Here is a 221,050-nt window from a genome sequence, read left to right on the forward strand (position 1 = left end):
TAATTTAAAATAAGAGTATAGTAGAAGTTTATGGGTAAATTTTGGAATATTCATTTTCAATAACAAAATTTAACAATTGATTACAATTTACTTTTAATAATTTTAAAAAAAACATTTTCGAAATCAATTCATTTTCGATTCCGAAATTTTTTAGGTTTCATAAAATGAAATTTATTGTGTTGTACAACCACTCCTATGGTTGACAAGGGAAAAATATTTCTATTTTTAACTTAAACGTTAAATTTATTTTCAACTTACATATTATACACATATATGTATGAAATTCACCACAAAATTCACCTCATAAAATATTTTATAATTTTATAAATAATGTGTACAATTTATGATGCCAATAATTGAATGTTCATTTTTAAAAAATACACAAAAATATTATTTATTAATTATTTTTTATTTATAATTAATAAAAGTATTCGTATTGTTTAAAATAAAACTGATTACCAAAATGGAATAATGACTTTAAAGCTATTTTCTTCTATTTTTTTTTTTTCATTCTGCTTTTATTGAATTTGCCACGGGTATGTTAATTATACGCACTCGTGTTATAAACTGCTAACTACACAAATTTTATTTAGGAAGCGAGTATTTGCCTTATTATTCTGATTACTTATTTCAATTAGCGCGTGTACTCTCAGAATAACGCGTGTATATAAAATATTAAGCAACTACATTATGGAATTATGAGGAAAGTAATTTTGTTGAATAAGAATATTTTTGCAATAATGTGCATTTCTTGATACGCGCATACAAAATTAAAATGGATTTTGCAAATATTATGAAAATTTTATACGTAACTGTGAGAAATTCTACTATTAAATTCAATTTTGATTTAACGTGAAAACTATGTGTCAAACTTAAGATTTGTATTATGTAGGGTCATAATATCACCACACCAAGTCCGATTTCATTTTATGTTCAATTTTATCAAATAAGAAAACAAAACATAATATTTTTTTCTGAATTCTGGTCTGAAATTTCAGAATTTTTTGTTTTTGGTATTTAACATTAATGTTGTATACATTATGTATATAAAAATTTTGTATTAAATTTGTGAATTATTTCATTTCACATATTTATTACATTTAAATATTTACATATTATATAAAATCAATAAATCTGATTTGCAATATTTGTGATTATGTAAAGAATATACGATTCTTATATGAATGCAAAAATTTACATCGAAAATTTATTGCCAAAAAAAAAAATACGAAAAAAAATCTCTGATTTAAATTTTGTATTCGCACGGAAACCAAATTTTTTTTTTTCACATATTTTATTAAAATTCATGAATGCATCAATAATTCAGAATATACATATATTTTTTTTATTAAATAAATAATATTTGTAAATTTGCAAAAAAAAAAAAGGAGAACAGAAATTATTTAAAAAATATCGAATTATCAAGAATTTTTGCATCTTTATATTTGTAAATTGTATAAAAAAAATCTTAAAAATCGAAAATGTAAAATTGAATTGTATGAAAAGTCCAATTTATTTTTCAGTTCTTTCTGCTTTTTTATTTCAATTATATTAAGTTTTAAACAGAAAAAATATAACATGAATTAAATTTGAAATCAACAAATTTTTGTACAAAAAATTTAAAATTTTCATATTTCTTCAAATCTGATTTTTAAATTGAACTTATTGTGAAATTACAGAGAATAGGGTGCTAACATCTGTGAAACTATTATACCTCACAATTGCGAATTCATGTGCTGTGTTATAAGTTATAAGAACTATGTGATTTCAAAATTACCGTAATATTGTATTGCTATTGCCAATTTAACACTTAAAAATTCATAATTTGAATTGTGTATTAATGGCTTGAAACTAGAACTACTAACACTAGTAGAATACTTATTAATTGGGAAGTAATAGAGGGAATGTACTAAAATTGATTGTATTAGTTTCTCATCCACAAAATCAGCTATCTAAATTTATGTAAAGCGATTTTATTGTACATATTTCTAAAATAATATTTAGTGTAATATTGAATAAAAATATTTTAAATATAAAAATAATTCTACAATATAGACTTCCTATATCGTTAAAATCTTAATATTTCGACAAGAATGAATGATGCAATTTTTATCTCAAAAATTTATTTTTTTTTCGAATAAAAAAACCAGCTATAATTTATGGCTATTTTTATGATCAGTTCTCTAAATATTTTCTCAATACTTAAATGATTATTTTAAATTTTTACCTATTTTTGGATTTTTAAAAAATAATAGAAGCTATTGAATAAAAAAAACTGAATTCTTTAATTTTGTGAATAAATTAAATTGAACTATTGGGAAAAAAAAAATTCTCCATTTTATTTTGAATGGAACAGGTTTTTCTTTCGTTGTTTTCTATTTTTGTAAATTATGTGTTAATTAATTATTTTGTTGTCTCATTTGAATATTAGCAAAAGAACTAAAATATAGGAAGTTGAATATTTTTTTATGAAATATTTAACAATGAAAATAACGTTCTTTATTTCTTGGGAACGTTAAGACTTTTTTCATGGTTTTTTATTAAAAGTGTTTTGTATTTGTTATGTAATATAATATAATATATCGGTATATTCATAAGCAATAGTTTAAAAATAACTCTAGCATCTAAATTTTACGTTATTGAAGCACTCTGATTTAAAAACTTAATAGTAGCCTATTCAAATTTAGAAGCATTATAGAGAAAGAGCTACAATGCTATATAAATTTCTAATAAACTGCAGAACAATAATGCCTATATAATATTAATTTTACCTCTTACATATTTAAGTATTCTGATTTAATTTACTAATTAGATTCGAAACGCAAACATAAGTATATAATCTTAATTCCCCAATATTTTTTAAGAAATAGAATAAAATTAAATGTGTTATTATTAAATACTATAAATTAAGTACTATTATGTATGTATTATGCAGCATCGGAAGTGCATAAAATTATTTCAATTAAACGAATTACTTTAATATAACAGTATGAATTTAACAGTATATTATAGAAATTTTCTAAGACATAAAAAAAATCTGTACTAGCAAAAAATTTTTCTCTACTGAAATTTAATTATCACACCGCCTCATTTAATTATTTTCATAATTTCATGAATTTTCAACTATTCTACAATTACCTTACACTTATTACTATGTGCTTCTGTTCCAAAGGACCATTTCACTATATTGAACAAAACATTGGAAATGGGAAATAAATTTGAAATAGACGAAATCTTTCCTTAAGATTGATTTTACAAAATAATTTACTTTGTTAAAAATTGTTCAATAACCTATTCTATGTAGCTGCACATAGGTGGCAGGAGAATGAGAAAAAATTTATCTTGTAGCAATGCAGTATCACTGTCGCATTAATGAAATACATATGACATTTTGAATGTTTTCTAATATACTATCTTCACTTAATGATCATGACTCATGAGTCATGATACAAAAATATTAATTTTACAATTTGTAACCAAATTTGTTTTGTTCACTGCATATATTTCTAGAGTATTGCAGGGTTACTTATACGTTATTCAATTCAAGTATATATTAATATTTTTCATATGGAATTCAAATTTCTTCTTGTTTTTTTCTGTAGTAGAGAGAATGTATAATATTGAAAAGATATTTATGAGAATTTCCACATTATGAAAAATATTCTAATAAATCACAAAATTTATAGTTTAAAAATTATTTTATATACGTTTCCGTATGTTGACATAATCTGTCAACATTTTTATTATATTGTACATAATATTTGTAAAATAGAATAGAATTTTGTTATATAAAAGAAAAATATTTTTAAATCGCTTGACTAATTTTATAGTCAAGGTTTCTTAATATTTTACTATAAAAATTTTTATTTTGTTATGATTTTTCATGTTCTTTGAAATTGTTGGGCAAAGTTTTTTTCTTTCCCCGAAATTTTTATTGCGAAAATTTAATTATATTAAAAATGTTCATGCATATAATATTTAACACTTAAATATAATTTTTGTACACACATGTGTACATACATGCTTGCATACATACTCTTCACACATAACGAACCTGTTTTTTTTTGTTTTGCCAATTTATTTTGTATAATTAATATATAAAAAAATATTATGATTGCATAAAATTGTCTGATTTTGTATGTCATTTTGTACGGAAACTAAAAATAAAAGAAAAATATAAATTTCTTAATTGTAATCGGAATTTCAACAATTATTTATTATTATTATAATTTTTTTTTATATTTTTTACGTAATTCTTAAATGTATGCCAGGTGATAAAATTTTGCAAGATTAATTTTTTGCAATATAATTTTAAAATTCTAATTAATTAATTAATTTTAATTTTTCTTGTAATTAAAATTTTGTTGCTGTGGGTAATATTTGAATTTTTTAAATTTTTTTATAGGAATTTTTTTTTGCAATATTTGTGGAATATGATTCTTTAATATATGTACTCATTCCAGAAGTTAATTGGCACCCCGTGCATATCACGCAATTACAAGATAAATTTAAATAGTTTCTATAGAAGAAACTAAGCCTTAATGTCTTAAAAAATTATTTTCAACTGTTAACTTAGATATTGTTTAATTCTTTACATCTCCTAATCACATTTAATAAGGGTCATAAGTTTTGCTATATTATCAATTAATTCTTACATTGCTTAATTTAATTGACACTATTAAATATTTTAACAGAGTTTTGCAAATTTTATAAAAATGTTTAAAATGAATATTTCATAGCATCTTGATAATTAGGTCAAAAATATTTTCCAAATGTTTTCATTTTACACATACATACATACATTTGTATAATGGAATGGGTATACCATATATTATTCTCTTGTATGATTCTAAATGTCACATAATTTTAATGGAAATTGTTAACTTGACATCATATCTAACCTAATTAGTTAGTCATTTCAGTCTATATATTATACAAATGTAGGAAACTTAATTTAAGATGATCAAGTTTAAGAAAAACAAGTGAATATTAATCTAATTGGTGGTAAATTTAACAAGACAATTCATAATTAAATTGTACACTTCATATGAACAAAAATTAAATATTTTAATTTTCTCAAAAAAAATTTTGTTGAATAACAGTGTATACTTGTGTATTTTATGAATGTACATGTAAAACAAACTAAATGTGTATATATAAATTTTTGATTATAAGTACAATTAATTATACAATTTTTATGAATATTTTAAATTTTAATGAGAATTGTAATTAATTAAAGATTTATGAATAAAATAATTAATTTTTTTTTTTAAATTGAAAACAAGTTTTGCTAATTACTTGTTTATATAACCGGGTGTGAATAATATTTTGTGTTCCTTATATTTTTAAAGGTTTTGCATAAAAAGTTTTAGTAAAATTGCAAATATTTATTCAAATTTGGCTTAATAGGACATATGTACTTATAGGACATTGTACATATGTACAAGATTAAATCATAAATAACTTGATTCATAGAATTTTTAAATGATCAAATGGAAGCGTACTAGAAATTCTGGTAACACTTTATTCCCAGTTTCAACTCATTAATTTTTTTTTTTGTTGAAACAGGTGACGCTCTTGATTTTGATTTAAATACAAATTGTATCAAACACAGAATATAATGGTCTTGTAATAATTTAAATTAAAAATTTAAATTAATTCATTATTCAAATTCCTTAAAATACATTTTTCTAAACATACATAATTTATTTCCCCTAAAACTATGCAAATATTTTCGCGTCATAAGAAATTTATGTATGAAATTTATTTTTAATATTTCATTTATTCCTTTAACAGATAAAATGACAAAATTAACATGAATGACATACGAAATTCAAGCAGTTTTATTAATTTTAGTGTTGCTATCTTAAAACAGCAAAAAAAAAAACAGAATGTCATTACAACACTTTGTGTACTAAAATTTTTTAACATAATATTACAATAACATTTTTTATTGTGTTGAAAAATGTTTAAATACAAATTTGAAATTATAGAAACAAAAAAACATTTAAAGCATATATCATTTTTTTGATTCCGATTCAACCGACAGGGGTGTGCTGTAATGTGTCTCCGAATTGTTTGTTATAGCAATAATAAAGTTAAGGTTTTATTTGCTTTTCTAAGTGATTAGAAAACTTCTTAAAATAAATATTCATAAAAAAAATATAACTTCGTTTATTGAACAGTACATAGATATAATGAAATGAGGGGTAGATTCTTGAATTTTTAAGGTAGTAAAAATGATTAAACAAAAGAATTCGTTTAATGGTTAAACTAACAAATTCGTTCCAACTAAGCCATTTGTTCGAAATATATTTCATAATTTCTGAATATTTTGTATATTTTAAAGAAATTTTCGTAATATCTAGTACTATATACATAATTCACAATTGTATTGCATTCAAAATTGTATAGTGAATCTATAATATTAAAAAATTGTTTTGAAAATTCCCATATATTATTTTGCTTCTTGTTTGCTTTAACAATTAAGAAAACATTTGAAATATATCAATTGTATATCAAATAGAAAAATTATTTTAATTTACTTTAATTAATTACGAGCCGGTTGTTAATAATTTATTACCATATCCCTGCATACTTAAATTACATATATAGGAATATGCATACATACATATATAATATTATAATTACAACAATACCTTGTATGACCATACAAAATATTTTCCAGAAAAAAATTTTCATTCAAATTGTGAGATTATAACATCTGTAATTATTTAATAAGGCATAAATACCGAGTATAACAAAAAAAAATAACAACTTTTTTTTTGCAATTAATTATTGTAATCTTATTAACAACAAAAAAAAAACATTATTTCGCAATGGTTGCCATCACTTCTTAATTTTAGTTTCTTTACCATATTGTGTACAAACCATTTGCGCTTAATTTTCTTAATATTTACTGTTGGTAACATGAGAAAAATTAATAATTAGGAAATAAAATAAATTACAATACGTAATATATGATATGTATGTACTGATATATGTATATACGTATATATATTTAGGTATACTATTTTATACAAATTTATTATAATCATTTATATAAAAAAATATCAAAACTTGTTTTCTATTGATCATCATTTGAATTAATTTCACCATCTATCTCTAATTACTTTATTTTTTTTTTCTTATTTTCTAATTTTTTATTGATTTGTGATTTACAACGAAATTGAAACAGCGACGACCACAGATAAACATATTCATTTTCTCGTTTTCATTGTTTTTCTTTGCCTTGTTTTGCTGAAGAAAACGCCATCTAACAATTCTAAGAAGAAAACACTCAAGTATACTAGTATTTCACTGGTGTAAATATAAATTTATTTTTTTTTTATATTTTTCTTATATTTTTTATCTCTTTCTCTTTTTATTTTTACTTTTGCTGTATAAACTCTTTTTGATGTTATATTTCATTTCCAATTCAAAATACTTCTCTGCCTAACTTACTTTGAATCACAATTCACAATAATGGTATTGTAGTGTTATAACTATTATAATATAAAAATGTATAGTGTTATATGCATAGGTAGTTAGTAGTCATGGGTTACCTACTACTAGTTTTCTTGTTAACCTTGACATAGCTGTGCACAAACGCAATACCTACAAAATATACCATATTATAATGTTTAATAACAATAATATAAAAGAAAAAATAAATATATACGAATAATAAAAAAATAAAATAAATAGAGTTGATCTAATCAACTATAGGATGCTTATGATTCAGTGGTTGTTAACACGATATAATAAGATTGACAAGAAAAAATATTATTTACATTGATGTATTTATAACTGTCCTATTATATTGACCTTCAACACAACATAAAAACATTAATTGTAAAAAAAAATATCTGGCGACTTTCATCAGTTCTTATAATTTTGCTCTTCTCTTCTGGTTTTCGAATTTTGTTTATTGTTCTATGATGAATGATGACCAATGCTCTTAACTTTTGTTACATGTGGTACGATTATAATATGTACGTGTGTCTGTTTTAGCTACTATTATTATTATGCATTAAATTTAAGTATGAAAAATTAATTCATATTATGAAGAGGTTAACCATAATTGTTTTAAAATTTCTTTACAAAGAACAAAATTCAAATGTTATTTGAGTAAATTTTAATTAGTCGGGTGAATTTCGGAATCTAACCCCTGATTGTTTTCTTTTATTTATTATCAAATACATAGAGTATACATAAATGAAATGTATATTGATGAACAGATTTCAAAATTTACAATGAAAAATTCCGGAATAGAGACCAAACCCAGAAATCGTGTAAATTCTGAGTATAAGTTAATTGCGAATATTGAATAATCATAAGAAAATAATTTTCTACAAAATCTGTAAAATTCTTGCAGAAGTTCAGATATTTACGTTTAAAATTATGAACGCAAAACGAAATTAATAACAAATTTTCGATTAATTAACTCAGGTAAAAATAAAAGCAAATGTCCAAATTGTATAGATCTTTATATTTTTCTTTTTATTGCTAAGAAAATAAAAACAAAGGCAGCTAACAACAAAATGGGACAACAATTTCAGAGCTCATTCAAAATCAAAACCAAAAAAAAAAACTCGTGAAGATGAATTAATTGGCGAGATGAAAGAGAGAAACAAAAAAAGTTTATAAAAAGTAACAACAGAAACAGAGAGAAAAACACAAAACGAAAACTAGTTTTTTTTTCTTCTTTTTTATTTTTTTGTTTTTATTTTTCATCGTGATAAAGTTCAAATTAAAAACGCAAATAAAATTGGCGTTTTAAATTAAAAGGAACGTGATTTCAAAAGTAATTAAAACAAAAAAAAATTATTCAACTTTTATGCACTGCAATGCAATTAAAATAAAGGAAATTGTCACGTGTACATTTGAAATAAAAAAAAAAGCATTCAAGTTGACAGAACAAATTATCATCTATGCAATTAGACTAAAAGTTGCAATTTCTCTCACTTATGTATACAGAGAGGGGAAATAATTATATTTTTATTTTGATTATTTTAACACTTTTCCAATTCAGTGATAAAGCATAATTATATAGATAATGATAATAAGTTGCTGCAATTTATAAAATTAACATTGAAACAACCGCCCTTCAATTTCAATTTAAGAAATAGGAAAAAATTGAAAAAGCTAGAGGATGTTTTTCAATGCTAGAAATTTTACGAACTCAATAATAACGAAATTTTAAAAATTAATTAAATTTAAAAGTATAAATTTCGATAAAGAACACTTTCATACTGAATTTAACAAAAATGTGGGGAACTTGTATATTTTTTGGAATCTATCAAACATGAATGAGGTTTTTGCATTAAGTAATACATTCATTTACAAGCTCAAAAATAGTCGAAGCTGCAAATTGGGAGATTTTGTGTCCTCGGAAAGCATTCACGAACAATGTTATTAAATCAAGGTGGAAACACGTGCCAAAAAAACAGGAATTTAATGAAAAAATGTGATGGGGGATGAGGGACGTGATGGCTATTCTCGAAGAACTTCAAATTTTTTTTCATTCATAATTTAAGATTTAAAGGGCATTTTATTGAAAATCTTTTGAATTAAGTGTTCTCCTTTCAAATTTTAGAATAACTGTAGAAAATAAATGGAAATATTAATTTTGAGAGAAAAATTCACGATTGAATGAAAATATGGTTGGTCAGCATTATTTTTAATTTTCACTAACAACTTTTGATTTTCGATAATCAAAATCTTGAAAAATAAAAAAAAAAACGAAAATCAAAAAAAATTTTATAATGTTTTTGACAAAAAATTGTGGTATTTTATAATTATACCCATGTATGTATATATTAAATGTATGTATAGGTATGTAGTTATATATTAAATTTTCTACGCACAATTAATTTTAAATTAATATTGTTGGAGAAAAAAACATGAATTTTACTTGCTTTATGCTTCTTTTCATTACTCATATGTATACACGCTTATTCGACACTGTTATACATACATATGTATATAATAAATGAATAGCTTATACTTAACTATGTAAATATATGTATTATGATCATGAGTCATAGATCTGTTGAAAATTTTTTGGGAAAGCAGTTAGTAATGTTAAAGAAAATATGAAAATTATGTTTCAAAACTTTTATATAAATTGCGAAGTAACCCTTTACTTTATTCGCAAAACAAATTCGTGTATATAAACATAAATATACGTTGTTATACGAAATACATATATATGCATGTATTTTTAATTTATTTTTATATATTAATAAAAAGAAAAAATGGTGAATATGAAGTAAAAATAATGCGTCATCGTCAACAAATTTGTTCTTTAAATAATAAGCGTTTTCTTTTCCATAATCATAAATTCATTCTTGTACACAATATTGTTGTGCTGCCTATTATACTGAGATTATTAAATGAAATGACCGAATCAGCATTTTAAATATCAATCGTATACTCAACAATATATACTTATGTATTTGCATTTTTACACAAAATTATTTACCCAATAATTAAGGTGTATACGTCATTCATATGCCTTTTTTTTCAAATTTTGTTTAATTTATTTTTTTTTAAATCTTTTTTTTTTTTAAAAAAAAATCAAGGTTAAATCAGTACAGGTGCAATGCTAATTGAGAAAGACAGAAGAAAAAAAAAAATGGAAATAACAACAAATTCATAAAAATTCAAGTCATTGAATCTTAGAAATAACAACTACATATTTTTTCTGAGTGTTATTAATTTTAGCTGTACATTATCTATTATATAATGTGTTATATTTATATATACTGCAATAACAAGAAACTTCCATATTAGAATAAGATTCAAGTGAATAATTTTTTTGAATAAAATTTTAACACATTATTAATGGTTGGCTGGTTTATGTTACATCTGATGTCAGCTATGTATATTTTATTTATAAAACCAACACTTAAAATTTCATTAAAAAATTTAAGAGCTTCATAATTTTAAATTTAAAGAATTCATTATACGATCATAAGAGATGAAGTCTTAAATTGTGTTAATTTTGCTCAAATTTTTAATTATACAAATTTAATTTGCTAAGGTCAAGCACATTACCGCTTAAATAATTTAGAAATGCAATCATTTAAATAGATTTGGTAAGGAAATGATAATATGAAGTACTAATGTTAATAACGTATTGAACATACATAATATGTGTATAGAATAGTGGAATAAAACAATGCACGGAAACTAAAAAGCTAACATGACTGGCAATGTTCGAAAAGTTTTTTTGAAAATAAATTAAAAAATTTTTAAGTTGATGTTATTTTGCTTTAGTTTTAATCTTGATACTAAAATAATTGAAATTACGAGAAATCCTGGACCTAAGAAAATTTTTCGTGATATTATGATTAAATCTCAACACAACAAACAATAATGTAAGTCATCTGTTCATAATATCGTAATCAGCACCTTTATCATTTAAATATTGCAAAATTCAACCAACCTAGAAGTATTAAAATTTTTTTTTGAAAGTGTGCTACTAGTAAAATCTTTTACATATGTTTTATGTTAGAGTTTTGTTTTGGGGGCTCTTTTGTAAACTAAACGATGATTTTCAAAACTTCGGTTTATTAAAATTTATTAAAATTTAATTTCATTTTATTACACTTAAATATTACAAATTTGTTAAATGCAGCAGAAATTCCAAATTAAAAATTCAAATTACTAGGTGAAATATAAAGTTTCTGAATTGTCCACATTTTTCATTCAGTAGTTTGTTTCTGTACAAAAACATTAACAATAGTACAATCTTCATACATAAATATATCATATCCAGTAAATTGGTAAAGTTTTCCAAATGAATACTGCCAAATATTAAATGAATGGTTTCTATTATAAAACTTTTCCCAAAAAATACTACAGCAATCTATGTATGACCGGGTATATTGGATTGTTTAAGCCGAATAAAATTCACGAAAATCTAATAACAAAAACTTTTGCTAAAAATAAAAATTTTCGTTTTTCATTTTATCCAACCTGAAAAAAAAAATTTTTATAACATTTTTAAACTAAATGCCAAAAAAATCCTAAAATTCCCAATTTAAAAATTTTTTTTCTATACTCGCGGTTTAATTTTAATTTTCTAATATTTTATATAAATTCTCTTCTTTTTTTTTTGAATCCCTTCCATTAAATCGCCACTACAATTTGAAAAATAGAAATTATAATTAAATAAATTACACCATAAATTTCTAGCAGAAAAAGGCGCTTCATCTAATTGAATGTACCGAGCATGTATGACATCTACGTACCCACAACTGTACACATGATTTAAATGTAACCTCCTAAAAAAATAACCAAAAAACCCAAAAAAAAATTGAAACAGGAAATAAATTAAAAATGTCACTTTTAAACATTCGTATTTAATCAACTAGCAAGTAAGCAAAAACGAAACGAACAACAACAGCAAAAAAAAATGATAGAGTAAAAAATGTAAAAATCACCCACAATCTGAACAAATACTATATTATAACAAATTATATAATAAATATACAAATAGTTAACAACTCCATTTTGAGTAAGATAGAGTATGGTATAAAGTTGGAACCAAAAAACTGAAAAATGAAAATTACATTTTTCTACTAAACACTTATTTTTACACAACCATATGTCAAGCATTTAAGCAAATAAAATATGGTTGGTGTCTATGAAAACCAAGGAAAAAAACAGATGAAAAAAAAACGAGTAACCAACTGAAATTGCAAATGAAAAAAAAAAGAATAAAGTTTTCTAAACAACTCTTAATTTTACAATAATATGAACAGAAATTCGGAAAGGAAATATGCTAGTTAATTATATTTTGCCTCAACAATTGTCAATTTTGACAAGCTGTACAGTTTTATTCTTAGACTTGCATCTTAAGTTTATACATATGTATATGCAATTTAATATCGTTTGTCATAGTCTGCGTGTAGTGAGCATTTCAAAAAAAGTAAAGAATCACTGATGTTGTATATATCTATGTAATTTATAATATATATGACCCAAAATATCTATGATATACAACATCACTTGCGCGCAAACTCAAGCAACAAAACTATTTGGAATTACTAAATTGCAATCAGTCTGTAAAAAAGTTTAGTTGCATGTGTGCGCATTTTAATAGAAACTTATAAAATGCAAATAAGAAATCACATATGTAGTTGCAAAATTAAAAGTTGCATGTCTGCCAGAGCTCTTACGTACAGAAATAATTTAATTTTAATATTTCTCTAAAATTTATCTGAATTTAAATTTCTTTAAAGCATAATTTAGTTCGAAAACATATTTTAGAATGTAGGCGATGGACATTTGCATTTTAGCCCTAAAGTTATACAATATACGTCAAATGTGTAGATTGATAATGAATTCATAAAAAGCACGAGTTTACACAAGTGAATAAAATTCAAAAATCATGTCTAACTTTATTGAAAAAACTTTCATTAATTCCCAAATCAAAAATTGACAATTGACAATATTGTATTTTTGACTTTATAAGCGTCTACATATTAAATGATGAGCTTTTTTACAACGTATGCATATTTATACATACAAAAATCGTTCTTTTATTCAAACGCAATAAAATTTTAAAAAGTAAACATAAAAAATTAAATGTACAATTTAATCAAACAGAGTACAAAAAACAAAACAGAGAAAGAAAAAACAGTACTTTTATAAACACAGTGCTTGTCATTTTGTCAATTACATAATTTGTTTACTAAAAATTTTCGCTCAGTTTCACTGTGTTTAGTGTTTTTTTGTTTCAGAAAAAAAGTATGATTATAGGTTTTTTTTTTTAATTATAATTATTATCAGTCATTATCTGTTTGTCAACTACTAAACAAATTAAATATGAAGAAAACAACAAACAAACAACAACAAAGTAATTTAAAAAATAAAAATGGTTTGCGTTTTTGCACTTTTTTTTATGACTTAAAAATAAATTAGAAAAGTTTTTTTTTATTTTTTATTTTCATTTGCAGTTCATAGCACTTTTGAAGTTTATTTTTTATACAAATACTTTTATATTTTATTTTTTTTTTTAAATGTCTTCATATTTTAATGTTTTTCACTTCTAAATTCACTTTTATTCTCTCTGTCGCCTCCGCCCCTCTCCATCACTCTAGTTTTTGATTTTTCTTTATCGCTCTTTCTCCTCTCTCTCTTTCTTTCTTTTTCAAGTTTTTTTTTTCTATATATTTTTTTTTATTTTTCTATTTTCGGCGTAAATTATCAAAATGGCATAAATAATAAAAAAAAAACACTGTGTATAGAATAAAGAAAAACAAAAAACAAAGAGGCAAAAAAAATATAACGCGACTCTATTTTTATGCCCTGATACCCTAGTATTTTATATTTAAGCACAGTAGAACTTGACATTGAAACACTTTTAGCGGTTATAATTTTTTCTCAATTATTATTAATAATAAAAAATACAAAAGTAAAAACAAAAAGCGCAATAAAATAAAAACAAAAACAAGCAAAAACTGAATAAATAAATGAAATTTCAAAACTGATATTAATTAAAAAAAAAATTAAAATAAAAAAAAATAGAAATAATTTTTTATTTTAATTTTTTTTTTGGTTTAAACCTGTTAATTCAATTAGTAATGCCAAAAAAGATAATTTTTTTTTATTTAAATAATAAAGTCGGCTGCGTCTTATACATAAAAAAAAATGTTAAAATAGAAAATTTGTACATCAAAAGAAAAATTTAAGTAAATAAAATAAAAAAATTAAAAAAATGCGGTACCAAAACGCTATTGACAAAGAATTTTTTTAGGCGTTTATCTTTGTTTTTTTATCGTGCCTTTGAAACCAAATGGAATTTTAAATGCGAATTTCAAAAAATTTTAAATACGTTCTCTTTTCTTTTTTGTTTTTGTTTTTTATTTTATTTTAATCGTTATTTGTATATTAATTAATTAAATAATATTATAAATTACAATTTTATATCGTATAAATTTGAATTTGAATTAACAAATTAAAATATTTGAAATTATTGCTGAAATTAAATTAAAAATTAATGGTATAACAGTGACCGATATAAATAATGTTATAATACTTTAATGAGGTTAAATTTATGGTATACAAAATACAATTATAAACAAGAGAAATAATATACTCATGCATGTATAATTATAATCAAATTCATATAACAGTATACAAATATTAGAAGCTTTCATATAAATTATAATGTATAACAGAAAAGAGATTTTTCTGTTCTCGCATTTACAGATTATGTTCTTAAAATTTACTACAATAATTATAATAATTGATGATAAATAATAATAATTGCATTGTAATCAAAAACTGTATTTTTTATTGAATTATATATATATATAAAAGATTTCTAAATCAGGGCATCAGCGTACACATATATGTATGTGCATATATGCCTACAAAATCATTATTTCAAATTGCATTTTTATACAAAATCTAAACCCTAAGTTTTTCCCTTATATAACATAACAGTTCTATATATAACTCTTATGTATGCAAAAACAAAAAAAAATTCATCATAACTCTTAAAAATTAAAATTAAAAACCAGAATTTTTTTTTTATAACCCTGAAAATTGAACTTAACATAAATTTTTACATAAAATATAATATTTTTAATGAGAAATGGAAAAAAGAAAACAAGGGAGGGAAAAAGATCACAAAGAAAATAATTTTTTCAACCCCCCTCACTCCTCATTTTCAAAAAGAAAAATTTACTTCAACCTCTAATTCTACATATACTAGTATTTTCAAATGTACTTCTAGTTAAGCTCAACAACAACAAAAATAAATTAAAACTTTTTTTTTAAAAAAAAAATTCATATAAGTAAACCTATCGTTTTTAATAATTTTACACTAAATAAAAGCTAGGTACTTATACAAGTACTTTATATTTATTATACAATAAAAATGCTCAAACCAGTTCACGATGAAATGAGATTTTATGAAAATTATTATGATTGAAGGTTTCAAATATGATTGAAAGTTTCAAGTTTTTTTTTATGAGTACTCGTAGATGCATTTATTGTGCTCAAAAAAAATATCGCATTGTAAGCTGAACCGTTAAATATAAAAGAATAATAGGTTAAAAAAAAAACATATAAACAATTGTGCTCTTTCGGTTCACTGATTTGTTGAAATAATTAACGAATATAGGAGATTTTTAATTAAAATTGAACATGGTTGGGAAAAATCAGAATGAGCTTCAAAAAATGAGCTTCTTGAATTGTTTTGAAGAATTGATAAAGATGAATTTTTATTCACTTATTTAAGTTCACAACATGGCTACTGTCAAATCACATGATAATCAAAATTCAGTTGTCAAGTTGACAATATTATTGAGGTTGACAATTCGGTACACAGTGTTTTGTAATACAAATATTTACTGAAACTGGTTTGGAAAATATTGGCAATGGTTAGGCTTTGAGAATAAAACAATAAGTGTTTTAATATTCATGAAATATTTTTTTAGAAAAACATTCGAATCTAATTGATTTTGAACATACATAAGACAAGTATTTATTAGATCTGGATTTAAGAGTAATAAAATCACAATATATGAAAAATTGAATCCAGTAACCTATTGTTTGCTAATGAATTGTATAATTTTAATTAAATTAAAATTTTAAATAATGTCAAATCGGAAAACATTGAAATCCATGCAAATCTGATTCGACAGCCATTTTGAACTTGTCGTATGAATTAATAATGTTGTATAATTTCTGTAATTTACAAAAATTTTCTAAAATTTTGCAATTTAATTCTAAATTTTTTTACGTTTTTAATATGATCATTAAAATTACAAAAATCCTACATCTAACTCTAATACTAAGAATAATTTTTTTTTTTTTTTTAATTCATTCTCTTTTCAAGTTATGTGTGTTGGTTTTGATAGTGAATTTTCATGTAAAAATTTAATGACATGGAATTTTTTAAGCTTTTATCATAATTAAAATATGTATATAATGTATATGTATATATATATATATATATACATATATACATACGATGATGTTAAATTATACATACAGTTTTTTTAAAGTATGGTGTAATAATATTCGTACCGAAAGTATGTACAAGTACAACATAATATGTACGTTTGTGCCTATGTAGATCTAAGACTAAATATTTGAAAGTTTCAAGGTAAACTACTTGCATGATCATTAGTAAAACTTTGTTTTTTTTTTTGTTTTCTTCTTCTTCTTCTATTTTGTTTTGTTATTTCTTTATGTATAATTTGTTTCGAAATTTTTTATTACATATACGAGTATAATATATATGAGAAATGTACTTGAATGTATTGTAGGTATAAGCCTATGCGTTGTATTTAATAAGAGATTTTAATGTTATACTGAAAGGTTTGGTATACGTATATAAGTTTGAAAACTATTCTCATGTTAGATATTAATAATTTTTTTTTTATCTTGTAATTATTATTTTTTATATTGCTTTCCTTGTTCTTTATATATTATTGTTATGTTGTTTATTTTTAGAATATTAAAGTGGAAAAAGAAGCGAAAACACTCATTAAATAAAAGTGTTACCTTGTTGTTATTATTTTTATACTTAATTTCACTTTTATTTTTAGAAGGAAAATAAAAGACAAGAAAGTGAAAATGGGAAACTTTTTTTTTTGTGTTCCCATTTTATTTCTGTTTTAAGAAAATTAATAGAAATTATTTACATAAGAAATGAATATATTTTTGTATATTTATGTGTGTTATGTAAAATAAGCAAATAATAGTAACTAAAATACAGTGAAACCTCTAATATTAAATTTTGTCTTTTACATGCATGTAAATTGAATTTTTCACATTCAAATACTGTTAGTTCTACAAATTTTTGACTAAATAATGTTCTGGGTTGGGATTTATTTGTCTTATATGATGATTGCTTTCAAAACATCTTTCCGCATCATTTAAGAATTTATGAATTACTTAAAAAGTTCTGTTGTACATATTTGCAATTCTTTTTGAAATGGTCATATTAATAAGCTCCTACTGTGTTAGAAATTTTCGGTTCAAATGTTGTATAATATTAGAATAATTAGAAAACTTTTGTTAAGAACAACAAAAAGAAAATACCAACGATATTAGAGGATTACAAAGCTGTTTTTAAACAAAACTTTTAAAATAACAAAAATAAATAGTATATATGCATGTTCACATATATATTTAAACAAAAAAGTGTTATAGTTTTAAAAATTTGTTATTTCAGTAAATAAAAAGTCAATGAGACATTAAAAACTTAATAAATTTTAATTCGTAATCATTTAAACTTTAATAATGACACTCTCCCTATAAGTATGCAATAAAATTTTATTCTATTATTTACTAAGCCAGAAAAGCTTTTATATTAAATTTTGATTTTATTATTTAAAATTATTCAGATTTAAAACCGATCTATTGTGTAAGGTTAATATAAATTACGTAATTCCTTAGAAACTCAACCATTATAAGGTTTTTGTGTATAAATAGCTGAAATAGTAGCTAGAGCATTTCATTTATAGACTAAAATATTGTTTAGTAAAATTTGAAACAGCCAGCAAATATTTTTGCAATTATTCAATTATTTTTCCACTTAAAAAAAGAAAATATTGCAAAATTTCTTTACGGTCACAATTTTTTTAGCTCCTAAAGTCTGACTGTTTTTAATATATAAAATTTTACTTAAACTATAAATATAAAACCTACAATTTTAATAAATTTCCTTACATCAACAATATTGGGTAAAAATTTGAAAAACTTGCTTTACTTAAAGTAACATTTTTATTCCTTAAAATAAAATATACCCTTGCACTTACTACAACATTTGGAATTGTATTATATACATATAAATGTATATAAATTGTTCAATATTTAATAATATTTTTACTATGAATATTTCATAGTAAGTGGAAATTAATATGTGATTTTATGAATAAATAACTTCTAATCACGCCATGATTTTAATCAATTTAAAAGGAACTATAACAAGAAAAACCTTTATTGTCGATGTTTATTCAAAAAAATATCAAATATAATAGTGTTCCTTTTACATATATACATATATATATATAATATAATGTGTTTCAAATGGCTTCAATTAAAAAAAAACACAATTTCATGTTATAATATTTTAAAAATTTAGTATATATTTGTTATACATACAAATATAATTATATATACACATACATATAATAAAATCATCCATGTATATAAATGTATTTTTGTTCTAAATATTTTGTTATACAATTTTTAATGCATCAAATATAATAATATGGTGTACGCATTTATATTCATATATTTTGTATCCTTTTTGAAAAAATAACAATCTATTAAAGTATACAAAATATATGCATATTATGTAAAACAAAAAAAAATTATTATATTTTAAAATCAGAATAATATGTGCTTCTAATTCAAATATATGTATAACAATAGAACATAACAAAAAAAAACAGAAGAAAATAACAGAAAACAATAAAAATAAAGAAAGGAAAACCATGTAAAAAGAAAATGTTTACCATCATAATAATTATCCGCTTTACTATCCGCAACAAATCTAAAAGAATTTTCATGCGTGAAATTTTGAATAATAATTAAATTGCGAGATGACGAAATATGAGAGTGAGAATAAAATTTTGGTTTGTTTTTTTTTTCTGTTCTCATTGTTATCAAACTGGATAAGGATATAAAAAAAAAGAAAAAATAAAAAAGGGTTCATTTAAAAAAAAGGATATCCTTTTATTGTTTTATATATTCATTGTGTTATATAAGGGATACAAAACGAAAAAAATTTCCTAAATGTGTGTGTAGGTTTAGAATCGTTATAAAAATGAAATGGGATAATAGAATTTTTTCTTCAACATATTTTTTAATATTTTTTTTTAATATTTCATACCTTTGGGATTACATACTTTATTTAAATAAAAATATTTCAATTTTTATATGTTCTTAATATTTCAAAAATAACTTTTAATTCGACGATAAAATGTGTTTGCCAGTTCTTAAATGAAATTTAATTGGAATTCGTTTTACAATTCAAACAATTTGCAGAGCTAACATTAAAATATTGTGTAGAAGTCATCTTGAAAATCTAAACAGTAATTTTATGTTGCATTAGTTATTACACGGTAATGGTGCGCTATTACTTGCATATGTGTAAGTGCTGCTCTAAGTCTGAAATCATTGTCAAATCTATAATCGTGGCAAGATTACAACACATATTCCAACTTTCAATTTTTACACATTTTAATCAGTTCTATAGTATACAGCAAAATATAATTGTACATTAAAGGATGTTTGTCATTTAATTTATTGAGAATTTTAGTATATTTATTTTAATTAAGTCAACTTTTGTTATAATTTTTAAATAAATTTCCACAACATACTAAAATTAATTAATTATTGACGAAATAGCTATTAGAGTAATTTTTTTGCAATACTCATTGATTAGACGATAGTCTTTGCTAAATAATATTTTTGTTATTTATAGCTTTCTTGCATTTTTATTGCATATACGCCCGGCGTTTTTAAACAATTCACATTCAATTTTGTACAATAAAATTTTTTGCCTTCAAAATTCAATCCAGAAATGAATTAATTCAGAAAATTCTCATCATAAATTAAATTTTAATTTAATAAAAATATTACTGCAATTTTCAATTCATATTGTTATTTGAATTTTAAAAATTCATATTGGAAATATTTCAAAAAACATTAATTCGAATAAAATAACCCTAACTATATTAAAAACATCTAAAATACACAAATATCTGCATATTTATAGGCGTATATCATATGCGTACACAAAAAATTTTATTAATAGTTTTTAATAGTTTCAATATTTTTTGCTTATTAAAAACAACCGCAACATAATATAAAAAACAAAGAAACAAAAACAAAAAAAAGAAGAAACAAAATTAGAATAAAATTAAGAATATTAATCGAAACTTTGGAAAACTTTTATTGATATCCTTTCATATCAACAAAACGAAGGGAAAAAAAAGAGAGAAGGAAAAAACAATTTTCCTTTTGATTAATCATTGTTTCTAACAATCTAATTTTAATAAATAAAAGAAATCCTTATACAATATTAAAAATATAAAATAATTTGAACATATACACACTTATTGTATATGTTGTAGGATTGTATATAATATACATATTAAGTATATAGAAAATATATTTACAATAATATTATTATTATTTTTCAAAAGATGAACAAAAAAAAAGGAAAAACCAATGTAAAATGAAGCAAACCTAAAAAATTTTTGGTTGCCTTTTTTTTTTTTTGCCCCTCATAAAGAATATCTTTGCACATTATCCCCTCTTATATTATATTATATTATGTGTATGGGATGTAAAAGGATGAAAATGAAATGTAAAAAATTTGCATACCAAATACATTCTAAATACAAAACAGAAAAGGATATTTTATTTTTTCTGTTTCTGTTTTTTAAATTCTTAACTGTACGTATAAATACTTATAATATCTTATTTATTTATTTTTTCTACTTGTTTTTTGGTATATGTTCATTGTACGTGTAAAGGATATATATTAGAAAGTTAAAGAAAAAAAAAGGATAAAATAATTTTCAATTTTATCCTTATTAAAACGAACAGTCATACGATTATACTTTAATTCATATATTCTTTATATTATATATGATCCTTAAATTTTCAGTTTTCTTCATATGTATACATATGTGTATATACATAATAATATATAGATAGCTAGTAAATAATAAATATTTTACATATTTTACGATGAAAAACTAAATTAAAAACAACAAAAATGAGAAAAAATAATTTTGGTATACTTGAATAAGTTATACGGGATTCTATTTAACAATCATAAAGAGTGAAGTGGATTGAGTGAGAAGGGGGAAAAGAGGTAAAAAATAACAAGAGAAAGAAAAACAAAAATGAGTACGGAAGAGAAAATCATAAATAAAAATGACCTGACCCAATTTAATGGATTTTTTTTTTTGTAATTTTTTGTTTTTGTTTTGTGTTTTTGACATATTATTCTTATTCCTTTCTTTTTTTTTATATATAAAAGAGTTCTATTTTCGGAAATTTTACTACTGCTACTGCCGTTATACTCTCTTCCAATTCAATTCATGGTGTAATATAATATAAAGTAAAAGTACTTTATTCCATACAATTTTATTCTCTTTGTTTTGCTCCTTGGTTTTGTTATTATTGTTGTAAATGGTTATGTAGTTCAGCAGTGCAATGCAAGTACAAAATGTATGTGTATATACCTGAATATTATTATTACTCTTTAATTTTTATCGCTATATAAAAATATAACAATCGTATATTATAAAGGCCAATCACGTATATATAGAAGAATGTTAAAATTTTTTCCTGTTCAGTATAATAATAACAAGCTATGTTTTGTATAACAATAATAATATTATTTTGTTTGATAATTGGACTGTAATTTTTGGATGCTATTGTGTGCATCTTGTATGGTATACTTATTGAAAGAATAATGTCAAAATTTTTAATTACTGGTTAAGTCTACAAATATTTTTAAATTATGTATATAGCATACGTTTGGAAAATAAATTGTGTGTATATAAAAATTTTTCATTTAATGTTATAATTGCTGCAATTTTTAATTAAAAATTATTCAAAATTTTTAATAATAGTTTAGATTTGTTATTCACCATGCAATTTAGTTTCTGAATGGTTATTTTATTTGTATAAAGGATATATATTAGAAAGTTAAAGAAAAAAAAAGGATAAAATAATTTTCAATTTTATCCTTATTAAAACGAACAGTCATACGATTATACTTTAATTCATATATTCTTTATATTATATATGATCCTTAAATTTTCAGTTTTCTTCATATGTATACATATGTGTATATACATAATAATATATAGATAGCTAGTAAATAATAAATATTTTACATATTTTACGATGAAAAACTAAATTAAAAACAACAAAAATGAGAAAAAATAATTTTGGTATACTTGAATAAGTTATACGGGATTCTATTTAACAATCATAAAGAGTGAAGTGGATTGAGTGAGAAGGGGGAAAAGAGGTAAAAAATAACAAGAGAAAGAAAAACAAAAATGAGTACGGAAGAGAAAATCATAAATAAAAATGACCTGACCCAATTTAATGGATTTTTTTTTTTGTAATTTTTTGTTTTTGTTTTGTGTTTTTGACATATTATTCTTATTCCTTTCTTTTTTTTTATATATAAAAGAGTTCTATTTTCGGAAATTTTACTACTGCTACTGCCGTTATACTCTCTTCCAATTCAATTCATGGTGTAATATAATATAAAGTAAAAGTACTTTATTCCATACAATTTTATTCTCTTTGTTTTGCTCCTTGGTTTTGTTATTATTGTTGTAAATGGTTATGTAGTTCAGCAGTGCAATGCAAGTACAAAATGTATGTGTATATACCTGAATATTATTATTACTCTTTAATTTTTATCGCTATATAAAAATATAACAATCGTATATTATAAAGGCCAATCACGTATATATAGAAGAATGTTAAAATTTTTTCCTGTTCAGTATAATAATAACAAGCTATGTTTTGTATAACAATAATAATATTATTTTGTTTGATAATTGGACTGTAATTTTTGGATGCTATTGTGTGCATCTTGTATGGTATACTTATTGAAAGAATAATGTCAAAATTTTTAATTACTGGTTAAGTCTACAAATATTTTTAAATTATGTATATAGCATACGTTTGGAAAATAAATTGTGTGTATATAAAAATTTTTCATTTAATGTTATAATTGCTGCAATTTTTAATTAAAAATTATTCAAAATTTTTAATAATAGTTTAGATTTGTTATTCACCATGCAATTTAGTTTCTGAATGGTTATTTTATTTGTATAACATTTAATTTTGATTGTTTTAAAGTGGTAAAATAAAGGACATTAAAAGGATATGGTGCCTACGAAGTTATTTTCATTTCTACTTAGTTAATTATGCAAATCAACCACTTATTTTTTTAAATGTTATTAATTTTCAAATGAGTTTTTGGGAATATTTTTAATCAGATGCGCTCTGATTCGCAATAATTGTTATACGATTTTCAAAATTTTCACTTAATTCATAGTATACCGAAATTTTTTTTTAAAAGTACCTAAAATTTAAATATGAACGAAATAAAAACTCAACTCTTCCGCCAAATCAAATAAAGGAAATAAATTTACACATGATTCAAAATGAAAACACGCTCACCATCTGTATTCAAAATGTAAATTTTCATTTTCACCATTATACAATTTCTCTTTAACATTGAATCAAATTAAAGAAAAAAAAAACAAGAAAAAAAATATGTGTAAATTTTTTAAATTCGAGGAAATAAAAAAAAAAAAATCAGAAAGAAAATATGCAAAAGGATAAAGATTTTTTTTCCAATAATTTTTTATTGTATGTCCTTATTTCTGTTCGTTTGTAGTTGACATTAATACATGGTAGCCGATAAATCTTTACCGGTACATTTTATGTTTTTTCTTTTTTTTTGTATCACTGCTTTTATAGTCTTTTTTTTTTTTAATTTTATTGTATTGGTTTTGTTGTTATTTTTGGTCCAGATAAAATGTTGTGCTACTTTTTTTTATTTTTTTTTTTTTTTACATGTCGTTCGAAATTTTTACATCCTTTTTCCTTTATTTTCGACTTGATCTATAATTTTACTCTTTTTATTTATTTTTTCTATATTTTGATTTTCGTGTGCTTTGGGAAAGTAGTTTGCAATTTTGGTTAGTGGTTTCAAGATTCCAAAAAAATAAAAATCAAATGTAGCTTTATACACATTTTTCTCAATCTGTCGCCTCTCTCCTCTTTCTCATATTTTCTTATATAGTACTCATGTTTCTCTTTAATGGCGAATTTGATACTAAACTCAATATCGGATATAATTTATTTTATTCGCATTGTTTTTATTATATTTATATTTATGTTTGTGTGAATTGTGTATGCTTAAGAAGAACATATAAGAAAAATAATATTGTTATTGTTAGTAAGGGAGAGCATCATGTGCTCTCGAAATTAATATTTGTTCTTGTGTTTTCCAATTGAAAATAGTTAAAAAAATTTTTTCGATAATTTTATTTTCAGAGCACATTTTGTTTATTTTTTTGTTTTTATTTCTTAAAAGTTAATTCAATTAAAATTTATAGTTTGGCACATTTTTTTGTTGGTTGGTATTTTTTTGAGAAACAAACATTTTATGGTAAAAGATAAAAGAAAATTCATTTTTATTCCTTTTAAAGATAAAAAAAAATATGTGGCATAAATTTTTGAAAAGAAACAAGTAATCAAAAAAAAATTCGGAACGCGAAATAAATTTCAGAATAGCCCAAATATAAAAAAGAAAATGGCACACAAATTTCTATATTAATTACAATTTAACAATGAAAATATCCTTTAAGATTATTTAATTTAAATATTAAAGCATATTTTTGTATTATAAAAGAAAATTAAATTTTAATGCAAAATATTCTATTGAATGATTTAAAAAATATTTCTTAAAATATTCCGGCTCAATTAATGAGATCGTAATAAAAACAAAGATTAAAATGATATTTTAAAACCAAACACTTAAAAAAACTCACTTACTTAATACTCAGAACTCACGTAACATAACATGATAAACGATCTCCACTCATATATTTGAAGAATGAGAAAAGACAACAACACCCACTATTTAAATTATCAATAATAAAAAAAACTCAAAATTCTAATATGATCTACACTCATAAATATTGAGAAATAAGAGAATAACAACAACTGTATACAAAACTACTAAACCACAAATATTAGTGAATAGATTGATTGTTTCACTTTATATTGGAGAACAACAGCCTGTTTAACAGATTAACACGAAAAAAATTTTTATTTATTCTAGCAGATAAAAGCAAATATTATAAATTGTTCTTCTTTCGAAATCTCATCATATATGTTTACTAAACATAAACAAACACACAAAAGTAATATGTGTATTTTGTTTCGTTTTTTTTTTTATTTTGTGTCCTTAAAAGTTTCATAAAAAAAAATTTTTTTTTTTATATGTTAAAATCAACGCAGCGTACCAATAGCAAAACAATATGAGTTTCTGGTATGAAATATGAATTATGTTGAAAAATTTTTTATAAATTATATTACATTTTCATTTCACTTTATCCTTGTAATAAAAATCTCTACTAAAAATCGTCTTCTTAAATTGTCATATTGTCCTTGAGAAAATTCATTTTTTTTTTTTGAGATGTTGGCAAAAAATACGCATATATATGTATGTATATATTTATGTATTATGTATGTATAAATTATATTTTTTTGTTTTCGAGAGGCATCGACTTAAAAGGATTTATTATTTTTCACTCGCCTCTCTCAAGTACTTATATAAGAAAATTTGTGATAAATAATTTATGTTTTAAATAAAAATTATAAAGAAAAAATGTACGCACATAAGCGTATTTTTATCTATGTATATGTATATATTAACAACAAGGATAATTTTTCTTTATTAATTTAACTCAAATTTTATTATGCAAATTTTATTTTTATTTTTTGGAAATTTTAAGAAATCATATTATAATTTTAAATTTTTATTATTTTTATTTTATTATTTTGAAATTAAATTTTTCTTTAATTTTAATTTTATTTTTATGAAGTGAAATAACTGAAATTCGCAATGAAATGTAGTTTTTTTTTAGTTACTTGTTACTTGAATTTTATTTTTGTTTTCTTTATGTTGTATGAATTTCTTCTTTTATTCTTATTTTAAGTATGAATTTCAAAAATACATAATAAATGTTATATATGTATTTATGTACACTTTATATAAAATCCTTAGAAATATTGATGTAAAATTTAAGTTTAAAAATTAAATTTGTTGTAATAGAGAGTAAAAGAAAAATTGTGTCAGTTTTAATTGTTCTTATGGCTACAATAATTTTGAAATAAATGGACGTAAAATTGTAAAACTTGATAAATTGACTTTTGTATGATGTCAACTTTGTTAACAATAAATCATAATAATATGTGAGATTTTCTAGAGCAACCAAATATTGAGCTCTGAGATACAGAGAGAGAGGGACTTTTTCTGTTGTTCTGTCATTTTTAATAGTATGGCATCGCAAAATATTAAAAATATTTTTTAGAATTCAAAATTTTTACAATAGACCCATTTTGCTGTCTAAACACTCTAAACGCTTAAGTCCTTTAAGTGTACTCAAGTTCTAATAGTTGCGTTAATTAATATTTTTGTTATATAAGAATAATACAAACGATTTATTTCATATATGTAAGTGCATATATGTACTTCATTTTAAAATTCAATTATATAAATGTAAGCTAATGGTATATGCAAAAACATCTCATCTTTCTTATAAAATTGAATGACAATTGGAATTTGCAAATAATTTTGATATATTAAAGTTGATATATTCAAATTTTTTCTCCTATATTATGTACTACATATTATTATTGTTATACAAAAATATAATTCTTTTGTTTTCTAGTCAATTACTATACATTAAGTATATTTTGTATTTAAATACGAGTATAACATATACGTATAACATATACGTATATAACATTATTTTGTTATACATATTAACAAAAGTATAAATGTGCACTAAATTACATGCATTATATTATTCATGGCTTACATTAAGGTCTTTATTTTATATAATATGTTATTTTATTATTTCTGTTATAATTTTTGTGTCATTTGGCTTTCATATGTAAAAGTAAGTTAAAAAATAAGAAAAATAAACTGAAAAGAATTTGCTATGCAAACCAAATAAAAAAATAAAACAAAAATAAAACCTTTACATGGAAAATTTTTTCTTTTTTTGCATTTTTATTATCGTTTTTACTCTTATTCTACAATATACATACTTTTGGATAGTATACGAGTACAAATGAATCTTTTGTTTTAAAATAAGAAAAATAATAAAATAAAATGCAATAATTTCTAGCTTTGTTTTTAAATCTTAATACTAGGTAAAATTTATTAAGGCCTTCTGTACTTATTGAGATGTAAGCCTTTACAACATTATATTGTTATACACGTATATGTAAAATTACAAATATTTTGTAGAAATGTTACGTATTACATACATATTTTGTATTTAGAAAATTGCATATATTTTTAGATCAATAGTTAAAAGGGAAAAACAAAAAACTAAAATGGCATTCTTTGTGAAGCCTTTTTTTGCTAATTTTTCTTTTCATTTTCTTTACATTTTACTTAATTTGAATATATATACATTGTATATGAATTTTCCATCATAACGTATATATATAAATTTTTTTTTTAAAGGCTTCACTTAAAATATATGAAAAATTAAATAACATTTTGTATTTATAGAGAAAAGTGATATTAAAAATTGGGACATTGGTTTGTTTTTTTTTTCTTATTTTAAAATTTTCGTCATTATGCATTCTACGGTAATAAGCAAAAAAATAGTTATACATTATAAAATTTAAATAGTTTTAAAATCCGAATTTTTCTTATATAGTTGATTAGCTTACCTCAATTATTGCTTAAAAATGTTACGCTTAAAGAAATAAAAAGTTAAAAATTTTCTAAAAAATTAAATTTAAATATTAAATTTAATTTGCCCGAAATATGTGTCGTTTTCAATTAAGCACTAGTTTTTAATAAACCTCAAGAATTGTTCACTTACGACTCTTATATTCTGACACTTGTAAAATTAAGCATTGCAGGGACGATAACTAACAACTTAGCTGATACGCTGAACTGAACTATTCTTAAAAATAAAATTTCAATGATATTTTTTCTTTAATGTGGGTCTAGTGTCCAATTGATTGGAAAAAGCCAGCCTTGATTTATGACCTCTTTTTTTTCAATATTAAAAATTAATTACTTAGGAAGAAATTAAAGTAATCATAGTTATTTATTATTAAAAAAAATCTAAAAAATTTATTTTAAAATTTCAAAAAGCAATTATCCTTTATATTATCCTTGATTTTTTTTTTAACTTCATTTTTATAGGTCTAGTGATTTAGTATTGCAATTTAAACAGAATTTATTTCAACATTAATTTTTTTTTTTTAATATGGCCAGATTTCATTATTCAACTCCAAAAGAAAAAAAAAATTATTGAATAATTTAATTTTTAAAAATTGCAATCTTTGTATTTCTTTTTTTCATTTTTTTTTATTTCTTATCATTTAAATTTCAGATTTTAAAAATCTTCCAACTCAATGATTTATAACAATTTTTTTTCTTTTTTTTTCTGAATAAAAAAAAACCCAATTTGCCATTTACTTTTAGGATACTATATATTTTTTCCCTCAACTTTTTTTTTACATAATTTTTCCAGAAATCTTTTCCATATTTTCTCTTTTCACAATTTTAATATTTTTATACTGGTTTTGTAGGATTTATTAATTTTTTCTATTAAATCCTATCCATGTATGTATATGGAAAATATATAGTTGGTATCTAAAAACGATAAAAATCGCAATAAATAAATGTCGTTCCAAAAACCAAAAAAAAAAAAAAATTATAAATAGAAAAGTTTTTAGCTATTTAACTAGTAAGGCAGTCAAAGACAAATTTCAAACTCCAAATCTCTAAAAGGATAAAAAGAGAAGAAGAGAAGAAGATATAGTTGTAGAAGACATTTAAAAAAAATTAAATTTAGAGAAAATATGTTCATTTTCAACTACATAAATAGATCATTACATGTGTATAACAGATAAAGCCAAAAAAGAAACAAGGAAAATGAAAATAAAAGACAAAAAAAAAAAAAAAACAAATTTTCTACTAAATTAAACGATTGATTTCCATTTTTATCTACTCGTGTGAATTATGTTGTTCCAAATTTTGTATCTGTGTAATAAAAAAGAAAATTTGTCGCCCCGTAAATAATTTACGATATTGTATATATAGAATTAAAGAACATGAATATTATGTTATAATTTATGGTTTAAAATATAAGCACTCTTTAAATATCTTCTCCGACCATTTTTTGTAAAACATTTTCTCAAAATTTTAAAAATATTTTTTTGAATTGATCGACAGCTGACAGAGATAATGGTTATAACAATAACGTATGATATACGAAAAATTCAAAATTTTAAAGTTAAATTCATTTTATACTTTAATTTTACTCTCGTTGAGTATTTATACCAATTTTCTGATATCACGCTCAGAGAATAATTTTAAAATAAATTGAATAGGGAATTTTATCTTTACGTACATATTGGATTTATAAAAAATGAGTTTTAAAAGAACAAGCGTTTGTAAAGTATTACGATATTGTTCCGGGAATATCGTAAAAATTTTAAATTATTGAACAAAACTAAATAAAATTTAATTTAAATAAAAAAAATTTAATTATTAAAATTGTCATTTCAAATTTCTCTTCTAATGTGAAATTAACTCATTAGTTTTTATTTCTCTTCTGTTTCTCTTGGGAATTTTTCGAACGTATTTCGGTAACAGTTTAAGGGTTTTGTTTTGGGAAACTGTTCTCATTGTCAATATTAGATCGTTCCTCTGAAGGATCAAAATATTTCAAATTTTAAAGAAAGATCGACTGAAAAAATACAAAAAGAAATTTTTGATTTTATTCTCACATTTTTTCTTTTATTTTTTTTTTTTTTTTTAGAAAATTACCTATAAATACAATACTGTAGAGGACTTTTTTTAAAATAAATGGGAATGAAAATAAAAAAAAAAACTAAAATGAAAAAAAAAATATTAAAATAACAAAACATGAGATAAACAATATAAGGATATCATTTTAATAATCTTTAATGGATTTTTAAATTTCATAGGCGTTTCCGATACTACTATGTATGTATGAATATCGTAGAGTAGAGGAACTATTAAACATATAAGGCAAAGCTAAAACAATAAAAGCAGCAACAACAACAATAATAAAATCAAACATAAATAAAACATTAACACAATTTTCTTGTTTTTTGTTTTCTTAATTCATCCCCTATATAATAAAAGACCTTGAAAAGTCAAACCATTATTGACAAAAGGTCTGTTTTAGTTTATATCCTGATCATGATTTCCGTTCTCTTTATTTTTTTTTCTTGTATCTTTATTTTCTCTATTCTTGTATAAGGCTAATATTTAATCCACTTAAACAAGGACAATTTATGTCTATATATATGTATATATATATACATGTATATATATATGTTTAAATATGTGTATAATATTTCTTAAATAAATATGTTTTCTAATGACTGTTTTTGAAGGCATTTAATATCCTTTACCATCCTTAAAAACACAAAAAAAAAATTATATAAAATAAAAAATGAAATGAAAAAAAAAATTAAAGTCCTTTTTTTTTAAATTTTGAGAAAAAAAATTCTTTTTTCTTCAATTGAATAGACAATTTAATAAAAAAGTATTTAAGGCGATTGATATGTAAAAAAAATTAATAGGAAATGGAAGAAAAAAATGAAAACTGTAATTGAAATTTTATTGCTAACGGCCATTTTTATTAAAATGTTGAAGATTCAGCGTTTTTTTTTTTTGTATTTCTAATGAAATTTTTTTTCTTAACTGGTTGGTACGAGAAAAATGCCAAAAATATCAAGATAACGTTTTTTGTTTTTAAATTATCAATTTGAAGAAAACAAAAAAAAATTTTTTTTATTATTATTTTCTTTACGGTTAACAGTTTGGGAATTGTCCATAAAAAGGATCCTTTTTTAAATAATGGTTATTATTTACTTAAAAAAATTCATTTCAATATTCATTTAGAGCATACGTAATGGAGGAAGATTATCGAAAATAAAAGAGTATGATTTGAAATTTTCATCAAATTTCAATTAGATTTTCTGTAAATTAAATTCAGATTTGAATTTATGAATACTTTTAATATTAATATTGATTTATTTCTAAATAGCTATTTGAAAATTATTTTCTCATTTAAATAAAATTTTGTTCATAAAAATTAACACATATTTCATTTATGTTGCATATTATTTACAAATTATATTTTGAAATTATTATGCTATTTTAAATGAATAAATAATATAACAAATAAATGCGATAAAATTTATAAAGGCATAAAATAATAACTATAATTCAATTTCTATGATTATGAAAATTTTCTTAATAAAATTAAATCTTGTACATAACAAATTGAATTGAAATTTACATAATGTAGTTGTATGTGTATTTGTTTTCAAAATATAAAAATTTTGTATTGATTAAATTACTTATGAAAAGCTTATTTTAAAAACACCAATAATACTGAGTTAATTCATATATTTTACAAGTGCTTGAAGAAAATTTGATAATCTCATTTTCATTGAAAAAAAATAAGAGACTCGATGCTCGATACTCTAAGGTTGATTGTGTATTTTATTTTTTAAATAGTATATCACAACTCAACAGCATAGAATAAAAAGAGAAAGAAAAATAAGGAAGAGAATTTAAATAAAAGAATTATATTGCTAACAAATAAATATAATTTGTTAATAAAATTCTTTTTTCAATTAAATAAAACACATAATAATTATTTTATTTATACATAAATGTGATCAATAAAATCTAAATCGAAATTTATATAGACTAATTTTGAAGATTTAAACTTAATTTCCTTTGTATAACATAAATTTCTCCCAAAAAATATTAATATGAATGAGTAATTTAAATTATATTGAGATAATATGATTGTGTTTAACATTAATTTTGTTTTAATAGTGAATTGAGTATATTATCAATACTTAGTTTATAGCGTTAAAGATAGTTACAGCACTATGAGAAAAAATAATTTAATTTCTAATACAATGCATATTCCCTATATGGGAAAATATCCCTATCATAGCACATCTCTTCATATAAACAAGAGAATCTTTTTCATATTATCATGTTAAAATGATACGTAAACTGTTTATCATGTGAGTAATTTTTTTTTGAAAAAAATTCAATTAATTCACATTTTCTCTTATAAATCACTTACAAGACACTAAAAACATTTATGAGTAAATATTCTTAACCTATTATAAATTATATAATTTAATAAAACCATAAAACAATAATAACACAATTATTATGGTGTGAGAGAAAAAAAAAAATATTTAATTTGCCCTTTAAAGAGTTAATTATTTTACACAACAGTTGCATAATATGAGATGACAATAAATATTTTTAAATTCTATAATATTTAGGTCAAATGCAATTTATATTCAAACTGTTATACATTTTGTGCAATAATGCACAAAATTTGAATAGTTTATATTTAAAATTTTAATCCTTAATTGTTATCATGTTTATATATACGAGTATATATGTAACGTATATATATTCACATTCTTTTTCTATATTTTTTTTTTCTGAAATTGAATATAGATTAATGAAAATTTATAACACATTTTATCTTATCGCATACACATACTATTATATTATTAACCTACTTATTATACAACACATTATTTAAGCCCTAATTTCTAATGATCAATAATCCATATGTGCATATATAAAGTACTTTTTATAATACTATATTATGGTATATGCCATATTTTATATTCAAATTACATTTGCTATCATTGATTTTTTAATTTCGTAAAAAAAAATTAAAATAATAATATACAAAATATGTCAATTTTAATTTTATTTCATAAATTTAATATTCAATAATCTGAGAGTTTACATCCGCAAAAATTCAATTTTAAATTGAATTTTCTAAGCAAAAAAAAAAAACAATATTTTAAAATTTTTGAATTGTGGTTTTAAACTATACGTGTATGTATATGTGAAAATAAATAATTATATTGGTATCTTAATGGTATGAGTATAACAGTTATCTATACATAAATTAAAGAGATTAGGAATTAAATTTAATTTAAATGCAATTTATAGAAAATGACATACGTATATGTTTGTACATATATATGTTTATTTTGACCTAAAATTAATAATGTAAATAATCCTCTAAAAATTTAAAGTAGGGTCACACAATCAAATTTACGGTTCATGAATAATTTTCTATTTTAGTTTCTAGCTTTCTTTTATATACTCGTATAATCATATTTCTTCTTCTGTCTTTCTTTCTTCTTCTAGAAAGAGAAAATGAATCCATTATTTTTGAAATTTCTTAAGAATTTTTATAATGTTCTTTAATTTATTTAAGGTAATATTGAATTATTCTTATGTACTTATATTATTATGTATAAATTGCCACAAACCGATTCTTCTTCAAAGAAAATGTATAATATATATATATTCATATATGTATATATATAATAAATTTTTACTATTTCGTATTATTTAAATTAAATGTATCCTTTTGCTTTTTTCTTTAAAAAAAATAAAAATAATTTTCAAATTCTTTAAAAAAACTAAATATTTATTTTTTGTAGAAAAGATTTTTCATATACGGTTTTGTTTATTTTTATATTTACATACACTACACACAAATATGTATATTTATATATGTTTTAAATTTTGTCATACAATTTTTCTTATGTTCTTTAATATCTTATTGCTTTGAAGAAAATTTCTTTAAAACAACAAACAATTTAAATATTTTCAATAAAAAATATTTAAATCTTTAAACTTAAAACAACAACACATATGATTTGTATAGCTATATGAAATTTAGATAAAAAAATGATTCCAAATTCTCTACGAACATTTTAATTTAGAAAATTATAGTTCATTTCAGCGCCATATGTAAAATTTTTTTTCAAATTTAAATAAATTTGAACTAAAAGAATTTGAGTTTACAGAATTTAAAATAATCAAGTTTGTATAACACTTTTATTTTAAATATGATTAAATTGTTTCTCGTTAAAGCTCTAAATGATATTGGCTTAAAACGATTCCTTAAAATTTAAATCTATGCTTATATTTTAATGATTTTCAATAAGAAAATTTTTTGAAACATTACACAAAAACTACAATTTCAATTTTGTCCTTAAATAAATTTAACAAAATTCTGATATTAAGGGCTTACAAATTTAAAATATCGTGAAAAATAATATTGCAATTTGAAAAATATTTTATAATTTTGAGTTATCAACTCTTATTAAATAGATTTTACTTAAAATGTTATTACAATTTTAAATTCATAAAGAATAAGATCAATTATCGAAACCGCAAAAGCGACGCTGATACCACAATTTTCTACATGAACATAGAATTAATCTCTTATTTTACTGAAAAGAGAAATATTAAATGTTGTTTCTGTTAAAATTAAAATATTCGGACACATTCAGAAAAAAAATTTTTGGTATAACAGTTTTTTTCAACTGTTATATTTTTTTCTTCAACAATAGACGATTTTTTTTAATTGACTTTCTTCGAATTTTTTAGTCTTGCTCCACTTGTTCTTTTAAAACTCATTTTAATTAGAAAAATTCTATTCTCACTTTAAATGTCTGAAATAAACGATTTTGTTAGGTTTTCATTTTATCTGTTTCTGTTATAAACGAATTGCAAAATTAATAACAAAAATAATAAAAAGAAAAACATAAAATACAAAAAAAATTTATTCCGGAATAACAAAAATTTTTATCCATATCGAAATATTATGCCTCTTCTTTTCTCCAAGTATGGTATGGGCATAATTCAAAATGGAATTATTAAAATAAACCCTGTGGCGATTTAAAGAAAAACTGTCAGTTTTCTTATATGCATTAATAAATAAAAATTTCATTTTCATTTTATGAATTTTATAAAAAAAATAAAAAAATTGAAATAAAAATGAATTTTTGGCTTTTATATTTTGCAATATTCACGAGATTTGAAAAATTTGATTTTAAGAGAATTAGAATTCTAACTACATATATATCGTATTATTTATATATGTTTGTATTTGTGTTGAATAAGAAATATTTATTAAAAATTTTGAAATCAAATTTTTATTTTCTCTCAATCAATAATTCTGGTCACATTTTTTCCGCATTCTAATTCTCTACATCTCATTTTCATTTTGAAAATTTTGGTTGGTAGCATTATGGTTTTCTTCTTAATTTTCCAGATTTTTATTATTTGTCTTTTATTTTTTATTTTTTAGGTTATCTATAATTTTTTACTTGATTTTTATGGGTTTAATACATAAAAATTATTATTTTAATTAAATGGAAATCTTAGGAATTTCGAAATGAAAATATTATGTTTTTGAAAAATTCTTACTATTGGGGAAATTAATTTGGAATTTTTAAATAAGTTTTCTGTTTGTATTTCATTTTAAAAATAAATTATTAAATATTAAAGTCTTAAAATTAAGCAAGAGTATTGTAAGGAATTTAATTATTGTTCAAGACTTTGTTTGAATTATTTAAAACATATTTAATAAAAGTGGAATGGAATACATGCCATATATGAGATTGACGACATGCCATATGAGAAAATTAAATGGGTGTACTGCACATATAAATTTATGAGAAATTATTTGAAATACGGAGAGTATATTGAGCTATTTCATTCTGAGAATCTGAGCTATTTCATTCTAAAAATTGAGAATCATAATAAAATATTAGCAGCTAAATTCTTAAATGTTCAACGGTCATATTGAACAAAATATCATAAAAAATATTTTTTACTCAATTAATTCAATTAATCGAATCGATAATTCACATAAAAAGTACAAACGGAGCACTATGAAAAGAGTCACATTTATTTCTCTTTATAAGTTTTCCTGGTTGTATAACAGCAACAGCAACTATGTCGATAGTAACAGTTTTTAGCATAATTAACGCTCGAATTTTCATCACTTGTGCTACCCTAATAAAAAAATAAGCGTTATTGTTTTTCTTTTGTTTTTTCCCTTATTTTTTTGATGACTTTATCGTACTGAAAATAACTGTAATACATTTCAGTATTAATAGATATATTTATATTTATGTATGAACGTATGAATAATGTTTGATATTTTACAAAAAAAAAAAATACAAGAATCTCCGAAATAGGAAGTGAAAATATGTTTATTTTCTTCGGGAAGAAATAATAAAAGCAGAAGAAAAAAATAAAAAACATCCCAAAAATAAACATAAGAAATTAAGAAGAGAAAAAAAATTGCGAAAAAAAAACATACACAAAAGAGATAACAGAAAAGCAATTTCCTTTGTCCTTACAAATACAACAAAAGCATAGCAACAAACAAACATTAAAAAAAAACATACACAATTTTTTTTTTCTTTCGGTTATTTCTTCCTTTTTGCTTTTTCCTTTTTTTTTTCTTATTTTTTATTATGTTTTGTTTTTATTATATTCTTCTCTTGTGCGTTGTATAATAATATACAATTTAAATTTTTATCCTTTTCCTTTTTACCGCATCTCATTTTTATATAACAGATATTATTTACGTATACATATATAATATAAATATTATGCGAGTATACAGAAAATATTTTGTGTTATATAAAACTTTCACTTATAAAAGAACAGAGCAATAAAGAAAATAACAACAGAACCATATACAATGAACGGAAAAAAAAAGAAATAAAAAACTTAAGGAAAATGAAAACTAAAAAGCATTTATTGGGTTCTTATACCCTATAATCCTAGATTCGCTGTTAGGAGTTGAAAATTATACAGTCACGAATTGTTCTACTTTGCACTTAAGAAATATTTCTATTTTACTTCTACATATTCGTTTACATAAACTCGAAAATAAACTCAAAGAAAGTAAATATGTGAGAAATAATTGAATACTTCATTGGTCTAATACTAATAATTGTCCCTTTCTTTACTAAAGAATCATTTACAATCAGTACCATTATTACAATCATTTTACAGTTATAGTATAACATTATAATTGCGGCACTGTTGCGACGAACATTTACAAATATTCTGCTTCTATTTTTTATTTCTTTAGATACTCAATTATTTACTATTTCGGGATTTTTACATATTCAGCATTTATTTTGAATGAGTATTATATTTTTCACCTTATACTGTTTACTCAAAATTGAGCTGAATATTAAAAACAAATATAAGTAAATTCTCTATTATTTTAAAAATTTCATACAAAATTTATTTTTTTTTTTTGTATAATTACCCGTATTAATGCAGAATTCCGTATACTTATTGTATTATTGCGCTTATAAATAGCAATTGTTGAATTCAGTACTATTATAATACGGTCTTATTGCAATTCCGATTTCAGGGAAACTGAGAGCACAAAATTCAAGTAATTTTAGTTGTCAAGTTATCAATGCTTATTTTGGAATCATTAGAATTAATTTTATTAAATTTATAAATTGAGTATTCAAATAAATTTTCTATCTCAATTTCAATACAACATTCTTAACATCCTTACATTTAAAAATTTTACTGCTATAATTGTCTAACACAATTTTCTCTTTTTCAATTGGGTAAATAGGGTATACAAGATTTCGCCTCAGACCTACCAAAATATTTTTATTCGTTTTGCTTTTTTAAATTTTCTTTTCTTGTTTTGTTTATTTTCATTTTTTTCTTGATATCCTTGCTACCATATGACATATGACCTAGTTTTTCTTTTACATACGGTCCTTTTTTTTTTATATATATAAATGTTTTGTATGTGTACCTATATACAATCCGATACATGCATATACTCATATGTACATATGTATATGATTTAGCTTTGTATATATAAAAAGCTTTGTTTATATATTTAAAGTTTTTAACAATATCCTTTTTACACGCATATTAGTTTCGTTTTATAATATTTTCTTTCTGTTCTATTTTGTTTTCTTGTTGTATTTATTTATTTATTTATTTTTATTTTTTTCTTGAATTATTTTATATTCACATGCACATTTGATGTTTTTGTTTGTTTGATTTGTTTTTTTGTTTTTGTTGTACACGTGCGGCTCTAATAATATCTTTGAAATCTGTTTAACACATATATGAACACATACAAATACATTTTTGCATATAGAAATTTCATATTTAATATAAGTGTATGATTGTAGTTGTATTTTTATAATAATCGTTTTTATATAAAAGAAAAAACAAAAAATATGAAGAAAAACAAGAGAAAAAAAATAACCGAAAAAATTACGATAACAGAGAGAAAAGCTTTTTTTTTTCTTCTTTTATTTCAATTTCTGTTTGTTCCTTTTTCCTTTTTTTTTCTCATAATATTTTTGTAATTTTTGTGTGCATTTCAAAATAATTTTCTCTTCTCCTTTTCAAAAAATTTTTTTGTTATTGTTTATTTTTAATTTTTTGTTTTTCACTATTATTTTTGAAGCCTATTATGTACAAAATGTAGAAAAGCAAAAAAAAAAAAATCTGAGTATAAAATGCTTTTTATATCCTGGAAATATTTAAATACATTTATGTATTTATAATCCTCGTACTCTTGCATATATATATATGTAAATAAATAAATAAATAAATAATACGCATATACAATTCTATATACGATATATGCGCCTTAGGAGTGTACTTAATCTACATATTCATATTATGCATACATGTGTGTATGTGTATATGTATGCATTTATTGTAAATTTAGGCTTTATTTAAACTTTTAATATTAAAACAAAAATATTAGAGTATTCTTGTGTATAAGTGAGAGTGAGAGAATAAAAGAATAAGAGTGGTACAGAATAACGTTGAACACGTACTAAAAATGACTTTAGGCGAGGTTATCTTTAATGATTGATCGTGTGTTTTATTTATTTTTTGTTGCTGGATAAAAAAAATTTTTTTTTTAATTTTAGTTTTCGTTTTTTTTTACCCTGTTTTTTTTTTATAATTTTGTTTTTGTTTTTCAAGGATATTACGAATTTAATTTTTCATTTATAAAGTAATTATTTTATATAAAAAGGTTTTGTATTATAAAAAAAAATAATTTTTTTTTATAATTTTTTCGTTTAATTTCTAAATGATTTTAAACAATGATTATTTTTGAAATGAGTTTGTCTTATAAAATCTTAAATATATTATGAATGTATTCAAATTCTTGAGAATAAAAAATATTCAAATATTAATGGGAAGTATAAAAGAGAGAAAAATTACAGAAAACAAAAAATTACAACTAGAGGAAAACTCTTTTATCCTTTTTTTAGTTTAAGGTCAAATTCTAGATTTATTTCTTTCACATTATTTTTTTTGTGTTTTTTCTATTCAATTTTAATTGTATACTTAATAATTTTTTTTAATAGTATATTTTAGGTCCATATATGCCCATAAATAATAGTCAATTTGTAATTTCTATTTTATTATTATAGAGAAGTTTAGAATTGACATAAATAATACATAAATTTAGAGTACATAATATCCTTTCTAACTATTTTGAAAACATTATTGTAATAAATTATTTAAAAAAATTTAATTGGCTTGGTCTCTCCACTTATAAACTGTAATTTGTCTACTTTAAAGTAATTGGCGCATTGTATTACTGCGATATCCAACAATCACAATTTTGGCAAATTGCATAACAGACAAGTATGATTGATTACGGTTTGATAAACGTATTTACTACCTACTGTATAATAATTCAATGCAGTTCGAGACTCTGCTGTATCCAACTTTGTTTACGTATATATGTTTCATTTGATTTAATATTAAAAATTGAAGTCCGTCATCCAATTCTAAATCAAACAAAATAAATTATAAAATAAATAAATCATACTTGTTTATCATACAAATTTGTTAGAATTGAAATGTTTTTTACATTTATATAAAATTTTTTAAAGCGAAGTTAAATGTATTCTTTTAAAAATTAACGGACTATACTGTAGACCGTATTCATTTGATAATAACGAAATCTCGATCTCGAGGAAATTATTCCAAAATTAAATTTACGACAAAAATATAACAATTTTTTTCAGAATGGAAATTGAATATTTTAACAAAACTACTCTTATTTTAATTCTGTAAAAAAATAAGCTGGACTCAAGTTTTATAAAATGTTCTCAACTACATATAAAAAGCAAACGAATCTTATAGCATTCAGTCAACATTTCTTTCAGTTATTGTTTTCAAAATTATATTTTAATCTTCTTATATTCAAGAATATTCTTGATTATTATTTTTTAGTATCATTTTTAACACCTTAAGCTTAACACCTTTGACATCCTTGAATTAAATTTTCATTCTAAATGATAATCTGTACTGTTTTATTTATATATTTAAGTATTATGCCAAAATATATATATATATTTATGTACATATTTAAATTTACAAAATATTCGTATGTATTGCAAAATCACTACAGTAATTTTAGAAAATAATGACATATTTTTTTTATATAGTAAGTACATATATATATGTAAATGAGAAATCGTTTTTATTCTGAAATATATTAAGAATTTGAAGATTCCAAAATGGTAAATGAGAAAGTTAATGTTAAAAACATTTCTCTCTTTTATTTTTATTCTTGTTTTTAAATTTCTTATAAAAAGATGATAAGACATAAATTGAGTTTTAAAGAAGAAAAAAAAAAATATATTTTTTCTTTAAAAAAAAATTAAATATTTCTTAAGGATAATCTGATATCCTTATTTTCTTTCTTCCTAAAAACTTCTTCAGAAAACAAAAAAAAAAAAAAAATAAATTGAATTATTAAACATGTGCTCCTAAAATAGGGATACGATATATACAAACATACATAATATGTAAATGTAATTATGTGCAATGAAATCCTGGCAAGGAGAACACATTTGCAAAAAAATTCAATTGAAATATTTTAAATTTAATTTAAAATTAAGTGTAAATTTTCTAATAAAACAGAAATTGAAATAAAATTCTCTTTCAAATATAAATACTCCGAAGCGGTTAATACTCAAAATTATATTACGCTCTCAGTGCTTACCACAAGAATTTCTAATTAAATCATATTTTTTTTTATTTGCCAGATTAATAAACCTTCACTAATATCGTCAATTAAACACAACCACGGGAAGAATGGCAAAATTACTGTCCATTTTAATCAAGAGATCTATTATTTTTATATTAATTGATAATTTGTACTAATTATTTCTCAATTTTGAATATGTGTTATAACAGTTTCTCTTTATACTATTGCCGTTGTGCTAATAGTTTAATATAAAATACGTAATTTATATACGAGATATCATAACACTAAAATGGTACATAAAGAGTCGTAATTTTTCGTATATAAAAACAGCTCTCAAACCATTCTATAATTTTTACTCAAATTAATAAATCTACTATAAATATAATTAAATTTTAAATTAAATAAGAGAATCAAAATATTATGAAAATAATGTCGGAAAATTAACGATATTGTCCAAAATTATGAAAGAATTTGATGTTTATAATGAAGTGGAATTGTATACTATGATTTACTAAATCAAAAACGGAAGTAATATAGAATAGGAAAAAGACACATTACCGATTTTATCCGAATTTAAACAAATTAAAATTCTTAAGTTATTAAAAAATTTTATAATTGAAAAATAAAGCACTTCTACTTCAAGTTAATTTTTATAAGGGTTTTACTGTTTTTCTCACAATATATACAAAGTAATTGTATTAATAACATTATTTTTGTTTTTAATAAAAAAATATATATATAATATCGTAAATTTATATGTCTTAATATAATCTGTATATATACATTTTTACATAAATATGTATGTGATTTGTTTTTTATAAAATCATATAAGGGAATAAATCAATTTTAATGAATACCATTAAACCATTAAGTATTGATTCTTATTAGATTAGAGAAAAAGAAATAAGAAAACAAACAAAAAAAATCAGATTATGATGATAACTGGAGGCGTAAAAGGATATCATAAACAAGTCCATATAACTATATTGTTATGTACATATGTATGCATAATAACGTATATATAAATATAATGTATAAAAGGATGTAGTATATTGAGGATATTCACTTTTTTTTTTTTTAAACATACTTACATAAAATTGATTTTATATTTAATGTTACACATGTATACTTAATTTTGACATTATTTATATACGTAAATATGTATGCATTAATATACAGTATATACACAAATCAATAAATATTATATTAGGATACATGAAAATATAAGCACATATTATCTTTATATTTTGATTACCGATATAATGATTACTGATGTACTACTGATAGAGTAATGATTACTATTATATTATATACTATCTATATATAGATCTCATATCTATATATAATATATAAAAATGTTCTTGTATATTATAAGATTACTTTTTTTTTAAGTCACTCAACCCATCATTATCGTTATAATATATAGTTGTATATTGTTGTAAATTGTTGGGTCCTTTTTATAATTTTTCTTTTCTATTTTTTTTTTTTTTGTTTGGTCTTCTATTTGTATTTTCATTAAACAAAAAATATTTTTCAATTTTTGTTGTGTTGTATTTATTTTTTGCTCCCTACTTACTTGTTTTTTTTTTTTTGGATTACATATATCCAGGATATTAAGAGTATGGTATATAATAGGAAATTCAACCTCCTTATGATAATAGGCAAAAACAAAAAAAAGAATTGTTATAGATAAGCGATTTTATATGACCTATTTTTTGACTTTTGGTTTATTTTTTTGACTTTTATAGTTTGTTGTTCTTGTCATTTTTTTTCTTCTTGGTAAACATTTAAATTTTTTTTTTTTTAGCTACCAAATGAATTAAAATAAATAACATAGGATACAGCAAAGAAAAAAAAAGAAAAATTATTATATTAAAAATGAGGAATACAAAATAGAGTGTGAGAGAGGGGGGAAGGGAGGGAGTTGGAGGCGGCAGCAGCACATAAAAAAAAGTCAAAAATTTATGATTGAGCAGAAAAATACCACAATTTTTCTCTTTTTTGTTTATTTTCCTCGTTTTGATGCTTATTTAGCTTAAAGCACTTTTTTTTCTCTGATCCGCACACTTTTCTCATTGAATGAAATATTCTAGGTTCTTTTATTTTTTAATTTTTTGTTTTCGTTCGAAGAATACATTTTTTTTTTTGCATTCATTTAATGTGTTTCATTTCTGATTAAATTTGTCTATCAAAGGATTAGCATTTTAATTTTTGCCTTTATTTTTTTTTTACATTTTTGTTTTCCTTTCATTTTAATTAAATTATGGATGATAATAGTTTTCTGGAATGGCAAAGAAAAAAGGAAAGAGAAAATGCTTTGCAATTTTTGTTAAAAAAATCAAAAAATAAAAAATTTTTAGGTGGCTATATTAATTTATTCGTTTAAGCAATTTAAAAAAGTGTTAAAAAAATTAAAATATTTTGGATGTATAAAATCATATTATTCACTTTTTATATAGAAGGCAATTGAACAAAAACAAAAATTTCAAAAAAAAAAAATATTAATCATGAATAAATTAAAAAGATAACAGGAAATTCTACTTAAAACATTTTATCGTATTTTATCGTAAAAATGGCATTTAAATGAAATTTTTTTTTTTTAGAATTTATACGAAAAATAATTTTATGTGCATAACCTCAATAATTGTATACGAGTTTAAAACGATAATAGATTGGAATTACAAAAAAAAACGTGAATTAGTAAATTTGCATTTAATTAACAGTACTATTGAAACAAAGTTTATGTGATTGTGTACTTGAACAATTCTTTTATACCGCAATGCGGTGCCTAATCTCTTTTTACTTTTAGATAAAAATTTTCAATTTCTTCCCTTCAAAAAAAAAAAAAAATTCAAATTTCTTATTGTAATTAATTTCGAATATTTTTGTGTTACTCTATTCTATTCTAGAGTAGAAATTAAATTCCATATCTGCTTCATCTGAATAAATTTAATTCTTTTAATTAGAGAATATCTCGTGATTACTTGTTAAAATGTTATAATGTTGTATAAAGTCTTCATTCAAAGTTGCTGCAGTAATTGAGGGGATTTAAATTTTTTGATGAAAAATTCGATGATATAGCATTAAAGGATTTAAATATCGAATTGAGTTACAAAATTTGACGATTACAAATTAATTCTCATGTAAAGCTAAAATAGTATATAATATATAGAGTCTATAGTTTATTTGCAATTATAATAAACGAGTTTTTAATAATCAATATTATATATATAAGAGCAAAATTTTGAGATATTTTGCTTAATTTTTATTATTATTCTTGATTGTCAAATTTTATTAAACAATAATATTAAAATTTCTAATTTTAATTTATTCAATTTTTAAGTTTCAAATTCTTGTATTCTTTTAGACATATGCAAAATAAGGCATATCAGACTCAAAATGTTATATGAGAATATTTTTAATATTCGGAATCACTAACCCTTAATAATTTAAATTAATATACAAAATAGCAACTAGCATTACGCCGTCATACAATTCTTACCACTAAATTTGCATACTTAAACCCCATTAATTTTATCATGAACACTCTTTGATTTGTTAAACTGTTTAGAAAGCGCGAAATCTATATAAAAATTTTAAAATTCGGAATACGACAGCTTGAAATTCCTTTATAATCTTTCACTTTTACATTTCTGAATAATATTATTATTAATGTAAAATATTTTACATTAATAAAAGTTTAACATTATTATTTAAATTACTTAATATAATGTTATACTCTATTTAATTGCACTCTATGAAATTCTTCAATTTATTTCAATTAATTTTAATATTTTGTCATTCAATTTATAATTTATAGAAAAAATCATTTGCTTGCATTTTTAACACTGTATAACTTAGTCGTTCGTTAATTAACTATTCATAAACTAATAATAATATATTTTGTAAAATTTTAATTGAGATAATCATATTATATAATTAATTACTTAATTAACTTTATTAAAAATTTTTATTGAAATTCATCATTAGTTTTATTGAAACACTTTTATTATTATTAAATTTATTTTTTAAAATATTTTCTATTTATAATATTGTACATTTGTAGGAGTATAGAAAATATTTTGAAAAATAACCTTGTTACAAAATTTAAATTCATTAAAATTAAATTAACAAAAAAAAAACAAATAATTTTAAAAAATCAAAAATTCATTATTAAAAAAAAAATTCATTAAAAAATTTTCTTATTTTTTTTATTTATTTTTAGATTTCATGTTTTCATGTAAGTAATATTAACCATTTTTTATACATTTAATTAATAAACCATAATATATTTTTTAATTATTATATAAAATCATTTAAAATAATTATAATTGAAAAAATCATAAAAAAAAAACAAAAAATTTTGAAATGCTTTTTTGTGGTCCCGCAACAATTAATTATTTTTTTTTGTTTATTAAAAACAAAATTATTAAAAACTAGCTTTAAATGAAATTCCTGTTCTGTGTTCAAGAAATATGAAAAATATAAAATTATTTTTCATAATGTCCTTTTTAGTTTTTTAATCAAACATTATTCACTATAGAGTACTTCTGTATATACAAGTCATAATTTGTATAATTAATTATTTAACTTTTTTAAAGTATAAAAAGTTTGAATAATTAAATTTTAATTAATAAATATTTTACTAATTCTGAAATATTTGAAATATTTAAGAATTTACCACAAAATAAAATTCCGAAACAATTAATAGGAAATCCTTTAAATTATTAGAATTAAGTTTGTTTTGAATATTGTATACGAAAGAAATATTATGAATTTCATTTTAATTGTTATAATAATTATAACAAATTTTTAAATACGAGGAAAAAGTGTGATGGAGAGAAACACAATTGCAAATAAAATACAGAATATTTTAAAGGATATTTTGTTATATTCAAAGGATATTTAATACAAAATAATTTCTAATTATGATTCTTTAACAATACACCTGTGTATTTTTTTATTGTATGAGCAGGAAAAATTTTGCGGTAAGAATAACGTAAAAAAAAAAAAGGTATTTGATTTTCTGCGGGAAAAATTATTGGCGGGTGTAATTATTTCATTTCACCATTAAAATATGTGTATTTAATAATTAAGTTAATTTACATAGTGTGTTTTTCAAAAATAATTAAATTATGAGTTGAATTAAATTATGACATACCACACTATAATAAGGTTGACTATAAATTTTTGAATGGAATTAATGGGGCTGTTAAATTTGTATTTAAAAAGTCTTATGTTTAAGAATATTACAGTAAATTATAATTATTGTTTAAGCATCTATTCCTGTATAATAAATAAATTGAGGTAGAGCCTAGTACATTTCAAGAGCCAGTCAGTCATTAAATACAATCTAAAAATAGAATTACTGTTATAAATATTTCAAGAAATAAGTGGAATTTTACCAGAAATATTTCAAAAATAATTAAGAGAATAACAATTATCGTCGACATGATTTTCTAATTTTTGCCACATCACTGTTATTGTTATATAATAAAATTTATTTATAACATTACTATAGCGAGTATAATAAAAATAAAATTCCTCATTAATAAATAATATTTTATTACATTTTTTAACATTGTTAATGTTATACTAAAAATATCTTAAAAGAAGCCCTAAATCAAAATGTTAATTAAAAATCTTTAAAAATTTATCAAAAAATTTATGTTCCTTCTCATAATATTTATTCTCAATTTAATTTTAAAATTTATAATTAAAAAGTTTTCTTATTACTTACTTTATTTTAATTGGAGTATAAAAGAAAAACAAAATATCAAAGATTTATTGTTGTTTAAACCCGTTTCATTTTAATTTTCTTTAATTATTTACCCCACGTCTTTTATATCGTAAAGTTACATGATACCCAATCAATTTTATATATTTTATTTTATTACTAACCATGTAAAATATCTGATTTTATAATTAATAATTTTATAATAGAAACTCATTATCAGTCGCTTTTTCTTCACAATATATTCTTCACTAAAATAAGGTAAAACGTGGAGAGTGTGGGAGGCTGGCTGGAGGAGGAGAAAAATGAAATTGTATTCTTTTAGAATGAAAATTTAAAATTGATAAATTATTGATATGGGAATGAGGAGAAACCCTCTGAATAAAACCCTAAAATCTGAAAAATTCATTATAAAAAATTTTTAATTTTTTTTTTCCTTTTAATAATTTTCTTACAAACACGTGTTTTAATGAGCACTTTAACAGCAGGACAAGAATCTTTACAAAGTAAAAGAGAAAAAAAAATAATAATAATAAAAATTAGAAAAAAGAAAATTATTGAATGAAAAATTAATAATCAAATTTTCTTTTTAACACGAAAAAATAAAAAACAGAAAAAAAAAATAAAACAAAAAATTCTTTGCTTACTAACAGTGAAAAGGAAAAAATAAAAACTTTTAAAAGAAAAGGGAAAAAAATATAAGAAAGAAAAATAAATCGAAAACAATTGAAATGTAGGGTAGTAGGAAAGAAAAGGAAAAACAAAGTGAAAGAAAATTTTTTAAAGTGTGAGAAGAAATTCTTTTTTTTTTTTTGTTATTTTATTTTGTTTTTCTAATTTCTATTTATACCGGAAATACTACAAAAATTTTCTACACTACTCCATAATGGCACGCCTATATGCCGCAACTGTGTATTTATACAGAGATTTGTTAATGTATGCGTTAATAAGAATTCTTGCTGTTATACCAAAAAAAAACGAAAAAAATCCTTTATATAAAAATAACTTTGTTTTTCTAAATTTTAAGAATAACAAGAGAAAAAACACACAAAAATACAAGAGAAATAAATTTGTTCTACATTCTAAATAATTTTCCATTTTCCTTTTTTTGCTTTTCTTATCAAAATACCAGCGGTATTATTTATATTATAACGGTTTATCATAAAAAGGATATTTAATTTCTGTTCTATCTGCTAAAAAAAACTTTTTTTTTTGTTATTTGTTCAGTTGTTTCTCTGCCTTTCTCTCATCATTATTTTCTACTCTTTCTAAAGAAGTTTTATTGTATTTCCTTCATTTTTTTCTTATTTTTTTGTTCGTTTTGTTTTTTTCATATTTTTATTGTAATTTTTCAAAAACATCCTTTGAGGAGTATCATTTTTCATTGCTTTCAATAAATAATTTTGTTTTTTTTTCTTGATTTTACTTCATTCTCTTTTCTTTTTGAGAAATCGGAAAAAGCACCAACAAACAAATGAGAATTTTCGAAGTATATGAAAAACAAACGCAATAACAACAATAAATTTCATTTATTTATAAATATGGCAACTATAGGATATTAAATTTGTATTACATTTATTCAAAAAAGGGTTGATTATTAATTGTTTTAGTGTACATACTTACATGTACTTAAATTCGATAAGGTTAAAGCAATTTAAAATGAAATTAATTTTCTTCGTTTTTTTTTCTAAAAATATTTGTTATACATATATATACTGCTGTTATACTGTTATAATAATGCAAAATATGATTTGATTTTCAATAATAATTTTCAAATTAAATTCGAATATAATCAAATTTTATTTGCCATAATTTCGTATGATTTTATGTTAAAAAAATTTCTTTGTTCTTTACACAAAACACAATTAATATAGAATTAAAAGCGTATAACAGAAATCCCTTATACATTGATATCATGGAAAATTTTTTAAATAAAATTTTAATCGGAATATTTTATCCTTAGCAAATACAAAAAATTTTCAAAATTAATATATGCATTTTTGCGTAAGTACACTCGTACATCTTGTATAAGTACATTTATACAGAGTGAGTGTGTAATTGATTTTGAAATATATTTTCTTTTGATATTTTTCATATTTAAATTTGTATGATATTATGTGAGCTATTTGCTTTCAACGATAAAATTATATTTTTTTTGTGTTTAGGTCATGGACAATTTTAATAATAAAATTTATTTATAATTGTTAACATTGTGAAGGTTTTTAGGGTATCTTGATTAAAATGCGTATAACATTTAGCAACATTCATTAAGTTTAAAATCAATTTGAATTGTTTGTATTTATTGGGCTTACGTAATGAGTATTAAGCTATTCTTATATATGAAATAAATGTCAACAATTTTCCTCTCTTTAAAAAATTTTATTAAAATAAAGTGGTATTGAATGAGTTAGACACTAAGAATATTATAAATTATTTCTGCAAAGTATGAAATGAGCATATACATAAATTATAAAGTCATATGTGAGTAGAGTAAATTACATAATGTGCATATAAACTCTAAAATAATGCCATAATTTTATTAAAAAATATTGAAAATTCTGATTCTAAGAGAAACCGTGCTCATTAATTTAAAAATTTCATAATCACATCTTTTAATTAAATTTATTGCCCAAATATTTGAAGTTCGATAAATTCAATTATTTAAATAAAATTTGCCCATTACGCTGACTTAAATGTAATTTTACACCCTGTTTCCTTACAAAATTATTTCCTCTCTTTAAGTTTATATAGAAAAAATGGTGCGAAATGAGCGAAATTTTTAAAACATTGTGAGATGCAAGGCTACACCAATTTAAAAATTAATTATTTTTTCATATTAAATCAAATAGGAATCAAATTCAAAATTAATGACTCGAATATACTCAATTTCATCACACTCATATTTACTCTAATTTTATAATACCCAAAAAAAAAATTTTTAAAATTATTAAGTATTTGATTTGGTATATCAGTTTACAAATAAATTTAGAAAAATATAATAATAATTGTTTTGTATATATACTCGTATTAAGTTATAATAAGTGCGAAAAGGTGATTCAAATTTCTTTGCACGTCTTTGCATTTTTCTTCTTCTCTTCCTTTAATTTTTTTCTTAGTGTAATATTAAAATGGCATGGCAAGGAGAGAAAAGAAACAAAAACAAAACTGAAATAAGGAAAGAGAATGGGAAAAATGAGAACTGAGAGAAGAGTAAAAAATAAGAAAAAAAAAAGCAGAGAGAGAGAAAAGGAAGAGAGTATAAAAGCGTAGGAAAAATAAGAAAAATGGAAAAATAAAATAAATAATAATTGTTCTGTCTTTAAATATATTTTTACCGCACTTTCAAGCAACTACACACAAACGTTCGCAACACCAAAATAATATATATATATATACATACATATATTTGTTTATATGTGTATATATGTCATAGGTACATCAATTCGGTTGTATAAATCCAAGGACAAGAGAACAAATGTTTTATTTTAATATGAAAATAAAAAAACATCCAAGGACATTTCTCTTTACCCATAAGGAGGTGCTTTTTGACTGTTAGCTGCACAAGTTATAAATAAAAATGAAAAGAAAAAAACAAAAAGAGAAAATAGAAATTTTTTTTTTCGCAAAAAAAAAAAAAATGTGCTTTGAAAAATCTCCTGTTGGAAATTTTTATAATAATAGGAAAATTTCATTTTTTTTTTTTTTTTCATTTTTAGCACTTTAGAAGATTTGAATCTCACACAAAATGTAAGGACTTTCATTTTTCTTCCTGAAGATTATTTAAAAAAAAAAAACAACAACTGAGAGTCTCTTTTCATTTAATATTCATTGCGGTTTTGGTTTTTTTGTTTTCTATTTTCATGAAATCTTTACTATTTTCTTCAATTTTCATTTTCTCCCATTTAATTTTCGTGTGAAATTTTTTCCACTTCGTAAACGATTACAATTTACATTTCACTTTCAATTTAAATTTTATGTAATGTTTGTTTTGCTTTTTGTTTCTAACAAATCCGGAATTGGTTTTTGTTTAGTTAATTTTGTTTTGTTTGTTTTTGTGGTTTGCGTTCTTGTAATTTTCATTTTGTTCTGATTCCTTTTATTCCCAGTAAGCATTCAAAGTATACGTTTTCAAAGATGAAAATATTCAGAGAGAAAAAAAAAAGTATAAAATATTAAAGGAAAACGAAAATGAAAAGAAGGAAAAAAAACTTTCTCGTTTACATGTTTATTTCAAAAAGTTTAATATTATGCGCCTATAAGTATACTTTTCCTTTTAATAAATAACATTTCTCTAAAGGAGTACTCTGTTATGTAAATGATTATAACTGTACACATTTATACCACATATTGTTCCTCTTACATATTTATTTAGTTGTCAATGTGGAATTTGCAAAAAAAAAAGCTTTATACCGGAAATCATTTTTTAATTCTCTATCAAAAAACAAAAAAAAAACAGAAACGAGAAAAATTATAAAATTGGAAGTACTTTACCTTAAAGTTGGTTTTTTTAACTAAAGTACATAATCGTTACTTAAACAGCAAAAAAATAAACCACAGTAATAACAAGAAAAAACCCTCAGAATAAATAAAGGAACAATTGTCCAGGATAATTTTCAATGAGGAAAAAAAAAATTAAAAAAAAAACTTTTTTTTTGAATTCCCTTTTTTCATTTTCATCTTATTTGCAAAAAAAAAAAGAAGAATAAAACAAATGAGAAAAAATTGTTTTGGTCCTTTTATTTGAATTTTTTTCTTCTTGCTCTTAATTCTTTCAGTTTTTGATTATTTTCTAAAGTGTATAATCATTAAATTCTAAACAGTTTTTTTTTCTTTCTTCTCTTTTAATATAAATATGAATATTTAAGATCCTTAAATTTATACAGTAATTTTTCTCTTTAGTTGTTTGATAGCTCATAAATAAAAAATTTATTTTGGAAAAAGAAATGAAAATATTTCATAAATTTTGTCCTGTCCATCATGTTAGAGATTTTTATTGAGAGGGATTTAGTGGGATTAAGTAACTTTAGATAAAGTTGATAACAAGTATATGTACTGCGTTAGAGTTGTAAGTCAAATTGAAATTTTGATTTTCAATTACTTAGTAGTAAATAGGTAAAGAAATCGAGATACAAGAAAATTCGGTACTCATTCATGGGGTGTTGTTTTATTAGCTTTTTAAACTATTCTCCTAACTGCAACAAGATTATAATGCAGAGGAACTAGGACAACAGTGAAATCACAAGACTATAATGCAGAGAAATGAAAGTCGTTTCACGAAAATGAAATTATATAGTAAGGCTCCAGGTCGGCCCTCTTCTGCGAAAAATGTTTATCTTTAGTAATTTTTAATGATTTTTTATTATTATAATCAAATTTGCTATTTTTGAATAAAGCTGCCTGTAAGGCCAAAAATTATTTTCGATTTCTTATGGGGTATAACCCAACTCCTCTAACTTTTTTTTTTCCTGAAAGCTGCTATTTGTTATTGAAAAAATAATATTTGTATTTTAACAGTTGATGTAGTGGGCCTTCTCTTTTCAAAATAATTAACCATACTCGCTTGTATTGTGTAAAATACTAATATTAATGCCGGTATTAATTTAAAACTAAAATATTCTTTAATTTATTGATCAGAATCGTTTTTTAATAAAATTTAGAAAATTTTGAAAAATAATTTATTACGAGAATTTAAATTAAGAGGAACCTGTGCTCTTCTTTTATGTGTTACACGTTTTAAAACTCAATTTTTCGTTCGTTTTTCTTTTATTAAATAAGATTTTTCCATACATTAAAACGAACACAAATTATTTTTGCTGTATAAGACTTCAATAATTCTAACAAAAAGGCCTTAATTTCAAATTCATCCGAATCAGTTTCTAACCAAATAAAAAAAAAAACAATAATATCATTAAATGCCCATTATTATTTTATATATTCAAAAATGTTGAAAAAATTCTTCCTTAATTTCATTCACTTACTTTATCAATTATTTACTTACTCTTTTAATATATTAAATTTAATGTCCTTAAAAGTCATAAAACCGTTAAAGGAGGTTCTTTAAATAAATATGAAACCATAAAAATTAAATCAAAATGTTCTTCTTTTTTTTTTTTTTTGGTTTTCCAAATTATATAACAATATTTTATATGTATGCTGGTATGTGTATGCATCTGTGTGGGTGTGTATGTTGGAATGATAGCCGCTGTATACATACTCCTTTTTAATATATATATATTTATTTATTTTTATAATAAAGATTAATTTAGTGGTGGTAATATTTAATTAAATTTCGTAAATATTTTTAGAATTTTTTTTTATTTACCACAAAATATATGAAGATCTACATATATATATACATATAGTTGAGTAGGGTGTACTCGTATAAAAACAAACACTTTTGTATATTATATATACATTTAATATAATTATAATAAATAGTTAATTAAATAAAGTAAGACGTTTCGAAGCACGCAAAGTAATTATATACAACAAAAAATAAAAAAGTAAATTGTAACATTAACATAGTTTCAAAATTTAATTATATTTAATATATATTTAAGGTGTTGTATACAAACTTGTTGTATATACTATACATATTATATATAGAGAGTTTAAGTCAAGGTTACAAATAATAAGAAAATTGTTATACAAAGGGGAAATTTATTCTAGTTTAAATGAAAATTATATTTGACATTATTTAAATTAGAACTGGAACTGATAAGAATTATTTAGTAATTTTTTTAATACGTAATATCGCAAAATTATGTTAATTACATGGGCTATATGAATAAATTTTCAAGATAAAAAATTGGATTAAGTAATGTCATTGATTTTATCTATGATTTTGAAATTATAATATAAAATTTTATAATAAATCATCATGATTTATGAATTGCAAATTCCACAAATTAAAAAAATTCTAAATAAAATTCTTCATTTTGTATACTATAAATTTAAAAAAGACACCCTATATAAAAATTTTTGATAAAATATAATACGATAATAATAATAATATTTTAATAACTTTGCAATTGACTGACCCTTTTTTTCTGTGTGCGTGTGTGTGTTTTAATATTTTTATTTATTTAATTTTTCTTCTGCTACTAAATAATTCCTGGCTTTATTTGTAAAAACCAAAAGAAAACGAATTTTTTATTTTTTTTAATTTAATTTTTATATTTAGTAAATTAAAATTTTAACAATTCAACCAAATTATATGTGCTCTTTTTGTTTTATGTTTTTTTTTTATTGTGGGAAAAACATTAATAAAAATAAATTATGTATGTGGACCTTTAAAGGATATTTAAATAAAAATGTTTTATCTCTTAAAGATATTATGTAAAATAAAAGTATTAAAATATTTTAGATTTAAAAGAAAAGATTTTTGATTACTTAAGGAAGAGAAAATTTTTTTAAGTTTTATTAAAGAAAATTATTTGTTTCCCTGAAAGTATGCAATTTTTTGAAAAAAATATTATGACTGAATTGAAAGATTTTTTAAGTATGTATGTACAATTGGAGTATATAATTATTTAAGAATTAATTTTCTGGTTCTTTAAAAAATATTTTAATACTAGTTACGAGTACTAGAAATTTATAATATAAAAAATTATATTCTAAGTCAAATATATTCCTGGTAGTTAAGAGGGCAATCTTTGTTCTATTTCAACTATATGTTGGTATTTACAAGCTATATTAAAATAAAGATTTGCAAGAAAGTAAAAAATTATATATTCAGATCAATTTTGTTTTTCACCCTATAGTAATTTTTCAGATTAATTGCTCAACCCATTAATATATAAAAATTTTCTATACTCAAACGAATTTCCAGCAGCCAACTTTTAATAACTCGAAATATTAAATTTTTTCTTGAAGACCTCCGGCAAAGACATTGAAACATTTTCTCTATGACGGTTTTAATACATAAAATGACAGAAATATTACAAACATTCTGAATAATAAAAATATTCTGCTTACGCTAAATTCTTAAAATCAAAGTATTTAAATTTATAATACCTAACGTAACCTTAAAATTTATGGCAATACTAATAAAAACGACAAAATCTACTCGTATTAGAAAAATATGTTGCCATTAAGAACATTATTGTGAAATTACACCAATAATGACATACAAAAATCATAATTGAAAAAAAAATTTAAGTGTTCCGTTCAATAATTTTTATCTCGGTGCTTGTACAGTCTATTTTCTTATATTAAACAATTTTTTGGGTTATACTCCACTTAAACAATATTAATCATGATATAAAATGAAATTATATGGGCCATTTATTCGGTACATAATATTTTCCGAAAAATTACAAAAAATCTTGTACGTTGCTCCTATTCTTATTTGTATTTACATAATTAATTAGATTTAATTTCATTGCATAGATAAATGGCAGGCATGTATACGCTTTTATAATTTTCAAAAAATAATCGAAAGCAAAATTTTGTAATCGATATACTTTAAAAAAAAAAACAAAGCAAAAATTCAAGTAAAAACGGGACCATTGACAACATTATAGGAATTTATCAATTCATCTTCATTATAACACCATTAAAAAATTATTTACTCTTACATAATATAAAAATATTTTTTTTTTCCAATATGCTACCAATATATACGTTAAATATATATATATATATATATTTATTTTAACCTGTTTTATACATAATTATAATATTATTACAGTTATACACAGCTATGAATTTAAAAAAAAAATAAATGGTTTAAGCCATGAAAAATGCATAAGATATCATCAAAAAAAAAGCAAAAACTGATCTCAATGTATTCAGTGTATGCAATGAATATAATTTGACCTTTTGTAATAAATATCGGAATATTATGATATTAAATCTGTATATATGTAAGAGTATTATATGACAACCGCATCATGATTTCTATATATTTATATTTTATGGTGTATAAGCACGATGGATTTAATAAATTGGAATTTGAATATCCAGATAGATTTAATTTGAATATTATGTCAAAATCATTGGCACATGGTCATAGTGTCCAGTTTTTTTTTTCTTCTTCTTTTTCTTCTGCTTCTTGTTTTTATATTTTAATAATTTCAACAGTTGCTGTCATTAATCCATCTTCTCTACAACAATAAGCAGCAGAAACAAATTGTTTTTTTTTTTTACGTTATTAAAAAATTATCGAAACTGTGCTTTAAATTTAATTTTTTATCGAAAAATTTTTTATTTTCATGAGATTCGCTGAAAGATTTCAAAAAAAATTTCATAGTCAAATTTTTTTTTTTTTTTTTTTTGTTAATCAAATTTCGAAAATTTGTTAAAAAAAAATTTTGGCTATTAATTTGGTTTTTATGTTTATTTTGTTTTCACCAAAACAAAAACATGATTGGAAACAAATAACTTTTTTTTATTTTATTTTATCTTCTTTTCTGTTTTTTACCTTTATTATGTACAGTTATCGCGATTGTTTCTTTTTAGTTGCTTGTTGTTGTTGTTCCAATACTACACATTAAATAACAATTTATAAAATTATAAAAATTATTGCCACCATCGATTAAAATTGGACATGAATTTTGAGAAAAAAAAAGATGAAAGAAAAATCTATCATGAGACGAAGATTATGAGAAGAAAAAGTAAAATTCATGTATGCATTTTGATAAAGTCAAAGTCTAATATTAATAGAGTCAAAAAAAAAAATTAAGTAATAAATTAATGCGAAGATTTTGTAAAGTTATTAAAATATGCAAATGGATTGCATTTACAAGGTTTTAAAAAATTTAATGAATAAAAATTAAAATTAATAAAAATTAAATTATTTTTAGAAACTGCGGCTTTTTGTTATTTTTAGAATGGTGGGGCCGTCGCTTAATTGTTTTGTACAGAATTTTAAGTACTCAAAAAAAATTGTACAATTTTTAATAAGCTCAGGGAGATGAAGTTGCCTGACTAGTTTATTTTAATTGCTGTCATGAACTAAACCAAATATAAGATAAGAATATAAGATTTTTGCTAAATTTTCATCCGTTTTGTCAGTAATCATTTTAATATAGTGTACAATTATGTTTACATTTAGAATCTTCCTGGTGTAAATAACGGAATGAATTATCGAGCGAGCATATTTAATATGAGGGTTGTTGATAATATAGATTATATGGGAAAGGACGGTACAACGAATTTGTTTCTCTCTTATACAACCAAGTCTGTTTCTCTCTTATTGTATTACAGGAATCAAATAAATTACTGCCTTACTGTTACTTTTACAATAATGTTACTGCTTTTAAAGCTACATAATCCTAAATTTTAGTTTAAATCATTGTCAGTTACTTAGATTCACTTGTAAAAGAGCTTACAGTGTCTCGTACGAGTAGATGATTGCAATTTTATTTACATAGCCAAAAATTATTTATAATTTCAGAGCATATACATGCATAACACGTTTTTAGTTTTTCTTCAGATTTTACTTGAAAAACAGGCCAGTTTAATTACTCCTTCTCCATAGTCATATTTATTAAAGCATTGTTATTAATTATTTATATGACAAATTCACAATTTTATTCAGTGTGATAGTAAAATATTTTTACATGTACAATGAATATATTTTGAATATGTACAAAATGAATATATTCTAAATAACATTTCCCAATTTGGAAGCATTTTTCAATTAAAGAGTGAGATATAAATCAAATTTTGAGACATTCAAACATTTACAGGGACAACTGATTTTAAATTATTTTAAAAAATCTCATATATTTACATGAATATTACTCGTATATTAAAAATTCAAAAATTAAAATTTACACAAAAATTAACTTGAATCTCGAATTTTAATCGAATAGTAAAATTTGTAAGAAATTTTTCTCAAATATTTATATGGAATATTTAAATAATTTAATAAGTGTACATTTTGTATTTATTTCGAAACTTTTAGATTTATTCTTATACCCTATTGAAACAAAAGTTTAATATTTTTTCAAGGTTTAACACATTTTTTCTGAATTTACATAATTTATTATTCCAAAAAACCAAAACTGCAATAATTTAACATTTTTACTACGTGTACTTCTTTTCTACAATTTCATTTTCTTTTGTTTTATTGAATAAAATACAAAAAAAAACATTATATTCAAATTATATTCAGAAAGTGAAAAATTATAAAAAAAATAATAAATTTTTCCTTCATTTATTTAAACAAAATGTAAATTTTAAATAATTTCATATTAAATTATAAAGTAACTAACTCTACAATATTAAAAGAAATTCTGAATTTTAAAACTGGAATATAGAATAGAAGTTTTTTTTTAAGAAAAAAATTTAAACAATCAAATTAAATATTTAAATTTGAATTATAAAATTGTTGAAATAAAAAAAAAACAATAAACTTCTTTAAAATATTTTAGGGAAGGTGGTGATATAAAAATGTACTGGATTTTTAATTAATTTTTTATATTATTCGTAAATAAAAAATCACACGATAATTTTTAAATTAGAATTTCTAATTAAAGATTTTTTTTTAAAATAATTTTCGATTAAAATTATAGTTCAAGTATATTATGTACATAAGGTATTACACTTAATTACAAAAAAATTTATGCTAAATTATAAGAAAACTTAATGACTTTTTATTCCAAATTTTAAATTCCAAAATGGTATTTGATTACAAAGAGAAAAATTAAAATTTAAAGCACTCGTATGAATTTCAATTTTCAATTTATAATTATTTAATATTCTATTATTAAAATTTTTAACCTAATAGTCTATATCAGTAATTCTCAAACGAAGGATCGAGACCACAACTGTGTTCGGAGACAGTATCAAAATGATCGCGCGATAATTAAAAATTGTCACTTTATAAGTTTTTCGATTAAGAGTAGATAAGTTGGTTGAGGAGCATGAACAATACTCGTATAAAGGCCGACTAAGACTTCAAATCTAAATATGAAATATAAATTCATTATTAGTTTATTATGAGTACTGTAATAAATTGAATTTGTATTAACAATTTTAGTTTCATTCTCTTTCATATAAAAATATATTTTTTTAAATATTGAAAAATAATTAAATGTAAATCATTAATTTTTATGGTCGCGTTCTCATGGATTTTGAGAAATACTGGTCTATATTATACAAATATAATAAATAAATTTTGAATATAATTAATTACGGATACAGAAGAAGAAATGTAAAAATTTAAACAAGTTAAGCAATAAATGTTTTAAAAAATAAAGAAAATCAAAGAAAAATTTAAGAATTATTCAAATTATTTCCGGTTCCGCATCAACAAATAAATTTATACTGATTTTTTATATTATAATCCGATACCAATTTTCTTTAAAAAAAAAAAAAATATTTCTATATAGACCTGAACACAATAAAAACAAGATTTATTTTTTTTTTTTATTTTATTGTATTAGAAAATTTATTGTAATCAAAAATAATTTTAAAAAATTTTTGTCTATATTTGTTATATATGCTATCTATATTGTACTCGTACTCGTATTTGTACTCGCACTCGTACTCATACTCGTTCATACAATAAAAAGAAAATAAATGAACTTATAGGCGATTAAAAGGTGATTATGGTAATTTTCATTTGTGTGTTATTATTCTTTATAAATTTTTTAGATATAAAATAAATTCCCATAAATATAAAAAAAAAAATTCAAGTTCATTATAACACAAATGAAATGTATAAAAAATTTAAATATAACAAATATAAATTTTTGATATACAAAACACAAAAACATAAAATTATAAGAATATTTTTTGGTATTTTATGAACTTAATAATTATATACACTTTCTATTATTGTGAAGGTCAAATTCGATTTAATATACTATATATATATAGTTCTATATTTTATACTATGAAAGAACAGTATGATATTAAAATTATAGGTTATTATTGTATACAAGTGAATTTATGGGCATATATGAGTTTTCCGATATTTTAAATTTTACTGCAAATGAAATTATTTATTTGAGTGAATCATGAGGAAGAGGATCTAATATATAGACTATATAAGCCTTAGAACATTTTGAATAAAAACTTAAATTTCGAATTTTTCAAATGAATTATAATATTGTTAAAATGAAGTTGTTATACCAGAAATATAAAGCATAATTAATAAATAAATCATTTATAGCAGCCTATACAAGCTAAAAGTATTTAAATTTTTTCCTAATTTTCATGAATACAAAAAAATTTTAGAATTTTTACCAAAACAATTCCTTTACAAAGGGTTTTGTTTAACGGTATTTATTTTACTTACTTTCTAATTGAAATTCAATATTTACCCATTTTATTGAATAACCTTCTAAAACATTTTTAATTTTACTTCAAAAGTCCAAATATTTTTATTTATTTGACGTACTCATAGTACAAACACCACACACAAACTCTTATAAAACATTCAAAAATAACATTTTATTCAATTTTGTAATTGTTTTTACCGTGAATTTTTCATAAAAATTTTATGATCACACGCCAATTCAAAAAAAAAAAATAAAAATTTTTTTGATAATAATTAAATGATAAATAAAATAATTATTGTCTTAATGGAAATTTTACACAAATAAAGAAAATTTTATTGTTGTAAAAACATGAAATTTTCAACAGGATCACGAAAAGGAAATGCTTATAATTTGTTGTTTTTTCTTTTTTTATTTTTAACTTCATTTTAGATATGCAGCAAGCATGAAATAAATTACCTATACATTTTTGTACATTCATATACATATATATATTTATTATTTATAAAATAAAATTCAAGGATCTTAAATAGGAAAAATAAAAATTTAAATCCAATTCTATAGAAAATTCCAAAGTTCTATTGAACAAAAAAAAAAAATATTTTTATATTTTCATTAAAATTAATTTCAAGAGAAAAGAAAATTTCTATGCCTATAAGCATTTTTTTTTTCGTTCCTGTTTCTCTTTTGATAGGTGAATTTTACTAATGATTTCAGGTGTAATAAATTAAAATTTGTTCTGGTATACTATAACAATATGTAAGGATAAAATGAAAACAAAAAAAAAAAACATAATATGATAAAAAAAGAAGGAAAAAAATTTGTTTTTAATCATCATTAATCATTCAGAGACTATTTTGTATATATGTTTTATCTATATACTTACATACATCTATATACATTTCCATGTGAATATTATTCGAGTCTCCTTTTGAATATTTCATTTTTACACAGGGTGGTAACAAAATAAATGCCTTTAGGTATATCATTTATGTTTGAGGAATAGTGTGAAAACAAAATGTTCATACAAGGTGATTTTGATAAGTCTTATGCTGCTATTGATAAGTCTTATGCTGTTATACAACCTTCACACATTGTACACTTGAAGGCACGAATTCCGTTAACACTCTGTATACTACAAAAATTAAATTATTTTTTTTTAGATTTCCCAAAGGAGGCATATAAAAAGAATACAAAAAGGAAATGTTAAAAATAGCGAATGAAATTCTTTTTTGTTTTTCTTACCTTTTATGAAAAAAATCCTTGCAAAAATTCAATTATTTATAGAATGTGGCAGGTGCAAACAATATGCTCCAACAATTTTAGATATTCAAGAAATTGAAAATGAACTAATTAATGAAGAAATTTTTCTTCATACCGTTACAATAATTAGAATGGATTTTTTGATATGAAGACGAAGAAAAGGAAATCGAGTTGAATAATAAAAATTATAAATTATGTTTTTTTTTTTTTTTTTTTTTGAAAAGCTGTTGATTTAAAAATATTTATTATTAATTTTAACTTAAAAGCAAACTCTTAATAAGAATTGGACTAAAAAATTGTGCGAATTTCTAACTATTAATTATTGGTGATTGAAAAATCACTTGTTAGATTTGAAATGCTCTGATTATTAAATGAATACAAAGGTCAATTAATTCGAATTAATTAATTATTTAAGGTTCCACTCCAATTTTATACGACAGAACTGTGATTGTTGATTTTGTATGATTCGATTAAAATTTGGTGTTAGTTTGATGGTGTAAATGCCATATAGGTTTTGCTTTTGTTTCATTGTGACACGTAAATTGAGTGCACTAAATGGAGTACATTCCATTGATATAAAAAATTAAGCGAATCTCCTTCTATATAATATTGAAATATTTCGTATACCATTTTTATTAACCTAAATTTTGTCCTTTATACTAAAATAATCGCTAAATGAACAAATACGAAAATTTTATTAGACTTTTATTAAAAATTAAATACAAAAATTATTTTTATAGAACCTGAATGATGCTTTGTATAAATTTAGCTTTTCCATGTTCTCAGAAAAAAATCCTTTAAAAGATCTTCAAATATAAAAGATAAATGAATTTTCACTGGTAAAAGAAAAAAAAAATATTCTGCAAAACGAAAATTTCTTCCAAAAAAGTAAAAAAAAAATTTTTTTTTTGTGGTTAAACGCAAAAATATTTTTCATTTTTATTTTCTAAAAACACCATAAGTTTTAGTTAAAATTTGTAATTGGTTTAAAAAAATATTTTGCACTTTATTAAATTTTTCGTATTTAGGTTGGTTTTTCTTTCGAAAATAAAAGTTTTAAGTGTTTTTGAAAGACTTTTGAGTGAAGTTTCGAGAAAAAAAAGGAAAAACAAAAAATTTTTAGTAGATTTTTTTGCAATATTTAAAAAAAAATAAAAAAATCACACTTCATTATCCTTATCATTTAGTGTCTGTACGGTTTACAAATAACAAACAAAGAGAATTTTTGTTTTTTTAAATTGTTTTTGTCATAATTTTTTAAAGAGAAAATTGGTAAAAATATTTTTTATATATTTTAAATAGAAAACATTTATTTCAATTCAAAGAAAGTCTACTTCTTCATTATTATGATAGTCTATGAATGCCTAATACAATTTCATAAAAGGCTCTTCATTAACATTATCAGGGAATCCTAATACAATTTTAAAAGATTTCATGAGAAACTTAATTTTTTTCAAAAGAAAACTTAGAAAATACTTAATCTCTGGAATAATCAAACTCCTCTTTGATTTATAATTAACTTTGTTCATGTGGGAATTTTCATTTGAAGAGAATCTTACGACTCTTTTAAATGGTCCTTATATGCATACACTTTTTAGCACAGTATAAATTTTTATATTATACTATAATTCGACTTTATACATACAAACATATGTAATTGACCAATGGTTCAGCAATAACTGAAGGATCTCGATTCAAAATCTATTACGATATTACGATATTATGCATCAGCCTTACGATATTATGCACCAGCCCTATGCTCCTTCCAGAAGAATCGCAATTTTTGAACATATGTATATATCTTCAAAATCTGCAACAATGTTATTATTGTGCTAAATTATTAATTTAATTTTATAATTAATTTTCCATATTGTCCGTCATTTATTTGCCTAAATAAATTTCATACTCAAGATATGGCATTAAAAAATAAAATTTTATTATACAATTTCATCTATAATGCAGTCACAATTTATGCACAATTTATCATATTTTTATCTTCTTCCGTATATCAGTTAACTTCCGTATAAAAAAAAAAACTTCTAAATTTGCCATAAAATTTAAAAAATTACCAAATTATTTTCGCTTCCCTAAATCTAAAAATTTTTATCTTTTTTTTTGGAATCAAAAATATTTAAGATTTTCCAATACTCTTAATATTATTTTAGTATAGCTAAGCTCAATAAAAATTAAATTATCTTGAACTTAAATTTTTGTATGTTTCACATACAGTTAGTATGTGATTTAAATGAAATTATGTTACCCAAGCCCCCACCATACATATACCGATATAAATTTTAAAATTTCATATGAAAATAAATTCATATTTTATAATAGCTATGCATATTTTAAATTTTATAATATATTTCAAATAAAAATGAAAGGTATTTAACATAAAACCAATATTATGAACAAAAATGAAAAAAAAAAAAAAATTAAAAATACTTTTAAACATGCCAACAGTATGGTATAATATTTGTGGTGTAGGTTGCAACCTTAATTTCTCTATATTATGCTTATTAATACAAATATTCATTTTATATAACATTTTCTCTAATTTTTTTTCTATAATAATATAAAACTACATATATTAATATATACACATTTATTATATCAGATTTACCTACAATATTATGAAAATATTTACATATAATATATTTTCTATATATGCATTCATGTTACATCATAAAAAATATGCTAATTTAGCATAAATTTGTTATACATTTTAATTTTTAAAAAATGAAATATACGAGTATACGATATATAAATATTATTACATAATTGCAATAAATATAGAAATATATATATATATATATGAAATTAATTACATTAACATAATATATATGCATGCATAATATATTATTATAAAATAAATTAATTTTATTATAAATATAATAAATAAATGAATAAAAAAAGAGGGTATATTGTATTTAGGTAGTCTAGAAACCTAAATTCACTTTATATACCAGCATATTATTACAAATATTAATTATACAACATAAAATTATTAGTTTAATAAAATGTAAGCTTAAATATTTTCACTTTACATAAAATATGTAAATTGAATAATATTAAGAGCGAATTCAATTGAATTAATTAGTTCTTTGATGTTATATTAAAGAACTTTAAATAAAAATTGTGTTATATCTATGTGTATGTGAAAAACCATTGCATTTTCTAAGAATGCAATATAATATGTTGTATAAAGAACGCGTTCAAATATTTACAAATATAGTCTATGTTCTTTGGAAGAATTACACGGAAAACAGAAATATATGCATATAATATAGGAATTATTATAATGTGAATTTATAGTTGCAAAAATCACTCTAACTGTTATATAGTTCTGTGATTATAAACAAAAATTTTTATCAAATTGTTTTAACTAAGGCATCTTTTATTCAAAAAGATTATTTTAAGTTTTAAACTAAAATTCTAAAATTAAGTTTTCTAATTTTTTGCTTTCCGAATAAATGTAAACTTGTTCCATAAATTTTTATTTTTTTAATATAAAAATTTGGAAAATTTTGAATTTTATTCATGTGAAAATAAAATTTTAATTATGTATTTAACTGAATTATGACTATATAAATATCCATAAAGCTTACACATAAATACATACATACATACATACATTTATGTTTTAACTATACAAATATAAGATTTGAGAAAACAGAACTGAATAATATTTAGAAAACTGAAACATTTTAAATGACTGAGATGACGATGATCAGCTCAATAGTAGCTACCTTACAATGTCAATTTCATAAAAATCTACTTATGTATAACAAAAAAAAAAATTATAACAAAATTTTCGTTTTCATTTTATTATTTATGTTTGCCTTAAAAGTCTTATTTCTTTACATATTTTAGCATTATTATCGCTACTAAAAAAAATATCAAAAATAAAATGGAAAAAAAAAATTCTGAATATTAACAGTATGATCGCAACAGTTCAACGTGTCAATTTGAAAAAAAAAAAAATAAAAATAAAAAAAAACACACGAAAAATATTACTAAGAAAAACGCGGCAACGCGTCGGTGTCGGGGTTTTTTTCACATTATTGTTTGCTTACTTTTGTTTTTCTGTTTTTTAATCTGACATTATCGTGTAATTTCATAAAAAATTTTCGCATGTAGTGTACAACTAGATATTTTAATTTTTTTTTTTAATTTACTTACTACTTACTTTTATTTCAACTTAGTATGTATTTACAAATATTAATACGACGGAATTAAGTTTTTAAAATATGATAGCTAAAAAAGTTTTGCAAGTATGTGTGTATGAGTATACTTATTATAAGTATGTATATAGTAAGTGTACAAGCACATTTAGTTACAATTTATTTTAAGCGTTGATAAAATATAAAAATAAACCGAATACATACCGAATGTAAAAAAACACCCGAATACATACTACAATTTATGTTCTTAACATATTCTATGCATAAGTGTATGTGTACCCTAGCATTATGTAATTTGTCTATGTTTAAAAAAAATTTTTATAAATTAAATATGTCATAAATTATGACAATCTAAAACATAATATTTTATTTGAATTTGTTATATGTATTTGATCTGTATATGAATTATGTATGTATGTATGTATATATGTCAATTATCGCTTGGATAAACGCATTAAATCATGTCATACATAATAATGTATTAGTTGTCAAAAGTAATCAAAACAAAATCTGCTGGGTCTTAAATATGAAAAATGTTTTTAGTTTTTCATAATTTTCTTATTGTAATTTTATACAATATATATATATATATACAACTTGCTGGTATACGTACAAATACACCTGTCCTAGACAATACGTTTTAAAAAATGAAATATTATTGATATGAGTATGAGATTGCTTCTTATTATAATATTAAATGTGAAATTGTGAAAAATTTAACTACTGGTTGTCAAATATAGGTTAAATATTTATGAAAGTTTAGCGATATGAAAATATTGCCAAACAATTTGTTGATATTTTACGAGTAGTTGTTGAACATTTTCTTTAGCAGTTCGCAGTCAATTTCAATTTTAAATATAATTTAGTGGAAAACTATAGTTCAATTAATATAATTTGAATTTTAAATTCACATATACAAACATAGTATACATGTATATATATGAATGTATGCATTTTACTGCCAAAAAATTATTATAAAACGTAATTAATAATAAATATTTATACATAATGATAATAAAAAATTAAAAAACAAAAAAAAAATTTTTTTTTAAAGATTAGATTAGAAAATTTTAAAAACAACGAAATTAAATTAATATTTAACCTATCAAACATACATACATTCATATATATTTACATACATGCATATGTGTGGATATATGTATATTTGTATGTGCAAATATGTTTGTTAAATAACAAAGCAGCAAACAAATTTTAAAGATTCGATTTCATTTGAAAATTATATTATTATTCAATGAACATTTACATATACATACACATGTATGTATACATATAATACTTATACACATAATATTAAATAAAGATATTATACTTTAAATTTAATTTATAATTCGATTTGAAAAAAAAAATATTTTTTTTTTTTTATTAATAATGAACAAGATATATTTTTTTTTCAAATGAATTTTTAAATAAATTCGTGACATTTATAACGACCTTCAAGTAATAAAAAAAAAAAACTATAATTCTATATACTTATTAATAAATAAAAAAAAAATAGAAAAAAAAAACGTGATCAGAAAATTAATAGCTCACACTTTACGAGTAATTTACATAAAATTCTAATAACATAACATGAAACAAAAAACAGAAAAAAATGAAAGCAAAAGCGGAACATAAAAGATTTAGAGATGATTTGTTAAACAATTTTAGAAAAAAACATACAAACCTACATACATACAAAAGAATATTAGAGTGAAACATTTAACAATTTATTTTATATCTTAAATAATTGAAAAATTATGATGGAATATTAATTGCATAATAACAATAATATTTAATTATTTTATGTGTAATAATTACTGTTGTGTATAGTTATGTATGACAATGAGGTAGATATGAAAAATTTTATTTCATGTGCATATATGTATATATATAGAATAAGTAGGCAAATGTTAATAATTAGGCATATAAAATGCAAAATAAAAATTATGTTGAAAAATCTGGAACTGGCACTATCCTTTCTGCTATGATAATAAAAAAATTTTAAAATTCAAAATAAAATTGAATTTTTAATAGACTATAAAAATAGATTAATAGGTAATTGGTGAATTTATTTTAACTGTACCTTGATACAGAACTCCAGAAATAAATTGTAAAAGTTTTAAAATTTTGCATTGAATTCAATTGTACATTGAAGTAAAAACTAACCTAAAAATTTGAATATCAAAAATTTGACAATTTTTTTATAAAAAAAATATAAAGACATCTACCGGAATAAATTGTAATTATTGCATACTTCCTCTCAACTCTTCTCTCAAAAGATAAGATTTGTTTTTAATTTCGCTTCTATACGAGCTCTCAATCTAACATAAAAACAATTTTCTTTAATAATATTGTATGTATAACAAATACTTTTCATTTATATTTAACATTGTTCACAAAAATTCGTTCAACTAAATTCAATAAATTTTTAAAAATATTTTATATTCATACATAACTGAACATTGTGCTCCAATGTAATCTGGAATGAAACTATAAAAAACCTAGTCCATTTATTGAATTGTATAAACGAACCATTAAATTAACTATAAAATAATTTATTTTTATTGTAAAAAAAAAAAACATTTAATAACGATGTAAATTTAATAATACAAAATACATTCATATTTGCTCTTATAAAACCAATATTAAAACATTTATTTTAAAGCATCTCTTTATTTTTATTTTCGAATTTTAATATAATTTTAATATATGTATGTAGTATATAATTATGTACTAAGTACTATATGTATATATAAATACATAAATATAAAATTATGTATAGATGCGCAAGTATAATTAAAAATGAGAAAGTCAATACAATTAAAATAATCTGACATTATTTTTGACTTTATTCAAGTCATTGATGATAATAACAATAATAATTTTGATATTGATTGTGATGAGTGATTAAATTATTTGATGAGTGTGTTTGTGTATTCATGTGTAATTCTTATGTCACTTTTTAGCATCTTTCAAAAAACATATTTGAAAAAAAAAATGCTTATTAGTTTCACTCTGGCCGTAAAATTGTGTATTTTTATACAAGTATTGAAAAATTATTTTCGGAGAAGGAAATCTTTAATCTATTTGTCATACCTCCTTCTAAAAGTCATACCTCCTAAAAGTTGTAAAAATGCCATTTATTGACTATTTCTTGTGACGAAACCACAAACATGTATTGAATTTCGCAAACGCAGAAAAGTAGTGATTGGCTTCTTCTACCGCGGCACAGCATAGTTGTCTATTTGTGTCATACTTCAGGTGTCGTCTCTTTTCGAGGGTAAGATATAAAAGTCCATAATTTTACCAGCTTTCAAATAATAATTAATAGTTTATTTTATTACAAGAACATTTTTTTTTCACTTCCATCCCTTCTCAAGTTATCGCCCCTCGAATTTGGTAAAATTAGATGTAATTTAATAAAATGATAAATGCCATTCCAATAATTAATAATTTAATTATTAATCTTTACTCATGCAATTAAGCCTTAAATCAACCATCATGTTAACGCCTCTTTCAATTTTTTTTTGTCTCATCCTAAATATATGCAATAAAATTATATAATATGGTATATATGAATAAAAGCATTATTTTTAATTGTTGAAGGGAAAAGTGCTACTTTGAAAATGATTTGTTTGATCCAACATCATTTTTTTTTTTATCTCACTCATGTCAGGTTTTTCTACTTGTATTTTATCACATGTGTATAAACATGTTAAAGAAATCAACATTAAATATTAATAGGACAAGTAAAGAACATTCTTTAATATTTTTCATTTTTCTTTTTTATATTTATGAATGTAAGTATATTGAATTTTTATCAATAGAAAGACATTATAGATGATTGAAAGTAATTTTATGTTAACATTGAAAAAGCATTTTAAAGCAAAAACAAAAAAAAAATAGAAAGAATCTAATATATCAAAAAATAAAAAATTTATAAACTTCGAAAAGATAAAAAACTTACCGGATATAAAATTGTTTTTTAGTTGTTTTGGTTTTTTTTTGTTTTTTGGGTTAGTTTTGCCATTTTAATGAAAGTAAAAGTTTTATATCAAATTATTCTATATGAACATATATATATATATACATATACGTATATTTAACACACACATAAATATTTAAATTTAAGTTTTTTGCATGAAATTTAATATGTATGAAGTATGAAAAATAAAATAAAAAAAAATTATCTCGTATTTTGAAATATGTAAGTGTGTATATGTTTGTATGAATGTGTGCACAGTTGTTCATCTAGCACTTTATAGTTTAAAATGGGTGAACTCAAATTTTAAGGCCGACCTAAATAAATTATGCTTCTGAATAATATTCATTATTATTATGTTGATATTATTTTTTGTATGATTGTATAAACAAAGTCCTAATTTTTATAAGCAAAACAATTTTAAATGAAGCTAGTCTCGTTCAATGAAGTCCTACACCCATTATTATTAGTATTAAAATTATTTAATTTTATACATGATTAGATATTAATATTTACACCCACCAGAACATTAATTATATTTAAACTATGACATCACATTATAACTAATGGCATCACAGTATAACAAAAATTTTCAAATGTTTGACTTCGAAAAATTTAAATTGGCAACACTGTTATCCGAAAATATGTTAATATACTAATATAGTATGAATACGGTTTTCTATAAAATTTTAATAGAGCACGAAAGCATGTTATTCCTTTATATGCAGCGTATATAACGACTGTGTATATAACGAATTGAATAATTTTGTCTTAAAAGCATTAGAGCTATGAAAAATCAAAATAGATAAATTAGATAACTTTATGTGTAAGTATAATAAAATCAAATTAATACTTCTTTTTATATAAGTAAAATGTGTGTTTATGTGTATAACAATTATTTATTATATTATTTTTACAACAATCAGTAATCGGTTACTTGTGATATATGCAATAATGATTATAATCATTTATATACTGGACATAGTATGCACATACATACGTATGTAATTAGTAATAAAATTTATTATAAACTTTTATATTATTCACTAGCATTATGTACATATGTATGTACATATATGTATTTAAAAATATTTTTGAAAGAAAACATCAATATTATATGCAATTCATTTAAATTTTTTCCTCCATAAGTGCCTATGATGGACGTTTTTTTATTTTAGAGAAATAGTTGATATGCTGTATAACCTAAAAATTTGTTACTTAATAACATTTTATTTTTGAAACATCCTATAAAATGTTAACATTTATATGAATACACAAATGTATATTTATATACACATTTATGTATAAATGTTGTATAAATAAAAATACCTTTTGTTAAATTAAAATAAATTTTTTTTTATCTCTAAAACTTCATTCAATAATAATACATACATAAGTATGTATATATGTATGTACATACTATAAGTTAAATGTATGTATGACACCAGTTTATTTCATAACACATCACTATAAAAAAATTTTTGCGAGAATTCCGATAAAAACAACACGAAAATATTATAAAACGAAATAAAAAAAAGAAAGAGAATCGTTATTTGAAATTGAAATTTAACATTTTAACAAAAAGAAAAAAACAAAATTAGGAGATATGAGAAGTTGGATCAGAAAACACTGAGATATTCACAGAACAATATTGCGGTTTGAACTCACATAAAATATTTAAAATTGTAATATGGAGTTATTTTAGTATATGTATTTGGATCTCTTCCCTATAGAATAGAACTTTACAGTCTAATGGTGTACCTTGCTGTTTCAGTTTCGCTTCTTTTCGCTTTCAGTTTTTAAAATAAAAATGTACCTAGGTATGTCAGTTTCCAATAAGATAAACGATTTTTTCGATTGGATTTTCCCTTTGTTTCTCATACATATATTGACTGAATAACAGAACTTAATTATTGACTGAACTTGTCTCCATCAAAAAAAAAATCGTTTTGTGTCATTTACGTACATTTTGAACAAAATGTTTGTCACTCAAAAATTACATTAAGCGAATATGATACTCTTTTACTTATTTATTTGTCACTTGGCGAATACAAGAAGACAAAATTTCAATGTTGACAAAATACCAAATAAACAAATAAAATTAAATCAAGTAGAAGATAAATGACCTATTCCAAGGCCCTTAAATTACTCTATGCTTAATTTGTTAGTATTCAAGTTGACTTATAGTATGACATTTTAATATTAGCACATGAGTAACTACAACCATTCATTTTTCTATTTGTTTTTAAGTGTGTGCGATTTCTAACACATTGGAAAATTAAATGGGAATGAATGATTTCAAGCACAATGGAAAGTTTCAAACTAAATTCAAAATTCATAACAATTTTTCAAATATTAATTTTAAATTCACATAAAGATCGCAACAACTCAATAAGGTTATTGTTTTTTTTTTTTACTATTTTAGAGTTTCTGCTGTTTTTAGTTTCTTTTTCTTTCTTTCTAAATAATTTTTGTATTTTCCCATTCGCATCTTCGCTTTAAAAACTCTACAAAAGCTTAACTTTTTTTTTCCTTTATTTTATTGCTATTTTTTGTTATGTATGTATGTATGTATATATATAAAATTATACTGAGTTCAGTATAATATTGATGATCTTAGTTTTTGGTTTTAACTTTTGATAGTCAAAAATCAAAATAAAAGAAGAAAAACCTTAAAAAAAAACCCATAAAAATAAAACTTAAAAGAGATTTGCCTAAGCGAAGAAGAAGCATTGAAAAGTAAAATGAAAAATACAACAAAAAACAAAAACAAGAAAAACAAAAAACTAAAAAAGTAAAAAACAAAAAAAAAAAAACACAAAAATTATAACCAACTTTTTCATTAATTCACCACACAACACTTTGACAGTTTAATCGCGGACAGTGAGTGCGCGCGCATCTCTCATTTAATTTTTCTGTTATTTTATTTTTCACGTTTTTAACAATCGTTTACTCGTTAGCCATTATCGTAATTTGTCGTTGTCGTCATCATTTTTTTAATGTTAAAATTGAAATAAAAATCATTGTGTTATTTTGTTTTTTCTGTTAATTTTTTTTTTTTATTTTTTTAAATAAACATTTTTATACATACATTACGAGTACATATTTCACATTTTCCAATAGAGAACAATTATCAACATTTTAATCGTAATAGAAATATATTGCAATTTTATTTATTTATTTCGTTTTTTTTTATTTTTGTTTTTATTAAAAATTATTGTGTGTTTTTTAAGAAAATATTATGTGTAGAATTTGACAAGTGATATGTCAAATATTTAAATGTCAGTGATTATTTTAAATTTTTAATTTTATTGTGTTATTCTTGTAATTTTACCGTTATAATTTAATAAATGGAGTGATAATATTGTTTAATAATAAAATAAATAAAATATTTTTTCATAACAATTAATAAATACAATAAAATTATGCAAATTTATTAATTAATATAATTGCGTTAAAGTTAATAATTCATAATAGAAAATAATTTGAAAATTAAAATTAATTAAATTATTTGCTCAAATTTTGCAATTACGTTCAAAACAAATTGAAATTCTTATTAGAAATAACGAATTAACATAATATACATACGTATATTTGTATATATATGTATATATTTTCAAATTTACTACAAAATTCTATGATTTTCAATTTAATTTTATTCTCTTTATAATTACAAATATTTCCAGTTTTTTGATTCTCTATAAATAATATACTTAATTTAAATAATATTAATTTAATTTAATTGTATACCAGTTGAAATTGCGTATTTTAGTTAATAATTTTAAGTAAATTTAAAAAAATAATAAATTTTAATTTGCGTGTATTGATATTCAACACCGCCGTCAATTCAACACAAAAAAAAAATGGAGTTGCTATGAATAATACACAGAATGACATACAGAATTTTTTATTATTTTTCGCGCTACTTAAAGACAATCTATAACTTATTATTAATACAATTTACGTTTTATGGAATAAAGGATTAAATTTAATTTTCAATTTAATAATATATTGAAGTAAATCCAATCCAATATTTGAAGAAAAATTGAAAGTTCAATTTTAATAATATAATATTAATAATATTTTTAAAATAATGATAAACTAATGATGATGTCTGTGAGCCGAAAATAAAAAAAAAAAAAAAAAAATACAAATATAATCTCAGACATTTAAATGTTATTTTGTAATCAATTTGAAATTTACGAATGATGGTAACAAAATAATAATTTGAAATAAATATATATACATATATATATATATATATACAAAATATACATACATATATATTTGTTCATACATATTATATGTATAAACATTTTATTTTGTTAATGAGAAGCTTGTTTTAAAAATATACATACACTTCATTTTTAAAATTCAATACGCATATAATTATTTTATATAATATTATGTATCTATATCAGTATAAATATACATATATATATATATATATATTAATACCTATATACATATATATACTTACCATTAATAATATAATCTATCTATGAATAAATTTTAAATTTATAATTAAAAAAAAAAAATTTAATCACTGGTTCGTTTAGTGTTTGATTATTACTTTATTTTTTTGTTTTGTTTTTTTTTCCATTAAAATGAGGTTATGTTCATACAATCGTATAAACCAATTTTGATAGCATAACATTGTATAACACATAATACATATATATAACAATAACTGTGTAGTATTTGAAAAAAAAAAAAGAAACGAAAAAGAAAATATAAAACAAACTGAAATGAAAATGAGACAAAAACAATCACTTAATTCTTTCATAATTATCACACCAAACGAGTATTTTTTCACCATTCTTTAAAGCTACGCTTATTAATGAGAGTTAAAAAAAGTAAATATGTATAACTAAGCTTGTTTTTAAAAGCAGGAAATTTAAAAACTTTAAAATTATTGTTTTTTGGGTAGTTCTTTGATTTATTCAATTCTTTTCTTAGCATTGAAAATTTTATAATAATTCAAGTTTTTGTTATTTTTTTCTAATTTATTTTTACTACTTATCTTTTGTATTCATATTGTGTTCTCAGTCTATCTTTAAAATTTTAATATATTCCTTTGAAATTTTTGTACATTACACATACAAAGTACATTTAATGTCAGTAATAAATTTCATTTTAAACCCAATAAACAACCAATAGATCTTTTTTTTTGCCTTAATTATACTGGTTTTTTTTTATTTTAAGTAGGTTTTAATTAGTAAGACACTTTAAAAAAAATAAATAAATTACTTTAGTTCTGTTTAATATTAATAAAAATATTTCATTATGAATTCTATTTTTAATTATTTTTAACAATACAATAAATTGTTCTTTTTCGAAAAACAGAGAAAAGAAAAAATTATGATATTTTTCTTTTCTCTTTCTAGTTAACTCATAAGTTTTTGTTTTGTAATTGGGAATTAAATTTCAAAAGATCATGCTAGAATTAACTGAAACTGAAATTTTTTCTGTTTGTTTTATTTTCGTTTTTTTACGGAAAAAATTAATTACTTTCAGTTGTGACTTTAATAACATTGGCAATGACCTCAATTTTGTTTTGTTTTAGTGAACATAACCTCAAAATATGATCAAAACTTTTTTTTATACTTATGCAAAAAAAATAATGTAAAAGAAGTCAATGATTGGAAAATTTTTTTTTTACATGTTATTGTTTATATACATAATGCATATATACATCAAAAATATAATATAAAAATTATAATATAAATAAAATATTTTAAAATTTAAATAAAATTCTCTGAATTATATTTTTATACAATAATTAGTTGTATATGTTTTATATAATTAATCTCTCATGTATAAATTTGTTATTTTCTATTTCGTTGAAATGATCTGTCAAATTCTGTTAGACCGTATTATTTTGACAAGCTCCATTTAATATCTGAAAATTTTGCTCTTATTTTGCTATTTTCAGTATTCCAACACTTAATTCACGGCATGATTTAGCATGAAAACTGTCAAAATAATGTCAATTTAAATTTACAATGAATTTTATTCAAAGTAATGAACAAAATATGTAAAATCTTTCCTAAATATAATTTTTGAATATTATTTGTTACAATTAAAATTTACAAAATACTTTTAATTTATTACAAAAAATCACAAATATTTTTGATATTTTTAAATCACCCAGTAAATTTATCAAAATTAATTTAAACATAATTTAATTAACAATATTAATTTTTCTAAAAAATTCATACGTGTAGATTCATACACTTTTATAAATATACACGTACGTGTGTACTTACATATCCTAAATTACAGTATATATACACAAATCATAAACCATAATTTTATCTTTCAATTTCAAATAACAAAAATAAAAAATATATTATTTAAACATTAAATATTGTGGGAAATGAATGTGGGAGAGAAATAGTAAAATATACTATTAACTTATTCCCATAATTATTAATAAAGAGAAATAAAGTTATAATAATAATATTTGTATTAAAACAACAATAATAATAATGAATACTTTGTATTAATTTAAGTACAATTGTGCTTATCTGACAGTTTATAGTTACTCATTTAATGTCATTTTATTGTGTTTTAGTTTTCAAAATGCAATCATACTTTTTATAAATTTTAATTTTAAATTTAAATTTTTCTCTTTTGATCTGTTAAATTACTTTTTGTTTTTGTATTTATCATTTATTTTATTTTTTTTTACTTTTAAAAAGCTTTTTAATGTAGAATATCGAATACTCTAGTGAAACAGAAAAAGACAACTCATACTCACTTTTACCCTCACTTTACTTACTTACGTGTATTACATTTGCTATATAAAAATTTTATGAATGTTTATACTCACAGGTGTAAAATTTCTGTTCATATTTAATTTGTATTCGTGTATATACATATTTATACATACATATGTATATTTAAAGCTAATATATCTGTGTTTTAAAGTTGTTTTTTTTTTATTTCTAAGTAATCAAGTAAATTTTTTTTTATCGTTAAAATTTAAGCTTTTATAGTGTTGGGCAAAATTCATTCTTAGTTACGTTCTAATATTTATTCAAACCTGATCAGATATTAACTATGATAATTTAAAGTTCTAAATAATAATAATAATAAGACGAATATAAATCCACAAAAGAAATAAGAAGAAAAGAAACAATAAACATTTTTTTTTTTTATAAAAGGGGCAAAAAAAAGAAAAGACAAATCGGCAATCGCAAAAAAAAACGTGTTTTATTCAAGAACATTAATTTAATAGTTTGTAAAAAAAGAACAATAATTTGCGGTGTATATATGAATGATATTCATTAATATGTGATAATATATAACAATATTATAAAGTATAACATACATACATACATACTTAATATCCATATATGTATAAATGATGCTTATACATATTGATACTAGAATTCTGAAGTATTATTTACATATAAAGACAATAATTGTAGTGGGCGTACTATATTTTTTTTCTTCTTCTTCTTAATTATAATATTATTTATGTGACAGTGTAATCATTATCAATTTAATATCGTTACATTATAAAAGATTGATCAAGAATATTGTAATATTGTCATAAAATATCAATATTTTAATTGATTATCATGATTTTAAGCTAACTATACTTATAGTTAAACATACCTACTTATTTATATTCACTTAAGTATGTTCTGTATATACGAAGATATTTTGAATGCGGCGATGATTTAATAAAAAAAAAATCAAAGTAAAAATTTTCAAGTGGCGTTGATGACTAAAAAATTCCAACTAAAATTCGTGTTTTACACTTTTTAAACCTAAACAACAACAAAAAAACAAAGCAAAAACAACATTTTGTCATTATCGTTACTTGTTCTCTTAAATTTTTTTCTCTCTTTTGTTTTTCTACTTTATTTTATTTTATACAGAATGTAATCATCTATTTTAAGAATAACTATTTAATTCTAAAACAATTTTTTAAATCTTATGTTTTTTTTTTTAATATTAAAATGGTTAAAATTTTTATTTATTTGTCAACTTTTTTCCCATTCAAGATTCTTCGTTTTATATTCAATTTAGTTTTATATCTAGTTTACAATAAAACTGATGAAAAAGTGACATAATTTAATTATTTTTTTTTTGTTGTTTTTTCGTTTGCATACAAGTTCAATAGTACTGCAGAAATTAATTCTAAGGGTGTATTTAAATAAAACAACACAATGGAAATGTTTTTGACAAAATGTAAAATATTTTTGTTCTTTTTGAATTATTTTTATAATTTAATATCTAAAAAAAAAAAATAGATAATGGAAATATGAACAGAAAAATAAAAATTCTATTAATACTAACAAAATACAATTAAAAAATGTACTATAATCATACAAGTACTTCTCTGTATGATTAAAAATATTTCCCTTTAATTATTAAATTTAAAATGAAAAAAAGAATTTCATTTTATTTTAACAATGCTATTACTTTTTTCTATAGACATTTAAATGAAATCAACATGTGCATTGTATAGAAAAACTGATAACCTTTTTATTGTATTATATTCTATAAAAATATTCAAATATGTGTATGATGTAGACATATACATACACACATATGGTGTTTTTAAAGTGTGCTTGTATGAAACAAAATGTTAGCTATATAGCTAAGATACAACAACAATTTTATTATAATTTTATGTCAGCTGATTAATGTCAAGTTTATATCAACGAAACCAAACCAAAAAAAAAAAATAAAATAAAAGATAATAATGAAAATTAAAGTTTAGTGTTGTCATTATTACTCAAAAAATATGTACATACCCATGTGTATGACTTGAGGGAATTTAAAACTTTTAAAACACAAAACACATAATTTAAAACAATTAAATTGCAAAAAAAAAATGATTTAGTAATATTGTAATTCTTTTTTACATTCAAAATAGAATGTAAAATAATTACTTATTTGTTTGTTTAAAGTATATATGCACTTTTATATTATTTAATTAACTGTTCTAATATTTAATAATACTCTTTAAAAATAAATGGGGAAATTTCTTTAATACAATATTATTTGATAATTATTTTTTAATGAATTTTTAATTAAATAAAATTTTAAATATTATAACCGGTTTTGTACATTGTTCTGTATTTTAAAATACAACAAACAAGTTTTGAATTTTTGAATTTAAAATTCATTACTAACTGTATTAAATAATATTATGTTTCTGTTAATTTGAATGAATATACAAATACAATTAATGTTTTGTATATTTTTTCACTTAATACTGATTTCTGACCAAAAAAAATTTTGATTTTGATTGAAAAATCCAATGAGATTTGGAGACTCTTCGGAGAGACAATGAAATTTTTATATTCTACTTCTGCAATTAATCAATTACGTAATTGAATTATATTAGTCTGTCTTTTTTTTTTTGTTATTTTAGCGTTTATTCTTTAAAAATCAATTGTGAATTAAAAATTGTGCCGTATTCAGGTATTATTCTGAATTATTGATATTCTACTATTATACTATATTATATTATTTAATCTTAATTATAAAAGCTTACGAGTACGTCTTTTCACTTCTTATAATATATTGAAAATTAGGTTATGATTGCTATCACTATAAAATGTTCTCTGCAAATATTCTCTCTCTTTAGGTGACAGTTTATTTTAAATTACTTATTGAATTGCCATTTTTAAATTTGATTTGTGTCAAAAAAAATCCAATATCTTATAAATAAAATACTTATTTTCCATTTAGCATAATTAATTTATTAAGAAATTTTATTTAATTGTTATTATATTTTTTTAATATATTAATTTACTTTGAAATAAATACAATTTTTTGAATAAAATAAAATCTATATTATTATATTATTTTTATATTTACATATTATTATAATTCTTATACATATTTTATACATACATATATATTTTTTGAAATTATAAAATACATACATAAATATTATTTATGTAGTTGTTTATTTACAAATTCAAATTGTCCAAAAACCAATTAAATATATCTTTATATAGAAATCATAGTATTCAAACTTTATAAAATAAAACTAATATTTTTTTTTCATTCAATTAAAAAAGAAATTCAATTCAATTCATTGGCTTTTTTATATTTATAATTCAGAACAAAATAATCGTTTTATATATATTATTAAAACAAAATTAAATAAATGGTTTATTTTTATGTAAAATTATATATAAAATTCGATATAATTATATTATATATATATAAGTATATATCTGAAAAAAATTTATGGAAATATTTTCGAAATTAAATTAAAATTGCATATTTTTATATTGAGTGGCAATTTCGCTTTCATAAGCTTATAAAATTTAATATATTATGACATTATTTTATTGCACACATTAATTTAAAAATGTAATAATATTAAAATATAGCTAAAATTAATTAGAATAAAATAACAAAAAAAAAATTAAATTATTAAGAGTTTAATTTTATAACATGTAACATAACATGCTGTGATAATCCCATAAACATGTTATATATAGAGTGTTTATCACACTATATACAAAAAAAAAATTTAATTTTCAAATTATCTAAAACACAGAAAGAAAATACTAAATAAACCATTTATTTAAAATCTCTGTTATACCATTTTATATAAATAACAATAAAAACTATATTATATATTATAATTGACATACTTTAGCTTTGTATGTGTGTTATATTAATTCCATTTATAATTTTTCAAATTCATTCTCTATAAACTTAAAAAAATAAAAGCAAAAAAAAACATTTATTTTTTTTTTCTTATAAATGTCAAATAATCGAAGTATCGTTAATATCAACGCAATTATATTAATTAATTTTTATCGTATATATATCGTATTTCGTTTATCGTATATCGTTTAATTTTTTTTTTTATAACAAAAATGCAGATCACATAATTTTCCAATAATAAATAAACTTTAAAAGCCAAATAAAAAAAAAAGAAAATTGTGCCAGTTAAAAATTAAAATAAAATACCAAAAAAAAAAAACAAAGAGAAAGAAGAGAAAAACTAAAAAAAAAAAGAGTTGAATTATGAAATAATGCCGAATAAAATTTAAATATTTAAACACATTGTAAAATAATATAAAAGAAAAATAAAAATATAATATTTTTGTGATATAATTTCGTTTCATTTTTATATACACACTTATATTTACATCAATATACATAACTGCATAACATATTTACATATACTTATATATATATATATATATATGCGTTTATATATATAATGTAATACAATTATTATTATACAATATTATCTGAATAAAATTTCATATTATTTAAAAATATTTAACAAAAAAATAAAACCATAACATACACTGTTTCTTAATAGATAACGAAAAATAACATAAATATATATACAAGATAAAAGTAATAAAAAAATATTAAAGTGATATATAAAATATATATATAAACAGAATATAAATAAATGAATGAATAAATAATTAAAACAAGGATAATAAAAATTAAAAATAAATATAGTTAAATAAAATCAAAATTATTATAAGTAAACTGAAAAAAGAAAATATTTAATATTTATAAATGTATAAATCCTTATTATATATATAAACATTTCATTAATCATCAAGGATAATGCTAGTAAAAATATACAACAACATTACGATTAAAAATAAATAAAAAGGATATAAAAAACAAAAGAAAAGAAAAAAAAAACGGTGCCAGTAATTTTTATTCCAAATATTATTTACATATATAAATATATACATAATTATATGCCCTATATATTTTTATAATACCCACATCATTAAATACATTTAAGTTATTCTGCATTTATTTACATATATGAGAACGCATATAACAACTATATAACAAAAAAAAAATCGAAATATCTTGCAATAAAACAAAGAAAACAAAAAAAAAATAAAGAAAGTATTCTTTTTTTTGTATGTGTAATCTTTGTATCCAACATCGCATCAGCATAAATTACAATTTAATCAAAAATAAAAATCCATAATAGGAGAAAATTAAAGATTTATGAATATCTACAAATGAAAATTATTATTTTCAATACACGCTGTACTATATTGTACACATAAGTAAATTAAAATTCTTTGAGAACGAAAAATATATTTCTATAAATTTATATTTGTAGTTGAGAATTCGAAAAGAATATATTTTTAAATAGCAACAAAATACATCGATAAAACAAGGAAAAATTCAGAAAATTTCAGAAAAATTCAAAAAATATTTGAATGTTTTAACTTCAAGGCATTTTTATAAATATTCAAGAACCAAACAAAAAAAAAAACATAAAGAAAGAGATAAAAAAAGCACAAAAGAGATAAAAAGGGATAAAATTCAAAAACAATCTTAAATGTCATCTTCTGCATAACAAAATTTTTTTAACAAAAAATACAAAAGGAGAAAAAAACAAAAAAAAAAATTTTCTAATAAGAAAAGGGAGTTCCTGTACATCATCATCAATTTAACTAAAATTTCCTTTCTCTTTTCTACACATAGTTTGAATTGAAAAATCACAATTTCTTGTTTTCATTGTGAATTTATTTTTAATACAAAAACAAAACAGGGAAAACTTAAAAAAAAATAACAAAGAAAAAAAAAAACTTAATATTTTCAATTGAAATATATTGTGGAAATTTTGATTTTATCTCACACAACACAACTATATAAGGATATTATAAGAATATTTTCAAGGATGCACATATAATATTCATCTAAAAATATATATATACATATATATATATATATATAAGATATTTAATTGTTTCTATTTAATGAGACGATAAAAAATTCCATTTTTGTTTTTATTTTTTGTCTTTCTCCTCATCAAATTTTATAACAAAAGGACGCTAGTCATAATTATTCAAAATAATCAAGAGACAAATAAAAATATTTTAAATATTCAACATTACATATAATATATATGTATAAACATATACAATAAATAATAAAAAATAATTTCTCTAACTAGAAACAATAAAATCTTAAAAAAAAGGAGAATAAAAATCAAATTTTTAGAATTCAAATAGATTATTGATTTTATAAATAATAAAAAAAATAATAAAGAACAATAAAATTTATATAATCACTGCAATAAAATTTAAGAATAATAAATTTAATAAATATATACTTACATATAAAAATTTTTTATTCATAATTTACTTACATAATATCATTTATAATTTTTGGATTACATAAGGCAAATTCTATATATTTTCAACTTTATTCAATCAACATTCCTAAACATTTTCTGTACATAAAACTACAAACATATATATATTTATTTTGTATTAATACCATATTATATATGTACCAAATTATATAATCATAAAATACATAACAAAACAAATAAACATTTAAATAAAAAATTTAAAAACATTTTAAAATAAAAAAAAAAATATTAATATTAACATTTTTGGTGTGATAAAAGCTTATTATAGGGTCACATATTATAATATTTAATTTTTATTGAAAAAAAATCTCAACATTAAAAACCATTGCAACATTGATTTATCCTTGGACAACATTAAATGCATACTGCATAGCGCAACATAATTAAAAATAAAAAAAATATATATATTTGTTTTAGCCTACATTTTCTCATCAACCACCACAATTACAACCACCACCACCACAGCATAGCAACATTTAAAATATTGTGAATAAAGCAACATTATTTTATTTTTACGAGCATTTAACAACATATTGTTAATAACCTATATTAAAAGAAATTGTTAAAGAGAAATAAAAAAAACAAAAGAGAAAATATTATAAAAGAATATTGAAATTCTTTTCTTATGCATTATTAAACAACATCAAAAAGAGAAATATCATTTATCAGAAAAAAAAAACAAAAATATTAAAAATCATCATAAAATCTAGCATCAACATATTAAATAACAATACTCAATGTACATACATCTAATTTGAAAATAGTGAATGTTTCAAAAGTAACCACAAGGAATATTATTTGTAATTGAAAATATGAGAATAAATCCTGTCTATTGAAATTTCTTAGCAACAATTTGCAAAAGCAAAAAAAGAAATAAACTCTCTTTTCTTTATTATTATTAAACTCGCATTTAATATTAATTGAATAAATGCAATAAGAGAAAAGATCAAATATATACAAATAAAAAGAACAGAGAGAAAAGAGAGTAAAAGAAAATTTTCATTTGTTGACAACGTTATACATTTTTTTATTTTGGCAACATTGAGAAGAATACGGTACTTAAACTATTATATATAAAAAAACAAAAACCTGGCTTAAATACATTAATATTTTTGCAAACATTATATAACAGCAATATTTAAGAACCGTTATATAATAACTTTTGAAGTATTAAAAGTAAAAAAAAAATTTAAAAAATTCATCAAAATTCATCATTTTATTTTTGAATTTATACTATTATTTTGCTGTTGTTGAAAATTATTTTTTTTGCGAAAACTAAAAAAATTACAAAATTTCAAACATCAGAAAAAAAAATCAGTTTTCTTGAAGCAAAATATTGAAAAAGAAAACTAAAATCACATAAGTAAATTTTTTTATTAATATTTCATTAAAATATTATTTGATCATCTCTATATATTTACATATATAATTAATAATTCTGCCACCACTTCCACCAAAAAAAAAAATCAATAAAAAAAAACACCACTACCACAGTAAAAATTATTTAATTTGCAATCATCGAACATAAATCATCATTTATTTGGCATCTTACAATTAAAAAAAAAACGCTTCACCAATAATCAAAAAAAAAATATTTTTTACAAAAATAAAACCATTTAATTTATGTATAAAAAACCGTCCTAAGTTTCAAACTAATAAAGTTTTATAAATTATAATCATCGTAGCACATCCACAACAAGAACAGCAACAACTACATCAACTCCAACAACAGTGGCAACAACTACAAGTACAGCAATATCATCAACAGCAACAACAACAACACAACTCAATTCAACAACAGCAATCTCATTTAAAATTTACAAATAACTTAAGTGATATTAAAAATTTACAACAACAATTAGAAAAATTTTTAAAACAACAACAAAATATTCAATTCCAAAACCAGTTTATTTTAGATAAAGTTGAATATTTATTACTATTATTAGGTATTAATTCAACATATTTAAATTTAAAGACATGAATCATCAGATAGAGCAACAACAGAAACATCTTCATAATCTTCAATTATCCGTTAAATCACCGAATACCTTAAATTCACATTTTGGTTTAGGAAATTTAACAAATAATTTAATTGGAGGTGATAATCTTAATAATAATAACAATAATAATAATATAATAAATAATAATAATAATACGAAAATTCTTAATAATAATCATAGTAATAATAATAACAATAACAATAATAATAACAATAATATAAGTGATTTAAATAATCAACAATTAAATAAAAATAGTGGTAGTGGTTTTGGACATTCAATATTTCAACAACAACAAAAACAATTACATATACAACAAATGTATCAAAAACATAATCAACAACAACAACAGCAACAAATAATGCAGCAGCAACAACAACAGCAACAACATTCTCCACCCAGTCTACATAGATCAATTTCATCGAATTCATCATCACAAATGTCTTCGCCACCATCATCTAGCCATACGACATCAACATCAACAACTGGTGCAACAATTGTTACACAACAAGATAATTTAAGTTTAAATTCATCATCCCAAGCAATACTTGAACATTCTTCCCATCTTGGTAATAATCAACATTCCAATGAAAGTGATATTCAGCAATCTCAACAACAACAGCAACAACAACAATCGAATCATCAACAACAACAGTCACAACAGCAACAACATCATCATCTTCATCATCATCATCATCATCAACATCGTCGAAATTCTTCTTCGCCAGGAAATAATAATTTATCATCGAAATCATCATGTTGGTGCTTTGGTAAGTTTTCTATATATATGTACATATATGTATAGCATAATATAGTCTTGTTTTTTTTTTTTGTTCTTTATTCACCTTTCCTTGAAAATTATTTTAAGGATGGCTAATTAATTTTATTCTTATTTATAAGCTTATAAAATATGCATATTAATGGTAAACAGAGATTATGAATTATATTCGTATATATTTTCTAAATTATTTTATTTGTGTGATTTCAGACAAGTTATTTTATGCGTTTTTAAATTATAGTTTATATAGCTTTAATTTTTTGCACAAAATGTTTTTATGGCTAAATATTTTATTTAAATTAAATTGAATTAGCAAATTTAATTCTATTAAATATTTTCGAAAAAAAAAAATTAAATATACGACAGCGAATTGAATTTAGTCTTTAATTAAAATGGAATGCCCGAACATCATATATTTTAAATAAAATAGAAAAGTACCACCTCAAATACCAATATTATTTCCTTATGTTCCAAATGTCTTACTCAAATTTGTACAATAAATACTCCAATATTTCTTCCTTTAATTTTGATTTTTTGTTTTAAATTTTGATTAATTGTTTATGCCATCTTCAGGTTATTACAAGAATTTCATGTATAAAATGACATTTACAATAAAATCCAAAGTTTTTGTTTATTTTTTCAATTTAAAATTAAAATTTTAAATTCAATATTTTGGAAAATTCACTTAAAAATCACCCCTGCAGTTAAAAAGAAGAAATAAACAAAAACAATTTTAAAATAATTTTTGTTTTCAATTTAAAACAATTTATTTGTCCTTTTTCTGCTCGTATTTATGACAAATTGTAATAAGTAATATACAAATAACACTTCAGAGGCAAAATATTTACAATTTTACATAAAAACTGTCAATTAAATTGAATGGAATAACCTACAAACCTAAAAATGTCAATGTTATATTTTTCCTATTAAAATTAAAAATTCCTGATTTTCTATTTTTATTTTTTCTCATTTATGTAATTTGTTATAAATGTGAATAAAATCAAAAATTTTTATGATATAAACAAAAAGATAAAAGAAAAAAGAAATTTCCATTAAATTAAAAAAAAAAATTTTTTAAACGCATCATAAAGCATAACGGTAACACGTTACATATATATCCTTTGCTTTTTGTATATATGCAATACGCAAAATTACATTAACACAAGGATTAAGAGCTGCAATGATATATAAATATATGTCTGTATGTATGTATACCAGTTTTTTTTTTTGTAATAAAAACAAAATGCAGTACAATTTTAGAGCATTGAGAACATTAAAGCCTGCCTGCTGATATTTTTTTTATTACAACAGACAATTTTTCCTTGTTGAAAAAAATCATAAAAAACAAATACAATGGCAAAAGGAAAAAATTTGAAACGAAAAAAAAAAAATCCATACAAACCACCTTTTTTGTTTGTACTCTTCATTTTTTTTCTTGGTTTTATTTTTTTTTATTTTTTTCTTTATTTGTTTTTTTTTTTTTGGCAAACAACACAGGACCTAGAGTAAAGTTAAAATTGTAATAAATATCCTTTTTTGTATAAAACCAAATATATTTATAATAATATTTATAGCTTATATAAACGAGGGCCATAAGAGGAACTCTATGATTTCGTTTCTGTTATACAATCTGCATATATTATATATACATAAGTGTACATTTATTTCAATAAATATATTCATAATATGCATACATACTTGGTATTGTATTCAAAAATATATGAACATTTATAAATATTGCGCCAAAAAGTATGCAATGTAATGTATAGGGTTTGTATTACATTGTGTACATATTATACAAGAGTAAATAAACGTATATATATACTCTAAATGTATGTATATACACATTTTATGTGTATATGTAGGCACATTTATAATCTCTTTCACTATTAATTATGGGAATACTGATGGTACTTGTGATTACCATTGGAACTTATACTGTTTCATGCTGCCATATCCTTTTGTTATAATGTGTAACCAGTTCGTCTCTTATATTTTTCTGGTAAAGATGAAAAAAATACAAAAAAAAATAAAAAAAAATAGAAAATGAACAGAACAGAAAATGAAAAAACTATAAATTTTAAAGTTTTTTCTTTGCTTTTTTATTTTTTATTTTTTATTTTTCTTCTCTGTACTATTTTTGTAATCTGGGAATTTTAAATACACATTAAGGCTCTAGTTAGTATTATGGTATAATTTTTATTCAATGGTACATACATATACAAAATAAAAGAAAAAGAGTGAAGAGATGATAGTACCAAAAAAAAAAAACCAAAAAAAAATAGAAAGAAAAAAAAGGAAACCAAAAGAATTTACGTCAACATTTTTTGTTCTCCTAAGTTTATTTTGTAATTTTTTTTTTTGTTATTTTTTAACACAAATATTTATTATATCTAGTTATAATAGTGTTATAAACACACTGTAACAATCTCATATATTATATGATATAGATTCATATAAGTATAGACACTCTGTAATGTTGACCTAGTTCAAATGTAAATTGTACAATATAAAAGGATTTTTAAAATTATATGCAAAGTCAGATAACCTATGTGTGTGTGTGTGTGGTAGGTTTTTCTTTTTATTCTTCTCAAATTGAACTTTAGGTGTACCATGTAATTTTAAGTTTAATCTAATATTTTAGATTTAATGGTGAAAATATTTACTTAACTTTTTCCATAATCTCACATATATAAAATAATTGCACATTCAAGATAGAAGGAGACAAAAAGTGAAAACAAAAAAAAAATCCAAAAAAGAGTAGACCCAAAAAAAAAATTAATTAAATTTTAGTTAATTAAAATTTAATTTTATTATAATGAGTAGAAATTAAAGAGAGAACCAAAGAAGCAAAAAAAAAAAAAAACTTTTAAAGTTTTGTAGTCAAGCTGAGAACTTTTGAAAAAAAAAAATTCTTTGAGAATATTTATATAATGTAAATCTGTTTGAGATTTTAAAATTTCATTACAAACAATTTATTTTTTGGCTAATTAAATATTAGGAAGCACTTGCGGATACTTTGAAAATATTTGTGGTGCATATTTTGTATATTATGATGTGATCAGATGCATTAAAACATTTTCTATATTCACTAGTACAATGTGAGGTTATCCATATTATATTTAGAAATTGCAATATAAACCCTATTAAATAATATTTCCACTTTTAATTTAAGGTAATTAATATTAGGTATTTAAGTTAATTGTACTATTAAATATTACTGAAATTTTTGTATAAGTGATTTAAATTTATAGAAAATTAAAATTTATGAAATAGAATACCAGTAATTTATTCTTACCGTGGATCTTACAAATACCACAAAATCAAAGATACTTATAATCTAGCAAATCTAATGAAAAGTGTATACCTCAAACTAAATTGTTTTTTTCATACCACATACAGATTAGCCATCATTTTATTTTTCGGCTTTTAGAGTGATTCGAATTGTAGAAGTCTCTGTAATTTTAAATTTTAAGTGTAAGTAAAATATTTTCAATTATACCCAAATAATTAATATATGGCTTGTTCGTCGCAAGGTCATCATTTATGGCTTTTACTTTAAAACACCACAAGCAATTTATTCCTTTGCAATTTACATAATAAATTTTTCTTATAAAAATTCATGTTTTTTATTATACCGAAATATGCTATTAAAATTTTCGTCATTTTTCGAAATTGACGAGAGAGCTTATTTATATTTATACGTGTAAATGAATGTTTTAATTTTTAATACAAAATATCTAATCTTAATAATGAATAAAGAGAATAATTCTATGGCATTATATTTCAACAGGGGTGTATTTGAAATATTCAATTTTAGTCTAATTAAATTAAAAAATTTGGTTACAATTTTCATAACCTCCACAATTATACTTGTAATTATTACTTTGTAGTCAAAATTTATAAAAAAAGATTTATTTAATTTTTATATTAAAAATAAAATCTGAAAGTTTAAATGAATAAATTTTAAAATTTTCAATTCTTAACACAAAACACTAACACCATCTTTCTGCAAATATACCAATCACATATATTATAAAAAATCAGAGAATTGCTTAGCATTATTTACAAGAAGCGAAAAATAACAAAAGCAAAATAAAATAGTTCCAAAACAAAAACATTTCACAAGAACCCAAAAAAGTGTGCTCTTGTTTTAAAAGCGAATTACACGATGTTAAAAATAAACACCACATATAACTTTTATTTCAAGGACATTTTTTAAAATTTTCATATGAAATCTTAATGAAATTTCATTTGTGAAAAATTCTTTCTGTTTTATCAACAATTCCGCTGTACAATTCTTTTAAGAATTTTAATTGAATTATAACATTAAAATAAATTAAAAAATTTTACGAATTTTTTTAAGAAAAATAAAACAAAAACTCTTTTTTTTTTTGTTTTTCTGATTTTTTTTTCAATTTTAACATTATTTTGTTCAGATATTTTTAGCATTGGTGATAATTTTACTAAAAGAATAAAGAAAAGTAACGAAAACAAAAAAAAAAAAACAAAATTACAGACACAAACAAAAAATATAAATTTTTTTTTTCATTTTTCTTTTGTTTTAATTTTATTTTGATTTTGTTTTGCTTTTTTTTAAATAGCTTAGCTATAAAAGTCTCTTAAATATTTATACTAGGCTAAATAATTCCCTAGGCAAAATGGCATTCTAAGTACATGCTCATAAAAACAAAATTTCAAATATCCTCACATACATACAAATACAAGTGAATGTATGTATGGGCTTAGGTACTTTATCTTACATAATATATATATATATATATAATGTGTATAAGTACCATAATATATCTACAATTTTTATGTTGTCTTTTATGTAGCAAAATGTTGGAATGTGTACAATAAAATTATTTTTTTATTTTCATTATTTCACTATTTTTCTATACATAATGTTATACTCATTTTATGTATTTATAAATGTATATATGTATATTACTTAGCTACATATATAAAATATTTACAAATACATTGATCAACATTTTTATTATTACATTCAAAAAGCAATTATAATGCAGTATAAAAATAATGTTAAATTGTATATAAAATGTAAGTTGTTATAGTATAAATATTTTATATGTAGAACAATAATAATAATAATTGTACTAGTGCTCTATAGAGCTAGAGTCATAAGGCGCCAGATTATGCAGTTTTTCATTTGTATAGGTAAAAATAAGTAAAAAAAAAATATAAAAACATGTGAAAGTGAAATGTAGCCCGAAAGCTTTTCAGCATTTTAGTTTTTTTTTATTTCTGTTATATTCATTTCTGTTATATATTTATTTTACACTATTTTTTTTTTTGCCTTGGAAGCTTTAAGTCCTTGGATTTTTCATATATTAAAATAAAGTAGAAAAAAACATTTTTTTTTTGTTTCACGTTTAATTCTTCAAAAATTTCAACTTTTCTTCTTGCAAACAAAAAATAGAAAAATCATCACAATTTTCTTTTTTTTCGCATTTTCAGCATGCAATAATTTTCTTCTCTAATATATATACAGATTAAAAAGATGAGTTTTTTATTCGTCTTCTTCTTCTTCGTCAAATATTGAACCAATTTGGAGCGAAAGAGATACAAAAAAAAAGTATTTATATAAAATGTGGAATATTTGCGTATAAGGATGAGATTTAAAATGTACGTGGCATATATATACGTGCATATTATATATAATATAAATTATTAAGTATTCTAAGATATTTTATGAATTTCTCGTCGAACTAAATTCTTTTAAGTGCGAAATAGAAAAAAAATTCTATTAAAGGATTTATACGGTATGGAAAAGTAGACTATTTTTACTGGAAACAAAAACTATAAGATTTATAAAATTTCAAGAAATTTTAGCATAGTAATAAAGAGGGTGTGAAAATATAATTTTAGAATATTAATTCTTATTCTAATCATTTCTGTCTAGGTATATTGCATTATTTTTCAATTACTTTTAGCCCTTTCAATACATATTCTTAATATATTGGAGAGCAATTATACAATTATAAGAGCCTATAAACAGAAATTGGAAAATTTTAAAATTATATTCGTGAAATTTTTTTTGTCTGTATATCATGTTAAGCATGAAATGTATGAGACAATATCAATTGTTATATGTGTACTTTGAATACACATAATTAATATGAAAAGACATCGAAAACAAAATTAATTGAATGAAAATGAATAAGGAAGAATTCAATTTTTTTTCTTCTGAAATTTTTTCATTTTACAAATATAAATTCAATTTTTGATTCCATAGCTTTTCTTACTATCTATATGTTCATACTTATGTACATATATGGTTTTCATAGGATTTAATGATAATATGTAATTGAAATTTTCATATTTGGTAATTGAGAAATTGAAATAAAGGAAATAAAAAAATAATTTTACGTAAAAGAATTGTTAATTATTAAAAAATTTTTTAAATATTATTTATTTTTCACAATTGTATTTCCGAATATAATTATAATAACAAAAGGAAATTATCGTTTTAATAAAATAAGTTCTGTAATTCATGTTTTTTAAATTAATTTTGCAATAATATTTTAAATATATTTTGACTAAATAGACTCTTAATCATGATTTTCTTCAAAATCTGCTAAATGAAATTTTAAAATATTATTTTAAAAATAATTTTTTAAAATTAAATAATTCGTTTTTTTACAATTTCAACAAAAACAAAATGAATCTTTTCTCTTTTAAATTACGATCAATTTAATGAAAATTGCATACTTTCGGGGGAAATTTGTATTTTCTAATAATACTTATAGGCATTTTTGATATAACATTTTACCGAATCTATTTCGTTTCAATTAAAAATTTTTGGAATATTTCTGAAATATTATTTTGTAAATATCTATTTATATAAATAATGTCAATTAAAATTTTTATGCATTAAAATTTTTATGCATTAAAATTATTATGTTAAGAGTTCTACCTTACTTCTGGCTAAATAAACCATTCTAATTAAGTTAAGTATGACGTAGACTCGAACATTTGCACCCTGATAAATGATTTAATGAATCTTTGTAGAATTGAAGTTTATATTGTCAAATCCTACCTGCATATCTAAAATTTTTAGGTAATTTTGGGCCTCAGCTTAACAAAATTGACCTTAATTCAATTGACTTTCACGATAGTTGTTTAAAAAATAATTTAATTTAATAATGTCCGTTTATAAATGATTTTCATATCATTTTTTAATGTGTTAATGCAATGCTAAAAGTATTTTCATGTGGAATTATAAGTAATCCATGTATTTAAAATACTCCATTTAATTTCTCCATTCGAGATTTCAAAAGTGTTATAATTTGAATATTAAAAATTTGTCTATTTAATGTTTGTGTTATATCAAAGAATAGCCCAAAAAGTAAACCAAAACAAATCTTGCAATGATCTGCAAACATTTTAAAAGATTCATCGTACACTGAAATTAGATTACACTGAAAAAAATATATTGTAGACAATTAAAATATAAAAACAAATATTTTTCAAAAAAACTCAAAAATAAAAGTAAATCTTTTCACTCATCTCTCATGAGAGTACTTTGATTTAAAAATTTATCAGCAATCAATATTCCCTATAGAATTTTCAGTTTTTTGAAAAATATTTTATAAAACACCCGGTAATTTCCCCGAAAAAAAAAACCTATATATTATTCAAATCATATAAATAATCTTTCAGTTTCCATTTGTTAAATTGACATTTTTATTTATTGGTACAATAATTTTTTGTTATTTTTTATTATTTTCCAAGTATTGTTTTTTTTTATTTTTTAATATTGTGTACAACATTAAAATGGACTCAAATATTACAACAATAAAATTGATAACATATTTGCTCTCTCTCTCTCTCTCCCTTTGTATTTTTTCGATTTTTCATTGGAAATTTTTCAAAAAAAGAAAACATTTTTTTTTTTTTTGGAATTGGTTGGGATATAAAAAAAAATTCAATTTTCACAGGAAAGGAAAAAAAAATTTATAAATTTATCCCTAGAAAATCCTTCACAATAGAAAGAATATATAAGGAGAAAAAAAAAATCTAATTAAATTTTATATTTCCCTGGTTTTTTTTTCTCCGCTCTCTTTATCTCGTTTTCTTATTATTTTTTTTTTTTTTTTAGGTTTTTATTGTTTAAAAATAGACCATATCTAATCTAAAATTCAAACAACTTGAAAAAATTATATAGTGTTAATATGACTTGTGTTTGTATGTGTATTACAATAAATATTATAATAAAGTTATAATAAAAAAAAAAACATTATATTATAATAACCTAAATATAAAATATTCTATTACATCCTTTTTCTATAAGTATATGCATGTGTGTATATTTCTCTATATTAATTTTATTTTTATATTATTATTGATTTTTAATCATGTAGGCAAAAGAAATTATTTTTTTTGTTTCTTTCGTTTTTTCTTTTTAATTTTTTATTCTATCTATTTTTATATTACTCATAAATGGTTTTAGAATATTATAGAAAAGAATACATAAATGTTTCTTTTGATTATGAATACTATATATATATACATACATGTTACATACAACTATATAGTAAATGGGTATGTGTGTAGATTTAAATTAAATATTTAGTTGAAAATGTAGAACTAAACTTTATTCTTATGTTTTCTTTTTTTTCTAATCTTTGTATAAGGACGATGCATTTTTTTTTTCTTATTTCTTTTGTGTCTATTTTTACATCTCTTTTATAATATTGCGATGTGTATTTTTAAAACTGTCATAAAACATTATAATCCTATTTATTATACATGTGTATATTAAATATATATCATATTATATACATATATTATATATATGTTTGCATATTGTACAAATATGCCTATATAATATACGTATATAGATTTAATCTAATATTATACATTTGGTATATTTGATTTGAAAACGTGTTTAAGTAGTCAATCATAATATATAACTATGTTAACACTAGTATTAGAGACATATACATATTAACGTGTGCATATTGCTGATATAATAATTACATGTGTAAAATGGAATACATGTATATAAATTATAAAATTAATATATATGTAAAGGGTTACCAATCTATTAATATATTTGCGATTTTAAATTATTTTGAGAATGCTAATAAATTATAATGCTATAAATTAGTATGCAATTTCTTAATTCTATACGATACTAAGTTTTTTATGATGAAGAAGAATTGTAAAAGCTCTAAGTTTTACTCATAATGCCTAACAAATTTTTTGCTAAATAAAGATTTTATTATTGAAGGGGTTCGTTATATAGTTACTGCGTATATATTTTTCCAGTTTAATTATCCGCATAGTTAACCTAATGACTTATGACTGGCAGGATTTACCGTAATTTTGTGTTAGTATCAATATATCAGATTACGGTATTAATATTACGATAATAATATTACGATATTATTATTACGGTATTAATATTACGATATTCAAAAGTTTGATGTAAAAACTCTTTTTTTTTTTTTTTTTTTGAAAATTTTTCCTTTTCCCAATTTAATTACAATGCTAAAGTGACTAAAAAATTTTGCATATTTTAAGGATTTTAGATTAAAAAAGTTTTATGTTTTAAAAATTAAATTTTTTTTTTTAATTCTTCAAATCTGATAATCCTAATTTCTTTTATTTAAATAAATCATCACAGCTTAAATAAACTGTGTAGCTCTCCACACCCTCAATAAAATTGAAAGCATTTTCAACACTTTGAATAATAGTATCCTTTTATTCTTTTATCTTATTCTTCTTTTGTATTATATCCTTTTTTTTATTTTTTTTATTATTGTACCCTATAACTATTACCATTTTTATGCATATTGTCTCTTAGAAATCATTATGCCATAATAATTCATAAAATATGATTACAAAAATTAAATTACAACAACAATAAAAAAAAGTATTTAGAAAATTTTCCTTTACTATTTTTTTACTCTTATTTAACAAAAGATAGAAAGAGATAAGGCATAACCATTAAAGTGATATTTTATTTGTATTTTAGCATATGTGTGTATATAGGCTTAAAAGTTTTGCAAATAAACTCTAGTCAATTCATAGTATGTATGTACAATTTCACATATGTTCGCTATATTTATAATGAGTGTATGTTTGTGTAAAAGAAATGATATGGCATTAGTAGGACAAAAGTTTTTTTTTTTGTTTTTGAAAAACACTCGAAAAAGAAATCTTCAAAACTGTTCACGTTTGAGTTTTTTTTTTTGCCATTTTTTCTTTTAGCATCATAAAGACCCTTTAAGTTTTTGTAAGTAATAAGAATAAAAGTAACCTTATAATAAAATTAGAATTTAAATATAATGTTCTCTATCCTCTTCCTGGAGTCTTTATATATAGAAGAAGAAGGATATTGATCGTATATGAGAAAAGGGGTATGCTTGTATCACGTTTTCTTTTTTATTTTTAGTTTGTGCAAGTTTTATTTCAAATGCGAACATATTGTATGAAAGACTTCCTTATAAGTGTATAAATTTTTAGAAAAACTTTTGGCTTTTAATCTTTATAAGCAAAAACGGTCTAAATCGAAAAATTCCTTCTTGAAATTATCTTAGTCGAATTGTCTAAAATGCATTGACTTGAGGTACTAGGATATTATTCAAAATAATTGAGGTTTTCATTACAAATTCTTGGATACCATAATTGATTCCTTCTTCAAACTCTTCAATTACCTTTATTTAATTTTCTTCAATACTTGTGTTTTATTTATTGAGATACTCTTGAATATTGAATACTCTATTATAACAAAAACTCCAAAAAAATTTAAATGTATTTATTATTCAATATCTGTTTGTCCTCAAACCAACTTACAATTATTTTTAATTTTTTTAGTCAACTAATAAATTTACAGATTTCTTTAAACACCTCCTTGATCCATTTTTACAATTTTATTGAACGAAAAAATTCCAATGCTTATTTAAGTTCAAATTTCAAAAGTCGAGAAAATTACTTGAGGCAGTTAAAAAATATCCATTGGTAACATAAATATGTATATCTATCTATTTACAAAACTAAAAAAAAATACCCAATTCACTTCATATACAATAAAAGAAGCTAAAAGTGTAAACAAAAGTTAAACATTTTTAACTAGATACTTTAATAGTTACTTTTATTAAAATAGACTTGTTATAACTTTTTCTGAAACTTATAAAATTGATAATGATAGGCGATGATAATCATGATTACGATAGCGGATTATATACTTGCATAATACTTGTATAATAGAAAATTCACTACACTATACACTTACTTAATAATAAAAATTTCTTTTTACAGAGTAATCTAATGGTTTTTGATTCTTATACCCTTATTAACTATATAGATCCTTTATTTATATCGCAAAAAATAAACCAAAAAAAAATCCAAGGTAATATACAAAGATATCGTTGAAAAATATCAAATGAAAAATAGAAAAAAAAAATAAAATGACTGCTGTTGAAAGGACCATGCAATCTTAAAAATAAAATAGGATAGTTATAAAATATGAACTTTTATATAGAAAGTTTCAAATATAGAAAGGATACAAGGTACATTATCCAACCTAAATATATATATATATGCATGATTAGTTTTTATAAAAATTTTCTAAAACTTTCAAGTAAAAAAAAAAAAATATAATAATAAAAATTGCCTTTAACTGTATTGGCTCTTAAAAACTATAAAGAAAGAGTTTTACCATACTTATTTAAAAAAATGAAAAAATATTTTCCTTTCTTCTCTCTCTTTAACTGTTATATCTGTGAAGTAGATATCTGTATTCATAAAAATTCAAGGACGAAATTTTCAATTTTTTTTTCCCATTTTTACCCGGTATACAATATTAGAAAATATTATTCTACAAAAAGGATACCATTTTGCATATATATATATAGGTAAATGTGGTGATGGGATCGGATCAGAATATTTTAATATTGTAACGCTCTGAAAACATTCAAAAGATGATGAGTTTTTTCTTTTTCTATTTTTTCAACAAAATTTCAAAATATATTTTATGTTTAATATTGTATGGGAGGAAAAATAATTTTTATTTTTTAGAAAGAAAAAAAAAATTTCATAAATATTAAACGATTTTCCTCTTACCATATAGAAAAAAAAAAAATTATGAAAAATTATTATTTTTATAAGAAATAAGGGGCTTATTTACACGTTCACCCCTTAAATTTTTTTTTCTTTCTATCTCTCCGCTCTCATGAATTTTTGGAATTATAAATTGACTAATATTGTCAACATCATTGATACCTTGATAATAACGTTTAATATATACACATATATCCCAAATACATATTTTATATCAAAAGTATAATGATAAGAAGAAATTTCAAGACCTTAAAAATATTTTAAGAATATATTTTTCATAAATTATTTATTTATACTGGCATAATATTAAAATAAATTTTTTTTTAAGGTAAATAAAATTACAAGAATCTAGTAAACGCCAAGTATCTTCATGTACGTATGCTGTGTATGTAATTGGAAATTTTTTATTTCCTGTCTGCTGATATACAAAGTCTTAAAGAGCAAAAATAAATCGGGAGAGTGTTTTTTTGGTTGGGATTTTAAAGGAAAAAAAAACGGAAATTGAATTTTTTTTTATCAATATTTTTAATTTTATTTTTTTTTTAAATAATATTATTTTTACCCTATTTTTTTTTGGAAATTCTAAATCCGATTTAAGGAGTATAAGCTGCATATAATAATATGAGATTCCTATTTCCTATTACCTTTGACAAACTTACACTTCTATATACATATATTTTTTCCAGTGAATTTTTAAAGAATTTTTAATCTTCTCTCTTCTAATAAAATTTCATATACATATAACAATATTTTAGATTATAATCTTGATGCATTAGCGGAAATAATCTGATGTTCGCATGTTTTTTCAACAAATTTAACACGTTTTACTGGCAAAACTATGAGAGATAACGGAAGATGTTATATGCGAAATTTTTCGAGAAATTTCGAGTTCTTTAAGAAAAAATTTCAAAAAAAAAATCAAAAATTCTGATTTTAACGAGCTGTATCTCGAAAACTGTGGTTCAAATCAAATTAATCAAAACAAAGAACAATCAATTGCCTGTAAAACTAGCTTCTAATAACAACTCTATGTTGTTTTGTCACGAAGTTATACGTATTTATTTGTATGCAGAAAAAGTTCGGTACCTCTTTTTTTCAACAGGCGAGCTACAGCCTACAAAACGAAAATATTGCACACCTCCTCCTGTCATTTACTTGCTGGAAATTGATCAAAGTATCATACCTGAAATTATTTGCCACCTTGGACGAAAGACCCTGTATATATATGAGTTTTAAAATAATTACACTTTTTAAAATTCTACTATAATTTTTAAAATTCGCAGAAAATCATCATTAATAAATAAATTATTAATTTTTAATATTGTAATGAAATTCTATGCCAAATGCTATTGTGCCACCTTTATTATTAAATTAAATTAAATCTTTACAAAAGAAAATCAATATAAAAAAGTTGTCATACAGATAAAATGACAAAAATTTGAATGTGGCTTAAGACTATTCGAATGATGGTGTTTTCTTGTTGTTGTCATATTGTATATTAATAATAGTTAATAAAAATAATTAAATTGTCAATGTCAAACAGATCATTAAACAAATTTCATATTTTATGAAAAATTTAATGCTTAACTTAGCTGATTTTGAAAAAAAACGAAGAAAACGAAGAAATTTTTGTTTTGTTTTCCAAAAAATTCTTTTTATTTTATTAACAAAACAAAATTCATAAATCAAAATATCTTATGTATATGCATATATATATATATATATATATATAAATTAAATCTATTATAATTATACTATGTATCTTATGCGTTTATATAGTATGTTTGTTTATGTATTGTAATAATAAATCTCGGAATCCTATAGAAATCTGATGACATTTCAATATAAAAACGCTAATTAAAATATTTTCTTTTTTTTATACATTTTCATATACATATATATACATACATAATTATATTTTACATTAAATTTCAAAATATATTTTCGATGAATATACTCATACACACCTACACATCATAAATAACACAAAATTCCTGAAATAGAGAAAAAAAAAAAGTTTCTTTTTTAGTTTAGTTAAAAAAAAAAATAAAATGAAATTATAAAACAAGCCATAAAACGGTTCATTAAAGTCGAATTTTTTTTGTATTTTTTTTTTTTTGTATAATTTCGAACAAAAGAGAAATTCAATTCAAATTTTACAAACACATTTACAAATTCAAATATCAATTTCTTTATTTTTTCTTCTGTGTAAATATTGAAAGATTTTTTTATGCAACATTCGTACAAACTTATGTATTATGTTTGTATGTATAAAATTTTCATAATGATTTTTGGAATATCATTTTACGGCTCATTTATAATTTTCAATTAATTAAATTTTATTTCTCTTTTTTCTTGTTTCCTTTTGTGTATTTTTTTTCTGTTTCTTTTCTAATTAAAAATGATTTCCCAGTGCATTTTGTTCGTTCTTCTATGCGATTGTGAAAAAGAAAAATATGAAAAAAAAATTTGACACTTTTCTTTCCATTTTGTCACTATTTTTTTTTTTCATTTAATTTCTTTTTTGTTATAAAAAGTACAAGAATAATAATAATAATAAAATACCTTACAAAAAATAAAAAGAATAATGTCCTTGCTCCAGTTTTGAAAAAAAAAAATGAAAACTACACAAAAGAAAATGGTTTGTTTTCCTTTCCGATTTTCTTGTTTTTTTTTTTGTTCTCCGATTTTCCTTTTCCTTTCTTTGTTTTTTTTTTGTTTTGTGATTCTTATTTCGCTTCGGAAGAAGAATTAAATTCATCTTGCACCTTACACCGTATATAAATATTATAAGAGAAAAAAGCCCTATAACACACATACACACACAAAGAACTTTATCTTATAAAATCAAAATCATAATGTTTGTGCTATTTTGAAAACAAGGCTGATATTATGATTGTTGGATGTAAAAAAATATAAAAAGAAAAAAAAAACAAATAAAAAATGAGAGAAAAACACGTCAAAAATCAAAGAAATCTTGAAAATTGCTTGGATTCGTGAGATCATTTTTATTTTTTACTCTTTTTCCTCCATTATTGTTCTTATTAGTTTTTTTTTTTGTTTTTTTTTGCTGTTCAGCACCTTTATATATACATGTGTTATAAAATATCCTGGGAAAATGCATATACACTTGAAAACGAATGAAATGGATTTTTTTTTATTTTTATTGTTCACTTTTATTTCATTGTTTGATTTAAACCTCGTACACATATTATGTGGAGGTACAGATTTAGTTCACAAATATCCTGATATATAAGAATGATTTTTTTTTTAATTTTTGCTTCTCTTTTATTTGTTATTTTGTTTTTTTTTTTTTTTTTTGAAGAAATAAAAATATGTTTGATTTGAATTATGAGAAAAAATTAAGAAAAAAATTTTTACATTACACACACACACACACATAATAAAAATTTATTTATTTTTTTCTTATGCCTTTAAGTACCAAATATGGAAGGTATGTTGTGTATTTTTTAACAATAAGAATTTTTACCTTGATTTATTCTTAGTTGTTCCCATAATTTATTTTCAACTAAAATAATGTTGTGTGTTATAAAATGTGTTACAAGAATAAAAATTTTATTTATTTTTTTAATTTTCTCTTTGTTTTTTTTTTTTTTAATTTTTATTCATAAATACATGTATGTATATTTGTAGCACAAACATATGTTCAAATAATAAAACTTTTATACATACATTGTTTGAATTTGAACAATTTGCAATAAGATGTTGAACATGCTAACATATTTGTTGGCATACACAATTCTACGAATAATGTTAATATGTATAACAATATGACAATATAACAAATCGGTGCATTAAAGTTTTTTTTTCAAAAATATGATTACAATTTTAAAAATAAAAAAAAATAAATTTTACATGTATTTAAAATTGGTTAATTAAATTGTTCTTGTCGAACTCAATATTTGAAAATAATTAATTTTATATTCTGTAGGAATATTATATACAGTATGTATTTAATTATAGAAGGTGAATATTGCATATATATAATATTTATACGGTTGGTTGATTGCATCAGGTTCATCATAAATTGTGCTGTTTTACCACAACTACACCCGGTCCTCTTGAGTAATCTACCCCCGATGCTTATTTTCGATATCTCGTCCAGTCCCGTCACATTTGCACTACCTCATATGATTAGTCCGGCCTGGCCCAGAGTCGGACACTCGCAAAGATAACGAAGAATGGTTTACTTCTTGTCCATTTTTCGTCAACTGCGACACTAATAGATACTCGTATATATATATAGATGTATAAATAATGTCAATTGTACAAAATATCATTAATTGTTTTGAATCATATAAAATTTATTTTAATTGTTAAGCGACATGAATCGGATTGAGTTTTTTTATACTAAAATGGGATCAATTTTCAAGGGTTCGAGTTTTCCGATTTTGTTATTTTTCATTGTTTACAGATTAAGAATTTAATTTGAAAAAATTTGTAAAGTATTTCGTTTCACGTTCTTCTTCATTTTAATTTGTAAACAATGTTACAAATAATTTTAATAATAACTACATAATATGCATGTATTTTGTATAATTCATATACTTCTAAATATATACTGTAAATTTTAATAATTTACAGTATAATAATTTTGTATTTTAATTAAAAAATTTCAAAAATTTTAAATTTACCTACATTTATTATTCATTGTGGTTTTAAATTTAACACAACAATAAACACATTCATTATAACATAAAAATTTTTTTTTTTTTTAATTTATCTACAAGAATTTTTAGCATATCCTTACCTAAAAAAAGCACTACTCCGTGCATATATTTCAACTTTATTATCCATTCTTCTAAATATATACAAACTTTAATAATAGAAATGTTTTTTTTTTTTATGTTATATACAAACGTATTATAAACAAAAATAAAAACAAAAAGAAAGCTCTTTAAAAAAAAAAAAAAATTAATTAAAATCGTCTATACAGCTAGAAACCAGAGGAATCATTTCTAAATGATTTACCTTGTTGACAGGCAAGAGATATGGAAAAGAAAAAAAAGTTTAGAATTTATTTAGAATAAAATATAAATTACATATATATATATATATGTATATGTGTATATGCATTTCTAAACGAGGTCATACTAATGACATGGCATATTCATTCAGTCCGCTATAAGCCTTCTAAACATATATATATATGTATATATGTGTCTGTATATGCAAATATATTCATTATATTTATATACATACATACATCCAAACATTTATTATTAACGTATTCTTTTCATATTTATTTTTCATAGAAAAAGAAAAAGAAAATATTAAATTGAAAAGAAACCATTTAAGGGAAAAATTATTATTTTTTTTAGAATCATAGTTTTTTTTTTTTTAATAATATATTTGATATATATACAATGTCCATGTATATATGTATAGGTGTATATATTTTTTTAAGAAAATTATAATCACAGAACAGGAAATTATTTCCTTCAGAAAAATCTTATTCCTTTTTTTTTTGTTTGACCGCCGCCAGAGGACAAAATAACAAAAAAAAAAAAATGTTCAATGAATGTTGAAAAAATTTAAAAACAAACACAAACTGATTTAGTGTGTGTATGTGTGTGCGATGGCTTTCATTGCGTACAACCTTATTGTGCACATTTTTTTTTATTCTGAGTTCTTTGCAATTCTAAGAGTAAAGTTTGTTTTCATTTTTTATGAAAACAGAACAAAACCATAAAAATGAACGGAAAACCATGAAAAATTATAAAAATTTCAAAATGACTAGAAATTCAAAATTTCAATTTTTTTTTTATTATAAATGAATGTTTATCTTTCGAAAGAAAGTTAGTAGCTTAAATTATTCTACTGTTTTTCATCTTGTTGTTGATTTTTTTTTTGTGATTTTATATAATATTATAAAATATAATAAATTTTTTAAAAAGAAGAGAAAAAATTGTCCTTCCGTTTAGGCATTCTATGAATTTTTTTCTTTTTATTATAAATATTCCTTTTGTTTATTTAAATTAATAAAATTCACGAGGTTTTTCAAAATTGTTATAATAATGTTATACATATAAAACTTATATTATATGTATTTTATGTGTATGTGTATGTGTGTATCTAATTTATAAATTCTATTCAGTTTTTAATAATATAAACTTGGAAATATATGTAACTAGTTTTTTATTTTAACTTCAAGGCAATCTTTTTATGTTATAGTATAAATAGCATAGATGTAGGCGCATTAGATAATGTAGTATATACTAAAAATAATGAGTTTGTTCTTTCTATACATAAAATATTAAAATTTATACTTTCTTTAGGTTAAATAATTATTTTTGAAGAGCTTTCTATGCAATTTCAGTGTGTTTGAATAAAAAATAGATTAATGTAAAGGATTTTTTTGAAAAACAATTTACTCTGCAAATCTTTTGTTTACACATTACACAATTCTTTTAAAAATAAATCTTCAACGAAGAAAAAATCTAAGTTTAATTTTCATTTCATATACAACACTATTTTATAATTAAATTTGCTATTTAAAATGACTGCTGTAGGAGCTTCTTGGCTTCTCAATTTTTTGTCATTTCCAACTACATAATTATTTTTTTTATTTTTGACTTTCCCACTATATCTCCATATCATCCCAGTTTATGCTACTTGGGAACACGATCTAAAATATATTAAATTTTTAAAATTTTTATATATTTTTTTTTTTTGGCAAAACCTTATTGGTAAATTCAAATTAATATACAAAAGGAAAAATACCATTTTATTTTATCTGCTTTTTGTTGCCTTACTTTTTGCCTTCAAAAAATTGTTCAAGTAATAATTAAAAAAAAAATCGGAACATAAGAAAGCAAAAACAAAATTTTTAATAAAAAGAAAAAAAAAAAGACAAAACTTGGAAAATTTTTTCACAATTTTTTTTCTTTTATTCTTATTTTTTTTTTTGTTGTTTTCTTCATTAAAATTTTATTGTAAGGATGTTTTTATTGAAAATTTTTATAAAATGAATTGTAATTACCATTCTTAAAAAATTAAAATAGGAAAAAATTTTTTTGTAAAAAAAAATAACAAAAAAATACTTGTAATTAATTACAAAATAATTATTAAAATTGAGAAAATTTAATTAATATTTGAAAATATGAGAGGAAATTTTCAATTTTTACATCATCTCTATAACAAGTACATTACATCCATAAAATATGATAATAAAGGAAAATTAAAATTGTAGAAAAGTTTTAAAAACTTTTCTTATTGAAATAAATTGGAAACATTTGAAAAAGAAGTAAAAGTAAATATTATAAAAAACTTTTTGAATATAATTTGAAAGAATGAAAATTTCTTCATAATGACTTTATTTGAAGACTAAATATTTTAATTATATCCCGTGTTACAGGATATTTTCTTCTTTATGCTTTAGTTTAGTTGTTGTGGAGGCGTAGGGATTTTTTTTGTACTTTAATATACTCTCTATATTTTTAATAATTTAGTGTTCTCCCTATAATTTTAAGAATAGAGGAGGTTCAATTGTAAAAAGTTAATTTCTGCTAACACGCCTTATTTTTAAAACTACATATATATAATTTAAAATAATATTCAAGAGCATATTTTCTAAGATTTAATTATATAAAAAAACGGGAGAGATCTTAAAATAATTTCCTTAAAATACTGACTATTTCAATATCATCATTTCTTATGTAAGGTAACTTTTAAATTTCTTGAGTAGTTCACAAATACAATAACAGTGAAAATGTACTTCAAATCTATGTTAATTTTTTTTTTTATTTTCTAAACTTCTAAGGTATTATGGCGAAATACTCATTTAAAGAAAACTTAATTTATTTACTAAATTATTAATTTCTTATATCTCAAGTGAGCAAAAGCTTGTTCAAGTAGAAAAGAAAAATAAATATAACAAATCCAATAAAACAAATAATATGATTACAGTTCATGAAAATAGTTAGGACATAAAGTGCGGTTGCATACATTACGAAAAAACAAGAAGCTATAGAAAACTTTTGATATTGTTTCATTCTATAAATAAAATCATCTTTTTTTTTTTAAAACGAAAGGTTTGCGAGGCAGTGATGGTAATTTGTTGAACTCACATATTGCTTTACTAAAAATATTACTTGACCATGTTTTAATCGTCCTTAAATTTGAAGCGTGCTGTGATTGTTTGTCTCAGCTCGTTGTAATGCTTTAACTACTAAAATATTTTTTTAAATTTCTCTAAAATTTGATATTTAATTTTATAAAACACCAACACTCATATAAAAAAACAATAAATAATTCAACGGTATTTAAATGTTAAATCACATTTTAATTAAAAAAACGCTATAAAATTGCATTTAATTAATTGAGAAAGAAAAAAACAAAATTTTTTTCGCACTTACATAAAACTGCAAAATTTAAACATAATGGGCAATAAAATCAAATACAAAAATTATATGAATCATTTATAATTAAAATATATAAGGTATAACACTATAATTTTGTTTAATTTTTAATCCCCATAAGCGTTTTGAAATTAAATATTAACACAGAAAAAAAAAATTTCAAATGTTAAGTAATAAAAGTGAAACCAAGCATTTCGCAACTAGCTAAATAAATTATAAATTTTTTTTTTTTACTTTTATTTCTCAATAAGGTAAAACAAATTTTATGTCATCGAAAATGAGACACCGAAATGCATATATACGTATGTATATAGAGAAATTGATAATCAAATTCTATGACAATTTAATGAATTTTCAAATTTGTCGCTAAAATTTATTACGTATACAAAAAAAAAAAAACAAAAACCATAAATACAACAGCGTACAAAACAAAGATAATCTTTATGTTGGACCAAACACCAGAAAAAACAATCAAAATTTATTTAACAAAAAAAAAAATATTTAAAAGGTTTCCAGTTTTGTTAGTTTTGTTTTTTTGTTTTTCTCTTCCACCAACAGTTACGAATCATTGCTGTGAAATGAATTACGTTCTTACGTAACAAATGAACGTTCGATCACACAAAACTAGATAATGGTCAAAATTTTTTATTTTTATTTTTCTTGTTTTTCTATTTTAATCAAAAAATTTTTTTTAACCATCATTAATAAAACGGAAATTAAAATACAAATTTCAATATAACGTTAAAAGGAATCGATAGATTTTAATCGAAATATATAAAAAAATATTCAAACATAAAAAAAAAATTTCAATATCTTGGATTTTTCATCATCGAAAAAAAAAATAAAACTGCACGAATTTCATATTTCAAATTGATGTTCGACAGATGAAATTTAAACAATTTTTCATTTCATTTTTTTAAGTAAATTTTAAGCATATTAAAATTAAATTAAAATACTTAGAGACAACTCTCTGTTCGATTTACTTCATACAAAACTGTCATACAAAATATTATATTCAAACTTGTATGAATATAGTTATTTGGAAGATGGTAAACATAGAAGGTGTTAAGATGACAAAAAACTGTGATGAGTGATGTTTGCAGTATAACTGTCCTTCATCTATTTCACATAACAAAATTTGGCAATAATTCTGTAGCAAATGACTAGCCAAAAATTTAACATTGCAAAATACACATATGTCAAATCATATATTTGACATTTAAATTTTTGACATCTTAATTTTTGACATTAATATTTTAATTCGAAACAGTATATTATTCATGGTTAACATTTACGAGAACCACAATAATTGAAAACAAAATACATTTATTTTGTTTCCCCTAAAAATATGTAAAATAACATATTTTATTTAAGACGTTTTGACAAAAATCTTAGAGTAAATACATAAAAAATAAATAAATTGAGTTTTTAATCACTTTAAATTGTCACCTTGTCATCTAATTCAAACACACAATTTATACGAAAAATTTATACGAAAAACAAATATTGTTTATATTGTGCTAAAGTGATGGCACACATGTTTAAGTTAACATTGCTATAGTTACTTAATGACATGTTAAGGCATGTTTTGTGTTATGCAGCTGTTATATGCATATGTAAATCTAAAATAAATGTTTTATTTAAAATTATTTTTTGAAAAAAAAATAAAACACCTGTATAAGGTTAAAAATAAAAAAAAAAGATTGTGAATATTTTAAACATAGTTTTATTTTGCTTTTTTTTTTTTTTTCAAAAATTCGAAATAATATTAACAAATTTTTTTTTTTCTAATAAATTACGTAATTTAATAAATTTCAATAAAATATGGAATGACGTAAACTAAAACACTATTATTTTACAATTTTTAAAGCGACTAATTAAAAAAAAGTGTCTATTGACGTAAAATATACTTATTTAGATTTCGTCAATTTTAAAAATTTCCCATCTGGATTACACCTGGTTCTATATCGTAAAAATTTTTCCAACACAGCAAATAAGTACTGATTTCAGACGTCACAAATATTTCATGCAAACGAAAAGCAAATTTAATTCTACCTTTTGATTATTGAATTCAAAACTTTGTCAGATGTTAGGTACTCAAATATTATACGAAATTATTTATTTATTTCCAATACGAGACTTCAATGTTCTTAATAATATAAGAACAGATGTATGCATTAATAGTGATCAAAGTGGTTGGATTTTAAACATTAAGTTTTAATTAAATGATAACTTTAAAATTTTATTTAATAAAAGCAGTAAAAATTTTAAGAAGATTTAAATTATAATAGTTAAAATTCTACATTATTATTTAAAATTAAATAAATTATTCGTCAGATTATATAGTTAGAACTAAAGATAAAATATAATATAAATATAGTGTATAAAATTATCTAATATTTATTATTCAAAATAAGATTTAATCTAAGACATAAAAAGTCTCATATTTACAAAATTTCTAAATTATTTACACTTACCATCATCATACACACACACACACATATATGCGAAACTTTTAATAATACTCTACAATGAATTTATCTTTAAAGTTAATTCATTTCACTATAATAAAACTAGATTTTCTTAATATTTTAATACCCATGCAATAATTTACTTGTGACCAAAAATTTCCTTTAAGTATGTATAATTTATTTTCACATAGGATTAATTATCCTTAAGAAATGGTTTTCCTTATATACATATTTATTATCAAAATCTTAATAGATACACGTACATAATGTATGCTTAGGCAGAACATTGTATGTACCTATAATATATAAATCCATTTATATAAATATGTACAAAACATGTACGCCTAATCACATTACAATCGTGCTTAAATCCGGTAGAAGAAAGTTAATATATATGTATATGTTATACACAATATTGAATGTAGTAGATTAGAGAATGTGCACCAAAATTATCTTCCAAAATATGCCAAAGGGGAATAACAATAAAGAAATCTTCGACCCATTTAATCTGTATCTTATATACATACACACATAATGTAATTTATAAGAAATTTTTACTCGATTATTACCATGGCATATTCAAGTACTTTATTTATATACGTAGGTCTTGCCTAATTTTAATATCTTATTTTAATTATTTATCATTTTATGCTCTAACGTAATTACATTTAACTTAATATACTAAAATTATGTTAAATTATGCTCTAATTAGCTACTAGATTTTAATTTAAAATTCATCTTAAAAAAAAATAATGAAAATAAAAAAATGTAATAAAAAATGTTATTTTTTTTAAATTAAAGTAGCAACAAGTTAAAACATGTTTATTTACATATTAATCTACATCATCATTTAAAATATATAGGTATATAAAACAAAAAAAAATTATTTTTTAAAAAATGTTTGGAATTTCTTCATTTTCATTCTTCTTAAAATTTTGTACATAACTCATTTTTTATTTCAATTCACTTGCCACACATATTGAAACAGAAACACAGGAAAAAAACATAAAAAAATTGAGGGAAGAAAGAAGAAAATTTAAAAAAAAAAAATTTACTCTAATTTTTTTTGGTTCTAAAATTAGAAAAGAATCATCATTTTATTATATGTATACATACAAACATACATAAATACATACAAAATATTTTTTATTTCTCTTTTAAATATTTTGTAAATTTTTGTATTAAAAAATTTGTTAAAAAATTTATTTTTAGTTTATAATAAATGCCTGTTAATAATGGAAGTCGACTTAATTTTGCAAATCATAGCTTTGCATATATTAGAATTAATAAGGAATCAACTTAAATATAAATTTTGTTCAATGACTAGGGCGTCAGATCTGATTTCTCATAAAAGAGTAGGGTTCGAAGTCGAAAATGTAAAAAATTTTATTAATTAGATCAAACACACGGTCATATGGTGGAAATATGACTTAGTTTTGGAAATGAATTTGTAATATTAGAAAAATTTCTTTCAGGATCGGAGTAAGAACGCCCAAATAATCGACATTACAGCCTCGTTATTTTTATTGTTCTTAACTATTTTAAAAATTTATTGTTAAAAATATATTTTCTATTTTTATATAGAATACGTTTCTTAATTCATGAAGAGAAATTTTAAATTATACTAGTATAATGCTTCTGTAATTAACATAAAAAAATTTGATTTCCGTTAAGGTCGCCTATATTCCGCTTCACTAACAGAATATTGAAATTTTAAATTTGAATAACTTCCATTTAAAATATCGATATCAAAAAAACAAATACCCCATTGTGAGATGACCATTTTGTTTATTAAAAAGAAAAAAAAATTAACAAAAATTCTTAAATAATCAAAAGAAGAACAACAAAAGAAAAAAAACTGCAAAAAAAAACGAAAGGAATTTCCATTCTTAATTATTGTGGTTGTATCAAAAAAAAAAAACATCAAGAGCTAGTAAATAAAAATTCATTTGATTGTATCTATATATTTTCTAATTAAATATGTTTATAAGATTATAAACATATAAACATTAAATATTACGTCTTATACAATCTATAAGTATACCTGCACTTGTTAATATACTGTTATACTTCTATACATTTATAATATGTATCTACATTAATCCGGAATTATTTGAATTATAAAGATGTTAAAATTCTTAACACTTTATGTTAATTAAGTAATATGTGTGCGTGTTTAATAATATTTAAAATATTTTTTAGTACAAACATCATTTTTATATAAATAGTATTTTTATTATATAAACCCAATATAAAAATTTTCAATACAGAAATTTATTTTAATTAATGAAAAATTCTTAATTAATAACTTATACATTAAATAAGAAAATAATTATTAAAAGCGAAATAGATATATTTTTTATAAAGTTCGAAACAAGGCCGATATATTTATTCTATAATGTATTGCTTTCTCTTTCTAGTAACACTATTATAAATGGCATGTGAAAGTTTTCGTAACTCTAATACTAGTTTTGGTATGAGAGTTATATAATGGGAGATTAACTCTCATTACAAGAATTAATAACTCTAGTATTTTCGCTCTTTTGTTCTTATAAAGATCTCATTAGGGTCTTTTAATGTTCTACAAGACTGAAATTATAAGAGTAATATTCTTAAAGAATTCTTAATATAGTTCTACAAAAGTCTTATAAGATTAAAATTGTTATTTGGGCGTTTATTATAAGCCAAAAGTTCTAGTAAACTCGAGATATCTGTTTCATCAGCGTTTTTTTCTATGGCTAATATTAAAAATTCAAAAACAAATTCATTTTGAATTTAATTATTAAGTTTTTGTTTATTATGAGAGTGAACGTAAATTACATTTGTAAACTATGAGCTTCTTAAAGAATTTCTTAAAATTTTTATTATATTTGGCATTATACTCAAAAATTTTGAAAATCAAGATTTCTTAACTTTTCTAATGTAAATATGATTTCATTTTTAAATCGAAGTTCTTTAATCGATCTTCAAAACCATTCCTTTTAATGTTGTGAGATAAATTAGAACGAGTTGGCACAGATTTTTGAAGGATTTACTTAAAGCAAGTAGATTCATTTTGGCATCACTGATTTTCAATATCTAAATCAATCCGAAAAACCTGTTCAAGCCTCTTTATCTCATTCACCCACCTAATTTTCGATATTTAATTAATTTTTATTTTAGAATTATGATATAATAATTAATGTAGTAATAAACTTGTTAATTCATTAACAATTCGAAATAGAATAAATTTTCGAATATATAAGATTCATTTATCTTTAATAATATCTTTCAAAAATAATCTACGATAATAGAATTCAAATGTGTTTATATATTATATCGTATATTAAAATTTATTTTGTGGTATTCTAAAATTAGAATTATTCTACATATAATAATTTCAGTATAAATTTATCATTTATAATATTTAAAATAATAATTTATTTATATATATATGTATTTTAAAAATTAGATTTATAAATTCAGTAAATATAATTTTCTTTTAGAAAAATCCCAATAAAAATAATTTATTTGTTAATATTGAAAAAACAACAACAACAATATTATTTTGCAATATCTTCAGAAATTACAAAATTTTATTTAAAATTATTCAACATTCCGCTCGTACATATACATATATATATATAAATTTCGATATAAAATACGATATAAAATATAAATGTTTAAATGTACAATATTTTAAAATTTATAATATTGGTACTTGGCTATATGAACAGTAAACCGGTAATAATAGTAATGTAAAAGGATGAGATTTTTGTTTTTCTTTTTTTTTTGGTATTATTTTGTTTCATTTTAAATTTGCATTAACAAAAATATTATAATGCAGGAAAAATAAATGAAAAATAACAAATACATATACATATACAATATTATACATAAAATAACAATGAAAAAAGAGTAACATAACAAAACTTAACATCCTGGAAAATAAAATTTTTCCTCTCTTATCCTTTATTGTTTTGTCTTTGTTGTTGTTGTTTCTTTTGGCTCTATCTCTGTATTTTATAACGTTGACTGCTCTTTTATTATTGTGTTTTTTTGGTTTTCCTTTTTGTTTTCAAATTGAAATATTAATAAAGTCGCCATAAAGTCCAAATTTGCATTACAATCCAATAAATATTCATTGTGACCCAATTTAAAATGATAACTACTATATATATATATTGTATTTATATAAATGCACACAAGTATACATACATCATACTTGTAATATTTACTTTAGAAAGATGTAGCCTCATTCTTTATTCTGGTTGTTCTTTTAATTTTTTTTTGTTTTATTTTCATTCTTGTTGTAAATTTACATAGAAAAACATGAATTACAATTACATACATATTATATACATACAATATTTTATATATACACGAAAGTTTGTTTATTATTGAATCATATGTATATGTACTTATGTATGTATATTAAACACATACAAAATATAGATAATACTTAAAATTTGGAAAACAATTTTCATGTACCTTCGATTTAATGCATTATACAATTCAGTTAAAGAATTATTTACGTTTGTTTGTATATTTTCAATATTAAATTGAAAAATCCTGTACAATTGTGTATTTTGCAAAAATTTAACACATACTTGCATTGTCGTCTGTTTCTCAACCTAAATGCTGCAACACTTTGGAGGTAATGTGAGGGTTTGGAAATGGTCACACCAAAATATTTGTGATAAATAATTTTTGTGTATAGGAACATATAAGAGAGTTAAGCACCATGGTAGAATTATTAAAATAAATATTTATAATTGCATAATGTTGGGGAAAGTACACACTTACATACGATATACAATATGCATTACATTACATATACGTTATCTGTATGATGTATGTAATAATTTTTATTAAATAGGTCTAATTTCTTTAATGATTAATGAGTATTTAAAAATATAAATCTGATTTTTTTTTTGTTTTTCCGGAAATTTCTCTTTTACATAATTTTAATTTTATATCTTAATTTTTTTATTTATTTACATACATTTGTACATACATACATATTTATGTAAATATTTAAAACTATAAAATTTATGTTTATATTAATTACTCGAAAAAGTTATTTTAAAATTTATAATATTCAAAGTACTTAAAACTATTTAAAACTTTCATTTCATATGAATTTATACCGATAGAAATTTACATACACATATGTAAGTGTGTGTATGACGGTATTTAAATTTTAAATATAAATTATGTTATTCGGAGAACAAACTTCTGCAACATCTATACAATTTCTATATTAATAATTTTAATACAAAAAATTATACCAAATCATTTAATTTTGGGAAATTGCAATTATTATGTGATGATTTATTATTTGGAATCATAATTAATTGTCACAGATTTCAACTGCTTCTCTCATGCCAACATTTGTTTATATAAATCAATTCTTTTAGAAGAATTTACTAACATTAAAAATATTAAAATTATAATTTTTAATAAATTTTTATTAATATTTATTTTTCTTTCTCATTTTAGGTAAGTCTGAACATGATCAGAATGGATCACCATACAGTAGTAAGTTCATTTTTAATCATACTTTGTGATAGTTGAAAATTATATGCATTTTTTTTTGTATAATTTAAAAATCTGAAAGTGCAAGAAAAATTTCATTTACCTTTTGTATGAAACCTATTGTCTCTTATCTTTAAAATTCATTTAAAATATTTTTGTGAGAAGCCCTTCATATGTGAAGTTAAAGCATTTTCCTTCATTAGCTATGGTGTATGAAATGGATATTGTCTTATTTTTCACCCTAAATACTGCTTTTGTAATTAAATTATTCGGAATTTCGAACCCAAACCCGATAATACATAATTCTAAAGTCACCTTTTATATTCAATGGATTTTCTAATTTTTAATACTCATTCATTCTCTGTCTAATACGAGGAAAAATGGGATAAAATTTTCTTAATAGATTAAAAATTTAAAATTTTAATTTTCCTTTCATTTTTCTCTCATCAAAAACACATACACTTTAAAAACAACACTCACTTTTATTTCCTGTTTTTATAGATTCAAAAGAAATTTTTCATTTAATTAAATTGTCTGGAATCTCATCAATACTTTAAATTATAATTAAATAATAAAAAAAAAAAAAAAAACAAATTTACTCACGCAAAATCTCATCTGCATATGTAGGAACAAAAATTGAAAATGTAAAACTCTAGACAAATTCTAAATTTTTTTTTTCTTCTTTTAAAATTAATAAAAATTTTAAACGTTTCTTAAGTACTACACTATAAGCTTATATAGAAGAGTTGTTTGATGGCATTTATTTACCTTTTATAAAACTAGAGCAGAAAATGAATAAGCAATTTGAAAAAAAATAAAATGTTAAAAGTTCTGCTCTAAAAGCAAGAAAAAAAAAACTTCAAAATTTATGAAAAAAAAAAACTAAAAGAGCAAAAAAGGAAAACAGAAAACTCTTTGTGTCTTAAAAACAACAAACAGCAAGACTTTCTTTGAACAAAACTTTGTATACATACGCACATACATTAAAGGTATTATACGTTATATGTTTATTTAATAAGCAAGCAGCAACTTAATCATTATTATACTTAAGTTCTAAGTTGAGTTTTTCGTATCGTTTCTTCCCTTTGACCGAAAAAAAAAATATTCATAAATTTTTATAAGCGACAACACATGAACTATAACTTCATTAAAATAAACGAAATTTATATATATATATACATATTCATACGTATATGTGAATATACATGCATGTGCGTGTGTATGTATTAAAACCTATAAATATAATAATAACGAATTAGAGAGAAAAAATATGGTATGAAAAAATTTTTATAAATTCAGTCATTTGAAAAATTTCTTTTCCACTTACTTAAGCATTTGAAAGTTCATAAAATTTATAAATTTAAAATTAAAAAAAAAAATAAGAAAACAAATTATCAATTCACTTTTATACAACTTTATTTTTTCAACATTATAAATATGTATATATGTATATTTTGTATATATACTCACACTATATATTCACTCATGTATACGAATATTTCTACTTAAATATTTGCATATTTTAACATAAAATACACCAAATTTCTAAAGAATAATTTTCATTATAAAATATTATTTTTAAATATTTTACGACATTTTATTATATATACACATATTTACATATTATATGTAAGTAATGTATTTAGGAAAATTTTCATATAAAATTTAAGCAATCCCTTTTATTTTAAATTTCTGAATATGTAAAAAACATTAATTAAACTTAAAACTCACTTAAAACTCATAAATTTTATATACAAAATTTTGGATTTAAAGAGCTCATTTCCTAAATTTTAATAATATATATATATGGTTATAAATTCAGGTATTAATATTTTTTCAAAAAAATTTAAGAGTCTCAAAATCATATCATTTTACGATAAAACAAAATATAATAAAAAAAAGGGTTATAATTATAAAGGATTAAACAAATAAATTTTGAAATTCGCCCTTTCTATATACCAAAAATTTTCTCTATATTTTGATTAATGTTACTATGCATTTTGAATTTTAAACTAAAAATAGCATAACCACATACTTATCCATATAAATAAATTAAATTTTAATGCAAAATGAAATAAAAACTCAAGGACAAACGTGACAAAAACGTTTAAAAAAATTAAAAATTAATTTATAATTCTAAAAGGGCAATTCAAAAGTGTCGTATATTAAATTAAATTTATATTTTGAATTACGTGGAAAAAGTGTGAAAGAATAGTGAGTATTCAGCGATAATATTTCATATGAATTGAAAAAAAAAATTAAGGAAATTTCAGGGAGCATAATCTTTTAATAAGTTATTCGGAAAATTTTAATTTAAAATTTTATATTCAACTAGACAAGGGTTAATTTTTGTTCTTCTCGCCTTACACTTGTAGATATGTTAAGTTTAAACACAGATTGTATATTTCTCTCTTCATATTCAATTTGTTAATCCAAGACATGACTAGCAGACTGTCTTATAACTACTACTGTCTTAAAACTAAGAACCTATCGTAACTTGTCTTAAAAACTGAAATATTTTATTGCTTAATTTTAGACCGGTAATAAAGGAAAACTGTAAACAAAAAAATTTTTGTTTTAACCTATTTTGGAACACAAAAAAGATTTTGCTCTTAAGAATTTCAAAATATAGAATTTGATCATTGATCCTTTTTATATTTATGCGATCCTCATACCTACATTTTCCTCATTCAGTCATACTTTTCTTACATATACTAAAAAACTTTTCCAATAAGCCATAATATCTCTCTTTCAATGAAATTTAACAATAACCTTCACTTTATAGGTTCCGTTCGTACAACCAATGGCGTAAATTAATATTTATCATGATTCTCAAATCAATTTCAATGTTTCTATACAAAAAATTTTTGTATTTTGCATGAAAATTATTAGTTTAATCGCTCAAAAGTTTTTGAAAATAAAACTTTTCTAAAGTGTTATATTTTTAGATTTTTCATAATATGCTCAAATTTGCATTTATTAATGTGCATATATATACTTAACCAGAATTTTTTAAGGACTTATTAAATATCCTGAGCACGCACCTCTAATTTATATTCATGAATTTTTATTTTATATTCTACATCGCTATTGTTTAAAATTTTATTTAAAATTTAAAACTTTTTTTTAACAATTTTAAACTTTTTTTTTTTTGTAAAATTTTGCCTAAAGAAATAAAAAAAAAAATTATTTTGAAAATTAATATTCGTTGTTTATAAGTAAAATTCACGGGAAAAGTGTAAGTACACGTAATAGCACATATGTGTACATACACAAATAAATGTATATGCATGCATATACATATGTATAACTAAAATGTTGTTCTGTTATATTCAAAATTTTCTAGTACATATTAAATATATGAAAAAAAAAGTAAAATAAAAAAAAACATACTTAAAGTTTTTCTTTTATAAGCAATTCAACTTTTTCGGTACTAAAATTTTATTACTAAAGTTTAATTATATTATACACACTCATATACAACTATTATACATATAAGAATGTATAGGAACACATTTTTTGTTTAAATTTTTTCGTAGTGTAGCTTCAAAAATTGTTATTAAGGAACTTGTATTTTCATATATGCCTATAATGCTACATAATATTTATAGCACGTACCATGAATATTTTTGTGTATATATAGGAGAAAAAATCTAAAATTAAAATTATTAAAATTAACCGGGTTATGAGAAATTTGTTTTTGTTTGTAATTTAAATTTTTAGTTCATTTTTTATTTTTAATGTGCAGCATATAGGTAATATTAAAAATGTTGGTTATATAAAAATCAAATACATAAGTCCCTTTATCATTTACATATGATACATGTATATATGTATACGAGAAAGGGTTAAAAGGAACATTGGGTATAGATGTTGAATTCAAACGAAAAGCAAATTAAATAACCCTGTGGGCGACAAAAAAGCCATTATATAATTTTATTAAAAGTAACTATGAAAAATATCCTTGAATAAAAAAAATAATTTTCACACAAGATTTATTTAAGGAATCTCACGCATGGTGATGGCCTTACAATTTCTTATTTAGGTATGCAGTGAAAATTTAATTTTCCTTTTTAGTAAAATTTTAATTGAAAATTTGAAATTTTTTTTTAGAATTTTTAAAAATTTACAAAAATATTATGGTGTGCCAAAAATTTACAACAAAATGAAAAACTTTCTGAAATTTCTTTTTTTTTTTCTTTCACGTTTATTTTAAATTTATTTGTTATCCTTTGGCATGAAATCTTAGCAAAACGAAATGCCTAAGTGGTGTGTGTATTTAAATAATTAAAAATGTTTCCAAAAATTATATTCGTTTTCGAATTTGAATTTTTTAATGAATTCATGCATGAATTATTTCGAAATTATTACAAAGTTGAAGTACTTACATACATACATATTATATAAAATACAAATATGTAATTGTTAAAATTCAATTTTGTATGTAATTATTATTGTACATTTAGTGCTTATAATTAAAATTATATTTTTTGTATAATAAATTATATTTTGTCTTAGAAATAAAATTGGCACTGAAATAAATTTTGAATACTTGTAATGGACACATTGAAATTGGTTTCAAAAAAAAATTTCCAAAAAAATAATTTCTTTGTTTTCATATATACATACAGACACACCTTGAGAGTTTTAGATACAAGTTTTATATTCTAAAATTTGTTAGGAAGCAAATTGCTTAAATTTATACTTTTATTTGCGAAACGTCCAAATACAAATAAATTGTCTGACTTGTAAAGAAATAAGGTCTTATTAAAAATTTTCTTAAAACTTTTACATTTAAAATAATTGTAGAAAAACAAAATTTGCTTTAAAAAATTTCGTACTTGAAAATAAAAATTTGGTAATTTTTTGATTTAAATATTGAGGAAATTATTACAATTTCTAATGCTACCCCTATTTAGTAAACAATAGTATTAGTAAAATTAGTATGTAAGTACACATACGTGTATAATATAGGAAATAAATTTAAGTACCAAATCAAATCAAATAAAATCAAAAAAATTAAAAACCATAAAGACAACAAAAGTTATACTTTGATGCGCTAGACATGTCTAAATACAATATTCTCGTATAGAAATAAGGGCCTAGTATCTACATAACAATATAACACATAAGCACTCAAGTATATTTTTGTTTTTTTTTTTTTGTTAATATTTCTAAGAGAAACTGATTCCATAGATTTATGTATTGTTCTGTTAAGATGCGTATATAAAATATCTGTATTTATGTATGTACATTTGTACTTATGTAAAATCAGATCTATTTTTGAATACATTTACTTATATATAAAATATTTGAATACAATGTTTATCTAGACATTCTCAAGTATACCCCTAACCTTGTATAATAAATTTTTGGCGTCTATATGACTGACTATGAAATAAAGAATAGGTAGACACAATAATCGTTTTTCTTTTCGTCTTATATTATTTTATTATCATTTCCGTAATATCATAAGCACGTGCTTAATATACAGTGATATAACATTTTCCCAACAACAATACATACATTTATGTATAGTAACAGAAAAAACAACATTAATAAATTTCTCGAGATCTAAAAATCAAAAAGAACAACAAAAAAAAATGAATACGTAATAAAAAAAAATTTATAAAATAAACAAAAATATCAACGTACATACAAACATAAATAAAAAAAAACAAAAAATCTAAAATATTTTCAAGAAGAAAATTATAGCAGCAACAACAGCAACCGCAACAACATCATCATCGTCGACATTTAAAATGATAACAACAGTAACAACAACAACACTAACAAAAACAAAATATTTTGATACTTGAGTGCAGTAAGAAAATCGTTGATTTTCTATAATATTTTTTTGTAAAACAAAAAAAAAAAATCTCAATTTTTTATTCTTATTTCTCCCTTTTTTTATTTTATTTAATTTTTTTTTTTATAATTCTTATTATGCTGGATGCTATTGATGTTGTCTTGCCTTGCCACAAGAAAAAAAATAAGAAGAATTGCATTTCATTTGTTATTCATTCATTCATGCTGCTCTTTCACTTTTTTTCCTCTTTCCTCTTCTCTTTTATCATAAAATATAAAATTTTTTTACTACTCGTATTACACTGAACGAACAGTGATGATTTGAAGAGTAATCAAAGCAAAAATAAACGAAAATGAAATGAACATTCAAAAGGAAACAAGGAAAGATTCAAGATAATAAAAAATTATTTTAACTTTAACCACTTTTAATGTAATAAATTAAATTGATAAAATTTGTAATTGTTACAACAAAACCTTTAAAAAATGAATTCGAATGATAGCAGTGATTTTAGAAGGAAATTATTTACAATAATTTTTGTAGTAGCACATTTACTTTGAAAAAAAAATAAATATATTGAAATATATTGCATAATTTTAGGAGTTAGAAAACAACGACGGCTTATTAAATGTGTTAGAATAAGTAATATCATACTTCTTGATAAAAGATAGAAATTTAGAAAAGCTTATATAGCTTCAGACAAATAAAGAGCCGAAAGAAGGGTTAAAATTTGTAAAGAAAGATTAGTTTGTGTAAAAAATTTCAGCTTTTTATGTTAAAGGATTTTGTAATTTTGTTAACAAAGGGACTGATAGACGAATAAAATTAAACTTGTTATCACATTTTGCTAAAATTTTGTTGGAAATGTGCTAAAAATACATGGTCATCTAAGCTCACAATTATGAACATACGTATAAAGCATATAATATGTAATAATCTAAACTTACAAAGACAAGATACAATAAAATATTTTAAAATATTTTCAAAAAAAAAAAAAAAAGGAAATAAAAATTTTCATATTTTGTCCCAAAACTTTTTAACCTACTTGTTCAAAACTTGTTCAAATATAAGATTTATTCGTTTCTTTACAATATGCTGTACACTATATTGTATTTTTCTTATATATGTTCATTAACTGGAACCAAAAACTACTGTGTAGCAGCCACAAATTGAAAATATTTCAAAATTTCATCTTTATATGTACTTACGTACGTTCACATGTACATTGTATATTATATATTTGTTATTGATTAAAGAGAACTCCATATTATAAAATTATCTACTATACATGTATGATATCTATACATGTATGTATAAGCCTATGTTATGCATCTGTAAAATTATAAAATTTCAACAAATTTTATTACATGTCATTTTTTTTATATGTAGTACTTAAATTGGTGCAGTATTTTTTGTAAAGAATAAATGAAAATTTATATATAGAAAAAATAAGCAATATAAAAACTCAAAAATAGAAGCAAAAACAAACTTTTATGGTTATTATATGATTTTCAATTGATGGTATTATGAGATTACATAATTCTTAAGGACTTTTCTTTTTTTTTTTTGTTATTCAATATTCTCAATATCATCGGAACACATACTATACGTACTCACATATGTAAGTACATGTACACATATTTGTACAAGCACTGTAATAAAAAGGTATGCGGTGAATGAAAAAACTTTAACCACACTTACTTACCATCATATTTTTTTGCTTTTTTGCCTTATCACCAATAAATCATGGTAATTATAATTATTACTTGAGTTTTTTTTTTTGTAATAAAAAATTGGAGTATGTCAACACTATATAAATAGAAAAATAATAGGTTCTTAAATTATTATATACAAGAAAACAAAAAAGGGAAAAATTTCAAATATACTTAGAAAATTTAATTTAAATGAGAAGTGAATAAAAGAAAAAGAATTTTAAATATAAAAATTGAATGTACTTGGTTATGTTATAATTATATAATAATTCATAATATGCGATTTAACCAGATATAGGTACATATTTACATGCTATGTATTTAAGAGGAGTACTTGGAAATCAATTAACATTCTCGTTCGATTTGTTCCACATAAAAATCAAAAAAATTTGTTACTATTCAAAATCAAATATGTGTGCTCCAAATATATTTTTTTTAATATTAAAAAAAATCATACTTTATATTCGATAACTTTAATATCTTTTGAATATTACTCTATATTTTTAAATAAAGGAAGAACTTCAGCATTATGAGGCGTTTTTTTTAAATTTTTACAAAATAACTTCTCAGATCCCTTCTAAATCTATAATTTCACTTTTAATACTATACTCATTATACTTTGTTCTTGTCTTTATTATACATACTTTGTTTCGTATATATATGTATATGAAAGTATATAATTGCAGCTTTTCGTTTTCATTATATTATAGAGACTGAGGTTAATTAGTGTTATTTTGTAATTTGTACATTTTCATTTTTGTATTTTGAAGGAGATTTCGTTCCCATTTCATTATATTGATTCAGTTATGGTTTTTAATTTTTTTTTTGTTTCGTCGAGTTTTATTTTACTTTTCTAAACAAGGTAGCTTGAATTGGATACATAATAAGTATTACTTATAAATTTGCATGCATATATTTATGTAAAAAAAAGGTCTTCTATACCTTTTTTGTAAAGTGTAATTTTCAACATGTATACGATAATGTAGACACTATATAAGTATATTATGTGTATATATACATATCATGTAATCTTGTAAAAATTTTTTTGAATAAAATTAGTTTAATGCGATTTATAATAATATTTGATTGAATATGTAAGGGATCAGTGAATAGTTTCTATTAATTTAAAGTTTGAATTCGAAATTCGAGACTCATATATCTATGTACCTACCAAAAAGCGTCAGATATTTGACAATGAACTAATTTCTTGCTCTTTAATAAAATGACCTGTTTGTTTTAAGATTTTATTAATTATATCAATACAAGGAATTACACAAAAAATTCCTTGTTGCGATTATACATACAAATGTCTTAGAAATTATAATTTTAAGGTTCTCTCGAAGTTTATGCAAAATTTATTACATTATGATAATAGAATTATTTCATTGAATTGTTTTCGTTATTTGGATCCGTAAAAATTTGAAAATTGTTGTACGTTAATGTGGTTTTTACCAACCATTGTTTAGAGAATCTACATTACTTTAGTTAGAAAAACCTAGTAAACGAAACCAACCTGAAAACAAGAACATATTTTTAAAGCTAAAATGCAAATCAACGATCAAAAGAATTTACCTGATCACCACCCTTAATTCATAATATTTACAATTTTCAATATTTTTTTCTTTGTTTGAACACTGAAAGGGTAATGTAATTCCTATTGTTCTTTCTAAAATAGCAATTTACAACGCAATATAATATCTGTGATTGCGTTGTACAAGGTATGTAAACATGTCCAGGTTTTCTTTTCCAAAATATAAATATGTTTATACATATAGCAATTTATCTATATATTCTAAACTATTATTGTAAACACTCACTTGTGCATCAAAGTGATAATAATGTAATTCTATTACAGAAACTAAAAATAATATTTTCAAATGGTTTCGGTATGCGATGCGACCTTTAAAATACATAGAAAATAATAAGAACAAAAAAATAGAAAAAAATTAAAAGTATTTTATGTAAAAAATTTTTTAAATGTTTTTCATTTTTTTTTTATCATTTTTTTTCAATATTATTTTTGTTCCATTTCTTGTCACGATGTTTTTTCGTTTCTGTGGATTTTGTTTTTCTTAATTCTACTTATGCGATTTTTCAAATTCATTTTTAACTCAAATGAACGAAAAAACAAAAGAGAAAAAATATAAAATTGCTAAAGAAAAAAAGAGAAAAAACTGTGTTAAGTGTTGTCGCGATTACTTTTCCTTTTCAATTTTATTTTCTTTTTTTTTTTTATTTTCTTGTTGCTGTTCCTCATAAATGTTGTCATCTGGTTTTTTTCTTTTCATCATATTCAATGTAAATGCGGTGTGGTGTGTTAAGGGTAACCTATTGTATATAAATATTAAATGTGTACCTATGGTACTATATTCACGGTGTTCAGCTGCTTTAAGAAGATTTTAAAAAAAGAATTTTTGCTTTTTTTTTTTTGATTCACATATAATAAAATTTTATTCCTATATTTATTCGCACAAATAAAATGGAAAAATAAAACGAAAAACAAAAAAAAAAATAATCCAAAAAGAAAATGTGTAAAAAAGAAAATGAGAAAAAAAAACTAAAACAAATGTTGTGTTATCGTGTTATGCTTAGAAACTTATAATTTTAGTACGCGTACTTAACACAAGCGACCGAGTAACATAATTTTATCGTTTTTTGCTTTTCTTTTCATTTTTTTTTTTCATGCACGTTTATTTAAACTTGAGAAACTTCACACATTTGAAAATCACTGTTACATGATTTCAGGTGCCAAAAGTATTTTGTTTTTTGTTTTTTCTTGTGTTTTTTTTTTTCTTTTCTATAGATCTATTTATATAGATAAGCGAATATAATAATAATAAAAAAATTTTTTTTACATAAACAAAACATTTATGCTTCACATATGACTTAATATATATTTATGTATGTGTATGTAGATGTAAATTTTAATATGGCCATATGGTTTTTTCTCAAATGGAATTTCTTTAAAATGATGCCATATCATAAGATAAAATTATATATGTGTGTATATATGTAAATAATATGTAAGTTTTGAATGTTATGCAATAAGATCATGAAAAGAAACCAAATAATGAAAAAAATTTTAAATAAAATTACATATACATTACATTAAACATGATGGTATGTATGTTGACAATTTTGCATATCACATCTTAATATACTTATATACATGTATGTATGTAAGTATATCAATTCAAGAAAATTTTCAAAATAAACAAAAAAAATTTTTGAAATTGAATGCTTGCACCTATAATTGAAATTTTTTAAAATGTATATCGTACTACACATATATGTACATATGTATGCATATACAACGTACATAAATGAAATAAATGAAATAAATTTTCTTAAATAGAGTGAAACATACAAAATTAATTTGAGGTTAAGTGCAGTAAATTTTTGCCCTAAATTATAATAATAATAGTGTTTTTTTTTATATAGAAAAGTGAATATGAAAAATATTTAAATAGCTAAGATCATTTATAATTGAAACATTCTGGAATTTTTTCTAAATTATTTTAATATATTGCAAATTTTATATATGATTAAGAATTCGTCTTTTTCAATTCACAAGAAATTAGGTATGTACAAATACAGTCAAGATTATTTTTTTAAAACATATTTTTAAAAAAAAGCAGGAACTTCAGCAGTATAGTGTTGCCAGTATAATATGCAAATATTTATTAACAGGCATTGATTTAAAATATTATACCTATATCCAACGAAATTGTTCAATATTTCAAGATTTTTTAAAAAATTCTACACTTCAACACTCCAAATTTATTTAGTCCCTAAATAACTATAAATTAAATAGTATAAAAAAAATAACGGTGATTTTGTTTAGAAACCAAATAAATTAAAAATGTAGGTATGTATATATATATAGAGTAACTTGTATAACTATTAGTTTTCAGTCTATTGGCATATAGACCTTTATTATATTATCTATGTAATAAGCACTCAGAAGTGTAACTAGCATCTTCTTCTCGAATTTTATATAAAAATTAATATAATATTTGTGTAAGAATGTTTATAATATATCTACTTTTATTCTCCATACACACATATTTATTTTGTGTGTGTACATGTATATACATATATAGAAATTCTCTTCCAAATTTATTATCCATTTGAGCTCAATTAAAAAATATGAGAATTTTTCAATTTTTATTAAAAAATAAAATTCAATATTTTCATAGATATTATTTTGCAAAATTTATTAATATTTTAAAATTAGCTCTTAAAAAATAAAAAAACAAAATTGTGTTAAGAGAAAATATTTTATTTATTAGCTTATATGCGGCTACATTATTTTCTCTCAATTTTTTTTTTTATTTTTTTTAATAAAATATGCATTTTAAACATTCTCATACAAAATTTTAATAAAAAAAAAGAAAAACAAAAGCTACCATATTTTATAGGAATCAATAAATTTTTTTTTTATGAACAAAATTTTTATGTTATAAAAATTATATTTAACATCGCATCTGCAAAATTGCGTACTTTATCATCTGAATACATATTGAGAACAATATAACCTTAAAAACATTAAATCCGCGAAAGCATGTAAATTATTAAAAAATAAAAATTATTTTTCATAAAATATTTTAATTCTCATTGGTATTATTAATAAAATAAAATAAAAAATAATAACAATAATAGCAATGTATAGTTGTGAATACTTACAATTAATTTAAATAGCCAAAATTAATGTTTAATATGTACTGAAATTTCGAAATTTAATATTAAAACATGCCTTCTGCATGCGGCGAAATAAAATATATGAATAATAATATGTTAAATAGATTTTTAATTAAATTATTAGAGAAAATTAAAGTGATAAAATTAATATTTTTTTAAATTTTTTACCCTAGATATTTTAGGATGTTTTAAAAAAATTATTTTATATGTAAACTTTGAAAACCCAGAATACTTTTTGTCTGAATTACCAATATCGTTTATCGACACAAAATTTAACCATTGTGTCGATAAACCGAATTTAGAAAGAAAAAATTGTTTTAAGTAAGTTTTAGCATAATTATTTTTTGCGTATGAAAAATTTTCGAGGGTTAAGTAACAACGCAAACTTATGGATTTAAAATTTTAATAGAATTTTATTTAAACTCTATGTCGTAATTTAATGCGTATAGCAACACACTTCAATAGCTTCATTTATTATCAAAATTTATGTACTTAGTGGAATTTGTCTTAAAAATTTTAAAAAAAGTTTATTATTAAGAAGAGCCATTGATAATGTTTGAATAAGCGTCAAAAACCTCGTAGTCTTTCAATTCTATTAAAAATAAGAATATTGAAACTGCTGCCTCTACAGTTACGTAGAATTAGATCATCCTTACAAAAAATTTGTATTTTAAATTTTCACATTTTGTATTAAATGAATCTGATCCTCTACTATTTAATTCTATTATTTTCACTGAATTTATATGCAATAAATAACATTTTATTGCAAAATTTTTTAATAATTTCAATTTCAAGTTGTTTTTTGTTATAGTGACCAAAATACCGGAACTAATTCCTTGAACATAATACAATCATTTCCTATATAAATTAAATTCAATGAATTCGTATATAAGTATAACGTAAAAGGTATACACACCTCAAAATTGATGTTAAAGCAAATTACTTTTTATAGTACAATATAATAACCACCCAGATAAGATATTTTTAGATTTTAAAGCATAAATTATTATTATACATATGTACTCGTATATTATATTGATGGCTCTGCAAAATATCAACATTTTAAATATGTAAATACAATTAAAGGTAACCAAACAAGATTAAAAACTGTGAATAAAGTAATATACCTTATGTAGAATGTTATCTATACTTAGTTGTCAAAAAAAGAAACACATATTTGCCATTTTTATATATACAGTATGCGAAGATAAATATGTACATATATAATATTTGGCAGCCCACGTGAAAATTCCAATTTCGAAAAAATATGTACGGTCTATATTGGAAATAAGAAATAATAAAAGAAAACAAATTAAGTCATACTAAATTTGTGTTTAAAAATTAAAAAATTCAATCAACTTATTTTTTTTATAATGTTTTGTTTTTTTAAATTTTTAACAAATATATATTTTCGTATAATGTACAAACACTAATATATTCGAATTCATGCATAATATGTGCATATGTATAATTTGTTTTTGTTTCTAAGATTTTTCTTATGTGTTTTATGGTATTCTGACCTACTCATTCTGCTGAAATTATGCCAATTTTTTTTTTATATTATTCTTATTCTCTTTGCTGTCAAATAACATTAAAAATATTTAAGAAAGAAAATTAAAAAAAAAAAACAAAATCTCTATATGTACATACATACATATATTAGAAATATGTATGTATCAAAATATACATTATATTATATACATATCTTCACATAAATATCAAAATTAATTTAAAAATTAAGTGACCATCACACATTATTTAAGTCGCAAATCATTTAATTCAATACATCGCACTACCCATCATACATATATATAATATATGTATATAATATTATAAATATTATTCATCAAATTTTAATGCGTTAAATTATATACATACATTTTGTGTTATATACAAATTGTATAACAATATATATATAAACATTTTCATAAAGCAATTTATAAACCAATATTAACTCTTATGTTTATAAATTCCTCAAAGACGGCAACTCATAAAGTTTATTTTCCATAATATTATAATGTATGTATTAATAAAAGTATATTTTATAATATTGTATACTTATATGGGTATATGTATAACATATTCGGATAAAAAACGAGTAAATAAGGTGATTCATAAAAAGAAAACCTACGTCAACTTGGCCACATATTAATAATAATTCAAATATTTTGTTAAAAATACAAATAAATAAAAAAACAAATTATTTTCACTATATTTAAAAACTGAATAGTATAAAAATAATTTTGGAATGAAATACGTTTAATACTTATAACAATAGGATCAAAACTTTGTATGTAAAATTTAAATAAATCTTGAGCAGTCAATTATATTTTAATTATATTGTTTTAGCTATATTGGAAATAATTTTTTAAAAAACTTCCTTGGAAAGGAATAAATTCATTAACAACATTCATCTTCGTATAACATTGCAATCTTCTGCCTTAGAATTTATTTTGTAAACAGACACACAAATATCAGATAGAGTGCAAGAGATAGTCGCAATTCTTTTCAACTTTTCAACTTTTTATTTTTATGCTTACTACTCAACTGTTATTGAATTAGTTTATTTGATATTTAAATATAAAGTTAACACTTTTCATGATCACTTTATAATTCCTTAAATTTTCCATGTTAAATTGAAAGAAAAACTCATAATATTTTGAATTATTCAAAACTTCTTGATTCTATGATTCTGGCAATACTTTGTGCATTAATAAAAATTCTTAGTTTCTAAAAGTGTTATTAAATTTACAATATAATTAAATATCAAAATAGTGCACTGAAATGCAAAATAATATTTTATATATTATTATATAATATGTGTGTTTGTATTAAGAAAAATTTACAGGTGAATTATTATATTTAAATTCAAAAATAAATTATATTATGAAAAAAACAAACAAAAAAAAAAGGATAAAATTAGAAGTAATTGGAACATTTTTCTAAAAAAAAAAATTATTATTCCAATTTATGATATTTTTAACCTAAATACATTATTCGAGTATTTTTGTATAAGTGTGCGATAAATAGTTTGTATAAGTTCGAGTATAGTATATGTAAATGAAAAATTTGTTGTCACAATTAACACTTCAGAGAGTTTTTAGTCTTTTTCTGCTAAATTATAATATATTAGATTTTAATTTAGCCGCAATTTTAGGTTTTTTTTTTTGTGGTTTATATAGAATGAAAGCTATAATAATTTAATTTATGTGTGGGTAAATAAAAAAATTTTCATTTATAACAAGAATCTATTTAAAATATAATTACTCACATCTTATATATTTTTGATAAATACTTTAAAAAATAATGTTTTGTTTTAAAATAAATTGAACGAACAATGGAATTTATTTTATTTGTAAATTAATACTACCTGTGCATGTATAGATTTGAATGCATATTAATATTTACGCACAATATACACAAATGTGATATAATATAATAGAAATTTATATTGTTTTGTAAGAAAAATAACAATAAATTTGAATCGCTATTAGGTATTAAACTAACTTATATAAAGAACCTTCTATCAAAGGTTAATGAATTCAACACAACTACAGTATGAAGTCAAAAAATTTTAAATTAAAACTTGTAGTTAAAAATAAGCTACATATTACATACATGTATGTTTGTATGGATTCAGAAAGAAGAACACATTAATTATATTAGAGGAAGTAGACAAAATAATTGATTCCATTAGGGCAGGATTGCTGGCAAGGGTAACTAATAATGAAACAGAGTAAACTCTCTCGTCTGAAGATGTGAGCCTTTCATAGTAGTTGGTCATTTTAAAGGTGAACTATATGCATTTAGTTCATGTATAACTATAATTTATAAAAAATTAAAGAGGAAATTTATAAAAATTGAAGCAAAAGAGGAAGTCCCAGAATACATTCTCGAATGTTTTAGGGTTTTGGAGAATTCGGAATGTTTTGTAGACTGGAAGCGACTTGCATTTAACGTTCCCTTGAATGGTATTATGGCAATTCGTTTTCCATGACTTGCGTCTAAATAGCCATTTAAAATCAATTGCCTATCAAAGGTGGTTAAATTTAATTTAATTTGTATATTGCAATAATTTTTAATGTTTATACGATCTAATTTAATTTAATAAAAATTCAATATTAATAATTTAATATTAATAGTAATAGAATTTAAAAAAAACAAGATCTATATGTTTTTGAAAATTCTGTATAATATAATTGCTTAAATCTAAAAATCTTAAATTTAAATAGAGAATTTTTACTATTTAAAATTTAAATAGAGAATTTTTACAATAATAAAAATATTTTTTTCTCGAAATTTAAATTTGAAACCTATAATTCAATGTCATAATTTCAAATTACATTGAATTTAATTGTTATTCATTTTGTTCTAATTATGAAATTGATAAAAAAAATCAAAAAAAAAAAAAATATTTTAATTTCTTAATTTTGTAATTTATGCCAAAAAGCAATCCATATTTTATTTGCTTTAAACGAATAACATATTCGTTTTTTTTAACTGCAGCACCTCCACCTACGTACCTAACTTTCTACCTCTATATATCTTCCCAAGTACATATATACACGATTATATATGGATGACTATATAAAAATTTTTTATTGAAATTTTTCATCTTTTGTTTTTTTTTCTATTCTGCTTTCTTTTTATTTTTTTTTTTGTAAATAAAGAAATCTAAATAATATATGTATTTATATTGCGCAAAACTGCATTATCCTTATCCTTTAAGCAAAAAAAAAATTTTTCATTCTTTACATCAAATACGTATATATATATAATATATATATGACAAACATACATGTATATAATATGCCTTATGTAATATAGCTTTTATACACAGAAAAAAAAAGAAAGATCATATGAAAATACTGAAGAAAAAAAAACTCTTGAAAATCTTTTCATATATATTTAAGGATTCACTATAAAAAACATTTTTCTTTGTGCCCCCCTTTTTGTTTTCCTTTTTGTGCATTTTAAGTCTTTTCCTACTTTGTTTTCATTTTCATATTTGTTAAGGTGATATTTTGATGTCAAATAGCTAAAAATAATAAAAGAAACAAAAATACAAAAAAAAAATTATCTAGATTAAGAACATCCTAAATGAAAAAAAAAAATCATATAAAAAAAACAAAGGTAAAAAAAAAATCAAAAAATAAATAAATAAAAAGCGGAAGATCCTTGGCTCCTTTGGCCATATTATAGTATCTCTTTGCTATGATTTATTCTTTTTAATAAAGAAAAATAAAAAACGATATATGACGGGGGGGAAAAAAAACTAAATATAAGAAAAAAAAAAACTGTTTCAATAACACGCAAATATTATCGTAGCATATTTATAGGAGTTTATGATTTTATTTTCTTAAATCATACACAGAGGGTTGCGTTAACGTTGATTCAGAAAATACATGTAAAAGATGTAGGAAACAAATTAAAAAAACTTAGACTAGAAAAAACAAAATTATAATTTTAAGCCCACTTAATAATTAAGAGCTCATATAATTAAAATATGACGGCAATATTATTAAAGTTAAAAGAAACATGAAATTTTCATTTAAGAGTATACTTAATATTTTATTCTTAAGAATAATTTGAAACTTAATATATAATTTAATTATAATTTATAATTAGAAAATTCGAAAAAAATATACACTCTTATTCAGGAAGACAGTGTTTTAGCAGAAGCAAAATATTGGTATTCTATAGTGTCACCTATAAATGGTACTAATCTTGTTATGACGCATTATAAACACACATTTCATGTCTACCGTTTTAGAACAGAATTTTTCCGTATTCTTATTTGTTCTAATTCTACACTTATAATCATTTGGGCATCTTCTATATACTTCAAATTTAAGTGCACTAGAAACACTTTGTACATAATTTTTTTTTAACATAATAGATATATACACATACGTGCTCACATAAGTACTATATATTTATTCTTTTAAAAATTCTAAAACTTTCATATTTTTCATAAAAAAATTTTTAGTTTATATATTTTAAAAATAAAATGAAAATTTTATGAAAAACTAAAATAATATACAATATTATCCATATAGCACCTGAATGCGAACAATATTTTATTTATTGGTATATTAATATAAATATATCATATATATATATATATATATATACATGCATATATAGTTACAGAATATGTATATACATATATACAAAAGTTTTGATTTCTTAAAATACATACATATGTTTTAATTCTTTCAACCTTCAGAATAGAACAGTGAAAGCGAATAAAACAAAAATTTTAGCACAACATAAGACTTTATTTATAGTATATATTGTAATTTTGTACATATAATATTGTAACTACAATGCTGAATATACATACACAAATTACAAAATTTTTTAGTTACATGCTATTGTTAAAATAGCATTCACTTAGATATACATATACTCATATATATTCATATGCATACTCACAATATATATGAAATAATTTTTGAATTTGTTGAATTTGTTGAATTTGACTAGGGTTAGATTTTGCATATATATGTACATGTTCACTAAGCTATGTGCATGCATATGTGTATATATACTCGTACATAATATATGGGTATACATTTTTTATATGTCTTATTATATTAAAAGACGACATAAACTTTAAAAATGAGTTCAAGTAGTATCGACTTGACTTCATTCGTTCAATTTTGCTAATTGAATTGAATTACAAAAATGAATAAAAAAAAAAAAAAGTAAAAATACATGAAGGAAAAAATATAAGTTTTTATTAATGGTGCCTAGTATGTTTAGTTTTTTTTTTTTTTTTTAGTTTTATTCATTTATGTTGATTCCAAACGCTATGTGCAGGAACATTTGTATTATTTTTTATATATGTATAGTATGAATAATATGCATTTTTTCTTTCAAGCTTCTCAACTCATTTAAAATTTATATACAAGTATGTATATAATATAGTATAAGAAAAGCGTACCCATATCATACGTACACGTCAATAAAATAGGGTCACTTAACTCCTCATGGACTATTAAAAAAAATAGAAATATAAATGCATTAATAATAATTTGATGAATTCTTTGAGATTTCCGGAAAATGTTTAGAGAATTATTAAAATAAAATTAAAATTGTAATATAATAAAACTTTTCATATATGTATATGTATTTATAAATACATAAATGAAAAACTTTTGAAAATTATTTAAATATAAAAATAAAACAAATTAATTTTGTACAATAAATTTTTTCTATTTTATATAATAAAATTTTTTTAATATAATTGCAATTATAAAAATTATAATTGTAAGAAAATGTCTTCGAGCATTTCTTAAATTAAAATAAAAAAATATAATTTTTTTAAAAATAAATTTTCATATATGTAGAGATAATTTAAGAATATTAAGCACATATCGTTTAACAATTATTAAATTTAAAGTACCAGTTTAGAGCAGCCAAGATATAAGAGAAAATTAAAAATAACATTGCTTCAAATTCATTTTATAAGCAAGTATATATTAATTAATTTTCATATTCTAATAAAATATAAAAGAATTAAATAAAATATTTCCGAGTAACTGTTATACGAAATAAAATTTGTTGTTAGAACAAAAGTCAAAATTATGTACTGATGTCTTTATTGTTTAATTTTAATTTAGTTTTCTATTAAAAAAAATTATTCAAGTTACTGACCAGAATGTTTTTCTTATTTTACAATTTGACCTGAAAAAAAAGCATATTTAAAAAAAAAAATAAAAGAATAATTGTTTGTTTTTAATTTTACAATTAAAAATATAATTTTATAGTATTTTACCTAGGGTATATGTAACAAATTCACACCCATTCTCTTATATACATGTTGTTTCATGCAGTGGTGCATTGACACTTATCAACGTATAGATATTCATGTTTAAGGAAAAAAACTGTTCTATAGTAAACCTACGTCGGAATTTGTAATTTATTTTATAAAGATTTTTGCAACAATCAGAAAGTAATTTTTCTGTAACTAGGAAATTTACGACTATTTGGTTGGCATGTTTACAGAAAGATTGGAAAATGGACAATTCATTTTGGTGAAAATTTTGAAAAGCTGGAATATTAAATCACCCTAAAATATACAGTTATTCAAAAAAAATAGAAAAAATTTCTAAAAATTCAGTTTTTAAACGACTATGACATATGAACTAAAAATGCTATGCTTTTTGAATAGTCTATTGTATTAGCTTTCCAGCGAATCTCTAAAAGTATCGTTATGTCTCGCACAACCAAATTTGTAGCGCGTTTATTGGTATATTAATATTCCTTTTTAGAACTTCTAGCTAATAAAAATTTTCCGAAAGAGTCCTATACTGTGGAACAATTTTGTCCTTTACACATTAAGAACTTCACGCTTATAGAAGTTAATGCACCACTGTATAAAAAATCCTTTACATCGCGATATAATTTATTTATATGAGAAGTCTTAGTATTGTACTCGTATGTACACCATTCATTTGAAATTCCTTGCGTTATAATTTAAAAATTTAATAACTAATGATTTAAACGAAACCCAAAATTTAATTCGAGGCTCCCCCGAATATCTTATATTAAAATTATACAACTATTATTCATGAAGAAAATACATTTATAACTGTTATACAGTATAACCTATACCACAATGATATAATTAGTTATAAGGTGAATAAATGTTAAATTATATCAGGAATGAATTAAAATTAAATAAAGCTGAATTAGGGGAACATTATCAAATCGTAATAAAAAGTTTAATACTGAACATAAAAGTTTAACTTAAGAAGAACAAGTAATTTTAGTTTCAAAAATTTCATTTATATAAAATGTATGTGGGGTTCATAAGTTTAATAATAAAATTTAAAAGTTAATTTTTGAAAATTTCTTACAAAATTTAACAATAATTATGGAAAAAAAAATTTGGATATGATTTAATTTAAAAAAGTTTTATAATCGAGAGGGAGAAGAAGGATATAGGGTACAGAAGGATATAAGAGAAGTGATGAAATTATAAAGGATATGAAATTTAACTTTTGTAACTTAATTTTTTGTTTTTTTTTTCTTTTTCCTATTTTTATCTTGTAACTACATAACGTTCTCATAAACACCACCTACTTACATGTTTGTTTGCACGTTTACATATATACATACCTACATACATAAATCTGCATGAATATTTAAAAAAAAAATGTAAAATTGGCAATTGATGTATGGCTGCTACTATTTTTATCCTTTTCAGTTACAAAATTTTATTTTTTCTTTTTTTGTTTTCCGTTTTTTATTTTTATTATTTTTAGTTTATGCAGCAAAAATTTGCTCCAATTTTTTTTTTTACTTATGACTCCTTCTGTCTTTTTGTTTACAATAGAAGTTCATATTTTCATAAAATGCAGAGAACACAAAAAACAAAAAAACATTTTTGTTTTATTCTCTGCATTTTTCATTTACGTTCATTATAATTTTTGTTCAACAAAAATTAAATTTTTTTCGTGTACATCTGTGTATGTAAGAGTTCAGTCTACATATACAATTCTACTTTTAATAGAATAATTCAATTCAAAACGAATAATTTTAGACACATTAAAAAATTTACTTTAACAACTCCTAGAACTCATGTAAAATGAGTTGGTACTCACAGATAAAGGGAGTTAATTTGAATTTTCTTCTTGAAGTTCGCATGAGGCACATGATGCTATAGTTAAATATAATATTGTTGCATATAAATTCTCAGTACAATTCATTTCAAATATCAAAAATTTTTATGAATTGAAAGAAAACTGTAATGAAAATTTAATTTATTTTGAAATTATTTCAGAATTAATTCTTGTAATTAGATACTTATGAAGCGGATATATAAAATTTTTTGTATACTCAAGACGGTAAAAGGATTCAAATAATTTAACAAGCAGTTCATTAACAACCATATTTTCTTAAAACGTTTCCGTTATAGTTTTCGAATAAAACCAATTATATTGTTACTATTGTTACAGTTTAAATGACATCTATTTTTCGATTCCGCCATATTTTAACACTTTTTCCAAAAATGAAATCAAAATATTTTTTATAAATATATACATATGCCCACAAGCCCGGTTCTAACTTGTTTTGTGCCTTACACATTTCCAAAGATTGCGCCCCCATCCGCTTTCAAAGCAATGGATAGAAAGCAAATAAGTTTCTTATAACTTTGTCATTCTGTGCGTAAAATTAGTAATAGAATTAAAAACTGGAATGGAATTACACTTTCAATTCAATCAATTTATTTTCGCTGAAAATGGAAAGAAAAAATTTTTTTGAAAAAATTGTAGATAATTTTTAATTTTTTAAAATTTAGTTTTTTTTCTTACAAATGCTTACTTTGCATTCATGATGGATCCGGCCCCGTATATACATATTCATTACGTTTACAAAACCAAAATTATTTTATTTTTATATGGATGGAATTTGTTTACCAAGTAATATTTTTTGCCGCATAACAGCATTCACAAGGATTATAAAAAAAATGTACCCTCTACTTTTAAGATTAAATTTTCAATTTAAAATAAAAATTGATTTCACTTTAAATTCTTTATGTATATATACGTATGATGGGTTTATGTAAATTTTAAATTTTCAATCAGAACAATAAATTTATAGAAATTTTAATCTCATTATCTATTTTTAATTTCATCATATTTTCACAAAATCCTTTTCCATTACCAGCTGCTCATTTTTAACTTTCTATCATAGTATTTGTATTTGTTATTTTTTTTTGTTTTATATATTATGCTATAATCAAAACAATACTATTAAAATGAGCCCTCATAGGAGTGTGTTGAAAATATAAAATTAAATTCAGAAAGAAAATATAAAATTAAATTAAATTTTGCAACACTATACAAAATATTTTTAAAATATCCCAGAAAAAACAATAAAAACGAAAATTTGGGAAAAACTAAAATTATTCTCAAAAAAAAATGTATATACATAAAACATAGACAAATAACAGATTTTCGTTCTAAAAATTAAATTCAATTTATATGAAAATTGAAAAACTGGAAATAAAAAATTCTAATGCAATTTTACAATAGCAAAATGCTTTATGACGATGAGTTTGAACATCTGTGTATAGTTACGAGTATATCATAACAAAAATTGTAACATTCTTACAACTAAAAGTATATATATGTATGTGTATGTAGTTACAGTTTTCAACTTATATTTGGTATGTGCATATAACAGTAAGAATTTATTCAAAAGATCGGAAAATTTTTACTGACTTTTAAACTAATTTCATTTTCCTATTTTTTCTGTTTTTCTTTTTCTTTTAGAAGATATCGTTAACAATAGCTCTATTTTTGAAATAATATATTCAAAATATTGAATAAAAAATGTGTATATAGAAGAAAGGGTGTTATAAAATTGTTATTGAGTTTTCATGCCCTTTTTAAAAAAAAATTCTTAATAACACGAACCTAATATCCTTTTTAAAACAAGACTTAGTGAATGACTTATTTTCCAAAAGACTACAAAAAACAAATCCGAAATTAAATTTCAAAATCATAAACCACTTTCGTACATAATCAAATTTTATTCCATTCTTTGGATATGTGTTCAGACTGTAAATATTTTAATTAAATTTTAATTGAGTGCTTTGCTCGTTTTGAATACATTCTTTGAATTTGCAAATGCGTCTATTTATATAACAAGTTCTAATAGGAAATTAGCTTACACAGAATCATTCATTTTTATATTTATTTACAACTCAATATAATGAATTATTTAAATAATTTAATTTTGAAAATTTAACCTTATAAAGCAAAATTTTTTCAGTTTCTTAATTTAACGTAATGAAATTTTAGTAGTCTTGTTTTACTTATTTATACTTTAGTCTAACTAGGCATTTGCCTCTTAAATCCTGTAACAATAGTTGCTTATGTTGTTACAAAAAGAATAAAAGATCAGCTATGAGAAAGAAATTAAATAATAATTAAATAAATTACATAATTCCCGTTTCATTCATAATATACAATCAAAAAATATTTCAAAAATTAAATAATTTCCAGTTTAATTTACAGAACAATTAAAATTTTTATAATATAAAACACAATTTGGTTTTCATTACAATAAAAATATTTTTCTAAAATTGTATAGAACAAATAGAAAATAAGAAAAATTTTTTTCCCTTATTGTATTTTCTATACATATAAGAAATGTGAATAAAATAGTTAAACAATTTTCTTTATTTAAAAAACATTTAACACTAAAATTTTAGGCTTTTGAACTAAAAGACTATAATTTTGATATTAAAAAATTTTATACTAAAAGAAAATTTTTTTCTTTTAAATAAAGCTCAATTATTTCTTTTTCATCATATAATACCTAATTCACGTTATTATACTAACCATAGAATTTTTTTTTTCTTGGAATATGAAAAAGAGCAAGTCAAAAACCAAATATCCTTCTTTACTATTATGTTTATTTGAGTTCCTATGCCCCATTTAATAATTCAAGTTACCCTATAATGCTAAAAAACTACTTAAAGAAAAATGTTTTCTTTTTTTATTTTTTCATATTTTCGTAACAATTTCTACTTCTGGTCCAGAAAAGTTAAGAACTTAATAAAACGAAAATCGAAAATAACAAAGAAAAAAATAGCAAAAAGAAAAACAAAAAGTCATTCAAATACAAATAAGAAGAAAGAAGAAAAAAGAAGAACAGTTAATTTTTTTTTTGTGTATTTTCTTTTATACTACTTTCAGGACATTTCCTTCTAGATTTTTTTTTTGTTTTCTCCTCTTATCCTTATTATTTCTTACTCTTTCTTTAATTCACAATGCACATTCCTTTATTTCAATACTGTTATAGTGCAATATAGCAATATAAACTCGCTCGACAACAAAAAGCAATTTTTAAATTTTTTTTTTTTGCTTCTTAAGTTAAGGGCATAATAAAAAATTATTTTATTTTTTTTTTTTTCGAGTGCCTCTCTGGACCATTTTAAATTGGAACATCACTTATACCATATATACATATTATCAAATACACACATAATTATTTATACATGAAGTGTACTAATAATACGCACATATATACGTTATAAAAATATAATTATGTGCATATATTGTAATGTTACACAAAATACATTTTTTTAAGTTTTAAGAATTTGCCACTATCGCAAAAATATAATCTAGGCTATCATAAGTACGAGACATTTCACTTTATTATGGGGAGTCTCCCTGCGAATGCCTATACAATAAATATTGTAATTTTTTTTATATGTATACAATTTTGAATTAGTCGGTTGTATGAGATGGGGGAGGATTGGGAAAGATGAAGGTACATAATACCTAAAATTAAAGAGAGAATCAAAAATAAAAAAATAGATGGTTAAATTTGGGGGGGGGGGGGGTTATATTTTAAAGTGGACGAACGACATATTAGAGATTGTATGTTTTGTGGTAAAAAGTTATTAGAAAAAAAAAACAAAAGTGGAAGAAGAGAAAAATTTCTTATTTTGTTCTTAGAATTAGAAAAAAACAAGAGAGGCAAAAACAAAAACTAGACATTTTTTTTAATTTTGCCTACACTCTTGCTTAAATTTTTTTTTTCTTCTTGTTTTTTTTTTAAATATTTTTTTCTGAAATAGAAAAGAAAACAACTAAAAAATAATTGCAATCATAAGGATGCCAAGAAAATAATTTTGCACTTTTAAGAACTTCTTATGTGTCTTTTTAACTATTGTTTTTTTTTTCCCATTTTAATTCTTTTTTTTGTTTTTATTAATATAAATTACAGAATAAAATAAAAATTATTAGTCAGCAAATTGTTAAAAATCCTTGAATTTCGCATACTATATTGCACATGTATGTATATATACAAATGTAAATATGTAAAAAAAAAATAAAAAAAAAAAAAAAAACAACAGTTTACATGAAAAGTGTAAATGTTGAATGTAAGTTTGAAAATTTTTAAGTGTAATTTAGAAATAAAGAATTTTTTATTTAATTATTGTGTTTATTATATAATTTTATATAAGTAAATATATAAAAAAAACGTAAGAATAAGACCTCAAGTACTATATTTATGTCATAGAAACAAGGCATACAATGATACTTTACACTGCTGCACATAAAAGAAATTCACCTTCAAGCCACACTAAAAGGTCAGGGATTTCAATTATAAACCATAATTAAAAATAAAATTTCTTATAACATTGTAACTGAGAATTTAATTATTTTTGAAAAAAAAAAAAATAGAAAATCAGAAATTTTTAAAATACCTAAATGAAATATCCAGAATAATTTACGTTTTTGCGGCAGTAAGAGAAAACTACCTTAGTAAAATTAAATTTCTTTGAGATTTCTTTTTAAAACATTTAAGTAATTCGTCCAATATGAGCAACTGTAACAGAAATATGAGTAACTAAGAAAAATTGCTCACAAATTGCAGAATTTAAATTTTTTAATTTTTAATATAAATTGTTATTGAGTTTTTATGCTCAATATTTAAGAAATTGTATTTAATTTTTTCCACTACTCAATACAAAATTCTCAAGCTCTCTATTTTTTAAAATATTCACTCTTAAATTTTTCACTCACAATTAATTCTTTTAATATTATCACACAAATGATATAAATAAATAGAAATTGGCATGCATTTAGGTGCAATTTTTTCTTTGCAATTCAATTAGATTCATTTTCTTTAACCTCTAATTATTCCATATGGAACAATTATTCATTTATATCATTATATTATATTTAATTAATTGTTCCATATTATATGACTTATTGAGTTAATACTCGTAAAATAAATAAGTATCAGCTACTATTCCTTTCAAATAATGTAAATAAATAAATGAACCTATAGTAAGGTGTAATATGAATGATGATTGAGCAAATTAAATTATGAAAATCATATATAAACTTATATAAATTAATACTAGACTAATTTATTTAGATCACTAATGGAATCACGTAAATTTTTATATTTTCGATGCGTCAAAACATCTTTATTTAATAAATTTCTATACTAAGAAAATAAGAGAAATAAAATAAATGCGGTAATTAAATTAAGAGTATACCCTTAAAGTTAAGAATTTTCTTTGTCTATAAATAATTTATTACTTAAATTGTTGTATTTTGTTTATATTTCGTAAAAAATCAAAATTCAATTGCTGAGATCGAAAAATTATAAAAATTATATTTAAAATTTTTATCTTTTCGAACAAAACTTACAAATTTGATTAAGATATCAATCATAGGAATTAATTTTTATTATATTTTCTTTATATTGGGTATAAAAATTTATAAAAGTAAACTAAACAATAATTGGAACCAATTATCTTATATAAACATTAAATTGAGAGTAAAATCTGATATTTTATTATTGTATTTTTACTGTCATTTAAAGACCTATTAAAGAAGAAAAATTATGCTTATTAAAAAATTTATATGACTAAAGAAATAAATATATTTAAAAATTATCAATATGACATTATTAATTAATTATTATTCTTAATTTGTCAAAAATATCAATTTTAATTAAAAATTTAAAATATTAAAATCTACGATATCATATATGTAATTGCATTTTAATATTATTATTGACTTATACATTTAATTTCCAGACTTATCCAAAAAATTTTAAAATTTGAAAAACAAAAATACTGTAGCTAGGCTAACCTATGTAATGCAACAAAGAAATTTATTGTCATGAAAATTCTTTATGAGACTCTTGATAAATTGCATACAATTGGGGGCAAACTTTGTTATACATGCATACATACTGTATTATGTACTTTTATTTAAGTATTTTTGATATTTCTAATATATAAACTAATAAAACAAATGTGTGCACAAGAAAGTACTTACTCTATCATAAATTTTAATAAAATGTATGATCTTCAGAATAATAAACAAAAATTATATATAGGCCATTCAGTAATCATTACATGCATATGTGTGTATGTGTACATGTACTATTACGATTATATTATATTATATGGATTATTAATTGCAGAAAATTTTGTATGTACAATCTGTACATTCATATCGTTTATGTCATTTTATATAAATTTTAAATATAGAAAACAAAAATATGACAATTTTTGTTAAAAACAAAAATACATACTTAAAATTTTTTTATTCATATCATCAAAAATTTTATATTCTTCAAATTCATAAGCCCTAACCAGCCTTAACCAGCGTTAACATACACAAAATAATGTATAGATTAACACATACATCCGCAAATTTGTTTGTTTGTCAGTTTTTTTATTTTTGAATACAGTTTAAAAGCAAATTATGTGTTCACTCTTATGTATATTGTAATATACGAGTATAAGGATTGCATATTTAAATTGATTAGTTTTTTATTTAAAAAGAATTGAAATGTAAAAATTTTATAAATTTTGTGGAACATTTCATGAATAGTTCTAAGTTGCAAGTTCAAAATGGCATTTAAATTTCCATTTGCGTTATAATATAATTATAAATTATTCTCTCAATAATTTGTAAGGAAGGCATCGGGTTTTACGAGTTTTGAAACGCACTGTTTATTAGTCGTGAGTCACCTAACTTATCGGAATTCCATTGTGTTTTGAGTAACGATATATTAATTTTGTACAGGAAAATAATATCGTGGACCTAATACAATAATTAATGTTGATAGCTCCCTATGAATTTAGTTTTATAAGTTTTGTTCCGAAATACATACTAATTGAAACAATAAAATTGCGGAATCACTGAATCCATTTGCTATAAAGTGTCATTTTACTTTCATAGACAACTGTTTATTTTCTATTAAAATTTTTATAATTTTCGTCACATAAAGCGTACAGCATATTTATAATTTTTAGGAAACTAACGAATATTTTAAATACATAAATAATTTAAACCATAAAGCAAAAAAATCTAAATTAAAAAAAGAAGAGAGAGAAAAACTTAAAAAAAGCAGTCAAATCAGTTTTGCAGATATCTGTGTAAATAATTGCTAAAAACAGAACAAAAAATTATTATAATAAAAAAAAACGATAGCATATAAACAATGATTTAGAGTTTTTTAAATTTTTTTTTTACTCTCATATGTTATAATATAATACATATACACATAAACATGTATAGATACAATGTAAGAAATATAAATAAAATCCTGAGCCAAAAAAAAAAGGATTATAAAAAATAAAAACCCATTTACACGTTCATCTCATATCCTTTAATGTTTTAAATTTAGATTTTATTATTCACCTGATTCCTTTATTTTGATATATGAGAGAGTAAGTACATATAAAATGTGTACGTACTCGCTTATACAGTAAATATAGAAACGTATAGAATAAATATATACAAAATTGTATGTGTAGGTTTTTAGACCGTAATATATTTTATTGAATATCTCATATTAAATTATATTGTATGCCAGTAAGTGTTTGTAGCACATATGATTCCTTACTTCTAAGAGCCTCTAAGATATTCGTATATATTAAATTCGAATTTTTACAAACTTTTAAATTTAATTTTTACACTTAAAATTTTCTTCTTTTTTTTTGTTGTTCTGTTTTTGCAAGTCATATATGATATACGCACATGAATGCCTATTCAATGCCTCTTTTCCTTAAATATTTTCGTCCTTTTGCACATTATATTGGCGTGCTCTAATTTATTTTTATTTTTTTCTGCTTTTTATGAGCAAACGAATTGCAAAAAAAGGATTTCAAATCATTTTTTTTTTCTTGCTTGCTTTTTTTCTTTTTTTCTTCATTATTTTTATCCTTGCATATAGTTAGCATTTTTATTTGTGTCAGTTAAACAAAATGTTTAAAATTTAACATTCTGTTCCGTCATCATATTGTGTATAAGAGAATGAATGCATATTATATAGTTTTAATATAAATATACTTTAATATATATATATATATTAAGTATATTATGTATAGTTATAAAATTACATAATGTATAACATGAATACATTCAACTTGCAAAAAGTTCATACTTCTAACACTATTCCTATGTAAATATTTGTGTACATAAGTATCTTTAAGTGAAATAAAACGACCCCATATCTGTTTAAAAAAAAAAAAAAACAAAAAAAGGGAAAATCTCAGAAAAAAAAAATTTAAAACAGGAAAATTTATAATTTCAAAGGATTAAGGTACATTACGATGAGTACATCATGAATACGAATTTATTTAATGATGATGATGGTACGAGTACAATGTTAACAGAAAATATCCTTTGATTTTGTAATTTGTTTTTTTTTTTTTGCATTAAAACTGAGAACAAAAAATGTTTTTGTTGGACCCAAGAGTGAATAAAATATTTAGTGAAAAGATTTCAAGTTTTTTTTTTTTGCTATCTCAAACAAAATAATTTATTAAAAGAGCTTTTAAAAATTACTGTGTTTGTATATATATTGCTAGTATGACAGTATAGTTGCATTATACTGTCCGATTACAAAATGTTATTACTAATAAGCATTTGCGGAAGTTATTTATATACCATCATATTTCTTATTATTGTCACACAATGCAGATAACATTTATAATTAATTGCATACGAAAATATATGTATATTCGAATGTATGAATAATATATGAACATATTAAAGTGTTGTTATAATTGAAGTTACCTAATTATTAATATACTTTAAGAATTCAAAGCATTCACTATGAACCTCAAGTTATTGTAGGGTTCATACATGCAACATAATGAATTTAAAATTAGGTGAAGAGTAAATATGCATGATTATTTTATATAATTTTAAATTATATGTGTATTTGATTGACTTTTGTACAGTTAAGCCTTGATTGGGGTGATTATATATACATTATATTGTCTTTTATATACATATTATTTTATATGTTTGTTTAGAAATAAAATCAATATAAATATTGATTCCGAAATTTCACTAGATTTAGTAGTCAAATTTTATGTTAATTTTAGTACTCATAAGTCTTGTAGGGATAGAGTTGAATATATATTCCATAATTTTGTTTATAACATATTCATAAATTAAAAAGATGATCTATTCCAAAATGGGATTTAAAATTACATACTAAAATCAAATATTTTTGCTATTAAAAATACACAAGAGTATTCAAAATTTCTATAATTTTAATACTAGCATGTAAGATATGCGAGTTGTTGGGACATTATATTGCAAATAAAAATCCTAAAAATATCTTAAACTATAAAAAAAAATATGAGGAATTTTTATTGCATAGTTTTACGGATTAATTATTGTGTAATAAGCCATAGCTTTAAGATTATAAAAAAAATCGCAGTTTTTAAATCGTTTTTACTTGGCCTCTTGAAAGGTTTTCAAAGTACATACATTGTATTTTCATCATGGAACCTATTTAAAATTTGTCATGAATTATCAAAGTCGGTTTTTGACATATTTGACATGTGACTTTATCATTATTGACAATTTATCTTAAGCAAAGTTCGATACTAAGGCAAAAAAGTTAAGGGAAAGAAATGGTTTTAAAAAATTAAATAGAAGAAATTTATGACTGAAAAATATAAAAATTAATTTATTTATGACTGAATTAAATACACTACTGTCTTGTAACACTATATTATGCATTCTAACAGTTTATTTAAAACATCTAAATTTGAGTTGAAAATCTTTTTCAGAATATGGCAATCAATTTTACTCTATCTTAGCCTTAATAATTAATTTAATAATTTTTTTTTGAAAAATTCTTCAAACTCGTATAGTAAAACTTTAAATTTAATTTTGTTATATGTATATTGTTATTGTTTAATTGCAAGTATACTTATTTGACTCGTTTTTTTTTTATTTATTTGCAGGTGAACAAAAACTTGAGCTAGCTCTTGTAAAAGCTGGTAAGACTTTCGTTTTATAAACATTCTTTTTTTTTTTTTTTGATATACAATTGTTGAAATTTGTAGGTACACATACTAAATCATAAAAGTTAATAAAAAAAAAAATATATTTGATTAGGACAAGAAATTTTACATTGATTTTTTTTTATGTTATTGTTGTAAAACTAAATTTTATGACAGTATACAATAGTTTAGGATTTTTTATGCTCTGATAATTTCATATGACTAACTATGACAGCTTTTATGTATATGTTTTTTTTTTTTGTTTGCTGTATAACAATAATAATTTTATCTATATGTTTTTACCATTATACCAATTTTTTGTTAAGAAAATAAAACTTAAATTTCATAAATATATTATCTGATATACAACAAATTTAATAATGAAGAAAAAGAAAAACAAAAATGTAATATAAATTTTGGACGACATGGAGCCTATTTTTTTTCTTCATACATAATAAAATCAAGTAAGGAAGTTGACTTCCTTGAATAAGGCAAAAAATATTGAGAGACCAGAAAATTATATAGAAACTTAATTTTTTTATATATTAAAAACTAGTTCTTGAACAATAAAAATCAAAAATAGTCCAAATTTGAAGTGAAATTTTAATTAAAATTTTATTTTTAAATATCCCTTTCTAATTATTATCAGCCATATAGGGCTTTTCTTGTATATTAATACAAAAAATAAGTTTTTTTTAAAATAAGTTAGGTCAATTAATTTAGATACTTTCATTACTTATACTAAATAACAATTCAGTATATCGGTATTTTGAAATCTTTAAATAAAATAAATTTCCCTTGTTAAAATTTTGATAGATTTTTCCATATGGCAATGTGATGTCGACCTAGCAAATAGAATCTCTCTTTAAAGAAACGATAGAACTAGTCTATTAATTTTACATACCAAAATAAAAATTAGCAAAATTTTAAAGCAAATTCATATTCGAAAAATCACCTACTTTGTTCATAAATTTTGTATTTTTTAAATTTTGTCATATTTTACAATTAGCACATCTATAACCAAATGAAAAACAAATTTTTATTATAATTGAGTTTCATCTATTTTACACATAAAATTGTAGTGCCGATATTATTTTACACTTTATATTGTAATTTTTCAATTTTTTCTTTTGTAGTTTTCTTTATAAAATTAAAATTACCGCGAAAATTATAAAACAAAAAGAAAAAAGTGCGCTATGACTCTTTGAATAAAATTTTATAGCTGAGAACAATGCTTTTTATTTTGTTCTATTTTTTTTTTTTGTAAAATTTATTTTCAAATTTTTTTAAAAATCAAGGACAAAATTCACTTACATATTATAAGAAGATTAAATAATGAAAAGAAGACAAACATGACTAAGTAAAATAAAAATAAAAAAAAATGTTTTAGTTTGCAATCCTTGTCTATTGACCATGACCTACTCTATACAAAATAATAATGCAGAAAGAATTTTAAAAATATATAGCTATATTATTTTTTTAATATATGTAGCTATTCTTAAAATTTCATTTTTTTCTCATGCATGATGAATTTTTTTCTAAAAATAATTTTATCTTATATTTTTTCTTTATTACAATCGGACACAAAAATTTTGATTCAAATCTATGACAATATTTAAATTTTAATAAACCTGTATAGCTACTTTCATTCGATACACATAAAAACTAATTTTATATTTTTCAATATTTTAAAAAAATTTTAAATTTTGTATTATTTTTTAAAAATATTTTTAAAAATTTGTCTAATACTCCACAATTTAGATAAATATTACCAATAAAATCCACGCGTGCAATATAACAAAAAAATTTTCTATGGTCAGAACATATTTTTTTTTCCTTTGTTCACTCCTAGGAGCAGCAAAGGGCTTGTGCATGATATCATGCACTAGTTTCATTGTTAACTAGTTAGGTGACTAGCCTGCTGTAGCTTTTTCTTTATATTATATATTATAAGTTTATTAATATTTACTGTTTATTTTTCTTAGTTTTCTTTTAATATCGAATATTATGAATATATGAAAATTACTTGTATAATATTTATAAGTATTGTATATTAAGATAAAAATATTGAATGTAGTTTTTTTTTATAGTAACCTGACCGGGGTTTGAACCCGAGACCCTTCGGTTAAAGGAACGGTGCTATAACCACTGCACTAATGGACTGATATATCCGACCCCTAGACCATATATTTGACCCCTATTTCTGAATGTTATACTAACTTAACTTTATATCTCTTAAAATTATATCTAAATTTCGATAAATCTTTTCTTATTGATTTAGAAAAAATATTTTACAAATTTGTAACAATTGTTTTTCATTATAACCATTTGCCTTAACTTCACATACTCTAAAAGTTGCTTAATTTGTCATGTCTCTAAAATAAGAATAGATATAAATATTTTTTGGTAATTTTATTATTGACATTAATCAGAGACGCAGAACTGTACAACCGAGAGGCCTGTAAACTATCTTTCTAAAAATTGTTTAAGTGCACACGTGTACGATACGAAATAATATGAATTTCTACAAAAAATTCAATATTTGAAATTCGAAGTTATAAAACAACGCCTCCCTAAAAATATGCAATACAATCAGTGAAAGTTATAAGTTTTTTTCTTTTTCTTAACTGAAAGAATTAAACAAGTAAAAACGTTTCAGTCGGTATAAACCGATTGAATTATACCCTGCACCTTTCGTTATTGTGTAGCAATTACTCGATTCTGTGAAGTCATTCTATAGACACTTCACGGATATGTCTGATCTATAATTGGACATCCGACTGCCAAGTTTCATGAATCTGACTTTATAATTTTTCCAAATATTTAAAATTAGCTTTTGGAGTTGTATGGCAAGTACCTGAACCTGTCAAATAATTCTATCAAAACTTCACAAATATATCTGATCTATAATCGGACACACAACTGCCAAGTTTCATGAATCTGACATTATTATTTTTCCAAAAATTCAGAATAAGCTTTTAGACTTGTATGGGACCTACTCGAACCTGTAAAGCAATTCCACCAAAACTTCAGAAATATACCTGATCTATAACTCGACATACAACTGCCAAGTTTCATGAATCTGACTTTATTATTTTTCTAAATATTTAAAATACGCTTTTGGAGTTGTTTGGCAAGTCCTCGAACCTGTTAAGCAATTCCTCTAAAACTTCACAAATATATCTGATCTATAATCGGACACACAACTGCCAAGTTTCATGGATCTGACTTTATTATTTTTCCAAATATTAAGAATAAGCTGTAAGACTAGTATGGGAGCTACTCGAACCTGTCAAACAATCCCATAAAAACTTTAGAAATATGTCTGACCTATAATTGGACACACGACTGCCAAGTTTCATGAATCTGACTTTATTATTTTTCCAAATATTTCAAATTAGCTTCTGGAGTTGTATGGCAGGTATCCGAACCTGTCAAGCAATTCCTCTAAAACTTCACAAATATATCTGATCTATAATCGGACATCCAACTGCCAAGTTTCATGAATCTGACTTTATTATTTTCCCAAATATTTAAAATTAGCTTCTGGAATTGTATGGCAGGTACCCGAACCTGTAAAGCAATTCCTCTAAAACTTCAGAAGTATATTTGACCTATAATTGGACACATGACTGCCAAGTTTCATGAATCTGACTTTATTATTTTGCCGAATATAAAAAATTTGCTGTTGAAGTTGTATGGCAGCCACCCGAACCGGTGCAGCTATCCCATTATAATTTTTAGAGCATGTGTAGAATATAATTGGACACATGTATACAAAATTTTATATTTATGGCTTTATTAGTTTTTGAAATATTTAAAATAAACTCTTTGAGTTGCATGACAGCTACCTGAACCCGTTGTCCGAATTAGTCCAATAACAATAGGGCTCGTCCTTGGCACAAAAGAAAAAACTTGTGAAAGTTTGGTGTCGATTTCATTATTCGTTTTTGAGTTATCGTGCGATCGGACGGACGGACGGACGGACGGACGGACGGACGGACAGACGGACATGTCTAAATCGACGCAGAATTTTACGCTGAGCAAGAATATATATATATGTCCATACCGCAGATGACTCCTTCAAGTAGTTACAAACTCCATACCAAAGTTAATATACCCTTCACGAAGTGCAGGGTATAAAAATTAAATGAATAATTTGTCGCATATTCCGAATTATCAATATGACATTTGTACTTTGTTGTATAAGATTCCGAAAATTGAAATTTCGAAAATTGAATTACAATGTTATTCACGTATAACACAATTATTTTGTGTTAATAAAAAATCAAAAATTTAATGAAACTTCAAAATTTTTTGTTATTCTCTTCTGAAAAAATTTTGACAATGGCAAGAAACTATAGGTAAAAACATGCTTAGTTATATGAGCGTGTTATTAAAATTGCATACTATATGTATTTAGGCATTGCTTTAAAAATTTTATAAGTATGTATATGGAAAAATAAATATTTGTATGCAATTATACCCAATATAGAAAGTCAAGGTCATAATTTTTTTTTTTTAATTTCTTCTTTTCTTCTGTTCTCATCAACATTGCACATATCCTGCTTTTATATAATAATAATCTACATTATTATGTATGTTCATAAATATATTATTTTGCATAAAAATAATTGCATGTTATACATATAGATGGCATTGAAAAATATATGATGTGAGCACCGCATAACCGATTTTAATGTGCAAGTTAGCGAATAATTTGCAATTAAATATAGATCCGAAAATGTAAATTTGATTCGTAATAGTAAGAACTTTGACATACTATGTCTGATTTCCCTGGATTTCGGTTAATTTCTTTGATAAATCGAACTACAATATTGAATTTCATGAAATTCTGTTAATTAATTTCCTAGATACACCAAAAGATATGAAATTTTACCATTGTAAAAGTCCGGCTTCCGAACATTTATATATTGCTGACTCTTTTACAATTAATTTAGCAATCACAATATTAAAATATTGAATTGCGAGAAAATCTGTTCATTATTTTCTTTTATTATCTGCTTTCATTAAAAATCTTGGGACCCCATCATAAAATTTTAATAAGGCATTATATAACGTAAAAGGTAAAAAATCCGTTAATTATTTTCTTGAAATTAGTTGAAGATGTGAAATTAGTCCGAAGTAAGGTTTCACGATTGTCAACTTTCGTTTATGAACAAAGGAAATTCGGATAGAAATTTTCATTTAAATTGGTTCAGTCAAACTTGAGATGCAGAAGTGCAGCAACAGACAGCCAAGCATACAAACATATTTTCTAAAAATAACTTACTTGCACATTTTCAGCAATTAAAAGTGCATTGCCGTTCAAAATCTCGACATGTGAAATTTGATTATTATTATATAACATCCCTTATTGTATGCAACCCGGGTGGATAATAAAAAAAACTTCTTATTTTTAGCCTACAGTTATGCAAAATGTGCACTTAATTTTATGGGTGTATAATACAAGAGAAAGGATTTCATTTCATCTTGTTTCTCTTTTCATAGCTTCTCGAAATTTCAAAAAAGTTTATTATTTTTATACTTTTTTTTGTGGCTGTTTTATTTCAACTTAAGCGCAAAAAAGAAAAAAGTTAAATGTAGCACTTAATATAAAACAGAAAAATAAAAGGAGAGAAAAAACAGAACTTATTGAAGAATATTTTGTGGGGCCAATTAAAAATTAAACATAAAAAAAATATACTAACATCAACGTCAAGAATTTCTCATCCGAAACTATTCAAGATTTTTTTTTATATTCGATTTAAAATTTATGATTTTTTAAATACATACGTGTGTGTGTATGTATGTATGCTCTAGTCTGTATAGATTTCAGTTTTTAAGAAATTCAATTATAAAAATAAAAAGGATATCTTGATTCTTGTATCAGCAATCTATACATGAAAATCTATATTTTTTTTAATGATGATTAAATGCTGACAAAAGAATTTTTTATATTAATTATTTATGAATAATTTTTAGTTTGAACATTTTTGAACAGCAATGATAACATTTAAAGAGTATACAAACTATTTTCAATATCAATTTAATTGAAATAAAATGCATTGGACCCTTTGAAACCACGATTACATTTATTGCCAAAATGTTCAACAAAAAAGGCAAAAAAAATTGTCATGTAGAAATAGGGGTTGAATTGATATTGTTGAGTGTTGCAACATTCTTTGAGAAACTCACCAAAACATCACCAAGTATTTTCAATACTTTCTTTTCTCAAAGACCTGCAAAATTTTTATTTTAAAGGATTGGTTTTGTGTTTAAAATTTACTTTGAATATGAATTGGAAATAATTAAAAATTTAGGTCTTTTAACTATAATAATTATTTTTGAATAAACTAATATAGAAATTATTAGGCACTTTCACAGAACGCCATTTGGAAAAAAATTGAACGTCAAAAGCCCCGTTAATTTTAGTGTCTTAAGTTACTTTTGAGTTTATGTTTTGTATGAACAAAATGTGAAAATGAGACTTTAACTAAATACACTTTTCAAATGGATACGAAAATGGTTAATGATATTCAGATGATCGTCAGATTATTAAAGTTCTGGAAATATACTTTACTCTTACTAAGCCGATTTACTACAGATATCATAAATCATAATAAAAACCTATTAAATAAAATTATTAATTTAAATTGAAATGAACGTTTCACAGAATTTAATTTATATTTAATTTTTTTATCGTAAATAATTTGAGATCAACTTAAAAATTATAATTATAAAAGTGTTCAAAATTACTTAGCATTACAACAAATAATAGGAAATAAATAGATTTTATTTAATAAGAGCACTTAATAATAACGATAAATTACAACATAAAATAAAAATTATGGTCGAATTATAAGAAAGGATTAATATTTTTCTATTCTCATTCAAATATCTCATTCAAACAAAAGCAAGAGAAAAGAAAAAATAAAGAAACTAAATAAAAGACCAGAGGAGCGAAAACTAAAGTGCGGTTGTTAAATTTTTAAGTAGGTCATTTAAATATTTAATTTTTCGCGTGATAATACCACGGAATGAAAAAACGGAGGAAAAGAACGTTTTTCCGTCATTTTCATCATTTTTATCGCTATTTTCTTGTTTTATTTTTAATTTTATTTTTTTTTCTTTACTTTTCTTTTAACTAACTTTTACGAAATTAAAAGTTCTTTTTTTTTTTTGTTAGTTTAAAATCTTTTTTATTCCTTGAAAAATTATTTAAATGGAAAATTGAGAAAGAGCTAAAAAATTTTCTTAAAAGTTTGTTTTATAATTTTTTTTTTTTGTTCTAGATTAAAAGAAAGTTAAACAAAAAAGAGCAAAATGAAAAATACACACAAAAGCTGAAAATCTTAAAGAAAATTTTTTAAAACTTAAGAACGGAAACAATAATTCTATTTTTACGAACTTTCGTCCGTTTTCACTTCATATTTTCAGGTTTTTTTTTTGTTTCTAAAATCTATTCACCCATATACGCAAGATCTAATTAACATTTAAATAATAAAAAATGAATTTAAAGATTTTTAAAGGAAGCACATTTCCTATGTTAAATAATTATTTTGTGTGTTTAACAAAGCAAAAATTAAAATCAAAAATGCTCACACTTTTTTGCAGGCTATTTTGAATACTTGAGTGTTTTCTATACGTTTTAAATTAATTTGATTAAATTTTAAATCTAGAACGAAATTAAACTAAATTTTTGCGTTCTTCTTTCATTTTTTACGTTATGCTTCTTATTTTCTGCTTCAAGTACTTTTAATCCATTCATATCTTAAATTATATAAATTCGCAATCTATTATATAATTGTAAAGAGTTTTGTTTATAATATTTATGTACAAAAATTTCATTCTATTATGTAAATTTCCATTGGTATATAATCAATAGAATTAGGGAGGGTAACATCTTATATGACATCACGTACTTATCCTCGTACAGTAAATCCTCGATTTGAGTGAGCATTCAAAGAATCGAAGAGAATTGATTTCCATTACAACTAATGCAAAAATTTAAAAAAAAAAATTTTTGCTATTTTCAATATGAAATTTTGCACTTTTTTATTTAATTTGATTAATTTGATGTGATTCGAGTTATTGGCAAACCCTGACATTTTTAGTGGCTTCAATAAAAATTTCTTTTCGACATTAAATTTTTTCTTCTTTTAAAAAGTTTTAGAATTTTTAATTGATAATAGCAATTTAAGTTTTTCTAATTAAAAATATTCAATGATTTTTTTTATACAGCAGCAACTAAAATTAAATGCAGTAATTTGAAATACAAAAATAATGATACAAAAAATTTTAAACTTTTAAAATTTTTCGTATTATAACCAATTTTTACTGCATATATTTACCCGAAATTATATGTATAACATTTATTGCATACAATTTATTACTTTATAGTTAATCTTTATTAAATACAAAATAAAGTGTCACTTACAAACAAAATTTCATATTTTATACACTTGTTCAATGTCAAAACGAATGAAAATTTACATGAAAATTTTATGCTCTTTTAACATAAAATGTTATGTTAGTTCTATGTAAAAAATTGTTATACAACGTTATTTTACATAGAACAATTACTTTAACAAAATCAAAATAATTTATTTGAAAATTCATTCTAAATGAAAATTCTACAATTATAATTAATTAGAAAAATAATAATTTAAATAATTTTGAAATTAACTGGCAATTTCCCGTAAATTTTTACATTTTAACTAAAAAATTAATTAAAGTTTTTTGTTTTGAATTAATTGAGACTGAATTTCTTAAAATTAATACGAGTATGAAGTTTAAATATAATATTAAAAATTTTATATTTTTAATTCATTGTAGATGACCCCATTTTTAATCTGATTTTGAAATTTTATAAATATTATTGCAAGACCTTCAAGGATTCATGAATAATATAGAAAAATAAAAATCCAAAATTATACCAAACTGAAATCCTCTCAATAATTTCTCGTTCATTTTACAAACAAAAATATGTACATGCTTATTATTAAAATATAAAATTTTTATTTGGAAATTTAAATTATAAGTAATTTTTGCAAAATTTAAAAATAGGAAAATTATTAATGAGAACACCTTTTTTTTTGTGAACATGCACTTGTACATCAACATGTTTTGATATGTACGATTTCAATTCATTACACTTTTACATATAGGTACAAAGAAAAATATAAAAATTGCTTGAATTAAAAAATTTCTAGGACATTATGTTAAGCAAAAAAATGTAAGCCATTCAAATATTTTTGTTATTTTTGCATATAGCGAATTTTAGTACATATGCATACAAATAATAACTAATATGAATGAACTAGGCAAATATTGTTGGTCTATTAGTTAAGTTTAACATCTTGTTTTTCTTATACATTCTAATTTTGTTCTAAATTAAGTTATATTGTATATAGCAAAAGTAAATGGGTGCAATATGTCGAGTGTACATGATGTTAAGATCAGTAAAATTTGACCTGAATTAAAGTGATAGATAGAAATTATATGCACAAACATATATGCAATTTATAATTATGATTGTCCTTTGTAAACTTAATAGGTAACTCGTATACTATTTAAAATTGTACAAATGCTTGCATATTATATATAATTCTATTTATTATATACATAATATTGCACATAGAATTAAATAAAACGAAATATTTAAGAGAGATAATAACATCCCTTTTATACGAGTATGATATCTAATTTGAATATTGACCTACATCTTTTTACTTATACACATACAATATTTTCTTTTTACTTAATATGAAAAGAAATGAAGGAAAAGGGATTAAAAACAAGAAGTAGAAAAATATAAAAATAAAACCAAAAAATGAACTTTTGGTTTCATTTATTGTTTGTTTTTATTTTTTTTGTGTGGTTTTAATTTTAAAATGTTACTGTGTCACCCGGGCACATGCAATATAATTAAAAGTTATATATATAAAACTAGTTAGTCTTTCTTATTATAATATGTTAACTATACTTATAACTACGTTTATATAACACGTACAGAACATAATAATCTTGGAAATTATATATAGAAACTAGAACATAGAATATTATGAAAAAAAAAAATAAAACTGGATAACATATTATGTCAAGCTCCAATTTCTGAATTTTTATTCTGCAGTATAAATGGAAAATATTATTAAATCCCTTGACAAATATAATTGGTCAGTCTGACTTTAATTCAAAAAATTTCCATATGCATGTAACCTTAAATTATCAAATAAAAATTGCAAACATAAATAATTATTATAAATTTTATGTGTTATGTAGTTTATAAGTTATACGCTGCACGTATATAATATTTCAAAATATATATTTATATATAAAAAACATTAATGTTCTCATAAAACTGATAATGCTCCAGAGAATAAAATGAAAATGTATATATGTATATGTATGTACATATATGTGTTTCGAAATACAAGTTCCCAAGAAACTACATTAAATGAATTATAGTATAATTTTTCTCCTAAACTTTTCATTGGAATTAAATGAATCAAAATATTATCATATTAGTTACTCAATTATATTAATTTATAACTTAGGCAATTTGAATATTAAATCTAAAATTTTACAATTTTTTTATTTAATTACAGGTGGCGGTGAAACAACATACCATTTTAAGACACTTGTACCTGCTGTTGCAGCAGGTGCAATTATTGGTAAAGGTGGCGAAACAATTGCTACTCTGCAGCGGGACACTGGAGCCAGGGTGAAAATGTCAAAGTCTCATGATTTTTATCCAGGTAAATAATCAATAAAATATTATATACATAAATATAATTTAAATTAATTTAATTTTTACTTTGACATATATTTATAGGCACTTCGGAACGTGTCTGTTTAATAACTGGTTCAGTTGATGCCATAATGAACGTTTTAGATTTCATTATGGATAAAATACGTGAAAAACCAGATTTAACACAAAAATTAACTGATGCTGAAGCAAAACAAGCACAAGAACGTGATAAACAAGTTAAAATTTTAGTACCAAATTCAACAGCTGGTATGATTATTGGTAAAGCTGGTGCCTATATTAAACAAATTAAGGAAGAAAGTGGTTCCTATGTACAAATATCACAAAAGCCAAAAGATATAACATTACAAGAACGTTGTATAACAATTATTGGTGATAAAGATAACAATAAAATTGCATGTAAAATGATATTATCTAAAATTGTTGAAGATCCACAATCTGGTACATGTTTAAATGTATCATATGCTGACATTAATGGCCCAGTAGCTAATTATAATCCAACTGGTTCCCCATATGCAACAAATCAGAATGCTATTAGTTCTAGTACAGCTTCATTAAATTCGGCATTAGGTACTACAGTTGGTGGTGCTGCAACAGCAGCTGGTTTATTAGTTAATGGTACTGGTTTAAATTTATCATTGAATTTGGGTGCACCAAATCCATCACCAAATCCAGCTATTGCTACACAATTATTAGATCATATCAAGGTAAAATCAAAAAGGGTAATTATTGTCTATGAGAATTTTAAGTATTTTCTTATATTATTTCAGTCTTATTTCTTCATAATTCTATTTTTCATAAATTTTTTTTTTTTTTCTAATTGTTTAACTTTCATAAAATACATAGACACATGTTCATCCCCGATGACAATGAAAAGTGTTTTTTTTTGTTAATTATTTGGAACGCATGAAAATTTTTTGTTTCAAGTACATTCAACTTCAAATCCGGCTTGTAATAATTTCACTATCAGCTTTGTCCTTCTTCATTTACAAATTCAATTTGTGGAAGTTGGGTTTCAGCTGCCAAATTAAATTTATGCAAATTTAATTTCTACTGCGTAAATTTGCTAGAAATAAATATGTGCAAATTAAAATAACAGACCTCCGAATTTTTAATTGTTTAAGAAAATTTCAAAATATTTTTTTTTAATGAAGAAAGTGAAATTGCAAAAAATCACAGTAAAAATTTATCCCTTATAACCAACTCTACTCTGTACAATATTTCTGGTTTTAAGCATATTACATAGTTTGGTAATTCATAACTATTTCGACAATCATTACTATTGCAATTGTTTTTTCATTATAAAAATAATTTATAAAATCCATAATAATTATGTGTAATAATTACATCTTTTTAGGTTGCCATGAGGGGTGCAGGTTATGCAGATAATGTAACAACAGAAGTTGTTGCAGCATTAGGTGTGTTAGCAAAATATGGTATATTAGGTGTTGGTGTTGGTTTACCACATGCAAATGGAGCTCATACATCACCAGTTGGCTATTTAGGTGCTGTATCAGCATTAGAACAGACAGCAGCTGCAGCAGCAAATAGTGTTTTTGGAGCTTTGGGGCAAGTTAATATAGAACAGTATATAACTGGACAATCTCAAGCTGCACAAAATCAAACACCACGTGCAGCATTAGAGGCTGCGGCTGCATTTGATCCATTCCGACATACATCACAAGCTGTTACACCAATATCAATAAATAATAATAGTTTTGGTTTAGCGGCAGCAACAACCGGTAGTCAAGCGGCACAAGCTCAAGCACAGGCATTAGGAGCAGCACAAACATTGGGAGCATTAAGTAAAAGTCCAACACCAGGTGATTTAGGTGCTAAGGATACTAAAAATTGTGAAATACCTGAAGTAATTGTAGGCGCTATATTAGGTGGGCAACAAAATTATTTCTACCAATATTAGAATAAAATATTTTTGTTTTTTTTTTTTTTTTTTTTTTTTGTCAAATACATATACATAAATATATGTATACACATATATATTCTTTATAATATTCATAAATATGCATACATATATACACATGCATATATTTCGTAATATCTGTATGTGTAAGTGTGTAAATAATGCGTATATATATAAATGTATACATATATACAATTATAAATATATAACTTGGTTTATTAATTCATTCATTAATTAATAAATTAATTAAAATACATTTTAATTAAATTTTGAATAATTGATTTTTTAAATTTTGTATTTTTAATTTTGTTTTAAAGAAGAGAAAACGGAAATTTATGCACATACATATTAACTATGCTTATATATATATATGTGTATACAAAATTTACATATGCATACACATATATAGATATTTATAAATACATATATGTGTACGTTTAGTGTTAATTGTTTTATTATTATATAACATTTACATAATTATAATTATCGCCAATTCTTTTTAATTTTAAATCATATAAAACATTAAAACAGTTGTTTTTATTTTTTAACTCGTTGAAGTTTTTTCCATTTTTTTTTTTTTTGTTTAATTCGTTTGTCATTAATTTTGTTTTTAAGTTTTAAATTTTAATTAAGCAGAAAAATAATTAAATATTACTTGATTTTTGTGTATTTAATTTTTTTAAATATAATAATAGTTTGAATTTTTGTTTTTAATAGTAACCAAAAAGTAAAAAAAAAAAAGAAAAACCGCAATTTCAATAAAAAATATACAAAAAAAAAAAAATTATATCTAAATGTTATAAATGATGTTTTGCACCTAAATTTTTAACTTTTATATTTTTGCTGTAATTTTTGTTTTAATTTTATGTTAAAATGCTTTTTTTGTTTTTTAGTTAAATTTTTAACATAAAGTTGAATGTTCTAACAAAATTTTTTATATACTCGTATTGAATAATGTTTGCTTAATATAAAATTTTGTATTTTTAAATACACAAAATTAAAATTACCCAAAGAATTTCAATTTAAATGAAGAAAAACAAAAAAAACAACGATTTCTATTTCTTCTATGCCTAACAAAAACACACCTTTTCGCCTTATTATTTCTGATATTTCTTCAATATTTTACGTACAATATTTTTAACTTTTGTTAAAGTGCCATACAAATGAATCCAAATCGTAGGAATTCCGTTAAAAATTGAGAACAAAATGAATAACCACCGCGAAGAAGTAAAAATAAATAATTTACAATTATTTCATATAAAATTGAAAATTTTTTTTATCTTCAAAATATAAATATATTTTTATTTTAAATTCTGATATCACAATTATATTTCTAATATGAAATGATTGATTGAATAAGATAATTGACACCAAACATAAGTTTTATAGAGTCTAATAAAAATAAGAAACATAAAACATCACATTAACACCTAAAAGAACTTATTGATTGCGATATAAAGTACATTTTCATAATTATGAATTCACAAAATTTTAAATGGTACTATGAAGTCTTATTGAGTTTCATTATAATAATTAAAATGTGGTTTGTATCTAAATTTTTTTTGTTACCAAAAGTATTTAGACACATAAAAATGCACATTATTTCTTTCTACAAATCTGTTTCACAATTTGACACTCTGAACTCTGTTTGCTCCAAAAACATTTCACTTTATATTTATAAATTACATTATTAAATTAGAGAATTTCGAAATCATTTAACTATGATATTTTGTTTTTATAAATAAAAGTTAAAAAAAAATCTTTGATCTTCATTCTTAATCCTGTTTCAATTTTTGGATTTATTGCATTCAAAAAAAATTATTAAAATATAGAACTTTATGTTAAAAATTTGACGAAATACAATAAAATACAAGCCCGCAAGTCTTTGCAAAAATTCATAAAATGTAAAAACAATTATTTAAGTTTTAATTTTGTTTTGTTTTATTTTGTGTAGGATTTTGTTTTTTTTTTTCCTTTTTTTGTTTTTGTAATTATTAAATTTAATTTTTTTTTATTACTTCTGTAATTATTTTTAATTTTGTATAAATGTTTATAAAAAATGAGAATATTGAGAGAAAAATATTTTCCAATTACATTAATTAAGGTTTTATTTTTATTAATTATTCGGAACATGGTTTCAAAATTTAATTGTTTTTCTTTGAATTATAGATTTATAGCCTATATAACCATTAAATTTAAAATTAATATTTTTTTTTATATATATTATACATATATTTAACGGACGAAAATATATTATATTATTATTACTTTTATAAATAATTTTTAAACAAGACAAAATATTAAAAAAGACAAAAGCACAAAAGTGAAAATTAATTCAATTAATTCCCTTTTATTAATTGAAAAAAGAAAAACAAAAATGAAAAAAATGCATTTACCTTTTTTTCAATACGAAAATTTATAAAAATTTTAGATTAAAAAAATTTGTATTTTAAGTTAAAAAAAATTAAGAAGAACGAATTATATAATATAAAACATCATGTAATTTTGTAATTTATACAATTAAATTATTTTTAATTTAATTTTTAAAAAGCAAAGTCATATTCTGATACCTAAAAAAAATACAATATATATAAAAAAAATTGTTTATTACTTATATAAAAAAAAAATTATTATTAAATATATAATATTTTTCTTATTTCAAATTAATTAATCAAAAAATAATTATCTTAAATTTACATATAATTTAACATGAAATAACAAAAGCAAAATGAGATTTATTATAATAATTGTTTTGATTAAATCAATTAAAGAATATTCATAAATTTTAAATTGGAAGGAAAATAAAATTTACAAATTCAAATATTATAATAACAACTAATATATTTCTAAAATTTAGCAAATTATAATATGAAATTTAAAATATAAATATAGTAGACATTGTACCAAATGACGAACAGTGTAAATTGTCATTAAAATATTGCAACTGAAATAAGAACCAAAATCAATTTTTATTTTATTAAAAATATACAAAATTTTATTTTCTAAGATCTAATTAACTTTTTTATTCAATATTTACAACTTATGAAATTTTTTCTGAATTTAATAAGCGATTCATTAACTTTTCGTTAAATTACATTAATGTAAAATTAACAAAATCACTTATTATTGTTTTTTAATTACTTATTAATACATTGATAAATAATATATTAATTTTTTGTTGGTGATATTATCATTTTATTAAATTTTTAATTTTCCGATTGAGTTAATCAAAAAATGAATATATATATATTAAATCTCATTGTTAGTTAAAGTTATTTGACATTGAAAAATAGAATAATTTCTTTTCCGCAATAATTATTGTAGATTTAAATATTAAAATAAACTTAAAATCTAAATTAATCAAATAAAAGCAAATGTCAATTATAAATTAGAGGTGCGTATAGGTGTTGCCTTCTCCTTTTATATATATTTTTATATATATATAAAAATAAACAATTTGATGCATTAAGAAGCAATAATTTTGAAAAAAAAAAAAATAAAAAAAAGTTTTCTTAATTAATTCCATTTTTATTTTTTACCATTTTTTCTATTCTACATAAAATTAAAAAAAAAAAATAACATTTTTATTATAATTTTTCCGACTTTTTAAATAAAGTCTTTCTCACTAAATACAATTTTTATATTAGTTATAATTTTTAATTATTTAAATGAATAAAAACAAAAATAAAGTGGCATTATACTAAAACGTGTTATTTAAATTGTAAAAAAAAGAAAAAAAACAACGCATCACAATACTTCAAATCGTAATAATATATAAAATGTATTTAAATAATTATATAAGCATCTCAAAAAAAAATATTAAATAAATTTTATTTTATTTCTAAATGTTGTGAGAAATTACTAGTATTTTTTTTTATTGTGAAGAACACTCAATATCATTTTATACAACTGTTCTATATTATAATTACCGCTATTCTTTTATTATGAAATTAAAATCAATTTTAATTTCAAAATTTTATTTTCTCATTAGAAAAATTTATATTCTTGTTATTAATCAATTTGAAAATATTTTACAAAAAGTACATAAATTATTTATTTAAAAAAAAAAAATAATTTTTTCCTCTACTCAAAGTACAAAAATAAATAGCTCAAAACTTAAAAAAACATATAGCGTAAATACTATAAAACAGAGTAATGAAACATTAATGTTTAATATCTCAATATTTTAATTATTTTTCAAAATATCCATATATTTAATTTTATTTTATAATATGATCACAACATGCAATAATTTAATTTCATATTTCGAGTTCATTCTCTTTAAACATTTCTTTAAATTCCTTCATATTCAATCTTTTATGTCTCTAAATTTTTTTTCATAAGCGGAATCCGCTTTTTTATTTAATATCAAAAATTATATTTTACAAATATATATACGCGTAACACATTTTATATAGAGATTGTCATTGTCGCATTAACAAAAAAAATTTTCATAACAGCAAAATCAAATGAAGGCTACTAAAATTTTAATATTAATAGATAAGTTAATTTTTTTCAGATAAATATTTAATTTACAAATTATATAATTGTCGTTAAATTAAAAAAAAAACAAGAATCGTCACATGTAATTAACGTATACAAAATAGAAACACATACCTTATATAATAGTTGAATAAAAAAATAAATAAATATTTTTGTTTTTATTGAATTTTTAAAATTGAGAGGATTTCTAGTCAATCTCTTGCCTAAAAACTTATAAATGTATTTTTATTTTTCAAAATGTTAATTAATTTGTTTAAATAATTTTAGAAAAAAGAAATTGTAAAGTAAAAACAAAACTCCAAAATTTTCTTTCGTAAATAAATAAATAATAAAAATTTTCATAAAAAAATCAGTTTTCAAAAATGAAACAGGATTTAAAGAAAAAATAATTTTTTCCTTTAATATTTTTTTGTATGTATATTATATAGGCACCTCGGTTTAATTAAATGAAAATAATTGTGAAATAAAAAGAAAAAACAAATTCTTAACAAAAATTTACAAAAAAAAAAATTAAATATTAAAATTTTATTTTTTAATTTTTAAATTTTTATTATTTTTCTTAAATTTAAATATTAAAAAAAAAAAAACAAAAATTACAAATATATTTATGTAAATATATATTTGTTTATATATATATATATATAGACTACGTATATTTTTTTTTGGTTACATGTATTGATATGTAAATTATATGATCCTTGTATGTTGTGTATGCATAAAAAAAGCATGTTGTATATATAATTTACATATATATACATATATATATTCATATATATTTATAAACATATATGTGTATCTGTGGCTTTTTTAATTTGTATATATTTGGTTTTAAAATTAACTAAGAAAACTTAAAATTAGTGAAAAGGATATTGTAAAAAAAAAAAAAAGAAAAATTTAATATTTTTTTTAATAAATATGTATATAAAATACACACATACATTAAAAAAAAAAACTAATTGATTTTTTTTTATTATTTTTATCTTTGTTCTTTTTTGATGTTTCTGCTACTGTTACACATAAATTTTATTTGTTTTTTGTTTTTTTTTGTTTTTTTTTTATTCAAACATATTCATCATATTTCCTTCCAGTTAGAAACGAAAATTAAAATTTTCTAACAAATATTTTTTTAAAATAATTATTTTTTAATTAAAATATCGAACAGAGTTTTTAATATTTAAATGTTTTCTCTATTAAAACTGCTTCGCTTTTATATTGAGCATTAAAAAGTGAATATATGTAATTATTTTTTATTTTGAAATTCTGGGACTTTGAATTTACAAAAGTTTAAAATTATATTATATAATTTTTTTCACTAATTTCATACTATAATAAAAAAAATATATTGAAATACATTTCATGCACTGTTCAAATTTAAAATGTAATAATTTATACATTTTAAATAATTTTCAAATCAAGAGAATTTTAATATTAATTGAGTTCAAATAAAAATAATAATAATAATATTTTAATATTACATGTAGTGAGATTACATTTTTAACAATTTTCGCAATCATATTTTTACATTAATTATTATTATTATTATTAATAAACATTATAAAAGTTGTCTTCTTCTGATTTTCAAAACGACTACCATCATTTTCATAAATCATTATTCTTGTAGAAACAAAATGAAATCTAAAAACAATATGATTCACACAATATTCAAATAAAAATATGTTTCTTTTGATTTATTTTCATAAATTATAAGTGTATATTATGTAAAACAAAATAAAAAAAAAATGTATAAGTGTTAAGTTAAAATGAATTTTCATTGTTCTTTTTTTTTATTAATTATATTTACTTATTTATGTTTATTTACTCTCTTTTTGTATTTTAATTTTTCAAAAAAAAATACAACCAGAAATTTAATATTTTATTAAAAATAATTTTATTTCTTAATGTTTATGTGTTAAGAATTTTATCTTATAATACAAAAATAATGTAACAAACAGTTTTTTATTACTTTTATTTCACAAAAAAAAAAAATTTTATTAATAACATTTTCAATATTTCATAATTTACTTTTCAAAGTCAATCAAATAAAAATATATAAAATTAAATTTCAAATAACCCATTGATCATTATATTGCATATCGCATAAAATTTCAAAAAAATTAAGACATATACATAATTATATTGTATAATTTTTTGCTAAATTATCATTTAAAAAAAAAAAAAATTTTTCTTGATTAAATATAAAATAACTGAGTTTTTCAAAACGTTCATGAATTTTTTTCAAAAAAAAGCAAACACCATAAACACGGACATTTTTTTCGATATGCCATGACGTGAAAGAAATTTGCAAAAAAAAAATAAGTACATGAAATGAAAAAAAAAAATAAATGAAAATATTAAAGAAAAGGTAAATGACATTTTTTCCATTGTTAAAAAAAAAAACTGAAAAAATTACATATTATATAAAATAAAATAATAATTTAAATAATAATAATATTTCATATATTTCATCATTATACAACCACCATATATTCGTGATTCAGATTTCTTTTATTCATTTATAAATAACTTTTCTCTGACCATGAAAATTCAATCCATTTTTTTTTTTTATTTTACACTGTCCCCTATTCTTTTTTTACATACATATTATATATTTAATATCATCCTAAAAAATATAAATAAAATACAAAATGCATTTACATAAAACACTTTCATTATATTGTGCATTCCAAAAAAAAAAAGCAATGAGTGATTTGCAAGTTAATTTGAGTATTCATTACAATTAGTGGCTTTCTTATCGCACTTATTACATTTTACATGTACAACGCGGGCACAGTGGTCCAATATAATTGAATAAGGTATAGACTGACTATAGAAATCTAATAGAGCAATAATTAAAGGTTAGAGTTAAAAATTTTTTTATGATTAATATTACGGTCTTCCAGTAAAAATTAATTTATAAATTAGTTAATGGAGAATGTAATAAACTTAAAATGACACTATTATGCATTAAGGAGCAAACGCAGAAAAACAATAAGATTTAACAATTAAAATTAGTTCAGAACAATTAAAATTGGTTTATAATTATAAAGAGTGAGAAAAAAGAACAGAATTTGCGATTTGAAAGCAACTATGAATAATAAAAAATATTTCAGAACTTAATTGTATTTTCTTTTCCTAAATTATATAAAAATTTTTTTTTTTTTTGAATTGGAATTTTTATATAAACATCTTTTGAAAATTACACAATTTTTATTTATAAAAACAATTAACAAAATTTCAAGAATATTACACTTTTTTGTAATTGAGAATCCCCTGTGAAAACATTATATTTTTTTTTTAATAAAAATCGAAATCAGCTTAGAAATATATAGAAAAAAAAACTTCAAAGAAAAGTTTAAAAGTTCAAGAGATAAAACAATATATCTATAACTATAATAATTATCTGATATTTTATATAAAACATAATAAAATATAAATACAGAATTAAAATAAAATGAAAAATAACAAAAAAAAAATTAGCAATATTTATAATGCTCTATATATATTTTATAAAACAAAACCTTTTAAAAGATTATTATTATATAACAATTTTTATATACTATTTAAATGTATATAGTATTAATATAAATAATATAAAAAAATCAAAATCCAATAAATAAAAAATTTCAGGTCCAAATGGTCGTAGTTTAGTTGAAATTCAACATGTATCTGGCGCTAATATACAAATATCAAAAAAAGGAATATTTGCTCCTGGCACTAGAAATCGTATTGTAACTATAACTGGTCCACAAAATGCCATAACAATGGCACAGTATTTAATTGAACAGAAAATCAACGAGGAAGAAAATAAAAGGGCGCGACAAAACCCATTAACAAACAATACAATACAATAGATTTTAATGAATTTAACATTTAATATTAATTATAGAAAATGACAATTATTAAATTTTTCAAATTAAAGAAAGGATATATAAATAAAAAAATACATATATATATATATATATATATATATATATATATAAATTGAAAAGTTATAAAAAAAAATTAAATAAAATTAAAAATAAATAAACTTTTAATTCAAAAATGAAAAAAAAAACATAATTGTATAAAATACATGTAATATTATAATCGATTGAAATTTGTATATAAACTAACAATACTTTATTATTACTTATATATTTGTAAATATATATATACATACATATGGAATATATAAAATTTTATCTTGAATAATTTTACTTTATTTTTATGCTATCTCAAAATTTGTTGGCTCTTCCTTAAAAACAAAAATAGCAAATTTAGTTATTTCAATGAAAAAAAAATAAGAAAACTAAAATATAAATAAATAAGCAAGGAATATTCACAAAAAATAAAATTTCTCAATTTTTCATTAGTTCTGAATTGAAAATAATTATATTAACAAAATTTCAAAATAATAGAATCAAAATTCTATACATTTGTAGAAAAGTATAAGTAACATTTAAAAATTTATTAATTTACTTTCAAAAATTACATAATACTTTAACGAACTGAACTTCAATGTATCTTTCTTTATTTAAAAACGTTTAATTTTTAAAAATTTCCACATCTCAAAGAATTATCAAAAGAAAATTTAATAAAATTTAAATATGCGTCCAGTTATATAAATTAAAGTAAGTGAAAATATTCAAAAAAAAATTTTTAAAAAGAATAAATACAATATAATGTTTAAGGATATAAAACTCTAATTACGTTTTTAACATACTTCTATAATTTTTCTTATTACTTATTAAATTAAAATAATAATATTGTTCTTATAATTAAACAATAATTTTAAATTTTCTATTGCCTAAATATTGGGCATTTTATTACATTTATAAATATTTCAACACTTAAAAATGAAGAAAGAAAATTGGTATAATTATGAAATATAAATATCATTATTATAACTAATTTGTTGAAAAGTAAATTAATGTGAAAATATTTCAATAATCGAGATATAAATATTTTAAAATAATTTAAAATTGTTCAAGATTAAATATATTTTGAATGATATCTAATAAAATGTATATAAATAGAACATTCAAGTCATGTATGTATATACATATATATATATATTATATACTTATATATATATATATATATATATATATATACATTTAAGCGGGTAAATTGTAAAATTGTTAGCTATACGTACTGAATATACCATTTCATAATAATACACCATGGAAATTTGAAATTTAATTAAAACAGAAATACATTTATTCATTTATTATATATAATAATTATAAATTGCGAATCAATTTTTAAACAGCGTGAATATTTTTCGTAATAATTTCTCATCCTTCAAATTTGCTCAATATATAGTAAAAAGTAATTAATATAAATATAAAAGGATTCTTTAAACGCACTTTAAAAGCATATTATAATCTATATATTAACATTTAAAAATATTATTTTAACAACAATAACATAATATATATTGAATCAAAACATTTAACTTAAAATATGCAAAAATATTTTTATATTTTTACAGTATACTACATATATATTGAACACAATAATTTCAGTTTTTAAATTTACCCTTGCGTATATACATATTATATAATTATTATATACACATGATCTTTTAGGAAAAATATTTAAACCAATTTTAAATTTAATAAAAACAATAAAATAATTTGAAAAAAAAAAAAACAAAAGTATTTAGGAATATAATAATCATATTAGTAAAATATAAATATAGAAAATTTTTAAGATTTATTGAAAGAAAAAAAAATTAAAAACAAAAAAAAAATATAAAAATTTAAGGTGAAATGATGAATTAGAAGAAAACGTAACATTTTTCAATTATTATTTCAAAATAAAGACGACTTTATAAAAATAGTTACAATACAAATTATTTCATTATTATAGTATAAATAATAATACATATATATGTGATCCTATATATATTTTCTTCATTATAATAAATTATAGATACAAAACAAAATTATTAAATACTAAAACAAAACAAAAATATTTAAATATATGAAAAGATTCTTATTTTTTATATTTAAAAACAAAATAACTTCATTATATATAGGAAAATACCAAAATTAAATTAAAAAAAAAACGAAAACAACAAAAATAAACTACGATACAAAAACTTAAAATTAAATAATCTTTTAAAATGTTATATAAAGTAAACCAACAGTAAAATCAATATTGTTCTTCAACTCTTTCTGGGTCACTCAATTTATACACTCAAAAAAAAAAAAAACAAAAAACAAATATAATAAAATATGAGCTATAAAATTTTGAAATATAACTTCTACCATTAATCATTACATAATTATATAGTAAAAGAATTAAAAAATTTAAGCTGATTTTTACTTGAGTCTTTTGAATTAAATTTTAAAAGCTACTTAGACAAAAAAAATTATTCAATAAATATGAAATTAATATCTTTTTTCATTTTACAATATTGAAATTTCTTAATGATTACATACAAATATAAACAGCTAAATAAATTATTAAACATTATCCTAAAGTTTTGATAAATAAATACTTTTTACGCATTATATAAATTATTACATAACAATAAGAATAAGATAGAATAAAATGTGAAATACGCGGTAACCTGAAAAAGAGAAAATCCAAAAAATTTTATTCTTTTAAAAAGGATAAAAAAAAAACAGAAAGATTTACTAGTTTTATATAGCTTCTATGAAAAATAGTTATAGAAATGAAAAAATAAACTCAACTTGTAATACCCATTCTTCCATATTCTCTAAAACGCATCAAATTGAAGCGATAAAATGAAGTATTCAAAAATTTCGTAAAGTTTTGAAAATGAATTCCATCACTTCTCCAATTCTAATAATATAATATCACTTCAACTGATGTGTGTTAGAGAATATGATTAAGTATCTAAAAATAAATAAAATCGAAAGCAACAACACATTTCTCTTTAAATAAAGTTATAAAATTCACTGCATATTAAAAAAATACGTTAAATTTAGCTTTTGCCTAATAGTTTATAAAACAAAAAACTAACTTTTGAAAAATGAAGCAAAATCCCAGTTGTATTTTAATTAGCAATACAAAGGATTCAAGTAAAAATCATCTTTTTTTTTTAATTAAAAATAAAATTACATTAAAATGATTGTTTCCCCACAAAACTATTTATAATACATAATAAAACAAAAACCAATATGTTTAAAATAAACATATATATACATACATATATATCTATAAATATACAATATATACAGATGTTTTGCACTTGTTTAACTATAAACACGAAACAAAAAAAAAATTATTTTTTAACCCTCTTAGAAAATAAATATATAACTTATATATATATATATATTTTAATGAAAAATGGAAAGTCATAATCGAAATTTTCGCATTGAATTTTAAAATTTTAACACATATAAAATACATACTACATACAAACTTGGAATACATATATTTATAAAAAAGTATTAAGAATAAATTACACATTGTATAACTTCAATAAACCATTTACCTTTCAGGCATTTTAGCAATAATTAATTATTCTTAAATCAACCTAACATGTTCAAATCACTATTTCCTATATAATTATATTAAAAAATTATATACAAGTATATATGTACAATGCATTATATTATTATATCTTAAACGATATATAATTACATACACAATCAAATCGAAAAATTTTATAACTACAATCATAAATAAAACCAAAAACGCAAATTAATTAATTCGAACATAATTAAAAATCAAATTTAATTCTGAATTTATGACTGCATATAATATAAATAATACGTTTGATATATGTAATATATTTATAAATTAAAGATCCCATAAAAATAAAACAGAAGACATACAAAATTATTACAATATTTAAAGTACATACTGTCGTGTTATTTAGAAGAAATCAACCAAGTACAAATTGATAATTTTTTAATTAACATCAAAATGTTATTTAAGTTCAACATAAAAATTAAATCTTTACAAAAGAGATTTTATTAAAAGCAAACTAATGATTACAAAGTTTTATTCTAAAAAGCAAGGGATTAAAAAATTTTAAATGCAGTTTTACAACAACAAACTAATGTAGAAAAGAATCATTATTTCCACAATTAAAATTTAGTCAATTTCTTTTAGATAATATCAATTAAATAACGATTCATAGATAAACCGATTTATTATTATATTCGTATTATTTTATCTATTTGACGCAAACATTAAAAATTTCTCACACGAAATCTATTTTTGTTTAAATCTATTTTTGTTTAAGAAACCAAATTTAAATTAATAATTAGAAGTACAAATGTATTTTAAATTTGTTTCAAATACAATAAAAACTTGTGTTGATTCTTTGAGAAAATTAGAATTGATCATTTCAGTAACGGAGTGATTATTATTTTACTATATCTATTTCTATAAACTTTTCATTGGTAACTTCAATCTTCCAATTAAGATTTGAAAAAAAAGCAACAATGCTTGTACTATAGATGTAGATATACCCTACCTTATAATTTTTTTTATGAACTTTAATTTTACTGACAAACAAAATTAAAAAATGTATATGTATTTATATGTTACAAAATTAAATATTCTAATAGTAAATTAAGCATAATACGTACCTATTATATTATTAAAAGATTATTACCTACTTAAATTATTCGATACCAAAATATTAAAAAAAGAAAATATTATTATATAATTATAATTTGTTATCAAAGTTTTATAGCTTTATATATTGTGTCAAGAATTTATAACTATATAACGCATATAGTACATATTATATAACACATTATGTAATATGTATCGCAATTATTTTTGAAGAGAAAATCACAAATCTATATAATAAATGTGAAATTAAAAATCTTCAAAATACACAGTTTTTTTCTCGGCTATTTATGTGATAGTTTAATATATACATTTTTTTTAAATCACTGTGAATACAATTAATATTTTTTAACTTAATTTTTCATTGAGTTTCAATTAATTAACGTTTCCAATAGAAAAAATATATATTATAAATTTGTTAAATTGATGAGTTAAAAAAAAATACAGTCACAGTCTCTATGAACATTTTTAATGCATTGTTATAAATTTACATAATTATGTATATACGTATTAAAAAATAAATGTTAAATAGTATTCATATTTATAATATATTATACATATTATAAAATTATCAATATTTATATTGATTTACAATATAGATAAACTTATACGTTTAGCATACTTAGCAAATTTTGTCATATATTCAAAAATATATGATAAACAACGTTAAAGTTATACGAAATAAAATATAAATTTAATTATTATATAACAAAAAAAACACAAAAAACTATCAATATTTAAATTTACTGTATAACATTTTATATACATTTCTTGTAGTTAAAAATTTAATATTTGTTATTGTTTTAAATATTTTACGTTTTAAAAATGATTGAGAGATAAATTATATTTTCAGTGAATTTAATTTATATATATATACATAAATATTAAATAAGTGAATTATAAAAAACAGTTATATTTTCGTACAGTTTGTTTTTATTTTTTTTAAGATTTTTCTTCTCTATATTAATTGTTTAAGATTTTTATTTCTTAAAATTTATATCTAGTCCGAAAATATTAATTAACATATTATTGTAAAAAGCGGGTTTATCATAACAAAGCAGCATATATATATATATATATATATATATATAATCTTTAAAGATTATAAGAGATGTTAGAAATCAAAGTATAAGAGAACAAAATTTAAAACAAAAGTGCTCTAATTCTATTTAGAAACTTTCGGAGGATAATAAATTTTTAATATGGAAGAAAATTAATTGTTAAATAATTTTGTATAATAAAAATAATATTAAATACGTAATTTTTAACGATTCAAAGTTTAAAAAGTTATTTTTTTTTTTAATTTCGTGAAAATTTATATATATAAATAAAAAATAAAAGATGTAGGGTCATATAAATTTTAATATATTGTTGTTTTAGTAAATTTAAATTGTCCCATGGGTGATATTTATTATATATTTATTATAAATAGAACGAAGGTAATTTAGTGTTGTTTTTATTAAAAAAAACGTTGTATATTTTTTCTTGTTTTAATTTTGTTTAATTTGTCAATATATCAATAAAAAAATATATATATTAATGAAAATCAAAAGATAAAAAAATTAAAAAGTTAAAAATGTTGAAGTTTCCTTTTTTTTTTTGTTTGATTCCAAAAATATTTTTTATAAATTAAAAATTTCCGTTGTCGTTGTTTTATTCTCCCTACTTTCTGTGATTTAAAAGTACTTCTTTTTATCTCACATACTTTTCTTTTTATTTTTTTAAATAATAAAATACAATTAAATTAATCTAAATATATACATTTCTTGATATTTTTACATTTAATAATTTATAATAAGAGTGGTGTGAAATTTATAAAATTTTAAATCTGATTTCCAAAAAAAAAAAAAAAACACAATGTATAATTTTTACTAATATAATTATTTGATTTCTTTTCTAATAAGAAAACATAATATTCAACAGCAAGACCACCAAAAACAAAACATAAAAGAAGCGAAGGAATTTAATAAAAAAAATGCAAAAATAAAATTCTATTGCAATTATTAATTAATGCACTCTTTTGATTATAGTCTAGTATATTTTGTGTATTATATAAAATATTTTAGTAATATTAAAATTTTAATTTTATTAAGTTTAGTATTATAAATAAATAATTAATAATAAAAATAATAATATCTTTGTTTTTATGTACAATTAAAAGGTAGATTGTTAAAAGCTTACATTATCTTGACATGTTAAATTGTTGTTCTTGTTTTTTTTTTTGTTCTTATATTTTTTTTTAAATTTATAATAAATTAAATTGCAATTTGTTTCATTTGAAGGCAAAAACTAAGTTAAACTGCAACAAAAATCGTATAATTTACAGTTATATAATTGTAGTTATATAATTGTTATTATTTAAAAACTGAAAAAAATATGGTAAACAAAACGAAAATAAAACATTTATAATATGAATGAATAATCAAATTATAAATTTCGATTAAAATTATACCAAAAATTTTATATAATCTATTTTTAATAAAAAAAATTATTAATTTTTATATAAGCAATTAAGTTTCCCTTTAACATGTCATTAATTATTTTTGTCTCATTTTGCAATAAAATTTATTTCCTACTTCTATAGTATTTTGATATTACAAAAAAAATATTATTTTCAAAAAAATTCAAAATTAACAATTTTGCTTATTTAAAGCATTATTTTGCAATCCGTTTGGATTAAGCGTCGAATAGGATGTTGCAAAAAAATTAAAAGTAAAGAAAATGTAGCAAAAAACGCAGAAATAAATAGGAAAATCTCTATTTGCCAATATAAAAATTGTAATGTGGACAAAAATAAAAATAATAATTTTTATACTAAAATTGATAATTTTATGTATTTGAATTGAAAACTTTATTCATATTTATTTTTTATAAATGTTTTATATCCATATTTATAACCATACTATGCGGCTATACTTTTATATTTGATGCTAAATTTTTAAACTTTTGAAATATAATAAAAATTCTTCTGCCTAATACTTATTATCGATTATTAAAATAATGAAAACCATATTGTTATTATTCCTGGATTTAAACTTTTCAAAATAATTTTGAAGTTTTTTTTTCCATTATAATTTACTATAAAAGTTATGAATAATATAACACTGAATAGTACCTTTTTTTTTCTTGCTTTAAATTTGAAATATAATTAACAAGAAATATTAAGTAAAATAATAACTTAAAGGCATTTTAATCAATCATGTTTATTCTTCTTCATACATCTTAATTCTATATACATTAATGTCCCTATTACAGTTCATTTCATCAAAAAACAAATAATATTTTGAATCAAGAATCATCCGATTTTTTTTCAATTTTACTTTATATTTTAAAAAAAACATAAGCGAGCAACAGCAAATCCTAATTTTCTTAATTACATAATATCTTTGCACATACATTTTAACTATAAAATATCTACTTCTATATATTCTGTACATAATTAATATAATATTCATGTAACATTGTATATATGTATTTAAATTAATAATATTAATATAATGTTCGAACATATTAATTTAGGCAAATCTCAATTGAGGTAATGGGATATTATTCAAATTTATTTAGGTTTTTAGTATAGAATTTCGAAATTGATTTAATCCAGAAAATTGCAATATATTTGAAAAATACCGCATTATATCTCAAATGATTTGTCTTTTTTTTATTATAGCTTTTAATTAAAAAAAGTACTAGACATTGAGTACGGAGTATAGGTTGCAATAAAAAAAGAGGATTTGCAATATACATCCGTAAATAAATTTACAATTAAATTAATTTATTTGCACGATGTTAAATATTTTATTTAAAAATTTATTGTTACATTCAATTAATAAAAACAACACTATATGTAGAACTATTAATGTTTTTCATATATCATATTTCATTTTTTTTTTGTATAATATAATTTGAGTCATATGTTAAGTTTAATCATTGATATTGTAATTAATATATATATATATATATATATATATATATATATATATATATATATGTATATATATATACATGTATATATATACATGTAAATGTATATATATACATTTATATATGTATATATATATATATATATATATACATAAGGATGGATGTATGTTGCTATATGTATATTCTTACAAAAATATTATATGTATTATATATGTATTATATATTATATGTTATAATATATATATTATAATATATAATATATAATACATATATATTATATGTATTATATATGTATAAACATATATTAATGCTATTTATATACACGTATATTAATATAATTACATACAGCAACTTTTATTAATTAATTATTTTCTTTATTCATTTCTTATTATATAATAAAACATATATATAATTTTATTAATAATAATTATATATATATATATATATATATATTTATATATATATATATATATATATATATATTAATATATTATTATTTTATATATTTATATATAGAATATAAATAGTTCTTTCATTCATTTACGTAATATAAAATTAATTTTTCAAATAAAGATTGTTATTATTTTTAGAAACCAATTTTATTTTCTTGCATTTTTTTTTTGTTTTCAAATTTACCTTATTTAATTAAACACATATAAATTTTTATTCGCTAACACTATATTTATAGGCATATTCCCATCAACTATAAATTCTTTAATATTTACTAGAATTATAATTTATTCAAAATTATTTTGTTATTTTTTTTTCTTTCTGTTAGGTGTTCTGAATCCTTTTGGGTTTGTATAAATTTGATGTGTGTAGCAAAATGAAAAAAAAATATGTAGATCATACATCTCCATCTATAGTTGAAAAAACAGGAAGAATCCCAAATTTCTCCTCTAAAGAAAACTAAAATAAATAAAGAAAAAAGAAAATTGAAACCAAAAAAAAATATTTAAAAAAATAACCTATACCTAAAATAAAAATAATACCTTTTCCCCAATTTGATTTGATAACCTAGTTATACTATCAAAATTATTAAAGATTATGGCAATAATACCAAAATATAAAATAAAAAAAGATTAAGGTAAGGACAAATAACATTATTAAATTATAATTTAGTATAGTGTCTATCAATCTCTGTAACACAGAAAATACTATTAGAAAATACTATTGAAAAAAATTAAAAATAAATTAAATGTAAATACAACTTATACTAAAAATTTCTAAATATAAATGAAGCTTTAAAATACATCAATTATTATTCCATTTTCACGATACACCTTAATAATAAAAACATAGGAAAATTTAACTATATATATATATAGTAATATATATATATGTATAATTTATACATATTTAATATATATGATAATATATATATATAAAAATATATATGTATATTTAAATATTTATATATTTAATATGTACAGTAATACATATATATATATATACATAATTATATATTTATTTCTCTATATTTATATATATATATATATATATATATATATATATATTATATATATAACATATATAATTTTATATATATACATATTAAACTCTACTTAACTGTGTTTATTTTGTTATTCCATATTTTATAAAATGTACAAAATAAACGAATCGTTAATATGTTTAAATTGTGAAAAAAACATAAAATTTCTAATTTTTTTAAATATTTAAATATTTTTATTAAATAAAATCTATTCACAATGCATTACATACATATAATATATGAAATAAAAAAATACTGCTACGTACATGTAGATGAAAATATAAAATTTTCAAAGAAAATTTTAACTTTGAAGAACAAAATTTAAGTATAAAATAAATTCACTGGAAATAAGTATGCATATACATACATATATATATAGAAATATTATATATATATGTACATACACACATTAAGGCTCTCACCATAAATTTGCCGTAAAAAATTTTATTATATATATTATTAAGAATTTGTTAAAAAAATATAATTAACGCACTTATTTGCAATAGTTAAAAAATAAGTAACATTTTTTTTCTTGTTTGTACATATACATATATAATTTCGACTCTGAAAAAAATCAATCATAAAATGTTTCATAAAATATTTATTAATCTATATTCTCTTACACGCATCACTTAAGATGATAGGATATTATTAAAAAATTTTGTAATTTTCAGAATTAAATAAATTTCGAAATTCAATTGAATTTTTGAAAAAATATCCCTTCAAGTTAAGTGAGGCTTCTATAACAGAATTTAGATGATTATACACCAAACCTTAAAAATATCTCAAAGGTGTACATATTATAATAAATAATATACAATTTTCAGTTTATTTCCATTAAAAAATTTTTTAAAAACATATTTAAAAAAATTATAAAACTTTAAATTATTATTTAAATAATATTCAATATTTTAGACATTAGGACATTGTTGATTAATATCTATTATAGTTAATAGAATTACATTTAATAAAAATCATATATTATAAAGAAAAAATTATTATATTTAATACAATTGCATAATATAAATTTTTTTTTTCATTTTTTTTATCATTTTTTTCATAATCATTTAATTTCATAATATATGTTAATTATATCTATATTTTATAATATATATTGTACTTATATCTATATTTATATATATTGTACATGTAAAAAGAACTAATTTCAATTAATTTTAAAAATTATTATTTAAGTTATCCATCCATTTGCATAAATCTCATCTCATCAAAAAAAAGAGTAACAAATAAAAGAAGAAAGAAAATATAAAACCATGAATTTTGCGAAATTACTCAAAAAAAAAAATTATAAGTCCTTCCATTCAAATAATTTATAGGACTCATTAATTAAGATTTAATGAAGGAATTTTTCTAAAATTAATTTTTTTTTTATTATCACATAAACATTTTTATAAATAAATTTAATTTTGGACATACATAATTCAATCATGTTTTATATGAAATAATACTTTAATTGAACCATGTAAAAAACTAAACTATTAGCAATTATGTAATAAAAATGCTCTTATTTTTTAAACATTAGCCAAATATTTTCCATATTTGTTTACTGCTATTAAAAATAAAATACTGCTATAAGTATTTTATTCTTAGGTCCATAAAATATCTACATCTATTATCTCACAATATATATTTCAAAGTTATTATGAATAAAACAATACAATATATCAAATTGTTAATGATTTTATAACACATTATACTTAAAGTATTTAATTGATCTCTTTAATTTTATTATTGCCGTGTGAAATCATAGACTATCATTGTTTAAAATATAGTGACAGATCTACTTTATATTTTAAAATTAATTGAAAATATTTATTTTTAAATGCAATTTGCAAAACTTAGATTTAATATTCAAAAATGTTTAAATTTATCCTTTAATCTTTCACTAGAAACAAAGTGTTTGTAACTAAAAATTAATAATTTTAATTGCAAAAGCTCACCAAAAAATTCTTCTAATTCTGAAAAAAATTACTAAAATTTCCCATATTGTTAAATATTGTAAAGTATTGGCGAAAAAATCCAAGTAAATTCATTTTAAAGGCCAATTTGTACACAATATATGATTTATAATTCAATTATTAACCTTAATAATTAAGGTTTTTTAATACATTATAGGTGGATTTAAAAAAAAAACAATTTTTGAAAACCAAATATTGACTCATAATAAAATATTATAAAATAATATTTTAGTTTTCATTATAGAATTTCAAGTTTCCAAATTGATTTTATTGAAAAAATTATAAAATTTTTGCATAACAACCCATTACGTGAGGTGATGCTACTAATAGAATGTTAGTAACAAACTATTATAACGACATTTACATAAGTTTTGATATTGAATTATTCATTGTTTCTTCATCATGCCATATCACGCCATTCATCAAAATGTGCATCTACAAATATAAAGAAAATGCTTGTGTTTATTTACATACATACATATATTTATCAACTTATATGTAATTGTTAAATATTTTTTTTTCATTTTTCCATTATAAACATTGGATTTAATACCAAAATTACTTCAATTTTATTTTTTCTGTCATTAAGCTACCGTTAATATTTCGTATTATAATATTTCATTTAAATTTCATTAATGCTATATAAATTATATCATAATTTATCATAATTATTTCATAAACGGAACGATTACATCAAGTAGGAAATTCAGAGTATAATGATCGAATTTTATTTTTGATTTCCAGCAGGAATGAATAAATAAATAAAACTTATAAGAATACATACATACATACATACAATATAAACTTGCTACTATAATAAATTTAATAATTAGATTCAAGCTCAATAAAATTTTATTTGAACAACTTCAAAAAACCTTGGCGTGTACGTAGTAAAAAAGAAATTTTTTAAAATTTACGAAGATCAATTAAAATTTTTGAGAATAAATTCAATTAAAAAACTGAAATTTTTAACAACTTGAGTATAAAATACAATTTTTATAGTATTAGGAAATTAAAAGCTAAGAAATTTATAGATTTGTATAGATTTATAAAGGAGATGAAACAAAAAATAAATTTTAATCATATATATAGGAAAAAATATAATAGAAAATAATTTAAAACAAGTAAAATAAATAAACCTAATAAGTGAATAAACATATTTCATCAGAATTTTTTTTAATTTTTGCCTTTTCGTTCAATAAAGGACTATTTTTCGTGTTTATTTTCGCTCATATTCATATATATATATGCTCATATATATATTACCATAGAAAGTACATAATAGAAAAAAATATAATTTGATCAAACATGGAAACTATCATTTTCTGAAACATGCATATATTGTATAATATATAAGTAAATATATATACATATTTGAATACAAATATGTATGTGAATACATAAATATAATATTTTCAAGACTTGTAACAATCAAAATTATTAAAAAAAAAAAATAAATACAAAACGGTTTTTAAAATTTATTAGTATTCTTTTCTTATTAAAAATTTTGTTATATAATATATTTTATATTATAGGTAATAATAAAAATTACATAATATATAATATATACTAGTAAAATATATTATTATATTATATATATCTTTACAATAAAATTTAAATTAATTACAAACATTCAACATACATACTTGCATATATACACAATAAATACATATAATATTTATATATACCATGTATATATGTATGTACATTTTCACCATATATAATATTATGAGTCTAACAAAAAATGAAACTAAAAAACTTCAGTAAATTCTTTATTATTATATATAAAAAATATTATAACTAATTTTTACATATATATATACGTACATATATAACATGCAGCTATTATGCAAAAAAAAAAAATTAAAATTGTATAATAGTTAAGTTTTAAAAAAAAAACTGGCAAGTAGATTTTCAATCAACTTAAATTGTTACTGTAGAAAAAAGATTTAACTACTTTAAAGTTACTACACACTGGTATATAAAATTAATTTATTCATCTCAATATTTCAAAAGCATATTTAAAGTTTACCAAATTAATACAAAAAAAAAATGACAAACATTAAAATTAGCCTAAAAAATTGTATATACAACAAAAAAAAAAAAACGACTTTAGTTTGAAAATAAAAAAAAAACAAAAATGAATGCAAAGCTTTATAAAGCATCCTTACTCTATATAATTACATAACAGAATATTTTTCACTATATACCATATAATATAAAAATCATTAACTATATAGCAAAGGAATATATAATATTTTATGCGTATACAGTATATATTAAAATAAAAATATAGACAAATATAACAAATTTGTATAATCATATACGCGTATATGCATAAAAAGACGAAAATTAGATAAAATAAAAAAAAACTTTGTAATATTCCTTTGTCTATATACTAAAAAATCTAGAAGAACTCATAAATAATTACATTTAACATATAAGGAACAACAAAGAATTAACTAAATAATAATATATATATATATACGAAGTCTCCAAAAAAGCAAAACAAAAGAACAACCGAAAACTAAATTTAATAATTTGAAATTAAAAATAGGCATATATAAAAAACACTCATTAATTATACATTAGTATTATCAATTAAATAATTAAAATTAATTCATTAAATCTTTGAAGTACATATATACTCAAATATATTTACATATATAAAAATCAAAAATTAATTTACATAAAAAACATAAACACACACACAGTACCATAACTCTTTATTTTAAGAATTTTGTGTACTGCGGATAAACGGTGCTTAAATCATCATCGTATTAAAAAAAATTACATTAAAAAATTTCAATATTAATTTTAAATAAATAACAACAATAATATTAAACAAAACAAGTATTATATTTACATAAAATATTTTTTCGTTTTTATTTTCTTGTGAACAATAACTCAAAAAAAAAATGAAGAAATCAAAACCAAATATTCATCTAAAAAACAAAACAAAATTGCGATAAATAAATTTAATTGTAGTTTTTATAAAATTTAATTTGAAAAATAAAAAAAAAATCATTAAAATTAATAAAAATTATTAAATTTAAAAAATTTTTAATTTTGAAATTAAATTTATTATAAAAAATATTTTACAATTTATTATTATTATAGAATAAAATATATATATATATGATATTGCAGCTGAGATATAAACTTAAATAATAAAAAAATGAACTTTAAATAAAATTTTATTTATTAAATTTGAAACAAAAAAATTAAATTGAATATAATTATAGTATATATTAGGAAAAAAATAAAAACAAGATATAATATCTATATTAAAAAAAAATAAGTATTTCAAAGAAATATGAAAACGAAATATTTTGTATAAAATCTGTGATAAATTTCATGAAAAAAAAATATAACAAAAATTACGACAAAAAATTTATAGTTGGCATCTATTTCGATTTACATTTTTGGGATAACAGTGATAAAATATCAAAAATAATAAATTTATCAAAATTTCATAAAAAATGTATAAGAGACTAGCGCACAGCACACACAAAAATGTATAAACGTTTAATAAAATTCCTTGGAAAAAATCAAAAATTTTCTATATTAAATATTGTTATATAACAGTTTAAAACTCATTATGTCTTTAACTCTCATAAATATATAGTACAAAAAATATACAGTTATAAAAATTGAATAAAAAATAACACTATAAACAAAATAGTTTTCAAAATATTTAAATAAAAGACATTTATTAAAATTTATGCAATTACAAAATAAAAAATAAACTTGTAATTTCATTTTTATAAAAAAGAAAAACTTTCTTCCATATTTTATGTGTATATACATACATATGTATAACTAAATACATAATAATATTTAACATTTTTTCCATCTCCAGTGCAATCCAAGTTTTTCAAAATAAAATACAACATTTACCAATCGTTACACAAACTATTGCCCCCCTATAAAAATTTGTCCCTCTTGTGTGTGTAAATCAAATTTAAACCAAACCTTAGATCTCTTATTACAAAAATAAATTGATTTGTGTACGCAACTGACCCAAAAATGTAAATTCCATTTTACACAAAAAAAAAACAAATCGAATTCAAAATATATATTTAATAAAACCATAAATTACATAATGTAATTAAAATTATATAATAATTAACTTAAAATAAAAAAAAAATTATTTTAAAAATTTCGTTTTTGAAATTGTAGAAAAAATAAATAAATAAATAAAAATAGTATAATAAATAACTATATAAATAAAAAACAAAGGAAAGGTAGTTAAGAAAATATACAGATTATAAATTTAAATTCAAAATAATATAAAGTAAAACATAATAATAATATATAAATAACATATAATACAATGTAAAATTATTACAATTTTTTTTTTAATTTTAGTTAAAATTTTAAATATGCTTGCTTAAAGATATCCAAAAAAAAATTGAATTTCATTATAAAATGGCAACGGAGCCGGTAAAATATTAAGCTCATATAGAGGGTATAAAAGAATAAAACAGTAAATATTTTAAAGTTGTATTTTAAAGTGTGCCTCCACGAGAAAATTAATTGAAACAAAGAAATCAATCGATTAGATTTCATTAAACAGTTCTAAAAATTGTAAAAACTTTTTCTTTTATTATAGTACAAATTTCGTATTTTGTTTTCAATTGCATAGCTAATTGCTAGCTCAGTCACAAAAAGTTGAAACTACAATTTAATTAAGACCTTTATTTAATTTTAATTTCATTAAAATACAATTGTTAAATAAAAATGTCGCATTAAATTTTAACACGTCGATTGATAAGATAAAAGAAGACCAAATCGAAAATAATGGTGTATAAATGGAACTTTGTTAAATGTAATAAATCGAAATAAATATTTAACTTAAATCTGGCAAGCATGTTTTTTTAACATTTTAATAAAAAACAAAAAAATTTTCCTTATTTTCAACTTATAACCAATCAAAAAGTTCAAATTGTAACTTTTCTGATTTTTTTTTTTTTTGTTTTTTTTTTTAGCAATTTCGCGTAATTTGTGGTAGATAATAAAATTATGCACTTAATTACGGAATTAATTTAATATTAATTAATTATGAAATAATAAATTAAAAATATTTCAATAGAATTTTTGCAAAAGGATGGTTCGCTTATTTCTTTTATTTTTTTTCTTGCAAAGTTTATCTTAATTTATAAAAAATTTTTATATAAATATATATGTATTTAAATATATGAAGGCAGTAAAACATATAACCATAATTATATAGGTTATATACATACGCATAAGAAAATATTTGTATTCAATAACAAAAAAAACTTATAAAATGTTAAACGACAAAAAGCAAATAATGCAAAAGAAAATTATCATAATTATATAAATAATCATAAAAAAATTATAAAATGAAAGACTTCATATAATTTTGAAGTTTTAGCATTGTTCTCGTGAAACATTTATATACATACATATATATTATATAATATATATACACATGTAAATATAAATAAACATTCATACATATTTGTTATATATATATAGACGAGTATATACATATATTTGTAAGTGTATATATTAACTCCTAATCATATTTTCAATTTCTGGCTCCCATAATATATTACAAAAGTAATCTATACTTTAATTGATGGACTTGAAACAGCTAAAGATCAATAAAACTTAAAGGTATTTAAAACAATTTATACATATACATTATATTAAAAAACTTTTGTCCATATTTTAAATTGTATGAGCAGCGCATTATGCTTGTAAAAAGGAGAAGATGTGATTTCGAGAATGTGATTGGTTCAAATCACAATCTCTAATAAACAAAAATAATTAAATTGTATTTCTTAAAACAGATCGAGCAATATATTTCTTGGATATTTGTTGTTTCTACCGTTCAACTTCAAATCTCAACGCAATAAATTAATATTCGAGTTCAAACTGATACTAAGCTATCAAAACGATATTTATGATGATTATTATTTTGCTAATACATATATTTTACCTTAAATAACTGCATATACATTTAATATATCATTATAAGAATATATATATGAAATAACATTTTATATATATTATATGAATATATATATATAAATATATATATATATATATATATATATATATATATATATATATATATATATATATATATATATATATATATATATATATATATATATATATGCATATAAATATATAAATATATATGTATAAATATATATGCATATAAATATATATATATATATGTATAAATATATATATATATATGTATAAATATATATGTATAATATTTGATTAATAATACAATAATGTATAAAAAAAAATAAATAAAATATTATAGATTATTAAAGCATGATAACAGATTTATATTATATATATGTATATACTCACTTCCGTATATATGTTTATATGTATATATGTAGTTTTAATTACATATGTGTATATATATTATAGTATAATAAATATATAATAAATATAATACTAAAATAATATATCTAAGCGACAAAAATGATAAAAAGAAAAATAGAAAAAGTACCTTATTTTATCTAAATATAATAATATATTAAAAAAAAAGTTAAAACTATTTTGTTTTAAGAAAATTGCCTATATATAGTAAAATTTTATCATAAATTATAAATAAAGAAAAAAGTAAAATTAATTAAACAAAAAAAGAAAATCGGTATATACCTTCTTAAAATAGGATTCAAAAAAATAACATTATAATAATTAAAAATTATATTATAAAAATAATATTTGTTTATGTATTTTAAAAACCAAAAACTTCTTGTTGATAAAATGTATATTTAAAAACTTAATAAAATTACATTCTTTTTAACTCTACAAACAAAAAAAAAAAAGGAAAAAAAAAACTGAAAATAATTAAAGGAAAAACAAATGTAAAACAAAAAAGAAACATATATATATACATAAATAATAATAACCTTAAAAATAAATTCATATAAATCTGCAATTATTTTTCTAATTTGGAAAATTTAATTAATAAACCAAAAATCAGAACGGAACATTAAAAACAATACAATAATTTAAGATAGAAAAATGAATATAAAGTCAATTTTAGAAGATGGTATATGCATTAGTAAAATAAATTAATTTTCTACGTTTAAAATGTATATGAATATTAAAAATCTGACCTAATAATTTATTAATAATAAATATTTTGTTTTAGAACCAAATTCCTTCAAATAATTTAATTCTGTTTCATTGTGCATACTTACGGAATTACATGAGCACACTTACGAGTATATTATATTTGACTTGGATCCTTGCGATTTTTTCAATTTCAATAGGAAAAAATTCAAGAGGAAAAAATTGAACTTCCTCTCATTTTTGGCTGCAATTTTTTAATCCAAAAAAGAATATTCAATTTGAACTTTATGTTGAAGTTTTTAAAATATAAACGTGGAATGCATATTGCCATTTAAAAAATTCACATACAAAAGCAACAGTGATGCCAAAAATAATCATTACAAAGTGGCAAACCAATATGCATATTTCAATAAATGACTTTTAAATTCACTACTTCAAACTTTTTATTAAACTATTATGAAGTATTTGAAGACTTTAATCGTTCTGGAACTAAAGAAATCATATTTAATGAGTTAATTTACTTCTGCTACAGACGAAGAACATATGTATATCAGCAAATATTTGATGAAACAATAACCGTTTAACTGTATGTAAAGCAATGAATCCAGCATTAAAAGTGCCAATTAAGTATATTCATAGTGAAAAGCTGAGCACTAAAATATTAATAAAACATACATACTTCATTAATTTTATAAAAATTAAAATAAAAAATAAAATAAACATTATTTTAGAAATGAAAGTCATTTAATTCAAAGGTTATAGAAGTAGTATAAAGAAAAATTTGTTTAATATTAGATTTTTATTTCACCTTTTTTTAATCTCATCGTACATTTCTTTTCAAAGTTCTTCATAATATTATGTACATCCCAAATTTAATAAATGAAGAAAATTAATTTTACAAACTATAAAAACTCAAATTCTTAATTGACTCTTAAAAAAGTTTATGCATAATTGAAAACCAAATAAAATAAAAAAACAAAATTAATTTGATGAAATTAATATAAAATAAAAAAAGAAAAACATAAAAAATGTAATCTTTAAAAACAGAAAAATAAATTTAATTATGTCTTGTTGGAATATAATATATTTTATAGAATGTTATATTTTATATGAACGTTAGTAATGTTTAAAACAAAAAAAAGTTATAAAACCATATCACCTTTAAATTAAGGTGAAAAAGAAATATTAAATTAAAAAACATTAATTGAATTGAAAAAAATCTACAAAGATTTGACATCATTATTAAATATGTAATCTAAAAAACATGTTAGATAGTAAAGAAAGAATATAAAACGGGAATGAAATGCAAAATAATGTAAAGACGTACAATGTACATAAAATAAATATATTTGGATATATGAACACATATATATATATACATATATACGTACTAAGTATATATATATATACCCAGTGTATTATGTGAATATATGGGTATATATATCCATTATATAATATATAATATATATATTCATATACATATATTATACACATATGTGATTAAGTAGACATAATTATATTTTATTTTATTCGGTCAATTCTTAATTATTAAATATTTAAAAATTCTTCGAAAAGAAACATTAAAAATACAAAAAATATTAATAATACATAAAATGTATTTAAAAGAAAATTATACTTAGAGTTTTAAAGTAAAAGTAAAACAAAAAAAAAAACAAAAAAAAGAATATCGAAAATTTATTTGAAAATAGACAAAAAACTTGATGAATAAAAATTCTCTTATAAACACTTAACTAAATTATATATTTTCTGGTTTTATTTTTCATTTGAATCCATGTATGTATGTTTTCTAAAACGTAGTTCTAGATAAATAATTAAAATTTTACCTTATTTCAATTACACATTTGTAAATGTAAGTCAATTATTGCGGTATAAAATAATTCGGCTCCCGATGATTAACTTTAAACTTTATTTGAAAGTCGATTAAAATTGAACTGACAAAAACACATAAAATGAAAGGGCTTATACGTTAGTATTTTTAATTTCATACCCTTTGAAACTTACGACACACAAAATTCTTTTTCGACATAACGAGTAAGAGTCCTTTCGCCACATTGAAAACTGTGAAGAATTTAAAAAACTATGGAAAGACTTAAAAAAATATATAACAAAATTAATAGCTCTGTTAGTTTACTTTTTTTGCAAATATTTTACAAATATATGAATTTTGAAATTCAAGAGATGTAAAAGCCAACAAACCTAAAAAAATAAATGTCAAGTACATAATTTTTTTTGACAAAAAATTTTAGTTATAAAAATTTTTAAAAAAGAATTGCCTATTTCTCACTCTCTATATCTCACTCATATATTTTTTCTTTTCTAATATTTTAAATAAATTTTTAAATAACATACAAATTCTCCGAAAAAATTTTTAAATAACAAACATAAACGAAAATCTTTTTGAGAAAGCTTTAATAAATTTTCAACAATTTCATAAATCTTTTGATGACTGATTTAATTTTTAAGTATCACCTTTCTGACGTCATCGGGTAGATTCTTTATATAGAGCTACGAAGACAAACTCTGTTTACCCCGAAGTAGTAAAACTTTCAAACGCCAATGCTATCCAGCAAACTTACTAAATATTTAGACTATGAATACAAGTAAGGTTTTAAGTATCTAAATATGATTCAACACGTTTATTAGAATGAATGATAAAATTTCTTAAAAAATTGAATGCAAAATTATTCCAATTTTGAAATTTTTAAATATGCTAATATCATATCTTTTTCATTACTTTCGATTCTTAAATTAAATGTAAACCTTTCGTTGAATAGAACTTTTCTGTTTTCTTGACAGATAAGTAAATTTTGACAGGTAAATAGTTTTTTTATTGGAAATTGAGTAAATAATTTTTTCTTAAGTACTGAATTTAGAAAACAGATGTCTCACTGACTTATGTAGCAAAAGTTACAAGTAGCATAAAATTTTATCTCCACTTTTGACGTTTGCTAGCTGTCATTATTTCATAGAAATTTCGGCTTCGGCATAAACGCGAATTTTATTTCAATAATTTAAAAAAAATAAATAAGTTTTTTTGTTCATACCGCAAATGCCGAATGCTGAATGTATAGTTTTAAACTAAATTATTTATAAATAAAAAAAAATAAAAGTTATAACAAAAAAATGACAACAACTGAACTTAAAGATCCTGGAGCAACGCAAAACGATGAAAGCCAGAATGCAAGTTCAACTAAAAAGCGTTCAACTCGGAATGAAGTAGGATTGCAGCAACAGCAACAGGATGGTGAAACGTTTTATAAGAGCCTAATATCATTTAATGAACGCAGAAAGTATTTACATATATAATAATAAATATATATTAACTCTATATGAATAAAAATTTATTTTATGCAGCACTCCGATTGTTCGAATGCCCAAAATTAGTGGTGAGGATGTAGATTTACACAAATTGTATACTGAAGTTATAAGTCGGGGTGGTTGGTTAAAAGTCAATATTAGAAATGAATGGGAAGATGTCGCAAGTGAGCTTGGACTTTCTTCAAAATGTGTGAATGGTGTTGTCGCATTGAAACAAATATATTGTAGATATTTAGATAAGTATGAAAAAGTTTACTTCCTGGGAGAAGATCCGGATCGACCTGACGAGCCAGACGACGACGATCGACAAAGTAGGCATAAAAAATGGTCTGAAAAATCTACTCCCATGGTACCAATGTCTTATAACTATCTTCAGCACAACGTATCAGAACAAATTAGAATATCGAACAAAATGTCTACAGATTTATATAAACATTCGGAATACGAAAAGCTATTGCTTTCTTTAATGTCCCCTCTCCCAAACGAGCAGGATTTCGCAATAAATGTATGTACGTTAATGGCAAATGAAAGCAAACATACTTTAAAAATAGAAAATTGCCCTAAATTATTAGATGCCCTTGTTGCACATGCAGGTGTATTTCGTCATGGTATAATTTTTTTAAATTTTATATTGTGTAATATATTGAATTTTTAATTTACAGTAACAATGAGACATATTTTCGAAGAGTTTTATACGAATACTAGAAAGCATTCACTTCAAGCATTTTGGAATGACCTGCTTCATAAGGTTCCTCTGATTCTGGAATTATCCTATGAAGACTCATTGCATACAAATAGTCAAAATGTAATTGATAGCAAGAAGGTAGAAATTAACTCCAAAGAATTTTTTGAAGATGGATTAAATGCCGATTTCGATACTGAATCTGAAATGGATCAAATTAATCTTGATAAACTAGAGTTCTTATCTTTAGGTCGGGGACTCGGGACTCGTGAATATATTGGTCAAAGGGTTCAACAAATTTCATCCATTATGAGAAATTTGAGCTTTTTTGAAGAAAACATACCTGTTATGGCCAAAAATCGTACATTTGTGCGATTTTTGGTGATGTGCTCAAATATTCGTTGGGGTAATTTACATCATTTGGCTTTAGATATCTGTGGAAATATTGCTCTGGAATTGGAATTGTATGATCCAAATACCGACGATTTGACACGCTGCCTAGTTTCCACTCTTTGTGAAGGAATCGAAAGTGAAGATCGTGGAGTAATTATTAGTTGTCTGGAAATTTTGAATAAATTAAGTCAAAAAGATACAAATGAAGACTATTTATTGAAATGTTTAAATCAGAAAATATATGGTCAAATGTGTCTTTTTTTGTCATTAAATGACATAATGCTGTTGCTATATACTTTAGAATGTATTTACAGTCTTAGTTCTTTGGGTTCAACACCATGCAATGCATTTGTACAAGTAAAGGGAATTGTAGACACCTTAGTATCATTGATTACAGTTGAAGCACAATCGTATGGACCAGATGGTTGTATATTAATGAGAGTGGTAGAAACTGTTCCTGGAAATATGTTACCAATGGTGGCTCAAAATATTGCAAATTTACAAAATGTTGCCCTAGCTCAACTTAAACAACCGCAACAACAGCAAATTCACTTAAGTCAACCTGAAAATATTCAAAAAGGTAATTGCAAACTAATTACATATATGTATATAATTTCATTCAGAAGTAAATAAAGCTTACTATTTTTTGTTATCGCAGTGTCGAATAACTCTCAAGGACAACCAATTCAAAATACAACAACTTCCCAACAACAGCAACATCAGCAAAAACAACAGTTGCAACAGCAGCAACTTATTCAACAACAAATGCAACAACAACAACAGCAATTGCATCAGCAGCAACAACAACAACAATTACACCAGCAACAGCAACAACAATTACAGCAACAACAACAATTACATCAACAACAACAACAACAATTACATCAGCAGCAGCAACAACAATTGCATCAACAACAACAACAATTAAATCAGCAGCAGCAACAACAATTGCATCAACAACAACAACAACAACAATTACATCAGCAGCAGCAGCAACAATTGCATCAGCAACAACAACAATTGCATCAACAGCAACAACAACAACTAAATCAGCAGCAACAACAACCACCACAGCAATCACAACAGACGCAACAACAGCAACAGTTACAACAGCAAACACAGACTCAACAACAGCAGTTACCGCAACAGCAGCAACAACCATCAAATACTTGTAATATAAAACAGAACCTACAATCGCAGCAGTCTATCGCACAGGAAAATGAACAATTTGCAACGTCTTGGCTTAATGCAACATTAGAAATTGCTCCATCTATAGCAAATCGGATTGAACAACAAGAACTTTATAAGTTATACGTTGTAGCAGCTTCCAAAAATGAAAAACGCGGCACTGTTCCACAAACTCATTTTCCTAGAATTGTTCGTTCAATTTTTGGTACACATATTGGTCCAACTATATTAAAAACTAGTGATTCAAAAGGAGTGGAAACAAATATGTTATATTACGTTAATTTGAAATTTCGTACTAACCCTTTACCTATAAAAAATTTATCACAAGCTTCGCAATCTAACCATAATCAACAGCAATCCATTCAACAAAATACTCAGTTATCACAGGTTAATCAATCACCACAAGTAAGCCAACAGTCTTCATCCAATCAAAACGCTCAAAGTAGTTCTAATAACGTTAGTAATACGTCGTTAAATAATTCTGCTACAAAACAATTGAATGCGCAATCATCTAATAGTTCGGTAAATAACTCTAATACAGAGGTGGGTTTTAAACCAAATTTATCTACAAAATTGTCAACAATTACTTCATCACCATCTTCTAATGTAATAATACATTCACATACAGACAGTAGTAAATTCAATAATATAAGTAATAAATCGCAAAAAATAAATGAACACATTCAAAATAGTAACGCTCTTATTGATAAAAACAGTAGTTATCAAAGTAAAACACTTCTGCAAACGCAACCTACAGTAATAATTAAAAAAGATTGTGCTAAATTCGAACAATCGAAAAATCAAAATTCGCAACATCTCTCAAATGTCTCAATGTTACAAAAAAGAAACACAGTAGATTTATTGGAAAAGGATATTTTTGATTCGAATTCTAAAATTAATATCACTTCACATCTAACTCCAAATGACTCCATTAAAGTAGTAAAACAAAATGTAATTGTATCCAATAAGATATCAATAACTAGTAAAGGATCACCAACATCTCTCCCAAAGCAACAACTAATTGTTAACAAAAACGTAAATTTATAAATGAAAAGATTTGTTTAAATTGGTTGCAAATTTTAGTAGTTTTGGACAATTTTTTCGAAAAGCTTAATTCAATTAAACAACATATTCATAAAATTTTCTTACGAATTTTCAAACACCACAATAAATGCTTAAGTTGTTGCAAGAGTTAGTTTTTCGATAAAATCGTCGTTTTTATTACTTATTATTTTGCTAAAAATTAGTATATTTCTTTTTTTAATGAATATTTTTTTCTTATTTTTATATATTTTGATATCGTAAGTATCAAATCTTATTTGTTTGAAGTTGCTGAAATTATAAAATATCTACCTTTAATTAAGTAAAACTGCAAAGATTTAATTTTCTTTTGTTTAATTTATTTATCAGAATCAAAAATTCAAATTGATATGGCTTTTATTTTTGTAAAAAAGTGGTTTTAAATTATATATATTGCTATAATCTAAAAATGATTGGCTATTATAAAGTCACTAATCAAAAATAATTTGTTTTACTGAATTTAATAACAGATAAAACAAAATCAGAACTCTGGTAATCAACCAAAAGTTGTAATTCAGAACATTTTGCCACAAAAAGAAGAACAAAAACAAGTACAGGCATCTTTTCTACCACCCCATCAACAAACTCCGGTACACGTTCAAATGCAATCGCAGCAGCATATCAAGCATCAAAATCAATTTTCTTCTCAAACTAATATTCAACAATCGCAAACTAATCCTGTAGTTAACACTGTACAAAAAATTCATCAAAATCAAATGTTAAAATCTCAAACGTTACATCAACAACAACAATCAAAATTGCAACCCGATATGATGCATCATCAACAATCACAACAAAAAATTATTGGAAATGTTATTATAACACAGCATTCTGGGCATGTGACAACTAAAACAACGACTATTGGCCAAACACAAATGACTACAACAACTCACATACCAAGTACTGCGGGAGGATCTACTGCAATAATCAAAACTCTTCTAGCAAACAAGGTAACGACAACTCCTAATAGTAACAATAATAATAGTTTTACAAATTCTAAAATTACTACCGCTGCAACTTCTCAAATTGTGGGTAGCAACGGTAGCATGCCAACTACATGTGCTGTTGTTAAAGAAACGATTATGAATTCAGTCAATACAAATAACTCCAATTATGTGATCACGCAAAATCTTAATTTGCATCAGGTAACAATTGTTATTGTTTTAATGTTGTTTTTCTTAATTTAAGAAGATTATTATCGAATTAAAATTTGTAGACATTTTTAATGCATGACTCATTACAATAACCATTTATTTTAATTTATTTCTTACTAAATTATATTTGTTAAGTTTTTTTTATATTATAAAAAACATACAGTAGCTTATAATACAAGTCTTCTGCTGAGAACTTAGCTAAAAGATTAATTAGAGCTGAATTATTTTTGATTTGTTCGTTTTAGCCAATATAATTGTGTTATCATAATAATTAGAATGTTATTTATTTTTTAGTTAACTTCACATCTTAATAACTTTTATAACCGATAAATAATATAAATGCTGTGGTAGTAACATGATAGTAGTTTTGTAAACTCTATCAAGCTTTCAAATAATTGTATTGGGTAAAACACAAAAATTTTAAAATTAATGTATTATGTGTGTATGTTCTAAAGTTTACTAATACATTAATTTTAATGGTAACTAATTTATAATTATCGAATAATGAGTGATTTGGGAACTTTATATATTGATGAAAATTTTTAATTTGTTCCTCAAAACAGATTTTGTACTAACAATACATGATTTTGTTTTATTATTAATAAATTTAAATATACTTTCTAATAATTGCCACAAAATTATTTGCCGAAATGAAGTTTTTATATCTTACAATTACAAATTTAAAGCTGGTACCAACATACTAAAAAACTTAGAAACTGTATACTAACTTATCATATTTGAAAAATTGAAGCATAACTTCTTATACTAAAAAATAAAGAAAAGGCGTTTTAAAAAGACTCATGTATAGATTATAAAACCGAATTTGATTTGTGCATGATGAAATTAAATTACTAACTGTAGTTTTGTACTAAAAAAATAAAAACAATTGCAATGTTTCAAAGTTTCAATTTAAACTGCAGTCTCAAGCTCGGAAATTCAAAGGTATATTTGAAGTAATATTGATAGTTATTGAAAATATAAAGGTATCTAAAATTCAAACGATAATTAATATGATCTTTTGTTTATAATCAAAGGCCAACGGAAATCATTATCATTTCACAAAATTGCATTTTGACCCATTGTTTCCAAATGCTACATAATTCTATACACATGATATACATATAAGTACATATTCACAAAAATCACATTAAAAATAAATTTAATACTGTTAAATTATTTGGTGAAAGTTATGAGTTATTTTCATTTTTAAACATTTTTGGTTTGGGAACACTCAAACATTTACTTTATAAAACAAAAATTTTTGATTTTATTCATATAATATGTTTCTTTTATGTTATAAAGCTGGCACAAAGGCAAAATTTGGCAAAGCAAAAAGAGGTGACTAATCATCTTCACGCAGCGTCAGCAAATAATAGTACCCAAAAACTATCCACAACAACAATTAGCGCTTTGGTTAATAACCCGATGATTCAGTCAACTCCAGTTAAAGTTGGACAAACAACTATCAAACCAATTAATCCACATTCCATTGAAAAAAAAGTTATTCAGGTGCCTATTGAAAATATGGATACATCAAGTTGGGATCCTGTACCCCCACTAGCTCCAATTGGTGCAGCTACAGTACGATCAATAATTGTACCAACGTCATCTTTATCTACGGCCAGCGAAGACTCTTGTAATTCAGTTGCATCAAGTGCAATGAGTACAAGCCATGTAATGCTAAATGACGACGGCGAAAGTTCTTTAATTAGTTTTGACGGTTTGCTAATACCAAAATCGAAATCCAATGCATCATCAATAATGGAAGATGATAGTTCAAAAGACTCGACCCTCAAGGGATCGCAATTTATTAATGCAAACAAAATGCTTGTTAATCTTTTAGATAAAAAGTCACCAGATCCTCCAACTTTAACCGTTGGAATAAAAAGAAAAATTACAGATGATAATAAAAGTCGAAAAAAACCAGTAATGATTACTCAAATTGAAGATACTGAGCAAAACATAGTACCATCCAAAAATGCTGCAAATTTGTACGCGGAGATGGCGGCATCAATTTTAGAAGACGAAGATTTAGAAGATGTCATTCCAACAGCTAAAGTCAGCATTTCAAATTCAAATAATTCAACTACATCATCCGTTGCAGTAGTTGCTCAGAAACAACATACTTCACAACAACAGCAACAAACTGTCCAAACTGTAATACAAAAGCCTGCTGAGCCACAAAAACAAATTATTACAATGCCCTTACAACGTCAAATAATCGTTTCTCCTAATGTTTCACATCAACAAGTTATATTGTCACAGAGCCCAATTACAGTTCAGGCTTCACAGTCATCGCAAACAATTACAACGTCTGGATTGCAACAAGCCGGTCTAAAATCTGATTCAAATCTTCAAACTGTTCCCTTAATTTTACAAAAACAAATAGGACCAGGAGGACAGCAAATTATTCAACAAGTATTACAGCAACAGCCTCAGACACAAACTCAGTATGTGCTAGCAACAAATCCCCAAGGCCAAACATATTTAGTAGCACAACAAGCACCACAACCACAATCTGCAGTTTTATTAACGCAATCAACAACTCAAAATCAACAATCTGGTCCTACAAAAACAATCATTATATTACAACAACAAGGCGCCCCCCCTCAAGCTGTCGCACAACAACAAATTATTGCTGGTGGACCTGGTCAACCTCAAAAAATGATAATGACAACCCCACAAGGTCAACAAATGATTGTAACGCAAGTGCCGCGACCTCCAGTGCAACAAATTATAGTGAACCAAGGCGGAAACGTTTTGCCTCAAAATGTAGTGCTTACCCAAACAGTTTTGCCGCAAACTTCTCAACCACAAACAACAATACAACAAATTCAGCAAGCTGCTCAACAATCTCAACTCTCTCCGCAATTACACATCCAGCAAACTATTCTAAACCCTCAAAATCAATCACAAACCGTTGTTCCACAAATAACCGCCAACGGAGCAACTCTACAAATTCAACAGCAAACGTCACATCAACAGCAGTCATCTATACTGTCACAGTTACCTCAAATTCCAGCGACTATAAAATTGCATACTCCTGTCGCTACTGCCACGACGAATCAAAAATCGATTTCACAACAGCAAAATATAGCAGCAAAAATCGTTAATAAACCTGGGACGCCGACAGTTTCGATTGTTGCACAAAATCCGGTTACATCTCAACCAAATTCAGTTCAACAGCAAATAATTCAACAAATTGCTAAACCAAGTGCAAAACCATTAAATTCTTCATTAAGTAAAGTAACAATGCAGCAGCAAATTCAATCTCCTTCCCCCCAAACAAATACAACCAAATCTCACCCTAATATTCAGCAACAACAAAATCAAGCAAGTCAAATAACACAAAAATCGCAAACTAACGCAGCACCATTACAAACATTTCAGCCACAGAAAGTACAACAGCAACAACAACATAACCCAAATCCTTCAACTCCTAATCAAACAAATTCTTCCCAATGCCAAACTCCTGTACATCAACAGCAAAAGTGCTTAGTAAAACCACAAAAAACTCAACAAACCTCACTTCCACCAGCAGCAAGTCAACATCAAAATATAGTTCAACAAATTTTAGCTCAAAATCCTTCCCAAACTCAAATAATTCAACAGTCACCTCCTATCCAGAGCACAAATTCTCAAGCTATAACAAATCAAAGTAAACTGAATCAACCTGCACCGTCAGCTAATTCAAATCAGCAAAATAGCAATTCCACAAACTCAATTCAACCAGTAAACAATAATAACCATTCAATAACTAATGTAAACCAACAATTAAGTTCTGTTAATTCAGGTCAGCAATCTAATATCGCTTCTTTAAATCAACAAACTGGGCAAACGCAACAATGCCCATCAAGTACTTCACAAAATAGTGGTGCTAATAACTCAAGTTCTACAGCGCCAACAGCAAATAGCTCGAACACGTCGAATAATTCAAATGAACAAAACTCTGCACAACAAAATCCATCTGCGCCGCCTCCACCGCCGCCTGTACAGAAAAACAAAACTGATGAAGATATTGCAGATATTAATTACATATATGTTTGTGATTGGAGAAATTGTCCTCGAAAAAAATATAAATCTGTACAGGAAATTTATAAGCATGCATGTCAAGTACATTGCCCAGAAGGATTGGATATAGGCGCAGAAATATATTGCCAATGGGGTCCTGGACCAGGTTTCTGTGATAATATTCCAAGAAAAAGATTCTCCTTAATGACACATTTACTTGATCGTCATTGCACTATGGAGGTATAAAATTAAATGTACCGGGTAGTCCTCTATAATAATTTCATTTTTTTTTTGTTTTAGAGCATGAAGGCAGCAGTTCAACGTCGTTTATTAATGGGAATTCCTCAACCCACGCACGCTAACCCGGTTACAATTATAAAAAGTAACGAAGCTCGTGGTTCCACAGCTTCGCCCGCCTTATCGACGTCGTCATCGGGCTCAACTCCTTCTGGGGCTGTTATATCAGCCGCAATGCATGCAATCAAAAGACATTCAAATGATTTTATAAATCCAAAAGAACTAATGGTAAGAAGTATTTTTTAAGAAACAAAGAATTGTTCTAATTTTCAATTTATTAGGATGAAAATGAAGGACCTGTTACAAAAAGTATTCGATTGACAGCATCTTTAATTTTGAGAAATTTGGTAACATATACCGACAAAGCTAAACGGTACAACAAAGGATAAATTTTATTAATTTTATATTATTTTAATTGATTCTCTTTTAGACACATACGTCAATACGAACCTCATTTGGCGGGGGTAGCCTTAAGTAACGTTGAATCAAGTCGAACCATTTCTCAAATCTTGTATGAGTTAAACAATTAACTATGATTTATTTTGAATTTTTTTTCTCGAACAACTGGCTCGTTATTTATATTTAAGCATTTTTTTTCGACCTTTTCAATTAATTATTTCAGATATTAGATTCTAAGAAGGAAGTGATTACAACTGATGAATAGATTAGAAAATAAACTATAATTTTTTAAAATCTGTTTTTTATTTACATTTCAAAAATCCATATGAACTGAACCATTAATCAATTAATTATTTCATTAATCCAATGTTCATATTTTCCTACAAGTGTGTAGATACTTGGAATTCCACGTTCACCACAACTTAATCCATTCGATACAATACCATATAAATATTTATTTCCTTTGTAATAACATATTAGTGGACCACCAGAATCACCCTAGAAATAGTACATTTATATTTGTTTTAATTAATAATATTCAATTAAATCTTTCCTTATTAAAATATTTATTTAAAATTATCAAATTATATAATTTTTTTTTTCAATCTTACTTGACAAACATCTTCCCCGTCTAATCCAACCGCACAAATTGTATTATCTTCAAATTTTGGTGCCATAATTCGTCCCAAAATAGAAATACATTCTTCATTTGTTATTAACTTTACTGTTGCTTTATACAAATGATTTTGATAATCTCCACCATACTTCAGTGCTCCAAATCCCATTATATTGCATGTCATTTGTTTATTCAGAAAATTGTTCAATTTAATTTTGTTTGAAAAAGTTCCGGTATAGTTCAATGTTTTATTCTGATGTGGAGAAATTTTAATTAACGCTATATCATTTTTCATTGTAAACCTAAAATCATGAATTATTTTTTTTAGATAATAAAAAAACAAAAAAAAAATTGCAAGCAATCACTCATTAAATCGATATAGTTTAATCCTTTGAACTTTTTCTCTAGAAGGATTCCATGATTCCGATACAGTAATTCCAATTTGAATATAAAGGTTAACAGGATCACTAAAGAATCAGTTTATCAGTATATATTTATATAAATATTTTTATTTTAATTTTATTTGTATATTAAACACTTTTATGAACGCAATACTACAAAACGATTACTGATGCAAAGCATAATGCAATGAATATGCAATACATTTGAACTATTCTATAAGATCAAAGAAATTCATATGATTTAACGGCGCTAGCCGAAGTGCAATGAACATAAATATAGCGCAGTTTTCCTTGTATATCGTGATATACCTCGTTCATGAATAGGCCTAATATGTTTAGTAATCATAATATAATAATATATTTACCGATTATAAACACAATGAGCAGCAGTCAAGACCCAATATTCTAAGACAAAATTAAAATGCAAATACTAATATATTTTAAACTATGTATGCATGTATATAACATCATTATTAACATTACTATTACCATTTATTAAAGTACCTCCACATAAATGAATATATTTAGGCCTATGTCCAACTGGTTGAATACATTTCTCTTGTATTGAAACAACGTATTTATAATTTTTAGCACCTATTTCAAAAATTTTATTTAATATTTTATTAAAAATATTTTATACACAAAGGTTTTTTTTTACGTTCTGGTTTAATTTTTAGACCTTTGACAATGGCTGCGCAAAACGGAAAATTTGACACGAAAAAACATAGTATTAAAATTTTATGGAGGCTCTTCTTCATTTTAAAAAAACATACTTAAAATGTAAATGCTTTTAAATCTGCTAATCTTAATCCTATTCTCAATTTCTTCTTAGCTTCTGTTTATTAAAATTTTTTCGTTAAAACTGCCAAATTAGGATAGAAATAAGAACTTGTTATATTATTTTTTTTGCAATATGAACCTAAATAAATATTTTTATAATGCAAACCCTTTATTAGTAGTAAGTGTATAATGATAAGCGCAAATATTACGTAAATGGTAAATTAAAGATCTATTGCATTGCTTCGAAAAAAAAAAATTTGTAAATTGTGTTTATGGCAGTTTTATTACATAATAATGAATAATTAATGTTATAACAGTAATAAAATTTGAATGCAATTGTTAATGCATGAATTTAAACAATATTGTTATACTTTAAATGTTGATTTTCAAATACTTAATAGCAATTAAGTGTTTTATTGAAGTTACGTTGCTACTTCGTTTTTCAAAATAACTATAGGTGATATATGAAATTTAAGATGTCCAATTATTTTTTTATTAAATATTAGTTATAATTTTGATGTCTATTGAAGTAATGTAAAGATAAAAATTCAAACATTTCTAACTAAAAAATTTTGATATACAAGATAATTTAATTAGTAAAAGAAAATTTAAATATTACTAATTACGAAATATTAATTTTGTCGTTTCGGAAATGTTTTCTTACTTCTTCCCTATACATATTAACATGTTGAATTCCACAATCTCCATGCTGAAGTTAAATTGAAGTTGTGGCAGAATTGAATTTTAGGTTACTTAATTATTGACTTCTTATAAAAAAAATAAATTTAACTCTATTAAAATGCTTGACAGTGATATAATAACCTACAACTTGTAAAAAATTAATGCATTAATTATAAACGGTTTTTTAAACCTAGAATATTTTAACAGGTCTGATGTTCAGACAATAATTGTATCTCATATATTGTTTTCATTCGTATAATCTAGTATGTACCTAGAATTTTTAAAAATGCTTATAAATAATTGTAAGTCTGTTCTACTAACATTTTTAGAACTACGTGAAATAAATGCAACAATATCTAAATTCAGCAAGAAATTGAAAATTTAACAACGCAATAATTGTGCTTTACTGTACTCGTATAATATTAAAGCACATTACCTACATATACTGGAATAAATAAATGAGAAAAGGTTCCAGAATCTTTATTTAATAAAATGTGGAAAAAGAAATCTAAATTAATATTTTTGTCAATTCAAACAGTACAATCGATTTTATCTTAAAATTTTCTTTCATATTCTATTATTAATAACAGCTGTTTAAATAATATTTAAATTGTTGCCCGTAGCTTACGTTAAAAAAAAATTAAATGATAAATTAATTTTTTTTCTGACCAAGTAGTGTGGGCAAAGCATTGACTATATAAATATGAAATTGAGGTTTGTTAACTTATCAATTTTATTACTTCACAAATTAAAAATTATTTTTGCTGGACGGTCAGCCGTAATCTGCATCATAGAGGAATTTACATTTCACCGTAAAGAACGCAATTATTCTGTTTTAGAATAAATTTTTGTCATACATAAAATTAATTAATTTATTTTCGGTATATTGATCATAAACTTACCTGGAGTTTGTCGTCTCCTCCAAAGTTGCTTCAAACGCATCTAAATTGTCTCTCTCTGTTTCCACATTTTCGTCTATGACAACCGAGTGCTTATTTAACACTTGCTTTTTTAATAATTTTCCTTGCGCGCTGTGTTTTTTCCAGCATTTCTTGTGGTTTTGCCACATACAGAGGCCACACCAAACAATTGAGTCGCCCCTCGTCCCAAAATACTTCCAAACTACCGATCTGTTAAAATGTCGCTCATATAGATCTTCATACTCCTAAAAATATATGTTAAATAAATTAATATATAATTTATATATAGAGGTAAAGAAAAATATTTATACTTGTGGCGCTTGAAGTTCCTGCTACCTGGAGGTAGGGATGTCATTCTAAAGGAAATAAAAAAAATATTATTGAATTGGATTTAAATTTAAAATATAAAACAACTTGAAAAACGGTTGGGGAGCAACCGCGAATATCCCGTCTGCCATCCAAATATCGGCTGACTCTAAGCCGGCAGCCATCTCCTCATGGGCAAAAATAAGAATTCTATTTGCTTCCGACACACCTGAATCATATAAAATATGTTGTACCAGATCTTCAGGCATGCCGGAAGAATTTTTCTTATAATGTGAATTAAATGGCCGTCTTAGAGCCTTTTTCACACTTTCTTCAGACGGCAAACGAGACCTCTCCTCCACAGACATTCTAAAAGTGACATCCATAATGACCTGCACATAAGAAAAAAATTATTTTCAATATGATTATATTATAATATAATGTTTAAAATAACTTACTGAATTTGGGGTGGTCATCGAATATAACATGGCATTTTTCATTTTTGTTATGGCCTCTTCGACCACCGCGTCATGTATTTGAAATATGTGGACATGGTTATGGTTGGCCCCTTTTTTAATTGCCCCATTTTTAAAGACATTTATAAATGCAGGGCATTTTTTTTGGAAAGCCCTACATTTATATGTGTCATAATAATAATTTTTTCTGAAAAAGAAAATTTGCATTATCTTGATGTACCAAATATTACTACTACGAGTACTCATACCTTTATATATGAAGTCATATTTTTCATATTTAATAATTTGCAAAAATTATGCAAATTTTAAACTAAACTAAACTAAATATGAAATAAAAATTTCATATTTAGTGGTTAATTTGATTAACTAAAAATATATGTTAAACAAATTAATATATAATTTATATATAGAAGTAAAGAAAAATACTTACACTTGTGGCACTTGAAGTTCCTGCTTCTGGAGGTAGGAATGTCATTCTAAAGGAAATTAAAAAAAATAGAATTGAATTGGATTTAAATTTGAAATATAAAAATAAAATAATAATTAATTTTCGCACATATCTTTTTGACACGCTTTACCTACCAAAATGCTTATAGGGAAAACTGGCACATAATGCTTATAAGAAATTGAAAAAATGTTGAGACCAAAGTATATCTATAATAAGTAGTTCGACTCGTTCCATTTCGTTAGTTTTCGTTTGCATCTTGCTTCCAAATTCTTAAAATATTCCATTTTTTTTTAGAATTAGATGGTAATAAGAGTTGTGTAGGCAAGAAAAAAATAAAATATTGTAAACAAACGAGTGTATCAAAAACATTGAACTAAAATAAAATAAAATTAAGTTAGGTAAAAATTTTGTTATTTTTATTTTAATAATAACAAAATTTATTTTTCATTTTATAAATTTTGGGTAAAAAATTCGAATGTATGAAAGCAAAAGAGTTTGAAATTTCATGTATGAATGTACACATGCACGTATCTGGTACAGTAGATACACAGTATCAGGTAGTGACATAGAAATAAAGTAATTTATAAAGAAAAAAAGGTGTATGCATACTGATTAATACTTTATGAAATATATTAACGATTCATTGGAAATATGTTCTAAATTTATTAAGATTGAAATAAAAATAAAAAATTTAAAGATAATTTATTTATTTATTGATAATTAACAATTACAAATGCTTAAATATTCTGAAAATAGTTGTGAAAAAATTAAAATATTTTCAAAAGTACAAATTTACCTCTGCACATCATTTGGCAACAAATAAAATTTTCGTGTCGGCTTTTTTTCATCCCAAACACTTCAAATAATGTTTACCCATTTTTGTAAAAAAAATATTTTTTCACGACTATTTAAATTTTTTTTTTAATATTATACGTCTTTTCAAAATTTATTTTTGTTATTTTTCAAAATTATATATAAATTATAATAATTTTTTTTAAACATTTTTTTTCCGCTTCGCTTTTGTAATATGAATACACCTTTTTTGCCACATTGTAATGGAATAAGTTACAAAAATAAAACTCCCGCCTTTAAAATTCTTAATATTTTTTCCTATACTTTATATAGGCAAAAATAAATAACTCCCGCTTTCAAAAATACATTATAAAAAACAGATAGACATCTATTGCGTATTCTTTCCCTCTCCCAAAAATTTTTATGTGTATACAAATGAAAATAAGAAGGTATTCTGGTTAAATCTTTTAACTAAGGGAATTTTTTGTATACAAACATTGGTGATTGTATTAGTGTGATGTAAACGGAGAGTCGAACTACTTATTAATAGATATACTTTGGTTGAGACTTTGAAAGAAAAACAAATTGAGAAAGAGGAAAAATAAAAACAAATTATTAATAATTTACATATTATGTAGGCACGAGTTAATGTCTTTATATCTAACAAGTCCCAATGCTCAGAGAGAAACTTGAAAGCACACCTTATTTTATATGGCCTTTTTTAAATCGAAGTGGCTATTTTTTGAGAAGAAATATTAAAATAAATTCACACTTATTATAAAGCAGGTAAAATTTAGAACATATATTTGAAAAATCAAAAAAATATATTAATATTTTCATTGATAATTATTTTAAAATTTAAAAAAAAGCGGAAAAACAACAAACACAACCTTCGCCTTCAACGTTTTATTTGTTACTGAAAGCATTTCATTATTTTTAAGTGAACAGCTTTTTTTTCTCATAGGGTAAGTTAACGCAAGATATGGGAAGTACCTGTGGTGTCAAGTTGAAAATATAATTAATGAAAGATAATTCTTAAATATTGATATAAATACATAGTAAAGAAAAAATTTGAAGAGGGAATTAGAAAATAATATCTAAAATACAATCAAATATTATTTGTTAAATACAAATTTTATATAAACTTCAAAATTTTACCTCTATTTTTATTTGAAAAAATATTAAAAACTTACTATCATTTTTATCAATTACCTAAGAAAAAAAAATATTTAAAATGTTTGGAAAAAACAATCATATATTTTTATGACCGGATTTGAATATTTTTCTATTTTTGAAATAAATGGTATTTTACCAAATGACTCGAAAATTCCGACTGTAAAATAACAGGTATTTTAAAATTTTTGTTCAGGTATTTTAAAATTCTTTCCGTTTAGAATTAAGATAGGTCATACATACACATGCAGGGACATTTTATAAATAGATTGCTCTTGTTTACCTGCTAATAAAATATGAAAAAAGAGCACAGCAAAATTTTTGAAGCACTCAATATAACATGTTTGAAATAGTTTTAAAATAATTATTTAAAAAAAAATTTATTGGAAGTAGGTACATACATATTTATTTTTAATAATTTAAAAACTAACTGAAATTATTTGAAACAATTTTATAAGTAACGTATGAATAATCGAAATGAGATAATTCAAATTGTTGAAATGTGTCAACCTATATTACTTTTAATAACATTTTTGTTAGCCGACACTACTCAACTTACCTTATTGGGAAATACAAAATGTGCATAAAAAATCATACATCCTTCCTCATTAACATTTGAAACCATACTGAAATATGAATTTGAAATTTTTTTTCATTTTTTCTTTCCTCCTACCTTTCTTCTTTTTCGTGCAATAGAATTTAAATGGGAAGCTTTTTAAAAAATGTGTATAATATCCTGAGATTTTTTAAAATATTAATCTCTTTTTTACGTAAAAAAAAAGAAAAAAATAATAAAAAATATGACACGATCAGTGGCATTTAAAGAAAAAACCAACAACGAGGCCAAAAATTCGTAACATTTCGTAAAAAAAATTGAGTATTGGGACTTGTTAGATATAAAGACATTAGTGGCATTTAAAGAAAAAACCAACAACGAGGCCAAAAATTCGTAACATTTCGTAAAAAAAATTGAGTATTGGGACTTGTTAGATATAAAGACATTACACGAGTCAATATATAATAGAGATGAGAAATTTTTAGAAGGAGATGTATAAGTAGTATATGCATATGTATATCCTTATAGATCAAAAGAAATAAAAATGTATAACACTTTATAATGTATTATTAATATATACAAACATATATACATATGCATATACTATTTAGCTGACTATAATGAGTGGTTAATCATTTAAAATGGTGGTTTTCTTTTTTAAAAAACTCAAAGTTAAACGATTTAAATAAAATTGTATAAGAATTTTAGGGCACTATTGAAAAAATGAAAAAAAAATCCATTACTTACCTGTTGAATAGGAATCCGCGCTATTATTAAATATTTATATGATTTAATAGGTATAATTTAAGAGAAGAAATAAAAAGAGAAATTAATATTTTTCATATGTACATACATACATATATTGTTTGAGTGTGTTAAAATTATGACAAATTCTTTAAACTTTTCCTCTAAATTTTCAAAAAAAAACTCAAGTCTTATATTATTTTTTTTTTCACTATAATCAAGTTTTATTTAAATAATAACTAAAATTAGTATTATTATTAAGTGCATTTGATTTTAAGAAATTAAGAAATTTTAATTTTTAATATACATATGTACATACATATGTATGTATGAATAATTTTTAATTGAAATTTTTATTATTAATATTCGCTAATCACTAAAATACACCGCTCACTTTAACGTATTAATCGAAAAAGATGAAGTTTTTTTTGTTTTTATTTACAATAGGCGACAATAGAGAACTATTTAAATCAGACAATGCATTCATAAACAGCGTTCCCAGTTGGATACAATTGTATCCATTTGGATAAATTTGAGCTTGGATACAAATTTACTCGAATCTGCTAAAATGTCGAAATTGGCTAAATTTTAAAATTTTGCTGAAATATGGATAAATTTTTTTTTTCAAACACTAAATAAATATTACAAAACAGTTAAAATGCTGCTAATATTAAATCGCGAAGTTGCTATCTTCAATAAATGTTATTTGTTGGCTCTTCGACTCCTTCTATTTTATTCTTCCTTCTATTTGAATCGTCTTTACCGGCATAGTTCAACAACTACAGAACATAAACTAAGTCGTATGTTTTTCTTACTTTAACTTTTACATTTAAAATGTAATAAAAGTTGTATGTGATTTCTTAAAGAATTTATTATAAATAACAAAACTCATAGTGTGGAATAAAGCAAATTAATTATGAGTTAATTTATACAAAACAAGACGACTTAGTAATAATAAGGCTATTTTAAGAGGTTGGATACATTTTTTTCTCGAAGCTGGACACATTTTGTTTTTACCGAATGGGAACACTATTCATAAATCACACATGTAATAATTCGAGAGCTGGTTTAATATATATGTATGTGACTTTTTGGCGAGTAATTCGTGAAAAATAGGAATACTTGAAATAATAGGCTTTATATATGCATATTAAGTTAATTAAGTGACATTAAGTTAGGTAATTTTGCAAGTTTTTACAAATAAAGAATTTCTTTGATTATTTTTTGATTAAAATACTTTGAAAATTATTTTGATTAAAATAACAGAAACATGTATGTATTCTAAAAATTGCTTTAATTAACGACTCATTAATGTCGTTCTATTGAACACATTACCCACAAAATTTATCAAAAACTTTATTTTCAAAACTGGTTATTTTAATATTTTAAGCAAATACAAAAATTATGCCGTTTTGCCTATACCCCAAACTTTCCACTATAAATTTAGCAAGATTGATCTTTGGAACTATACTTTGGTGATTTGTTTTCAGTAATTTCAACTTCTGTATAGGATTCATGAGATATATGAGGAGGTAATATGGCCACAAAGTCTAAACCAGAGTTTTTAGTAATTTCAAGCACTCCTTTTGTACTCCCAAAAAAGAAACGAAGACATTATTACTGAAAATTTCTTTAGGTTTAATGTTTTCATTGCTTCAACAACAATTTGAGTTATGAATTTTACTAATACAACATTATAGTTGCGGAATCAAAAAGAATGTGCCTAAATTTCTTCATGCAACTGCAGAACAGATGGATGACGTAACAATTTGAGTTCCGGTTGACATTTCCGTAGTTGGCTCCAAATTATTTCGGGTTCCTAAAATGACGCACACTCCTTCAACACCATTAAGCAAATTTTTAACGTTATCCAATTTTGTAGCATCCCCTTCCACAAGTTCTATTTCTTGTTTTGTTTTAAATGCCTCTGACACGGTACTTAAGTTCTTGTACATTAAACGAACTTTAAATCCTAATATAAAATATGAAGCGCTTATAATTATTTCTATAGGAGTTAACTTTAAATTACGCTTTAGGAGTTAACTTCAAAATTTTATAGTGAGTTAGTTTCAACCTTTTTTAACAGCATAGTCACAATAAAGCAATTTTATTAATTTTTCGTTATTCCAGATTATTGAATTTAAGTTAGACAAAACTTCTAAATTACAAAAAGCAGGCTTTCTTCTTCGCTAATGTATTTTTAAATTCTGACTGATTGAATAAGTTATAATCAAACAATTATGATTATCATCAAACGTTCTTGTTATATCGTAATTTTATTTTGAACTTTCTTCGATTTATGTTTGAATGCAGTTTATGTCGTTCAATTTTCAAACAGATTGAATACGTAACTCACAATTTCAATTATTAATTTTCCTCACAATTTCAATTATTAATTTATCTTTTAACCAATAGAGATCGTTACACAATCATTTTAATATGTTCATGTAGAGATTTTACTACTAGAGTGCACTTATTAATATACATGTTCTAATATTTTTATGGTTTGTATTCCAACTAAAATTTTTTTAATTATTAATTTGGCGACATCTATCAACCAAAAATAGCAAAATAATAAAATAAGAAAAATTTACACAAGACAACACGTGTTCTTTATCTTATTTACAATAAATACTCTTTTCGATTGCCCGATAATAAAAAATATGGACTTGAATGGAATTTTTGTAGAAAGTGTCAACCCTTTTTATTTTTCATGTAGACCTACCTATAAAAAACTAAAAAACAAATTTAACATCCATAATTTGTTAAATCCTTATGGTGAAAATAAAACACATATTTAAAAAAAAAATTATATAATAATTATTTCAATTATTGTTAACCACTTACTAACTACATAAATTATATTCTTAAGCAATAAACTAAAGAGTATTATTTCAAAAGAAACTTAAAGAGTTTTGTATTCAAATAAATTGCTTAATTGATTTTTATTTTTAAATAATGTTTAACTAATGCTATGCAAACTTCTGCATCTTCGGCACTGTTATGTCCACCCTCTAAAATAAAAAAAAAATAAAGAAGTATGAATGCATATACAAGTATACTACTCTTCACTACAATATTTTTCAACTACACATACCGTCTTCTTGAATTATTCTTTTTAAATTTTCTATACATAAGTTTTTTAAAGCACGTTTTTTAGGTGGTCCCATTTTATGCGGATATAATACTGATGTATCGACTATACAACTATGAATCAATTTCAATGCTTTCATGTCACTTTCTAAGCTATGACCAATTAAAATAGTTTTAGAATGAAACATAGATAATAAAATTGCTTGTACATCTCTAATAGTTCTTTTTTCATTTCTTAACATTTCCTCTGTAATACCTGAGAAACTATAAATATAAAATTAATCATTTTAGTTATATAGAGACTTTGTTATGTTTATGTTTATTTACACTGTATTGTAATCAATTATTTTGTTTTCCGGTTTCACCAGAGCATCGTATACCACTTTTTCTTCAAAATTAACAACAGTAACTCTTGTTAATTCTATGCCTTCAGTTGTATAACACATTTCGCAATCCAAAGCAAAAATATCCTTTTTGGTTGACGTATAATTCTTGCCTTTATCAATCGTTTGAACAAAACCCTTCAAATTATTTAGATCCGTGTATTCTGTAACATGATAATTCGCGTACGTACACCCGGTCGATCCGGCAGGTTGTTGACAACATTGATGAAAATTATCTGTAAAACCTAAATAAAACAAAAACAAGGAAAACTATTTAAATCCAGTATGACGACAAATTATAAAATTACCGCGTCTATATCCTATTCCTTTAGGGTGGTAGCAACATTCATCAATGGCTTCATTTTCATACATTGCTATATTAAAAGTTTTTGAACAACGCCTACATATTCGTTCATTTTCTCTGGCTGCCTTTGTTTGTGGCTTAATATTATGGAATATTGCAGTTCCACGTTTAGCACCTGGTCTAGGGAAACCGTTCTTCATTAATTGTTCATCATTTAAACACAATTCACTTATCATTTCGTAGACTTTTTCGCTAGATACTCTATCAAAAGGATTTGCTGGACTATATCTGAAATTATTATTTATAAACATTGTTAAAAAACGTTCATATTTTGAAAAAAATAGTTTTTTTGCCTAACTTTTTATTCACAGAAACATTTGATGCAAATTTTCCTGCTAAAATTACTTCATGTGATACAGTTTTGTTTCTTTCAGTGCACACGTTCCCAGCAGCTGCAAAATAGTTTGGTTTTTGTTTTTGAAAATTTTTTATACAAAATTTAAAATAGAGCTTCACCTATCGATTCTTTTCGAAGTTTGTTAATTGCCAAAACTGCGCTACTTCGATAAATAATAGGCGTGCTACATTTTTTAAATACAGTTAACTCTTCAGTTTGGGCTCTTTCCCAAGCATCTTCACACTTTGGATAAATATCTAAACAATATTTCACCATTTGGTTGTAATGCTGCATACGAATGTTGTAAGATATTTTAGTTGAATTTGGTTCTAAAACTGGGGGTGCTGGCTGATTTTGTACTTCTTCTGAGTTAGATTTCGACCCAGTTACAGTAGCTGTAGTTTTCGGATTGTGAGCTTTTCTGGATTCGCCTTTTGCAACTGATTGCGCTAGTGTCGGACCTTTCAATTTTCTCATTTCATCTACTTTCTTTTTTGCTTTTTCCAAAGCTAAATAGTTCACAATAGGCTTGACTAAAGTTAAAACCAAAAACAATAAAAAAAATAAATAGATCAGTAAAAAAACTACCAGCAATTTTGGGGGGTGTTAAATAACTTTTCGGGATTAGCGGGGTAAGTGTTTGTTTTTGTGCCATAGTGGCTTTTCTTAAATTCTCTTCTGCTTCCCGTAATTTCTCTTCTGCTTCTTTAACTAGAGCTAATGCGGCGGCTTCTGTTTCTTTCTTTTCTTTTCGTAACTGTTCCTGCCTGTTATATACAGACTAATATACGCAAATAAAATTAGGTAAATGAACGTACCAAACTAGACAATATTGAATTACGAAATCGAATTTTACCTGGTAGGCATTTTGCACATGATTTATCTTTTTAATGATAGGAACTTCAAAATTCTTTCCTGTTGCTGTTGCCCCTTCATGCGCTATTCTTTTCCTTTTGTTGTCGTCTTGTGGATTTTCATCTACAGAATCAAATGATTTCCTTTTTTGTTTTGAATCAATCTCTTTTGTGATGTTTTTCGGCTCATTACTTTTTTGAGTGTTTTTAAATTCCTCGAAAATTTGCTTGCATTGCTCCAACACATCATCTTCATCACTATCTGCAATTGCTTCGGACAAATGAGCATGTAATGGACTTGATTCCTTAAATAGGTTTTCTGCTTTTGATTCGGAAGATTTTTCTGATTCTAAATTTGATTTTTCTCTAGAATTCAAGTTTTTTGGTTTATGTGATGATCGTGACTTATGTTTTGACGAGCTCGAACTACTAGGAATATGACGATGACTATGACTTTTCGATGAAGCTTTTTTGCTTGACTTAGACGATGAAGAGTGCGTCGAAGCTTTTTCTTTATGCTTGTTTTTATCTTTGCTCTCTTTATCTGATGAGGATTTGTGCTTTGCACGATGTTTTTTGTGCTCTTGGCTGCTACTAGAGCTATGAGAATTGTGATGTCTTGATTTACTTTTCTTCGCATCTACCCTATCAGAAGAGCGGCTTACAGAATTTTGTTTTTTAACTTCCTTTTCTTTAGTTTTTAATGATTGTTTAATTGTATTTTTGTCTCCTTCCAAAGTGGCATTTTCATTCTTTTCACCATTTTCGCAAATCACATTATTCACTGGCACATCATCTTTGCCTCCGCTATTACTTTTGTTGTCCTCTAACAACATATCTTCTTCTTTATCATATTCTTCTTTAATTTCTTCATCCTCGCTAAACTTTGCTACAATATCTGTTATTAAATCTAATTCTTCCGAACAATCATCTAAGTCAATATCTTTAGATCCCTCCTTCTCTTCATCTCCATTCTGTGTTACTTTATTTGATGGAATATAAACTGGAACATCGTTAGGTTTAGACTCATAACGAATTTTATCATTGATTCCAGGTTGAGTTGGTACGTACTCAAGTTTAGATTTTTTTTTTACTGGAGAACTGTCTAAAGTTAGAAGCTTTGGCAAAACTTTGGGTGTTGGTATATAAACTGGGATTTCCTGATTTTCCTCGTCTACGAAAATATTACAAGTTTATTTAATTTAATATCAAAATAAAAATTTCACACCTTTCTTCGCATGTTTAAAATGACAGTACGGCCTTGTGCAACTTTTTTGAGAATCATAATAAGGGCAAGCTATCGATTTAAATAAACCAGTGGATGGTAGCATCTCCGTCTAATATAAGTGTTACAATAAGTATATCAAATAAATTCTGTTTGCTTTCTTTCCGGGATAAAAAATAAATAATTAAAAATTGTCACAATGTAGCTGTCATTGTCATATTTTCGTTCTTGCAAAATGAACTTTAAAGTCTCGGAAATCTGGCAGTGCCTCACAAACTGTACAACAGTAAACAACATGTCGATGTTTTGCTTTTGCAGACCACACAATAAACAATTAAGAAATTATCAGTTTAGACATCTCTAATATTTTCAACTAAAAATTTAAAATCTAGGAAATAATTACCTCTGAAAGAAACATTGAAATATGTATGTATGTGAAAGAATTTGACTTTAATATTGAAGGAGGTAATATTGAATTGACAGAGAGAACAGTTACGGATGTTATTTACTATTTACGTACAGGCATAATCCAACGGACGTAGCGTCATACCACTGTTCGCTCGAACAAGTATTGTGCCATTGGTCCGTACCTGCGGTTCCTCTCGTACTACGCAGGAATGCTGTCACAATAATATATTGTCATCAGTAGGGTAAAACTAACCTGTCTCACGACGGTCTAACCACGACGGATCGGTTGTTGTGGCCGACCATCCCCAAAAGAGGGAAAGGTCGGAAAGCAACACCCCTGATGCAGGGCCCTCAAAGAAGAGGTCGATGAAGGGCAATGTTGAGGAAAAGGTCCCTGGGAACATTCCTCAACAAAACCCGAAAATGACTTCTTATCGGGATGCAGTAGCACAGGTCAAGGTGGCCATCACTCATAGACTGCATCCAGAGGAAAGGCTATCCGAAGTCCAGATGGGGAAAATCAAAGTAGCCATCATGGATGAAATGGATAGGGTTGTGGACTCTCATCCACAATTCACTGCAGCGTTGCAAAGGGACGGATGGATATCCGTAACATGCAACAATCAAGACACCAGGGAGTGGATAACCAGTGTCTGCAGGAAGATAAAGCCTTGGGACGGTTGCGATGTCGTGGTACTGGATGGCGACAGCATGCCCAAACAGCATGTCTGCGTCACCTACGTACCAAAGGACGAGACAACCGTCAGTCTCTCCAGGGACAAATTTCTAAGTAGGATAGGGAAGCAAAATCCCAGCCTCAAGATAAGTTCCTGGAGGGTGCTGAGGATGGATAAGGAAAAGGACGGGGGCTGCTCCATCACCTTTTCCGTGGATGATTCCGGATTGGAAGATCTACGGAAAGCGGAGTTCCGACTTTTCCTGAATTTCTTCCGTGTTACCGTTCGGGTTAAAGGAAGAAAATCCTCTCAAGGTGCTGGCGGCAGGGCAGGACAAAATAAAAAACCAGTGCCCACCGCGACAACGACAACGACGAGCACTTCAGGCCAACCAAAAGAGCCAAAACTCATTGGAAAGCCTGAAGTCGCTCCGAAAATGGCGGCAAGGGAAACGGAAGGACCATCGACCAGCACGCCAAATACAAGCGTCCCGGGGGAACCAAAAGGGCTCAAGCCCATTGGGAAGCCCGGAAATGCTTCGGTATTTGCTGTTGCAGGGGCTAGCGTGGCACCTGGGGCGGCAAAAGAGGCTGTGGCAGGGCAGGCGCCCACCAAAATGTGTAAAAAGGCGAAAATGGGAGGTAAGGCTCATGTAAAGCCTTTGTCTAAAGGGCCAAAGCCCATAGACAAGAGCCGGAGGAAATAATATGGCTGTGAGGTGCATCCAAATAAATCTACAGCATGCTAGGGCATCTACTGATGTTCTGGCTCATAGATTTATGAAGGATCACCTCGATATCGCCCTTATCCAAGAGCCTTACATAGTGAAGGATCAGGTTAAGGGCCTAACAGGTGAGCTATTGTATGATAATACAACTGGGGGCAGGCCTAGGGCTTGCATCTTGTTTAGTAAAAAGCTAACGTATTTTCCCATTCCAGATTACTGTTCTAAGGATCAGGTAGCTGCGTTGGTGAAGGTGAAGTCCTGCGGGGGCTGGACAGAGTTCATTGTTTGCTCATCCTACCTCCCGGGGGACTGTGCCCACCCGGACGAGCAACTGAAGGATCTAGTGGACTTTTGTGGAAGGAGGAACTTCCAACTTATAATAGGAAGTGATGCCAATGCCCACCACACCGTCTGGGGAAGCAGCAATATAAACAAAAGAGGTGAGTGCCTACTTGAATTTATATATAGCAATAAATTAATGATTATGAATGAAGGCAATAGGCCGACATTCATAAATGCAATTAGGGAAGAGGTCCTTGACATCACCCTTTGCACTGAATTTATCGGCAGTAGGGTTGGTGGATGGCATGTCTCAAATGAGACATCCATGTCCGATCATAGGCAGATTAGGTTTGATATCATGGTCTCCGGGGGCCTGGCAGAAGAAATATATCGGGTGCCCCAATCCACAGATTGGAGTCAATTCGAAACGCTCCTCATGGATGGGATTAGATCCGTTCCTGCTTCTGTCAGAACGGTGATGGATATCGAACTGGCCAGCGAGGCCCTGACGGCGGCTATTACTAATGCCTATCACGGGAGCTGCCGTGCTAAGCCGAGGCGGAGCAATAGGAAGTGCCCGTGGTGGAATGAGGAGCTTTCAAGGCTTAGACTAAAGACCAGGAAGCTATTCAATAGGGCCAAAGCGTCAGGTTCGTGGGAAGAGTATAAGGACTCACTCACAAAATACAATAAAGAAATTAGGAAAGCGAAGAGAATCTCGTGGAGGGCGTTCTGCAAGGGCATTGATGAACTCCCCAGCAGTGCGCGTCTTCACAGGGTGCTTTCCAAAAAGTATGCTAGTAGGTTGGGCCTAATGGAACGTCCTGATGGCTCCATGACTGAGAACGGAAGGCAGACGTTGGAGCTTATGGCGTCAACGCACTTTCCTGACTCGGAGATTCTTCGGAATCACTCAAATGCAGTCATCGAACCGGGGGCACCCTGGCCCAGGAGGGATGACTGGCAACGATCCCGTCTAGTCTTCACGATGGGCAGGATTAGATGGGCTGTTTTCTCTTTCAGGCCCTTCAAATCTCCAGGTGATGACGGGATATATCCTGCATTTTTGCAGAGGGGTTTCCAACATATCGCTAGAGCACTGTTGGGAATTTTTCGCGCCAGCTATGCGTGGGGTTACATCCCTCAGGCATGGAGGGTGGCTAAAGTGACGTATATTCCGAAGGTGGGTAAGCGACCAAGCAACCACCCAAGGTCTTTCCGTCCAATCAGCCTTACTTCTTTTCTATTGAAAGCAATGGAAAAAGTGATTGATAGATTTATACGGGACGGTGCACTGGGAAGCAATCCCTTGCATGAATCTCAATACGCCTATCAGTCGGGAAGGTCTACTGTACTCGCTCTGCAGAGTCTGGTGGGGGTCCTTGAAAACTCACTGGAAGTGCGGGAGGTAGCAGTTGGCTGCTTCCTTGATATAGAGGGAGCTTTTGACAACACCCGATATCATGTCATCTGTGAGTCGTTGCACAAACGAGGGATTGATGCGACGACTAGCAGATGGGTCAATCGGATGCTACAGGATAGGATTATTAAGTCCACCATAGCTGACGATATACTCTTCATCTCCGCTGCAAAAGGATGTCCGCAGGGCGGGGTTCTTTCGCCCCTCCTGTGGTCCATTGTAGTGGATGATCTAATAGCTGCTCTCAGGGGCTCCGGGGCGCGTGTCTGGGGATACGCTGACGATGTGGCCTTCGTCGTGCGGGGAAAATTTGAGAGCACTATTTCTGATCTTCTACAGCAAAATTTACGTGTTGTGGAAAGGTGGTGCAAAGGCGTTGAGTTAAATATAAATCCAAGCAAGAGCACTTTGGTCGCCTTCACCAGACGCAGAAGCAGGGACAGATTAACGAGCCCAATTCTGTTTGGTGAACGTATTAGTTACTCGAGGGAGGTGAAGTATCTGGGGGTAACCCTGGATGATCGTCTCTCTTGGAATACCCATATCGATAGAGTTATCGGGAGAGCTACGGCGGCCTTGTGGACGTGTAGGAGCTTCATCGGGGGGACCTGGGGAATTAGTCCCAGAATAGCACTGTGGCTATATACGGCCCTTGCTAGGCCCATCGTCACCTATGCGTCGATTGTATGGTGCCGTAAAGCTCAGCAGGCGGGTGTGCGGGCCAAGCTAGAAAAGCTACAGAGGCTGGCCTGCCTGGGAGTGACCGGGGCGATGCGGACGGCTCCCACCGCTGCATTGGAGGTGATGATCGGATTGCCGCCACTGCACCTCCATATATTGAAGGAAGCTCGGCTGGTGACTTACCGACTTCTCTCTGGCGAGGACGGGGCAGGGCTAAAGTTGGCCCACAGAACTCACAGAGACTTCATTGAGGGCGATCCGATTCTAAGGATAACCATGTCAGATACCTGTCTGCCGCGGTACAACTTCGACCACAAGTACAGGGTTCTGTTTCCTGATCGATGGACGTGGGATCGGGGTGGTCCGGTACTTGGGTCGGGTTCGAGCGTGTGGTATGCGGACGGATCCAAAACGGAGTCGGGTGTGGGCTCGGGCGTATACGGTGTCCGCCCGGACACGCGTGTATATGCAACCCTTGACCCGTATTGCACAGTGTTCCAGGCCGAAATACATGCAATAGAGATCTGTCTGAGAATCAATTTGGAAAGGGGGTATAGAAACCGCACCATCTATGTGTTCTCAGACAGCAGGGCTGCACTGCTGGCGCTCCGTTCAGCTCAGGTTACATCCAAGCTGGTCTGGAGCTGCCTTGCTGCACTTATGGAATTGGCATCGGAAAACAGAGTGATGCTCATTTGGGTGCCGGGCCATAGTGGCCATGCGGGCAACGAAGTTGCCGATGAGTTGGCACGGAGGGGATCTGGGGCTGCCTTTGTGCAGCCGCTGCCTTTCTGTGGTCTGCCTTCTTCCGCCGTGGGGGCCAGGCTTGCCTGCCTACTCGCGGCGGAATGCAGTCGTCACTGGCGGGACACGAAAGGGTGCCGTCATGCGAAGGTGTTTGTTCCGGCGTGCTCCGGCGGATTCGCTGCGGAGTTGCTGGGGATGAGCAGGAGCCGGGTTCGCACTATTGCGAATTTCTTCACGGGGCACTGCCCGGTGAAATACCACCTGCACAGGCTGGGGAAGTCGGGCTCCCCCCTGTGCAGATTTTGTGGGGGTGGCGATGAGACCGCCGTGCACATTCTCTGCGACTGTCCGGCACTGGCTGTTCGGCGCCGCAATTGTCTTGGACATGGGTCCCTAAGTGTTCGGGAACTATTGTCCAACTCCCTTAGGGATATCTCCGGCTTTGTGATTGGGACGGGGATATTATAGACGGGAGGGTGGGGTGGCTACAATAAGTCAAAAATGGCTGCGGTGGCTTGGGGGGATGCTCCTGTCCCCACTCAGTTCCCTTAGAATCTACAATCTACAATCTACTATTTACGTATGCTTCAAAATTTGCAATTTTATCTGAGTTTGATGAAATTCGTATGCATATTACATAAACCCTGTTTGACAAAAATTACATAATTTTTTAGTTTTGACTTATTGCCATTTTTGTACATCAGTTTGCTAAAATTCTATTAAAAAAAAAAGACTCATATATGATCCAAAGAAATAACGTGTAAACCGCATTTTTCATTTGCACAATCTTTCTTTTAGACATTTATAATTTCGTCTGTCATTTGTCAACAAAACACTAGTATTAGCATTATAAAAGCTGGTGCTTTTGTAAAAGTAAAGAGAAAAGAAGTTGAAAGAATTCCGTTTTATTAAAAATTCCGGGTTATAATGGTAAAAATTTGCAACGAGATGGATACCCAATCAAAATTAGATATTTGTTCATTTAAGTCATGGTATAAAAAGTTTGAAAAAATTACGATCCCCTCAATTTGTATTCACATTCCAAAGGACGTTTTAGAGTATTTTCGTGATGAGCTAGTAATTTTACCAAAAGAGTGCTATACTTCAATAGTAGAAGAGGATAGCGAATGGGATAATGAAATAAACGAAGATAATACACCCGAATATCCAGAATTCAGTAATAATATTCGAAACGCGATAAAGGAATTGGATGGCTCCGTATTTTTAAAAACAAACTGGCACTGCCCAAAAGATGCTTTTTGGATAACAGCTGGACAAACTTTGAAAGTTAAAGATATAATAGATGCTTATCAACTAATTAAAGCTTCTAGCATTATTAAAAGAGATTTAAATTTTTGGTACTTAGATAATCAAAACAATCAAAGTACTAGAGATTTTTACTTGATATTACGAAAATGGATGGATATTCATCCAGGAACTGAATTCAGATGTTTTGTACGAAACAACAAATTGATTGCAATATCTCCTAGAGATTGGCCTCAATTTCATAAACATATTATTCAACAAAAGCATGAGATAGTGAATGACATACTATCTCTTTTTAAAGAAAAAATTCAATATCAGTTCCCCTTAGATGATTGTAAGTTAAAATAATAAGTTAATAGTATAATTTGCAAACATTTTTTTTTATAATAACAGATTGTTTTGACGTTGTAAGGCAAAGAAAAGATAATGTTATTTTACTAGACTTTTCGACTTTTGAAGAGAATTTTACGGATGCGTTGGCTTTTGATTGGGAGTTTTTAAAAAGTGAAGAAATTATTGCAGAGGAAAATGAAGCCGGCCTTCCCGAATTTCGTTATTTAAACTCAGATTGCGGCATTCAACCACACAGTAGAAATAATTATGCGATTCCACAAGATATAATAGACATGTTCAATCCACAAAATTCAGACACTAGAAGTAATTTAACAGATTTATTAGCTGCTAGAGTTCAAGAGGTTTGTCTTTGGTTTTAAGGTATAAATAAATATTTTCTTAATTTAATTTTAGGAAATGGAATTACAAAATCGAGAAAGCTGAAAGAAATATCAAGAAATGAATAGAAGATTTACAAAAATTTGCTTGTATAATAACTTTAAAAGGTAGTTTGATAGATATGTGGATAAGTAAATAAAACAATACCAAATAGCTTGTAATTCAGTAACATTTTCGAATGGTCAACTCTTTTTTTTTTAAAGTACCTATTCAAACTATTATAACAATAAAATTGTACGGTGATTACAATTTCTAAAATGTGATTTCTTAATTAAAATGTTATTTTGAATTGGCAAAAGCAACTCCTGTAAATTAATGGAACTTATAAAATGCCAAAATAAATTTACTTTAGTTATCCAAAAATGTGATGGCTGAATGAGGAAAATTAGGAAACAGAAACAAAGGTTTTAGAAATGCAAAAATACATACATATATCGTTGGAGTCACGCTTTTAAAATTATTTTTGTATTTGTTTGGATTTATTTCCATTACTAAACGTAAAAATTGTTTTACATTAAACTGAACTTAATTGAGTGCAAGAAATTTTAACTGAAATTGGAAATCTGGTTGAAAATCTTAGTGAATTTCAATTTCTTTAATACTAACCCAGTCTCTACTAACCTTACCATTTTTAATGTTTTATTCAATAATTTACATTGATTCGAACTTTATTTCTTTATTAACTCTTGTCTTG

General features: G+C 22.8%; 7 protein-coding genes across 13 annotated transcripts; 4 read left to right on the forward strand and 3 right to left on the reverse strand.

Annotated features, from left to right (window-relative positions):
- Positions 1-72,188: 72,188 nt before the first annotated feature.
- On the forward strand, positions 72,189-85,083 carry LOC129611652 (uncharacterized). The gene is made up of 2 exons (XM_055524885.1): positions 72,189-72,511; positions 84,942-85,083. Exons 1-2 carry the CDS (start codon positions 72,408-72,410, stop codon positions 85,081-85,083), a joined length of 246 nt encoding a protein of 81 aa, XP_055380860.1. The 5' UTR covers positions 72,189-72,407.
- Positions 84,650-177,131, forward strand: LOC129611651 (RNA-binding protein Pasilla). Of its 4 annotated transcripts, none has more exons than XM_055524884.1 (7): positions 84,650-86,023; positions 114,458-114,496; positions 146,484-146,519; positions 157,133-157,282; positions 157,360-158,015; positions 158,651-159,182; positions 176,958-177,131. In XM_055524884.1, the coding sequence occupies exons 1-7, from the start codon at positions 85,234-85,236 to the stop codon at positions 176,984-176,986; spliced, it is 2,232 nt and encodes a 743-aa protein (XP_055380859.1). In that variant the 5' UTR covers positions 84,650-85,233; the 3' UTR covers positions 176,987-177,131. The 4 variants fall into 4 exon arrangements, with proteins under 4 accessions (XP_055380859.1, XP_055380858.1, XP_055380857.1 ...); XM_055524882.1 differs by lacking the exon at positions 176,958-177,131 and adding an exon at positions 167,345-173,835 and having other exon boundaries at positions 84,658-86,023; positions 157,360-158,000; XM_055524881.1 differs by lacking the exon at positions 176,958-177,131 and adding an exon at positions 167,345-173,835 and having other exon boundaries at positions 84,827-86,023.
- Positions 177,132-189,729: 12,598 nt separating this feature from the next.
- Positions 189,730-199,541, forward strand: LOC129611658 (AT-rich interactive domain-containing protein 2). Of its 3 annotated transcripts, none has more exons than XM_055524907.1 (9): positions 189,730-190,035; positions 190,100-190,671; positions 190,726-191,718; positions 191,797-193,361; positions 193,877-194,551; positions 195,863-198,811; positions 198,872-199,096; positions 199,150-199,241; positions 199,299-199,541. In XM_055524907.1, the coding sequence occupies exons 1-9, from the start codon at positions 189,869-189,871 to the stop codon at positions 199,396-199,398; spliced, it is 7,338 nt and encodes a 2,445-aa protein (XP_055380882.1). In that variant the 5' UTR covers positions 189,730-189,868; the 3' UTR covers positions 199,399-199,541. The 3 variants fall into 3 exon arrangements, with proteins under 3 accessions (XP_055380882.1, XP_055380883.1, XP_055380884.1); XM_055524908.1 differs by having other exon boundaries at positions 193,877-194,356; XM_055524909.1 differs by having other exon boundaries at positions 191,797-192,869.
- A 20-nt stretch (positions 199,542-199,561) lies between these two features.
- Positions 199,562-201,101, reverse strand: LOC129611660 (transmembrane protease serine 11A-like). The gene is made up of 7 exons (XM_055524912.1): positions 201,058-201,101; positions 200,943-200,975; positions 200,774-200,878; positions 200,650-200,689; positions 200,249-200,350; positions 199,879-200,185; positions 199,562-199,765 (listed from the first exon to the last, which is right to left on the reverse strand). The coding sequence occupies exons 6-7, from the start codon at positions 200,176-200,178 to the stop codon at positions 199,610-199,612; spliced, it is 456 nt and encodes a 151-aa protein (XP_055380887.1). The 5' UTR covers positions 200,179-200,185; positions 200,249-200,350; positions 200,650-200,689; positions 200,774-200,878; positions 200,943-200,975; positions 201,058-201,101; the 3' UTR covers positions 199,562-199,609.
- A 1,744-nt stretch (positions 201,102-202,845) lies between these two features.
- On the reverse strand, positions 202,846-203,772 carry LOC129611659 (uncharacterized). Its single transcript, XM_055524911.1, has 5 exons — positions 203,696-203,772; positions 203,430-203,634; positions 203,080-203,363; positions 202,977-203,021; positions 202,846-202,910 (listed from the first exon to the last, which is right to left on the reverse strand). The coding sequence occupies exons 2-5, from the start codon at positions 203,469-203,471 to the stop codon at positions 202,868-202,870; spliced, it is 414 nt and encodes a 137-aa protein (XP_055380886.1). The 5' UTR covers positions 203,472-203,634; positions 203,696-203,772; the 3' UTR covers positions 202,846-202,867.
- Positions 203,773-209,956: 6,184 nt separating this feature from the next.
- On the reverse strand, positions 209,957-213,635 carry LOC129611774 (RNA exonuclease 1 homolog). 2 transcript variants are annotated; one of them, XM_055525081.1, is made up of 9 exons: positions 213,420-213,635; positions 212,194-213,365; positions 211,953-212,118; positions 211,457-211,870; positions 211,299-211,392; positions 210,945-211,228; positions 210,581-210,881; positions 210,258-210,517; positions 209,957-210,174 (listed from the first exon to the last, which is right to left on the reverse strand). In XM_055525081.1, exons 1-9 carry the CDS (start codon positions 213,520-213,522, stop codon positions 210,095-210,097), a joined length of 2,874 nt encoding a protein of 957 aa, XP_055381056.1. In that variant the 5' UTR covers positions 213,523-213,635; the 3' UTR covers positions 209,957-210,094. The 2 variants fall into 2 exon arrangements, with proteins under 2 accessions (XP_055381056.1, XP_055381055.1); XM_055525080.1 differs by having other exon boundaries at positions 211,926-212,118.
- A 5,558-nt stretch (positions 213,636-219,193) lies between these two features.
- On the forward strand, positions 219,194-220,658 carry LOC129611679 (cell division cycle protein 123 homolog). The gene is made up of 3 exons (XM_055524941.1): positions 219,194-219,958; positions 220,018-220,319; positions 220,372-220,658. Exons 1-3 carry the CDS (start codon positions 219,286-219,288, stop codon positions 220,399-220,401), a joined length of 1,005 nt encoding a protein of 334 aa, XP_055380916.1. The 5' UTR covers positions 219,194-219,285; the 3' UTR covers positions 220,402-220,658.
- The last annotated feature ends 392 nt before the right edge of the window (positions 220,659-221,050 follow it).

Source organism: Condylostylus longicornis, unplaced genomic scaffold (assembly GCF_029603195.1).
Source record: "Condylostylus longicornis isolate FDR11 unplaced genomic scaffold, ASM2960319v2 ptg000055l, whole genome shotgun sequence".
In the NCBI taxonomy this organism is placed as follows: Eukaryota; Metazoa; Arthropoda; class Insecta; order Diptera; family Dolichopodidae; genus Condylostylus; species Condylostylus longicornis.

Bases quoted from the DNA above. Each gene is read 5' to 3' on its own strand.
- LOC129611658 (XM_055524907.1), top strand. From the start codon at position 189,869: ATGACAACAACTGAACTTAAAGATCCTGGAGCAACGCAAAACGATGAA. The intron at 191,719-191,796 runs GTAATTGCAAAC...TTGTTATCGCAG, and splicing joins ACCTGAAAATATTCAAAAAG to TGTCGAATAACTCTCAAGGA. The intron at 199,097-199,149 runs GTAAGAAGTATT...TCAATTTATTAG, and splicing joins TAAATCCAAAAGAACTAATG to GATGAAAATGAAGGACCTGT.
- LOC129611774 (XM_055525080.1), bottom strand. From the start codon at position 213,522: ATGCTACCATCCACTGGTTTATTTAAATCGATAGCTTGCCCTTATTAT. The intron at 210,882-210,944 runs GTAATTTTATAA...TGTTTTATTTAG, and splicing joins AGGAATAGGATATAGACGCG to GTTTTACAGATAATTTTCAT. The intron at 210,518-210,580 runs GTAAATAAACAT...TTATATTTATAG, and splicing joins ATAATTGATTACAATACAGT to TTTCTCAGGTATTACAGAGG.
- LOC129611651 (XM_055524881.1), top strand. From the start codon at position 85,234: ATGAATCATCAGATAGAGCAACAACAGAAACATCTTCATAATCTTCAA. The intron at 114,497-146,483 runs GTAAGTTCATTT...ATTTATTTGCAG, and splicing joins GAATGGATCACCATACAGTA to GTGAACAAAAACTTGAGCTA. The intron at 146,520-157,132 runs GTAAGACTTTCG...ATTTAATTACAG, and splicing joins GCTAGCTCTTGTAAAAGCTG to GTGGCGGTGAAACAACATAC.
- LOC129611652 (XM_055524885.1), top strand. From the start codon at position 72,408: ATGATTTCAAGCACAATGGAAAGTTTCAAACTAAATTCAAAATTCATA. The intron at 72,512-84,941 runs GTTATTGTTTTT...TAATCATCGTAG, and splicing joins GATCGCAACAACTCAATAAG to CACATCCACAACAAGAACAG.
- LOC129611659 (XM_055524911.1), bottom strand. From the start codon at position 203,471: ATGAAAAATGCCATGTTATATTCGATGACCACCCCAAATTCA. The intron at 203,022-203,079 runs GTTGTTTTATAT...TATTTCCTTTAG, and splicing joins GCTCCCCAACCGTTTTTCAA to AATGACATCCCTACCTCCAG. The intron at 202,911-202,976 runs GTATAAATATTT...ATATATTTTTAG, and splicing joins AGGAACTTCAAGCGCCACAA to GAGTATGAAGATCTATATGA.
- LOC129611679 (XM_055524941.1), top strand. From the start codon at position 219,286: ATGGTAAAAATTTGCAACGAGATGGATACCCAATCAAAATTAGATATT. The intron at 219,959-220,017 runs GTAAGTTAAAAT...TTATAATAACAG, and splicing joins TCAGTTCCCCTTAGATGATT to ATTGTTTTGACGTTGTAAGG. The intron at 220,320-220,371 runs GTTTGTCTTTGG...ATTTAATTTTAG, and splicing joins TAGCTGCTAGAGTTCAAGAG to GAAATGGAATTACAAAATCG.
- LOC129611660 (XM_055524912.1), bottom strand. From the start codon at position 200,178: ATGAAAAATGATATAGCGTTAATTAAAATTTCTCCACATCAGAATAAA. The intron at 199,766-199,878 runs GTAAGATTGAAA...TACTATTTCTAG, and splicing joins ACGGGGAAGATGTTTGTCAA to GGTGATTCTGGTGGTCCACT.